This window comes from Sturnus vulgaris, chromosome 1, assembly GCF_052056855.1.
Source record: "Sturnus vulgaris isolate bStuVul1 chromosome 1, bStuVul1.hap1, whole genome shotgun sequence".
Taxonomy (NCBI): Eukaryota; Metazoa; Chordata; class Aves; order Passeriformes; family Sturnidae; genus Sturnus; species Sturnus vulgaris.
Genome location: NC_142243.1, coordinates 4,353,238 through 4,636,184, shown reverse-complemented (window position 1 = coordinate 4,636,184; position 282,947 = coordinate 4,353,238). Strand labels below are relative to the sequence as shown.

Below are 282,947 nucleotides of genomic sequence, written 5' to 3'. Positions count from 1 at the left end.
TTGAAACATTGACAAAACCTGCAGTTTGAGGTTCTGAGGTCTTGCTAATTTTAACAACAGTCTTCCTATATCAGACACTCTTTAACTGAGTATTTTCAGTATTTTTAGTGAAAGTGCTTACTCCACAAATGCTGGAGGCTGCTGCTCACTGACTTAACCCGGAACACCCACAGAGTTGCTTTATTTCCCCTCAGAGTTGTGAAGAAGTGCTGGAGAGAGTTCTTTGTTCCCAGTCTCAGGCTCCAAGCAAGGATCCAGGTTCTGAAGTGGTGGAAGACCCCGTGTCAAGGACACCCCTGGTCCGAAGGCACAGCCAGGACAGGTTACAAGAGCACCCAGCTCTCAGGACATTGCATCAGGGCAGCATGAGGGATTTTGCCAGTCTCCTCCAGAACCATTTTTTGGTGCAAGGATTGGTGTAGTCACAAATCGTAATGAACCGTAAGATACTTGGAAACTCATTTTTCATGGATTTGTACTTGACTGGAATCAGCCGCTTGTGACGAGCACCTGAAAGAGAGGTCCCAGAGGCAGAGAGTTACACAGAGCCACGGGCAGAGCCCACAGCATTCCCTCCCCACCACAGCAAGCACATCCAGCCTTGCTCCTGACTGGGCAGCATCTGATTATATTGCAACCAGCTCTCACTCTGGAGAGCAAATCTCTGAGTCCTGATTTACTCAGGCTGCAGAATGAATCCCCCTGCTAACATGGACTGCTGGTTTTGAGACACCACGAGATGAGAGAACCCTCCCTGTATCTGCTGCTGCTTGAAGGAGCAGCTCTTCTACAGAGGAGTTTCTGCCCTTGTAGCTCTCCACAGGGACACCTACCACCACCTGCACTGTGCCCAGAACAAGTGATGACACCAAGATGAGGCAAATAACCAAGATTTCATAACTGCAGTAGATGCTGGAGTAACCCATGGAGCTCCCAGAGCCTGCCACTAAACCCTCCTGTGCATTACTAACACCTCCACAAACAGGTAACGCTGTGACTTCCACCCTTGATCTCACTGGCAGAGCTCAGGTCATTCCATGCAGATGGAACTTCTTTTCCTGTTCCAATGGAAGGTGTGATGCCCATAAAAAAAACTGGTGAGGAACTAAAAGGACTTTTCTACAAATCTTGATGACTGGTGGCTGATACAAAGTCCTGGGAGTGTTCAATGGATTAACTGATATAATGAAATTAGTGTGTCAAGGAAGATGGAGTGAATTCCTGTTTCTGCCACCAGCTTCCAGTTTAACCTCTGGCATGTCCTTTATAATATGACAGATGCCTCATCTAGAAAAGAGGCTTTACATTCAGATACTCTTCCCAATTCTACATATCCTCCATACTGTTAGGCTGGGCTGTGCTTACTCCCCAGCAACACAGACAACTGTAGAAAACTAGTGGCTAGAGAAGAGCAATCACACCAGAGCTGGCAGAAGTAAATTGGTGGCTTTTCAATTCAGAACAAAATATGTAAAAATTTTCCCAACCCAAGTTGAACGTTCATTCCATATTTTGTTTACCTATACACAATACTCAAGGATCCCTGCAAGAATCACAAAATGGAATAGGCTGGGTTGAAAGAGGCCTTGAAGATCATGCAGTTCTAACCACCCTGCTATGGGCAGGGACACCTTCTACACTAGGTTGCTCAGAGCCCCACCCAGCCCGGCCTTGAAATCTGCATGTTCATTACCTGTCACCTAGTTCCCAGCTTTACTCACATCCTGGATTTATTATACGACTTGTCTCTTTAGCAGCAAATTTTCCTGTCTGGATCTGGAAGCCCTTCACAAGCCTGAGATGCAGCTCTGACATTTCTGGAGCAGGCAGCATTATCCCACTGACAGCTGGAGCAGTGCAGCACAGGCAGCTTCTTGCTCACGGCCACGTGAGGAAGGTCAAGAGCAGAGCAAGGGACTGAGCCCAAACCCCTGCCTGCACAACCAAATTATGAAGCCCCTGTTAGTTCCAGTGCCCACTGACCTCAGCTGAAGACGTAGCTGTCACTGTAATAAAAATGATCATGTGCAATTGTAAATGGGATATTTGTGTGATCTTACCTGGGGAAAGACTAAGAGCAAATTTGGTCTGGAAATCACATTCGTCGCTTTCCAAGTAATCATCTGAAACGACAACCACCATCCTCCGACACCTGGAGATTAAGCAGGGGAGAAAAGAAGTAAAATATCAAAGGAGATGGTTTTTATTGCCACAAACAGAAGCATGTACTGCTCTGAATTGCTCCAGAGAAGGAGAAGGACCTGGCTGTGTTCCAGCAGGAATTAACTGCAGAGCAGGAATGACTGACATACACATAGAGATGTTACACAGAAAAACCTGATTACAGATACACACTCACATACCAAAAAATGAGGAAACAGTGAAGTCCAGACTATCTATGCAGCCTTTATGTGATCCTGTGTCTATATATGACACACAAGGCAAAGAAAAGTGATTGAACATAAGTAGCATCACCACAGTGGCACCTCCCTCATGAACACAATGAAGCGACACATTGGGGAATGCCCAAGTCATCCTTCTTGAGCCAAGAACATAAAACAAACCCCATTAAGACATTCTTGTGAATTTTTGCTGTTTAGCTGGCACCACGCTGCAGACATCACTGTAAAATGAATGTAATGTTCCACTGCACTCACAGCTGGCCCCAAGAGCCATGGTTCACTTACCTCCTCTCTATAAGTTCTCCACTGATGGACCACACACAGGTTCCTGGCAAGACATCCCGATCAAATACACAGAGCTTCAGTTTGAACTCTGTTTGCTCCAGCTCCTTGATCATCTCCTGGACAAACTGGAGGTCTTTCTGACAGTAGCAGATGAAGGCATCAAATATCTCTGTTCCACTCCCTGTAACCATTAAAAATGTAGCTGTCATCTACTATAAATGAAATTCACTCCTGTAGTGAACTTTCAAGAGCTCCCACAGACTTTAACTCAGAATCAGGAGTCTGACTCTGAGAAAAGCTTTGGCCAAACTTGTAAAGGTAATTTAGCATTTTATTAGATGAGCTGCCCTTCAGCCCAGACTCCTTAACAGGGCTGGCAGGAGGTAACACACATCAGTGCCCTGGCTGCTTTCACTGGCCAGGCTGTTCACACACACACATTGCCTGGCAGGGGTCAGGGAAAGGAGCTGAGGTACAGACAGGCAAAATCTGTGGAGGCAATAACATCCAGCCACAGGGAGTCTAGATGGAGCTGGAGAGAGCAGAGTACCCCAGGGGAAGCAACTCAGAGCCTTGACATTCTGGGATTTCACTGAGAGTTTCACATCGATAATATCCTTGTGGCTTTGGGTCCTTTTTCCCTAGTTGAGGTCAGAGAGATTCAAACTTCCCAACCAAAACAGCATTCAGCAATGTCCTGCCTTCTGCTGTTGATGGAGCTATGGGGTGAGCCTTGACATTTGGAACCTGTCATTTTTATGGCTAAGATGTCAAACCTGGGTACCTGAAGTCATATCCTAATGGGCCTGTTTTCCAATTACATTAATGGCTGGCAGCTCTTATTTATTTAGCAGTTATCCAAATACTAAAGTGCTGCATTTTAAGGGCAATGTTGCTCATAATTAAGTGCCTTAATACTGCTGGGTAGTTTCCAACCGTGTTATTTTTTTTCCCCTATCAATGTCACTACAGATATATTCCATTTTTTATGCCAATTAAAGCCTACCACAGTGAAAAAATAGGTCAGGCTCTAAAAGCTGCTGACTAAAGTATCAACCCAGCAGGCAGATTCAGCCCAAGAAGCATCCAGTGAAGCAGAAGGGGAATGTCTGCCAGGTCAGTCAAACTGAGGGTACTGCTGCAGGGGCATGGTGCTAACTTGGGGGTCACATCAGGCAAAGCTGCTGTGTACAAACACCAGGATACTGCTCTGTGGACATCTGGAGATGGTTAGTGATGTCCACACATGCAGCAAAGGTGGCCACCTGAGGTGAGTCTGGCCAGCACACACATGTGCACACACCTGGCTGCACATGCAGGGCTGCACACACAGCAATGCACACATACAGAGCCCATTTCCTCTCTCCACCCACTGCACACCCAGTCCTACTTCAAACCACTTCCTTTTCATTCAAGGTGGTTCCACTTGCCAAAGACAGGGCAGGGAAATCACCTCTGACACCCTTGCCCCTGGGTTCCAACCCCTTGAGCTTTCAGCAGCTGCTGCTCTGGGCCAGGCTGGGCTAAGGGACACATTTCCATGAAGTCTCCTCCCATGTGTGTCCAATGGCTCTGTGCCAGCTTATTCCTGGGTGAAGTGTTCCCCAGGGTTGCTTCCCCTCTCTGCTCTAAGAAACAGGAAAAATGAAGAAACCATTCTGGCCTGGGGTATGAAAAGCTATGGGAATTATGAAAGCAAGCAGGTTTCTGCTCTCCCCATGGGGAAGGAGATTCCAACACGAGGTATCAGGCAGCAATGGAAGCACGGGCTCTTACCATATGGATCATCCCTGATGGTGATGCCCATCAGCTCTGATGTCTTTGGTACACTGCTGTCCACTGCTGGCACTTGGAGAGGCTGGTTGGCCTCCTCCTGCTTCCTCTGCCAGTACTTCTTACAGTCCTCCTCTGCAAAAACACACAACCAGGGCAAGAGGCCCCTGTGACGTGGGTTTACACTGCTGGAGTTCACTAAAACAGTAATAACTATTTCATGGACCAGGGATGCTAGAGGGAAACTCCCTGTCTGTTTTTTTCAGAATGTAGCATTTCTCTCACTGCTTTCTGAACGTTTTGATGCTGCCTCCACCACCTCCTATAGCAACTAATTCCTGAAAATCTCTCTTGATATTTTAAGAAGTACTTTCTTTTATTTGTTTTATTCTTCCTCCTCCCCTTAGCTCTACTATACCCCAGTATTTAATATCAGGAGTAAGGTACAGAGCTATCTGCTCTCATTGTTCTGCATTTTGGAGTATTTGAAATCACAAAACAGTTGGGGAGGTTTTCATGGTGTCAGTCTTTCTGCCCATGTCAAAAGCCATAAGACAAGACGAAAAGGCCTCAAGTTGCACCAGGGGAGGTTTAGATTGGATATTAGGGAACGATTCTTCACTGAAAGGTGGTCAGGCATTGGAACAGGCTGCCCAGGGCAATGGTGGAGTCAGCATCCCTGGAGGGATTTAAAAGATGTGTAGATGTGGCACTTGGAGACCGGGTTTGGAGGTGGCTTTGGCAGTGCTGGGTTAATGATCCTGTATGTCTTTTCCAACCTTAACAATTCTCTGCAGACACACAAGAGCTGATTCACACCCTCAGCCTTTGCCAGCCAGGACAACTGCAGGTGACAATGACTCTCCACACTCACCAAATACAGCAGGACCATGTAAAATTTTAAAGAGCTCCTGAAGGAGCTTTTATGTTGTGCAACAGCAGTAGGGATCCTCTTATCCCAAGCACAGTAGACATGAACCCCACTCTGAGATAACAGAAGGGCAAAGACCTGTTACAGTCACTGCTGTGAACTTCCCAGTCAGGTCAGCGATGGGCACAGATCTATTATAAACAGACTTCGTTTAAAAATAAATCATAAATCTAAATGTGAACTCTTTGGGGAAGCAACAAGAAGCTCTCCACCCTCTGCTACTCTGCAATTACAGAAGAACTGAAAGTAAAAGGAGATTTGAAGACAGGAATTAAGAAAAAGATGAAACTCCCTAGAGACTTTGCCTTTACTTAAGATTAAAAAAAAAACCCAACACGTGTTAATCAGTACTGGTCAGCTGGCACAGCTGAGTGATGCAACAGTAGGGTAAAGGATCCCTTGGAGGTGCAGGATGCTGGTGGGAGCCCAGTGAGTCCTCCTGTAACACAACCTGGCACAAGCAGGTCTGCAGGAGCCCCAGCTTGAGCCCCCACCCCTTGCTTCTATCTCAGCTTTGCATCTCGTTACTGGATTATCTCCAATCTAATAAGGCTCAGATCTGATCAAAGCTTTTCCTGAGGCTGAGGCATTCCCAATCTGCTTTTCTCCTCCTCTCAGCCTCCCCAGTCCTGCAGAGGGAAGAATCAGCCACATTCCTTACCAGTCAGAAGCTTCAGATTTCACATCTTTCCTCACTAAAGCCCTAACTCAGATCCCACCTCTCTGCCAGCTGCCTGTTGCATGAGGTGTGTCAGCTCAGTCAGTATCTTTGAAATCATGATTAAAGTCACTTTGAAGTTGCCAACGGGTTTAGCAGTCTCAGAGGAAGGACTGGCACACAGCCACCACCTTAAATATGCCTTGATTCCCCTGGGGCCAGGTTCACAATCCAAAATACTGCTGAATAGGCAAGAAGAGGCAATTATTTAACAGCATTGCATAGTGCTTCATACAATATGAAATGTGTATTGAAATGTTCGTTTTCAGTGTATTTGCTCCAACTCTTTTCTCCTTGCCTCTGATTTGGGATGGATCAGTCCCCAGCTGGAAACAGCACCTGACTGCACAGGTTAATGAGAGTGAACAAGGATCAGGGATGACTTTGGGACCATAAAGATAAAGGATGCTAAACAACACAACTAAACAGCAAGAAACTCTTCCAAGCTGTCTTCCTCCACCAAGCACCTAACTAGGCTTTACATTCCTCTGACAGTCAAACAAATTGCAGAGGAATTGGAAAAAAAAGAATAGAAACATGAAATCTAAAGCACAAAATCAGTAGCATGATGAGAACACAGAGAAAACAGACCCAGTAACTGTCTGGAAACTGAATGTAACTGACCCAGTAACTGGCAGGAAAGTAACACTTTTGTAACAGGTCAGGGAAAAAACAAAAATCATTGAGTTTCAGCAGGAAAGAGCACAAAAGTATCAAAGCAAAAAGCTTCACATTCCTGAAGATGATTCTACAGCAAAATAAACTGCTGGAAGATCACAGCTAGGGCAGAGCTCCTGGGACATCAATACTGATGTTTTCTGATTCTGAGCTGGATCCCACTGAAGAAGTTCCAGTGGTACCCAAAGATGCCCCTGGCATCAGGAAATACAAGAGTATATGAAACCATTCCTTTCCTTTCCTTTCCTTTCCTTTCCTTTCCTTTCCTTTCCTTTCCTTTCCTTTCCTTTCCTTTCCTTTCCTTTCCTTTCCTTTCCTTTCCTTTCCTTTCCTTTCCTTTCCAAGTGTAAATATCTCTGACTTCTGCAACAGCTCTCAGCAGCAGCACCTGGTCAAAGGCCCTCAGTGTAATCCAAAAATCATAAAAGAGGAACAGTCACACTGGTCAGGCTGAAGGTTCACTGGCCACAAGCCTCATCCTGTCTCAAGCACTGCACAAAACCAGGTGTCTGGGGGGAACATAAGAATAAAATAAGCTTACAGAGATATTTCCCTCATATATATATATATCTTTTGGACTATTCACAGTTCTGAGCTACAGACAGTATTTTTGTTGAACAGCCCTTAGTGGGCCCCTCTTCCAAGAATTTACCTATCTCCTTTTATCAGCATGACCCAACTCTGGGTAAAACTTGTGATTTTCCTGCAGACCATGCTCTTCCCACTCCTTCTGCTGGAGTCTCTTCCAGCTCTGACAACACTCCCTTCCAGTGGGAAGAGGTCCTGAGCCCAGGGCCAGAACCACCCTGCGTGATCCCAACGTTTTTGTGAAGCCCCAGATCTTTTGCACAGCTGGAAGCTCTCCCAGATTTGTTAGGAACCTCTGCTAAGCAGATGACAAAGCACACTGATGCTTTTGTCTTTCCCAAAACCTGGCCTTCAGACTGTGATCTTAAGTAGGAAGAACCACAGGACCAAAGGGAAGTTCTCCTTCGCTTCTTGGTCAGGCTCTCAACAGAGGTGGATTTCTACATCTTCCTTTATCTCCATGAGTAACAGGAAGTGAGATTTATTACTTCCTCGTTGCTAACTCAGTAACTCTGTTATACAACACAGGCCTTCAGGGAATTCTCTGACTTTGGAAATCCTTTGGCAAAAAATTTCCCCGCCTGATGACAGCTGGGTTCCCTTGGAATTTCTCTGACCACAAAGAATACAAAGAGCCCTAAAAGAAAAAGCTATCAGAACAGCACAAGGACCTTCATTCTTCCCATTGACCTGTCACAATTTTTTCAGTTTGCATGGAGTTTTTTTCCTCTGACATTACCCTGTTCCACACACCCCTCATCTCCCTCAACATCTTCCTATCATACTACATCCACACATCATAATTTTCACACTGTCTGGTGTCAGTGCAATCTGTCTCCTGGCTAACCTGGCTAAGAGCATCTTTTGACACACAGAAACTTTTTAACTGAAGGTTTGGGATAACACAGGGCTCCAGGTTACTTTACAGGGCTTATGGTTAGCAGAAACAGCATATGTCTCTCCTGGAAGCCAGGTGAGCCTTCTGTGTACCACAGATTGGTTTAGGCTGCAAGGGACCTTACAGGTCATCTCATTCCAACCCCTGCCATGGGCAGGGACACCTTCCACTGTCCCAGGATGCTCCAAGCCACATCCAGCCTGGCCTTGGGCACTTCCAGGGATCCGGGAGCAACCACAGCTTCTCTGGGCAACCTGTGCCAGGGCCTCACCACCCTCACAGGGAAGAATTTCTTCCCTATAGCTAATCTAATATCTAATCTTCTAATATCTAATCTAAATCTCTCTTCTTTTAATTTAAAACCATTCCCCCTTATCCTATCACTATCCGTCCATGCAACAAGTCCCTCTCTCTCTTTTTATAAACCCTCTTTATATTGGAAGGAGCTCTAAAGTCTCCCTGGAGCCTTTTCTTCTCCAGGCTGAACACCCCCAGCTCTCTCAGCCTGTCTCCATAGCACAGGTGCTCCAGCCTTCGGAGCATCTTTGTGGCCCTCCTGACAACACCAGGATGTCACTCCATCACCTGGAAAGGGCTTTTCTTCTCGAGCGGGACTTTATCATAACCTCACCTCCACGGACAGAGCAGCAAAGAGCAGCACGAACAGAAGGACCAACAGGAAGAGCATCCCCTCCCTCCCCAGGCATCAAGGAAGCAGCACCGAGGGCAAGCTCCGGGATGCCCGGGGCTATCCAGGATTCCCAGGCTATCCAGGATTCTTTGGGCTATCCAGCATTCCCAGGCTATCCGGGATTCCCGGGGCTATCCCAGCTCTCCCCATCCCCAGCACCTCACCCACGCTGCCGGCCAGGTCCGTCAGGACATCGTCGCGACCCAAGCTACGCAGCACATCCAGGAGCTTCCCCACCGTGGCCCCGCCGGGACAGCGTCCCGACCACTCGTCCAGCAGCGTGGCCGTGGGGTCGGGCAGCCCTTCCAGCCGCCGGATCTCCAGGAAGCTGCATCCCAGCGCCTCCGCCAGCGCCGTCCAGTCCGCGGCCGCGGCCGCCCGCGGGTTGAGGTAGAGCCCGAGGCGGCGGCGAACGCCGTAATTCAGGGCTACCATGGGCACGGCGTGCAGGTCCAGCGCTGGGGCCGGGCTGGGGCTGGCAGAGGGGTCCGATGAGGCCGTGGCCATGGCCCTGCCGCGCTCCCAACTTCCCCTCGCCGGTACTTTCGCTTCCCGGCTCGCCCCGCCTCTCGCCCGCCCCCGCACGGCTCTGCCCGCCCGGCCTCGGTGCATGGGGCTGGGCTGGCATCGGGAGAATGCCCGGCAGGGAAGCGATGGGATCGGGACAGTGCCCAGAAGGGATGGGATGGCATCGGGACAGTGACTGGCAGGAAAGAGGTGGCATCAGGAGAACGGCCAGCAGCAGCACCAGAGAGGGGATTGCATGGGGAGACTGCCCAGCAAGGAAGGGATGGCATCGGGACAGTGCCGGGAAGGGAAGGGAAGGGAAGGGAAGGGAAGGGAAGGGAAGGGAAGGGAAGGGAAGGGAAGGGAAGGGAAGGGAAGGGAAGGGAAGGGAAGGGAAGGGAAGGGAAGGGAAGGGAAGGGAAGGGAAGGGAAGGGAAGGGAAGGGATGCTCCCCCTGTGCTCTGTACCTCCAGTGCTGTGTCCGGTGCTGGGCTCAAGTCAGGAAGGGCACTGAGGGGCTGGAGTGGGACCAGAGAAGCTGGGGAATGGTCTGAAGCACACGTCCTAGGAGGAGTGGCCGAAGGAGCTGGGGGTGTTTAATGTGGAGAAAAGGAGGCCCAGGGGATTCATTATCACTCTCTGAAACTCCCTCCTGACAAGAGGTTGTAGAGAGGTGTGGGTTGGCCTCTTCTCCCAGGCAATAACTGATAGGGCAAGATGACAGAGTCTTAAACTGTGCTGGGTAAATTTAGGTTGGACATCAGGAAGAATTTTTTCACAGAAAGGATGGTTACATTGGAATGGGCTTCCCCAGAGAGGTGGTGGAATCACCATCCCTGGAGCTGTTCAAGGAAAGACTGGATGTGGCACTCACTGACATGGTGATGTCTCAGAGGACTTTTCCAACTTAATTGATTCAGTCATTCTCCTGCTGGGCTTTGTCCAAATGTAGTGCCCTGCCCTCTGGAGCAGCCTGGACAGGGATCTGTGCTGTGTGTCAGGAGACACCTAAGCCAGAGAGAACAGTGCTGTCACTAAAAGCTGTTTCACTCTATTCCCCTCCAAATCACCTCCTGATGGCCACATTCCTGCCCAGGCCCCTAATACAACAAATGGTAGAATTGTTAAAGTGGCCATGATAGGGCTTATGTTAAAAATCACTTGGTTTTTCTGCTTATGGCATAACAACTTGCTCTTGTGTTCAATGTCTGTTTATTTCTCACCCAGAGCTGAACCTATCAACCCAGAATGTTCAGAGATTTTACAGTACTTCAATTATTCTTTACAGAACAAGCCCAGTGGATCTCTAGTAGCAATAAATCCAGAACGACATCCCATCTTTTGTGGTCAAACTGTTCAGATCTGGGCTCCCCTCAGATGACAATGCTCCATGACAGCACAAATATGGCCATCTCCAAATTCCCAACCTCTTCGAACTAGAAGAGAACTACTCTTCTAGTTTCCAAACTCTAGCAACTAGAGCATTCTGCATAAAAATAAAATCCTAAAAATGGTTAGGGATCCATTTCAAACTGTTTTTTGATGCCAAGTACAAAACACAACTCTTGGCTATGAACTGAACATTTTTCAGCTTCCAGGATGGTACCAAAAGTACAAGGAAATTTTCAGGAAGAATACACTTCTTCTCCAAAGTCTTGCAGGAGACACAGTAAAAGAACATCCTCTGCAGTCTCTCTCTATGGAGTTCTGTGGAAATGAGGATGATAAAATATTCCAGTAATAAAACTTTTAATTGCACAAGGATTGGTGGGTTTAAAACTTTCAAACATGAAAAATTAGCATAAGAAGTTTCAGTTCTGACTGAACACCTGCCACATAAAACACTGGCTCCAGATTGTAAAGAGAGGTGCTGATCCACAACCTCCAAACACCCACATCCAGCAAGTGTCCCTGAGAATACCACACAGGCAAATCTCATATTTTACCATGCCAAACCTGTATCTTTGGCTTGTTCAAGGTGATTAACCATTATACAGGCACCCTCAGCAGCAAAACTTCCTGCTGAGCACTCCTTCAGCCTTCAGCAAGCATCTTTCTTGCGAGAGAAGTAAAAATCAATCCCTCTGTCCTTGTGCTGTGTTGGTCCCCTCCTGCCCCTGGGGTGGGGGCTTCCTCCCTGTGGCAAATGACAAGGAACAGTGAGATATTTACTGATGCTGCAGAGTGGATTTGGTCACAAAGCAGTGCTGACATGCAGGAAATTGTGCACGTGGAACTTCTGCCTCCCAAGTTCACCCAAAAGGGCAGGAAGGCCTGACAGGCACTGCTGTAGGCTGGGATTTAAGAAACCAGGGTTTCTGGTAGGGTGAGCTGGGGAAGTTGATAAAAATAGAACTTTTGTCTTTGGAGAAGCTTTTCGGCTTCAAGTTTCATCCCTGCCTCAATCTGGTGTCTCACTAAGGTGTTCCTGCAGAGTCCTTTCTCTCATCCCAGGAGGTTCCTAATCCAGGCCCTCCAACAGCATGGATGAAGCAGGAGGCTTTGCTTCCACAAAACTTTCCACTCATGGCAAAGGAATCTGGCCTAAAAATTTGCTACTGCACCTTGGGACTAAAAGATGAAATGGAGACATGCTGCATTCTTCACTGACTTGGTAGAACACCTAAATTTGAGCCTCCACAAAGTATCCTCACTCAGGAGGAGGCAGGGAAGATGCATGGGGGAAAGGCAAAATGCTGAACACTCTTACAATACAAAACTTTGGTTACATCCATTTCCTTCCATACCCATCTCCTCCAAGAACAGCATCCCAGGCATCAAAAGCCTTGACATGTTGCAGGATCAACATCTCATTCTGCCCCCATTGTAAAGGGGAGATATACCCGAAAAGCAAAATGCAAGGAGCAGTTTCCATATTTACAGGTCTTGCTGACCCCAGTTTGGATACACTCAAGCAGGAAGATGGTTGTTTTTACTTGCACCTCCTGAACAGAAAGGACACTAGGTTATTTCTCTTTTTTCCATCTGTATTGGGGGGTGGTCACACCAGTGGAGGCTTTGGGGAGACCCCATCCCTCTGGCAGGGCTACCAGGGCATGGAAAAATGCTAGAAGGACATGCTGTGGCTAAGCCCTGCTGACTATACAAGGGACAGAGAAGCAGCAAAAATTTACATCCTTCACCACAGCAGGTAGGACAGACAGCTAAATAATCCTGGCTGCACAGTCCCTGCTGTGATTGTAATATGAGCTTGCATTAAAACAACTTTTTTCCCTTTACACCTGAGAAAGAAAAGCAGAACCCACAGAGATTGGAGCCCTGCCACCCCATCCCAGCCTTGCCAGTACTCACAGGCCTCTGGTGGATGTGTCGGCTCCACTCCGGGGCTGTCACCACTGGCTGTGGGTAGGTGTCACCTAGAGTCACTCCTGCCTGGGAGAGAGCAGCACTGCTCAGTGCCCAGGGGGTGTGGATGTCTGCTCCCTTGATGCCCTGCAGTTCTGGCACCCACAGCCGGACATAATCCCCCTGCAAACAGAACCAGTGGCACAGCATCCATTCAGTGACAATCTGTAAGAGCTTCCCAGCAAGGCTCTGTCCCAATGGGAAAGAGAGGAGACAGATTTCCAGGTAGAGAAACTGGTGTTGTACAGCATCAGTTACCTCTGACAAGCCTTGGCCCCTCCTGCTAAATCCTCCACCCAGAATTAGTGCCTAAAGACAGACCTGGATGCTGGAGTTCTTCCCCCATGCTCACACTGCAGGCAGAGGAGGGAGGCACAGGTGCATTTTCAGCACTGTTCACCTGTCCTGTTTAGGACATCCTGAAATGAAGTCACCCCCTAGAAGTTTCCTGTGACTGAAGGAAAATAGGATAACTAGCTCAGCTGCACACTCTTGTGTTCCTGAATCTCTCCTATTAACTCTACTGCTGTGTCCTCTACTAGGACTAATTTCTGATTTCTTGTTAAATCCTGCCAGCTACAGTGCCAAAAAGCAACAGCACAGCCTGATGTGAAGCTAAGGAATAGTGTGGAAACAGGCAATCCAGTATGTGAATACTGGCAAAGCACACGGAAAGGGCAATTTATCTTCCCCCACCATTTAAGAGAGGACAGTCAGAGGAGTCACAGGTTTAATCTACTCTTCAGCACCTCTCAAGGAATGGTTCTGTCTCTCAGGTAACTCCTGAGTTCTCCAAGAAGCTGCTCTGTGCTCAGGGAAGCATCTGTGTGAGGTACTGAAGGGATGTGGCTGTGACTCAGAAGAAATGGTGATGAAACACTGAGCAGGGAGGGCGTGGGGAGTTCCAGCCTCCCTGGGGACAGCAGCAGGTTGTTAAAGTTACACTGCCCTGCACACAAGGAGGAACCTGCCTGGCTGTTGGCCAGCAGACACAAGAACTGCTTTCATATCCACACAGCACACTGATCTCCTCTGCTCCCTGAAAACACCACATGTCCTTTACTGCACTCATCCTTGTCAAACAGCCAAGCAAAACTCACATTCCCATCGTAATCCAGGCCTTGTTTGATCATGTTAAACTTCCTGCTGTCCCGTGGGTCGTTGCCAATGCCAGCGCTGTATAACCAGTTGCCATAATTGCTGCAAACATCATAATCCACCTTGAGAACAGAGGGAGAAAACTGTCAGGAGAGCTGGGCTGGCCCTTGGTCAATCTTATCTTCCATCCTTTAGCTCAGGGAGAAAACTCCTTGAATGGGATTCACTCCAGCCAGGGATGATCAGAGCTCCCACATATTGGTACAGGCACCTGGCTCATTAAAGGACCTGCATGGCTGCTTTTTACAGCTGGGATCAGCTCCCAGACTACTTCAATTCACAATACTTAGGTCAGTGAGATAGACAAAAATCCAACCAAAGTCTCTTTCTCAGTTTCCTTCCTTTTAAAGCAAAATCCTTCTCTTTCTGCAATCATTTGGTAGACTTCATAAGGAGCCCTAGCATTTGAATGCTCATATTCCAAAAGAAAGAATTCAAGTATGAGAGAAAATTCTTTCTGACCAGTTGCCCAGACACCACACACTGGCAAAATCATCTCTGCAGATCCTACTAGGCAGTTTGGAGAGAAATCGAACTCCAACTGTGCAGACAAACCACACAGTGTATGTGAGGATGCAAACAATACAAACACTGCAGTTTTTTCCCATTGTCAAGTTACTCCTTCTCTAAACAAATAAAAAGCTCTCAAGGATGCTTATAGAAAATGGAGCAGGGCTTTTGGAACAAGCACAGTTGAGAGCAGAATGTGATCCCACCTGAGTGCTCTTCACCTGGGCAGGGTGGCTTAAATCCAACACCAGAAATTTTCCAGTTGTAGGACAATTCAAAACCTGCTCAGGAGGGAAGTGGAAGTGGTAGCAAGGAGGGTTTGGGATCTCTGAGCATTCCTAGAGATGTCTGTGCTGCAAAAGCAGCAGCTGTGGCAGAAAGAGATGGTTCAGTGCTGTTCTCCTCTCACTTTACTGCAGCCACAGCAGCAACCAGTCCACAAAGAGATGTTTCCAAGATTTCAGCCACTCCTTGGAGTGAGGAGCTCAATGCTCCAGGACGGCAGAGGGCTCAGGGAACAGACTCAAGCTGCCCTTTCTCTGCAGGGCCAGTGAGTGCTGGGGTCAGGGTGAGCAGCAGCCAGCTCTGCTCCCTGTGCACCAGGCTTCCCCTTCCCAGCTTGCTTCCTCCAGCTGGTGAGATAAGGAGAGAAGAAAGATGCCATTGGGGCCCTGATTGTGTGATTAACATGCAGGAAAGCATGTGTGGGAGGTAAGGGCAAATCCAAGGGGGCCTGGAGGAGGCAGGCTCATTTCCCCCTCAGCCTTGCCCCTTCCTGGCATTCTCTTCTGTTTGTTTCTCTGCCTTTCCTTGGGGCCTGACCCTGTGAATGAAATCAATGAAGTCAGAGCTGAGATATTCTCAGTTCAGGACACCAGTGGCCTCTGGCCTTTCCTCTGGCTCCAGCAGAGCAGAGAGCTCGTGCCTCAGTTTCCCTGCCTGTCTGCTGTGGATGGCACACACAGACACTTGGTGGGCCTTTGCTGGCAGTATTGGGGATGAAATAGGCATTGCTTCCCTTTTTTTTTGGAGGAAAGTGAGACCAGTTTCAGTTCTGCACTGGTCTCTACCCTTCTACAGCCATGTCTTCTCCACAAGCTGATGTCCCTTGGGTGCTGCTGGGGATGCCACCAGGTTACAGCAACAGAGCTCTGTGACACAAGATGGGACTGAAGGGCACAAGGATCAGCCTGTGCCACACCAACCTACAGTGGCCATCTGAGGCTTCCCAAGGTGAAAGAGCCAGTGCAGAGTGCAAAATTCTGCTTCCAGCAAGGCTGGTATTCACGTCCTTAGGAATACATGTAGGTAACTCAGGCAGCATCTTTCTAGTGTGACACCTTCCAGGTCTTCCTCACTTGTGGAATAGGACACACTTGTGGAAGGTTCTTGCTCTTATCTGGGAAAGCATCACTGCATGGAGTTGCCAAAACCCCTTCCTGCAGGATCCTGAAGTCCTGCACCATGCTGTTGTCCAAGCCCACTGCTGCTCACAGCATTGGCAAGGGAGAGCACACAGATTTTCCTCCTGCAGCCAAAGCCATGTCAGAGCCCAGCTCCAAGGAAGTTAAAAAAATTTATATTCACCAAAAAAGTCTCTTTTAATTGCAGATATTGGCAAGGCAACTGGGCTGGCTTTGCCCATCCAGCACTCTGAGTGAGTGGAAAGTTTTCTGATTGCCAGTAGCCTCCTGTATCCCACAGATAAGACCTTTAATGTGAGGCTGATGTGAGTATTTGGCCTTTTTCAGTCAGTACCATGAGAATCCATGGGGACTGAGGTCAGAGAAGTGACCCAGCTATTTAACTGAGCCACACAGCTGCTGATTGATATATGAGGGAGGAATTGATGCTCCAGTTGGCAGGGAGGCCTGTAACACCCCAGAATGAAGAAGGATGCCTCCAGCCAGGGTGGAGCTCTGTGGAAGCTGATCCAGCTATTGTCCCTACTTGCCTGTGCTTGACTAGATGGCTTCCCAATCCACAGCCATCAATGCACAGACACTGTGCCAGCACACACTTCTTTTTATGTTCTATTTCTGGGCTGCCCTCCTCCCCAGCCTCTGGGGTGAGCAAATCAGAGCACTGTTAGCATAATTCACGTTTGAAAGTTTGCTCAAGTGCAATGGATCTCTGGCTAAAACTCTACACAGAGGATTAACACTTACTGCAAACTTCCTAGCTACATCTTTGTTCATGGCAGCTCCACTGTGGCAAGATTCCTTTTACTTATGTGAGCTTTGGGAAGTTCACACCCTGCAAAAATTATCTACGTGGTCTTGTACCAGCCTGAAAATTACTGATCACCACCTGCACCCTTTCTTATAAATCAGGACTGTCTTCCTGCCTGTAATTAAACTCCAGGTACACAAAGGGCCCAGCCTTACCAGCAGGTATTCAAACCATTCTGCCCCCATCCTCCAGTCCAGCCCCAGGTCCTTGGTGAGGAAGCTGGCGACGTTCTGCCGCCCTCTGTTCGACATGAAGCCCGTGGCACTCAGCTCCCTCATGTTGGCATCCACGAAAGGAACCCCAGTTTTGCCCTCTGCAGAGACAAAACACAGCCCTGGGATGTCAGGATGGCTTTGGGCACTCAGAAACCAGCTTGTGGTCATGTATTCACAGCCATTTCCAGGACAGTGCCAGTGCACAGTAGCAGGGAGAGATTTCAGCGTGGTTTAGCTGGAGTGCAGCCACTGCGAGCCACTAGAAATTAAATGGGGTATCATACTGAAAATTAAGCTGGGGAGAAATTGGGTTTTTTTCCAAGAAGGAAAAAAAAAAAAAGTACAGCAAAATCTCAGACTGTAAAAACAATCAGATGGCTTGCAGGGAATTTCACAGAGTAAAATAAATATGCAGACAACAGTGAGATGGGCCAAGAACAGAAAGATTCTTGACAGGTGACTAACAGAGGGATATACTGGACAAATCTCCCAAGATTAGAGGCTGAAAAGTAGAGTTTGTCTGTTGTTAAGGAAAAGATTTACTGTGCCTGGATGATTTATTTTGTCCTGTGTGCAAATGGGTACACGTGGCATTAACACGAAAAAGGATAGAGAGGTGTGTATTGCACTGATTCTAACACTTTAATCTGTTAGTCCCTCCAAGTTTTGGGATATTATGCTTGCTATTCATGTTACAACAACGAAATTGTAACAGCTAAAGAAAAGGCTGTGGGATTACAAAAGATGTGGTTTAGTTTAAATCTGTTGTAACCTTGTAACCAAAAGCAAACAGAACCAAACATAGCAGGCATGGCAATCTAATATTGATAAGAAGGGCTGGTCAGCCTCTGTGTGACTAAACAGGAGGGACCAGCAGGTCACAAACACTCCCTCCTGGGCAGGAAAACCTACCTGCAGTGCACCTCACAAAGCAGGGTAGCCCCATGGGCTGCTCCTGTGCAGGGCTCAGTCTGGGAAGGGTGCCAGTGTCAGTGCCAGCCCTGACCCTGCTGGCAGCTGCCCTACAGAGCCCTGAGTCAGTGTTGGGGCACCTGTGAGCCTCAAAGGACAGTGGAGAACAGAACACACCCAGCCAAACCTGCTCTTTCTACTGACCTTTCCAACACTCAAAGAGCTGAAGGTCCTTTTTCCAGGGGATGTCTTTACTTTGAAGCCCTGTGGAGGAAAATAATGACTTGCTGATGAAGAAATACTGACACAGCCAGTTACTCCTACCACAACACAGCCAGGGGTTCTTGGTTGGCACAAGGCATGAGGGTGAAGCTCAGCCTCTCAGTGCCATTACAAACAAACCTTCTGCACAGGTTTAGAGATGATCCATTCCTCCCCTCAAATGTGGCAAAGGGGTGTCTTTTGCACACAGAGGGTGCTCAAGCCCTAATGGATTTTGTCTGTTTGTTTTGCTGATGTTTGCCTTTTTTTTCCCCTATTTTAATTAAAAATTACTCGGACCTCACAAGTGGACAGAGATGTGCTCTGGCCTATGCTGGTATTTTCTTTTTCAGCTTTACTCCAGGACAATGCTTATGAGAAATCTGTTTCTGTAGGAGGTACTACACCCCGAATTACCTGGCAGAAGCCCCAGGTAACACTTTGCCCCTGCAAATGGGATAGGAACAGATGAGGATGATTTAATGTTTGCAGGATCCAGTGGCAATTACAGCCTTCTGTGCAGTGGAGCAGAGGCAGCAGGGACAAATCAGCTCTAGCTACAAACACTGAAGGTCAGGCCCACCAGTGGCATCCAGTGCCATCAGAACAGCCACACAGGCCTGGCAGATGTGGCACAGATCCTGAGGGAGACGTGTCCCTCTGCAGCCACAGCTGGATGCCAGGCAGGCTGCCCTGGAGCATTTGAGCCAGTGCTCCATCACCTGCAGAGCAGCTCACCCAGCACAGGCATTGCCTGCAGGGTCCCCCGACTCATGGGCTGGGTATTTGTTGTTGCACTGAGTGTTCAGAGCCCCATTTCACTCTCCTGTCACTGGGGCTGGAGCTGAATCCCATTCTGATTCCTGTGTAGTGCAATATCTGGCTTCTTGGGATTCACCCTGCTGGGTCAATTCCTGCTCTGTCCCATGTCCTCTGGACAGCTTGGGAAGCCAGAAGCCTGGATTCTGCTGAAAGGTGGAAACAGCATCTTTGCTCTCCTTGTGCTGCTGTTTTCCCACAGACATGTGTCAGTAATACTTCCTGTATATAACCAGATTTGGGGATCAGTGTCCAGCACCGTGGTGCTGAGGCACTTCTGTGCTAACAGAGTTCCCAGCAGCATCCCAGGGTGGTGACACAAGCACCAAGAGAAGAACATTGGTATAACTTAATGCCAACAGCCTCTTCTCTTACTTTCCCTGTTGTAAGAAAGTACCTTCCCCTCTAAATGTGGTGATCCATACACACCTCTTAACGAGAAGATCCTTCTGCCATACTTCAGGGCCACAAACCGAAAGTAATCCCTCCACAACAGTTCAAACAGGACCCTGGAACACAAAACCATCTCAGTATTCCACTGTGGGTCAGCTAGGATTACTGAACCAGGATTTTGCTTCCATACAACCCATCATTAACACCGTGAGGCTCATTCACAATGAGAGATTTCAGGGACCTTCCCTAAGCCTCCTTACCCGGCTCACAGGGAAAGCAAACTCTGCATGAATCACTTGGGAAACTTTCCTTAGACTTTCAGGAAATTTGTTCCTCCTCCATCCCTACTGGGATGTCATTCTCCCAGAGCAGGGTGAGGGCCTGATTCAGCTTCACACTTCCGCAGGAACGAGCACATCAGCACATTCCTGAGAGCTTTGTGCTCATTTAAGCAATAACCTTTGCAAGGGACTCCAAGACACCTTTCAACACTGGTTTATGTTGGAACCCAGAAACCTGGGAGTTTTGAGCTTTCTGTGCTTTCTTACACTGACCCCCAGGAGAGCACTGCTTTGACCTGAGGCCTTGGAGAAGGCTTCCAAAATTTGAGTGATGGAGTTAAAATCATGAGTGTGTAGTTGGAATAGAAGTGTGTGCTTTCACATGGTGAAGGGTTTTGAATTTTGGGATTTTAGAATATAGTAATAGGTATGGGACAAGATGGATGATTTTGTGTGTTGTCTCTTCCTGTCTTCTTCATGGTTTCAGGCAGTAGTTTCTGGTTGGACAGTCAGTGCTGCACTGAGGGTCACAGGAGTTTGGTTATTGAACCAAAAGTATAAATAATATAGGTGTTAATTCTCTATTGGACTGTTTAGGTTTAAAAGACTTTATAACTAGCTGGATTCAGCTCCATTTTTCTCACTTTTAGCTGGTAGCTAGAAGTGTTGCAGAACTCTCTATACTTTAGATAAGATTTAATAAACAAGTCCGAACGTGAGAAATTCGTCTCCTTCGTGTTTTTAATCCTGACTCTTAGTGAAGACAGAGAAAATGAAGACAAGGCACTGATTAGGTGGTGCAGCAAACCCATTTACAGGTTTACAGTGCTCCAGCCCACTACATCAGGTGCTAGGCCCATGGGAAAAAGGACAGTTTTACATAAAAACTTCTATATAAAAAGAGTTTCTTTTAAAATAATGGCACATCAGCCTCAGAGACCTGCTTCAACTCTATGCCATATGGGAAACACTCTGCTCAGATGATTTTTAGGCTGACAAGATCTTTCTGGATAATCTGGTTAAGGAACAGAATCACAGATTTAGGGAATCAGGTTGGAAAAGACCTCTGAGGTCATCCAGGGCCATCTATGACCAAACACCACTGTGTCAACCAGACCATGGCACTGAGTCCAGCCTTTCCTTAAATACCTTCAGGACAGTGACTCCACCACCTCCCTGGGAAATCCACTCCCATGTCTAATCACCCTTTTGAAGAAATTCTTCCTAATGTCCAACCTGAACAGGACACTGTCCAAATCCTAAAAAGCAGTGTCATAACACTGAGGTTGAATGAGTCCCTCAAGTGCAGCCACCACGGCCTGCACTTCATTGTACAGGTGACTTCTGGGAGCTTGACAGCTTCATTTTTATAATTACTGAACACTTTAAAATGCTAAAATCATCATGGTATGCCAGCTGCCAGCAGGCTGGCTGACTGTTAGATGGAAAACAGGAGTATGTTCATTTCTTGAAATCTTTCCTCTCTTAATTATCTTTGAAGTTAAAAATCCCCAAACAGACACTACATAGGTGTTGATATTTTATCTGTCATTTGAATTTTAATGAAGCTGAGCAGCCAGAATGGTTGGCAGTGTTCTGCCTGTTCTTCACCAACCACTGTGCTGTTTGACATGTTGCAAATGTAACAAACCAAAATGAATATTTAGTTCTAGAATTTGCACAGACCTTATGGTTTGGGATTTTTCCCATCCAGGTCTAGTGTTAGGCCAGGCTCTAACATGAACCAGTTTCTTTATCAAGAGCTCCAGGTTCTGATTCACAGTGTCTGGGCAGATCTGAACAAGTTCAAGGCCAGCCCAGGGATGGATAAATTGAAAAGTGAGGAAGAACATGGGTGACAAGAGCATGGGAAGAGAATTGAGCTGCATTAAACTAAATTCCCAGTGCCCTCTTCCCATCTGCTCTGATGTGGTGGTCATGGCCAGGCCACTTGCTGGACTTGTGGCCATGGGACCTTCAAACACCATGAGATTTGCACAAGTCACACAGTCACTGAGACTTCGGGGCTCATATCCTTGGTCTGAGAAACCTTTATTTGTAAATTATTCTTCCTTCTCATTTAGTCCATAAGAACACAGAGATGGATGGTGCTGATTTGCTGAGATTGTTTTCATGAACCACGGTTTCCCAGCAATAATAATGACAACTGGCATTCATAATCTTTACTTACAAAGTGCCTAAAGCCCCTGGGTGTTGAGGAAAGACTAATAAATCCGTACTGAAAGAGAACTACAGTGCAACCCAGAGGAACCAGCCAGCAGGCACAGGAAAAACAAACATTAATTACAAAGAGAGTTAACAAATCACTCTCCTGTGCATGAAATGCCAGGTTCCTTTTCAGAGAAAATAAGCCATGGTGATGGTGCAAAGACATACCAGTATGTGCTCTGATTTGCTGTTCTCTCTCTCTCGTACTTCTGGATCTGCTCATAGATGTATCGAGGTGAGATGCAGCCCAGTGCCAGCCTGAAAGCAGAGGAATGATGTCCTGAATGCAAGACTGACAGCAGAACTCACAGCTTGGTATCAGCTCAGAGGGAGCAGAGGGGCAGTTTTGTGTTGAGTTATTGTCTAAAAATGTTGTTTGGCTTGCATTTCTGACCCTGACTTCCTAAATGGCTTTAGTCAAATTGTAACTTCACCACAACTCTTCAAGAGAGAATTCTCTTCCAAGAATCAAAATCCTTCCCTTCCTGGGGCATGACTGTTACAGGAGTCTCCAAGCTATGGAGCTAAATCATTTTACTCAGGCTTGGCAAGTTTTGCCTAAATGATTTAACAAACCCAATGAAAAACCCAGAAAAAAATCTTAAATGTCAACCTCTGCATCACATGTCCTACCTGTCCTTTTACCACAAACCTCCTTATCCCATGTCCATGGCTCCTTTTCCTGAAGAACCTCAGTGGCTCATTTGAGCAACCACAGAAAGCAAGTGACTGCTGGAAATCTGAGCCCTGGCAGGAAAACTAGAGACTCAAACCCTGCTCTGGCATTTCAACCCACTGGGCTCCTTCCATTTGTTCCAAATCAGCGCTGCTGCAAGTCAGGAAAGAACTTGCAGCCTCCAACCCCATCATACAGGGTGATAAAGAACAACTTCTACCTTGCTTTTCCTCGAAATGCATTTTACTGCCGTTTCCACTACAGCTTGTGGAAACACTGGATGTTCTTAAGAATTGTAGAAAACAGGAAGAAAGGTTTTGAAGAGTTTTTCCTTAATTGCTGACCAGCTCTAATGGCCAGTATGAGACAGGAATGACTGACTGCAACCTGAACTGCTCTGATTTTGATTACGTGACAGAGGAACATTTTGGGGCAAGCAGATCAGGACTGTGTGCTCTGAGCAAATGGCCAGCTTGGAAAAACTCACGTGGAGGCCACAAATAACAAACTTCCACAGAGCCAGCAGTCCTGGGATCCCGAAGTGCCACAAGATGGAGCCATCCACTGCAACCATCAAAGCACAAAGCTCGCTGGAAACAAGAAATCCTGAGCTGTAACAGCCTCAAAAAATCGGTTCTCGTTGCAATTCTCTTGGGAGAATTCAGGTGCTCTCAGCTTAGGCTGAACTGTGTTCTGCTCCTGCAATTCCAGTCTGAAATTAACTCTGCCTCTTCCAGCACCAGGGACTAAAGCCCCTAATTAAAAATCAAAATATTCACCTGAACAAAAGATCCTTTCCAACGGGAATAATCAGAAGTGTCTCTTCACCCCACAGAAAAAGAGAATGGCAGTGAGGTGGGGTGATTTGCCCCAGAGCATTCAGGAAACCAGGACTGGGCTGAGTTCTGCTGCAGCCCTACCAACACACTGAAGCTGTGCTGCCCCCCTGCCTTTCCCTTCCCACACCAAGCAGCACGAAGGTGAATGGTGAATCCCTCCTGCTCCCTGTCCTGCTCCCAGCACACCCAGCTCTCAGCACAGCTCTGCCTCACTGCAGCAGCTCCAGGCAAGTGCAGCCTCAGAGCTGCTCTACCACAACAAAAAGGGCCAAAGGAATCACACCTAGACCCCTACCCATGCCCAGAAGCACTCAGCAGACAGGTAACATCAGTTTGGCATGGAAGCAGAAAAGGATTTTCCATCTCAACAATAATCTTTACCATGGTGCGAATTTGGTTGAGTAATCCATTCCCACCAGCCCATTCCGAGTCTCCTTGTAAGAAGCAACCAGGTTCTGTGACAGCAAAAGAACAAAAGGTTTTAATACTTTACAAGCAACCTGCTGAATGTTCTTTCCTTGTGGAGCCAGAGCAATCTGGCAGGGCTGGGCTCCCTCTCATGGCTGCCTGCAAGGATTGCACAGCTGCCCAATTCCTGCCTCCACACACAGGCATGGATCAGGCCAGCAGTTTTCATTACAGCTCTGGGGTGTGTGTGTGTCACAAGCTGTGCTCCCCTCTCCAGCCTAGAGCATGTTTCTTTCTACAAGCACTGTGCACCTGGCTCTGCTGCCCATTCCCATCTGATTCTGGATCAAAACCCCACTGAAAAGCACCAGTGGAACTGGCAGCCTTGTGGCTGCTTGTTTGGGGGTTATAGAACCAGTGTGACAGCACCCAACACTCAGCTGCAGGAACCCGGACCCCTTTCTGTGTCCCACACATTTACAGCAGGATGCAATCTTCCATGCTCTGAGCATTCCATGGACAATGCAGAGGACATAGGGAAGACCAATCTCTCCTTAATCACCTTCACTGCACAGGTTACAATTGCTAAAGGGCTGTTGAAGCTCACTGGGGAAGACAATATTTGCATTACAAAAAGAAGGAACAGATTTTCCAGCTCTGATTATATTAATGCTTGACCAAGAGCAGAAGCTACACACACTTGTACTCACTTTGGTTGGAATGGAGTTCATTTTCTTCACTGCAGCTAATCTGGGGCTGTTTTGCATTTGTGCTGAAAACAGTGCAGAGAGCACACCAATGTTTTCCTTACTTCTGAGCAGAGCTCACACAGCCTCAAGGCCTTTTCTGCTTCTCTCACCACCCCACCCTGAGTAGGCTGCGGGTGCACAAGGATTTGGGAGAGGACACAGCTGGGACAGCTGACCCCAGCTGACCCACAGAGTATTCTACACCATAATGATGTCATGCTCAGCATATAAAGCTGGAAGCCAGGATGTTTGGAGTGATGCCATTTGTCTTTCCAAGTAACTGTGATGGACCCCTGCTTTCCTGGGGATGGCTGAAAAGCTGCCCACTGGTGGGAAGTATGAAATTAATCCTTACCTTGCTTTGCCCGTGCACGCAGCTTTTGCTTTCCCTGCTAAATGGTCTTTAACTCAACATGTGATTGTTCTCATTTTAATCCTTCTGAATCTGTCCTCCATCTCACTGGCAGGAACTGAGGGAGCAGCTGCTGTAGGGCTGAGCTGCCTCATGGGGTTAAACCAGGACAATGCTCCCCAAAAGCAAAGGAATGCAGGAACTTGGGAAACACAACTGAAAGGATGCCCTGGGGGCTGTCCCAGTGAGGCACTGGGAACACCACAGTTTTAATCCATCTCAGCTGGAGAGGTGTTCCCTCCTTTATCCAGAAAGCTGCTTGGGGCCTGATGCTGTTGGAAATCAGCACACATACCTTTGAATTAAGACATGGCAAATTTAAGACAGCTCCTCAAACCAGACCAGAAAGAAGTTCAAAAACTGTCTGACAAAATGCAATCAGCAGGAGCTTCACTCCACCAAAAGCAAGGAAACAAACAGCTGTCATCATTGGCTGCAAGATTTTAAACCAGACTACAGAAACCTCCTACTATTTATAACTGTGGGCAGAACTTGGGTCAGCTGTTCCTCACCTCAGTTGCAATTCCAGCCCTTCAGGCCACTTTTCACTCCTCCAAAACAGAGGAACTACATTGCTGATGACGTGGGACTTGAGCATAGAAGAAGCAAATCAAGGTAAAGCAGCTAAAAAATTTTGTCCCAAGTCCCAGATGTTAATGGAAAAAAATACCTCAGAAGATGGCCAGTAAACTAGGTTCCCAAATATTTGGCTTACATTCCCCAGTCCCAGATGACTTCTTTTTGGTCTAATTTTGTCTCTCTGAAAAATTGAAATAATGTAAATTCCCTCCTCTGTGAAGTTTTATACGGGAGTTAAGGAAACATTATTAGGAAGTGAAATTGCAGCCTCGCCCACTTGCACGGCCATGTGTACAAGGGGGAGGATGTAGGCAAGGAAATACAAGAGTTACCGTGTCCCAAAAATAATATTGCAGCCTCATTAAAGCCTGGGTCTCTCCTCCACTGCAGGGAAAGGCTGTTCTGGGATCAGTCACGGGATCTACCACAGAAAAAAAAAACACCAACACCTTGTTACCCCCTGGGAATGCATCTTAAAGGCAGGAACGTTAAAATCGAGGGATGCTCAGCAGTGGGGATGTCTGCTTTGGGGACATAAAAGATTGTGTGGTCTTCCTTTAAAATAAGGGTCATACCAAACATATTAAAAATCAGTAAGAGATGTTTCCAACCCAGCTGCTCCTCCACACAGGGAATTTAATTTTATTTTCATTGTGAGTGAACTGAGGCTTAGTTACAGTTTGAAGGGCAACCACTGCCTCCTTTTTTTGGTTCTTGGTAAGAGATGTATCAGAGACTCACACAATGGTTTGGATTGGAATGAACATTAAAGATCATCCAGTTCCAACACCCTGCCATGGGCAGGGACACCTTCCACTATTCCAGGTTGCTCCATGCCCTGTCCAAGCTGGCTTTGAACACTTCCAGGGATGGCACACCCACAGCTTCTCTGGGCAGCCTGTGCCAGGGCTTCACCACCCTCACAGAACAATTTCTTCCTCACATCTAATCTAAATCTACTCTCTTTTAATTTCAAGACAAATATCTAACCCTAACCCTGCAACTAAAGACAGATGCTTCTACAGCACCTCCCAGACTGAAAGGGCCATGATAATCCAATCATCCTACATTTCATGTGTCTCTCAAGCACTAGCTGCCTCTGCATTTTTACAAAAGGACATTTTTTTCTGTGACAGAATATAATATGCACTGCAAGATGTTTGGTTTGTATAAATCATCAGAGCTCAAGTGCAGGCATTGCAGGTACCTACTTCACTCTGGCTGAACATCTGGGAATCTGCAGCAGCAGGAAATTATTTACTTTGCAATCCACATTTTTTCAAAACAGATGTAAGTAGGGTATTCTTAAGAACAGTATCTAAGCAGGATTTTATTAGAGCAACTTCCAAATGAAGTTTTCTCACCCTTCTGTCCGAAATCCTCCATTGTAGGGATGTTCCCTTCTTCCAGCCCTGGAGCCAGGGGCTTTAGCTGCTCTGCCATCCTCAGGGTTGGCCGGACCTTGGCCCCGGATTCCAGCGCTTTTCGGAAGTGGGTGTAGACATCAGGTAAGCTGCACAGGTGGGAGCAGCCAGGTCACCGCCCTGGCCCCTGCACACACCACACACCCCTTCCCCAGGAGCACGATCAGCATTCCAGGCTGTCCTCTCACGTTTGTGATGCCTGCTCGAACACTGCCAGGCACAATAGGGGCAGATGGCCCCGGGGATAACAGCCACCAGAAGCTCAGCCCTTCTCCAATTTCTTTCTGCTTCTGATGAAAATTGTGCCTTTTCAATCTAAGGTGTGCCCTGGTGGGCAAATCCTGAGAGCCAGATTTATCTCACCTAACTTCTGATTAACACAGCTGATCTCAGTGTAAAAATCTACATCCTCCTGTACCTTTTCAGGCAAAGGAGAAAAACAGGCATTTTCATGGCCTGACTTGTCTGCTTTTATTATATACGTTTTCTACAGAATACCATCAATCAGTCAACTCCATCAACTATGCTTCAAGTGGCTACTGAGGAAGCAGTGAAGAGTACAAACACCAAGGGGGGTTGGAAGTAAATTATTTCTTAGCTCCCTTCCAACCCAAACCATTTAATGGTTCTATGAAGTTCCTTCAGGTGAAGCTTAGATTGGATATTGGGAAAAGTTTCTTCACAGAAAGGGTGGTCAGGCTGGAACAAGCTGTCCAGCTGTCCAGGGAAGTGGTGGAGGATTTAAAAGATGTGGGGATGTGGCATTGAAGGACATAGCTTACTGGTGGGCTTGGCTTAGTTAATGGCTTGATTTGATGATCTTAGAGGTCTTTTCCAGCCCTTTAATGAATGGTCAAACACACACCTTGGCTTTATACATACAGAAGCATAAATCCTACTAGTGCAGAGGGCTGAATGTGCTGCTTCCCCTTTGTGTGCCTGAGCGTGACAGCACTGTTCCATAAAAGCACAAATAGATGGACTAACAGGTCCTTTCTCTGTGGGACCAGAGGACTGTGAGCCTTGCTGAGTGGGAAACAGATGGGACAGTGGAGGGGTGACAGCACAGAGCAGCCCACCTGTCAATAGGCTTGAAGGGAAGATCATCCCGATGATACAGCGTGGACCCCCAAAATGTCAGAATCTTCACCCCGTGCTGCCTACACACCTGGCACAGCTCCTTCTCCACATCCAGCTCCTCCTGCGTGGCCTAGGGAGAGCAAAAGAGTGAGGTCAGGGCTGCACAAATGTAGATCCTCCATGCACAAAGACCCTGGTCCTGCCTTCCTCACTCCTCTCCACATTACCTTCATCCCTTTGCCCCACTCAGGGAGTCCCCACCCCAGGAACTACCCAGCTTCCCCAAGGTTAACCCCACCACAGGCAAGAAAGGCTCTGAACACACAGGATCTGCATCACCACTTGGTCGTGGAAGAAATCTTCACAGCATAATTTTATCTTTTAACTGTGTCACTCGAGTATTTCCTTTACCTCTTCATGGAAAACCACAGCGGTGACAGAGCCCAGCTGAGTAATCAGATCACGGACCACATCTTCCGGTTTCCCCTTCCTCACAACCAGGGTACTAAAATACAAAATATTGGCCTGAAATAGTCTTGATGTTGTTGTTATTTATGTGTACAAGAGGCCATCATCCCAGCCCAGGCAGGCACTCGTGTCCTGGTTTTCTATGGAGCACAGACAGTGTGTGGAGGCAGACAGACAGGATTTGACCAGCCTGCATTTTTTAGGAGCCCATAAACAGAGTTTGTAAGCCTGTGGGGCTTAGTTTGTGTCAAACACATTTCTGCCACTCTGGATGCCTTAGAAAGGATGACTGGGCACAAAGCCAGGCTGTTACCTAAAAGTGAATTTGTTTATCCTCAGACACTAAGGAGATTTAAGGGCTGGCTGATCTACCTTTCCAAGTTTCTCAGAGAGGTTGTCCCATCCAGGGCTCTGAGCCTGATATGGTTGAAGATATCCCCTACTCTTTGCAGGGGGTTGGACTAGATGGCCTTTAAAGTTCCCTTCCAACCCAAACTATTGTATGACTCCATGATCTTTGCTCTGCAAAGCCAGATATTATCTGGTAATGGATTCTTCAGGCCCTGATCTAGCCCAATAATGGTTCTAAAGGCATCATAAACAAGGATATCTGACTCTAGAGACTGGGTTTAATGGGACAGGACATAAGGAAATGTAACTCTCCAGTCTCAGAGTCCAGGATCCACACTGGTCTGTCTCAAGCCAGCTCCCAGGGAAAGCTCCAGGCCACAGTGGCTACTGAAATTGCCCACATCTTAAAATTCTGCCGTTCATGTTTCCCACTGTCAGCACTCTGGGCAAAGCACTCAAGGCTGACACTCATCTGGAGTATTTGAGAAAGCAAAACTCAGGTGGCACAGAGCCTGGATGGCTCTTTGTCCCCTGTGCAGGTGACCACAGCAAGTCACCTCAACAGGGGCTGCACGTGGGACGCTGCTATATCTCACAGAAGGGCTGTGGCTCTCTGAAATATGCCACCATCAGAGCCCAGAGCACCCGACATGATCCGAGTCACAGCACAGGTATGTGTTGAAAAAGAGTAGGAAAATAGAAATGCGTATGTCATTTGCGCAGTTAGTGCTTTCTCAACTACCTTCCTTTTCTCTTGAGCGTTTCCCTCAGATCCTTCACACTTTCCAGCAAAAACCTGAGCCTGTGGGGCCCCGTCTTTGGCAAGCCGTAGCAGTGGGTGCCCAGGTAGTGCCGCGGGTCGAAGCAGTAGAGGGGAATCACGAAATCCGCGTTGTGCTGAGCCCAGTGGAGCACCTGCGAACACAGAGCTGCCGGGGCAGGGTGCAGGGAGAATCCCTCCCCATCCTGCCCCACAGCGGGGCTGTTCCTACACCAGCCCCGGCGCTCCCTACCTGGTTGTCGTGTGCGCGCAGGTCGCAGCGCAGCAGGCAGATGGCCGTGCCCGCTGTCCCCGACATGTTCCCTCGCCCTGGCCTCTGCCAGCTCGCCCGGACCGGCTCTGTCCCCCTCTGCCCTGCCCCTCATCCCGCCCCGCCGGGGAGGAGCCGTCCTGCTGCGGATCCCCGTGTCCGCCCCCGGCGCATCCCGTGGGATGGACGGGCAGGTCCCGTCCCGCATCCCTGGAGCGCAGCGAGCTCCCTTCCCTCTCACCAGAGCTCTGCCCCCGCCTCTCGCTCTTATTGCTGGGTGGTTTTTTTTAAAACCTCTTCATCTTTTAAATTCTCTTTATCTTTCGCACAACAGCGCGGTCCCGCCGTGCTGCGGCTCAGGCGCGGTGACAGCAGAGGTCGGTGACACCGAGCCTCGCCCTGCCCCGACCGTGTTGGTCGGTGCTTATCCTTTAAATGCCAACGCTGCCATGTGGTGGCCGCTAGCACAGGAACCAGCTTTGCAGAGAGCTTGTCGCCTGCTGACCGACAAAAGGCGAGCTGTGGATTAGCAATAATTAATGGACTTGGCTCTCAGCGCTGAAAGAAGTGGCTGAAGTGAAAAGGCTTTGCCTCATCCTATGGCTTCCGTCAGCTGACATTGGGCACCAGTGGTCACACATCCTTTACTCACTGAATTGTCCCTCAGCATCCTTTTTTTTTTTTTTCATTCAGCTAGTCTCATAAGAGGAAACCAAGCGCAGGAACTGCCTGCCCCAGGAAGCAGTGGAGTCACCATCCTTAGGGACACAGCTTACGGGTGGATGTGGCACTGCTGGGTTAATGGTTGGACTCAAGGTCTTTTCCAACTTAAACAATTCTATGATTCTGTGAAATGCTTGGTTGATGTGTTCTCCAGCCACCTGCTTCCCTTGTGTAACTCCACTGATTGTCCTGGGACGGGAGAGGAATGGAGAAGGCTTTAACACATTGCAACAAGGAGCTGGTGATGATTCAGGATCTGGGTTTAAAGCAGTAAGTTGCTGCAGATCATTTCAGTACCTGAATTGCTGAAGTGGAGTTTTTGGTGAAGCCACATGGACTCTGACCAGAGAATAAATGTGATACCCAAACCCCGGTGGGTCCTGGGGAGTCCTGGCTCCATGTCCATCCCCTCCAGGCCTGGTGGTGCTCTGCATGCAGCCTGCATTGGCTGGCAGTGGGAAATGATGTGGTTCCCTGTGTAACCCACATGACACATCGTCTTCTGATCCCTTCTCTGTGCACCAAGGGCTCCTTTTCCTGGCTCAGCAGCTGCAGCCCATTGAGAACCAGTGACTCATCCCAGAGGGCTCATGTTTGGTAAAAGAAAAGAGGAGCCAAAACTTTGGCTTATGCCCAAGGAAAACACTGCTGTCCTCTTGCAATGCTTAGAAGACAACATGTCTCTTTATCATATCAGAAATAATGAAAAAAAAACCCAGTTTATAAATCTTCCCTATTTGCCTTTGCCTGCATTTGGATGAGGACAAACAGTGCAGTTGGCTTTGCTTTTGTTTGCAGTCAGGCTTCCCCCACAGTGCCTTGGTTGACATTAAGCTGGGCCAAGTCTGGCAGTGCTGACATCCTCTTGCAGATTACTCAGAGACAGCCACCCACGTGCACTGCAATGCCAAGAGCCTCATCAGAAGGGTGTGCAAAAAAGGGGTGCCCTGCTGCTGCAAAGAGGGTATTTCCCATTGGCAAGGAAGGCTGGTTTCCACTAAACACACACCTCTGCACCATAACACTCAGAGAAGATTTGAAACTCTTGACGTGACAGTGAGGAAAGAAAAGTGGGTTTAACAGCGAGTCTCTGCCAGCTTTTGATTTGTATTGATATCAAAGGTGTGAGATGTCCAACACTGGCAGCAAAAGCAGCACAACAGACTCTGCACCCACACAGCTGTTGGATGTGGTGATCCAGGCAGCAGGAGTGGGCAGGAAAAACAGATGTCCATAGGGATAGGCAGTTGTCTCAGGTCCAGAGCCCAGGTTTATAACCAACACCATACCCTTTCTGTCACATGGCTGGAGGTTGGTTTTATTTCTTTTACACTCTTGTAGGAGAGTACAAATCCTGTTGCACACTTGAGCCAGTGCTTCCTAAAAGAGTGCTGATCACATCCACTCTGGATTCTACCCTGAGAGAAAGGATAGGGTTTTTTTACTCACACTGTTTCTTCTCTTCAGATTCTGCAAGTACATCTGCCTGGTCCTGCTTCTGTGAGACCATATGAAATCATCCTCTGAAAATAAATGTAACAGGGGTGTTTAGGAAAGGCAGTGTGGGCAGGAGTACTTTGTTCTAAAATTAGAAACCAGGAGACCTGGCATTGTGAACTGCAGACCTGCCAGTCTCCTTGCCTGGATTTTCCATTCAGATGAACACAGTCAACGAGAACAAAAGCTTTCTTTTTTTCCTCACTGACACCTGTCTCTTTACTCCAGGATGGTGTTCCAGCTTTCCACTCTCCCTTTGGGAAGCAGGGAAGCATTGCCTGCTTGCAGTACCAGCAATCTCTATGCCAATATGGAGGGAACAAGCTGTCCACTGTCATTTTTGTTCTTCTAAGTATCCTCCAAGAACCAGCTCCTTTCCTGGAGTCCTGAAGGTAGGCAATTCATGAGACTTGGGAGGAAGTCTATGAGCTTTGACAAAGTTACACAGTGGACCTGTAATAAAAGAATTGGATATCAATATGAACAGCAGCACATGAGCTCTTCATTTCTCAGAGAAGACCTGGGATACCAGATCATGGGCAGAAAACTTCCAAGTCAATAATCATTCAGAAATCCTTTTCTCCTGGCTGCTTTAGGTGTCCTTTTTCACTCATTAAAGCCATTTATGGTGTCTTGTTTATTCCTGTTGAGTGTGACAGTCAGAACTGCTTGTTGTACCCATTCTGGATAAGAGAGTCAGAGGATTGTACCTCATCATCCCTGCAGTAAGGCCATCTTTTATGGTTTTTGAGGAACAAATACAGAAATACTTCAGTAATATAGTCAGTTTTGTGAGATTTCTCTTTTCCTTTCCTCTCTTTTCTTCTTTCCTTCCCTCCCCTCCCATGTTCACAAGCACCTGTGCCCAATTTCATTCAGGATGTGTACTCACCATCTTAATTCAGACAGTGTTTCACCTGTCAAAAACACAAATTGGCCTGAAAAATTTCCTTTTTCACGTTGGAAGCAAATCCCAACTGTTGCTCCTTTCAAGTCTCTGTGAGAACGACGCTTTTGCATTTAGCTTGTCATGCATGAAAAGTTTGACATCGTTATTTGATGTTTTACTGATTCCCCCTCTGAGCCCTTCACAGAATCTTGAATCATGTCATCATTAGCTGTTTTCATAAAAGCATAAAAACTCTAGGATCAACAAAGAGAGCAGCTCTGCTCAGGGACAGACCAGAGATTCTGTTACCAGTCCTGTTGCATCCAAGTGTGTGCTCTAATGGCTCTTTGACAATGACAAGCACAGTTTGAGTAGCATGATAAATCCTATCCACCAAACACCTCTCTCTTTTCATGCATATCTGATACTGCACCTAGACCTATCTTTCAGCTTTTTGAACCATTATTAACAGTGGCAACTTGCTTTTAATGCAAATTGCCTTCCAGAGACAATGTTTTGATGTTTTGAGCTGCAAAAGGCTTGCCACTCTTCCCTGGTGGAAGCAGAAGGACATAGCCCTGCTCCAAGGGTTCAGTTCTCTGCCTGCAGAAATGCAGCCACTCTTTCTACGGGTCAGAGGCTTTTCCCTGATGTCATTTGTCACTCTGGATTGGAGGGGTCTTGCCATCAGAGACAGTGCAGGGACTGTCTGGCCTTGGTTCTGCTGGGATCGTCCTTGTAGGAAAACATAGACACCGATTGCTCTTTGTAGTTCAGCTTGTGACCACTATTCATTAAATCTGTCATTTCCTCTTCTGCCTTTCAGCGGTGTTTCCTCCATCAGGAACCTAATGACCCTCTGCAAGCTCTCATCCACCTACAATTACTGGATCTGTGTCAGCTTTGCCAAGTGGCTTAAATACTGTTTAGTCTCCGGTGTCAGCTGCTGCTTATGGCTGGCCCACAGGTCTGCAACACACTCTCACCTGGCTTTTATTATACCCTCAAAATACTAGAAAAAAAATCTACCCAGCGAAAGGATCAGGCATGCACCACTGCAACTGGAGAAGCTTCATATCAGTCGAGTGTACTCACATCCTTGGCTGATGGAATTCAACAGAGCTAACCACGGATTTACTTCAAACCTCAGCTGACAAAAAAAATCTCTGTTCAAGAGGCTTTTAAAGTGGAAAAAAAAAAAAAAGCAAGCAGCGGTGGTTTTGTGGTCACAACTAGACCAGGAACATGATGTCTGTGTTGTGTTCTGCTCCATGCTTCTCCCTCTGTTCTTGGAAGGGATCACTTCAACCCTCTGCCTACAGAAGAATTTATTCTGCTGTAAAATGGATGTAACATCACTTCCCTCTTGCTCAGGGCAGTTTGAGTGGTTTCTGCCTTCATATCAGCCACATACCCCTAATGGTGCTATTAAAAGCACAGAAAATTCTAGAAAATAATATATAGAGAGGGTTCCAGTCAAATCATCTTAGATATTTAAAAACATCCAAATGTTCCTGTCCACTGGGTTAAAAATCAATACTCACCAGGCAATTTCAGACACATAGGCTGTGACACAAGGACAAGGACAGCTCTGTGTCTGCCCAGCTCAGTGGGATGTCTACAGCAGATATGGGCACTGTCAGGGACAGAGGAAGATGTTACAGCCCTGCCATGAGTGCTGAGGAACAGCTGTCCTACACCCCCTTTTCTTCTTCACACCCCCACTGGACAGAGAGTTCATGTTGAATCATTTTTTTAAAGAGGGCAGTAGATCAGGAGACAATATTTCTGGGAATCACATAAACACTTTTGCAGAGTAATCATTACTAGAAGGAAATGCCATTTTAAGGTGTCACATCTACTGGAATTTTCTCTTGGAGACAGAGCCCAAGGGGATCACGGTCCTGCAGCCATCTTCTCCTTGCCCTGCAGAAAGTGATGCTCTTTGCTGGAGATGGGAAGAACCAACATTGACCAGGGATGTGAAACCCTGGCCTGCAGGCTCAGTATGGAGAGCTTAGTGCTGCTCCTACAGGTGACACTGGCATCATGGTTTGGCCAAGGAGAATGGCAAAGGAATGGAAACGGAAAAAAATAAAAAGACTTGAACAAAAACTCTTCACTTTCTCCACTCCTCCCCAGTTCATATTTACTGTAGTCCCCACCAAACTGCACCTAAAATAGCTTTTGTCTGTTGCTATTTAGCCATTTAGGTCGGATCTACCAGCTGCATGAACTTGCCTCTATTGTACTATTGCAGTTGGACTGTTGCCATCCTCCCCCCATGGGTTTTCTACAGATCTATATTTCAAAGTTATGGCTCTCGCAAAGCTCTGCTCTGTGAGTTCAGACAAGCTAAAAAAAAAATTAGTCATGTTTCCTCTAGTCCTGCTGCTTTACTAGGCTTCCTATTTGCAATCAAATTATTTTTAATTTTGACCACGTTCCTATTGTTTGCCAGGAAGATAATCATCTTATCTCGCCGCCGGGATATTTCTCTCCTTTCTCATGTAGTTTCAGATGGATTAAATAAATACCCCTTACACAAAGCGCACCAAGCTGGGCAAAAGGGCATTTCACCACTGCTGGCTGAGCTGAAATTTAGGAAATGTCTCTTTTTTGAGGGGGGAGGGAAAAGTTTGGAACGACCCAGACATGCCATAACAGCAGCTGTGCTAATTGTACACTCTCACATAATTTTTATCCATCTCAGAGAGGCTTTATGGAAATCTGTAAGTAAAAAATGTAATTTAGAAGTTCAAAGTTAGTGAGTGACACTGGCTTGGTTTACAAGTGCCAACAAGGGTCACAGGTACAGTCGTCTTCAGTTTTTGATAAGGGAGAAGCCAAAAAATGTCTGAGTGGTCGTCTGGGACTTTTCTGTTCCTTCTTCCCAAATTAAACTGTATTTGGTCCATGCAAGGAACACAGAATTCCCCACTGTGCCATCTGTCCATCCAAGGAGAAGGATTTTTCCAGGACCATCAGTGGGTGCTTTTCTCCCTCTTTACCCGTCTGGAGATCCCATCAAAGGGACTGGAATGGGACAGGGTCAGTTCACTGCCTTTTGAGCTCTGACCTGGAGTCCTTTACAAAGGAAGGATTTCTGCCCAGCAAAGGCCAGCAACCAGGCTGCCAGCTCAGAGCAAACCGAGTGGAGAAGATCAGGTACCCTCAGAGCCTCCCAGTGCTCCCAGTATCCCCTCTGTGGAGGAACTGGTTTGTAAACACGCGAGCGGCAGGCACGCAATGGAAAGTTGTGTGCACGAGTGGCACGGCTGGAACCCAAACTGTTCTGGTTTTGTTTTGGTGGTTTTTTGTTTTTTTTTTTTGCAACCTTCACCCACATCCACTTTCCTCCTGCTGGATGCTGAGTGCTTTACCTCCAGCTTCCTAATTATCGGAGCGCCACCGCTTGTGTTTCACCGCAGATGAGGAAATGAGGACATATGGCTTTTGTGATAAGAGATTTATGTGAGCTGTCTGTGCAGCAGCCCTGCAACTTTCTATACAAGTCCATTTATAAAACAAAACATGTGTAAACAGCCAGGTTTTGATTGTTTCAGTGATTTCTTCCCCCTCGTGACAGATGTAAAGGAAAAACTGGAGGTTTCCACTTGGTGCGTGCAGATAACTCTGTGGCAAATGGGAGAGATCCCACTTGCAGTAAATCACTCTACACTTCCTTTGATTTCTGTCACCTAAAATTCAGCTCCATGTGGGTAAATGGGAAGAAATACAAAGAAACAGGGGCTCGATGGCTGCTCATACATGATCTCCTTTCAGCTGTAGGAGTACAAATATTCCTGAAAAGCTCCTGGCAAGAGTACAGTAAGTGGTGCAAAATACGAATTGAAAAGGCAGCCAAAATCCAGTGATTATAATGGGTGGCTTTGACTACACCCCTGTAAATTGATTATCCTTCAAGTCAAGAGACAGATTAGAGAAATAGGGTCATATTCTCAAGGAGCAAAATCTTATCATCAGTGGGGACAAAGAGCGAGGCACTCTGGACACACATACCTATATCCATGTCTGGGCCATGCTCTTTCAGTCCTTCTCTTGTCCCTTACACTCTACTCAAGAAAAGCCAGCTGCAGGGTGGAGAATTTTGGTTCTTTTCAGGGAAAGTCTCAAGGTTTTCTCTGAAGTTCCTGGGGAGGTGAGATGGAAGCACAGGATGTCCATTGCAATTTTTGGCTTTCTTGCAGTCTCAGCTGCAAATGCCACAGAGATAATATTTCTTGTGTGATTTCCCACAATATTCAGGTGCCAGATGAACCCATAAACATTCTGGAATAGTTCTGACCTTACTTGAGAAAGTTTAAACTGAGCCTGTTTGCAGATAAGCAGGGTAATTCTCCAGGGCTTCCAGCTTCACAGTTTTCACCAGTGTGACAGAGTCACCTTGCAAATACACTTTGGTTTGGTTGACAAAAGTTCCAAACACCATGCACATGTGAAAAAGCTTCACAGAAAAATGCCCTCCGATGATGTTTCCTTAACAACCCACCCAGAAATCAGACCCTCTTCACTTTCACTCTGTCCTTTTTGGAGATGTTTTTTTCCCTCTGTTTGGACAAAGAAGGTGAGTCATGGAGCAGAGGCAGTGTGGAAATTTACATTCAGCTATGAAAGTGCATGTTATGACTACCATGAAAAAAAATCATCCACACAACTCAATCTCAGTGTAAGTCACACCCAGCTTTGAAGAAATACGAGTTTAAACCTGTTCTTTTTCGGTTGATTGACACTGCTGGCTGCTGCAAGCTGCTTCTTCTGCGTGCCACATGTAGCCTTTGCTTTGTAAGATCTGAAATCTCTCTCCAGGCAGCTGTGTCCAACCAGGTAGATGGACACAAATGCTGCTCAGAGAGGGCTGGGGGACATCTCTGCTCTGCTCCCCCTGATGGAGCAACTTCCCAACCCCTCAAGATGGGGTGTTGCAATATTCTCAAGTGTTTGGTGGGTGGCAGTGCAGGGAGAGTGGCTCCCTGCTCTTGGGTTTTCATGCCCTGAACCCTCTCCTCCAGGATGGGCACTGAGCATTTTGTCTTCAAGTGCAGGACTCGCCCTTTCTTTTTAAATTACGGTGCCTGCTGCTGCCACCTACCTTTTGTGCTGGAGTGCATCCTAGAAATATTCCATACATTGAGTCTGGGAAGGAGCCTGGGATTTCCTCCTCATCCCAAAAGCTAAACCCAAGGTACAAACCACGAGGTTAATTTGTTGTGTCGACAGGAGGCTTTCTATGAAAAACATTTCCTGCCATGGAAGAAGAAAGGTTTCAAAACCCATCAAGAGATCACTTCTTGCCAGCTTGTGAGGGCTTTCATACAGCAGATTTTGGCACCTGCCCTGCAAAGCAGGTGAGCATATCTTCCAGGGAGCATTTCATGCCACAGGAGATGCAGAGAAAGGTGGCTGGGAACTGTGTAGCCCCACAGCAACTGAGATCTGAACCCGACTGTCACCCTTCTCAACCACTCCACCACATTGTGATAGTAAAACAGAAGCAGAGGTAGAAATGAAATGCCGTCCCCAAATGTTTGTCCCCAGAAGACCTCTGCATACCTGCTGGCAAGGCTGAGGAGGAGCACAAAACCCTTAGGAAAGCTGACATGTGTGATTTGTGCCAGGTTTGTCTATCAGGCAGTCCCCAGTTCGCTCAGAACACGTGGGAAATATTAAAGTGAAATAAATGTGGCTTTTCTATGGGTCCTAACAGTAAGAGGGACATAGGAGAGCTCTAAGTCTCCTTTTCCACCTGTTTTTCTGCAGCAAACAGCAGACCTGCAATTAATTTCTGGTGAGGAGGAGCTGAGCCTACACAGATCTGCCAAGCCCAGGCACTGCTGTGCAGAGGTTTCACCATCACAGGCTTGGATTTCTGTGCTGCCATCTCTTCCAGACTCATCCCCAGCTCCAGCCTCAGCTGAGGAGCAGCTCACAATCTCTGAGTAAGTAATTTGTTCCTTTTCTTTACCCCGAGACGGCATCACTCCTGTACAGTTTGGATACTAAGTATAGGAATGATTTCACCCACCATTCTCAGCCATCTTGATGGGAGAGAAGGCCTGGCAGACAGCAGCTTTATGCTGCAGTTCAGGGCAGGAAGTAAGAAAGGATATTATATCAAACAGAAGGCATGGGAGAATTTCAGGTTAGATGGAGCATACTTAGTCACAGACGAACTGGGTCAGTGCTCTGGGACCTGTGTTCACTTCCTGCAGGAACCCTAACACAGCCCAAAATAGTAGCAGTTAGGTAAAAGCCAAATATCTTCCCATTTTTCTCCCCACAGCAAATACTAATGCTTACGTCATTAAAGGAGAAGCATAAATAGAACAAGCCTGGGGCTGTGATTTGCAAAGTTCTTGATCTGTGGATGAACCATCAGCTTTTCTTATAGCTCACAATTACCCACTTGTGCCATCAAACTTTTCACTGAAGATGCTATCAGGATGAAATAAGCCTTCATATCCACCCAACGTTTACACCAGTCAGCTAAGAATCAGAGCACCCATCTTTAGGTTTTATGTGTGATGTGGTTTTTGCCTCACTGACTGGGACAGCATGGGACAGCACGCAGCAAAGAAAGTGTCCTGGTGGCAGTTTGGATAGTGTTTTGGGAAAGAAGGGAGAGTTTGGCTCTGTGGGTACAAGGTGTGCCACCCCTGTTGTCTCAGACACAGAGCCTGTTTAATTTCACTGTACAGAGCCACAACAGCCACTGCCTGCAACACTCGGGTTCACCACTGCTCCCTCACCATGCCCTCTCCAGAGGTGCTCACTCCTCTCCAGAAACTGGCAGCCAGCACCTGCAGAACACCTGAAACTCTGCACAGAGCCACACACCTCTGCCCATCCCTCTGCCAGGCTTTGGAAATGTTTCCAAGAGTGACTCGAGCTGGCAGAATCCAGGTGCGAGTCCACAGCACACCCATCAGCAGAGAGCTGCTGAAATCAGTGGAAACAGCCTGGGCACACATGAGGACCCTTATATTGCTCAGGGACACCCTAGAATTGAAACCCCCCCAGCAGGATTCACGGGCCACCAAACACATTCAGGAAAGAAGAGATGCTTGGAAGAATTACGGCTTTCAGCAGTAATTGGTATGTGCAGAATCAATTCCCATTAAAACCAGGTGGTTTTATAGGAGCTGCTTGTCGCTTTAGTGCCTTACAATACTTGAACCTCAAGTCCTGGGGTCCTGTGCCTGGTTCCCAAGGTAAACACATGTGATTTATTTCAGAAAGGCATCTACAGCACAGGAATTCATGACATACACCCCTGATGGGCAGCAGCCAACTTTTCAAATGTGCCAAGTTGCCAGAATTTTATTAAAAGCTGTAAAGAGTTAGAGGGAAGGTGCAGAGAAAAGCACCCTCCTTCCCAAAGCCAGGTGGCTTAGGCTCGACTCACGCCGCTTCCCGAATGGATGAGGCAAGCTGGAGTCAGAGGTTCCTTCCAGCAACAGCTCAGTCCCCCTGGATGTGTCTCTGTAAGCTGCACAAATATTCTGGGGAGGGGGAGGGAGAGAGAAAAGAGTGAAACCTATTCAATTACATCAAATCACAACTGGCCCTAGTAAAATCATTTATGGAGTGAGGGAACCCAGAGCGGTTTGGGCTGGAGCCATCTGCAGTTATTTGGTATATACAGAATCGGTTTCTATGGATTTTATTAACAGGTCACGCGATTGTATACGAGGATGTGAGATCTGAATCTCTCAGGAGGGGTCCCTGGTTGGGGTTTCTATTGCCTTTATAGGCAATGGCTCAAACTTTCTTGCAGCAGTAACTCCTTAAAAACTGGAGGGGAATGGGGCTGGTTTTAGGATCCAGACCATTTTTTTTCCTCCCCCACCAAAATCTTGAATTGACTTTGTTCCTCTTCCTCTCCACAACACATTTACTAAATGGGGAAACTAGAAAATAATCAAAGAAATATTCTTACTTACTTTTTCCATTGTCTGCGTGAATTTTCTCTCTTTCCCACCAGTCTGAGGGATATCTGGTACATAACTCAGCTCCCACTTCCATCTGTTTCTCAGCCTCTCGTTGGCCCTTTTTAGGGATAATTTTGCTTCTATGCCATTGTTGGCTCCTTCCATACAGAGAGTCCAAAGGAACTTGGACACACAACAGAGGTTTGGGACAGATTTGGGTGTAGATCAGAACAGCCCAGAGGCTTCTCTACCTTTCCAGGGAGCTGCCCAGGGAGCCCTGAGCTGTTCTGGACAGCAAGCTGTGACTCAGGAACAGTCTAAAGCACTTTAATCTTAACTATAGCTCAATTTTACTTTAATTGCCCAAAAGGGGCAAACCCAAACCAAGTTATCAGAGCAATTCCTTCGTATCCCAACCATGTGGAGAAAGCTGGGCCCTGCAGAAGGCTACCCTCCTGCAGCAAGAAAAGACCATCTTCACCAGCACTCTGGCTGATGAAGCCTCATCCCAGAATCAAGGGGTTTCACCCCTGTCTTCATCATCTCCTGATTTTGTGTCAGCCCTAGGTAGGACAGCGTGCATCCAGTCCCGTTTTTCCAGAAGGTAGGAGAACCTCAGCTGAAGTGCAGAGGTCACATTCCATCCTTCTGGAAAGCACAGCCGGGGATCCCACGGTGTCTCACCAGGGCAGGTGTGACCTGCACGGGAAATACACCTGGACCGAGCGGGGCTGCGGGATGGGGCACGATCCGGGGGTCAGAGCTGTCCTGGGATCGGAACCGCCCCAGGGGCTGGAGCTGCCCCGGGGCTGCCCCGTGGGTCAGAGCTCACCTCGAGTCTCCCCGGGGCTAATCCCACCCGCAGGGCCAGGGAAGCACCGGCACCGAGCGGGGCTGCGGGACGGGGCATCCTCCGGCATGCGAACTGCACTACGGATCGGAACCAGCCCGGGGCTCGGAACCACGCCGGGTGTCGGAGCCGCCGCGGGACTCGGAGCTGCCCCAGGGTTCCGGAGCTGCCCCTGGGCTCGGGTTTCAGAACTGCCCCGGGAGTCGGCGTTGTTCCAGAGTTTCGGAGCTGCCCCAGGGCTCGGAACCACGCCAGGTTTCGGAGCTGCCCCGGGGGTCGGTGTCGCCCCAGGGTTCCGGAGCTGCCCCGGGGCTCGGAACCACGCTGGGTTTCGGAGCCGCCGCGGGGGTCGGAGTTGTCCCAGGGTTCCGGAGCTGCCCCTGGGCTCGGGTTTCAGAACTGCCCCGGGAGTCGGCGTTGTTCCAGAGTTTCGGAGCTGCCCCTGGGTGTCGGAACCACGCCGGGTTTCGGAGCTGCCCCGGGGATCGGTGCCTCCCCACGGTTCGGGAGCTGCCCCGGGGATCGGTGCCTCCCCACGGTTCCGGAGCTGCCCCGGGGCTCGGTGTCGCCCCCCGGAGGCGGGGCCCGGCCCGGCCCCGCGGTGGCCCCGCTCAGTCGCTGGCTGGTCCGCCCCCGGCCCCATCCCTGTGCCATTGGTCCGCGGCCGCTCCGCGCGTCACTGCTTCCTCCCGCTTTTGTGCGCCGCCCCAGCCCAGCTCCGGCCGAGCTGAGCCGAGCCGAGTCGGGCTGAGCTGAGCTGAGCCGAGTTGAGCCGTTCGGAGCCGCCCCAGCCGCTGGGACCCGAGGTGGTGACACCAGCCCCGGGTGGCCGCGCATGTCCCTCCGCGGGTGACTCCGGTGAGTCCGTCCTCAACCCCTCTTTCCGCGGGCGCTGGGTCCTTGCCTCCGTGAATAGTTTCGTTCTTTTAATTATTCTGCTGTCTGCAGCGGTGACCGAGAGTTTTGCAGCAGGCTCTGGCTTCCTTGGCTTTTTCTTCCTTCCTTTCTAGTTTTGCAAGTGGGAGCTTGTCCCTGCGGCTGTGTTTGGGGAGCCGTGGGGGGGAAGCGGGGGGTCCCCAAATGTGCTCCCCAGGAGGAGGGCGCGGGTTGCCGTGTCCGTGGGTGCGGAGCGATTGAAGGACTGCCCTTCCCCGGGGCTCCCCGCACACCCCTGCCTTGTGCTGGTGCTCTCGGGTCGCTGTTTTCCCCGGGTTGTTGCCTGTGGCTTGTCCCAGCTGCAGCTGCTGACAGCGAGCACCGGGATTAGACTCCAGCACCCGTTTTGGGATGCACTGGCGTCTGGAGCCAGCGGTTTTCGGATGTGGTCTCTTGGGTCCCGGGTCCCTGGAAAGCATCCAGGGAGGTGCCGGGGTACTTGGCCGTCCATCGGTCTCCTGCAGGGCTCTCCCTGGATGGGATGAGCGCGGGGAGGAAGGCTCCGCCGGGCACGGACCCGAAGCCCGTCCCCGCGTGGGGCGAGTGGGAGAGCTGGATTTCCACCTGGACGGAGCGAGCGGCTGCCGTGGGGCTGTGCCGCGAGTCGGGATGATGCTCAGCAAGGATTTGTGCTGCCGGCACCAAACCTCTGCCCTCCGCGGCTGTGCGGGAAGGAGCGGAGCAGAGGTGGGAGCCGTGGACCAGCTGGGCAGGTCGGGCACGGTAGCCAAGTACGGCTCTCGCTGGCCCTGACGCAGCTCGGAGAGAGGCTTCTCCCTCGGCTGCTGCTTTTATCCTCCTTTTCAATTCCTGTCTTGTAATCCGGTACCTTTTGGGAGTGGACCTGCTCCTGGTTTGGGAAAGGGTCTTGCATATGTTGCTGGTGCATGAACCAAAAACACGGGGCTCGCTTGGGATTTGTGCAGGGCTTAAGTGATCCCAGGGATTTCTAGGGTCAAGCTATTTCACTTCTCTGGTGAGAGTGAATGGCTGGGGGGGAATTTCTTTCTGTGACACCTTCTGGATTTATTTCTAGTCTGGTATGTGCAGTTTGACGTAGCTCTGTGCAGGATTTGTGCATGGAGTGCAGCTCTTGGAAACAGTTCCTCAGGTGTGTGTGTGAGATCAGTTGCATTTGGGGCTTTGCTCTACCTGTGTCTCGGTACCTGTGTCGGATGGACCAGTTTCCAGAACCCCTAATTTGACTTTAATTATAAACAGGGATTCAAGGTTTCCCAGGGCTTCTGCAGATCAGAGCAGACCTCCACAGCTGGGCACAGCCTTTGCCCTGGGAAGGTTTTGCAGCTTGTAAAAGCTCCTCTGTTGAGGCAGGACGTGAGGCTGGATGGGCTGCCAGCCTGGTGGGAAGTGGATGTAAAGGACCTTTTATACCTTCCTCGTGTGAACGGGTTTTGGTGCCGCAATTTTTTCCATGGGTCCTTAATCTCCACCAGAAACCCACAGCTCTGCCGTGTCAACATGTGCTGATGGGCAATGCATTTATTTTTTTGGAGCCTGTCAGAGCCTGTGAGGGAAGTGTGCTCAGGCAGAGAGATGTGGTCTGGATTTTCATCCAGACGAAGCGACTCCGACGTGAAAAGCCAGCGACTGTGGCGGCCAGAGGAGCGGCTCCATCCCGTCCGGAACGTTCCTGTTGCTTGGTGATGCTCCCTGATTTTTAGCCTGCAGCTTGGATTTGACGCTGTGTGAATTTTCCCGTCGGGAAGACGCCGGCGAGGCTCCCACGGTGTGTCTGGCTCCCTGGCAGAGCCGTGGGATGGAGTGTGCTGCTGCAGCATGGAAAGTGATGTGCTTCCAGCCCTGCTCTCCCCAGATGGACGTGGGAACGAGAGCGAGGGCTGGCAGGATCTGTTCTGGTGGATCTGGCCCTGCTGTTGGAGACCTGCTGGTCGAGGCTAGAGGGAAGTGAGTCAGGGTTTGCTGTTAGAAGGGATATCTTTTATTAGACTGCTCGGGGAAGAAAGGCTGGCTTTGGAGTGCACGAGCCTGTCTACACAGAGAAGAAAGGAGGGAATGATTGCTCAAAGTCTGCCTTGGCTCTCCAGACTGAGGGAATCATCTGAAAGAAAACGGGGGGAAAAATAAGTCAGATTCAACTACAGTTCAAGCTGTGCAGTTCATCTGGCCTAAGGAAGCACATGTCATCCCTCTGCAAGTCTCTGGACTCCTTAGATCCCGAGATGCAGCGTAGGACAGGGACATGCTTCCCATGTTCCAGCCCTTCACAGGAGGTGGCTGAGCCCTTTCCAGCCTGGCTCCTGCAGTGAGGAGCTGTGGGAGACAGGGATGGTGCTCACTGATGCCTTACGGCAGCAGGAGGCTGCTGGGCCAAGCACAGTGTGCACAGAAATGTGCAGAATGTCAGCTGTGTGCTGGGGAGATGGAAAATGCAGTGTGGAGCCGTAAGGAGTGGAATATGGATTTAAACTTTTTTATTATTTCCCCAGACAGAGGGGAAAAGCTGTAGATGGGCCACTGATACTGAATCTGCCAGGTTCACCCTCAATCCCCAGGCTTTATTTATTCAGCTATTTAAGCCCCAAAAGGAGAGACCAGGTGTTTTTGATGAGTTCCTCCAAGGAGCAGAGGTCCCCTTTCCCACAAGCCGAAGCAGTTCAGCATTTCTTTCTGGCACCTTTTCTGCCTTTGCTGAGTGTAGTGTGAGATGCAGAGGTGGTGAACATCATCTCAGTTATGCCTGAATCACACTTTCTGTAGGATGGCAGTTCCCACATGGTATGAGCCTTTATCTGATGTGGTCAGTGCTGTGGTGAGCATCAGACAGGCAAGATGAGGGGTTTTGTGTCTGTGAAGGTGCGGGTGAGCATGCAGGAGTGTGGATATGTGGGCATTTTTGTTTGGTTTTTTTTGTGTCCCTGCAGTTCTGATCTGGTCTAGCCAAGTAATCTTCCCATTAGTCACTAAAATGCTGCTGGTGCCCAAATCAAAAGGGTGGTCAGGCATTGGAACAGGCTGCCCAGGGAAGTGGTGGAATCACCATCCCTGGAGGTGTTCAAAAACAGTTTAGATGTGGCACCTGGGGATGTGATTTAGTGGTGGACTTGGCAGTGCTGAGTTAATGATTGGACTCAATGATGTCAGAGATATTTTCCAACCTTTAAGCGATACTATGATCCAAGCAGTCTGTCTCAGTTCATCTTTAATTACACAAGAAATTAAAAGCTAAGCCCTTTAAAATCCATGCCTTGCTCCCCAAAGGCCCTGGGGAGCTGTTCCCTGCAGCAGACCTGTTGCATGGGCATGAGGGGCTGCAGGCAGGGGGTACCTGGCTCTCTGCTTTGTTTTGGCACTGGATGTTGCTCCAGGAGCTTCCCCTGGAGCCACAGGGCTTGGGGCCAGGCTGAGACCAGGATGGTGGAAGAAGCAGCATCAGCCTGGCCCTTGGTGGGGATCCCTGCAGCTCTGCATACCTGTCTCTGTGGCCAGGGATGGGGACACACCATTGCATGTCATCGCTCTGTCTGGCTTCAGGTGCCAGCTTCTGGTCCCAGGGCACTTGGAATGTCTGTGAAGGGAACCCAGAGGGTTTTACTTGGGCTTTCTGAGGATTTTAGAGGTCCAAGGTGAAAGATATATCTGTACTCTCTAAAACAGGGGGTTCAACTCCCAAATGCATTCCCCAAGCACCTTTTCTTCTATGCTGGAAAATCCTGATATAAATGTTAGTGGAGATGAAGTGGCTCAGAATTTAAGAGAATCTGTGGTTGGTTTTGTTCTCCTGAGTTAAACTCCAGCCTGGCCACCATTTTATGCAGGACTAATTGTCACTTCTGTTAGAGCTGCTCTGATTTGATTCTCTCCACTCTGGGAAGTGATTCGGTGCAGCCCAGGGAGAAGGAGCTGTAACAGCAGTGAAGCAGGGTGGAGCTGAGCCAGGGTTTGGCTCAGAAGCTGCCTGGGACAAAGTCCGGCTGGCACAGCGTGCCGTGCCCAGCAGCTCGGGCCAGATCCTGGAAGGAGCTGGCCAAGCTCCTGCCTGGGCTGCTGTGTAAACACCATGTGTTCAGGCCAGGTCCTGGGGGGGCAGGAGGATGGGTCCAGTGTTCAGGTAGCGATTAAACACCAATTTGCTTGAAAAAAACAGCCCTGGGTGGGTGGATTAGAGGCGCTGTGCAATACTAATGTGGCCAGGGACTTGCGTGCTAAGGTGACAGAAAGTCATCTGATTGATAACAGGGTGATTCAGATGGAGAAAAAGACTTCGTACAGTTGCTTTGGGAAACTAATTTGTGAGATAAGAAGACTTTGTGGTGGAGGTAGGAACGCCTTGAATCCATCAGTGCTGGAGGGTGTGTGTGGCCCCTGTGATGTTTTGAGTGCTCCTGTCTTGGCATGGTTATGTTTGTCTTCTCCACATGCACGTGTGTCGTGCACAGTGGCTTTCAGGTGGCTCCCAAATCCCCAAGGGAATATTGAAAACTTTGCACATGACTGTCCTTAGCACAGATACCGTGTGTAAGAGTGAACCCTGTGTTGAACCAATGCAGAGGGTCAGAGGAAGATGCTGCTGCTTTGGCACATCTGATGGGGTCTGTCCTTGTTAAGGTTGTCCTTGTCCTGCAGTCCTGGAGCAGTCAGGCAGCTGGACTGGATGTTCATTGTAGATCCCTTTCAGTTGAACTCTTCCATTCTGTGGATGTGCATGGAAGTCCATTGTGATGAGGATGGTGAATTACTTGGATTGCTTAGTACTTTTGTGCTTCAACCTCTTGTTTTTGGGGCTTTTGTACTGAGCAGAGGTCCTATCATCACAGTCTAGTTGTGAACTGGAAATAGTGCAGTGCCATCCATGGTAAATAAGAGCCCAGAAGGATTTAGCAGATCCTTAATCTCTTCACAGTGGGCTGTCTGCACCTTTTACTCTGCAAGGTGGCAACAGGGATGCTCTATCCCAAGCCATGATGATCCTGCACAGGGGTGGTGGACACAGGGTGATGGTCACATCTAGCTCTTATCAGCTCTTAATAATAGCAATATCTTGCCCAGATAGAAATTTAAGGGTTGGGGCATCCCCTGTGTGGGGCAGTGGTTTGATAAGGAAGGGTTGTTTGGGTTGATGTGGGAGAATGGATTGTAAGAGAATAGAGATGGTGCTGTGAGCATCTTTGCCCCTCATGAGTTACTGCTGTACTAATTACCACAGAGTGGAAGCAGCCTTGCCCTTAATGGGTTGCAGTTGTGTCCAATTAGGATGTGTGTTAAAAAGGAGTGGATTGGCCACTTGTGAAAGAGAAGAAGAGAGAGGGTGTTGTGCTGCTGTCTGTTGGAATTTACAGAGAAAAGGGTTGATGTTTGTCACCATCTTTGGTGTCAGTCATTTGAGCCCACCATCACTCAGGAGAAAGGTATGAAAGTTTTACTGTTGGATAATAAATGGCTGATGCTATCTTTTGTGTCAGCTTCGTGTTCACTGTCAGGCTGAATGGCTTGGGGAGAAGGTGTGAGGGTAAGGCCTGTTATCACAGGTGGTGAAGGTGAACAGCAGAACAGGTGAGAGTGCATGCAGGAAAATTGTTAAACACCCTTTTCCTCTCTGTCGCTACTTGGGGAGTGCCCTGGGGGGAACTGTCCCTCTTTTGCAGGGTTAGTGTAGTGTTATTGCAGAGGGAGCTGATAACACTGTTACCTACAGCTGGGGGCTGATGACAGAGGGATGATCACCCTGAAGTCACTGGGCTGTGGGAGTATGTGGCTGGAGGGAGGTGTGTGGACTGGGTAAGTGATGAATAACTAGCACCTTGAAATCAGAGATTTGGGCTTCCTTTAGTTGAGACTGATCTGTGCACTGGTGTAGTGTGGAGCAGGGCTTGTTTGATGAAGCATCCTTTAATTAAGATACCAGACTGGGCCAAGCTCCTGGAGAGCTTTACTTGCTGGTGGAAAGCGTTCATACTGCAGCCTCAATGCCTTCTGTTTGCCTTTCAGCACAAAATTACAGCACTGGTCCCTCTACTGGAATCCTTTTGCTCTTGGAATGTGGCTTTTGGGAAACCTCAGCACCTAGTGGTTAATAAACCACTGGTTTGCTGCTCCTTGGTCTTAGTCCCTCAGTGCTGGTGCTAACAGAACAGCAAGAGTCATTAGAGAACTATGCAAGATATTCCAGTTATTTCTCTTTGGATGGTGCTGGTAGCAAGTAAAAGATAAACAGATTGTGTTGAGCTGTGCTTAGCTTATTGCATCATTGGCTTTACTGAAAGGGTCAAGGTCCAGCTCTGGATGTTGTTGCAGGATGCATTTGAGCTGCTCCTGAGCTCTGCTATGCTGTGCCAGAGGGAAGATGTTTGGGAAAGGCATCATTTTAGTGTTCTCTCCATGTGTTCCTTCTGAATGGCGGCTGTGGCTGAAGTGAATTGGTAGAGTTCATGATGGGACAAGTCCTGTCAGGTTAGTTTCTTGCCTTTGTACTGGAAAGCTTTGCACTTGGCTCCTGTTAAGCCCCAGGAGCTGCTCCTGCTGTGGCAGTGGCAGCCAAGGGAAGCCCTGCTGACATCCTGCAGCCTGCTGGGTGTTGGGGCTGGGAGGGGACTGTCAGGGCTGCCTGGATGTGGAACCACACAGCAGAGTGGTGCTCTGTCCCTCTCCTGTCCTCAGGTTTCTGCTGGCCTAGGCTGAGGTCTGCTCACTGCTCTTGTGACATGGCTGAAATGAAGGATTTGAGGAACCATGCCTGTTCTTGCCTATTTTTGTTTGGATTGGGGGTGTTTACTGAGACTGAGAGGCTGAAATGTTGAAGATATGCACAATGTACCTGGCTGATGACACAAGAAAAAGAGAGAAAATGTTTGTTTAATCATTCCAATATTTCAGCAACTTCACCTCTAGTATTACAGGTGTGAGTAAAATCTGGTGGGAGCCTGGTTGGCTGTCAGGGCTGAGGATGTGTTTTCACAATTGGCTTTTAGACTCAGCACAAAAGATGCTGAAGACTGTGTCTTCATCTCTGGATGGGAATGAGCTTGTTCTAGTCTTAGTCTATGCCCAGCAAGTCTTGTGCTGGAGAACTTCCCTTTCAGGAACCCAGTGGGGCTGTCCCAGGGATGTGGTGTGGCACACTGAGCTTGGATGAGATGGAGCAAGGCTTTCTCTACCTGGTTCATCATCACTTGGAAAGTTGATTTGCCTCTCATGCCAGGTGTTGCCAGAGAGGTGCAGTTTGGTGTCTCAGCCCTGTGGGAGCTGCCCAGGCAGCAGTGGCTGTGTGGTTGCTGTGAGAGTCGCCAGGAGGTGATGAAAGTGGCAAGTGTTTCTGGAAGAGCATGGGATGTGTTGAACAGGATCTCTCCTTGGTGCATGGGGATCCTACACCTCCCTGACCTGTCTTGGGGTGGATTTCCAAAGCCTTCAGAGGTGGAGTTGGAAGTCCCTAGGCTGCATCACAGGACATCAGCATGTTCAGGAGTGTCAGCAGGGGCTTGCAGTGGTGCCCCTGCAGGAGCGTCTCCAACCCAAGGAGGATTCTTGCTAATCCCTCTCCACTTGCTGCCTGCAATCTCTGCCTGCTCTGATGGGGAGCCCTGATAACACCCCTGGACCAGCACCAAGGGGATGCTGGCTGCTGGAGGCTGTGCTAAATGCTTTAATGGGACACAATTTGTGGCATCTGCCATGAAACCTCCTGCAAGGTACCTTGCTGCACAGCTCTATTTTGGGGCTGCCTCTGACGTAATCTGTCAAGACATGAGCTGCTCTTTGACTGACTGCTGAAAGTCTGGCTGGGGATGGATGACCACTTGCTTACCTAGCATTACCAAAGCAACGAGTTGTTGCTTTCCATGACTCATGAAAATGCACTGTAGGCTCGCTTAAGAATGGCTGAGATCATTTTTTGGCTGGCTTTGGGTATCTGGTTTCCTTAGCAAATAGCTGTGGGGGTGGAGGGAGGGGGATTTCCAAATTCGTTTCTTTGTATGTGTGATCTGGTTTCTAGAGCTTGGCTCAGAAAATACTTGCTTCATTTTAAAAAGGGGATGAGAAAAAAAAGGACCTGTAACTTCCATGTCTTTAGTTTTTGTAGCATGTTTCATTTAGTCGTGGTTTGGTGTAAAAAGGGGAAAGGTGCTAAAAATATTACAGGGCTGTATGCTGTGTCTCTCCTCTTAAATAAGCAAGGATAGAAACATTGAGTGCTATTTTCCTTTTAGAGCTAATCTTTCTGGAGAAGGAGAAGGTGGTATAGAAGAAATTCTGCAAACAAAACTGTATTTTTTTGACCGTGTTTGCTCAAATAGGGGACTTTGATGCAGCAGAGCGTTAGCAAGAGTTGTTTTAGTGTTGGGTTTATCTGATTATTATTTTAAAAATATTTATTTGTAGACCCTGGAGTCACTTTGTTTTTTTTCCTGTGTGGTCCAAAGGCAGCAGCACAGGCATCTTTGAGAACCAAGTGCAGTGAGATAAGCATTAACCAAGAGAGAATCAGAGCCCTGTGACGGCTGGGGAGGGCAGGAGGTCCCCAGGTGTTCTGACACCTGTGCAGCAGCCTCTGTGGCATCCTTCCCAAATCCAGCCACTGTTTGCAGCCACCTGAGAGCAGACAGAGAAGGAAGGGGAAATCCTGGGTAGGCAGAAGATAATTGTTTGGATAGGGAGATTTGGGTTTGGTGTGCCTGTGGGGAATAAATGCCCATTTATTACATGCCCATCCTTTGCAGGGCTGGGAGGAGTGAGGTTTGGTGTGTGCCACTCTGTGCAGCCACAGTGGGCTGAGCTCAGGGATTTGAGAGCTGTGAACCAGCCCCTGATGCTGGGCATGGGCTGGGATGGGGCTGGGGCTGCCCCAGGGCTGTGCTGGGAACAGCAGGAACAGAGCAGCTCAATGGCCCGGCCCTGGGCCAGGGCTGAGCAGGAACAATGTGCCCGAACAGGTTTGTGCTCCCTTCCCTGCCATCCTGGAGATGAGATAATGCAGGAACCCAGAGGCTTTGCCAGCGAGGTTTCCTTGCTCTGCCCCTGGTGAGCAGGAGGAGCTGTCTCGGTGAAAAGCTGGTGAAAAGCAAACCCTTGGAGCTCGAGGAATGGCATGGTTGAGCTCCAGTGAGGGTGATGGGTGCCATCCCCAGGGCTTGGCTGCTGCCTGCACAAGCACCCTGTGCCAGGAGCTGCTGTGAGCACCACAACTGCTCAGGCCCTTCATGTTCTCCTCCACCTCTGAATTTCTCTGCATCTTTGCTAGTTAGTTTGGACAGAATGGGTTAAGACCACTGATTTAACCAGAAGTGTGCTTTTTCCCCTCCTTTTCCATGGATATAATGTATTCGATGCGTAGCTTAGTGTGCCACAAATCCAAGTCTTCTAGGTCTTAATTGTTTTGTTCGTGCAAAAATAGGAAATAAACCCGAGGTCTTCTGCTCTTTGTGGTGCTTGTGAGTATTTGAACATGTGGCCAAAGTTTATTTTTCTGGTGGGCAGGTGCAGCCCAGGTGCCTGTAGTGCCATGGTGACACTGCCCCAGGCTCACACGGGATGAGCTCTGTGAGATCCAGCACAGGCTTTTTTTCAGAAGGCCAAGTCCTTCTTTATAGACTTATTTTTACCATCAGATAAATTTCTTCTGGGCAAGATCCACCAGTAGCTGTGGATCTGGTGGTTTTGGTGAGCAGGGAATGCCAGCAGAAGAGCTGGCATGGATTAATTCCATGGCTTTATCCTGCTCAAAGCTGGATAAAAAGTGGAAATAAAATTTGGAAAGGTGTTCTGCTGTATTACTTTATTTTTATTTTTTTTTTAACTGCTGTGCCTTGATACCGTTCCCCAGTGCATAATGTTCTTCTGACAAGGAAAGCCAGTATCAGGGTACCTCAAAGGGGCTGCTTAGTTTCTGGGTGGGTGTTGCTATGAAAACTGTATTTTCTATCTCTAACTTAAAGATGGAGATGTTGAAGGAACTCTCCTCTCCCCAAAATTGTCATTCTCTGTCCAGTCTAAGGTTTCCAGTGTATAACATTGATGAAAAGGAATTCTGCATCACATTCTTTCCTCCAAAATATGCAGATTTATTTCTTTTAAGGTAGATGTTTGTATTACTTCTTGTTTGAGCATTCCAGACAAGACTTAGACTTCTTCAACTTTTGACATCAGCAAATAGTTATTTTTAACAAAAAAAAAAAAAAGGGAAGTGTGGATTCTGATGTAATCATGTGACTTCAGGAAACAAGGTTCTTATGAAAAACACAAAATGCTGTGAGAATTTGCAGTGCTCAGGGTTATCCCATTGTTCAGCAGAAAATGAAGTAAAGCCTTCTATTCCCAACCCCCTTTCCAGAGATGCTGCCCTATCCCTTGGTGTCCATCTTATTGCAAGAGATATTTAGGCTGTGTGGCTTCTGGTGGTTTTGTTTTTCTGGTATGGGCTCTTTATTATGATTTATATGGTGAAATATTTTTCTCCTTGCATGGTGAAATTTGTGGCCTTGAGGCTCTCAGGTGCTCCCTGAGTTGTGTGAAGATGGTCTCTTGTGGAAGCCTTGTATTCTTTAGGCATTTTAAAACCAAGAGAGCCTTGCTGCTGTTGTGGCATGAATCAATGCCAATGGAAATTGCCATGTAAACCTAAACAGCTAAGCTGCATGGGAGCTTCTTTTCCCCCAACCCTTTGGTTCTTTGCATTTCTTTTTCTGGGCTGGTTGGGGGTTTTTTTAGCTTTTTTTTTCTGACAGTCTATCACAGGAGGCCTGGTGGCTTGCTGTCTGTGCTCTTGCCAACCTGCCTTCTGCAAAAGTAAAAAAGTGCCTTTCCATCTTGGAGCAGGAGGAGAGCTTGGAGAAGCACAAATACTCTGATAGTACAAAAATGAGGTTCCTGTGCTGCTTGTGGCTGTGGGACAGGAATTAGGGGACTTGCTTGGGTGCCTCAGAGCTCACTGAAGCTGAAAACCAGGCTCATGCAAGTCCTCTGTTGCTTAACCTTCCTTGGGTAAGCCCTGCCAGCTGACTCTGGAGTTATTTAAAACCTGCCTGGACGTGCAGCCTGCTCCAGGTGAGCCTCCTTCTGCAGTGGGGTTGGACTGAGAGATCTCCAGAGCTCCCTTCCCAGCACAGCTGCTCTGTGATTCTGTGCACATCTGGAAAACAAAAATGTCTCAGAGGACAACTCTCCCACTGCAAGCAAAGCCAGAGTATTTCTCTACAACGTGGGAGATATTTATCCTGTGACTAAGCAGAAAAGCTAAGAGATGGAAAAGGTCCTATTAGATCATCTCGTCCACCTCCCTGCTGGAGAGCAGCTTTTCTCCCTGGTGTGTATTTATTAATAGGCTGCTGGGCAGACAGGAGTGGTTTGCTCAGGTCACTGTGGAGCAGCAGCAGGGTCCTGTGCAGGTGAGGGACTCTGCACGCACCTGACTCAACCTGCACGTGCACAAGTTGCTTGCAGCAATAGAATTTTGGAGCAGAAGGGCCAAAAGCTCTCAACTTGACGTTCTTGGTGTGTTTTGAGCCTCCCCCTTAACTTGCTGTCAGTTTGTGCAGGCATGAACTTGTCTTTTTATAGCATTCTAGGAATAAGCTAATTTTACTTTGTTTATGATGGAGTAGGTGGCTTGAAAACTAATAATAATAGGGGGGAGGAAAAAATAGCCTTTTGGAAAGGAGAGGTCAGCCAGCTGGACCTCTGCACAGCTGGCCATGATCTAGGACAGTGGTGTGCCAAGGCTCCCAGAGGAGATGTCAGAGAGGTGCAGGTGGAAATGCAATTGCCATGACAAACAGAGCAGGGCTGCAGAGTCAGGCCAGAGCTTGGGGACCATCAGCACTGCTTGGTTTATTACTGCTTAGTAACCATGGCACGGTGCACATGGATTGGGTTTGGTTTCACATTCCCCAATTGCAGCTCAGAGCGCTTGGGTTGAGTGTTGAGAATAAAGGGACAAATTCTGTGCTTAAATACATCAGGCAAGAGCTAGAGCATGTGCTCTGGTAGGGAATGGGAGCAGGAATTTCCTATCCAGGCATGTGCTGAACTGCCTTCTGCTGAGGCTGTGCTGGGTTTTGCACTTAGGATCACTCCGGAGGTGTCTCCTGGTCAACACCAGTGTGAGATCAATAGTTAAGGTTAAGGATTAGAACTGTTCTGTGGTGCAGGTGACATCTTTTTGTAGGTGGTGGTACTTGGTTGGGCCCCAGGGGCTGTTCTGCAGGATCTGAAGATCCATTTCCTGACACCACAGTACATTCTGTGTGGTTTTTGGAAGTGTTATGGGACATCTCTTGGCTGAGCAATTGCTCTGTGGCATGGGGAGAAGCTCTCCCAGATCCATGGAGGATGTTTCATGGTACAGGCAGTGTCCCTGGCACCACTGGTCTTTCTCTTGGCTTGTCCTCTGGAAGTGACAGTATCACAGATGACATTTTCTGGGAAGACTTCCAACACTTGTAAAGAGCTCCGACATGGGCTTTGCCTCCCTTCCCTCCACCAGACATCTCAAGGGAGGAGGGAGCTGGAGCAGGGCACAGTGCACACAGGGAGCAAATCTGGCTTACTATTTAATTTAGAGAGAACTTGGCCTAAAGATGTAAAAAGGAATTGCAAGTGCTGTCTGGACACCACCTCTCCTCATCAATTAGCAGCATTAAACTCTCAGCAGGGAGGATTAATTAGAAAACTGAGATCTTTCTATCATGACAGCCTTCTGGTTTCCATTGAAATGCAGCCGGAGGACTGGAAAGGCTTCTGTATTTTGTTTTGATATGCAGGCATATGTTTCTTTCCATCCTGGAAATTAATTCTATCTGTCTGTAATGGAGCTGTGGGAATCAATATTGAGCTGAACTGTTTCTCCAGAGCTTTCTCCTAAAAGTAGTTGCCTGCTTCCCCACTGTGCCTAATAAGTGACCTGATTTCAGCACTGCTGAGCAGCTGGTCTGCCAGTTCAGAGGTGTTGTGCAGCTGCCCTGATGGTGCAAGGCTGGTTCATGGTCTCTCAAGGGTGATGGGCTTCTCTTTTCTCAAAGTCTCCAAGTCAGACTTCCTCTGAGCTGGACAAAATGCCCACAGTGACTTTCCATTGCTCCATACCAGGCTGGACATCGTAGGAGAGGAAATTACTCATCCCACTGCCTCCTCTGCAGACTGCTCTTGCCCTTGGTGAGCTGTCATGCTCTCAGTCTCAAGTTCTGCAATGCCCTGAGCTGGGTTTAGAGGCAAGATGTGCCTTTTCCTCAGTGTCATCATCTTTTGTCCCCTGCACCAGGCTTGGGGAATAGAGTGAGTGCAGCATCAGGAAGCTGCTGCCTGGCACTGGGGGAGCAGGGCATCACTCTTGGGTGATGGCACAGCTTGGGCAACTCTTCTGGAGGAGAAGCTGCCTTGTGTGCACTGCAGCAAGCAGCAGCTGTGCTCAGGCTCTGCAGAGCCACAGCTTTGTGAAAATTGGGTGGGGAAGGGCTGGCAGGAGAGGCAGGGCAGAGCTGGGAGGCCCCGAGTGCTCTGAGCTTTGGGCACTGCTTGTGCTCTGCAGGCTGTGGGGCTCTGTGTGCTCAGTCTGGTTCCTGCACTGTTGATGGCTCAGTTTTTACTGGGAAGGCAAGTGCACTTGAGTTCGTGTGATACTGCAGGTCCAGAGGATGAGGACAAAGCCTCTGTGCCATCTGCCCCACGTTTGTTTCATAACCCCAGCACCACCCCACTGATGGCAGGCATGAGCCAGCAGGGTCCTGGGGCTGTGCAGAAACCTAGTTCTTCTGCCCAAAACCACAGCTGGCTTTTCATCTTTGCTTGCCACTAGGCACTCACTGAGCTCTGCTTTCTCCTATTGGGTTTTATCTTTTTCCCTTCTGTCAGAATTGGGATTAAGTGCATGGGAGATGGAATTTTGTGTTTGGACTCAGATGTTTATTCTTATCTATGTTACAGCAAGTGCTACAGCACTTGTAGCTAACAAGCTAAAAATGGTGATCTACCTTTCTTGTTGAAAGGTCTTTTAAGACCTAATTGCCCAATTAAGAGCTAACACCTAAATTATTTTCACTTTTGACCCAATGACCAAACACCTGTGACCTGCAGTGTGGCATTTTCCATCCAATTACGAAAGTACCACCTATACCCGTGAAGAAGAAAGAAAACCTCTGCTCTAAAACCTCCATCTTGCCTTATTATATTCTAAAACCCCAAATTCCAAGCCCTTTACTATGTGATATTACACACATCTATTCAACCTACACACCAGTGATTCTAGTTCTATCATTCAGTTTTGGAAGCCTTCTCCAAAGCCTAAGGTCAACAGCAGTGTTCTTTTGAGGGGGTCAGTGCCTGACAGCACAGAAAGTTCAAAACTCCCACTTTTAAAGGTTCCAACATCTCCCACTGGAGAAATCTCAATCCAGGGTTGCATGGCAGAAGTGGCAGGAGCAAGGAAAGGAGCTGCCAAAATTGGTAGTGGCTATTGCAGTCCTGGTCTCCCCCTGAGCTGTGGAGGTTGTGCTCCTTACCCACAGAGAAGGAGCAAATCAAGCAGGCAGCTGCTGAGAGAGCAGAGTGTGGTCAATTAATCCTGAGCCCTCAGCTTCACAGTCAATCAGAAAGTCTTGTTGGGATCAATAAAATCCAGCCAGGCTGTGAGGATGAGGCTGTGCCTTGTTAAAGAGGAAGCTGTGCAGGGGGATGGCTGTGAGGGACTATTGATCATGGCAGGCTGAGGGGAAATGCTGGATTTCAAAGGCTGGTGGGATGGCTCCTGGGATGTACAGGTGTGTTATCCTCTGGGTTACTAGGGGGTGTTGCAAAGGAGAGAAAGGGGGTCAGAGATGAGGTGGGGTGAGTGTGGGAGTTGGCCTCATCCTGCCACGATGTCATGCCAAAGCCATGGGCTGGATCTCCCTCCTTCCCAGTCCAGAGCTTGGTCACTGATTGTTAAAATCCCTGTTGGATCAGCCATGAGGTTGGTTGTGCATTTGATGCTCTTAGATGCTGAAGCTTCAGAGGCAGGGTTGGTTTCTGCCTGCCATTATCCTCATGGAGGACTGGGCATCCCAGTCTGGTGCAGATTCCAGCTCTCAGGTCAGGTCCTCCATGGCACAGCCCTGGATTTGGTGTAAGGTTTCATGCATGGACACTCTTTGTTTCTGATACCAGATGATTTTCTCCCAATTGCTTTTCCCAGGAAAGATTTTCTTCTGAGACAAAGACTTTTCTGATGGCTTATTTCACCTGAATACACTATCTAGCTTATTTACTCTTTTACTATCTATTCCTCCTTTTTGGTTTCTGTTCCTTCTCATTTTATTTATTTTCCCAGAAAAATGGAAGAAAGAGGCCTGAAGCTTCACTTTTCCAAATACATGGTTTTGCTTTAATTTCCCTCCCACAAAATCTTCGGTCATTTGAGAAGAAAGACAAAAACAAGGCAATGAAAACCTGCAGGAGGAAGAAATGACAACGTTCTTCTGCATTGTTTTTTATATTATATGTAGGAAATACCTTCCCTTTGCTGTGTTCACTTAGAGGGCAATGTTCATTGGAATCAGAGAGTTTCTGTAGGTGCAACTGGTACAGGGTTCCCCTCTGATTCATAAGTGCACAGAGAACTATCTCAGGGCAGAATTTTGCCCTGTGAAAGGGAAAATGATGCAGGACAGTGCTCTCCCCTAGCTGCAGCTCTTTATCCTCACAGGCGGGGCTGTGTGTGTGTCAATCTTGGCTCAGCTTCATCTGGGGAGGTGAATGTTCAGGCTTGCAGGAGATGAGGCTCCTTTAGACTTGGTCACTTCAGTGCCTGGTTTGGAAACTTGGATTTAGGCACAGTGGGACTGAGGTGGGCTTTGTGGTGTAATCAGGGTGTCTGCAAATTGGTTCGTCTCCACCAATTGCTGGGGGAGAGGTGGTTCCTGTGTAGAAAATGTGAATTCAGAAGAGACACAATTCTGTGCTGTGCAGACCCTGGTAGAAATAAAAACCCAAACAGGTGGGGAACATATGTGTTCTCTGGATGCTTGCTTTGTTTGACCTGTTACATGTAAAATAAATTAATTCTGACCTGATGGGGCTGTGTTGTCTGACCTTTGCTGATCGTCCTTTCTAATCATTTTGATTTACTTCTTTGTTTTATTGTTCCAGAAGTTTGAGATCTGTATGGAAAATCAAAGCTATTTAATATGCCAGTATATATTACTGATTACTGCACTGACTTCAGTAAAGGGAATATCACTGCAAAGCAAGAAAAGGGACTGAGAAAAATGCCAATACCTAAAGGGGTTACAAGAGAGCTGAAGAGGGACTTCCTAGATGAACATGGAGTAATAGGACAAGGGGGAATGGCCTTAACCTGAAGGAGGAGAGATTTAGATTGGGTATTAGGAAGAAAATCCTTCCTGTGAGGCCCTGACACAGGGTGCCCAGTGAAGCTGTGGCTGCCCCTGGATCCCTGAAAGTGTCCAAGACCAGGCTGGATGAGGCTTGGAGCACCCTGGGATAGTGGAAAGTGTCCCTGCTGATGGCTGGGGTTTGGAACTAGAAGATCTTTAAAATCCTTTCCTACCCACACCACTCTGATAACTTACTGGAGTGTGCTGTCTGGAACATTTCATTTATAAAGTCTTTTCTGAGAAGAGGATTTGTTTTAAGCTCTCAATGGCTTCTTTAAAGGGCTGTCATGGATGTTAACAGCAGGACTCAGGCTGGTTCTAAACCTCTTATTCTCAGTACACATCATGCTAGAACAAGCAGGATGGCTCAGGAGGTTTTTTCCAGAAGCAGCTGTCAAGTGCAGCTGCCCTGGCTGGGTCACTGACTGAAGGAATCCTCCACTGAACATGATGGCTTATAAACACACCTCTCTTCTCCCAGCAACAGGTGTTGTGAGAAAGATCCTTTACAATTTTGGGGTGTCATGGCCAAAACTGGGGAGAAGAAGCCTCAATGATGGGTACAGATACAGAATTGCTTGTTGGGTTTCGTGGGCTGGCTGCTTCCATGAACTTTGCTGATCTGTGCATGTCACTTCCACTTAGCAGCCTGAGGAGGGGAGGTTTTATTTTCCTCATCCTGGCTTGTGAACTTTGTCCCTTGAGCTGTGTGGGGAGATACACCTGCAGACCTGGCCTGGTTACACACTTGTCTGCAGAAAGTTCATCCCAGCTGCATGCTCATAAACATGGAATCAGGGAACCATTTAAAACTCTTAACTTCAGAGTCCAACTAGAACTGCCAAGTCCTTGACCAAACTGTGTCCCCTAAGTGCTACATCTACAGAGATGCACAGTCTTAAATTGCTATTTTTTAACTTCCCTTGCATGGTCTATCCTTTGGGTAACCTGGGTGGAAGATGCCACGAGGGCAGGGTCTTATGTGTGTGAAGTGGCACCAAAATTTGGCTGTTCTTTTGTGTATACCAGAATATGGATCCAAGTTCCAGGGCAGTTATAAGTACAGCAGGTTGAATGTTCTGTAGTGTCTAGAGAAAACGATAAGGATGAGGTTGGGATGATCAGAGAAAACCTGTAATATTCCAACCACTCTCCCTTTGCCTTTGAATCCCTCTTTGCCAAGCCTGCAGGCTGCCTGAGCTATCAGCACACATACATTTGTGTTCTCACCATTAAAACAATCTCATTTGCTTTGCTGTTGTTTTTAACACTACCCCAGAGCTGGCCTCTGAAGCTTTTTGAAAATAACATTTACAATAATATTTTTAACAGTTCCGTAGTATACAGAACTCCAGTGCTCTGGCAGGACTCCCGGAAACTTGCTGAAAGTTAATGTGGTCAGCTCTTAAAAAGGAGAGATTTTTTCCGCTTGACTCTTGCTTGTTAAACTCTCTGAGCCCAACATGTTCCCTGCTGCTTGAAAAAACAAGGAAAGTCCCAATTTTAGCAATGCTAGTTTGAGTAGCTTTCCAGCCGAGCCCTATTTCAGGGGCAACTGTGGCTTATTATTTTTTTTTCTGCAGTGGTGTGTCCCTACACCTTCAAACCGAAGTGCTAAGTGGTGCTCAGGCAGGAATAAGTAGGTGCTGCTTTCCCTGGAAGCCTGGGGATGATAAACTGCAGAGGGAGATGCTCCTTGTGCTGCAGTAGTGGCAAGACATGCTGACTTGAAGTCTGTGTTCTATGGTGGATGCTGAGCCTCTGCAGGGTAAGAACAATCCTTTTTGGGGTAGGTGAGACTGTAAATTCCATATATCAAGAGTAGACTGCTGGTAACTCCAGCTCTCAGTGCTGGACTGCACTCTTTCTGCTTTCCTAACCTTCATCCTACATAATTCCTCAGACTAAATCTCCTGGTCAATTTGTTTTGTCTTCCCTTACACCCAGGAGAAAATCACACTTCTCCATCCTCTCCTCCCCTACTTTGCTTTCTGTAACTTAGATCCACAGAGGCAAGAGTCAAGGATGCACAGATATGTCATAGTTGAACTGTTGTCTCCCTTGAGCTCAGTCTAGCTTAAATCCCTTCCCAGGAGAAAAAAAAAGGAAAAACTGGGATTAATTTTCAAAGTGGATTAATAACCTTGCATATATCTCTCGTGTAGGTACTCATACCCTGCACTCATGGAGCTGTAATGAAATTGAGCTGCTCTCTCTGCAGAGTTCAGCTCAGGCAAACCAAAACTGCTTTTCCCCATAGATGAGAGCATCTGTACTGGGCTTTCCTGCAGGTGAAGTGGCTTCCAGCAGTTCCCTGAGCAGACACAGCACTTGCCTGCACAACACAAACCTGGAATACATTGCCCCAGCATCCGTGGGATGAGCTTGCTGAGCTCTCACTGCTTGGCAGGTGCTTACTAAATTCAAGCAGATTTACAGAGTTCTGTGGGCTATGGGAGTGGTGCAGTGGCCATTGGGAGCCCAGTTTCAGATGTTCACTGGTTTTGTGTCCCAAACTGCCAGCACTGATCAGGGAGCTTAGTGGGAGGAGAAGCTACTTGGAACAGCATGGATAGGAAAAGAATTTTTTCCTTTCTTTTTTTTTTTTCCCCTCTTATTTTTCCCCCCTCTCTGTTTTTTAAGAGACATAATAATAGGACAGAATTTGTACTAGAAACAGGAATTTGTCCTTCTGTAACAGGAAGCTGCTGGTATGTATTTTTGGGAAGCCACGGAAATGGCCAGTGTTTGCAGTTCAGTTTGAAGGCTGGCTGTACTCAGCATTGAAGGATTTTCTGCTAAAACAGAAAACCCTTTTCTCTTGTGTATCAGTGGAGATTTCCTGCCCTGTGTGCAGGGGCTGCTTTGCTCCTGAGGGCTGGGCAGTGGGGTCTCAGGGTTTTGCTGTGGCAGAGGTGATGGAGAACAGCACAGGGGAGAGCTCTGCTGATGGAAAAGGTCACCTGTTTTTTCCAGGGCTCGTTTGCACAGTTCCTGTAGGTGCTTGTTTTTGTGACTAGATATGGTTTGGAAAGGTCTGGAAAGTCTCCAGAGAGACATTAGAAAAATCTATTACTCTGATAGAGTTAACCTGGGCTGTCCCAGGAATTTACAGTGAATCCAGTCTGCCTGTGGCCCTCAGTGCAAACTATGCACTCAGCTTAATTCCTGGAAGTGTCACAGCAGTTTTAAAAGCAAAAGTGAAGGTTTGGGCTGTTTCCTGCTCTTGTTATAATCAGATGGAATTTTTACCCTGTGTTCTTGCTGGTTTTCTGCTCCCTCTTGATTCAGCATTGCACAGACTGACCAGTTCCTTCTCAAGGTAGGATTTTTAACCATTCAAGCTGTTTGCTTGCTTCCTTGCCTCCCCCTTGGTCTTGAAAATGGGCAGAGCAGAGTTGCTGGTGGTCCTGGGCTCTCAGGCTGAGTGGTGCTGTCCTGGGAGGAAGCTGCAGCAGCAGAAGGAATGACATTTTTGGGGACACAGGGACGTCTCTACCTCTGCTGCTCTTATCACCTTCCCTTCCTGCTCGTCTATCCCAGAATAGGCTGGATAAATATCCCTCACCAGAGCTGCAGAAAATCATTTTAATCCACGCTTGGGACCATTGCTGGTTCTCTTCAGATTTGTAGCTGTGTTTTGGTTTGACCAAGCCAGGAAGTTTTCCAAGTGCCTTTTCCTACCGTTTCTGACCAGTGCCTCATATTTAACACTCCAAGATCTGTGTCAGTGTCCTGGAGCACATGGCTCTCATTGACTGCAGGACTGCAATGTCTTACTCCCTGTGCATGACTGATCAAGTTCTTGAGTGTTTCTCCCTTTTCTTGTGCTATCAAACAGGTTTATGACCAAGAACTGAGGGCTTACAAGGAGCCAAAATGGAATTTCATGTTGTCTTCTATCATAGTGACCTTTAAAAGGTGCCCATCTTTAGGTGGATTTTGCCTTTGTTCAGTCTAAAATGAGGCTTTTCATTAGTGAGCAGGACAGGCTCCACTGGGCTCAGCCCTGCTTTAGTTTCCTGGTGGCCAAAAAACCCCCAAAAATCTTACTGGGTACAGGAGTTTGGCTGAATGCAGGGTGGGAAGTCACTGAGCCCATTTCTGTTCTGGTGTTAAGGGCAGAAGCTCTGGGAGGGCTCCTAGGGACTCACCTGCCATGAGGGATGGATGGGGCAGTCACTGCTGCTGAGAGCTGCCTGCACTCAGCTTTTTTCCCCTACAATCAGAGGGAAGCTGGTCCAGCCTTGGGGAACCTTGACTGCTGTTTGGAAGGCCTAAACTTAGGTTTCTGCTTTGGTTCAGGACTGCTTTTCCATGTCCTGCTGTCAGTCTGTTTCCCAAGTGAGTGTTATCCCACAGGGATGCTGTGGAATCTGAAGTGCTAAAGATGCTATTGCTTTAGGGCTACATTGATCATGTGAAAACACATTAAAAATATCACATACTTCAAATGTTCTGCTCTTAGGGAGGTGCAAGTTTACTCCAAGATTTTAAAGCCATGAAGTTCCCAGGTTTGTGGTGTGTTACCTTTGGTGTGGTCTCCATTCCTAACTAAAGGTTCTTCTCTTTCCTCCTTCCCAGGGAATGGTGGGGAGAGACTTTGTGCAAAGTGGTCCATGACCCTGTTGTCATGTCAGAATTAATCTGTAACCTCTGTGTATGTTTGTTACAGGGTGGATGCTTGAGAGAGGAGGATAAGGCACAAGAGTCTGGGACCAGTGGAATGGAGGCCTGATGTAGATGGAAAGATGGGTAAGAACTGGATTTCCCCTGGAGCAATTCATTTTCTGCAGCCTGTTCATTTTGGTTGGGACCACAAAGCGTGGCAACAGACTGGAGGACACTGCTAAGATGCTCTGACTATGATACTGTTTTCTAATTTATATTTAGCATTTCAGTGGTGCCAAAATTGGACAAATGTTCTTATTCTGAGTTTGATCTGGTGGGTCATGTTCTGGGTGAAGTCTCTTCCCAAGTGTGCCTTGTATTTCTCTGCAGAATGTCTTCATTCTCTGTAGATCTTCTCCTAAGGAATTTTCTGTTTCAAACAAAGCTTGAATATACTGCTTTTCTATTTGGTGGCCTGGATTATTTCCACCTTCTCCCTCTTCTGCTGAAATAGTTGTGTATCAAATGCTCTGTGGTGCTGAGGGCAACTTTTTTAAGGTGGGAATTATTTATAGTTCTGGAGGTACATAATGATTTTGATCTTATCACTGTAGATGAGGACTTTCTCCTGAAGAAAATTATGTCAGCAATTGAGACCACTTGGAATTGCTTAAATGGCTTCCTGAGCTGGTGACCCAGGAAAGGAGGAAAGGTTTTGGGAGAGTCCTGGTTGAAGCTGAGTGCTTTATTTATACAAATTCACCCAAAACTTTCTCAACCCCCTGCCATAGACCGGGACACCTTCCACTATCCCAGGCTGCTCCAAGCCCCATCCAGCCTGGCCCTGGACACTTCCAGGGATCCCGGGGTAGCCACAGCTTCTCTGGGCACCCTGTGCCAGGGTCTGACCACCCTCACAGGGAAGAATTTCTTCCCAATATCTCATGTAAATCTTCTCTCTGCCAGTTTGAAGCCATCCCCTGTTGTTCCTGTCACTAACTACCCTCATAAAAAGCGTTGTACAAATGTGATTCAGAATTTGGTAGTGTTTGAATTGAGAAAATGAAAAGTGTGAAGCCACTGTCACGCCTTAAATGTTTATTCTCTCCTATGGAGAAAGGAGAAGAGCAGTATTTGCCCTATCCTGGATTTATGTGCTGTCTTTGCTCTTTCTCTAGAAGAGATTTTGTGGGAAGGGGACTAATTTAAAGCTAGGTTAAAAAAAAAAGGGAAGTCCAGATTGGTTTCTTCAATATAAAGAATGACAAATTTCAGTTTAAAATCCCTGGTGACTAACCCCAAAAATTTTTTAGAAACATTTTCACGTTGAAAGCAAAAGTCACTGCTTTGTCAAGACAATGTGGGTTATTTTAACAAGGAAAGCTCAGATTTGCCCTGAGCACTAGCAGGGTAGGAGCTGCTGGCTCTAGCCCAGTCCTCAGGAGATTATCAACTATCTCTGTACAAGAAATCACCAAATTGACAGAACCTGCTCAAGGTGCCTTCAGCCTGCAAATGTAACATTGCTGCACCTGGGCAGCATTAACTGTGGGAGTTCTGTAGTGAAGAGAGGCACTGTGGCTATTTTTTGGGAATGGGAGCTGAATTAATAGAATCTTTTGCAGATTTGGAGTTCTAACACTTTTGTGTGGATGGAGGGTGCTGTGCATGCCCCCTCACCGAGATGTCATTGCTGTGGCATACATAATGATTTTCATCTTATCACTATAGATAAGAACTTTCTCCTGAAGAAAATTGTCAGCAATTGGGACCACTTGGAAATGCTTAAATGGCTTCCTGAGCTGGTGACCCAAGAAAGGAGAAAAGATCTTGGAGGAATCCTGGTTGAAGCTGAGTGCTTTATTTGCACAAATTCGCCCAAGACTCTTCAGGGATGGCTGAAATGATGCCTTAAAGAAGGAAAAAAAAAAAAAAAATATATGTGTGGGAATACCAGTAAATTTAGGGTTTATTTGCCACAGGTGGGGTTAGATCTGCCAGGATGTATCCAGATGGGATCATGTTGTGATCCCAGTCTGGTCTGTGGCTCAGCTGCCAGGATGAGATGGGTGAAGTGTTGTGTGTCCCTGAGTGGTGTTTCAGTTAAAGAATCACTGCAACAGCTTTGCTGATGCACAGGAGTTTGGGCTGTTTTAAGGGTTTATTAGTTTCACTTGTCTCCCTCTTCCTTTTATATGTTTTACTCCATGCATTGGGATGAGGGAGCATTTTCAAGGGAAGTGCAGGGGATTTGCAGCCACAGCATTAATTTTCTTCTGGAAAAGACTACAGAGATGTGTCGGATGAGGTGATCTCTGACAGTCTGTACCTTTTTTTCTTTTTTTTTCTTTTTTTATCTGGTGTCCTATTTATAGTCTGTTCAGTGTCCCAGCGTTCAGCACAGGACTGTTCACTCCTAGACATGTTCTAGGGAAGTTGCATGACCTTGCCTGGCGACCACAAGACGGGAAGTGGGGACTTCTGGCGTCTCTGTGATGCAGTGCTTGGACCAGCCCTGTGCAGCTGGAGTATCCCAGGGCTGGTGCAGTGTCTCTGCATGGGCCAGCTTGGGACCAGCCTAAATCCTTGGCACTGAGTCTTTTTATTCATCTTCAAGTCCGTTTCCATCTGCAGTCTCTCCTCAAGAGTCTAAGACTTTGTAATTTGATCAAACTGATGCCTGGAAAGGCTGACCTGGAACAGAGACTAGGCAGAGCAAAAGGAATAAAATAGGTATTTATTGAAAGGATACACCTTGGACAGTGCAAGTGCCTGGCAGGAGCTACACCCAAGTCCAATCCAAGAGTGCTTATGACACCTTTAAAGGTGTCCATATCTCCAGTGCAAGACAGTGGAAAAACCATGGCCAGTAAGTATTAAAAATTGCTGTGTTTAAACATGACATTGCAGTAAAAGTAATACTAAAAAGACCTGCAGAACTTGGTACAAAAAGCACCAGCTTGTTTGTTGCTTAACTCTTTCTTTTAGTTTTAAAAATGGCTTAATTATTCTCAATTGTAGTTATGAAATGCTGTCTGCATGCATGTGTTTCTTTCTGATGGTAAAAACTCCAGGAAGGCTGGTCTGTTCTGCTCAGTGTGCATCCATACAACTCAAAGGTTCAGGTCTGTAGTGCTTTGCTGGAGTGAGTGTGACTTTTGCTGCAGCAGAAAGGTCATCTGAGGTGTGGGAGATGGGACAATGATATTGTTTATAGTATTGACTCGATAAAGAATGTGTGATTGCAGGCTGGGCTGGCAGAAGGCACAGCTTGCTGAAGGCTTCTTGAACAGCCATAGTGTGGCCAATTCAGCCCAGTTTCTTGGGTTTTTGCGGGGCTGCTGAAAGAGAGAGAACTGCTGGAGCTGGTGGGGGCAGAACAGACCCTATCCCATGGATGTCTCAGCTCTCCCTTGCCTTGCTTTCCTCATTCCTCAGCTTTTGCTCTTCACTTCCTTATTGCTCTGTTTTTTCTCTTTGTATGCTGAGAGCTATTAAGGAAAAATTAATTCATGTTGACTTGCAGCACTTTATATTATAATAACATTTATCAGGCTTTCTAGCTCAGGTTTTGTTATCTTTGAGAGGTGTCTGAGTTAAAAAGGTGCCCATGGTCTCCTTCTCCCTTTCCTGGAACTGCACCCATTGTACCCAAGGCTCAAATTTAGGGTGTCCTGGGCACGTGGGGAATGTGGGATTGGACCTGCATCACATCTGGGATGTTGCAGCTGTTGCTGCAGCAGGTTAGAAGTTCATGGGCTCTGGGCTGAGGCTCTGAGTGCTGGAAGTTGCTGGGCTGGGAGGGAGAATGAGTTCTTTATGATCCCTCAAATAACCTTCAAAGGTATTGGAGCCAGTCAAGGGAAATAACTTGCCAGTTACATTTCTTTGCTGGGTAAACATTTTTTTCCTTTCAAGTGTGCTCAAGAGAGAGGTACAGGTTGTGGGGAGAGGTAATATCTTTTATTAGACCAAATGATAGAGGTGGAAAAAACCAGGCTGCCTTTCAGGCACATAAGCCCTTCTTCAGAAGGAGTAAGTTTTAAGCTTAGCAGGGAAACTGCTGGAATAATCGGCCCAAGTTTAATTCAATTAAGTTAATCCATTAGAGGAAAATTAGTGTTTGTGGAGCAAAGGGCAGAGCTAGCAAAAAAGTTGTGAAAGTTTCTTGTGGGATGAGAAACCTGGTACCTTTGAAGTGGTGAGGAGTAGCAGAGCTACAGGCATGCAAAAATTTTCTTAAATGTGGTTGGTTATGCTTTATAAGGGTCTAGCCCCTGCTTGCAGCTCTCTTAGACTAACTTTAATTTGCAGTAGCAAACGAGAAATGAGGGGTTTGTCACGAGCAGTGGTAGGTTTATGGAAGGAAGAAGAATGACTGTCAGGATGTCTCATGGGCTGTACCTGGGGGAAAACTGGCTTCTTAGCTGGGCTTTGTCACCCTCCAAGCGTGTGGGGATGTACAGGGAACCGGTGGTGACAGTTGTGCCCAGGGATGTGGCTGTGGAGGAGAGCAGTGTGTGCAGAGCCTGGGAAAGCTCTGCCAATGGCTCTGATCCTGTGGAATTTTACTTGTGCTGTCAGGGATGGCTATTTTGGGAGTGGAGGCTTGTGGTGAACCACAGATGTAACCTTGCTTTCCCTGCCCTGAGCTAAACCCAACACCTTTTGGATCCCAAGCCCTTTTCCATTGCAGAATTCCCTGGTCAGCCGCTGGGGGAGGGAACATCAGCATTGTGCCACGGCGCTTTGCAGCTCATCAGGAGAAATTTCTTGTTTGATTTGTGGCCTAACCACTGAAACTTCTACGTGTGCTAAAACTTGCCATCCCAAATGCTTTGGTTTTGGTGTTTGCAGGGTACTGATCACTTGGAGTTTTAAGGGCATCACTCTCACCTCTGTTAAACTGAGGTGCAGTCCCAGTAGCTTTGCCTTTGCTTTTGGTTTTTCCTGGGGAAATTCAGAGGGCAGTTCAAGTCCTTCGTGATCTCACCCTGGCTCTCAAACAGGTTCTGCCATGTGAATTTATGTGCTGTTTTCTCATTCTTAATTTCTCATTGCTTAATTGGAGTCCTAGCATGTCTAGATTACATTGGGGGTGTTTAGTTGTTTGTGTGCCATGAGTATTTTGGGGACTGGTTTGGTCTTGTCATTGCTGATTTGATTTAGTTAGATATGTGATACACTTTTATAATTTTTAAAAAGAGCTGGTTTAGCTTTTTTTTAAAGATATTTTTGCTTTCCCCTCCAAGCACATTTCTGAGCTCTGCTTTCTCTACTCTTTTGCAGGGGGATGTAAAAGGAAGGGTTGTTTTTGATCTCAACACAGTCTCCAATTTGGCTATGCAATCTTCCCAATAGCTGTGCAGGTCACCTGAGGGGTAAAGGGGGAATAGGAGGCAGGAGCTTGTCTCTGCCCCCAAGAAAAGGGGTGTGTGGGATAGTGTTAACTGTGCCCTGAACCCACAGATGTTGTGTTGGGCACTTGATGTGGTGGACATCTGCAGCTGTCAAAAGCCTCTGAGGGGTTTGGTTTTGTTTCTTTTCACAAAGCAGTTACTGACTGTGCTATAGAAGTGGAATTAAAAATCTGAACCAATGTCATTTATGGAGAGTGAGAGTTGAGCAGTGATTTGTCAGGTTGAAGATTAATCATATCCTCTACCTGGTGTACCCTTTAGCATCATAATTCTCTGAGAAGAGGAAAAGTGCTTACAAGAACCCCCAGCACATCACAGCACTGGTTTTCTATGTGAGTTTGTGTGTCCTGAGCTCAAGACATCAGTGAGCAAACTCCTGCCAAGAGCTTCAGCATTTTAGGATGTCTTTCCTCATTTCCTCCTGTATAATTGCTCTGCTTGACCTGCTGGGCTGTGCCCTGCCCTTGAGTCCTGCACAGGAGTGACCTTGGCATCCCTTGGGTGGGGTTGCAGGAGGGAGAAGGGCAGCAGGATCCAGCTGCTGGTGAGCCTTTGCTGACTTGCAAAGGGAACGTGCTCCACTGGTGTCTGCTGCACTGCACTCTGCTCTGGAGGAGGCTAATTGGATAATTTTTCTCTTTATCAGACTCTGGACACGGCTCCAGACAGTGGCAAAATGCTTTGTGCATGTGGGTTGGATTTATGGGGAGGTTTGTCTGGATCTCACCAGGTGGGTGCAGGCAGCACTCTGCTTGCCACAGATCGTTCACAGACAGCTCTTCCTGAGGGGATGAATTGCACAACAGTGTTTGTAGCTGCCTGTCAGGGTGTCTGGGTCCCCTCTTGGCTCGTGTGGGGGATTTTATCATGGTCCAGTTCAGGCTCCTGAGCCTCTGGCTCACTGGGCTCCTTCCTAGTATTGATTGGGACAGTCAGTGATGGCATTGACTTACTAATTGATCCCTTCTGTTAAGAATCAGAATAATTTAGTTTAGAAAAGACCCTTGAGATCATCAAGTCTGTGCTGGCTTGCTACCTTGGTCCCTTGGTGTTTGTGCACAGCCTGAATGCTGGTGGCTGTACCTGCCTGTTCATGGTGTTTGCAGGTACTGAAGAAACACAAGGTCGGGTTTTTTTGTCTCTAACCTTTTCCCCTCCTCTGGCTTTTGGAGAAAAGGCAGCATTTATCTTCACAAGCAGGTTCTTGGACACGTGCTCTCACATGGGTGAGTGTTGTCCTGTTCCCTGGACCAGGAGTGGCCTGGCCTGGTCTGACCCTGACCTTCTGGGAGGGCAGTGGGCAACCCAGGTGGCTGCTGGTCTGATAGATGTGGACTTCCACTGGAACACATGGGCCAAGTTTGCTGTTACCCCCTGCTCCCACAGCAAACAGACATGAAAAGGTGCTTTGGCTGCTGAGCATTATGTGCTTCTTTGATCTTTCTTCTTGATTAAAAAATAAAAAGAAACCCACTGGAAAGAGCTGCAGAAATGAAGTATCACTCTAGTAGCACAAGCTGTGTGTTTCCATTTACTTAATTGAAGAAAGGTTAAAAGGAGATAAAGTCAGTCTTGAGTACCTAGAGAAGATGGGGAGTGTCTGTTAACAGAGGGGTCTCCAAGATACAGGGGTATCAAGATCTAATGAATAGAATACAAAGCAAGCTGTCTTCTCAAACTGGAATTGAGATTTTTGTTGCAAAGAGGCATTACTGGAGTAAGTGCATGAACTCTTCCAGCTAAGGCTCTCTGAAGAGGCTGTTTTGTGTGATTCCAAGTCAAAGCTGGGATGTGGAAGCTGCTAAATGAATTGCTGTGCACTTGTGTACAGCCAGGAGGGCCAGATCAAGTTAAGTCCTCTCTGAATTTAAGCTCCTTTAACGTGCTTAGCTCTGGCTGCAGACTCGTGTGGTCTTGAGCAAGGCTTTTGTCCGTCTCAGATTTCTGTCCATCAAATGAGATGTAAAACCCAACCCATCTCCCTTTCCTTCTGACAGTGTAGCTGAAATTCCATCAGGACAGGGGCTGCCCTTTGCAGGAGCTGAGTGATGCCAGGAGAGTGAGTCTTGTCTTTCAGTTCACGTTCCCTTTGCTGCGTGCTAAATGTTGTATGCCAGTTGATCCAAAAATAGTGTATTTTCAAAAAATGGAAATGAAAAGCTGATGTCTCTTCAGACCAAATTCAGCTTTGTCAGTCATCATGTGGCTCCATATTTATTTTGTGTTTTATTACATTTCAGTATTTTCACTATATATTCAAGGTCTTGCCCATTGAAAGGGCTTTTAGTGAAGGTGACAGTGTTTCTGTGCAGCTCCCCATCCTCTCTTTATCCCCCTCTCAACTTTAACAGAGCTCTTCCCTCTGCCTGGGGACATCCCCAGTGGCTGCATCACCTTGTGGAGAGGTGGATGCTGGCAGCGCAGGGTGCTGCTGGAGTTTACACAGGCAAATGCTCCATCGTGGCTGTGAAAAGCACAGTGGGATCCTCAGTGACCACGAGTGGTCACATCAGTGGTTTTCCTGTGCATCCAAGTGCCTGCAGGGCCCTGGAGCTGCAAGTTCCAGCCTTGCTCAGGAATGACTCACAGGGCAATATTCTTCCCTCCTGCAACGCCCAGGACTTTTCCCCCACTCTTCCCAGCCCTGGTTCTGCCTGGTGTGTGTGAGAGAATCACAAATCAGAACTCACCATGTTGTACAGGACTCTCCAGGCTTTCCTGTGGGCTTCATCCAGCTGCTGCTTTTTTTTTTTTTTTTTTTTTTTCAGTGTTGATGGAAGCAGCTGCATGGAACTACCCTAAGCTGCCTCTTAGCAATGACCTATTAGTGAAGCCAAGAATAACAGAAATGTCTAGACCATCACACAGCTAAATTATCCTTTTGTCCCATCTTCATTTGCTTTCTTCCCTGACTCTTGAATTGTTTTGGGTGGTCCGTGTTGACCTTCAGACTTTCTATTTCTCCCATTTAAAATTTTTTTCCTTCTCTTTGAGCAGTGAACTTGCTGTACTAAGACTGAAAGTCCAGGTTCCTCTCTCCCTCACCCAGGCTGGAGCCAAGGCCACGTAGCAGCACTGGAAATGTGTCTCTGAAGGGCAGGGAGATGTGTCATCTGCTGCTTTTTTGGTTTGACTCCCTGGTTGGTTTTGCTAAGTAGCCAAATACCCCAGATTCATACTGGTGTTGCCTGGGACTGGAGAGTCTTAACATCTTGCAGAACTGAAAACCTGATGAGAGAAGGAGGCATTCTGGTTTTCATATAGGATCCTGCCAAAGTGGATGAGTGTATTTTAGTAAAAATATCAGCCCTGTCTACTGGAGCTCGGCTGGTCATTGCTTCCTGGGAGTGCTCTTGGCTTTCTGCTCCTGTGTGTTCTTCTCTTCTATGTGGCTATGGATATTTCCCCCCACCCCCAAACCTCTGGGAAATTAGTATCTTTTGAAACATCTATTATTTTTGGTTGGAAGGGCTGGCAGTGTGATCAAACAAGCTTTGTCACAGGAAGTTGATTTAAAAAGCACAAAATTAAGTGTGTTGGTGGAAAGTCGAGAAGAAAGAAATTAGTTTCCTACTAAGGGAAATAGCTGAAAGCTGAGGATGGAAGAAGAGGCATTGGGGACAGAGGAACAGTACTAAACACAATTTATTTTTAAGCTTCATTTTTGCTGTCTCTATAATCAGCTTTTCTCTGTCCTGATCTTCTATGGTAGAAATAATCCTGTTTACATGTTGTGTTGGAGATCAAGTGGGATTTGTTGTACAATTCATCCTGTCAGCCCACAGCACCTTAAGTGAATTTGTGCAAAAGGATGCCAGAGTGGAGCTGGGCCAGGAGGTTATTGGGGAGCAGGAACCTGTTCACGTTGCACAAAGATTTCCAGGAGTCTCCCAAGTCCATCCCAGCCCCAAGGATACTTCACTGGGGTTGTGCAATTCACAGCTGTTCTGTTCTGGAGCCATGGCAGAGCCTGGGGGTGGGTGTTTGCTGTGCAGCCTCAATGCTGCCTTCTCAAAAGGCTGAAGAACGTTTGGGTCCTGCCAGGGCTGGATCAGGAGAACAGGATTTTTCCTGTCCCTTGGGCATGGGAGTCCTGACAATTGGCATTTTGTCTTTGGGAGAGCCATCCATCCTTCACCCTCTCCTGACTCAAACCAAGCCAAACAGAGAAGGAGCAGCCTGTGACGCCCCTTTTGCTGGAAAGGCTTAGGAGTGGCATTTGGATTTAATTATCCAGTTAGCTCCAGTGCTTGTTTGAGTTTTGACTGCACTGGCTGAGCTGGCTGCGTATTTCCATGGAACAAAGTCCTCCACCCTTCTTGGGAGTCAGCTCAGAGACCCCAGGAGCTGTAATTAGGATGGGTAAGAGGTTCAGTCTGGGAAGCATCAGTGCCTGTGCAAAGCTGTCCTGGAGAGGACTGGGAAGTGCTGGTTTTGCAATCGATGATGCAAATTGTGCTGCTGCTCAGAAGTTGCTTCAGAGCCTGGTGTGGGGGGTTTTGTTTTGAGCAGTTGAGGTTTTGGTCATTGCCTTCCAGAAATCTCAGTTCTCTTGGAGTAAAAACACACTGTTAAAAGCAGCTGAGAAATACTTAACCACATAGAAATACGTTAGTTTAAGGAAATACTGTATTTCTGCTTGTGCTTGTATATGAAGGAGTTTCTTGCTTCTTTTATGCTTGTATAGGAAGAAGTTGTCTTATTTTGTAGCAGTGATGTCATGGATATGGATTTTAGTTTTTTTGACAATCAACACATATATTTTGTAGTTAAAAACCCTCAGATGCTTTTCAGAATGCTCTTCTGCATTGGTTTTTTTAGTAGACAAAGGGAGGAAAATGCTGCTTTGACAGTCAAATAGAAGAGATAGCTTCTCTTTCCTTTTTTTCTCCTTCAGTACCTGATTCAGGACAGCTGGAGCCCAGTTTTACACCAGTTATTCTAGGCCTATTAAGCTGATGGTTGGGTATTTCTAGAAACCAGCTGAATTTAAGCAGTTAGTGACAAATGAGTGGATTCTCCTTGTTTTGCTCTGTTTGAAGGGATGCAAAAAGTCACTTCTGGCACAGATTTTTAGCCTGTCTTCCTAAGAAATGTGACCTATCATGAACTGGGTTTGCAGCACCAGGAATTTTTAAAGCTGTGTTTGGTGGACTCTAAAGTCTGTTACAAAAGATTTTTGCAAGATTTTGATGTGTAGGCAGAGGAGGAACACAATATTATGTAAACCAGGGCACTGGTGGGTTAACCAGAGATTCCTCTCCTGGAAGATTTGCCAGGGAGGTTTGGAGGTTGGAGAGGGGTGTGAGGAATGGGGTGATTTTGGTACCAAACCAGGCTCTGTCTCTGCCTGTTAGCCCATGACATCACAAATTGTGTTTTGTGTCAGGCAGCTCAGGAAGCTTGTGTTGTCACTGGAAAAAAAAAAGAAAAAAAAGAGGTGAGGGGCACTGTAGAGATTAAAGCTTTGGTGGAAAATTCCTGGAGGGCAGCGTAAGGGGGTTTTGTTGTTGTAGGTTGGTTTTAGCTCGTCCCTCCCCCTCTTCCCTTCCCCTTCCACAAAAAAAAGGCTTTTTTTCCCTCTTTTTTTTTTTTTTTTTTTTTTTTTGGTTGGGTATTTTCCTACTACAAAATCTATGTGGAAAACTATGCTTGTCCCAGAGGTCCTTCAAAAAAAAAAAACTAAAACAAACCAACAACAACAAAAGAAAAACACCCTGAACTCAGACTCTGAGGATGTTCTTGATGTGTTTGTTTTTTGTTGTTCTTAATTTTTAGTTCAAGTTCAGAAGAAAAAAAAAAATCTTGAGTTCTTTCCTGCAGCATTTCAGTCTGTGCTCCCTGACACCCTTCTGGAAAAACATAACTATGCTTTTAGTAAATAGGAAAATATGGAAGGCAAAAGGGATTACATTTTAATGTACTTAGGTATGAATTGCATTCTTTTATTAATTATATTTTTAATATTGATGTACAGCTAGCTATATGTTTAGATATTAAATATGTATCATACGTTGCCTACAGGAAAATATAGGCTTTTTCCTAAAAGCTTGATATAGGCATTGGAACTCATTTCTGAGCTCTGAAATGCAAGACTGGATTTTAAACATTTTCCTGCAATTTTTCCCCTTATTTCTTTCATACACTCTGGGAGCAAAGCATGCATGAGAAGTTTTTTTCCTATATATCTAGATTTTTTTCATAGCTTCAATGCTCATGGAACCCAGCAGGAGGAGCAGAACAAGAGATGGTGTTATATCTGAACACAAGGATCCAGAACATGCACCTCCCTGGGGAAGCATCCTCAGTATTTGGGTTTAGTCCTGCCTGATTTCATATGGTTTTTGTCATTTTTCACATGTTTGTGGACTTTGAGTTAAATCTGCAGGCTGTCCTGGCGTAGGGGTGGTTCTGTCCCTAGAGACACTAATTTTTAGACGAGATTTATAGATGTATTTGTATTTTTTTGCAGTAATAGCTGCATGTCCCTAACGTTTGCCTGGAATGTGCAGTGGGCTCTCACACACCCCTAACCTGTGCCCTGCCCTAGGCCTTGACAGGGTTCTTAGTTCTTGTGGCTGATATTTTGTAATTTAGCAATTCATATCTGCTTTAAGAGGCCACAAGCCCAGATCCCAAAGTGTGAAGAAGGAGGAGATGGGTTTCAGATCTGATGGGTCCCTCAAAATTCTGTTACTGCAGAAAAATCCCATGAGGGCTCTGTGTCTTCTGTCCAGCATTGCTGAATTTCTCTCTTTCCTCGTGGATTCCTTGCCCTCTCCCCTGGTTTTTCACAGCCTCTGGTTTTCAAAGTCAGTTCTTGAGCACCTTTAAGGAACGGGGAGGAAAGACAGGAACACCTTTCACTAGCCCAGGTTACTCCAAGCCCCATCCAACCTGCCTTTGTACATGTCCAGGGATGGGACAGTCACAACTCTGGGCAGCTGTGCCAAGGCCTCCCCACCCTCACAGAGGAAAATTTCTTCCTAATATCTAATCTAAACTTGCCCTCTTTCAATTTAAGGACTTTTTTTGTGTCCTATCACTGCATGCCCTTATGGAGAGCCATTCTCCAGCTTTCTTGCAGGCTCTTTCAGGTGGGGGCAATGATATCTCATTATGTGATGAAGGAACCTGTATTTTCAAGACAGACTGGGCTGGGAGAGACTGTGGTGTGGTCTTGGAATGCCTCTCTTAATAGGAAGGCTTGACATTGTGTCTTTTGATCCATTTGTGTTGGGTGTTCATATTTGTTTTACTCTGCACATCCCAGGGCAGGGTTGTCTTCTACACCTCAGTTGTCTCTTCTTTTCTTGCAGATGAAGAAGAAGCTCTGAACTCTATTATGAAGGATTTGGCAGCGTTGGGCAAGTGTGGGGGTCTGCTGGACAACAACAGGAATAAAACCAGTGTCCACTCCAACAAACAGGTATGGCAAACTGCAGCAGACCACAGGGGTGGGCGTGGTGCCTGCCATGCTGGCAGAGTTTAAATGTTAGGACTGAAGCTAACAAGTGCTCAGCACATCAGAGATATCATCATTTTACCAAGTTACGAGGTTTCTGACCTCTTTGAAGAGCTGAAAGGAAGTTACAGGTGTTCCTATATCACAGAGGAGCAGAGAAGAGTAATACCCCAAATTATTCACAGATATAACAACTGAGCCTGGAACTGGGACTCGAGCCCCACCTCAAGGCACTTCTAACTGTTGTTTAGCTCTGAAAGTAGCAGAACTTGTTTCAGGCTGTGCAGCTCTAGGACTTGGATAAGTCCATTGTTTTCTATTGACAGCATTAATGAAATACAATATTTGTTATCTTTACGCATTTTACTTCAGATATTTGACAGACAGACTGCCAATTCTGAGCTGTAGACACCCAGGCTCTTTGGGGAGGAATAATGTCACTCTTATATAAAGTGTTTAATTATGAATTACTGCTGTTTATCTTTATGCTCCTAAACACAAATGTTTTGGCCCTGTTGCACATTGAGTTGTTTTGGTGAGCAAAAAACATTGTCCCTTGAGCCATGTCAGAAATTATTGGCTGACATGGATACAATAGCTGAAGTGGATTTAATCACATGTTTGTGTATGGAGCAAATATTATGTGAACATGAAAGCTGTGAAGAAATAATTCAGTTGTCAAAATAACAAGAGAAAAAAGGAGAAAAAGATAAGGATAACTGGGAAGCTGCTGGAATCATGGCAGCAAATCCACTTGGAATTCCACCTCTATGGCTTAGAATGAGCTTGCAGTCAACTCTGCAAATGCTGGATGCTTAGCAAGGAAGAAAACAAATTGTCACTTACTGTCGTCATGCATTTTTTTAATGGCACTTGTGCTACAAACAAAGAAGTCTGGGTGCAGAGAGGAAAAATCCCTTCCCGAATCCCTCTGGAGTTCCCAGCCTCATGCAGACGAAAACACGTGTGCACGTCTGGATTCAAAGCCTGCCCTGGTGGTAGCAGCTGTCCAAGCTGAATCACTGCGTTTGTGTGCAGCTCAGGCTGAAATAAAGTCCAAGATGTTTACAGAACTGACCAGAGCAACTCGAGGCTGGTTCCTTGCAGCTGCAGGCAAAGCAGAAAACCCAGCAGAGCTTTGGATGGCTGCACGGGCAGCATCGTGTGCACGGTGATGGGTGGGGGCTTGGTGGAGCCAGCCTGAGTTGCTTTCAGGGTAGCAAAGCTTTTCAGGCTCCTCTTAAAACATTTGTTTTGTGCAGTGGGGGCAGATCCCTGCTGTTGTGTTTGAGACCTGGGCTGTTAATGCAGCACATGCACAGTTAACCAGATAATTAGTTGAAAATAAGGAAGATTATAGTTTTTATTGGTTGAATTCTTACCTGCATAAAATTTGGCATCTTGCATTCAAATTCACACTCACAGCCCATCCACTCTGCATCTTCATTTATAAATCAGCAATGGAGGCACACCATGCTCTGATATCAGCTTTAGAATAGTTGGCTATTAGTTGTGTTTAATTTTATTACAGCAAGAATCCAACTTTCATTTTTGTTAGAGCACTGCTGCTTGGAGAAACACTTCCTCTTGACGATTTTTCTTTTTCTCCATAAGTGGAGCAGCCGTGGCTGCGTGCTCAGGGTTGCTCAGAGCTCTGTGATGGAGGAGATGTGGATGGTCAGGATCCTGCTCTGCTCACACACCCGGAGCTGAGGGCTCAGAGCAGCAGGCCCCAGGAGATGAAGGGCGTTGGAGGATGTTGAGTTGTTGCCTCACTGGATTGGACTGGCTGGAACACGTCTGGCCAGCAGCACGGCGGGAGGCGAGTTTGGGAGGTGGGGAGTGGCCAGAGGAGGTGGAATTAGTGGGGACTTGGTTCATGTTTGTAGCTCAGTTTAATCAGTTTTAATCAGTTTAAAAGTTTGGGTCACTTTTAGGGTTGTTTTTCCCCTGGTTTTGTAGGACTGAAGTTGATGTGGGAGAGAGATTGCTTTGGAAATGCTGTTGATTTGTTGGTTTTTTGGTACCTGCTTTTCCCTTTTTATTGTTTATTTTTTCCTGTGACTAGGTTGACTGGTTGGGCTGAAGGATGCCCTGCACACTTTCCCTTCTTGGAGGGGGAATGAGGCACAGGGATATTTTGGTGATAAAATGTCCTCTTGGTCATCCTATTGTTGCTGCCTCTTAGGAGGCCCTGCAGCAGCAGGCTCACATTGAACTACTTGGGTTTGGGAGTTCAGTTAGTAGATTAATGCAATAATATTTCTTTTTTGTGGAAAAATGTTTTTTTTTTCTGAGGCATGGGAATCCTTTAGTCAGTGTTCCAAATTTCCACTGAAAGACAGAGTTCACATCAAGAATGTGCTGGCTAACTAGCCAGTTCTCTGTGGCTTGCAGCAGTTTTTTGGTACACAGAGAAACACAACCAAAGTGCTATCTCATTCCTGTCTCCTGGAGGGCTTCCTTAGTGCTCTCTTGACACCAGTTAAAATTTGAATCCTGCCAGATTGTATTCCTGGTAGGCCTGGGCCACACAAGAAAACAGCCTGTGGTGCTGTGTGCTCCAAAATATTTCTTTCCCAAAATATCAGTAGTTTTGCTTCAGTTCGTCTTAAGAAATGAACATCCTTTGGCAAATTTCATAAAAAAATCTTTATTTTATTAGTTTTCTTCCCTCACAAACGAGCTTAGGGTGAAGGCTATGTTTCTGGATGTGCAATGCCTCGTTGCAGAACATGCTGGAAGTTAGAACAGCGTGGGTGATTTTTCTCCCTTGAGTTGCCCAGGCAGCTGGCAGCAGATGTGATGGCTGAGCTGGAATCTCCTGAATCCTGGTCAGGTGTGGCAGCCACTAGAGTGTCCTGCCTCTCTGCCTTGTGGGAATTATAGGGACAGGCATGGACACCCTTCTCCTTCCTCATGAGAGTTAAAGCAGAGCTGTTCTTTGGGATCATTGTGACATTATTCCTAGTGCAGCTTCTGCACTGTTATTCCTCCATTATTCCTTGTGCATCCTCTGGCATGGCTGGAAGGAGTCCTTTCAGGCTGTCTCCTGGACTGGACAAAGGAGTTTGTTCATAGAAATGTTTCTGAAGAGGGGGAGAAGGAAGCAGGAGAATGAAGATCTGCGTCATGTTCATTACGGAAAAAGAGGAGCAGAGTAAGAAGGGAAACCCTGAATAATTGGGAAATCCTGAACAAAAGGATGGAGAGAGAAGAGCAATTAAATTAGCATTTATTTTGTATCTATTTATGTGCACATCCATTCATTTCTATAAATAGCACTTGGCAACTGGCAGTATGAATCTGCTTGTCAGTGGGCCTCTGTCACAGCCAGTGACAGCCAGCAGTTCCTCTGCCACCTTAATCACCATGGCAAGTTCTCCCACGGCAATTAAATGCTTGTAGGAAATGTTTCTGTGTGCATCAAATATCAGACTGTCCCAAAAGTTGTCCTTTTAGTGAATAACCTCTGGATTCTTCTCTGGCAAGCTGGATGCAAGACAAGGCTTGCTCATAATTCCAGTAAAATACAGCTCATTTTGTAGGGTTCTCTGTGGGTCTTTGAGCAGCCTAAAAAAGCAGTTTGGCTTTATCACCTGTGTTTGACATTTGGGGGATATGATGTGGGTGGGGGAAGATTAGGAGTCTCTATGAGAGCATCTGCAGGGCTTTCCCCACCTGGGGAGGAGGAACAAGGGGCCAAGGGGGTGCATCACTGGCTGGGAAAGCCTTGGCTGGAGATGGCCAAGGCAGTGGAATCCCAAGGATTTAAGAGGCTTTCCCATGTCTGCATGTGGAGCTGACTTGGGTGCAAAGAGGGTGATACCAGTGAGAAATCCAGCTGGAGAAAAGCTATTCCCTGCCAGGTGGGTGGTTTTAGATATTTTGAAGCCTGTGATTTCTGTTGCACTCTGGAACAGAAATGTCTGTAACAGGCAGCAGTGAACCTTCTAAACATCTTCACTGTCCTCTGAGCTGCTCAGGTGCTGGGCTCAGGTTCAGGGGGGAGTGGGTCACATTGTTCCTTCTGCCCCTGAAATGAGAAGGGGCAATGCCAGACCCGCTCCTTTCTGTCTGATTGCTGAATGGCCCGGCGTGCGTGGGGGTTGTGTGCAGATAATTCCCAATGACGTGGATTAGTCATCTCCTCCTGCGGTCTGGGGCTGTGCTCCAGCTGTCTGGCGTGTGAGGAACGCACAGGGCTGATGCAAACAACCTGCACCTTGGGGAAGTGTAGGAGTCCCCTCAGCCTGGCCCTGTGGTGCTGATTGCTCTCAGCCAGAGCCAGGAGTCGAGGAGGAATCCCACTGCTCAGTGGCTTTGTACAAAGGGAGTAACTCCAGCGCTCATGCCTGTGTGGCTCTGCGGGGTTTTCCCGTTGTTTCCTAATCCAGCGAGTAGAAAAGAAGTGAAAACAATCCCTCTGATTACCCTGTGGCATGCAAAAATGGGTGTATTTTGTTGCCCATGTATTACCCAGGGGGGAAACCGAGGCAAAATGAGTCCCTGGGGTCTTGTGGGTGGGTATGAGCAGCACCAAAGGGAATAGGAAGCCCCTTGTGATGATTTTTTCCTGCCTTTCTTAACCACAGAAGGGTTAATGCTGAAGTCATAGGCTTTGTCCCAGTTGGGTTGTGAGGCAGCTGTGGATTTGGGTGGAAGAAGTGCTCTAAAGGCCCCATCCTTGTGATGTCTCAGTATGGGCAAAGCTGTCCCCTGGTTAGATTTGACAGGAGTGGATCTAAAGCTAGCCACAGAAGTGGGGTCTGGACAGAACGCTGTTTCTGATGGCAAGCTGAGTTTAGGAGGAGGACAGGATGTGATGGGGGGAAATCTCTGAATTTGTGCTAGTCTGGGATTTTCTAGAGTGGTAGTTTTAGTTGTTTCAGTGACACAGACAGGCATGGAGGTGCAGGGCTGGCTCCTCTGCTGGCTCCCTGCCTGCCTCTGCCATTAGACAGCCTTCTCCACAGGCTCAGCTTGGACCTGAACCCCAATCTGAGCACCCCCCTGGCTGTTCAGCTGAGAGGGTGCTCAGCATCTTCTGCTCCTCCAGAGCCACTTCCATTTTAGGACTAGCTGCTTGTTTTCCTGCTCTCCGTGTGTGCTTTTATTACAAACAGCAGTCAGCTCTTCAGGGATCTCTGTACAAGATCATGATTCACCTCATTTGGAAACACTTTTTCCGTTTTTTTTCCAACGTTTTCCTTAATCTAAACCAGCACACAGGGCTGTTGCTCCAGCTCTGAGGGCCGAGCTTGGCCAAGCCTGCTGGGGTACATGATCCCCAGCCAAGAGGCAAAGGCAGTTGCCCCTTTGTCCCCAAATTCCCATCTGAATTCCCTCTCTGAAACTTGACAGTTGTGGTCTTTTCTCTGTGAAATCAGAAGTTTTGAGGAAAGACCCAAAAATACCTCAAGGAAAGCCTGGAAAGATGGTGATGGGTTTGTGGCCACAGCAGCGTCTTTGCTTTTTCCTTTCAGAGAAATATGGCAAGAACGAGTAAAATACCATTTGTTTGCAGGGCCGGAGGAAATGCCGGTACGAGTATTTTGGAGAAGAAATTATTGTAGAAACGAAGGGAATGGCTGTGGTATTTCCTGTCAGGCTGGTGTTGTTTGTGTCGCAGCAGGGTCTGCAGGCGCCAGCAGGAGCCCCGGGCTCCTCCGTGCCCCGCGCCGCACGGAAACGCACACGGAGAGGGAAAACTGCTCAGGATGTGCAGCCCAGGAGACAAACACCTACCTTCTGTGCTTCTCTGTGCCCCTCTTCTGCTTCAGAGAATGAATCACACAACGGTCTGGGCTGGGTTTTAAAGGCCAGGCTGTCTGCTGTGGGTAGGGACATCTGTCACTAGACCAGGTTGCTCAATCCAACCCGGCCTTGAGCACTTCCAGGGGTGGGGCATCCACAGCTTTTCTGGGCAACCTGTTCCAGTGGCTCATCAACCCAATGGTGGAACATTTCTTCCTTATGTCCAACCTCAATCTCGCCTCTTGCTGTTGAAAATTGCTGTCTTCATCCAGTCACTACAGGACCTAGTAAAAAGTCTCTCTCCATCTTATAAAGCCCCTTTTATGTATTGGAATAATATATAAGGTCTCCATGGAGCCTTCTCCTCCTCAGGTTGGGATTTCTCTTCATACCCTTAGTCAAAATCCCTCCTACCTTTGTGCCTTGGTTTTTTCCCTTGCTTGTTCCATTACCTGAGCTCTCACAGTGCTGATGAAAATATTGTTTAAATGCTCTGCCAGAGCTCAGGGTTTAAGGTTGGTAGCTGTGACTGTCCTTACCCCTCTCCTGCACCGTGTTTAACACAAGCCTGTGGATGGCTCAGCTTGTTCTCCTGCATGCACTAAGGACCTCTTGATTGAAGGAGAGCAGGGCTGCCCTTGACCTCATGTGACACCTGGTAGCAGGGACAGTGAAGAGTGGATTGTGCAAAGGGGAGTCACATTCCTCACAAAACTGCACAGGTGAGTAGGACCCAGCAGCCTCCGCCACCCACCCCTCTTCCACCTCACCATTTGCACACTGTGTTGAGCTCCTGGTGGAGAAGGTGCTGATCCTGCATTCCCCCTGATTGCTCATTTGAGATGCTGGGTGCAGACTCACACGAGGTTCTGCTCTAGCACTTGGCAGTGCCCCAGGCTCCCTGTGTAATCTTAAACCAGTTGCTGCAAACCAGACTTCCATGGGTGTAAAAAATCACAGCCTGCTCCAGCATTTAGGAAGTGCTTTGCATCCCCTGAGATTTCCTAGTACTTTGGGCACTGCCCACTCTTTTTTTTTTTTTTTTTTTTTTTTCTTTATAAGAGGAAAAAAGTATTTGTTGCTGATAGCAGTGATGAATTCAGCTTGAGCTGTGGGTCAAAAACATGAGCAAGCCAAGGGAAGCCTGAAAAATTAAACTGTAATCAACTTCTCAGACTGATAAATATGGATTTATCCCTCTTCCAAATGCTTGCAAGCTAAAGGTCTTGGTTTCTTTGAGGGAGGCAAGAGGTTAGTGTGTTTTATATTGAAGAAAAATGTTATCTAATTAAGAAATGAAGTGGGTTTTCATTTTCCTGTTGCAGCCAATGTGTTTGTAGCTCAGCTCAGAAGCAGAGCAGTGTGGGGCAGCTGGCGTCCTTCTGCTGGCATCGGGCCATGGCACATCAGCCTTGTTGTTGATGTAGAAGAAAAGGATGCAGCAGGGTCGTGGCTCTTTTTTTTTTTTTTTCATTTTCTTCTCTCTCTGGAGCTTTAGACGAGTGTTCTGACATTTTCCAGTCATAAGCTGTTTTTCAAAACTTGTTTGTCTGTGAAATCTGTGCTGCTCAGCACAACCAGGCAGCGTGTTCCTCCATCCCAGCTCAGTGCAATGTTCGGGGCTGTGCTGAAAGTGAAACCTGTGTTTTGAAAGGTTTCCTGCAGTGAGGCCAGAGCTGTGTGAGCTCTTCCCCTTCCACGTCCTGCTCTTTTGTTAGGAGAAACCTCGAAAGTTCCTTGCCCTGATTTGATTTTTTTTTTTTTTTCCCTTCTTTCTTTAGAGAAGCATTTTGTGGTGTTAAAATCAGTGAACCCACACTGGCCAATTTATTGCCATCATCCAAGAGGGATGAACCAGCCAGACCTGCTCAGAGAGGCACGTTCAAATAAAAATTGGCATGAAGGAGCCAATGTCTTTTCTCTTCCAGCACAGATAAATCAAGGTGGCAATCCCACCTGTATTTGTCTGTCTCTTCAGAATGATTTGAACCTTCAGCACTAGGTTGGTTATGGTCATCTCTTCTCTTTTTGAATTTTGGACTGGTTTAGAATTAATCTGGTATTTTTACAAGCTAGGTCTGGTTCTGGACATGAACCTGGAAACTGTCCAAACTTTGTGGGTCTGGAGAACTGGTTTTAGCCCCTGGAGTGATGTAAGTGCCTGTTTAGCCCAGGCCTGTATCAGTGCTGGAGTGCCCCATTGGTGACTGTCCCAGCACTGGTTCTTCCCAGCCCTTCTGGAAACACAAAAAATGCCATGAGCAGAGATAACAAGGATGAGTTTTGGGTGATCCACTTGTTTACCCTGAATCTCCTTAAGCTTTTCAACAGAATTGCCTCCAGCCTTAACTTCCTGAATTTCAGTGGGTGTTTGCAGAACTCGAGGAGCTGTCAGTTTAAAAACAAACCGGAGGGCGCCGGTCCAGCTCGTTTTCCTTGTTAGAAACAAAGCTGTTCCACTGCAGCTCTGCTTTCCTCTGAGAGGATGGAAAGTGTGCCTTCACATGCTGGCAGCCCAGGCCCAGAGATAAGTCCTGTGCTCAGGAAGGGCTGTCACCCACCCAGCTGGGAGTTATCCCTGTGAGATGCCGGCGGCACAGGACCGAGCCCTCCCTGGGGTTTCACCTCGGAGGGAGGTGGCCAGCACTTCTGTCTGCATGGCAAGAGAGCTCTTTGAGGAGGCTGGTGGGCACTGTGGGGGGGAAATGCTGGTTAAGTGCAGTGACTAGACCTGGTCTGGGAAGTAAAGAGGGTTTTGATCAGTGTTGGAGACCATTGGGAAGTCCTGGAATGATCTAAGGGATGCTTGGCTCAGACTTGGTCTGAGAAGCTGAAGGGATGAAAAAGCTCCCTGTGGTCTTGATTGCTGCTAAATATGCACAAATAGAGGATGGGAGAAGTGGTTTTTACTGGTCCCTGCACAGCTGTGTGCCTGTGATTCCACTGACTCTTCTTTGGGCAAATTTTGTGGTTTCTCTTGAGGTGAGCAATGGGTCAGTTCAGGGTGGGCATTTGCTGTGCATTGGGCCTGATACACTTTGCATTTTGTAGGTCTCCACAAAACAGCAGCCAGCCCTTCAACCGTCCTAGTGCTGTTGGCTTAAAAATTTTAGACTGTCCCCACTTCCATTAGAGAATGCTTGCTTTAACTTCTTAATTCTTCACCCCAAATACTCTAGTAAACATCCTCTGAGCTTTGTTTTTTGGGTTTCCAACAGAAAAGTACAGGGATGAAACCTTGGGAAGCACTGAAGGTGGACAGGCATCACATATTGACCTCTTTGATAATAGTGCCTTGCTCCAAAGGGAGTCCAGGACTGTTACCACCTTATGAATGCATTTTATTGCAACTAACAGTTATACAGGCAAATGTCTTCTTGTTTACAGAAGAACTTATTTTTTTGACAGGCACATTCCTCAGCAATGTGGAGTGTCCCCAAAGGCTGTGATTCCACCAGGCAGCTTGGCCTAAATAAACCAGATGCTTTACAGAGTTAGGAGAGAACTCCTGTCAGCTTTGGATCTTTGAGTCAAACCAGGATGTAGTTTGGGACCTCACCATTCTCTGCTTTTTCTTTCAGCAGCGAAGTATCAGGATCAAGTTTGAATATGAAGGAGAGAAGAGGTAGGTAACTAGTCCAGTCCCCCATGAATATGGGGACAAATTACCTTTTCCACCCGACACTGTCTGACTAAGTTCAGCCAGCTGCAGCTGAGCTCACAGCAGGATTCATTCCCCTAAAATCAGCTACACTTTTACACACAAGAGCCCTGCCTCATCATCCCATTTGCCACAAGAAGCTCCTGGGATTTGCATGCAGCCAAAATGGTTCCAAGCTGGAAGTCATTAAATGCCTCTGTTACCAGGGATATTGGGTGCATGCTGGGATCCTTTTCTCTTATTAATTCTTGAGCCCTGCTGAACCACAGTGAAGCTGGAACTCTACAGAAATGTGTCCTTTGATTAGCAGTCCATGACACTTACTTAAGATAACCAGATTTTGGGCATGGCTCCCATAAAAATAGGGCTGGGAGTTAAAGCTTGTCCGCCCTTCCCTGCTTGACATTTTCATGGAATCACCTCTGCTTGGTGACTGTGACAGGGCAGGACACAGGCTGATGGTCCAAGGTGTATGTTGAAGCCAAAGAAAACTTAAGTAGTGTTGTTTTAAGGTTATACTGTACCTGCTGTAGATACCTACAGAGGTGCTGCATGTGATTGTACAGGAGAGTCACAGGATGCCCAAGTGCATCTTCTCCACTTCCAGCCCTCCTCCCCATTCAGAGCCTCTTGCTGAAAATAGAGATGATAAATCACTGACCATTGCCTGATCTGGGTTTTTTCTAGTGAAAGGCTGCTGGACTTTTTTTCTACCTGACCTCTATTAGAGAGAGGAGCTGCACAAGGACTTTTTGGTAGATAATATTGCAGGGTGGTCAGGTCCCCTCTTGGGCACAGCAGGGAAGCAGCATTTCTGTGAGTGTAAAAGCCAGGAGGAGTCATTATGCTCTGTGATGGTATACAAGTCCTTTCTCCTGAACTGTCAGTCAAATCCCAAATTCCCAGTATGCTTCCACTAAACTGAGACTGTTGTTGTGTTTATGTACACAGGATTATCCAGTTTCCAAGACCAGTCAAATTCAAGGAGGTGGTGCAGAAGGTCACGGATGCTTTTGGACAGACGATGGACTTGGTCTCTGTGAACAATGAGGTACTCTTCTCCTTACTGCTGAGGGGCAGCTTTGGGTGCCTGGTGCCAGCTTCAGAATTGAGCAGTGGTTTGTTCTGAAGGCCCCGATTTTCTGTTTTACTTGGAAGTGAAGAAAAATAACCTTATTTTGTGGTTCCCAGCTAGTGAGCTCACAAGAGTTGTCTGGACACAGCTCAGATGGATTCTCAGACTCCAAGCTGGGATTTTCCTTTGTCAAAATGATTTCAAGTAAGGAACACGGGAGCATTGTCTTTTCCACAGAACAAAAGATCCCCCTTACTCAGTCAGGGACGAGAAGTCTTCCTAGCTCGGGGGCAGATGCAGGAGCATGGAGTGCAGAGCAGGAGGGACTGTGCTGCTCACACAGTGTTCTTTTATCTAGCACTGACTTTGTCTCACCCAAGCCCCCAGCACGATGTGCACATTCTTGTGGCTGGGTCTGCAGTGAAATGTGCACGGCTGAACGTTCCTCCAGCAGCTCCTGTGGCCACATGAAAGCAGCCAAGAAACCTTCCCCCTGCAATCCTTGCATTTTAAGGCTGGAAGATCTTTCTCCTTCATCATTCATCACATAGGCTTCTGTGTTTTTCCCACTTTCTCTTTGAGTCCAGCACTGTGTGTGAAAGGAAGGTCCTGCTAGAGCTGTTAGCAGAAGGGGGAAATCCTTGGCAGCTGTTTTGGTGTGCTCAGTGTTTTCTTGTGAGGCATCTGGAGGCACTGGGCTCTAGCAGTGGGTTTGGCTTTGGGAAGGAGGAGAGGGCCAAATGGAAAAGAGGTGGGCTTTTAAACACAGATCCTTTTGGATCTGCCCTGACAGCTGTCTTGTTTAAGTATTAATTGCAGATGATATGAAGCCTTTGATTAAAGTATGAATGGAGAAGAGAGGTCCTGAAGAGACCTTTCTTTTTTTATACCCCTGTTTATTATTTTCTCCCTTCTGTTTCAATAAAGATTTGCTCCACAAAGAAAGTTCCCATTCTTTTATAATAGGTACCTCATGATACCGAAGTGTCCACTGGGTTTTGACTTTGAATGTGCAGTCAGGTTTCTAATCTTGGGCATTCTTTGACAGCCCTCCCGGGAAAAGGCTGCCATTGAATTTTCCAGGAATGACTCATTTCATTCCAGGTTTCTTCCCACTGGAAGGGGATTTCTTTCCAACAACAGCAAACAGAAGCTTAAATAATGCGTTTTATCCCATGTCTGAGACTGTCTTTCTGTGCATGTGCACATAGCAGGGCCATGAGCAGGCCTTTGCTGATTTCTTAGGGTTGGGGATGACTTTCAGTGCTTTGTTTTCCTATACATAAAAATTCCACCTCGTGATAACCCACAGCTCTAGGAAGATGCCTGAGAAGTGGTAACTCAGGGTTATGGTTGTTGTGGAAACGCTGTAAACAGACAAGAGGCAACTTTGGGGACGTAGTCCACGTGTCCATGTGGTGACACCCCAGCATCTGGCTCCTGGGTCGGGGTTTTGGGTGTCATGACTGCAAGTTTCAGAGGGAACATGACCACAGACTCATTGTAGCTAAATATTTCAGCCTATCTTTATGCTCCAGGGGAGATATGCAGTAATTCTTTGCTGCCATCAGACATCTCTCTTGTGTTTGAAGACCAAATTTACACTGAGGTCAGCCACTCCTGTAAAATCTCAGTGTGGCAGTCCCTGTCGTGGTGGAGGAGGTGTCCTGAAGCCAGGATCAGTGAGATGAGCATGCCAGCTGGGTGGAGCATGGGCATGCATGAATCACATCCTGGTGGGACCATGAAATCAGCTGGTGGAGATAAGAGCAGGGCCTGGCCATGGGTGTCCCCCTTGGGGCATGTCTGTGATCGTTCTAGGCTGGGCTCACCTTTCTGAGGAGTGGGACAGTAAAGCCTGGCCTGGCCTGGCCAGGGGCAGCACAGACACCAACTTGCAATGTGACCTTGGGCAGATGTTCACTGACCCTCCATGTGCCACCACTTCTCTTCTGACCTCCTGTTGTCTCCTCCAAGGCTGCCCCTCAGCATCATTTTGGGAGCTTAGGGAGAGTGAAAACCTGGGGAAATGATGGAGGCACCATTAATGGGGAGAGGGGGGAGATAAAAGCGTATTTAACAAACATTTTGTCGAGAATTGTTGATGCCAGTTGGTCCCGCAGTGGGCAGGAAGATGAACTAATTGACCTCTCAGATTTTTCCCCAACCCTGTTTCCTACAATTCTTTGGCTGTCTGTAGTGTCTTACAGAGTGAGGTCTGACAATGCTGCTGTAGTTGATGAAGCCTCAGCCTTTGCCCTCGCTTTCTCAACCTGCAATGGAGAGACCAGCAAGTCCCCCACTAAAACATCAGGCTCCAGAGGAGGATACTATTTAAAAGCAAGAAAAAAAAAAATAAGCTCTATTTATGCGATTTCTATGTAGGTAAACTCTGCTGTTAATCACAGCTGCTCAGACTTTAGATCAAATAAACCCAGAAATCCACCCTGGCAATTACTCCTGTGGTTCTGTATGAGTCTGTTTTGAGTTTCATGCCTCGCAGATACCTGTTCCTGATATCCATATGTGCCACAGTCTGGAAGCCAAATGGAGCAGAATTTTCTTGCCAGATGTGGGTAACAGGTAAAGCCAAGCTAAATACTGGCTCCAGCCCCTTTTACAAGAGGGCAATTTCTCACTGATGTTTTTGGCTTCTCTGAAGGAGGCATGCAAACATGGTCATGTTGTGATGTTGGAGAGAGATGGGGTGAGCTACAGAACGTTCTGTTCAGAGCAGCAGCTGGGGCATTGCTCTGAGCACTTGTGAGGAGCTTGGTCAAGGGATGGCTCAGAGTTCAGAGTCAAATTCTGCCTGGTGGTGAGATAAGGGAGAGCAGCTCTGGGTGAATGTAGAGGAGGAGCCTTGGTGAACTTCAAGAGGGTTCAGTAGTGCCCCAAGGGAACCTCTCCACCTCTACTGCTTAGGGGAGCAGGCTGAGCACTGCATTTAGGAGACATTCTCAGTACCATCTTTGTCTGGTCTCTGTGGAGAATACAGATTGTTCATTCCAATGTGAATGAAGGAAGAGAGGAAATGACAGCATCACAGAATGGGTCAGGTTGGAAGGCACCACTGTGGGTCATCTGCTCCAACCTCCCTTCTGAAGTAGGGTCAAGACAGAAGCACATGGCACAGGGTTGTGTCCAGATGGTTCTGGAATATCCCCAGGCAGGGAGACTCCACACTTCTGGACAATCTGTTCAGTGCTTGGTCACTGCACAGGGAAGTTCTTCCCCATGTCCAGGGGGAACTTCTGGGATCAGTTCCTGCTTGTTCCTCTGCTGCCATAGCTGGGCCCCACAGAGCAGAGCCTGGTCCGTGCTCTGAGCCCTCCCTGCAGACAGACACAGACAGGGATAAGGTCTCTTCTCAGCATCTCCTCTTGACCCTGAACAGCTCCAGCTCCTTCAGCCTTTCCTCATGAGCGAGATGCTCCCTTAATCTTCCTTATAGCCTCATGTGGCCCTGCTCCAGGAGCTCCCTGTCTCTCTCGAGCCCAGAGCTGGGCACAGCACTCCAGAGGTGCCTCACAGGGCTGGGCAGAGGGGCAGGATCCCTTCCCTGACCTGCTGGAAATGCTCTTCCTCATGCCCCCCAGCATATTGCTGGCCTTCTTAGCCATAAGCACACAGCCTGAGGTGTATTTGCCCACAGGCCAACAGCAAAACCCTTGGCACCACCCTGGGATCAAAAAGGGTGTCCCAGTTGGCCCTGTGAGTGTCACCTTGTGTGGCAGCTGCTCTGAGGTGGCTTTGCTGTGGCTGGTGGCAGCAGCCCTGAGCACCCAGAGGGCTGAGCCACTTTCCAGGAGTTCTGGGAAGCTGTGGCTGCTCGGTGCCTTTGGTCAGTGGATTTACAGTGTACTTTGGCACAGCCATGGGAATAGCATGTGCTGTGCTGGTCAGATTCAGTGCCCCAGGCAACCTGCAGAGGCTGAGGCCTGTTTGGTATGAGATTAGGCAGAATATCCTGGAATGAGGAGTAAGAAGTTGTGCTTTTAATCCTAGCCCAGGGCAGCAGAAGGCCACAGAGCTCCTCTGAAGTGCAGCTGTGTTGGGTGTTGGAGGCTTTGCAGGGTGTCTGCAGGACATGGTACACCACACAGCAAGGTTGGGAGGGTCAAATTCCCCGTGGAGGTATGAGGGCAATAGTCTGCCATTTCCCAGGAAAACATCAGGACTCTTTGCTGCCTGACAGACACGGCACTGTGTAGTTCCCTGTTCTTATAAAGAGCAGAAGCTGAATTTGTTCTGCTGGGAGTGAAAAAAAGTGGTTCTTGGAAGGAGAGCATACCTTTCACATCAAAAGGGAAAATGCTTTTATCTGTGGGATGTTCTCTGGTTTTACCTGATGGCCAGACACTCTGGAGCTGTGTCAGTGTGCAGGAACACAGGTTGCAGCAGTAGGGAAGGGCACAAAGCATCTGCCAGAGTAAATCCTTAGGTACAGCTCACTGGTGTCTTGGAGCAGCACTGCATGACCATCAACCCAGGAAGAACTTGTGGGGTTGTTGTGGGGCTGGGTAGCAGCAGGTCCTGCCTGCAGAATCAGAGCAGCCCCAGAGTAGCAGGCAGCAAGCCCAAGGTTTCATCCCAGCCCTCTCCTTTTCTCACTACTTGGATCTCTGGTGTGACCTTTAAGCTTTCTCCTTGCAGATGTTGTTTGTTGTGATTTTTTTGCATCTGTTCCTCAGTAAATGAGATCTTGGAAGAAAACGTTAGAGCTTGACAAGCTGGAGGGCACGGGGACTCTGTTTTCCATCACCTCCTTGGGTTCCTCCCTGTCCCCTGATTCCCAAGCTGCTTCCTGTAAGAATCTGGCTCCTTCTGTTTACCCTAAAGTGTGACATTGCCATCCTCTGGTGTTTGTTTAATCCCTTCCAGCTCCTGATCCCACTGAAATCCCAGGAAGATTTGGACAAAGCCATGGAACAATTGGAGCTGAGCCCTTCCCTGAAGAGCCTGCGGATCCTTGTGAGCGCTCCAAAGAAAGCGAATGTGAGCCCTTCACCTTTTCTGCTCCTTTGTGTCCGGAGCGAGGTGCCTTGTTATTGTGTTAGGGAGTGGAAAAGAATCTCCTGACAGTGCAGAGCAGAGGGCAAGCTGGTGATGAGGGGGGTCAGCCCTGCCCTGGCTCAGCTGCTCGGAAATCTTCCTGTGATAGTAGCCCAGAGGCTGAGCTCAGCTCCCTCTGGCTCCTCCTGCATCCTGTGAAGGGTTAAATACCAGACTGACCCTCAAACGAGGTTAAACCCTGAGAGAACTCCCTGTGCTTTCTTTCCAGAGGTGCTGCCACCATTCTTTTTCCCCTCTCCTCTGTGTTGAGGGTGATGCCCTGACCCTTGCCATGATGGGTGGCAGAGTGAGGACTGTTCCCTCCACTGCTGCAGTGGTGGTAAAGGCTGGGGAGAGCAAACTGGAGAATCCTTCAGTCTCATGCAGAACTGCCTGGGTTTTTTCCATCTTTATTTATTTATTAGTTTTTCCTGAGCTCAGTGGTTTTGCAGTTAAGCCTGTTAGCTTGACCTCGCTTGCACAGAGTGTCTTGCCAAAGCACATGTCGTGCTGCCCCAAGCACGGGCTGTAAAGCAAGGGATTTGTAGATGTTGCAACTCTGTTTCTTCTTTTTATTTCCTAGAAGTACTGGAGAGAGTGGGAGTCTTGAAACTCACAGTGTTCATCCTCATTCTAGTGCTGGTGCTCACAGCACTTTGGAGTTTCTCCACTCCTTTTGAGAGGCTTGGGGAGTGCAGGGAGCAGAGTCCCAGGGGAAACTGAGCTATCAGCTGGGGTTTCCTAAACCCTGGGTGGGAATGGGGCAATCTGTGGGAACACAGCAGTGCTGCGAGTCAGATTCCTGCCTGCCCTTGAGAGCAGATCCATCTCTTCCTGAAGCATGTGGCCGTGCTCCTGTGTGTGTGAGGACACACGGTTCTGAGGTCATACATGAAATTATCATAAATCACAATTCACTGTAGCGTGGGGTCTTAGTATCTTAGTAAAACCTGGCCACTACCAAGTTACCAGCTGGATATGCATTTCTTTGCTCTTCCCTGACCTTCCACTCTGTTCCTCTGCCCTGCTACAGAGGAATCTCTGCAGTGCCTACTCTGCCACTGGAATCTAGGGAGCACAGAGGAGAGGTGCTGATTTTGGGATTGCAAGTGTTTTCAGTCCAGTGATCAGTCTCTGTACCTATTTGGAGATGATGGAGTGCAGGAAACAGTCTTTAATGTCAAATATCTGTATTTGCCATTATCTGTGGGAGCTTAATCTTATTAGACTGTTTTATTAGCAGATGTGAATTGTTTGTGAGTGGTTTTTGAATCACTCTAGATTACGTGCATGTCTTCTTTCTTGTTTTCTTCGTTGTTTTTTTTTTTTTTTTTAATAGTTCTTGGGTAATATGGTCACGGGGAGCCAAATACAGGGTTTCACATGGTGTGTCCACAGTGCTCTGGCCAACTCTGATCATTCCCTTTGTCTGATTAGCAGCTCCTGCAGCCGAACAACAGCAAGCAGCATGAGATGAGGATCTCCAGATCCATGGGAGATATCATGGGATCCCTGTACAAAGACTCCGAGAGGACACGCAAGTACTCGACAGGTCAGTGAGGCACAACGCTCTGTGGGGTGTTCTGTGCTGCTTCAACCTGCCCACCACCCTCTTCCTCTCTTTTTGTCACAACCCTGTGGGTGTTACAGGCTGGATGGCCACCCTGATGTCCCCCACAGTAACTCAGTGCAGTTGCTGCTCGTCCTCAGCCTGAGGAAGAGAGACTCTGCAGGTCTGGTGAGGTCGTGCTGGGCAGAGACACTTTGGGTACAGAAGTGAAGAGAAAAGGGTACTTGGGGTGTAATTTGGGGGTGGGAAATGCAGTGATAAAAATTTCCAGTTAATTTGGTTCCACTGAGTTTTATCCAAGTGAAGAGTGATAATCTGGAGAAAGCCAAGGCTGTTTGGGACCTTTGGCTATTCCTTTAAATGTGTGCTGTTGTTCTCTGAGTATTTATCCACCTTTCTCAGGCAGCAGGATCATGAAGCTGAGTGGGCTCGGGCTCCTTAGCTCCTGGGCTGAGACCACCATAATAAATACCAAATATGTATCTGTGTGCCATCAGTCTCTTCTTGTGGGTAAAATGACATCTGTGCTAGCTGTTTCTGGGGTTTCTCAGGGGCATATGTGCAGTGTTTTGCAGTGGTGACATTCCAGAGGAAGGGGAGAATCCCTTTCCTTCTGAGGTGCTGGAAGTAGGTACCTGCAACCCCTGAAACCAGGCTGGCAAACACCTGATCTCTTGCAGCCCTGCAGGGACTGGAGTTTGTTTGTAGCCTGGTGTGATTTTCTTTAGTTTTCTGGGCTTGAGTTTATGCTTTCCTTGCTTTCTAAAATACTCTGAACTTTTTGAAATCCTTTTGATCAGCTATCTGTAGGAGTTTTTGTGTGAAGAACCTTGCAGGATTTTGTAGAGAGCAGGGTGCCTTGTGCAGAACTGGTAAAGCAGTATGTAGGACTGTGTAGCAGGAGCATAATTATTCATATTCCAGCCTGCAGACAGGATGAATGTTTTTTTTTTTTTTCACACAGTGAATGTTCTCTGCTGTGTCTGTGGGTGCAGGTTATAGGGTAATTTCTACAGATTTTTATCATTTTCATGCAAGTACTTGCCAGCTGTAGAGCTGACAGCCTTGAATAAAGTGGGGCCCTTCTTCAGAAATACACGTGGAGAAATACTTCATCCTCTAAAGATCCTCTGTACTTATATGGCAGTAAATATTTCCAAATTCTTCTAGTGCAACAAGAGTGTTTTTCTCCAAGGACTCACCCCTTCTCTGTTTCATAGCCTGTGTTGATAACATCCTGTGATTTGCTTCATCTCAGACAAGATGTGTGGAAAATGTTATTCTAGGGTAGGTCCCTTGTGCAGCCATGCTTTTATTGATGCCAGGGGTGAGTGGCACATGTGGGCACAAGGACTCTCTTTGAGTCTGGTGTTTGGATGTACCAGGCTTGTCTTTTTCTATTGTGGTTTTTTTTTCCTAGCTCACATGTTTCTTGTGAGTTTGGCAGAGTCATTAGATGACCCTGAATGAAACGCTCACATAAAGCACAGGGTATCAGCAGAAACTGTGCTTGAGCAAAACTTCTCTGCTGCCCTTTTTTTTAGGATGTGTCAGGCTGTTAATGAGCAAAGAGCTGTGGCACTGGGAGCTGTCACTGAGTGTGCTGGGCAGGATTGATTCCATGTGTAGCTGTGCTAGTGGGAAGATGGGTTCTTGCAAAGTTAAAGCATTCCTACCAACTTTTATGCCGTGCTTTGGCCTGCCCTTCCTCTTTTGGAGCTGCTGATTCCTGACCAGCTCTGCACCACTGTCTGTGAGATGTCTCTGCCTTAACAATGCCCTGAGCCAAGGCAGACAAAGGGTGAGATATCAGCTCTGCAAGGGTGAGAGCCTGAGGTACAAATGGATTTTGAGGGAATGTTTGAAGAGCAGAGGGGAGGAATGGACATAATGTGCTCCTTTAATCAAGGTAACGGGGGAGGAGCACTGGGCAGCACCAGCTGTGGGACGCAGAGTGTGCTAATGTTGGGATTTTCAGGAGCTAACACAAGGCCAGGTGGCAAAAGTAACCAGCCCAAGCATCAGTCATAGCTGTTTGTTTTTCCATGTAAGCCATCAGTCTTGCAAGGAGGTTTCAACAAGCCCTCTGCATGACAACAGAAGGTCACTCCTCTCTTTGGGTTATCTGGGGTGTGTAGAAGCTACTGTAGCTCAGCTTGGGAGGTGCTGACAATCCAGCAGAAGCATTTTTGACCTCCTGAGTCACAACTGGGCGATCCAGCAGCCGGGCAGAAAGTCCAGGGAGCTGAAAGGGAGAGCAGCATTTCAAATGGAGCATAAAAGCCAGTGTCAGGAAATAGACAGACAGACATGATGCTGTGTTTTGTTTTCTCGAAGTGGGGATTTCACTGGACTTGGTGCATAGTCAAAAGGCATCCTAAGAGGCTGGGAATTCTGTAGGAGAAACTCTTCTTCCCTTGCAGTCACAAGGCATTTCAGTGTTTTCCTTCTGCTGTCATCAAAGTGGTTGCTATCAAAAGAGGATCTTAACTCAGTTCAGCTTTTCTCTTGAAAACACATTTAAAAGGAGATTTAAAGTGTCTTTATAATGAAAGGTAGTTCAGGGTCATGTTCTCCATGTTTCTGAGTTGTCTCATGTTTTTCTGCTGACTTTGCCATGTAAACAGCAGTGGAAAATAATAAAACTGTATGTAATTGGCACAAGCACATTGGAAGGGAGGTGGATGTTCTGGGGAAGATTTAGCTATTTTTGCTTCTGCTGGGCAGAAAATGTCTTCAGGCCATGTCCCTGAAAAACCTTATGCAAAGTCAATATTTTCTTTTTTTTTTTCTTCCCCATAAACTTTTTCATTGGAAATCCCCTTCCAGTTTTTTGATGGCCAGCAAAAGCTCAAGGGAACTTGGACTGAAAAAGGAAAACTTTTTGGGTTCTGGATTTTCAGATAACTGAGGATTGTTTTTATTTACTTTAATGATATACATGTTGCAGAATATTGTCCAGAAATTATTTAACAGCCCCATTCCAGCATCACCATTTCAGTGGAAACATTTACCAGAAGCTTTATTTTACTGGTTTTTTCATGGAAAATCAGGCTGCTGAGCCATGGCTTCATGTGCCTGCCAGCTTTCTCCAGACCAGGAGTATTGCAGGAGTTAGGATAGATGATACCTGCTCTGTTTTGAGAAGAGGAGGAAAATTTATCTATATGCATCATGCCAGCTGCTTTAGAGCTAGAAAATAGGTTCTGTCTTGTTTATTAGTTTAAAAGTACCCTAAATTTGCCTTAAAATACAATAGTCCATGCTCAGAAGGATCAGCAAGGAGAGGAGGGAGGCTTGTACGTGTCCCACTGGAAAAGAAGAAATTGAGGGAGATGTGGTCCATCTGCTCACAGCTCCCCTTGACAGGACCAGAGAGGGAAATTTCCAGCAGGTTTCTCTCTCTCTCCTGTCCTGAGCCTGGTGTTTCTGCCAGGGCTCAGAGGAGCAGCACATCTTGACGTGGGGACGTCATCCCAGGGCTGGGCTGGCCGTGGCTGCAGCTGTGAGCAGTGGCAGCTGCCAGCAAACCCTCCCCAGCTCTGCCTCTGCAAGGGCTTCTCTTCCCTGCGTGGTGCTGCTCGGGAATGGGTGAAGTTTTGGGAAGAGCAGGGGAAGATGAAGCCAGGGAATGCGGGGGAGGAGGGAAGCCAAGCCTGGCACAGGGGAGCTGGCTGTACGTGCAGCACCACGAGCTCTGCACAGACTGCATGAAAGGCACTTGTTAAATGAAAATATCAGAAGGGAACATGAAAGGCCCCAGTGGGTGCCAGCAGTGACTGAGTCTCCGTGCTGTCCCGGTTCTCTGTCCTCGGGACACGCTGTGCTCTCTTCTCAAATTATGGCTCTACATTTGTGTGTAACATGGAGCACGAATCCCTCCCCAGAGCACCTTGCTGCAGAGGGTAACCGAGGTCAAATGCTCAGCCAGTGCCGACTCTGAGTTCAGGAATCCCAAACAGAGCTGCTCCCTGTACAGGAGTGCCCCACAGCCTGCCCCATCCCCACTGGAGCTGGAATCCCATAGACCCCAGGACAGTCCCCTGGGGGCCTCCTCTCCCTCCCTGGTGCTGCTGCTGTTTCTTGAGCATTAGGTCAAGTGTGAAGAGCATCTGTGATGTGTAAAACAGGCACATCTGGGCTTTTCTGTTTGTTCCTCTGCCTCAGGTTGGATTAATCAGCATTATCCAATATATCCAATGTGCCTTGTGTTTTCCCCTCTATTAATTAAGCCTGCCATGAAGTACTACTGTTGCTCTTTTTCTCTGACCCCTGTTGTCCATTCCTCCCCTCCAGCAGCACGGGGATTGCCTGAGGTTTTGTTAGCAGAATAGGGCTGGAGTGGAGAATCAGCCCTGAGCTCCAGAGCTCTGCTCCCAGCACCTCCCCATGTTTCTCCCAGGTGGAAGAGCATCCATGGATGCAAAGCAGCAGCAACCAGTGCTCCTGGAGGTGTGAAGCTGCAAAAATTACTTTGGGCAGCACTTCTACCTGAACAGCCTGGCTGAAAAGGGATCTGCTTCACTCCAGCAGTTTCCAAGCGTGCAAAAGCCTAAGCACTTTAATTTCCTTACCTGCTGGGAAATAGCTGGTGTCTTATCCCCTTTTAAAGTTTTTGGCAGGAAATGTGACTTTGGAAGGTCAACACAGCTGATCTATGGCTGGGAGTAGTTGTTACAGGCAAAGGCTTAATGTGAGATCATGGGAAGTCTTTGTGCTGGTGATAAATCTGGTTTAACTCCCTGGGTTCAGGGTCAAACAGGGCATGTACAGCTCTTTGTAAAATCGCAGTCAGAGGGTTTCTGGTTAGCATGTGGGTTGTTGGAGCAAGAGATCCCGATAGTGCATGAGCATACCCACACTTCATTGCAGCAGTAACAGGAATGCTCAGCAGAGCTAAGATACAGCAGTTACACCTCACTAAATCCTCCAGCAACCTCCTGGGGTAAGAGCCACCCAAATGTCCCTGTGCTACACTCCAGATTGGCATCTGCTAAGCAAAAGAGGGGCTGCTGATGCAGTGATTTATTCAGGGTGCCTGAACTGCTCAATAGTTAAAAGTTTATTTATTTATCTTCAAAGAGAGGATGCTGTACTTCCCAACTGGTTTTGTTTTAGGGCTGGTGGAAAGCCAGTTCGTTATGAGTGCTGCAGCACTTGAGATTCTCTCCTCTTGATCTTGGCATTACTTCAGTTGGAGTTTTTTCACTGTGTTCTTATCCTGCAGGAAATCTGTAAAGGAGAAAAGAGGAAGAAGGAAAAAAAAGCAACTCAAAGCCATATGACTTTTATTTTTACAATCTGAGCAAGGAGTCAGAAGGAAGATGTAGCATGGGACAGACAAATCTGTGTGTTTGGTGTAAATCCAGCAAAAAGGCCTGATTTAATGATCTTTAATGCTGTGTGACACTGTTAACATTCACAGCTCCTGATGTGTATCTGCTTAAGTGAAAGGTGGGAATTTGGGTTTGTAGTGTTGACCGTGCAGATGGATTTATTCCAGAGATCCATCTGGCACAGAAACCGTGATGCAGAAGAGGCAGAAGTGTTGTGTTGATAGATCAGTGTTAGCTTTCCATGATGGGGTAGCCCCCTCCCAGCACCTTTGTCCTGTGCTTAGCCCTGGGCATGTTGTTAGCAAATGGTAGTAATGAACCCAAGACTGGAGAGAGTGCCAGAAAATGGAGACAAAATGTGAGGAAACACATCTCCATGTGCTTTCTATCTCCTCAAGGATGTATGCTTTTCAGAAGTCTGCATGAAAACAAGTTGTTGTGTTGTGTGAAAGCTCACGTTGCACAGTGCCAACCAGCTGAAGCTCCAGCACGGATCCACACGGATCTCTGTCTGCAGTTCCTTGCCATGGAGTGATGACAGCAGGGAGTCAAGCACAGCCAAGGCTGTGCAGCTGGGCCAAGCAAGGGCAGCAATCCCTAAAGCTTGAAGAAGCACAAGGCTAGAGTGGGAGAATAAACAGGAGGAATGGAACATCTTCATAAAGAGGCTGTGGAGTTCTCTCCCAGGTGCAAAATGGAAATCACCTTTTGCTAAATGAGCTCTGTGAGGGAGCCAGTGGAAGCTTCACTGTCTGTGCAGAGGATGTACAGGATAGAGGCTCTGGGGTTATAGACAGGGGAGACAAATTTCCTTGGCCAAAAATGGGACAAACTGATCCCATAGGTCATTCCTGCCCTGGGGATTTTGGGTTTGAGGGCTGATTTTCCTTCCCCTTTACTGTAATGTAGGGAAAGGGGTGAGAAGAGAGGGTATTTGAGTGCAAGTCATTTTCCATATAACAAGTGTTTCAGTGATATTGCACTGAGCACAGCCAGGCTGTTTCCCAGGTGCCTGGACAAGGCAGTGACCTGCCCCAGAGAGGGAATGTCCAGAGGTTAAAGGGAAGGTGGGATTGGGGTTTGTGGTTTGCTTTGAGATTGAGTGTATCCCAGCAGAACTCCCAGAGCTCTTTCCTTTCTGGCATGGCACCTGGACACAGTGACAGCTCATAGGATCCAGGGTGTGTTGAAGGTCAAATCTGCTACAAGTCGTGTGTTCCCACAGTAACAAACTCTCCCTGTTGCTACACCTTAGGAAGATGCCCTTGAACAGCATCACCCCTCTAGCTCCTTCCCATCCTCCTGAGTTCAAACCCAGCAGCATCTCCAGGGGCCCTGTGAGCTCTGGAGCAGCGATTCCGGCAGGGTTTGGATGGGAAGGTGCCCTCCTTGACCTGCCTGTCCCTGTTGCAGGCTCTCTGCACACCGGGCGCAGCTCTCCCCCGCCGGGCAGCGTTCCCGAGGAGCAGCAGCAGATCGCCCGCCAGGGATCCTACACCAGCATCAACAGCGAGGGAGAGTTCATCCCTGAGACCATGGACCAGAACGTGAGTGGGGCTGGGGCAGCGCTGGCTGTGCTGTGAGAGCTGTTCCCTCCATTCCATTCCAGCAGTGCCTGTGCTTGGGGCCAGCTTTTTCCAGGAATGGGTGCCCCTGGGCTTGACATGCCTGGGAAAGTCTGATTTCCAGGAACTCTGAGAGCCAGCTGCTGTGGGGATGTGCCCAAGCACCTCAGGTAGCTCTGGAGCAGCACAGATCTGGGGCACACGTGTGCACCAGCTGCCAGGCCCTCGTGGCCACAGCATTCCCAAATCCCAGCACCATGAGGGAATGTGCCAAGCAACGGATTGCCTGTGATTGCAACAGCCTGGGGATATCAGCAGCTTTGGCTGCTTCCCATGTGGTGTTTCTGCCTGAGCTCCAGTTACAGTTCTTGGCTCTGCCCGCAGCCTCTGTGGTTTTGTGTCTCTGTCCCTCCTCCATTTATGTTTTTTAAACTCTCTTAATAAGGAGATTGTATATTCCTCAGTAATGAAAGAGCAGCAGGTTCCTCAGTGCAGAGCAGTACCTCATCCTCCAGTCAGTTTGGTATTCACGATGAGGGAAACTGCAGTGTCAAGGGACCACAGTGGGAGCAGCTTATACCTCCCTCCCTGTTTGCATTTCTGCTCAATCTATAGCTCTGAAGAGCTTAGTATAGATCCTGTGAAGTCAGCTGGGCTGTCTGGGCACATGTCATTTCTACAAAGCTCTTGGAAACACAGGACCAAGATCCAGAGTTTGCAGGAGGGACATGGAGGGACATCTGGAAGGCACTAAACTCAATCCATCAGGCTGCTCTGCTCGCCCCCAAGGATGTCCCTGGGGACATGTGTATTTCCTACACTCAGAAGCACCCACTAGCTCCACATTTGCATGCAGGCTGTGCCAGTGTTTCCATGGCAAAGTTGTGTTTTCAACAGTTTATTATACAGCCATTAATAAAATGAGAAGTCACTCCGGGTGAGTCTTGGCAGCGTCAGAGTGCAGATGTATCATGTGCTCCTTGCAGCCAAAAGTTGGCTCTCTATTGTTTTCACATGCCTCCAAAACATGTTGGGGAGGACTAAGACAAAGTGTGTGTGTGTGTGTGTGTGCAGGGGGAGGGTCCCAGTGACCCCCTTGGGTGTAAATCAGCCCAGCTCCACCAGCTGTTTTTGGAGCTCCATTAATTCAGAGCCCTGAGCCTGCTCCAGATGAAGGTTCCCAGATGCTCTCCTTGCTTTTCCCCAGCATCACATTGTGGGTGGCCTGCAGCCCTTTGCTGGTGAATTAAAAGCAGGGAAAAGGGGTTTAGGGAATAGTTTGGGATTTTTTGTCTTTCCTCATTGAGCAGCCATGCTTTTCCCTACATGGACTTTGCCTTCAGAATGTCCTTGTACTGCTGCTTCCATATGTGCCTCATGGAAAGCCACTCATAAACTGGAGCTTGCTGCCTTTTGGGGAATGTCCCTGTGCAAGCCTGTGATGTAACTGTGGTCTTGAGACCAGCCTGACAGATGAGCAGAGGCTGAGTATGGAGCATGCCCCAATTCCCAATTTTATGCTTTTGAGAAATTAGTCTATTTCAGCTTTAACTGCTGGAAGAGACCTGGCAGACGTGGGGAGTGGTTTCTATCAGAGTGCTTGCTCCTCTTTGGCCTAGTGCATTTTGAAAGAGATTTTGGGGTAAAAACTAGGAAGCAGAGATAAAAAATTGCACTTTGCAAAGTTGTTTTTGCCTGGCCAAAACAGCACGAGCTGTTATGACAACCAGCTGAGGAGGGCTGTGGAAAGGGAGGCTGTTGGGGAAGGAGGAGGGATGTGGGAAGCAGCAAACTGTGGTTCCACATGGTGTTTAACCCTGATTGCTCAGCTTTCCCAGGAATGAGCTGTGGAGCAGGGGTTAGTGGATGTCCACAGCCAGGAGGCACTGCTGGCAGCACAGTGTGGCCCGGAGCAGGCTCTGCTCCATGTGGAAGTGCACACAGCTCTAGGGTTTAGCACTCCATACAAACCCTCTATTGTTGCTGACTAGCTATAAATAACCCTGGCAGTACAATGTCTCATCCAGGAAGCAACACAAATGCAGCTTTTGACTCACTGAGCTGGTGAGAGCCAAGTGGGTTCTTCCAGCCAAAAGCCCTGATGATGCTGCTCTTATCAGTGGAGAGGAAGGCTGGGCTCGTGTGCCAGGGCAGCTCGGGAAGTCAGGAGTCCTGGGCTGCGGCCCTGGCCCTGGTACACAATATCCACTTGGCCTTGGGCACATCATTTGTGTCCTGATACATATTTTCCTTTAGTAGTTATATTATTCTCACAAAAACTTTGAGCACTTTGAATCTCATTGACTTCTCCGCACGCTTTGAACATCAGGGTGCTAATTATCTTTGCTGCAGTTTTCCTACCAGCAAATAGCAGTTGGAAAGAACAGTAATGCAGAGAAGGCATCATAAATGGATGACCCTGCAGAGGTCTGATAGTTCTGGAGCTTGGAGTGCTACAGTGCATGGTTTTATTGTTTCCCCTTTTCTTTCTCTGTCAGATGCTTGAAGCTTTCATCAGCCCTGATGACTCGCTGTCTGGGAGCTGCCAGTCACTGGACAGGTCTGTGGACAGGTGAGTTGTGTGTGTCACCATGTTCACAAGCTGAACTGAAGCCTCTGCTCCACAGCAGGAGAGCAGCAGGATCAGTGTCAACCCCTGAGGTTTCTGTTGGCATGAGGATGCACCTGAGCAAAACAAATTTATCGCTGAAAACCAGATCCTAGCACAGATGTCTGTGCAGTTGTATGATTTGAATTGCAGTAATCTGAGCTGGACAAAGACAGCCTAGCTTTGTGTGACCAGGTTTTCTTTTTTGTCTTTTGAGATGAAAATTCTCACAGAATCGCACAATGGTTTTGGTTGGAAGGGACCTTAAAGTTCCAATCCCCTGCCATGAGCAGTGACACCTTCCACTAGACCAGGTTGCTCAGTGCTCTATACAGCCTGGCCTTGAACTCTTCCAGGGATGGGCATCCACAGTTTCCCTGGGCATCCTGTCCCAGTGCTTCACCACCCTCACAGCACAGAGCCTTCTCTGGCTCTCTGCAGTCACCAGGTCAATATTCCATCAGCCTCTCCGTGCCTCTTCCTCCCCGGGCACGCTGTCTGCTCTCCACTGACCACTGGCACACTCAGCAGCCCCTGTGCAGTGCCAGCAGCCACAGACGTGTCACTCAAGGTGCTGAGGACACCAGATGAGCAGTAACTAAGTTTAGCTACTCAGCAGGAAGCAACTGGGACACGTTGTACTAACCCAGGCTGCGATTCAGTGGCTGGTGCCATTGAGCTGGATCCCGGCTCACACGTGCACACAATCCCTGTGTTTTCTGCTGTGCAGGGTGAGCTGTGGATAAGACACAGTGTCCTTTTGGAAAGCAGTCTATTTTTTTTTCCGTCTGCATCAAAGATTTTCTATTTTTTTCCGCTGTTGCTGTTACCATACAGCACTGAGGCTGTGTTCCAGCGGGCCTGCGTTGGGTTGATTGTGTAGCGTGCTTTGGGTTTGCAGATCCCTGCGCTTTGGATCTGTCTCAGCATCAAGGTCCATTTCCTTTTTGTGGCTTTTAATAATTTCCTGTGATGTATTTGCTCATTGTTACGGCTGTATCGAAGCTGGATTCCTTGTGTTCCCAACCTCTCTGCCCCAGCTTTGCTTTTGCACCGATTTTGCCAAGAAGAGCAGCAGGAGGAGCACGGGCTGTTTGTAACACTGCTGTGAATTGAGAGAAGAGCTTTAGGCTGTTAGCTCTCTGTTTGTGAGAGGGTGGCATGGCCAGATTTCATGTGCAGAGCAGGCAGATGTGTTCAGCCATGGGTCTAGGAGCTGGAAAAGGCACAGGAGGGTTGTGTTATTCCAAGGAAGAGGAGTCAGTGGGACTACTGCAAAGAGGTGGCAGATGCCTTGCAGCCAGTTGTTTGGGATGGCATCAGCCCAAGAGGACAGAGCAAGTGACCAGGCTGAGGGTTAGGAACAGCACCACAAACTCCTCTTTGCCACAGCAACAATCAGCTTTGACATGAGTGGGTTTCAGAGCACTTCACAAAGCTGATTTCTTCTCTGTGCCCATATTGTTAAAAGAGAGAGTGGAAAACCCTCATGCCCAGATCACTCTAAGAGCCTGGGGTGAAATTGGGATTGCTGAAATCCCCTTGCAGTGCTTTTTTCATCCTCTCACTGTAGTTTAAAGACCTTGTGGCACCAATGCCCCACTGTCCCTGCTGGTCTCGTGGGAGGCTGGGTGTTCCCAGGGGTGGTGCAGAGTCTGTGTGAGGAAGGTGGGAGGTGATGCTGGACAGAAGGGAAACCTGCACGAACTGAGCATGACTGAAGGACTCTGGTGTGTACACCTGCAGCAACTGAGCAATGCTGATGGAAAGCAGAGGTGTGTGGTTGAACACTTGATGTCGAGGGAACAGAAGCCTGTGGTCCTCCTTCTGTGCTGCCTCATGCACAGGGATGATGGTCTTTGGCCATTTCACTTCAGCCTGGTGATTGTGGGTTTTGCAGCATCCCTTTTGTATGCCACAGGAACAAGCTGTGATCCACCCAAAAAAACCATCTTCATTCTTATGCAGGATGAAGATGGAACTCAGTGATCAATGTAGCTTATGGTTTATCCTGTCCTTTCCCTAGTTCATTAATTCCATAGCCTTTCTGATATAAAAAATTAATCCTTTTTTTTTTTTTTTAATCCTTTTGCAGCCCTCCCTTTCCCCAAACTCCTGTTCCTGGAAGGAAGAGCCATCCCAAAGATGGTCTTGATTGCATGGGTAAGCACTCTTTGGTGGTTTCTATTTGCTGAAAAGTATAAAAAGCATATAGTAAAGAGGCTGGATGAACACTATTAGAGAGATGGTACTGCATGAAATGTAATTAACAGCAATCAAGCAAATCAGCTCCATGGCTTAGGTAACCCTTCAGAATTGACCCTGCAATGATCAAACATGAATGTTCTCAAAAATCAAAAGCAGCAGAGCATCAAACACAGGCAGGGCTGCTCTTGTCTTCATTAACCCTTCTTGACTCTGCAGCAATACCTTTGGAACTGGTTTGGGAATCAGTTAACAGCAACAATAATCCAGACTGGGCAGCTGGGGCCCTGGGGTGGATGGATGCAAGCAGGCAAAGCTGTTGAGAGATCTCTGTTGGAAGATGTTGCTGAGGGGGCCATGATCTTTTATTTGCAGGCAACCTGCAAGGTGCTGACAAACTGGGAACAGCCTTGTAGGATCAGCTTTTGTCTGTTTTTTGTCATCTGGGAGTTGCCCCTTCAGGATCTCGACTTCCTACGCAGCAAACCCCAGCTCTCTAGGGAGTTACAGCTCTTCCACTTGCATGAATAATAATCTGCAACAGTGCAAATGCTGTGAGAGAAACTGTGTTGGTGCTTGCACAGATCATAGGTTACTGCTTAATCACTTATAAACATCCAGCTGGTTAAATAATGGAAACTCTGTAATATTGTAATGACTTGCACTATTAAAAATGAGCAAATGGCAGGCAGCCTGTGGCAGGGTAGCTCATGGCTGGCCCGAGGCAAGATTTCTAGATTGAGCTGCAGAGATGAAGCTGCAATCAGCCCTTGTTGCTGAAGGCTTTAATGCTTCCCTTGTGGCACTTTGCTTTGAGACACCTCTGGGCACACGTGGCTCACGAAGAGCCTCTTGCCCTGTCCTTGTTGCTCCTCTTGCTGACCATATTTCAGCCATTATGTGCTCTTTTTGGCAATCACACCGAAGTACAGCAGAGGCCAGGAATGGCCTCTGAGGAGCGGCTGCTGGCCCCAGGCTAAGACAAACAAACAATCAGAAGGGGCTGTGTCATTAGAATTGGATGGAGGAAAAACAGCAGGTGAAAGAAGGGGGTGGAATGACAGATATTTTAATCTCAAGTTATTTGGTGCTACCAGCAATGGCTTCCTGTGCTGTGGTTTTTATTAAAAAAACACGTCCTTATCTTGCATGTCCATCAATCTCTCTCATCATCCGGTGTCTAAACTCTGATGATCTTTAATCCCTTCTGTATATTCTGTCTTTCTAGCATTTAATCAAATAAATATAGAAGTTTGGAGCTCTGGAGGTTTAAATTGGCTTTCAGAGGGGTGGAGTCACATCTGAGAAGAAAAGGGGGAGATATTATCTGGTGTTAGTCAAATGCTGGATTTTTTTGCATCTCCCTGGAAATAGATGATATCAGAGCAAAGGTTTTGGAATGGATGTGTCTAGGCCTGACCCTCCCTGGCAGTTCTGGTTTTTTTGCATTTTCCAAGTGCAAATAAGATGTTTTTTCCTTGCACTTGAACAATGTGGGCCAGGGTGCATAATTCCAGCAGTTAAACCTCTGCTTTAGGGGCACTAAGGGCAGTGTGTCAAACCCTGATTTTTCCACTGAAGAGTTTGTGACTGTGGGCAGATTTCACAGGGAGCCTTGGGGTATGTAAGGTTGTGTAAATGAACACGTTGTCACCTCCTTCTTGCCTCTCAGTGTTTCCCGTAAGAAACACTCTGGGCATTTGATGCTGAGCTGATCTCGGAAATATCTGTGTCTTCTTCCCTCCTGCCAGATTTTGACATCCCGTTCTGTGAGAGGTTTGGGAAAGGTGGGACCTTCCCGAGGCAGTACCACCTCTCCCAAAGTCGCAAGGACTACAGTGATGGTAAGGAAGTGATGGGGAGGGAGGTGATCAGCCCTTGATGGCCTGAGACAGTGCCTGGGACTGGAAAGACTCGGGAAGGAGAGGTTTCTAATAAAGGGAGAAGCACCAAGTGCTTTGGGGTTCAGTTGTGCATTCAGAAGTGTTCTCTGTGAGACTTTGCAGCTCTGCTCTTGGGAAGTGCTGAGCATCTAGAGCCTGTGCTCTGCTTACACCTCCTATTTTAAATTAGCCATAGGGATGATTGGCATTTCTCAGCCCTGGCAGTATCAACCTTCCTATTCCCAAATTGCTTGCTTTTGAGGATGCTTTTTGTGACCTTTACAGCAGGTTTCTCACTGAGCTGTAGGAAGTCCCCAAGCAATTTCAGGGTAGCAGTATCTGTTTGCTTCTCTGTTTTAAGCTGGTGAGCTCTGAGCCTTTTTCCTGCTCATTCTTTCACTGTATGAGACTGCAAGAAATGGGAGGCAAAAATTCCCTTGGGAAAAATGTACTGAGGACATGCAGAGAGCACATTGAGCTTAACAGAATGAATTTCATCTCTCACTGACACCCCTGTGTAAGCAGATCTGGTGCTGCTGTGTGGTCATTTGCACGTGGACTTAGGGGATAATTTGGCAGAATAATATGGCAGGGATAATTTTTAATGTAAATCTCTGCCTGTTCCGAGTTTAATTATGATTAACAACCAACAAACCCCCTGATGTAATTAAACTGTTGCAAACCCCTCTGGAAACATCTGCGTTAGATGTAATTCCTGCTGTTATCAACTCTCAAATTGAATTTAAAATCTTCACAGGACTTTGCTTCAGTTTCATTACACTTGCTTTGTTTAATTTGAAGAGGTGAGGGTTTGGGCAGTGATGTGAGAAGGTGGTGACAGGTGGATCCAGGCTGGTGTGTGTGTTCTGGCTGTAACTTTGCCCCTTTTCCCCCACAGGCCGGAGGACTTTCCCCAGGAGCTACTTCCCACAGGAAAACCTGTTTCAGCTCGTCCCTTCCAGCAGAACCAAGAGCTTTACAGGGGACAGCAAGCTCAGCACTTTGCAGTATGATGAGTACAGGCCCAAGTGTTGGAACAATTGTGAAAAGGGTCTGCAAGCCTTCAGCACCTCCCCTACAAAAGCCAGGAACTGTGAGTGAACCAAAGCCCCGAGTGCCTGAGGTCTCAGCAGAGCTGGGTTTGGGCACAAAATTGAGTTCCTGTGACTTGCTAAGTTACTGGGCATCAGCTAAGCCAGCCATGGGTGAACTTTGAGTGCATCCCCATCATGAGGCACATTGCACCAGCTTCTGTCTCATGAGAAAGGTTTAGTACAACACCCTGTGTCTTAGCTTGGCCTTTGGCTGAGAGCTGTGTGGGGCCAGTGGTGTTCAGCACTTGCTGGATTGCAGATGATGGCTTGTGTGTTGGATTGTCACTGTGGTCACACAGCAGAAGCTTTCCAGCAGACTTGGGATGTGGGAGCAGATGCATCCAGAGTTTCTGTTCCTTGCCTTACACTGCTGTCACCCCAGCACTCAAAGATGGTCTTGCAGGCTCCTCTGCTATTGCAAGACTGCCCATGATATAGAAGCTGGTGCATTTTGGGCCTGTTTAGTGATGGATAGCATCCCAGAAATGACCAGTGAGCTAAAACTCCTTACTGGTCCCTGCCTGGGTTGCTGCTCAGCCGTCCTGAATTCTGCTAAACACTCCCACAGCACAAGGGAAATTCCAACGTTGGCTAAGAAAACAGCTTTTAGAGGGAAGACTCTTAATGAAATAGGACTTTTCTGGGATTTGTTTCTGGTTTATGTAGACTGGGAGACATTCCCTCTACACCAATAGCACTAGTGTGGTTAAAACTGGTTTGTCCTGGTGTCCCTGGGAGAGAGTGGCTCACTGACTGCCCTGTACTCTGTAGGGTCAGGTGGACCCTGATGCTGAAGTCTTCCCTTCTCTCAACCCTCTCCTCTCTCCTGTAGCCCTGCAGGCACCTGTGAACTGGAGGCTGGGGAAGCTGCTGGGAAGAGGAGCTTTTGGGGAAGTTTATCTGTGCTATGATGCTGACACTGGGCGGGAGCTGTCAGTGAAGCAGGTGCCTTTTGACCCTGACAGCCAGGAGACAAGTAAAGTGAGTACAAGGGCAGGGCTGTTCTGCAGCATCTTGGGGAGTTGTGGGCTGAGGGTAGAGGTGTCCATGCCCCTGGGAGGCAGGGTGTGGACACAGGGTGTTGTTTTCCCTCTTTGGAAATCAATGGCTGAATGGTTCATGGCACCAGTCAGTGCTCTGGTGACTTCTCTGCCTCCCAGTTCGTTGGTTACATTGGCCTGCTCTATGTCAGATATCATCTCTTACAGGTCTGTCTGATCTTCCTTAGTTTTGTCCTTCCTGCTCCCTTCACCTTCTCTCCATTCTGCTCAGTAACTTTGTTGAAATCTTTCCAGAAGAACTCCTTAAACACAAGTAATAATAATAAGTAAACCTGTCTCCAAGCTCAGCCCAGTCTTTCTCCTTGCCTTTCTCTTAGGGCAGTGGTCCTTATTTCTGAGCCTCCTGTGGACAGTGTCTTCATGGGCACCTTCACAGCTGCTGCAAAAACTCTGCTCAGCATGGAGCACTATTTATATCATGTTCCCAAATACCTCATTCCCTTTGATCAGGAAGCCTGTCTGGTTTGTTACAGGAGGTGAATGCTTTAGAATGTGAGATTCAGCTGTTGAAGACTCTCCGTCACGAAAGGATTGTGCAGTACTATGGGTGCCTGCGGGATCCTGAGGAGAAAAAACTGTCCATCTTTGTGGAATACATGCCAGGGGTGAGTGTGGTTCCTGCTAGAGATTGTCCTGAGTGGCAGAAAACAGATTTAGAGTTTCCTGGACTTTGGTGAAATTTGTATCTGTCCAGCAGAGCTGCTTTATCCCCGATGAACCAAACCAAAGCAGTGGATGCATTCCTAAGGCTTGGGAGAGCTTAGGATGTGAGTCAGATGCCATGGTGAAGCCCCTCAACAAGCACTGGGTGAAATGAAAAGCCTTGCAGGCAGGTTTTAGGCTTGAATCCTGAAGCAGGGTGTGTTCACAGTCTGCAATCTGAGCTTGGTGAATGTGGGACATGATCCAGATCTTGCTCCAAACACTGTGGCCTGAGCCCATCCTTAAGTATTTACTGCAAATCCCTGCAGGACAAGCTAATAGTACAACTGTCCACCCACAGCTGTCACCAATTATTTGTGGCTTTCAGCACGTGTCTGTTAAAAACACTGATACTCACTTAGAGTCTTCTGCTGAGGACAGAGCTTTTTGTGGGCAGCATTATCCTCTTGTGCAGGAGTGGCTTCAGTTTGTGGCTTTGCTGATACAGGATGAAACAGCCATGGGGAAAAATATCAGAATGCTTTAAGGGAGTTTAAGCAGGGGCTGGAGAATGTACATGGGTGAGTTGAGCATCTTTTTGTGTTTGGGAGCTTGTGAATTACATCAGGCATCAGACTGATGGTGTAAAACAGCATAATGCTGTTTGCTGGAGGATAGGTCTCCTAAGTCCCTTCTGTCCCGCTGGATTTGTTCCCTAGAGTGCGGGAGAATAAACCCTTGTATATACAGAGATTTGTAAGGTCAGAAGGGACAATTAAGTCATTTGGCTGCAAATGATTTTGGTCATTAAGTAAATGTGCCAGAGGCTCTCCAAATGCATTTTGCATGTGAGTGATCAGGTGGATTTTCATGTCTCTGAGTCCATTCCAAGCCCTGTCCTCCCTCTATACCTGTGGGCAAATTGCCTTCAGGCCCTACCATAGGGCGTGGACCCAGAGGAGTAAATCCCAGGAATTCCAGCAGTCCCCTTGCTGCTTATTCCACAGCGTGCTGATGTTTGTTAGCAGCCAGGAAACCAGCATTTGATGCTGGGGCAGTGTCCAGCAGGGCTGGAAATTCAGTGTTTGTTTTTTTAAATGATAAAGCTGAGCTCTGACCAAATACAGATTGACTTTGCTGCTGCAACAACAGCTTGTTTGACAAAAGCAGCTCAGAGCTCTGGTTTCCAAGGCCAGTGGAAGTGAGGGAGTTCCCAAACCTTGCAGGACAGCAGCTCTGCAAAGCTGGGTCTGGCCAAGCTTCCAGTTTAAGACAAACAGCTTGGCAGAATCTTCACAGGGCCAAGTTTGGGTGCACCCTCAGGCTGCCATTCTTATGACATCCCTCAGTTAATAGCTGACTCTGTAGTTTCTGTCCTGCCCATAAACTGTTTTTTAAATTATTCTTGGAAAACACAATGGTCCATTTGACCACAGGCCTCAAAGAACCAGTTCCCTCTTCTTGTTTGATGTCCCCTCATCAGCATGAGGAAGGGCAGAATAAGAAATCTGTTTTAGTTGTGATGAGGGAAAGTACCCTGCATACAGGTTATATTGAGGAGCTCATTTAGAGCATCTTGGATTGCTTCAGAGAAAAGGAAGAAAAGAAAGAAAAGGAAAGGAAAAGGAGAGGCCTATCCACAGGATCACCACCAGCCTCAAAAGAAGCCAAAACAGTAGCTGGGCAGAGCAACAGCAGAGATGGGTGGATGTGGAAAAGCTAATACAGTTTGACGGGCTGGCTTGGAGCAGAGCAGCCACTGTTCCCTGAACAGGACTGGCAATCTTGGATCAACCCCAGAGCTGCAGGACAGGCAGAAACAGGATGGGTTTCCCCTCCCACTTCCCAGATAGCCTGAATACTGGAGGTAGAGCTGAGTGTGAACCCCAAATCTGCTTCTGGTTCACCCCTGCTAAAACCCAGCTCAGGCACAGTGAACCACATCCATTTCCAAGTGGACCAGAAATACAGCTAAAACCAAGGGGATCAACCTGCTGCAGATGATAAATGTCTGTACCCCTGCTTCCTTTCCTCTTTGATCAATACCATCAAACCAGTTTGAGCCTGCATGCCTGGGTCAGAAATTCAAATTGCAAATGATCTACCCTGGGTGGTCGTGGTGGAGCAGTCCCTTGTGGGACTTGTTGTTCCTCATGGCTGTAGGTGTTCCGTGCTGTGCAAAGTTTTGGGAGGAGGCTTTTGAAGACTGACTCATTATCTTGACCCTAAAGAACTGGCTCTCTGCAACTCCCTGAAAGGAGATTTTAGACAGGTGGGAGTTGATCTTTTCTCACCGGTAACAAGTGATAGGAAAAGAGGACAAGGTCTCAAGCTGCACCAGCAGAGATTTAGATGGGGTATTAGGAACAATTTCTTCACTGAAAGGGTTGTCAAGCATCAAAATAGGCTGCCCAGGAAAGTGGTGGAATCACCATCGTTGGAATTGCTCAAAAAAGCACATGGTTTAGTGGTGGACCTGGCAGTGCTGGGTTAATGATTGGAATGGTCTCAGAGGTTTTTCCAACCTTAAAGATTCTGTGAATCTAATGAATCAAGTTGATCTTGTCATTTGAGTTGGAATTCCTCCTCAGTTTGGTCCTCCTCAGTGATCTATTGGTGACACCCCTCCAGCCACTAGAGGGGGAAAAAGGTCTGTGGTGTTGGCAGGAGGAAGCTCTGACAGGCACCAAACCTGTGCCTTCACCTTCCCGGGGATCTGGGATACGAGGACAAGTCTTTGATCTGTTCAGCGCTTAGTGGATTTCTGCTGTTTCTGCAAATAAGGTTTGGGGGTTTTTTGAGCTAGAGGATAGAGTGGTCAGGAAGGTTTAAGAAGTTGCTGTGGCATGATGGTTTCGCTGGTTCTTATGGCTGTTTCTTTGCAACAGGGCTCAATAAAGGACCAGCTAAAAGCTTACGGTGCTCTGACTGAGAATGTCACACGGAAGTACACCAGGCAGATCCTGCAGGGAGTCTTCTACCTACACAGCAATATGATTGTCCACAGGGATATTAAAGGTGAGTGGATAATTGAGAGGCTTCTTGCTTGCTTGGTTTGTTCAGCCCAGCCTCCTCCTGCTCCAGTACAAATCCTTGTGCACAGCATAGTGCTGGCATCTGCTATTTGAAGTATTTTTGCCCCTGCCCTTCACCAGACAGAACCATGAAAATCTTGAGTAAGCAGCTGAAACCAAAATCTTGTGCTGTTTTCTTTCTCAAGGTATTATTATTAACTGCCCTTACACGTCTGAAAATCTGGTGTAACATAGCCAAGAACTGAGAGGCTCTGGCATTTGGAGAGGTCTGAGGCTCCTTTCTGCTGTCTGTGGGTGGACAGGAGAATCTGTTGCCCCCCAAGCACTGCTCATTTTTGGGAAACCTGCTGAATGAGGGGATGCTGGTGGGAGTCAACCCTCTTGGACAGCAGCTGCCTTAGGAGAGGATTTGAAATAATGCTGAGTCCAGCCCCACCACAGCCCTTTGGGCTCCTTCCTGCCTGGCTTTTTACCTGTGCCCTTCCTGTTCTCCTCACTGTAGCCACTTTGGGTTGCTGCTTCATTTTTTGATGGTCTTGTCTTTGTTTCTCACCCCAGGTGCCAATATTCTGAGAGATTCTGCTGGGAATGTGAAACTTGGAGATTTTGGGGCCAGCAAACGCATCCAGACCATCTGCATGTCTGGGACTGGGATTAAATCTGTCACGGGAACACCGTACTGGATGAGCCCAGAGGTTATCAGTGGAGAGGGCTATGGAAGAAAAGCTGATGTGTGGTAAGGAACACAGTAAAAACCCCACCACTGCTACTTAAATCAAACAGTCCTTTTGGGAAACTGTAATGGGAGCAATAGGTATAGCTAGTATTTGGAAGCAGTGCAAAGGATGGAAAACGGGAGATAAATGTTAGGATCAACTGTGCAGATATCCAGAGGAAACATGTTGTAGCTAAGTTCCCAAAACAGGAGCACTCAGAATCACAGCTTGCTTTTGGAAGCTCTTGTCTTGTGTGAATCTCACATCCAGCTCATCCCCATAACTGTTTTTAATTCTGGAAAGCTCACAAAGCTCACTAAAAGACCTGTTGAGTTTTGGTTGCCCTGATTTTGGATTCACTAAATCCAACTCAGGCCATCTTCAGTGGCCTTCCCAAATCTGGTGCTGGATGTTTGCATGTGGCTCAGGCACAAAGACAACCAAAATCATTGGCTGCTTGTGAATGTTTTGATCTGTGGAGGATGGAACCTGGAGGAACTGGGATAACACTACTAGTCTTCCCAGTATATGAGGAAGAAGCAATGTCTTCCCAGTGTGCTTTCTGTTGTGTGCCCAAGCAGAGAGGGTCAACAAAAAATAATCCTTCCAAGAGAACCCTAGTTGGGTAGGAAAACCTAGGAAGTCCTTAGCAGGTGTCCATCCACCCTGTGCCACCTGCACTGGCTGATGGGAGGCAAATGTTTAATTTTTAAAATTTTTAGGATCATAGGATAGGTTTAATTTTTTAGGATCGTTTATGAATAGAGGTGGCAGAGTATCTCTGCTGAGACCAGGATTCTTGAGCAAGCAGAGGGAAACCTCTCGGGCTCTTTGCTGCTCATCCCTGTTCCTTCTCAGGTACACCTCAGACATGAAGTTGGATGTAGGCAAACGTGTTTCATTCAGGCTCAGCTTCTCCAGGGACTATATGCTGTTGCTGAACCTGTGCATGGGTATCCCTTCAGGGGATGCTCCAGGGAGAGCATTTTTTGAGACTTAGTATCTCCCTGAGCTTTTATGAAACTTAATACCTAGCTGCCAGTTAAAGTGGGCAGAAAAGCCACCAGTTTTAAGGCAAGGCTCCTGCATTCATTCCTGCTGTGGGAGTGAAAGTCAAGTGCCAAGGACCTGTGTGACCAGGGAGCTTCAGGGGACCAGGCATTGCAGGGATATGTGCCCATCTGCTGGGGGTTTGCTCCCTGCACAGTCCCTTTAGGCAATCCCAGAGCTGGTTAGACTTGAACTGCAGGGCCGCTGTCCCCGTCCCTCACGCTGTGCCTGGCGTTGTTGCAGGAGCGTGGCCTGCACCGTGGTGGAGATGTTAACGGAGAAGCCGCCCTGGGCAGAGTTCGAGGCCATGGCAGCGATTTTTAAAATCGCCACGCAGCCGACCAACCCCCAGCTCCCCGACGGCGTCTCCAGCTCCTGCCGCAACTTCCTCAAGCAGATCTTCGTGGAGGAGAAGCGGAGGCCGACGGCCGAGGACCTGCTGAGACACCCTTTTGTCAACTGCGGGCTCTGAGCCCTGGCACGGGGATGGGAAGCGCCGGCGGGAGGGTCGGACCTCGCCCGGGGCTGTCCTGACAGTCCCTCCTCGCTCGCTGCTGCCCCGGCCCCGCCGCGCTGTGGGATTTTCAAGCTGCGCTCGGGACTGTTGGAATCCAGAGCGAGGGATTTCCCAGCCCGTGTGGGTGCTGGACCACGGAACCTCCCTGCTGCCAGCAGTACCGGGGTCGTTCCCCCTCGCCAAGGAACTGCTCCCTTGGGGAGAGTGTGGCAAGTGGGAAATGTCCCCCAGCACGGCAGCGGTGCTGGCGGCATCCCCGGGACCGGTGGGGGAATCGGCTGCTCGGTGGCCATCACCGCCTTTCGCAGAGGAACAGACAGGGCCTTCAGCCAAGCCGGAGGAGATGATCCTCAGACCGCAGAGTCGGGGGGACCTGGGCGTCCCCGTTCACAAGGGGACCAAGCCCGCTGGAGCAGTGGCGGCTCCGGCGGGGCGGCGTTTCACACTGTCCTGTGCCTTACGCGGTTGCAATCAAGGAGTGATGCTCGGCTCGGATCTGGTGTGAGGATGCAGCAGCCGTGTTGACTTTGCCTTGGCGCGTGTGTGTGTGCGTGTGTGAGTCTGGGAACAAGGGGGTCTTCTCGGGGTGCAGGAGGTCTCTGCTGGGTGCACCCGCGGACGGATGCCCGGGACCCCTGCCACGGGCTGAGGGATGGTTAAGTGATGATGGTGGTGGTGAGCCGGGCTGAGCAGCAGCCAGGTTGTGCTGGGAGCCATCAGGATTCAGGTGGGAGCTGAAGGGAATCTCAACAAGGATGGCTTCTCTCATAGCCACAGTTCTGCAGAGCTGGGGCTGGAGGGATGCCATCGTGTTCTGGAAATGGAGCTGCAGGGAGAGCCCAGTGGATCTCTGTAATACCCAAGAGAGTGCCTGTGAATCTGGGTACCTCCTCCTCTCTGCCTTGTGAACCATCTCCACGTACAGGGAAGGGGAGCATCACTTCCATGGTGCTGTCCAAGGGAGCAGCTGCAGGACAGTGGAGCCTCAGACTGGGAAAGTGGAGCTGCAGCAGTTGATGGCAGCTGGAAGCAGATTCCTTCCTGCAGTAGGTTTGAAGTTATATGAGAAAATGGGCCAGTCAAAAGCAGAGCTGGGCTACAGCCTCTGACAAGTGCTACCCCGCTGGAAAAACTGGGCAGGAGGCACGCATGGAGTGCCCAGACGCTCGTTAATTAATTAATCAATCAGATCTTGGGGTGTTTGGGATAAATTATTTGCACCATCCCACCTCCCCCTTCTCTACCTGTTTCCACTAACTCAGCAAAGAGTTCAAAAAGCAGTTACCAGGAGGTTCCATCCTTCGGCCAGTGTGTCAGACACAGGTTTATTTTAATGCTGGTTTTCAGTGAAAATGACAAATGTTGCTTAGACTTAAGAGGAAAGTGACCAATTGGTTGTTTGTGTGAACATATCCTTGAATTCTTCCACGTGAAAGAGATCAAGCCTCTGCACTGCTGGCTGTGCTGGTGAGAGCATGTCCATATCCTCAGCTCTGAACAGAGAAGCAAGATTTAGGAGGTTGCCCAGTGTTGTTGTGGATGTCTCAGTTCTGGAAACGTTCAGGGTCAGGGTTGGATATGGCTTGGAGCAACCTGGTCTGGTAAAAAAGTATCCCTGCCCCATGGCAAGAGGCTGGAATGAGATGAGCTCTACGGTCTCTTCCAATCCAAACCATTCAAAGATTTTAAGATTTTAAGAATTATTTCGATTTTTAAAAAATAAACACTGTGAGTATTAGGGCAAATTAAAAGAAGCATCTAAAGGAATTGCCTGTAAATTTGTCTGAAAGCTTCCAAGGCCATTTATTGCCAGGCCAGGTTTCAGAGACGCTGGGGGCCAATGCTGGAGTAGCACCAGAAGTTGTGTCAGTCAGCCATGGGCAGCTCCCCACAGGGAGGGGGAAAAGTCTCCTTTGCTGAGGGGAATGAAGAATTATATTCTGTGAATAGGACCAAATCCATCAGTCTGGTCAGTAATATGGGATGGATGGAAACAAACATGAGAAAAAAAAATCAGTGTTGTCTGGGAACGGGTTTGGCAGAAGAGGGTAACAAAGTGTGTGTTCACCAAAGCTAAAAAAAGATTTCAAAACCATTTTTAAGCTGTTTTCTCTTTTTTCATTAAATCTTTTTGGTTTGGGTTTTCTCAGCCCTTCACTGATGGGTGGGTGTTTTCCTTCTTTCCAAAGATTTGAGAGCCAGAGGGGGCTTCTGGCTGCCCCAAAATGCTCCCAGGGCCCTCAAACCACCTAAATCCTCCCGTGGATGGATGTGGCTCGTGTGAGTGTGAATGTGTGTGTGAATGTGAGACACTCCTCAGGTGCCTTTGCCTTTCTGGTTTGTAAAACCCTTGCAGTGTTCTGATGTACAGAATGGAACTAGGAAAAGCGAATTGAATTATTCTGCCATGTAAAGTATTTTTCTGTTTGTTTGGTTTGTTTTTATTTTATTTTGCCTGTAGTGGGCCCTGCGGCTTTCCCTGCGTGCTGCTGTGAAATTAATGGAGAAATTAATTCCTTTCGGGGGTGGGCTGGAGCAGGACACTGGAACAGGCTGTCCAGGAGAGTGGTGGAATCACCATCCCTGGAAGTGTTCAAAAGGCGTGGGGATGTGGCATTTGGGGATGTGGTTTGGTGGTGAACGTGGTTGGATTCGATCATCTCAGAGGTCTTTTCTAACCTTAATGATTCCATGAACCTGCATTTCTATTGCCTGTGCCCTGCTCACCAGTACAGCCCCTTCCCAACAGGGCAGTTCCCAGCATGGATGGGGGGCACAGGGGGGCACTTAGGGTGACCATTCCAGGGCCAGGGGGTGACAAAGATCTGTTGGTTCCTGGGATTTTCTGGAACAGATGGATTTGTGCAGCTCTCTGAGCCGATGGTCCTGCATGCCCCTTTGTCCTGACGCTCCACCTTGGACTCCCAATGCACAGGCTTTTGTGCTTCTAAACTTAATTGTCGTTTCTTTTAATTTATTTATTTTTATTTTAAAATTTTGAGTGTTTTTCTTTATTTCTATTTCATCTTCATTTTTTCACTCCTCCCCCATTTCCCCATTTTCTCTACCTTATTCCTGTCCCCTCCTTGTCCCCACTTTGTCCCTTTTCTTCTTCCCTTATTTTTTTCCTCCCTGTCCCCCCTTTTCCCTTTCTTTTTTTCCCTTTTTTTTCCCTCTCCTTGTCTGCCCTCTTTCCCTTCTTTTTTTCCCTTATTTTGTTTCTCCTTGTACCCCCTTTTTTCCCTTTTTCCCTTTTTTCCCTCTCCTTTTTCCCTTACTTTCCTTTTGTCCTTTTCTCCCCTCCTGTTTTTCTTGTTTTCCTTTCTTCCCTTTTCCCCTCCTGTTTTTCCGTTTTCCCCCCTTTATTTTGTATTTATCTTGGTTTTGTTGGCGTCGGACCGCGGTTTAGCCCCGGGGGCGTGACCATGCAAATGAAAGGGGCGTGTACATGCAAATGAGACCCTCTCCATTGCCAAGTATGCAAATGAGGGGGCGGGGACAGGCAAAGTACGGGCCCGTGCAGTGACAAGATGGCGGCGGCGCGGCGGGCGCAGCTGGTGCTGGGGCACTTGGCCGGGGCCGCTCCGGGGCCGGGGGCCACCCCCAGGGCCGTGCCCTGTGCCGGGGGCCCGCCGCGGGCCAACAGCCCCGACGACGTGGTGGTGGTGCACGGCCGCAGGACCGCCATCGGCCGCGCCCGCCGCGGCGGCTTCAAGGTACGGGCCCGGGGAGGCTGCCCGCCTGTCCCCACAGGTGCTCGGCATCCCCTTGGGAAAGGGGTACCCCCTTCTTCGCCTGGGTGTTGGATCCCTGCATTGTGCCGAGCGGTCTCCAGCTCCCCTGGCAGCCCGGGCAGCAGTCACAGCCCGCTGTCACCTGCCCTGTCACACGGAGCAGCCGCGGCGTGTCCCTCACCTGCACAGCTCGTACGGACCTGGTTCTCCCTGGGTGGCATCCATATAGTCCTGGGAAAGAACGCGGTGCCAGGACGACCCCAAAGGGTGCTCGTTCCTTGTCATCCTTCCAAATAGGTCTCCTCATGCTGGCGGTGCTTCCCACCAGCTGAGTGGTCACTCCTGTTTCACAAAATAAATGGAGTGGCTCCAGTTGCTGGGTCTTGTCACGTATCTGTGACTGTATCTCTGTAGCTGTGTGATTTTGAAGGCCCTGCAGAGCATATTCCTATAAATCCAAGGAAGGTGAGAAAGCAGCGTGTGTGTTACAGTGCCTGAAGGAAAGCTGGGGTAAAAACATCCAGGTAATTCTGCTGTGGTAGGAGAACAACAACCCCTGTGAGCTGAGAAGTGGAGTAAAGCTGCTTTAGCAGCACTGGCCAGCCTCTGATGCTGAACTGGTGACAGGGCACTTACTGGTGTTCACTGGTGGTGCTGATGCCTTGTGCTTTTAGGACACGACACCCGATGAGCTGCTGGCTGCTGTGATGACAGCTGTGCTTCAGGATGTCAACCTCCGTCCTGAGGTCCTGGGAGACATCTGTGTGGGTGAGTGAGTGAGTGAGTGAGTGAGTGAGTGAGTGAGTGAGTGAGTGACACCTCTGCCTGGTGAAACTCCTGGTCTGGACAGCTGTGGGGGACAGACTCCTCCTGTCCTGTGGGATACTCACAAGTCTTATGGGGCTGGAAGGGGTTAGTGTGTAACATTAGGTTTTCATGCCTGTCCTGTTGGTGGTGGGGCTCTGATCTGGTGGTGGGAACATCCCTTCAATGCCTATGAGAGGAATGCAGCCAATTAACTGGAATTGTGTCTTTGCACTCAGGGAATGTGCTGCAGCCTGGAGCTGGTGCCTTGATTGCAAGAGTTGCACAGTTTCTAAGGTAAGCTCTCAGCCAGACTGAGGTTCTTCTTCTCCTCCTTGGACCATGGAGTAGCACAGGGTCAGGGATTGCAGTGAGACTCATGCACTCCCAGGAGTTACAGCAAATCACCCTTTGCCTAGAAACTGGACTTTGATCAGTCACTCGGAGAATGCTGATGGCAAAGAGACAGGGAGGCAGGTGAAGCAGTTTAATCTGTTTGTGCTGCCTGTGTTGGGCCTCTGAAAGGGACATGATGTTTTGTGGGCTCTCAGCTGTACTCTCTGTGAGGCTGTACATCTCTCTGCTGTGTCTAGTCCAAAAACCATGGATGGGCTCAGATCTTTCTGTTATTGCCCAGTGCTGTCAATTGCTCCTACTGAGCTGGATCCCAGATTCCAAACATTTCAGTCAGTTTCTGTTGCCATTGTTTGCTTCTGTCAGTCACTGCACAACTACCACTTTAGAGAGGTTTAGGCACAGCCCGCCAAAATTATGAATATTACAGAGCTTTTCTGGGTTTCTGGCCTGGGTCAGAGCTCAGGATCTCCAGGAGAGGGCCTTGCTTACAGAGCACCTTCTGAAGACAGACCTATGGGGAGACAGCACTTGGAACCACTTGCAAATGAAGTGAGGAGATTATCTTTGAACTTGGCTTTTGCTTGGTGCAGGACCAAATAGATCAAGAAATGGACAAAGTGATCTGCCTGGAACTTGGGGGTTAAAGTTTAATCAAGTGGATTAATGCACTCTTTAGAGCTTTGGGTTGTTTTTGGTTTCTATCACTGAGTCTTTGCCAACACTGTCTTGTTTTCCAGTGGTATTCCAGAGACAGTGCCATGCTCCAGTGTGAACCGGCAGTGCTCCTCCGGGCTACAGGCCATTATCAACATAGCTGGTACGTGTTGTGGGCACTGGCATCCGAGTCAATGCTTGTCCCACCCCAAGGGCTCGTTGCTCCTGTCCTCCAGTCTCTCTGAACAGTAAAACAGTGATCATGTCTTGTGCTGTAGGGAATTTTCAGTGTGGTGTTAGCTAAATGCTTCTATATCCTTGAGTGGCCGAGTTTATCCCTAGAGAAGTAACTTGGTTTTCTGGGGATAAGTTCCACTATCACCTCCATATCAGGCAGCTTCCAGTAGGGTCCCTCCAGTTCTCTCTGGCCCCATGTTAGTCCTCAGCCCCATCAGCTCCTTGGCCTGGCTCTCACTCTGGCAGGCAGAAGGTGAGGAAATGCCCATTTGGCTGAACTGGGTGCTCAGGTGTTTGGAAACTGCAGCTGGGCTGGAAATGCTTTTGCTCCTGATGACAGTAAGAATATTTATGCACTGCTGTTACAGGTGGCATCCGAAATGGATCGTATGACATTGGCTTGGCCTGTGGGTAAGGAAGTATTTTCATAGTGCTTGCTTAGGCTTCCTGAAGGTAACACTGTCCCTGTGCAATAGCCTGCCATAATTAGCTTTTTAGCTAATCTCCAATTAACTAGCCTCTTGAAAGACCAGCAGCTCTCTTGGATGAAGAAATTAATATCCTATGTGTGCTAATGAGTGTTCTGCAGACTTACAGGATCTGTTCTGTACTTCAGTCCTAATATCACAAGCAGTGTTTATTTTTTGGAGGATTATGTAAACATTAGGTTGGTTTTGGGGAAATGCTAGTGACCACATACACATTGACTTCAGAAGAAGGAGTGAAAAAAACTATTCAGTAATCCTGAGGCTGAAATACCGGGTTTCTCTTTTTTTATAGCTTGATGACTCTAATATTTCATTAATTATTCCTGCACACAGTAATGTCCACCAAGATGTTGTGCTTAAAGGGACTGATGGCCTTTGCACCCCCGGGTGTGCCAGACACTGGGTTTTGTTGTGGGAAGCTGTCTGGCCTCTGCCCTGCAGGGTCCTCCATGAAGACATGCAATCCATAAGTTACAACTAGCTTTGGGGAGCTGAGTTTATCCCAAGTTTCACTCTTACAAAGAGTGGAGAAACCCTGGATGAAAACACAAAAGACAATAACTGAGATTTCTCTTACTTAAAACACAGTCCTATGCCTTCCTTGAGGAGTAGATGGAGCTGAAGTCAGTGATGGAGTGTCCCACCTTAGAGCTAGTTTAAATTGCTTATAGCACTTACTATTAGCTGCCTTAATTTCTGCTTGCCTTTCATTTTCCAGGAGTAGTTTCTTTGTTATTAATTCTTCATGAAGGTGTTTGTGTGGTGCAGAATAGAATTCAAACCTTCTTCCCATTTGTAGTCTTCATAAACTAGATTGACCTTATAAAGCCTTCCAAGTCTTAAGTGATGGCTTTGTATTTCTGCAGTAAATTTGAGTATCTTCAATGTGTTAATGAATTTGTGGGTCAAAGATTGCACCCTGTGGAATCCATGTCTGAAATCCTTTGTATTGCAAAACACAAATGGTGCAACTCACTGAAATCTTTGCCATGATTTGCTCAATACTTCTTTTTCTACTGCCAACCTGTTCTTAAGATCTGAGTGATATTTTTTATGTCTGTTAACAATCTCACTGAAGACTCCAGCCCTTGGACCTCATTATGTTTGAGAACAAATGTGCCAGAATCATAGCAATTCCTTCCTAGCTGTAGAAACACAAGAAATTAACTGGTGACATTGGTATCCTGTTCTAGTAAAGCCAGAACCAATTGAATCTCACAATCTGTTTTCATTTCATGATAATTCTTAAATTGATGATTAAAGAGCTTCTGCCTCAGCCAGTTCCTAATTAGCAGCTGTGTTTCTGATAATAGAAAAGCATGTTGTCAGGATACTGAGTTTTGATCAGTCTTAATGGAGCAATTCAAATTTTTCTTATGTTTAGTGTGGAAACAATGTCCCTCAGAAGTGCAAATAACCCTGGTGATATCAGTTCCAACATGATGGATAACCCCAAAGCTCGAGATTGCCTTATTCCTATGGGGTAAGTGTTTCCCCTTCCCACAGTTTAAGGGTTTTATAGCTGCTCTGTCTCGTCATTGACCATAGTTGCAAATCAGTCTGAATGTGGTGAGCTTGGAGCCGTGTGTGTTGGCATCCTTGGTTGTGGTGGAAGATTAATGATGTAAAATGAGGGGAAATCACCAACTCTAATCAAAGGTTTTCTTGTCTTAAGATCAGTGGCTTGTTGAGCAAGGACATCAGATTTGAACCTTGTTCTGGTGCTAGATTTGATTCAAAATTAGCTTTTGCCAGCAGTTCTAAGTTGAGAATGCAGCAGTTGGCTTTCAAACTAAAGCCATTGCTTGTACCTCGTGTTATCTTTGTAGAAGCCAAGTGCAGCTCCATTAGATGTGTAATTTGATTAACTCTGTGATGTTTTTTCCCCAGAATAACGTCAGAAAACGTGGCAGAGAAGTTTGGAGTTTCCCGGAAGAAGCAAGATGCCTTTGCTTTGGCTTCCCAACAAAAGTAAATGCTTTTTTTGCTAGTCTGCTTGGGTTTTTTAACCTTTTAGTTAAGAAATAAGTACAGCTAGAAAACACAGTGCTACTTCCTGGTGAAGTACAGCCTTTGTGTTGCCTTCTGGTCCTTAATAGGGAGCAAAGAAGCTTGAGGGTGTCTGACCAAAATTCAGTGCCTGTGCAGGGTTGTGTGTGATGAGGGAACTGGAGTCCAGAGCTGTACTGGCATTGTGTGACTGACCTCACACAAGTATCACACAGATGCTGAACAGTGAGTGCTCTGCTTGTTTCAGCATCCAAAGGTCCCTGCCTATGGCAGTGGGAGTGGAACTGGACAATCTTTAAGGTCCCTTTCAACGCAAACCATTCTGTGTTTCTATGACAGACCCTCAGGGACGTTTCTGTAACAAGTGTGTGGTGAGGTATTTTCATAGTGGCTTTGGCTCAGCAGCACTGGAACCTGAACATGGGAGCCTTTCCCATGAAGGAATAGTTGAGTGTGGCTGTTCACAGAGAACTGCTGAGCTTGTGAGAAGAGTGGCTTGTCCTCACTGCAGCTGCTTGGCTCTGAGTGAGTCCAGTCCTACCTCTGATCACCTTCCTCTTGGCTTAAATCACTGCCAAAGTCAACTGACCCCAGAATCCATGGGGCTGTACTGGCAGAGCAGTGGCAGGTGATAAAGTTTCTGCCTTCAAAGAGTTAAACTTGCTTTCAGAGCTCTGTTTAAGCATCAGCTTGGTCCAGTTATTTATCTAACACAGGAAGCCACTGCACAGGGTAGTTAACCTTTAAATTCCGGCCCTGCTGCTCAGGGAACTTGGCATGCCAGCCTTTCTCACTGCCATAGAACAGATAACCAAAAGGGTATGTGAATGTGATCCTCACACTCACATGAGGAAAGGGGTGACTTTCTGGCCTTGGTCTCAGGATGTCTGTGGAGTTACCGACCTGTCCTTTACCACTTTGCTCCAATTCCCACTTACCTGGGAGCATTGAATATTTTAATTTTATTGGTAAAAGTGCAAAGTGATGAAACAAGCTTTTAGTGTCCAATTTGTATTCTTTGTGAAGGATTCACCTCTGGAAGGTAAATATAAATAAGCTCTGCTTTGAAGGCTTTTAAAATATCTTGTTGATAGGTTAAATCTACATGACTTGAGTTAATTCTGGTTTAGTTAATTGTATTCTGCCTGGGCATGACAGTTGTTGAGTGCTGCTAGTTCAGGGTTCATGTATTCTCTTACAATTGTGATGTGGCTGTACTCCTGGACAAATAAAACTTCATGCTGGGGGCTGGGAGTGGTCAGTTAGGCACAGAGGTGTTGATGGGAACAGAATGGGGATCTTGCTCTGAAATGAGTGGTCCTGTTACCCAGATTTGGGGACAATGCCCATAATGTTGATGCAGAGATGAAAAGGTTGTCTTCCCATGAATAGAAATAAGAATTTGCCTGTTATCTTGACCACCACTCAGTGATGAAGTACCAAATCCTACCTTAGTTCATTCTCTGCTTTTCTTCACTTTAGTTCTCCTGCAGTTCACCTTCAAAATATTTTAACCCTTCATATTCTTTTTTATACCAGAGCAGCAAAAGCCCAGCAGATGGGACTGTTTAAAACTGAGATTGTTCCAGTGAAGACCACTGTTGCAGATGCTGAGGGCAACAAAAAAACAATCATTGTGCAGCAAGATGAAGGGATCAGGCCCTCCACGACACTGGAAGGTTTGGCAAAGCTGAAACCTGCCTTCAAAGAGGATGGAAGCACTACAGCAGGTCAGCTGTTACGTTTGTGCTGTTCCTCTGGTTTACCTCCCTGTCCTAGAACAAAAAGCATGCTAATAGATCTCTTCCAACAGGGAATGCCAGCCAGGTCAGCGATGGAGCAGCTGCTGTTCTCCTGGCAAAACGCTCCAAGGCAGCGCAGCTGGGACTGCCGGTGCTGGGGGTGCTGAGATCCTTTGCTGTGGTGGGGGTCCCACCTGATGTGATGGGCATAGGGCCAGCCTATGCCATCCCTGTTGCTGTGGAAAAGGCAGGTGAGAACCACCTGTCATTCAGGCAGTGCTGGGCACAAGCAAGTCAGACTCCTTGGGCTGCGATTTAAGGTTATATTATTCAAGCATGTGCAGCTGTTGGCCCCAGGAACAGTGAAATTAAATCTGAAACCTTAAAAGAGGTCCTGTTTCAGATTGGTGCAACATTTTCCCCTTGTACTGGTGTGTAAATTGTTGTTCACTCACCTTTGAGAAACTCAGGAGTAAATCCCTGCACAGGCTCAACAAGAGTTGACATGTGACAAGTGTTCACTTAGTGCTGTTTTCCCTTCTTTATTATGACCAATGTGTAGGGGGTAGTTTTGTTTGGTTTTTGATGTTTTTTTCTTTACAATTTTGCCATCTTACTTAGGTTTTTTACCACATTCATTGGGTTAAACAGCTTTTGTAGCTGATGAGCTGATTTAGCCTGGCCTGGCTGTGGTCACATGCCTGCCTGTAGCTTTTATCTTTTACTCTCCAAATACCCTTCAATCCTTAATCCCTCTGCAGAGAAATCACACTTAATCTGAGGAAACTTGGCAGACTCAGTGACACAATACCATGAACTGTGATGTTTTGCAATCTTTAGGCACTGCTGTACATAAACTTGTTCAAGTGTAAATACCCCACGTGGAGCTGAGGTTCCTCTTTTTTAGATGGAGGAGAACTGGAATTCACAGAGGGAGGCTGTCAGGCAATTACTCTTTGATACAGTTATGAGGCAAAATTACCTCCTTTTAACTGCTGACTTTTCTGGCCCATAGGTCTAACTTTGAATGACATTGATATATATGAAATTAATGAAGCCTTTGCAAGTCAGGTGAGTGAGGATCATGTTTGTGTTGCTGCATTGCTTGGCAACTGAGTGTATTTCAGCTTGGTCTTCAGGTTAAGATTTTTAACTTGTTCCACATATTACATCTTCAGCCAAATGTTAATAACATGTGCAGACTGTTTTCTGTTTTCCTTTTCCTTCAAATAAAAATGAGCAGGGCATTGCTTATACAGCTTAATATTAGAAAAAGTCCACTAAGAAACAATTAGCTATTGTCCTCTCATACCAACTTGCAACATCTGTTTCACCAGGGATTTATTGTCAGGTTGTCTGTCTGAATGTGTGTGGGCTCAGTTTGAGATGAAGTGGACGGTTTTAGCTCACTTCTGTGCCTTGTTGCACTCCATTCTCCTGAGAATGATGGTCTAGCTGGAGTCAGGCTTCTGACCTGGAAGAGGAGAGCTGAGAACTAAGGAAGATAAGAGCATCTCCATGAAATCATTCCCTGTGTCTTTCCAGGCTGTGTACTGTGTTGAAAAGCTGGGCATTCCCATGGAGAAGGTGAACCCCCTGGGTGGAGCCATAGCACTGGGACACCCCCTGGGCTGTACTGGTGCTCGGCAGGTCGTCACTTTGCTCAATGAACTGAAGCGCAGAGGGAAGAGGTGAGTGCTGAGCCATCAGCATTGGCCTCGCACCTGCTGGGTGTGCACTCCCCCAGGCTCGGGGATGAGCAGTTTGGGTTAAGCTTTCTCCATCCTTTGGATGAGGTAACTGTCCCTTTGGGTTAAATTTGTCCATTGCATGGATGGCTTTGAACTTGAACCCAAGTGAAACAGGAGAGCAGTAGAAAGCTCAAATTTATTGTATTCTTGTTTTTTTTCCCCTGGATGATGTAAACCTAAGTTGTCTTTTTCCTTAATTCCACGTGTTCTTTATTTCAGAGCATACGGAGTGGTGTCCATGTGCATTGGAACTGGCATGGGTGCTGCAGCCGTGTTTGAGTACCCCGGGAACTGAGCTCCACACAACACCACCACAGCTCCCTCTGCCTTCCCTAGGCAAAGCAAGTGATTGCCACTGAAATCAAGTGGGTTCTGGGATTTGTTACTAGATCTACAAATTTTAGGCAGAAATTGTGAAGTAGAATTAAAGGTGCAGCTCTGTGAAGGTGAGGAAATGTAAAACTGGCATATGGCTTCCTGACAGAAGAAATTAGCTCAGCTGAAATTCAACTACAGGCCCTAGTGTGATGATTAAGAATGAATATTTTTAATTTAATCTCTTTATTCTGTGAATGTTACCAGAGCGAAACAGTTCATGGGACAGTATTTTTGTATGACAAATTGGCAAAAAGAGTCACTCAAAATGAAGACATCATGTCCACATGTAAAGACTTCTCCAGTATTTCCTTAAAAGATTTCATCATTTTGTAACAAGTTTAAAAGAGCTTGTTTTGAAGCAAAGACTTTGACATCCTTGCCTTTTCTTAGAACTGTGTCTGTCCTAACCCAGCTAGAAGTTGTCTGTGTCTTAAATTGTCCCTACACTGTAGCTTGCTGCTGGTGGAGCTGCTCTGAAGCCTCCAGTGGGGGAAAATGGAAGGACTGGAACATAATTTCCACAGGAAATGCCTGAATGGAAAGGTTCTGTTCAGTTGCTAGAAGCCAGGATTTGGATGTGGCCATTCCTTCTTTAACAATGTGAGTTATCAGTTTGTGTGACTCCAAGGACAATCTTGTGTTTAATCATATTTACTTACCTAATATAAAGCAAATTGCAGCATTACATTTACTGCAAGCACTACATGAAGACCAGTCATAGGTCAGTCCTGCAGTGCTAATACAAACATGTTCCTTCTTGTGTCTTTCATAATCCCTTATTTCTTCTCTTGTCTGAACAGGAAGATCACTGAAACTCAGATTGAAAAAGAAATGTACTCATTGCTGCTTTAAATTTGTAACAAACTGAAGTTCTTTGTCCTGACTTTTGTTTTTGCACTTAACAATACAATTGGGTTCTTGCAATACATTTGTTTCCTTTTTATGATGATTTTTAGTTGAAGGTCATGATGAGTTAGAGCTCTTTGATATTTTCACAATCCCATGCCGTAGCCTGTCTCACCCAGCAATCACACAGGCGTGTGTTAGAGCCAAAAATTGAATTATTTAGAGGGGATAATGAGCCATTAGCAAAAGCCTTTTATTTAATGGGAGTGGAAAAATTTAACAGACTCAGAAGAGGGAATTCCAGTGACCTTTAGCTAAAATAATACTAAAATAATTTAAAGAGAAGTGAGAGTAAATGGGAACCATGTGGGGGGAAAGAATGAAAAGGAAGAAGGGTTCCTCCCTCTGTTGCTAATGGGGATGTTCTCAAGGCCCAAGCATGATGAAACACACAGGTTGGTAATTTTCCAAGGAGACCAGGGAAAATTGGCTCTTCCCCTTTTCATGTAAGGCGCTGAGAAAACAGCCTGGGGACTGCTGGACTATTCACCAATTCTTGCTTTTATTAAGTGTCAATGTCCATTTTAATGTCAAACAAATAAATGAGGCAAAACAAAAGCTGCTTTAAGGTATGAATAGTCTTCATCTGTAATGCAAGGCATGCTGGGCTCTGCAGAGGGCTTTGGCCTGACTTACACAGCTGCTTTGCTATTTAAAACTTTGTTCTGTGCCTAAAGCTAAGCTTATCACAGCAATAAAAGTATCAGTACAGAATGGGACTACAACTGGTGAAGGTACCATGAGAATTTCTTTCCTCATAACCTAAATTTTCATTCTGCTAAAATTCCAGTCCTCACTAAAACAAGAGTAGATGAAAATACAGGCTCAGCTGCTGGCACATCTGCATCCAACCTGTTACCTTGACATTTGTCCTGCATTGTCCTGCTTAATGCACCTTCCTGCAATGAACTCCTTGCCCTCTGAGGTACAGCCTGCAAGGCTTCTCTTCCAGCATTCCAGAAATGATCACAATAGCTTCATAGTCAGTTTTGCTCCTAAAATGCACAGCAAAAGGTTCAGTTAGAGCTACATGCAGTCCTGTGTTTAGGGATGAGATGAAAAGGGGAGAATGGTGTCCTAAGAATGGCTCCAAGTCACAAGCACAGGTCACTAATGTTAGTGCCAAGTCCCTAGGGTTGTGTTCCATGGGTAGAAATTACTTGGTGTTTGAAAAGAATGTTCAGGTCTGTGCTTGAAGACATTGGATTCATGTTTGAAAGAATGAGAATATCATCCTACTTGTGAAATTCTGTTTTAGATGAATAAATGAAATGAAGCTCTGCTGTGAGCAAACACCTGCACTGCCTTGATGTGAAAACTGCTCCCTGCAACAAAGTTTGAAAGGAAAAGTTTCTGTCACTCCTCTGAGACAAGGGGCAGGTAGTGGAGTCCAAATTGTAAATTAACATCAAAAAGGTTTACAACAACTCTAGTTTTGCACCAAGTTGAAGAGCATAACTTGCCCAAGGCTAATGCCACTCAGTGCTCCTGAGACTGTTCCTGTGAAGGACTTCTCTGTGTCCAAGTGCCAGCTGTTGTAAGAGCCTGAGGCAAATGCCTGTTCTGCCAGACAGTGTTTGTTTTTTCCTTCTCATAAAACAATTCCCCTGCAGAAAGACCACTAATTATTAAAATAACAGCACAGTTTGCATATAATTATCTCCTAATGCCGCATTGATCCCACACTCTGCTGTGTTGGGAATTCTTCCTATGGAGCCCCACAGATGAGCTGGCTGCAATACAGCAACATCTTTGCTTTCTGGTATTTCCAGGCATTTTCAGATTAGCGTATTTGTCAGACAGAAAGAAGTGCTTCAGGCACATTCAGCAGAATTCCAGAAAAATTATGACAGTCAGGAGGCTGGGGAGGCTTCTGGTCCACCATGCTCCTCTAAATAGGGACAGTTAAGTGCAGCTGCTCAAGGCTCCATCCCACTGCAATATCAGTAACTTCAGTGATGGAAATCACTGGATTGTGTTCCAAGGAGATGGAAGTTGTAACAATAATTCACCTACAGTTTGTTTGAAATTTCCCTGTCATCAGTTTTCAGAGCTCACTGAAATCACTGAGACAGACTTATTTTAACTTCCTGCCACCATGTGATAACCTCCAAAAATAGTTCATAACGGAAAATGATTTTTTTTTTTTTACAGGAGTTGTATGTCTTTAATCAGAACAAAGAAATTAAAGTCTTTGGGTTATCATAGAATCATGGAATGTTTTGGGCTGGAAGAGACAGCAAAGCTTCTTGTTCCAAGCTCCTGCCCTGTGCAGGGAAGCCTTCCATTAGAAGGTTCTTCAAAGCTTCATCCAGCCTGGCATTAAAACAATTCCAGAGATGGGGCAGCCACAGCTTCTCTGGACAACCCGTGCCAAGGCCTCACAATGTAGAAGTTCTTTCTAATCTAACCCCACCCTCTGGCAGTGTGAAGCCATTGCCTCTTGTCCTATCACTCCAGGCCTTTGTTCCAAGTCCCTCTCCAGCTATCCTGGAGCCACTTTAAGCACTGGAAGGGACTCTGAGGCTCCCCACAGAGCCTTCTTTTCTCCAGGCTGAACAACCCCAGCTTTCTGTGAACAGCACAAGTTCAGTCCTGTTAACTGTACCTTGCAGTAAAGCTGATCTGCAGAATCTCTCTAGTAGGTGCCTCCCCTTCTCGTGCCTTCAAAACGCCTTTAGTTGGGAAGATGGAAAATACTTCCATGTCCTTAGGCCTTTTCTGTTCATCTGCAGTGGAAGGGGAAAATATCAAACAAAGCCATACAAGACCCTTTGTGTAAGTGTGTGCAGCAAGTAGTACTCATGGCAATGCACCTCTTTGCTGAGCAACTAATAAATAATGTCTCACACTGTCAGAGGGTTTCTGTGCATGTGCCCAGACTCTATTTTCATCCTCCAATCAAGGACAGTGATCAGTGGTCTCCACCTTGAAATAATAAGGCCCTGATCCTCTGGAGCCCATCTGTTATTAACAGCATTAGGCTCATGCTCAAACTGAACCCATGAGGAGCCACTGGTTCTTGTTGCCTTTCAGGACTGATTTATAAATGAGCAGAGCATGTCCCAAGAATTGTGAGGGCTGATACTCCATATTTTGGTTAGATCTGGAGTAACTGCTGAAATCAGTACTGTATCAATATCAGTACAATAATGTCAAAAAAGGGAGAGGAAAAGCCCACATTAGCCCACAAAAGCAGACCACAGATGTTTACACCCAAGATCATCACATATTGGCCCTATATTGACTGCATGCAGTCTTAATAAAAACACTGAATAGTGAAACTCTGTAACAAGGAAATCGATTGCAAAACCAGAATACCCAGCAAAGCAGTCCAGTAGCTTCTGCAGCCACTCCAGTTATACAGGAAGACGTGTTCTGTCTTGGTCTGAGCAACAAAGCAGGTCTGGAAATCAACCATGTCACAGGAGAGCTCCAGGACTGGAACAGTCAGGTAGGCAGTCACTGGGACCAGCTGCAAAACAGGGGAAAGGGAAAAGAGAATAAAACTCATCTCATTTTAGTAATTCCTGCTCCAGCAGGATCGTTCTTAACCCCAACCACTGAATCAAGGATCACTGTTTTGTGTTCTTTCACAAAAGAGTAAATTCCTATTCTACAGCCTTGAGTGAATAAAGTTGTTGCTTGTGTGTTATTTTTTGGGACAGGTTTTCAGACCAGACACTGTGGTCTTAATGAAGTAACACGGAGTGAACGTTCTCATTTGTTTTTAGGGTTTTCTCTGAAGTTGCAGACATTACAGCATCTCCTGGTCCCTCAGGACTGTATATGGCCCACTGTGAGTCATTCAGTTTGTGCAGATTGCCCAAGATTATGATTCAGTTGACTGTAACTTAGATATGGTGCTCAGTGTCACACAGGTCATGCCTCAGAAATACCTGGTATGAAAGAAAATAGAAGTGCCTGCAGTGTACTGGGATGCTGAAGGCTGGGAAGGGGGTTACAGATTTCTGACTGGAAGGGATCAGTCTTTAAATGCACATGGGCTTTGACCACACTGCAGGAGCTCAATGGACTCAGGAGCCTTTTCAGAAGCCCTTGGGTGCTGCAGGATGCAGTGCCTGGTGACCCAGGCATGGCTTGCTCCCTGGGACAGCCCTGACCCCTGTCTCAGAGTCATCCTGTGACCGGGTGTGTGGCCCTTTGAGTGTCACCTGGCCTGCCATGCAGAGAGCTGGGGTACCAGCACCAGGGTGTGACCCCAACCTGCACAGCCCACCTGGGAGTCACCTTTAATCTCTGCAGAGAGCAACCTCAAAGCCATTTTCTTTACGTGGATGACCTCATTTACTCTAGAGGTGCCTGTAATTCAAGGCTGAGTAAATCCTAACCAGAGTCAGAGATGCTGCTGAAACAGCCCTTTCCCAGGGCTCAGAGATCCTGTCCTGACCTTACCTGGGTAGTGGAGTTACTGTGCTCAATGACCAGATTTTGATTAAACTTCAGTTTTCTCTCTCCACTCTCCAGCTGGAGCACTTGGCATCCAGGAAGCAGCTGGGTCTCTGGCAAGTGTTGATACCTAAGTAACTTCTGAGTTGTATGGAATGACACTTTCACCTGTGGGAAGAGGAATTCCCATGAACTATCACATAAGACAACACTGTGTGCAGGAAATCCAAAGTACACATTGCACAAAGGCCCAGACACACATTTTCCCACTGGAGCCCAAAGGTGTCATGCCAGCAGCCAAATTCCCACTAGAACAAAGCAATACAATTAAAGAAAGAAACACAGCTATTTCCTATGAATCTAGTAGAGGGAGATGGATTGTAAAGGTGAAAGCTGATCTCTGAACCATGGGGAGAAACAGTCTCTAGCAAGCTAAAAGTTTTCAGTTCCTGAGGGCACAAATCCATGTTCCCACAGCTGTCTTAGACATGTAAATCCTCTCTCTTCCCACACATGCAGAATTGAGATGTGTGTGTCTCCATGTCAAAATGAACACAGCAAAATGAGAAGCACGCTTCAAAAATGCAATAGTTACTCATTCTTTGCAGCTTACCTAATTCTCCACTCTGGGACTTTGTTTCCTTTAATGCAATTTGTACACCCAAAACTAATCAAATTTTCCTCTCCTTGCACTGGCTACATCTAATTTAAGGAAATGAGGGAAGACTGCAGTCATTGGAAATCTTTTAATTTGTCCAACATATATATGGCTATTGATTTAAATGAGCTCCAAACCCCACAGGGTTTTCTGCAGGAGTTTGCAACAGGTCAGAGTTGATGGGAAAAGCACATCAGGAACAGAAAAAGATTATTTGCAGAAAAATTATCTGCATCTGCAATATAGCAGGCAAAATGGCAGTAATTAGCATTTGCTAATACACCGCCATTTCCCATGAAACTGGGAGATTTCTATGCTGGCTGTGTTTTTCTGTGGTTCATCTGGGCCACACTAGCACACCAATTACTAAACTCTCTATTCTGGCACAGGATTATTATTTTGAGCCTACCAGCATGTTTTGCTCTGGATAAAGTACATGTTGCAGTTGCTGTTCCCTTTCCTCCTTCTTGCTGTGGGATGTTTTGGTGCTCTTCTTGGGATCTGCACTGGAGAGACTGAAGGGCATAGAGGGCGTAGACAGAAAGAGCCTGAAGTACAGAGGAACCTTGGTACAATTCATGAGTTTCAAACTCTGAGTAATTACTGCATCTCTTAAAACCTGGGGGAGAAATGATTCAGAACTGGTCAGTTTTAACTCCCTGGAGAAGTTTGTGTTGTGCTGTCTGGTCATGGAGCACCAGCAGGAATCGGAAGGATTTTACCTCAAAGCAACCCAGTATTTTCTACCTGTGTTATTCAACATTTCTTGAGTGAAAAATTAAAACAAAAGTAACGCAATAAAGTTTAAGTTTTTGAATGTCAAGGGTCACAGCAACTGAAGTGACTCATTTTACTTTTGGACCTTTACGTCCTGAAAATCAGAACTTATTTTTCTACTTACAAACTCCCCTACAATGAAAGAAAAAATGGAATAAAACAGGCATTGTCTGAGCTCAGCTTTTCTTACTCCTGGGTAATAAGTACTTGTAGTGCTTTTTTTGTTCCCTATCTTGTTATGTGCAATATAGAAAATGAGGCTACTGATGATTAGGATGTATTTTCAAAGCCATGTGCACACAGCTCTGAATTCTCCCAGCAGCACAGCAATACAAAGCAGCCAAATACATCAGTGTGGGAAATACTTACTCCATAAAAAGGCCTAGCAGGCAGGAGATCACTCGCCACTGCATAAAACACCATTCCTCTGTCGTGATCCATCTCCAGTTCTAACCTGAGTGTAAAGAACCAGGGCTGGTCACAGCCCTGTCCCAGGCTGACCCATTCCATGAGGGTGCCAGCTGTGAGCAGATGGGACTTACAGGGGATGCCTCAGGACAGCCTCCATGTGCATTTGGAACGGTGCAGCTTCATAGCCCTGACTGCGCCGCACCTTGCTGGGCACCATCCTTGCAAGCTGGCAACGACATGGAAACAGAAACCATGTGGGAAATGGTAGCACTCAACCTGAAATGCTGCTTTGAGCCCGAGAGGCTGTCAGCCAAAATAGGATTCTGCTTGGCAATGCAGTGCCTGTTTGTAAGACAGGATGGAACTGCAGAGGCTGAGCAGTAGCTGAACTCTGAATGGCTGTGGGTGATACAGGTGCAGGGCAGGTTTAGATTAGACATTAATAAGAAATTCTTCACTCTGAGGGTGGTGAGGCCCTGGCACAGGTTTGCCAGAGAAGCTGTGGATATGTCCCATCTCTGGAAGCATTCAAGGCCAGGTTGGATGGAGTGTGGATCAGCTTTTTCTGGTTAAAGATGTCACTGTCCATGGCAGAGGGGTGGAGCTGGATGGTCCTTTCCAGCTCTTACCATTCCAAGATTCTATTATTCTACATTTCTTTCTTCAAGAATAAGGATTATTAGGGTTGTTTTTTTGAATATTCTATTATCATTCATTCAGGTTACCTTGCACCTTTGCAACAATTCATGTCAGAGAATCGCTGAGCCATTCATAAAACTATTCAAGCCTCACATCAATAGTTGTTGAAGAGGAAGTTTCCCAGAGGAGAGATATGCTGTCCAAATTCACACAGGAAGGTGGATGCAGAGCCAGGAACAGGACTCAGCAGTCCTGACTCTCACTTCCATTGTTAACTATTGTTATCAATAAAACCTGATGTTGTGATAGCATTTCAAACCCTGGACTTTTGTCTGGGGTCTGCTGCCTTAGACAATGCAAGAAGATGGTGACATTCCCACCCCAGAATGCTTCCAAGCTTAAAGTGAAACGCAACAGATGACCAACGCTGGTTAAGGAAGGATGTAGAGGATAGCAGGAACAGGACTGTTTACACAGACTGGCCAGGTAACAGCAGCCTGGACATAAATTACAGGAAGGGAAACGCTATTCCCCAGTTACCTTTGGCCTTGCTATGACAGTCGGTTTACCTTGTCGTCCAGGCTCATGAAGCCCAGCACCACCCCTTCACAACGCCGCTCAGCCTCGGTGTCCGGGAGGACGAGCGGAGTGAAGGAGATGTAAACGTCGCTGCTGCCACCTCCTGGAACCACCTGCGGCCGGGAGAGAGCGTTTAGTGCAGGGACCTGCCAGGAACTGATTGCACAAGAACCCTCGGGACTCAGCTGCCAAAACTGAGTTGCACAAGCAGCATGAAATCCCCCGGGCACGGGCTCAGGCTTGCACGAAAATGCCAAGATGTGACAGCAAAACTGACAATTACTTCAACTGCAAATATCACTGTGGCCACTTTTTAGCATCAACAGATTTTAAACACAGTCACAGACTAACCCTCTAAGTACACAAACATACATTCACATTTGTTTGTTTTTAAAAATACCCAATTCTGCCCACTCTTACTCCCTGGCTACCTCAGGTGATTATTCCACAACTTACATATATAGGAAACATTTTTTGAAGAGTTACAAGTATGAACTAAGAGTATTTTACAGTTCAGTTTAGCCTTTGCTATTTTTTAATTTTACATGACAGCAGGGAATGTAATCACATGCACTAGCCAGCTGTGGTGGATTTTCTGGGATTTACAGGTTGAATAGATTCTGCTTTCTTTAGGTGAATTATGCAGGTTATGGTTAAATCCTGATATTGCTGCTGGCTACACCCCCATAAAAGCTGCCTCCACAGTGAGGCACTTGTTTGTCTGACCTTTCTCAGCCTCAGTCACCTCAGGGCTGACTGCAGTTTCATTTCTGTCATAATTTTTTTAAAATGTAATCTTTAGCTCATTTTAACTTGTAACTGAAACCCTTGGCAAAAAAATACTTTAAAATAAAATTGGCACACTGATGTTTTGGGCAACCCTGTCACTCATAACTACATCTTCCCAATTCTGTCTTTACTTTATATTCCTAAGGAATTGTGACACTGTGCCCTGTGTGAAGCACTGTGGGTTACAATGGTTTATCCAAGAGTTGTGTACAGAGTACCCCTTTCCCAGAAGCCTCACTTCCAGCTCTGCATGTTTCCAAAGCTTCAGGCTGGATGACTTCCACATTTAACCACGCCAACCCAAGTGAGAAGACCAGAGATGTCACTCTGGAGTACAACTAACACTTAAGTCCAGTCATTAGTTCACTGCTCAGATGTACACAGGACATTTTCTGTTGACCTTGCAAACTCTTCTCATAATCATCTCCAAAGCCTTCCAGCCTGATGTTTCACTGTTTGGTAGAGTCTACCTCAAACCAAACTCTAAGCTACCTCCTTCTCCTTCTCTGTCTCCTCTGCCCTGCAGAAAATGTGCTAAATCTAAGCCCAAAGAAAATGTAAAAGCTTACTATCTGCTTTGGAGCAATGGAGTAGGGGCTGTCTGCAGGCACCCCCACGTGAGGTCGGATAAGTACAGAGACAATTTTCTTCCCTGTAGACTCCTGACTGCTGATTTCTTTCTTTTTGCTGTCAGAACCTGGAGGCTGCAGAGACACAGGGGTGGGGAATGGTTAAAACTGTTACACTGCAAGGGAGGAATGTGAGTGATGTGCACAGGGAACTGCTGCACTGGTCAGGAAGCACGAGCAGCTCCAGTTTCTTTCTGGCACAAGGGCTGGACACGTGGATGTGTCCTGTACATTAATTTTCTCATCCACAGAGTAGCTCTCCTGAATTCCTTGGAAAATGTGCATGCTTGGGTCCTGTTCTACCTAGAGAAGCACCCAACTATGACACCTCTAGTCCATTATCCAAACCAGCTCTCTGGGTCAGTACTGTTCCCTCTGTGCACAAGAAAGGTTAGAGCTGTGTTCAAAACAACTGTGCATGCTGAGCTGAAGCAGAGAAAATGTGATTTTAGTATCTTTTCTGTAAAGCTTTTGCCAGAGAAATATACAATATCCTGGGGGATACCTTCTCCCTATCACTCTCAGCCCCTCAAGACAGTAAATTGCCACAATATAATCAAACTTCATGTGTAATAGATATTATAATATTCTAACAGAAATAATCTAATTTTAGCACTGGGATAAATACCTCCATATCATTAGCTGCAATTTGAAATTTGCAGGGTAGATTCTGCTCCCTGATTACAGCACATGTTGACACCAGAAAGCACCCATGAGAAAAGCAGAGCCAAATTAAGGAGTTTTAGTTATTTTAATTCTTTCATGTAATAATGACAATAGTTTGTCAGGGACAGTATTTAAAATAGTATTTCTTTAGCTTTTTTAACACTTTTAAGGAGAGCTAATTGCTTATAGCTCACTCTGGAAACAGACTGCTGATCCCCACAGCCACCTACCCACATATTGCGTGTTTGACTGGGAGAGGAGCTGACATTTCTTTTAACAATCCAGCTCTTAGTTACAAGTTCTATCTCCTGTTATTGTTTTCAACCTTTCATGCCAAAAAACCCATCATGTATCTCAGCAGCAGTATAAGAAACAGCCTAAGAGCTGACCTCATCCATGGTTTCCAAAGCTGGATGAATGCTTCCACAGGGAATGGCAGTTGGATCCAGCTTCAACACGACCTCTGACTCTGAGGTGCTACCACTTGATGCAGTCTCGTTTCCAGTCATATCTGCAGGAGGAAAAGGGTATCCAAAGAGCACCAACAGGTCCACCAGCTTCTCATCATCTGGCTCTTGGTGGTAAACTTCCAAGTCCAGGCGGATGTCTGAATGGGAAAGGAAAAAAGAACAATTATTTCTAGTCAGTGAGAGGACTCGTGGCTTACTTGGTACCAGAATAACAAATTTGTGTCTGGCAACTGGATTGGTATTAAAGCGTATCTCTTAATCTTCCCATGTTTGCTGTAAACTAAAATGATTTAAGAGCTTGCTATAGTTTGGCCACTTTCTATGTGCTAAACTATAATAAAAATAAATTATGAGTATTTTGTTTAAACAAATGGATTTAGTATAATTAAAAAAAAGGTGATTAACTTTGCTCTGAAAAGCTTACAGTTTCACTTGAACTAAAAAAACTAAACAGAAGAGCCAGATGATGCCAGTAAAAGGCAGGTAGCACATCTGATTGACCAAGCTTAGTGGTGTGAGAAATTCATAAAAACAGGATTGAAAATCCTGAATTTCCACCATTTCTATGAAGGAAAACTCAGCTACACCAAGGTGGGACGTGCAATTGCATAATAGCAACACACTGAGTCACTCTTTTGTATTATTTTTACTAAAGACATCTTCATTAGGAAACAAGTATGCCTGTTAATTAACATATTAATGGGTCCTTCTACTTTTATATCTATAAGGAACCCAACGAAAGCATCAATGTTTGCTGTGCAAAGCCATCCTTACCAAAGGGAGTGGGATTGTTGAGCTGGACCCTCCGAAGCACAGGGGACCCTCCTGAGACTCGAGTGCCAAACCTGGACAGGGAACCTTGCTGTCAGTGCATGCAGAGAACAGAAGTGCCTGAAATCCCTGAAGAGCTGTTTAAAATTGGAAACCAATCTGGCTGCCCTGGAGTGGCTCTCAGGTAAGGCATGGCCTACACTGTGAAGTACAATATTGGTTTATTTTATCTGTCTCTTTTCTTTCTTCCCCAGTTTTTTCAGTTGTCTCAGACATTTCAGAGTAACCATGTGCAGTGCTGAGGTTCCCCAAACACTAACCCTTACCCCTCATCCTGAGGTGCAGATGCCATTTGCTGTATGAGAAGGTTTAAACCTTCTATTGACCACTACTTACCACTGTTGACCTCAGGGCTGCATTTCTCCTTGTCCAGGTAAAGGGCCAGGAAGAAATGAGCTGTGCATGATGAGAATTGCCAACATGTGCCAGTTGCAATCTCCACAGAGTCAGATGAGGCTGCACTGGTGAAATTCTACAACTGCAAGCCCAGAACAGAGACTGCTGGCAAACTTCAGCAGTCTTGTATGCAGATTATTTCCTAATTGTGTTGGCAGAGAAAAATGTGTTGATGTTTTAGAAGCAGATCCTGTACTTTGACCGTCACTTTGCTGACCTTCTCATTATATCACAAGATGGAACAGGTATGTATGTTGGCTGCAGTCCATTGGTATTTAATTCTCTGATTTGTTTGACAGTATTTTGCACACTACCTGATAATGGGTGGCTCTGGTTGGGGTCCTGTCACCTGCAGGAAGATTGGACAGCCTTTCACAGACATTTGCATAGGAATTAATTTAGGTTGTAAGTCTCCCACCTGTTAAAACGAATTTTTGCTATTAGAATCAAGATAACACCTTAGTTCTCTGTGTTATAATATGTTTAAAAAAAGACTGGATGTGGCACTCAGTGTCATGGTTTAGTTGAGGTGTTAGGGCATGGGTTGGACTCAATGATTTTGAAGGTCTCTTCCAATCTAATGGTTCTGTGTGAAACTGATTGGATTTTCAAATATTTTTGACTAGTTTTCTTTTGACAGCCTTTAATTCATATGCTAACAACAACTCTTCTCAGCAGGAGAATGCAATACCTCATGCATTTATCAGCTTCCCTGCTGCTTTTATACACAACACAATCTAGGTATTGGTAGAGCAGAGCAGTGCACTGGCCACCTCCCAAACAGATGTTATAAATCAAAACTACTCCAGTCATTTTCAAGGCACATGAAAACCTTCCAAGGAATAAACATGTCCCCCTAAAACCAAACAATTGTTCCTTACATGTTGTTGGAGGTAGTAGTATAGCAAGATCCTCCCTGAATTTTTACAGAAGTCCTAAAAAACTGAAAAAGTATTTCTAACAGAAAGGCATCTGGGAAATATAATTGGTGTAAAATCTGCCATGGTAAAACTGAAACCCCACCTACCTTACAGACAAGATTATCCTGGTACTCTCCCCACATGTTGTTGTAAGCTGATATTTCTATGGTGACCTGCTGGAAAGCTTCCAGAGTTCCTGTTGAAGGTTGGATGTAGAAAGCTGCTCCCTTCCCATGAGACAGCAATGCTGCTGTAAACTCTGAAGGAGCACAGCAAAGAAGCACTTCATGAATTTTGAGGAAATGGAATAAAGTTAGTCTTTCAAAGAATACATGGTTTTAGTTGCTTTTGATCAGCTTAACCTCACCAATTTAGAAGCCCTGAGATCATTTACACAGCTCACATTTATACCACTTTACCCAAGTTTCCTTCTGCAGTGAGTCTTACTCTGTTTTTTAGAGTTAGTGCTTGCCCACAATATTTTACAGCAGGACAATCCTTCCAATAATCTGATCCAGGACTCTTTGGGATATGCAAGGCACTAACAGATTACATTAAAAACACTTTCAATTTGAGAAAAACAGGATGGGATTTGTGTTGACTGTTTCTTGTTCCATTAGCAGCTGCCTGTTTACCTCTGTGTGCTCTTCCATGCAAAGAATTAATTACAAAGAGCAAAGCCTTTCCACATTCTGAGTCACCTAGGCCTGCATGGAATCTGTCAGAACAGCACTCTTCTAATCTTAAGCACGAATTCAACAGCTGAAAAGCTCTGTCTGTGGAACAGATACCAAATTCTATGGCAAGGTACCAATACGTGCAAGTTTTATTTTGGATACAGAAGACATATCCACACTTCACAGCTTTTTGCTCCTATTTCCTCCCTCCCTCAGTCTCATGTGGCTCTAAATATTATAATTTTTCAGTACAACACATCAGAAATGACAGATGGGCCGTGCTGTAGCTTTCCACAGTGGGGAGGGTATAGTAAAGGATTTGAGGGAGAAAAGCTTGCTGCACTGGTACTGGGAAACTGTGGGAGAGAAAGAGCCAAACGTTCTGCATGTCATCCATCCCATGTGCTGGGAGTGTTCTGGGAGTGAACTGTCACCAGAATCACCAACTTTGTTTTATACTGTTTGCAGAAAAAAAGATGAAGAAGAGAAAGAAAGAAAAGAAAGAAAGGAAAGAAAGGAAAGAAAGGAAAGAAAGGAAAGAAAGGAAAGAAAGGAAAGAAAGGAAAGAAAGGAAAGAAAGGAAAGAAAGGAAAGAAAGGAAAGAAAGGAAAGAAAGGAAAGAAAGGAAAGAAAGGAAAGAAAGGAAAGAAAGGAAAGAAAGGAAAGAAAGGAAAGAAAGGAAAGAAAGGAAAGAAAGGAAAGAAAGGAAAGAAAGGAAAGAAAGGAAAGAAAGGAAAGAAAGGAAAGAAAGGAAAGAAAGGAAAGAAAGGAAAGAAAGGAAAGAAAGGAAAGAAAGAAAGAAAGAAAGAAAGAGAGGAGAAAAGAGAAAAAAGCAGAAGGGCAAGAGAGAGATTGACCTAATACTTATATAAGGTGGGCTTTCAAACTCAGGATTGAACTGAGGAAGTAATTTAACAGTTTAGACTTCACCAGATACTCCAGCTGTGAAAAGATGTGCCTGACTGGCACATTTAGTGCTGAATATGGCAGTCAGCTGGATTTCACCTTCTCTCCACTGAAGAGATATTTTCATACCTGATTTTACTTTTCTGGCTGCATGCTCTGTGATAGGCCCCCTTCTTTTCACCAGGTAGCTTGGAGAGCACAAAAAAAAAACAAACCAAAAAACAAAATCTGATTTTAGGTTTCAACCAGATCTAAATTAGTATTTAAGTCATTATGCAGACTCACGGGCAGGCTCCTTGATCTGGAGGCAGCAAACAGGCACTAAAATACTCAGCTTCCAGTGTGAATGGAGCACTGATTAAGGTAGAATTTGTAAGAATCAGCTGACGCTTTACAACATCTTTGAATGCAACTTCAGACCCAAAGTCCAAAAGAAGCTCACATGGGCTTTGTGGCATTTGTCCTTCATCACTGCCAGAAAAAAATGACAGTAGTATTTAGACATGGGTCTTATTTTCCTATGCCACAGATGATTTCAGGAGATTTAAAAATGTGCAACATGCAATGTGGTTGTAACGTACAGTGTAAAAGGACCATGCAGTCTATGATTTTTGTCATCAGCATTTTCTGCTTTTCATTTTTTCACTTCTACCCATATAAGGATTTATTTGGGCTCAAATTTTTATCCTGCATAACATGCCAGTCTACCAAATTAAAGACATATTTACTTACATGAAAATATATAAATATGAGCATGTTCCAAAATACAGTCCTCGTTCTACATATCAGAAAAATAAAATAAAAATAAGCCAGATATTACCCGTCAATTCCACTGCCAGAAGGTACTGAGTAGGTGACATGTAGTCCCTTCACTTCTCCAGAAATGCTCAGAAAGAGAGGTTCAGCCATGTCTTCTATGCTACAGGAAAGCGTGAGGTCTTTCAGCTCACCCTGAAAAGCAAAGAATCAAGTTTCCTTGTGAATGAAGCCTGTATCACAGAGGAAAGGCAGATTCTTTAGGTTATTTATTTTTAAAAAGTGTGTAAACTTCTCTGGATTAAACACAGAACAATAGAATTGTGACAAGTTTTACTGAATTGTTTTCAGTGCATTTTCTGCAGCATCAGAGCTGCTTAGAAGGAAGCACTGAGGTAAAAATTTGTGGCTGTTTCTCAGCTTTGTACCTGCAGCTGTCTGTGAGCCTAAAACTGCTCCATTACTGATTTCTGACATAATTCCTAAGCTTGAAGTATTGAATCATAGAATCATTTAGGTTGGAAGAGAGTTCTGAGATGATTGAGTCCAAACATTAATCCAGCACTGCCAAGGCCACCACTAAACCATGTTCCCAAGTGCCAAAGACACATAATTTTAAACACTAACTCTGACAGTACTGAACGCCTATTTTTAAGCAAATAAATGAAACCTAAGTCTCCAGTGAATATAATGGGAATTAAGACACCATATCTATAGGAAGATCTTATATTTAAATGCATTAGCTCAACTGTCTGAATGCCCTTGTAAAGTCTTTTTCTGAATTCCTGGAGTCTGTAAGATCTGCTCCTGTATTTTGCAGACTCTCAGTCCCATCAGCCCCTTTTAAATTTTCAAATATCAAAATGCTATGAGCCTAGCTGCATTCAGAAGAACAAAAATACATTATATATACCCCTTTGCTCTGTATCGTTCTAGATTATCCAAAGTAAGGATCTGTATGCTCCAAGAAGAGTGACAATCATTAAGAGTGATTGCACAAGACTTCAGGAAAGGAAGAAAATAGAAACAGCAGAGATATAAAGAGGTAGGGTAGAAATTACATGCCATGTGCACTTCTTTAATTCTTGCCTTCAACTGTGGTACCTCTAAAGCAAAACCATTTCAGAGATATTGTATGGGAAAAAGAGCACATGATGTTGGACATAGAATTCCTTCCTTTTGCCAGATGGAGGTGAGATGAAAAAGCCAGTGTTGCTGTTTTGTAAAAGTGCAGCAGTTTGTAAACTTACCACAGTGTTAACTGACAGCTCTATGCAGAATTCCTTCTCTTCATTTGGGCCTAAGGTGCCACTGGCAGGGGACACCACAATAGAGCAGAAAGCTGCCTGGCTTCCAATGAGCTGCCAAACAGAAAGGACATTCAGCTCATGCTCATTCTCTCACATTGTCTCTTCTGAAAAGACCAAGCTATTCTCAGGCTTAGGACACTTTCAGGCAAGGCTTTACAATCCATAATGGGTGGTAAGATCCTCATGCCTACATTCACTCCAAGTAACTTCAGGTGCCCAACTGAGGCTGCTGGTCTGGGAGCAGAGTCACTGCCATCCCTCTCACAGCCTCAAGCCTTTCCAGGGTGAAGCCAATCCATCTGATATCAGAGCAGGATCCCAGATGTGCCCCCACCTCTCTCAACTACAGAAGTGGGGGAGAGACAATCCTGGTGTTGGCACCTTCCCTAAGTGACCAGCACGGAATATACCAAGGGCTTCCACTCATTTATTCACACATCAACATCACATATCAGGAAGAATGCTCTACATATTCCTCCTAGGCTCCAGATGCCCCAAAGGGTTTTCCTGTAGGTCTTATACCATCCACATGCTCTGTTAGGATCCCTTGGGCACCTGAGGACATCTTGGATGGCATTGAGTGCTTTTATGTAGATAACTGAGCTGAACCCTGGGCGTTAGAGTAGACCTGAATGACCAAGGCACTGACACATTTCCGTTGACTGAAAAGAGAGTTCAGACCACAGCTTAAATACTGATAATAAATTTAGGGCTCCTACTCTGTAACCTGAATCTCAGTCAGAATGGGAAATTTAAGCAGAATTCAGACACAATTCAAAAGCACCATAATTTCTTTGCTTTACTAAATTAAGTGCAAACCCTAAACTGCCAGGGCACTTTGTTTAATACTCTGGTAGGTTTACATCCTACAACCCTCATATCTTCTTACCCATTTTCTCAGAGATCCACAGACAGTAAGAACATATTAACATCAAATGATAGTTAATCTTTTCATAAAGGTTGGTCTAAAGCTGAAGTTCTGCTCCCAAGCCAGTAAACGACTGCTCAAAAGATACATCACAAAAACCTTTAAGAATAGTCATTATGTGAATTCCTAGAGAAATTGCAATTTCCATCTCTGCTGTATGCTTCACCCATTAGAAGAGCATTTACCTTTCCCCATAAGTATTTTGCTGGCAGCAGTGTCTGGTTAAAAAGTTTAGTGGTTGCTTTAACAGGAACTCCAGAATAAATTTCAGTGAATATTAGATGACTAGATATCAGGCACGCTTGGGGGGTCTGAACTTCAACAAAAACAGGAAGATGACTGGAAATAAACACACAGATGGTCTATTGTTATTGTTAATGAAACATGCTAGACATAAAACAGCATGCTGGGAAGAATGATGTTTATGTTTATTTAGCAATATTAGAAATTTGATAGTTCATTGATAGGTTACACAACCCCACTCTGAGCTCATATTTTTGTTGTAGGAGAGAAAACTACCTGAAGTGAAAACCAGATGTGAATCTCAGGAAAAACAAAACAAATGCTCCTTTTCCTCCTTACCTTCCTTCTCCATTTTCTACCTCCAGCTCCAGCACTGTCTGGAGACGCTGGCACTGCAGTGATGTGAAATGAACTGAAACTCTGCATAGACCCAAAGGAGGTATTTCTCCAGCTGATGGCTGGATGGTGAAGCTAGATACCTAGGAGAATAGAAGGGAACAGAAATTTTTTGACAATGGCAAAATGTTGACGCCACACAATCTAATTAGGGCTTCCAAGTTCTCATTTTTGCTCAGATGTGTCTTTTCTCTCTGCCCCTTGAGTCCCACCTGGGATGATGTCAGGGAGCACAGTGCCAGCTTTGTGAAAGCCTGGCTACACAAGGAGGCAGGGCTTTGCTTCTGAGAGAAGGGCAGTCAGAGGCAAGGGCACAGCAGGGTCAGCTGTGTATGGACCGACAGGGAATGTGAAAGAGAAGCAATGAGCCTCAGCAGCAGCACCTGCTCCCAGGCAGCAGCAAGGTGCCACGAGTGGGAAAGGTTCCTGGACAGAAGAGGGAGGAAGGAGAGCTGGGAGAGTGGAGACAGGAAGAGCATCAGTGAGGAGTGGGGGCTCAGATTGTCATCCAAGATACTGATGTGGGTGTGTGAGAGGAGTGTTCAGCAGCCTCAGCTCTACTAAAGCCTTAAACTCTTACTTATATCAGCAGCAGCTGAAATCACTGTCATTCAGGAAATACTTCAGGTCTATTCAGATCAGGCTGGCAGGGGATTTGTAATAAAGGAAGATAGAGAAAAAAATTTAAAAAGCGATCTCAAAAGCACTCATGCACTTATGAAACTGTGCAGGACTAGTTTTGTAAGAAATCATAAAAATTAGAACTTCTTATACCTGGAATAATACAACTCCTAAGCAAAAGAAATAAAATAGCTAAGAAGGGAATACAGCCAGCTGTAGCAGTGACTTACCTCTTCATTCCTTTCAGCTAGAAAAGCCTGGCTTTCTTGCATCCTCCACTGTGCTGGCACCTGACAGAGATTTTTAATCTCAAAGGTTCTTGACACAGTCTCGCCCTGCTTCGTCAAACCAAACCGAAGTGATGGAACATCAATACAAAGAAATGGACCCTAGGACAGCAGGAAACAGACATCAGAATGGACACCTTTGGCAAAATTGCCTCATTAAGAAACATTTATTATCTAGGATTAACATTTGATTTCACAGAGAATATCAGAAAGCAAATGCACTGTGTAATGCAGAAAAATTATGTGTGTCACGGGAATATCAACATTGACTCAATAGTCACTACAGCAAAAATAACTCCAGTTTGTAGCTACTTAAGATTTCTCAAGTCATGGAGAGGCAAAAAAGCTTTACTTGGACAATGGCCAGGCCACACAGTTCATTCTCCTGCAAGACTGAGCCGTTCCTTACCTTAAAAGCAGCCTCAACGTGCAGCACAACTGGCTCTGGACACAGCTCAATGTGACACTGCAAGTTATGGCTGATGATCCCAGGTTTGCTTCCAGAAATTGCCAGGACAAATTCACAGCACTCATTCACATCTAGAAGAGAAAATGTCCTATCTCACATTTTTGTAGGAAGCCAACTGCTTCAAGCATGTTACTGAAGCTTCTGGAATCAAATTAAAGTCTCCTGCTGGCTCCAGTGGGCTGGGGATCAGGTAATTTTTCAGTTTGCATTACAGTACTCTGTGACTGTCATAAATTGATATAACTAATTATTGTCATGTCTTTAATTACTGCTTGCAAGTTACAGAAACTTTACCTATGACACCAGTACAAGGTTCAACTTCCACGATCTCAGAGGCCGTGATTTTCTCCCATGTGTACTTGATCAATGTTTTACTGTTGTTCCACAGCTGAAACAATTAAAATCAATGAGACAATTAATGCACTTAAAGCTTTCACAGTTACAAGTCAATTTGCTAAGAGCACTGATACACTGCAAACTAGGTTCTGTGAGTCATCATTAATTTGTCTCCTTCACATGGGTGAAGGTGTTCCCTCAAACCTGAAAAAAATTCATTAACAATTCATTCCAAGAACATTATTGTATTTGTGACTCTTAAACTTTCCCCTCATTTTTCAAAAATGTAACAGAATTTCTAAACAGAAACTGAAAATCTTTTGAGTGTGGCTTTTTTTTTTTTTTTTGCCAAAGGCTCTGTTTGTGAGGAAGATGCAAGCTCTTGAAATGTTTGGTCTGCACTTCAGATCTAGTCAAAACATTTCTTAATTACAGCAAATAACTTTGTTCTCTGAAGCACAATTATCTCTAAGAACAGTACAAATTCTTATCTTTTTAAGACTAAAAAAACAATTGGAAACTGCAAAGGATACTGTTATATCATCAATAAATGACTTAATTACCTCTATCACATGTGTAGCTATACTGGATTACTGGGAAGTATGAAATGGCTGTCTTAAATTGAAAAATTAAGTTATAGAAAGAGAAATCATAAAATCAAATGTTGATTAGCAGAATCTCTAAGAAAAAATGGGAAAACCATTAACTGGGAAATGTCTTCCTGCCTGGCTCTTGCTAACAGGCCTGTTTTTCCCAAGTGAGTCTAAGATCAAAAGGATCCTGATTTGTAGTGAAGGGGATGCTGTGTGAGGGGACAATTGCAGCAGCATTCTGTCCCAGAATGGGCAAAGAGAAATTATCAGAACCTGCAGGAAAGAATAATATCTAGTAAGCTGCAGCATGTGGGATTTTTCTAGCTTTTCTGTGCTTCCTGTAGTTCTTTGCATGAAGAGTGCCTCGGTTATGAACTAATTGAATCATCCATTGACTATTCCTCCCAGCTGGAAAACTTTTACACTAAAGGAGTGACAAAGTGATAAGCAATAGGTTAATGACACAGAAAAACATTGAGAGGGGTCAAACTCTCTGGTATCAAACTGGAGAGATGAAAAAGGAACAAAGGCTGATGCCTGGAGTGTAGGGCTGAGCAGGCTGGGTAGGGCATTTCAGTGCAGACCCCCCGGGAGTCATGGCCTCCTTTAAAAACATTTCAGGAAAACTAAAATAACACTGACTGTCTGGTATCTTCTAATAACACCTATGACATCTAGTGACACAAACCACATGACAAGACTGAAGTCAAAAGCACGCAAACCTTAAATGTTTTCTTGACATTTACACCAATGTAATTTTCTCCAGGGACAATAATGGCATATGGTTCCAGAAGAAGATGAAGTGGTTCTGTTGAGCCTTTAACTTCTATTTCCAGTGCTATTACATCTTCTACTCTGCATTCTGGGATGTTTTGAAGCCTCCCCTCTTCTACTAAACTTTGGGAGGAAATATGGTAGAATCATTAAACATGTTAAACAAACTGGATCCTGTCTTTTAATTGCCAGATCAAACCTGATAACCATCACAAATTTCTCAAGTACAGATTGCCCATGGGCAATTAGCCCAGCCAGTTCAAAACTTCATTATACTTTAAGATATTCTAGTTGTCCCAGTCTGTCCATGAACAAGTATATAAGTCACATACTGCTGTGACAAAGAGTAATAACAGGAAGCTCTGGAAAATAAGCAGACAAAATGACAGTATTATCTTTTTCCAAGAGAGGAAAAGCTAGGGCCAGGCATGTGCCCAGGCATGGGGGAGGATATCAGAGATGCTCTTTGTACCACAACTACTTATGTAGATAATATTCTTTATACTTGTCAATCCATCATCACCAGAAAGAAGAAAAACCCCAGTAACTTAATGGAATAGCACAGATAAATTGTGGCAACATATCTTACTGGGAAATGTTTCTCAACTTACCAAGGTGATTCTGGGATGTCCCTCAGTACCATCCGAATCACACTGTGATAACTCTTCAGCTGCACAGATGAAGGAGAAAAGGATTTTAATGTAAAGTAATCATTTATATTGAAGATCAAAAAAAGATGGAAAAGTGGTTTACATGTAAAGGATAAATGATCATCATCAGAGTACTAAGCTCTGATAAACAATATTCAAACTCTGAAGTTACTAAAAGAAAACATGTTTGACTGCAAAACATTAAGCCAGATTCTGACCTCATGGCGTATGGTTCCAAGAAAAATACTCATTTTTTACATGCCTGTTATTATTTCCCCTGTACATTGCATACTACACACAAGCATCTGCAAAGGCTCCCCAAATTAAGCTCAGTACTGCTGTACTAATTGAGAAGTTTCTTCTAGCTGCTCCAGAGTATTCAGCTTAATTGACCATCAATCTGATCTTGAGTAAGAAACATGTCTTTTGCATCATGGAAAGAGAATGCCTTCTGTATTCTAATGGGGGGCAGGAGAGGGGAGAAGAAACACAGAAGCAGGTCTTAAATTTGAAGGGCTATGCAAAAGCTTCATTTGTTTGTAGACAGAAACTAATTTCGACATATATTTTAATTCAATATATATTCTATGAACTAATTATTTTTTAAAAGCCAGGTAGTTTCTCTTCCATACATATTTGAGGTATTTCTTATGTCTGTCAATCAACGTAGCATGGGACATTCCCACTCTTGGGCTTTCTTTGGATCAGGTTTCTTTAAATACAGTGAGCTCATGCTCCTTATTTACAGAGACAGGGGAGCAGAAACTGAGAGGACAGTCCCTGAGACAACTGCATTCCAACATCCTTGCACCTCTCTTTACCCACAGCTGCACACAGCATTTTTCTGCCAAAGGATCCTACTATCCCCTTAATTCACCACTCAGCTGTTCATAGGACCCATTTCAGGCCAAAAAAACTACAGCTGGAAACAGTTTGAATAATCAGTGTTTGTTAACCAACTTATTTAGGCTGGAGTAGGTACAAGGCACAACCCCCAAGGAGAGGGGAAAGGGTCAGGAGTTGGTGGAAGAGCTGATAGAGGGGTGAGGGTGGTAACTTCACCAGCCAGCACAGCTGCAGTATGAGGATGTGTCCACAATTTCAGTGTAAAATTAACTGTGTCCAGTCAAAAATTACATGAGATCAGAAACTGTCTCACATTTTGCAGTCAAAACATGTTTTCTTTCAGTAACTTTCTACATTTTGAACACTGTTTATCAGAGCATAGTAGCAGCTAATTAAATTTAATTTAGAAAAGTTGCACAGCAAGGATTTTATGACTTGAATAAAAATACACAGCTGGAGTTTGTAGATAGGAAGGAATCACAAGCCATACCTCCTGTGGAGTGTAAGTGAGAATAAATTCATGATCTGTACAGGGAAGCAAAACTCCCTGCTCAGGACTTAGGGAGAAGGCTGACTCTGGATCTTGATTGTATTTGACCTCTGTGAAGTCTGCAGTTTCTTTGGGTATAAATGGTTTCAGATTAGGCTTTGTTATCTGCCAGAAGAAGGGAAGTTCTACATGGCTGCAAAGAAGTCAATGAACAACAGAAAAGCTATGATTAAAAAATCAGATATTTTTGAGTAAAATGTATTAAAATGTTCAGATCCTTTTCCCAGAGGTTCCTCTCTTTACAGATTACAGTGGTTTACCAGTTTTTGTGAGCCACGAAGTTGTTGAGGCAGCAAGAACATGCTAATATATGAAAGTAAATTCTATAAATGTGTAAGATATCTTAACACTTTCTTGTCTTATTTGAACTTGTCATGTAATCCATCTTTTAGAAACTCTACAATTCTTCTTTCAAAGATCTGGGATGAACAGAACAATTCCTGCTGACACCAGTACGTTTGCCTTGGATCACTGCTGATGACCTACATCACATTCTGAATTTAATCCAAATGCAAGATGTGGTCTTTAACATGTCAACAAACACAATAGCTCCAGCTAAAATTATAGCCATGGCTCTGCCCCACTCTCTGCAATCCAGAAAAGGTTGCTTAACTAGGTTGTTTCAGCAGAAGTGTATTCCATGGAATGTCTTCATGGGTTCATGTCTTCATCTTGCTCATGCTGACCTCAAAAATTCTGCCTTAGTAAAGGGGAGGAAGGACACTGGAATTTGAAAGTATCACTGATAAAACTGGACATTTACAATTTCTTGTATCACTTTCTGTAGAAGTAAGGTTTCTTCTTCCTGCTTCTATGGAGTTTACTCTTAGCCTGGCCAGCTTTGTTTTACACAAATGCAGACACCAGATGTGCAGGGAGTGCTGTGGTGATTACAGAGAAAATGTGGAAATTGGCACAGTCACATCCTTTGTCAGTTTATAATATTCAATCACACTTTCTTTACCCAAACACCAGTCTGTTCTGGCATTATGCATGTGTGATTTCCAGGCCACAAAATAAACTGCCAGATATTCACTGCTTGCAAACAGCAATTTACATTAATGGTACTAAACCCAGCAGTGACCTTCTCAGTGCTTTGATGGTCTTACAGCCTGTATCTGCTGCAATCATGCACAAGTGTATTTCTGTTAAAGTCTGACTGATTCTGAGAAAAATCAGAATGCCACTATGTTCAGTATGCTGCAACTGTCCATAAGGACACATTCATTGACTTCAAATTGAATTTATATTTAAATCTGTAAGTACTCAGTAGTAGGAACCGTGTGAGAGTTTTAATGTGAGTTAATTACACTGGGCTCCCATTTTGATCCAATGGAGTCCAGGATGAATTATGACTTTTCTATGGGAGATGTCTACAGTCAGAATTGTATCCTTGGAAGCATCTATTCCTTGCACTATGAAATGAAAAGAGTACTTCTCTCAGTTGCAAAAGTATATACAGCAGACATTTAAAGTTAGATAAATCTCACCTTGGAGCACCCTGTATTTCCTGCAATCATGTATATTTATGAATTTTTTGTAGATTTACCTGGATTGAAGCAAATATATTGACCTTGGCTAATGGTTGCCATAATGCTTGAACAATGTACAACATTCCTTGAACCTTAATTACCAAACAATAAGGAGCAAAAAGAAGCAAAGATTCTGCAAAAAGTTTATCAAGGGTATGAAGGTTTCTCCAGCTTGAGAGAGCAGAGTATGACAAATTAGATCCCTAGCAGCATGCCCACACTGCAGAGTATTACTCTAACAGCAGCTACCTACGTGGAGTTCTTTATAACCAGTATCTTCTCCTTAGTGGTGTGTGGGTTTTGGGGCTGGAATCGTATGAGATGCTGTGCTGTAGCATCAGTGACTTCACCCAGCTGAGCTTTGCTTTTTCCACCTGTGACAAACAAAAGCTCCAGAGCAATCAACTCTCCAACCCCTGGAAGAAATAATTAGATATTGCTGTTTATCATCTGACTATTAACATAGTTCACATCATCAATAGCACATGTCATTAATGGCCATTATTGATTATATCTGGTGTTTCCTCAAGTTACAGAACTCCAATGTATTAAATGTACAACATTTTCCTGATGCTATGTTTATCAACATGTATTGACAGAGACCTTCTGTTCATGAATTTCATAGACAGGGTTTCAGGGCCACAGCCTCAGCTCACTTACATCAGCATGGTTTCACTGAAACCATGAGCAGGGTGTTTACAGTGACTGACAATGTGGCTCCCAGATATTTTGAGCAGTATATTAAAATTAAAATAAGCAGCAAATTAAATATTAAAAAAAAAAATCCAAAGTAAATACATGTGATAAAGTGATTCAACAGACAACAAACCAAGCCTCATGTTATAGCACTCACAATTATATTATGGTACAAGCACCAACATTTACAACAATTTGAACTGGTTTCATTAGCTAATCCAAAGACTGCCTACCTCTCCTGAACACATTCGTCTAAGATGTGCCCCAAATGTGGTTCATTTCTGCCCTGGTACACCTCATGTTTCATAGTTTGTCAAGTTATTTTATTGACAGAAAAGTAAAAGAGATGAGTTGCACCTGGCAACTGCATTTCTTTTCTGCAACTTGGTAACATTTTACATTTGGCTACCAAAGGTTAAGAGCTCAGTGTTTTCTAAATCCAGTGTATTCCATGCACTGGGAAGGAGCAGTAATAATAATACAAAAATAATGCCAGCAGGAGACACAGTATGTGCTTAATCCAATGACACAAAATGTTACCATCACTTCACACCAACAATTACCACTCATATTATCTAAATATCGACGGAATTAGAAAGGTGCTAAAAACAAACCTGTGACTGTAACATATCTGATTGGATAATTATCACACAAAACGGTGAATGTTTGCTGTGAAGCTTTTGGCAAAGAAGGGAAAAACACTACCTGAAAGAGAGAAGGTAAATAGCAAGGTCTGTAACCGATTTCTCTCCCCTAAGTAATACATTTCAATTTGCAAATATCCCCCGAAGGACAGTTTTAGTGATTAGTAATTAAAAGTAACACTTGCAAGAAACAGAGCCAGTTTTTGCTCACATAAACCCAAAATTGCAAGGTCCAGCCAGGTCTTCTAAAATGACCTTGCTTGTTAATTTCTTTGATGAAATAAAAAAAACCTTTCTATAGCAGTTGGCACTAACCTCTACTGTTGCATTCTGCCCTGGAGCTACTTCCAAAACAGCAGGCTGGATCGCAAAAGGATCCTGTATCACAAAATCAGCAGTGACAGCCTCCTAAGATATTAAAACAAAAAAAGAAGAAGAAAGATTAATAAATTAAATTGATCAGGTTGCTGTGTTTAAAACACAAATTTACCTGAAACAGGCAATATACTACAACGTCACTGTTCTATCTCCTACCATACATTTTTTTCACACATCTCAAAAAAGCGTGGATCATAAATATGGCTTAATTTTAAAAAAAATGCTCCCTGCTTTATAATGACCTTGGTGAAAGCAGGAGGGAAAGTGCAGTCTCTGAAGACAAGTGATTGTCAGAAGTCCTAATATTCATGTTCACAGCAGACCAGCTCCACCAGAGAGGGGCTCTGTCTGTTTCTCCATGCTTAAAACTCACTTTGAATGGGAACTGTGAAGTCTCTGGAGGGACAACCTGGCCCATTTTATCTCCTTTGTCTATCCCACTCAGGGCCTGGTTTGTGATGGGGAACTACAGACAGAGCAGGACTGGATTGGATTGCTGTGTCTACAGGTGCAGCAAGGTCAGTGAGTGATGTTTTTGTTGAAGAGGGAGAGGAAATTACCTCAAGCAATGCTAGAACTGATGGCATTTCTATTTGCTTCAAGTGCAAGGTTAAAGCTCAAGCCAGTTTTCCTCTCCCTCATCTATGCCTCATTTTACCTTCCCCCTGAGCAAGACAAGGAAAACCAGGAGTACAAGAAGGTACAACCAGCCAGGGAGATTGGTCTTCAGGATAAAGGTGAATTCCTGAAGGAATGGCACAATGCAGATGTCTCCAGCAAGGCCTTGTGACTTCTGTGCTAATACATCATGACTGGCTCAAAGGGCCTTCACACCAGGGCACCTGCACCATGCTGGGTCAAGTATTTCTCTTCTAATCACTCACCTCAGGATCAGGAGCTGGCCAGGCATTCTCTGGCACTATAGAGAAATTCCCAGTCCTAGCTCCCTCATTTCTGCACAAAACTGCTGTTGTTTTTATTCCTCCAACAAGGCAGGAACCACAGTCTATATTGTCAGGCACTGCAAGGAGTAACACAGAAAATCAGACTCCAGAGAGAGCAAAGGCTGCTGATTAAATAACTCTTTACAGACATTACTGCATGAGACCATGCCAGGTTTTGCAATCCTAAACCCCCTCAAATTCTTTCCACGTCGAAGTTGGACAGTGTGAGATGTGTATTTCTACATTCATCTTACATTTTAATGATGTAAGATGATCTTTCCTCCTTAAAGATTATTGTATGATAAAAAGATGATTTTTTTTAAAGAAAAGCTCAGTAAAACAGGAAAAGTGAATTTTCAAAAAATCAAAGCAAATTTTTGCAAAAATAATCCTGTTTATTACAGTTGAGCTTAGATATTTGAGAGGTGCAGGTATACCATATCCATATATAATTAGTTTCACATTCCATGAAAATTAATGAATAGCATCAAATAGTTAAAATTAAATCATAATTCCATAATATTTAGAATTAGTAATTAAAATTGGTAGTTCAGGAATCAACAAAACACAAACCTAGAAATGTGGCCCCTACTCACTTCTCTAATACAGTGGGAAAAAAAAGAACCTAAGATGGCAAGAACAAATAATTGAGGAAAAATCCAACAGGATTATATTTTAATAACTAATAAATCTATGATAAATGAAAATGAGATAGATATCAAAATGTAGAAACTGCACTGCCAATTTTTTCCACATTTGTTTCATGACACATAATTGAAGGCAGTTAAATAAAAAACCCCATTTTTATTTTTTTATTTTATAAAAAATAAAAAGTCTGCTTAACTTTAGAGAAATTTGGTATTTGGACACTACTGACATGTTAATACTGGAAGTGATACTTTAGCTTTGATTGGGATGACAAAAGGTTCTGATGCTTGACTCTCCACTAATATACGATCTGCATACTCTCCCAGATATTCAGGAATAAACTGGACTGTATACTGGCATGCCATCCCAGGAGCAATCATTCCTCCCTTTCCTGGATATTTTCCTTGGGGGAAAAAACAAAAACAAAAAGGCAGAAAATTAGGAAAAAAAAATAAAACCTCCCTAAATTGGCAGTAGTATTTATAATCACGTCTTCCTCTGGAAAGGTGCCTGTAAACTCCCCCCATTTATTGCCTAAGTCAAGTTGATAAAAAGGGATGAGCACAAGAGGCCTGGCAGTGCAATCTGGGAATATGCACATGTTCCAGGGAGTTCAAAGATTGCTTTGTCTGAAATATACTCCTTATAAACACAGAAATCAGTGAGGAGAAACTTAGAGACATTACCCAGTTTTGCTTTACCACAAGACAAAAGGACTTCCATGGAGGAATCTAACTTCTTCTAAATATTCCTCCAATTCCTGGAGTATCACAATCTCCTTAGGCAATCTATCCCAGTGCCTGCCTATCCTACTGTAGGAAATAATTTTCTTAACTTTTCTCTAACATATCCTTCTTTATTGCAGTGTGTTATTTCTTGCCCTCTCCTCCTGATTTTTTCAGTGGAAACTACATCTGTTCCTAGATGAATTTTGGATAAGACTCGATCTAGGTATTCCATGGACACATTTTGATCTAATAGCAAACACTTTTATTTTTAGTCTTCTTGAATTCCTCATTAGACCATTTCAGTCTGCTTATGAGTGGCATTGTGATGGCCCTAAGTCAGCTTTCAGCTTCTAAAGAACTATTATCCATAGTGGAGAACAGATAACAGAACAACAGAACCAAAGAGAACATCTCTGGAAAAATCTTTCTCAGAGCAGGTAAATTAGATTTTTTATGTGTTAACATTTTAAAGGCAGAAGAAGAACCCTTACCTGGCCAAATGAAAAATACTGAAGTAGAGGGAGGGATAAGTCTTACATGTTGACCTGTTGAAGTGATGTTCCGTAGCTCTATAGTCATCTTCATTTAAAAAGAAAATAAAATGCTCCATTGTATTTATCATCACTTATTAAAATATTTGCAATTCCCTGGTACTACTGCTAGGAGTAACTACTTCATCATCACCACCAACCCCAAAATCCCAGTTTATTCAACAGAGGCTGAATCAGACAGTACCAAAACAAAGCAGAGACTGAGAAGAGCCCATTTAGTCTTCTGGTTTGTGTGTCAGTGGCAGGTGTGGTGGAATATCTTCAAGGAAGTTAAAGGGTCATAAATTCAATATACAGAAGAAACTCAGACTTTTATTAAAATTCAGAAAGGCTAAGCATTGAGTGAAATATGTAGATCGTGATAGGATATAATTCTTCAGGGAGGCAGAATTAACTCTCTACAAAGAACCTTCTCACCTCATAAACCTGCCCAGCTTTATCATATGAAAACAGGACAGAAGGTGGACTGGCAAGAAACACAGGAACAAATGAGGTATCACTGGAAGATTGAAAAAAAGGAGACATTATCTTACTGCCTAGTTCTCTAGATATTGATAAAATGAGAAACTGCAAAATGTCTCCTTTGGCAAAACCAAAATATCATACAGACATACTTTTTTACTAAGAGACTATATAAGAAATTTAGCTGAAAATATCTCTGGGTAAATCCACAGCAATTCTATAGCAGAGCTCTGTGTGCTCTAGCCCAGGATCCAGAAACTGTACACACTGCATACCCTTTGGCATCTTCTGCTTTTCTTCTGGCTGTGATTTCCTCCACTTTTTCTTGAGAAATTACAAGAGATTTGCCTCCATGCAGAGTATTTGGTGGGAAAAAGCGTGGGTTCTTCAAGTAATTCTCTCCTTTTTCAAGTCTGGAGAGATACTCACTTAATTCCTCTGCTTTCCAGGACTTACTCTCTTTCCCAGCTCGTTTCTGTTGGGCTTTAGTTTTCTTCAAAAAACAAGAGTGCACAGTGCAACATTAAACACAGTGATTTTGAGGATGAGGAAAAAGAAAGCTGCACATGTGTAATTAAAGCTACACAGCAATGAAAACTGATACAGAAAATACAGTATTTCTCCTTTTCAGCAGAGTAAATATAATAAGTACTGGAGACAAATCAGCAAAGGGTCGATATTCATCTTTTGTTGCAGGAAGAACAACAGGCCTTACAGATCAAAATTAACTTGTAAAATGTACCTTACTCATGGTTTTAGCCTTGAGGTTGGAGTCTGGAGTCGAGAACAGAGTTGTAGACATGCTTGTCACACTGTCAGGCTGGTAGATACTCTCATCCAGTGAAAAAGCACGTTGTTTACGTGCTCCTTTCAGGTATCCAGGTTCTGATTCTCCTGCAATTCAAAGAAAAAAAAATTCTGTAAGAGGAAAATATTAATGACAAGTTAGTCTAAGCATAGGTATACGAGTTTAAGGTTTGTTGCTGGCAAAAATCCTCTAGAATTTAATGTACTTTTAGAACTTATTTTGTACAAACAAAGGTTAGTACTTTAATAAGAAAGCTTTTAGAAGCACTAATTAAACGGGCTGTATACAGTTATATTACTCCCAGAAAGATATGTTAACCTGATAAGGGATGTGGGATTTTTCACTTTGTTTGCAAATACAATGGAAAAACAACAAAACACAAATCTTGAAATTTGTGACTAAGTTTATTACTCTGAAATGTTAGTTTTGGCTTGACTGAAAAAATTCATTTCAATGATCCTAAAACATTTCATCTTGGCTCTCACAGAAGTAAAATAAGTAAAGAAGTCTTGGCATTGTACACAATATTTTCCTTACTTGTCTTCATGTGCAAATAAAACCAATATATTTCCAGAACTGGAAAACTTTAAACCCTAAAAAAAGAATATAATTTTACTTCAATGAAAATAGTTTTTACTTTAATGTAACTGCTTCTCTTCTCCATATACAAGATGTAGTTGCAGCTTTCATGCTAATGAAATTGGAGGCAGAACATTAATGCAGTTTTTGTGTGAGATGCAAAGAACTGTAAACAACTGTGCAATAACAATGAAATATCATATTTAAGAACATCTAAACTTAGGAGTTTTGAATTTATCAATGATATTTTGGAAATGTGCCCTTAGTAGAATCTTATGCTTAAAATACTAGAGTCCCTTCTGCTTTGGCAGAAAACTATAAAAATATACTCAGATCTGCTACATCCTCCAGTACTTCAATTATAGACTGTTCTAAAAAGTCTAAATTACTTTCTGCTTCAAAAGTTACCTTTTGGTGCTTTAGCAAGAGGTAATTTCTCAGTGATGTAATCCTCAGGACAGATTAAATTATGTTTTCTGAGAAGTTCATTATCCACAATCCACTGAAAAGAGGATGCCACTGCAACAATAAAGCAAATAAACAAAAAAAAAAGCACAAAATAATAGCCCCTTAAAACACACTATCTTGATCAATCCAAAGTAATGTTGTTTTAACACCTCATCCCTGTCAGGTAACATTATTTTATAGAAAATAATATTCTCTTATTTAGAATATTATATATATTTTATAGAAAATACTATTATAGAAAATAATCTGGTATTTTAATCCCAAAATTTAGACATGCATCTCTACAATTCTAAATTCAGTTCAAATCCAGCTAAGCACCCATTGGAGAAATATTTAACCTGTTCATGCTATATATCAAGATATGTATGCTTGTAATATTTAGGTAGTAACCCCTCAATCCAAATTTAATATCTTGAATGTGACCTGGTTGTTTAGTTTCTCAGTGTTAAACAGATGTTACTCTACTTGCACGTCTGCACAAAATCTTTCAAAGTTGCTCTGTTGATGTAAAGCCAACCCAAAGTTGATGTCCAGGTACCATAAACACGTACTGGGGAGCAACATTCCAGAATCCTCACCTGGTGGCAGCCCCAGTTTGTGGAAATCTTCCCCTGCAACAGCCTTCATCTGGTTTAGAACCTTTTCCTCTTCAGCTTTTGCTTGGGCCTGGGCCCGAATGATCTCCTCTTCTGCTTTGTCAGCTTCTGTCAGTCGGCTCTTATACTCAGCCAGAAGCTGCCACAGGCATGGGTGAATAAAGAGAAATTTGAGCTGTTACAGGTTCATGTTTTCTATTTATCTTTGAGAGGTAAACATAGACATATTAGTAAAACATCACTACTTTACAAGCATCAACTGGCCTCATAAAACACTGTCATTTCACAATGACACAAAACAGAAAAAAACCACCTGTGTCTCAAATCATCCAGCATCAGCCTCTACTTTTATACACTGACAACAGCTATTGGAGTGATGACAAGATAAGACACCTGGGCCACTGATCAGCAGGTACAGGGGAAAGTTTCCAGCCAGTACAATAGGCATTTAAAGGGCTACTGCTTTTACTGGTTGTATTCTGTGTCTGAAAAGCCAATTAGAGATTAAAATATCATGAAGGATCATGTCAATATTAACTTACTTGAAAGGTTCTGTAGGAAACTCTGCTCAAGTAAATTTCCACTAAAATGTCAATTGCAGGATCAACACCTGCCTTTAAATTTTATTTTACATAAAATCTAAGTAGCAACTAAAGAGCTCCAAACTCTGACTTGGTTTGGATTTGTACCTTCTCTAGCTCATCTATATAACTGTCTTGATAAACACTGTCTTCTCTTTGGGACTTAATCCAGTCAGTTGCCATGTCCACATCAAAAATATCTCCAGTGTACAGGTCCTTAAAGGCACTAGCCAGCACATGGGAGATGTCCTGGGGAAAGAAAATGAGGATCTTTAGAGCTAAAAGCAAGAGATAGGATGGGAAGAGATCACTGGGTGCATGCAAACAGCTGTAATTAGCAAATGGGAAAAGGTACCTGGAAAGGGAATGTGTGTGCACATGAACACTGAGGTGTGGATGCTTGTGTGTGTGTGCTGTGGGACAGTGTGTCTGTGCTGGCTGGCTGGACACGGAGGTGATGGACACAGCTCTCTGTGCAAGTGTGTGCGATGGTTTGTGCAGGGATGGGGCTGTGGGAGTGGGGAGAGAGTGTGGGAGATAGGAGCACTGTCCAGGAAGTACGTGTGTGTGTCAGTCCTTGTGCAGGGCGTGTGTGTGCCCCAGGGTGTGTGCAGGGGTGTGTGAGGCTGTTTGTGTGGGGGTTTGTGTGTGTGAGGCTGTTTGCAGCGGGGTCTGTGTGAGGCCGTGGGTGTGTTTGTGAGGCCGTTCATGGCGGGGTCTGTGTGTGAAGTTGATTGCAGGGGGGTCTGTGGATGTGTGTGTCTGTTTGTACGGGGGGTTTGTGTGTGCAGGGCTCTGTGTGTGAGGTTGTGTGTATGGGGGTCTGTGTCTGTGTGTCAGTGTGTCCCAAGGGTAAGTGCAGCTCTCTGTGTGCGGATATTTTTAGGGCTGTGGTGCTTCTGGGGGCTACGCAATTTGTGTCCGTGCTGCCCAGCCCCGCTGCCTTACCTGGGGGTCGCGGCTGGGGCTCCCCTCAGCCATGTCCAGCCCGGCGCTGGGCTCCTCTAGACTGAGGCTTTCCTCAACCATGTCCAGCCCGGTGCTGGGTTCCTCTAGACTGAGGCTTTCCTTAGCCATGCCCAGGTCGGCGCTGAGGCTCCCTTCAGCCATGCCCAGCTCGTCGCTGTAACCCAGGGTGCCGATACTCAGGCTTCCCTCAGCCATGCCCAGCTCGTCGCTGTGACCTGGTGTGTGGACACTCGGGCTCCCCTCAGCCATGGCCGGCCCGGCCCCTCCTCAGGCTCCCGCCGTTGCCGAGTGACCGTGCGGGCAGGGCAGGGCAGGGCAGAGCCTGGCGGGGTAATGGCGGGGCCCCCCTTCCCTTCCCTTCCCCCGCAGCCGTCGCCCCTTAGAGCCCCCCGGCGCTGAATGCGGCACCCCGCGTCTCTGAGGGGCTCGTACTCCGTCCCTTCCCTGCCATGGACTTGTCATCTTTTAAGGACGAGAAGCCTTATGACTTAATAAGAAATACAACGTTGATAAGAAACTTGCGAAGGGGATTTGGCCTTTGAGGGGATTGCTCGCCCCTCCGCGCTGTGCTCGCAGGTTGGAGCCGAAGGAAGAAGCGAAATCCTCTCCTGATTGCCCACACGTGGGACGAGCAAGCCGGGCTCGGCTGGGAGCTGGGAATATTCAGCAGCAGCCCCAACCCATCCATCTCCCCCCTCTGCCTGCGGCGCCCTGCCTGTGTACACTGGTTGCTAACAACAGGCTCTGCTGAATCCGGTGATATTTTCCAGAGAAACCATCCCGGTGTAGATTTTCTCCTTGTCCTGCTGCCTTTTTTTTTTTTTTTCTTTTTGCTCCCCCTCCTCCAGTCTTTTTGCTCACAGTGAAGGAACCTGACTGTGGTCCCCTGGACATCTCCATCACAATCAGGGTCATTTGGCTCTACAGGGTTTTGGATGAGTTGGGCAATGTTACACCCTGAACAGAAAATAACTATGGCAAAAATAATTGGCATTTACCAACAGGTGTTGTTCCACCAGCAGATAAGCTAAAGGCTGTGGGTGTAAACCCCACAGCAACCATGGGGGTGGTTGAAATTCAACTTGGTTTTTTTTTAGGTATATGGCACATGGACTTGAGACTACAGGGTGTCACAAGCTTTAGATCCTCAGCTCACCAAAGTCTGCAACTGGAATAAAGCACAAATTGAAGCCAGAGGGACTGCTGTGGTTTTAATTTCCCTGTGAAAAAGAGAAGCTTGCCCTAGAGAAAGCTTGGCAAATCTGCAATAGCCTATTCCAGAAATTAAGGCAGGGAAATCACAGATGTCTGACAAGGATAGGACCAGGTACCTGTGCTTTCCAATAGAAAAGGTTCACAGCTTTCACAGAATCACTAAGGTTGAAAAAGATCTCTAAGATCATCAAGTCCTATCATTACTCCACCACTGCTGAGATCACCACTAAAGCCTGTCACCAAGTGCCACATCCATACACTTTTCGAAGGCTTCCAAGGGGTGGTCACTCCACCACTGCCTTGAGCAGCCTATTCCAATGCTTGATAAACCCTTTGGCAAAGATATTTTCCCTAATATTCAACCTAAACCTTCGCTGGTGCAACTCAAGACCATTTCCTCTAGTCCTGCCCTTGTTCCCTGGGAGCAGAGCCTGGCCCTCACCTGGCTGTCCCCTCCTGCCAGGGAGTTGTGCAGAACCACAGGGTCCCCACTGAGCCTCCTTCTCTCCAGGCTGAGCCCCTTTCCCAGCTCCCTCAGCTGCTCCTTGTTCCAAGTTGTGCTCTCAAACAATTTTGTTTCTGTGCAGGCTTGAAGGTTCTCGCCTTTAAGATTCACTGCATGCACATTTAACACGTTTCCATATTAGAAGTCCAACTTTTCTCACCATGTGCTATTACAATTGATTTTAACATCTGTTTGCTAACTGGAACGTTAGCAAAATCCAGCATTTTAAAAAAGAATTCTTTCCCAGACTTTAAAATGGTGACAGTAAAGCAGATGTTTTTGTTTAAAACAGTATATAGAAGCACATGAAAACTGACTGTGGAAAAAACTTTCTGTACTTTCATCTTTACTGTCTTTCAGTAACTTGCCAAGCACATCATCTCAGCTTAGAAGCTGGATTTTGTTTTTCAAACTACAGTCCATAAAATCTGGAAGTGAAGGTGAGATCCATCTGCCCAGAAGCCAACTGCAGGATCAGAAGGAGGGGTGTAAACCACTGTTCCAGAGCAATGCACAATTGTTTCCTATATGACAATGAGATTTTTTTTTCCTTAGATTTCCATTTTTATGCCACCATAATGTACTCAGATAAACTTAAAAAATAAATGCCACAAATCCTATTGTAAAGCTGTTTAATTCACATATCTATATGTTACACACACATATTTTCATAAAAATATGATGAACATTAAGAAGAATTTGCATCTGTATCATCCTCTTTATCATCATTACAAGATAGTTAAGTTCCATAGGCTGAAGAGAGACTCATGCTTGTGGGGAATGGAAAAAAAACCAAACAAACAAACCCACACAGCAATTATATCCTACATTTTTAGGTATAAACACACAGGTATTAATATTTATATGTGTAAATGTACACACTTTCTCTAACTGCTGTGTATGACTTCTACCAGGTGTTTTAACTTGGATTTCCCCTCTGTACCACGTAAGGTTGAATTTTATGGTGAGTTTTAGGTTTGGATTGGGTGTGTGGATCTGAACAGACTCCCAAGGGCCCCACCTTGATGCTTGTGTGCAGTGTGGAGCACAGGGGGATTTTTCTTGGAGGAAACTAATCTGAAATTGAACTCTCCAGGATCACCTGATCTGCTCCATCAGCTAATGGGCTCTCAGTTTAAATGACCAGGAACAAGCTAGTCTGAAATAAAATATGCCCAAATGCCTGTCACAGACCGTAGAGGAATCATGAGTTCTGCTAAAATACAGATTATTCCACTTTTTGAAGCAGTCTCCATGTCTTGTCAGGATCATATTGCTTTTCTGTATTTATTTTGGTCACACTCCCCAGGTGGTCCTCACACATTCCTTGTTATTCCATGGGGACTCTTCAAAGTTCAGGTGCTGTCCAGACCCCTTCTTTCTTCTGGTAGCCACATGATCAGAAAACGTCCTTCCCATTTTAATCTAACAAAATCAGAATCCTGGAGGTGGTTTGTTCAGGCATCCAGATGCCAAATGAAACTATGATAGGGCAAGCCCAGCTCCTTCTTTCTCCTTTCTGAGACTGACAATAACAGAACATTTTTGCATATAAAATAGCTAATAGCTGGATGCGATTTAAATGCAAACAAGGAGCTCAGTTAGTGAGCAAGAGGTTATGTGTACATAACAGAATTGCAGAGTGGAACTGTATCATACATTTTTTACAAAAATACCGAGCTCCATACCAGTTTTGTTTACCTTACTCCTCTTTTACCAAAAATATAGATAGATGTTATGTCCTGGCTCTGTAAGTTAGCCAGTACATTTCTTATTACTTCTGTATTTATAACCAAGGGACTACTGTGTCTTACTATAATCTTAAATTATTGTGAACATGTTTTCCTTAAATGTGCAAACCCTGGAATAGCATTCTTTCAATGCTCGTGGAAAAGTTCATACATTTATCTTCCTAGTGATCCCAAAATCTTCACTAATGTCAGTGGACTTCTTCAGAGAGGGAGAACTCATTATAGTGATTCCACCCACTTGGTGTTTAAAAGGTTTCAGAGATATTATGAAATTTAGGACAGTCTTAAAAATCAAAAGTTTGCCCCCCTTATGTTAATAAAACAATATGGATTAATTTAGAAAGATGTACCTGTACATAGCTCAAGTGTAAATATAATTCAAATTTATATAAATATATACAAAATAGTCTTGGCATTTATATTGATTAAAAACAAACGAACAAACAAAAGAAACCCCCAAAACACAAATCCTTGGGGTTCAGAATAATTCAAGACTCCACGTATTTTTTAAAATATTTTTAGCATTTTCTGGCAACAAGACAAGCTTGTTGCAGGCTTCGGGTGGCATTCTTTAGATGTGGAAAAGCAAGGGAACTTACACTACAGTGCTACCTTTTCCTCTGGATGAATTGCACTGTTTTGTACACTTGCATCTGGGCAGCAAAAAATTATTTCTAATTTTTTTTTTTTTTTATTTTGCTAAGTTTTTTGAGGGGTTTCACGAAGTAATTCACAAAAGTGCAGTGATGGATGATTCGCTTTGACATTGCTGCCCTCCAGTGGTCCTGTTAAGGCTTCCATGTTTTCCGGAAAGCCTTTAGAAACAAATATTGCATTAAATCTTTGTTTTGATCAGGCAACTGAGCGGGCGTTAATATTTCCATCTATGCAATCTGGTATATTCTCTTACCAGTGTATTGAGTAAAATGCTTTTCACTGGCAAAACTATGTAGTAACCTGTAATTATTGCAGATGCAGCCAAACAGGTATCACTGGAATGCAGGTCTCCTTTGCATGTTACCATGGAAGTCATTCCTTCTTCTTGAAGAAGAGCTAAAACCAACATCCACAGAATGACTTTAAAACCCAAGTAAAATTTGCAGATAAGGAAAATGGAGAAATAACCTTTCACTTTCAGATGAAAAGTGCCAAAGAGCTCAATTTCTAAAAGCTGGCTTCTCCCAATGCACTGCTTTCCTGTCCTGCCCAAGTGTTGTTTTTTTTTTTTCTTCAAATGTCCTAGTTTGGAGACAATCTGTATCTTACAGAGCTGACCTTTCTGGATGTGTTGTGGTCATTTCCAGTTCTCCTGGAGGCATTCTGAAATAACCTGCAAGTGGCAGTTCCGCCTGGATATTTTTCATTATTTTATGTGGAGTTATTTTGTGATTCTTTCCTAACATAAGTAACCATGCCACTTGCTTCGAGTTTACATTTCCTGATTTTAAGCCTTTCTGTGTTTCCTGCACTTCTTTCCTGTACTTAGAAGTCTGTGCCTCTCTAAAACATGTCAGTGGGTATTGCTGTGCTTCTGCTGAAATACTTAAGCTGTAATTTCACTCAGGCCACATGGGATTTACAAACCAGACACACCCAACAAGTAGGAGAAGCATGTGGAAAATGCATACACAAAGGGCCCAGTCATCCCTTTCTGGCAGTGTCTGGGCAGATACATCACTCTAATTAAACTGGAAATGGGCTACGCCTCCACACAGAGATCCTGGGATCCTGCATGAAACCACTCCACACAGAGATCCTGGGATCCTGCATGAAACCACTCCACACAGAGATCCTGGGATCCTGCATGAAACCACTCCACACAGAGATCCTGGGATCCTCCATGAAACCACTCCACACAGAGATCCTGGGGTCCTTCACACTCCACACAGAGATCCTGGAATCCTGCATGAAACCACTCCACGCAGAGATCCTGGGATCCTTCACACTCCACACAGAGATCCAGCTGGAGGACACAGTGAAGGTGTGACACTGTTTGTTACTCTTAGGTGGAGCAGAACAAGGGGCTCCTATTCCACTGATGTTCCCAGATCCCTGGGTCAGAGAGGGTTATTGGATTACAGAGTCTAACTTCCTTTTCTCAAAAGTTATTACCTCTAACCCAAAACAATTTAACCCAGTGACATCTTTTGTTGAAATTAGGAATTTTCATTTTGTGCTACCATGAGTATATGGGGTTCCACCAATTATTTGTAAGGAGTCTATGAAAACTAACAAGGAAATAGATCTACAAGCCAGTATTTGGCTTCTTCTTACAGATATACCTTTTGTCCCCAAATTAAAGAATAAGGTTAGCATTTTCACACTCCAGAATATTTTCCCTTGTGATCATAAAGGCTCTACTCAGTACTAGTTGGTAGAAATCCATTTCTTGGCACCCGGTGGTACATCACAGCCTTCATCTCTCCAGATCTTAAAGATTTTGCTGTAGAAAAAATATTTAACTGATGCTTAGTAGTGTTCATCCACTCTTCATGGATATCACTGGGGAGATGTCTGTACCCTAGACCTGTACTGCAGATTCCAGGTTGGCATATATATACATATATATATGTATGTATATATACACACATACATGCACACGTGGATTAGATTTGTGTGAACCTTTTCTGTCCTGGAAGCAATCTGGCATGCCATGGCAGAACTCCACAACAGCTAATTTATGCTGCTGGGAATAACCCAATGATTGACACTTTTTAGCAGGAAATATGGGTCTTTTTTCCCTTCTGGGTTTCAGTTCTTTTGGAAGTTCTTTCTACACAGCAGCCAGGATTTCTATAAATGCAAAAATAAATCTTAGAAGAGGAGAAACTTTCAATCTGTTCTTTCTGCTTTTCTTGCCACCCTTGGGAGCTCCTGTCTGAGATCATACTACTATTTATTTTTCATTCCCTTGTGATTTACCTGTCTGGGCTCATTCATCCAAGCCATGGCTGTCACAAAACCATAGCTTGGGCCTGTCTTGTGCTGTCCCAGTGCCTCAGTACTTTACCAGGCTACCCTTCTTGTCTTGTAATCTTGTGCACAAGGATTTAACTCCTTTTTTTTTTTTTACCTTTATCTGACAAGTGTTTTCTCAGCAAACTGTCAGACACAATTGGTTTGCAGATATTCCTCTGTTCTCCTGGTTTGGGTGAGTGAATCAGGTGAATTAGTTAGAGGGGAAAAACGTAAATCATTCTTCCATGCCTGTCTGTGCTCCAGGTGTCGGTAATGTGAGGATGTGCTGAGCAAGGCCCTCGGCTCTAAAGGATGGGGTGAGGTCTGAATATTTGGAGTAGCAGATGGAGAAGACTCAAAATCTGCCTCCTGTAAAGTTCAGGGGAATGAGGAACTGCCACCTAGCTCAGACAGAAAAGGAATCTCAACACCTCCAAGAAGAACATCGAGAGAAAATCTTTTTACATTTTACCTTTACTTTTTTTCGGGTCCCAGAAAACTGCTAATTTAGGCTAAGCTCTAAACAATATCTTTCCTGACAATATTGTTTCAGATTGATTAATAGGATAGGTTTGAATGGATTTTTATCCCTTTATCCCCAGGAACTTGGGCACAGATGAATGGCCCAGAAGGCCAGCTGAGTTAGGACTGCACAACTGACCAAGAACATCTTGCTCCACTCTCACAGAAACATCTCAAGGAGGCTATTTATTCACTTTGAGACAACATGAGTATGGGTTGCTCGATAAATTTCCAAAAGCCCTTGCAAGGGTAGTTTGAGACGTAATTAAATTTATCCCAGGAAACACAATGTCATCTGCTGCAAAGGGATGGAGTGCAAGGAGAGGACAAGCAGAGGGCATGAAGCTGTAGTAATCCGGAATGAAATGGAAGAGATTTGGATTTACCAAAGAAGCCTGGTCTCATTTTTAATTTCTCCAAACTGTGCCCTAGCTCCTGTGGATTGGGAGGAATCTCACTGGAAACAGTGTTTGTAGGAGTCGAGATAACATGGTATGAGAGAAAGAAAATCCATCTCACTGGGATGGGAGAGTGTGAGAGGTGGTGATGTCCTGAGGGCACACAGAGTCTGTCATCAGCAAAATGCACAGCTGTGTTATCACCTCACTTTCCCAGAGTATTATTTCATTTTTGCTGGCAGGGGAAGATAAGGCTGGCTCAGCCAAACCATCAGGCTTGTATGTGCTTTTCCATGTGAGCCCTGCAGCAGATCAAAGGCAATGAGTTCACCAACCAGAGGAACTGGGACCTGCCTAGAAAATCAGCATCTTCTTTCCTGCCCAGGATAGCAGAACACAATCAGTGGTTCCCTTTTACTGTGCCCAAGAAATCATGAAACAAGGTATATATTGTTTCCATTTACCTTCATTTAGTGCCATCTAACTGGTCTTCAGTGCAGGCACTGAGACAAGGAACAGCCCCGGTGTGGATGTCCCAAAATGACTGGTTTTCCCCCCATTATGCCCTGCAGTAAACCACACTTAACAACCCATCTATTAAGCTGATTGTGTTTGTAGCATAACATATCTCTGGGCAGGCTACTCTAGGAGCTACTTATATTAAATTTTAACATGTTAGGGCTTATTTCTAACACAGGAGTTTCCTGAGTAAAGAAAGGTCTCTCAAGGGAAGGTTTTGCTCTTAGTGCTGCCTACAGTTGCCCCCATGTCATATAAGATGCCCAGGGATACATAATACATATACTAGGGTCTGGCAGGATCCATACATTAATCCAGGTCTGTAGGGCCTGGCAGCCTTGAGGAATAAAAACAGGTGACCAACTGGGACAACCTGCAGCACTTGAAATGACACAGAGACCTCTGTGTTTATGCAGCCAAGTACTGTTTTTACAGTTATTAAGTTTGAGGAGCAGCACTTTCCCCCCCTCCAGGAGCACCCAGAAAGTGTCAGCAACTGATTAAAAATCAAAGTATGACCTAAAGTGTTACACTTCAACATGAAATTCATTACAGTGTTGATTTTGACCTGGAGAGAGCCAGTTACCTAATACAAGAAGAAATGCTTGCATTTAGAGGCTTCTCCATTTTTTCCTATATTAAGTAGAATGGGCAAATCCTTTTTTTTTTTTTTTTGTTGAACTTGGCCTTAAAAATAAACGCCTGCACCACCCCATCAGCACAGAATTATCCCTGATGCATTAGAAAGTGTGAAAAACCCTTCAAAAGCTCCTTTTAATCCAAACTGCAGCTGGCACCTTGGAATGAAATGTATCAGGTCTTCAGCCTGATTGAAGAATACAAGCCATAAACCAGTGAGAGCATGTCACATCACATCCTCCTGGTGTGTTTGTGTGCTGAAACTCCACAGGCTTGCGACACTTTTAAGTGAAACTGTTCATTAAGCAGCCAAAACTGGTTTGTTGGGTTGTCTAATGTTTTGGCAGAGCAGCCCTTTTTACCTTTCAACCAAAGGAGATCCAACACCGATAAAAAGCAGGAGTCTGCCCGCTATTTCTGTAGAAAAATAGGTGTCTGATGGGGATTCTCCCCTTCTCCTCCACCAAGCAAGTGGCCAGATATAGCAAGGAGGGTGAAGTTTTCACAATTCAAGAATCACATGGTGGGTGACACCCATCACAAGGATAGGTGAGGAAGTGAATGAGGGAAGCCCTGAGGAGCTTAGGGAGGTGCCTGAGGTACCACAAACTCAGGGGCAGTTCCAGAGTTGTATTCTCTGGTTCTTGTACAGCCCACAGGCTCGGAGCTGGGATCCCAGCAGCAATGCTCCCAGCAGCGGGGCAGGTCTGTGTGTGACTTTCCGGGAATTGTTCCCAAGGCACATCCATGTGAGGTTGCACAAACCAGGGCTCCTCGGACCGGGGGGGGACGTGTCTGTAGGAAGGCTTCAATGGTTGAGGTGGCTGACAACAGGAGCAGGAAGGAAATGAGTCATTCAACCTTTCTGTTTTGGCTGCACCGGGCTTGCAAAACTGATGAGGAGGCACCAAAACCCAATAAAATACTTCCTCAGTGGGCAGCTTGTGTGGTTCTTTCTACATCCTGATATCACCTTGGTGTTTTCTTTTCCAAAACCCAAATAACACCACTGGCCAGAGGAATGAGGCTGCATTTGACTCTATCAGGTGTATAAATGTGTGATTTTGGAAGTGGCAGTTGTACTTTTATATATAAACTTGAGTTCTACTTTGCATTTAAAGCAAAGGTTCATTATTCCCTTTGTAAGAAAGAGAGAGATTGTGATCTCAGACTTAAAACACCACCTCTCTGAAGGGTATTTATTCTGAGACACCTCAGTATCTTCATTTGGTCCACTTCATCCTTTTCAAAGGCTCCTCTCTCTTCAGCAACAGTTTATTGAACTGTGCTCCTAACTTTCAACTTACGAAATGAAACTAGATGTGGTAAGAAGCTAAATCAGAGGTAATGAGGACTCTTTTTGAATACTCTTGCTGAGATTTTACAAGTTCATCCTTTTATTCACTTAGGAAATATCTTATTCTAAAAATTAATGTAGTAATAAATTGCCATCTTGTCTGGCTTGGTTTTTTTTTTTTTTTGGCCCTAAATTTCAGTTTTTGTTGTTCTCTTCAGCTCATGTTTGGCTGTTCAAAGAGCATGACTATAAATTAACACCAAAAATGTTGCCGGTCCATTAGGACCACGGAGATACAGGAATTCCTTGCATACTTAAGCATCTGCTCTGGAGATGTTAGGAGCTCAAGAACGTTTTCTGATGCTGTATGACTTGTTCAGACGGAGGTGGAGGGAAGTCTGATGTCACTCTGTTGATGTAAAGCATGGCTTTAACTCTTTGGGATCAGAAATAAAAGTGCGTTACTTGTAACATCCCTGATTACCTGTGTTGCACACTCTGGAATCACAAGATCCTCATGTGCAGTTTAAACTTGTGGGGAATTCTTATATCTAGTAGGATTTTCTGTAACATTGGTGTAATTCAGACTTTCCATCTTTTCTGCACATTTAAAAGTCACACGAACCGTCTAGAGTGAAAAAAGCTGCAATTAGGTAATGAGCTGAACAATTGCATCTAATTATTGTGATTATCCCAGTTGCAGGGAATTAAGCTGACAGATGAAGTATATTAAAAGGAGCCATTATGACATTAATCATCAACCCTCCCCCATACTTAACCTATATACCCCAGTGCTATGGGCTGGAAAGAGATAATAGTGCAAGAAAGAAAAGACACATGTCAAGCATTCCTGACAGCAGATGATTTGACCTAAGGACTGTGGTCTTCTAAGGTTAGAAATGAGTTTGCTAGCCTGGACATCAGTGGTTGTGAAGCTTGGGGTCTGTGCTCAGCTGTAATTTGGGATCAAAGAATCACTAAGGGTGGAAAAGCCACCAAGATCATTGAGCCTGTGTCCACCACTAAACCTTGTCCCTGCCCCCTGCAGCCACATCCACATGGCTTTTGAACACTTCCAGGAATGCTGATTCCACAGCTTCCCTCTAGAGTCTGTTCCTTGGAGTCCTTCCAATGCCTTGGAGTGCCTTTAAGTGAAGGATTTTTTCCCAATATCTAATCTGAACCTTCCCTGGTGGAACTTGAGGCCATTTCCTCTCATCCTGTCAAATATCAGAAGGAGCCATTAATGGATAAAAGCAGCAGGACCCTGGGACCAATCTCCTGCTGTTCTTCTTTCCAAACAGAGATAATCATTCTGTGTAATGTTTTCATTGCAGCAAGTCTAGTACATCATTAGTTTCCCCAATTAGGTTATTGTTTCTCATTCATGCAACAATAACTTCATGTTAATGGTCACATTCACAAAATCATTCACACAGTCATAAATGATAGCATTGTGTGGCTGATCCGTGGTGTTTACTGATGCACTGAACTGAGTGGCTGATGAAATTAATGCACCGTGTTTTCTTCGACCTTCTCATTCACTGTTAATAGATGAGCTTTTCAGAGCTTAAAAAACAGTCTCTAGGGTCCCCTCCCCCAAGAAAGTCTTCCTATAATTGTTTTAGACTAAATGTACTTTTCTGTACAACTCTCTGGTAAAGACATTTTCGTTCTCCCAGAATCAAAATATTTAAAGTCAGGGAATTTAACATAAGAGAGCCTACTTAAACCTACATTTGTTAAAGCATGGAAATGCATAAAAATTACTCTCAGAGACTCATAAAATCTGTCCTATACTAGGAGAATTGAGGTAAACAAATGTGAAATAAAACTTTCAGCACGAAATTAGTCTGAAGACAAAATTGGTAAGATGTCCAAATACAAAGTACTGTCAGACTGATGTAAAGTTATTTAACTGTCTCCTTTATACTGAAATTCCTAGAGTTTTAATGAACTCCTTGGAATAAGCAGAGGAACCTAGGACTTTAATTTCTAAATATTATGCATAATCTTGCTTTTAATTCTATTTTCCTATAGATTTTCAGCCTGAAATCAATGTGAGATTTGTTGAACTGGCAACTCTCTAAGTCTTTAATTGCGACCATACAGTAATAAATTACTCCTTTGATTGTTTTATTGCTTTATTTGGTGGTTAAAACTGCTCTTGATTACTTATTCTGAGTGGAGGGAAAACCCTTCGAGATACTTAAGATAGAGTAAGTCAGGTAGGCATATTTCTGGCTTAGCAAGTCAAATTTATCTTCTGCTCAAGCAGAAATACCTCATTAATTTTAATGGGACTCGTACAGGATTGTGCCAGCAGCAGGTTTGGCTTTACACATCCCAGCATCTGTTGCTTCCTTTTCCTGTGGCCATGTACAGCTCTCCTAAATGGGAGTAACTGCTGCAATAAATGGTTTAAATGCAGATGTATACATCAATATCATTTACTCTGAAGGTACTTTGGCACAGCTGTCCATGGTGATAAACAAGGCATCTGGCTGTCCTTCCCATTTCCTGAGCTGCATGATATTGGTGTTAATTCCATTCCAGCCTAGTTTATAAACTACAGTGAATTAATCTGTCCAGTGACTCGTCCATAAACCCAATAATCTCACTGTTCTTACAGTCATAAATCCCATTCATGAGCTTTTTTCAGTTTATCTCCTGAGGGAATCTGATTTCCAAAGGTGCAGATCTCCACCAGCTCATGCAGATCCATGAGGCTGCTCTTCCCCACTGTTCAACGTGTTCCTTGCAAGTGAGGGGCCAGCAGCTGCTGGGAAGCCTGGGAGTGCTGGGAAAATTTGCCAATTGGTAAATATGGGATAGAGCAGACTCAGTGGCAGGATCAGTCCTAAGAATCTCAGGCCTTGAATGGGCAGGGAAGTGTTAGCAACAAGAGCTGTGTCCACCTAATGAAAGACAGCACTGATAACCAAAGAGTATTTATTGCCTTTACAGCAGGTGAGTCACCAGGGCACTGGAGCTGGCCTCCCACAGGGGTATTCAGGCTCCTTGGGGAGAGTTCTGTCAGTTCCCAAAATGTAAAAGGCAACTGACAATTTGACATTTTCCTGTCCATCAACTATAGATTTATTTATTTAGCCTACTGGAAGGTGTCCCTGCCCATGACAGGGGGTTGGAACAAGATGAGCTTTAAGGTCTCTTCCAACCCAAACTATTCCATGTTTCTATGAATCTATTTATATGAGAGTAGGATTTAGAGAGACCTGATGATCTGAGGATAGTAGCACACCCCATCTAAACCAGTAAACAGACTGGGAAAAGACATAATCACAAACATTTCAGTGAACAGCCAGACCATAAGTAAAGTGTTTGAGAATTCCTGTCCCGCTTCTGCATTGACATGAATTCTATTTAATATGACATTTTCTTTTGTGTCGGTTTTTGTAATTCTCCTGCTAACAAAAACAGCCCCACGTGGCTGCCAAATCTCCCTGCTGGCTGTATAACCCCCAGATGCTTCTTACACTCTGTAACCGTGGCAGAAATCCTGAGTCCTTCTCGCAAAGCAAACAAAGACCTTTGCTGTTATCCTTTGGAGAGGTGGTTGGGAACATTTCAGTGGGGTGAGAAGGGTGTGTGTGAGATTCTGAAGGGCAGAGGGAGCCAGGAGCCATCTTCTGCATTGGAAACACTTGGTGTTCGGGTGGTGTAGCATTCCTCTGAGATGAAAAGCTGCTCCTTCCACTGTGTGCAATTAAGTCAACACTTGAGTCACGCTTTCGGAATGGAGACAGGTAAACTGCTTTGCTCTAGGTTTGCTGTGATTTATGGTTCACTGTGGAATCAAACCCTGCAAACATTTTTGGCTCAGAGCTCTGCGACCGCTCTTTGCTGTCTGGGCTGGGCTGTGTGTGCAAAACAAAGGAGGAGAATGCAAAGGGGTGTAGGAGTGAGAGAAATGGGAAATCTCCTTGACTTTACAGGGCTCCAGTTCAGCTGATGATCTTGGCACCTTTGCATACAGACATCTGTGTTAGAGGGTGTGTTACAGAGGCTCCTCACCCAGCCTGCCTGACATTTAACTCCTTCCAGCCTCCTCTGTGGCTGGAGAGCAAAGGGGATAGTCAAGATGTGTCCTTTAGGCCTTGTTCCTCAGTAAAATATCACCGCTCTGACCTTGTACTTTTCAGGTGGCAGCTTTGCTTTGGGAAGGCAGTGCCAACCTCCAGCCTGTCTCCAGGAAATGCCTTGACTTTGCTTCTCTATGAGCACAGTAGTGATAGTGTGGCCAAGAAAAAAATGCATATTCACATGACATCCTTAAATTGCTATATTTGTCTTAGAATATTTTTTATTAGTAGGATTTCTGCAGCTCACAGAAGCCCAGAAGCTCCTCACATCCCTTTGGTTTCATTGTTATTCTGGATGAATATTGTTTTCAGCAATGCAAAGGAAAGGGAATTCAAGCACATGCAGAAATACAACTCAAAGGACTATAGCCTTCTAAAACAAAGCTGTGATGACACCTATGCTGTGGGATCTCTGGGTGTTTGCTGCAGCCTATCAGTGCTCTGATGGTGACTGCTGTACTTTCTGATGAATGCAAGAAGTGCAAGACTGTTACTGCCTGGCTTGCTCTGAGCACACACACTTGTCAAGCCCACCAAGGATTTAGAAATGGAGATGACTTAGCTTAGGGTGGCAGACAGGTCCCCAAGTGCCCCAAGCAGCCTAAGTGGTGATGCTTCTGGATGTGCACAGATGCAGGTAGAGTAAATGGAATTGCAAAAAGTGAAGAGTTGGGCAAGGTTTTGTGAGACCTCCTGACAGGCACCATTTGGATGTGGCATTTGGGGATATAGTTTAGTGGTGAACATGATGGTACTGGGTTAATGTTGATGAGCTTGGGAGATTTTTTCCACCCTTAGTGATTCTATGGTTCCAGCTTCTGCTTCAGCTATGACCATGGAAAAGGCAGCATGGCAAGAAAGTAGCACAAGGAGATACAGTGGGCTCTCATGAAGGGGTAAATCAGAGGATGATCTTCAAGTCTCAAGGGATGATGGCAGAGAAGCTCAGTTGTGTTTTCTCGGTGAAGCCCTGTCCAGCCTGAGGTAATGATGGTTGTGTTCACAGCAGTGTTCTGTTGTGTTCACATTGTACCCCATGCTGCTGTGAAGAGGTTCTGACCACAAGATGGTCCATGTCATTTCTGGGAATAATGAGGCTCTCTGACACTGCCCCCTTTGCCACAGGGGGCACAGGGACACTGACCAGTCCATCTCTAAGTGAGGATTTGTGCCAGGCAGTGTGAGAACACAACGGGGATGAGGGAAGGAGTTATTACAATGCCATTTTGAAAATACCACTTTCAAACTGCTATTCTCTCCTTTTCCTCTCTTGTGAAAACCACCATGTCCTCACCACCTCAGCTTTACTGGAGTTTCCAGTCTGGCTGGCTCCTCCAGCAGCCTTCCTGTAACTCCCTCCAGTACTCTTCCCCATCAGCTGAAAGGGCAGCAGGTTGTGAAGTGTCCTCCCAAAATCCCCTTACCTTGATGCAGGAATCTTCTGGGCGCTTCCAGCTGCTGTCCTGGCTGCCAGCAGCTGCCAGACTGCCTCATTTGAATAAATGTCTGTGGGTTTAAAAAAGGAATGTTCCTTCTTGGGTCCTTTGGAAAGTGCCTAGCAGGAGGTGAGCCCTCTCCATGCCAAGCTGGTGACTGTGAGGTAGAATGGACTTGGGAGGAGTCATAGGGTGAAATCTCTGCTCTTTTTCTGCTCCACTTGTTTGGCTTTGTTAGTTTTGTCCTAGCATGAGGAGTTTTGCTATATTAGGGCTGTTTTCCTTGGGTGGTGGCAGCAGCCTTGTATTTGTGGACCATAAAACTCTCTGTGAGCAAGGTCTGGGCTCTCAGAGGAGCAGCCCAGTTCCTGGCAGGGACAGACAAACTGTCCCAAAGTATTTTTCACTGCATGTTTTCTAGATCTGTCACCATCAGAAAGAGACGACTTCTGTCAGTGGAACTGCTGAGGAGAGAGGGCTTTGAATCTTCCAGTAACTCCATCAAGTGTTTCCATCAGGATAACCTAAATAACCAGAAACATACACAAACAATAACAAACCAATTACTAAAACACATTCAAGTAGAGGGAGACTTTTTTTCCCCACACACTAGCTTCCTTTCCTTTTCCTCTCCCTTTCCTTGCCATCATCATCTTTCTACCCTTCAAAGACACTTAATTCAGGAAGAGGGAGAAGAGGAAGAGGAAGAGTGGAAGAAATCAGTTCTACTCACTAAAAGCCTCAGGACAGTGCAGTTTTTTCTTTCTCGCTGTCTCAAATGCAAAGCTCATAACTTTTTTTCTGCCTTAAGCTCATGCCTTTGCGAGCGTTTGTGGTTACAGTTTCTATTTCTACACTGGCAAGTTCTGACTGTTTTTTGTTTTTTTTTTTTTTTTTTTTAACCTGTGAAGAGAATTACGCCTTCACCAGCATCTAAAAGCTGACTAGCCCTAAACTCTGACCTGTGGCATGCGCTTAAGACCCATCCCTTGCCTTGCGGACCACCAAGGATGGATCCAGAGCACGAAAAAGTGTCAGCCACAGGAAAAGCAGCATGGCTGGGAAGCTCCAGCAACATCAGCAAGGGCAGGAGGAGGCCGGGCCAGCGGCGGAGACGCCGAGTTCCTGGAGCAGGGAGGAGCCAGGAGCAGAGCAGCGCTTGGCCGCGGTCGGAGCGCTGGGCAGGCAGCGGCGTGCGGATGCGGGAGAGATAAATGAGGAGTCACAGCCAGGACGCAATTCCAGCCCAGGGCAAGGAGCAGCCCCTGCGGAGGGAGCTGCGGTCGGGGATCGCTGGAGCCAGGAACAGGGGGAGCCGGGCGGTTCCGGCCCCGCAGCAGCGCTGAGCGCTGGGCACAGCCGCTGGCCGGAGCGCCCCTGCCGCTGCTGCTGCTGCTGCTGCTGCTGCTGCCGGCTCCTGCTGCAGCCATGGAACCCAATGGCACATTCCTCGCCTGCAACAGTAAGTCTGGCCAAGTGTTTCAGCTCTCTTATATTGTCCAACAGCTTTATTTTCCCTCCTCTCTTCTCCTCCTTTCTCCGCTTCTCTGATTTGGATGTAATGGGACGTTTCATCGCTGTTACAGATTTTTTCTCTGTTCATCTGTGTTGGTGGGAAGGGTGACTTGGCTGGGGAAGCATCTGCAAGTTCAGAGAAGTGGATCCAGATCTCCTCCCCTTAATGGGAAACTGAAAGCTGCTCTGCTGAATAAACTCAGTGGGCTCTGCTGTCTCCACCACAGCCTGGATAAACACCTGGGCTCAGGAGCTGTCCCTATGACACTGCAAATATTTAAATACAAAATAAGTAATGTTTCTAAAAAAGGAAATTCTCTCTGCCCTTGCAGCAAGTGAGATTTATTCGTGCCAAGTCTGGGAGGCTTGTCTAATAGACAGGGTAATGAAATATCCCCCTTTATTCCCTCACCTGACTTTATATATTGCTTTGTTACCCCTTCATTGTATTTTACTTACTCTGACGAGCAGAAACAACTCAGTGACAGCTACAGGTTGAAATGGAATATTTTGACCCCCAAGAAATGGGAAAAGCCTCCAGTACTTCTTTTATTTCATGAGATGGGTGCTTTCTTACTTCAGACATGCTATAAAGAAAAATAAACTGATAGAACAATAAGTGATTACCCATGAACATAATAATTTTAGTGTTACCAGCAGAAATGTGAAAAGATTCCCCCAGGCTGATGAAATCTTCACTCTGATTTTCCCAGATGGTAGAAATCCGACAAGAGGGTGAACTAGAGGTTAATGTTAGAGTTTTTGTAGGTATCTCATTCATTATACAGCCACTGGGGAAAGAACACTAAGGAACACATCTGGAACTGTTAAAACATTTCCCATTTTGGCCTGTGGGTTATTTTTCAGTGAATATTATTTAGTCCTCTGGGTTTGGGAACCAAGAAGAATTCAGTGGCTGGTAATCTATTTTTTTGTCTGAAGCAGAAAAATACACAAATGTTGAATGAGCCAAGAATTTTAAAAAGTATTTACTGAAATTCCTTGACACATAACACACACACACACAAGTGCCAAAGCCACTCCAAATGCCAGGCTACTTAGACAAGAGGAGTTGCTCACATGTGGACTTCTTAGCAGGATCAGACTTGTGCTCTGCAGTTTGTCAGAAATTTCTGATACTGTGAGTTGTGGATATGCTTTGTCCCTAGCTCTATGTTGAAACTCAGTTTTTTCTTTCAATTTCTCTCTTTTTTTTCCCCCTGAGTAGATACAACAACAGCTGTATTTACCATGTCAGAATTAATGTGGGCTATTAATACTCTTTCTCTTGCCTCATGAAGTTGGTTTGTTTCTGCACTGGGAGCCCTTGTGCTCAAAGATTGTAGAATAGCTAATTTGTGCTATGCCTTATTCTTATACACTGACTTTTTACCCAAGACACTGTGCATATTGTGAGGGGAATGCCCTCTGCCACAGTCCAGAGGGAGGATCAGCTTGTAAAATCCTACAAGACAGGCCATTCCCTTGTTTCCTCTGCCAGCAAGTCCTCAGGATTAACATCTATATTGAAATTTCCAAATGAATCATCTCCACCTGCCCTTGTGAGCTGGGAGCACTGAGGAGGCTCCTTCTGGACTTCAGGCTCCATGGGTGGGGGTAATGCAGCTTGGCATCAGCTGGGGTCTGCTCTGGAGCAACTGGTGACTTTGATCTCCTTTCCTGGCAACAAAATGCTCCCAGCACACACCTTTGATGCAGGTTGTGCTTGGTGCACTATGTGGGAGTTTTGTGAACCATAGTTCCCCATGGTCCAGGGGAATTTGGGATACTGACACATCCCATTATATTAAATAGTCAACATGTCCCTTTTCCAGACAGGACAAGTAAAATTCACTTTGGGTCATTTTTATTTTGACACAAAAGCTGCTAAACTTTCTGTCTGAGCAATGTCTTTTAGTAAAACTAAAGCCCACATTTGGTTCTGAGATTGTTGCCAGTGTGTAAAGCCCCATCAGGCCCAAAAGTAGCTAAGACAGGGCCAGAGGATGCTTGGGGAAAAACAGATTTTAATGAGGAAACGAGAAAGAAAGAAAGAATGAAGAGGGAAATGCATTCACTTGGAAAAGTGCTGCAGGTAGCAGAGATGAAAGGATTCAGCCAACTACAAGGAAAAGCAACAGGGAGAGGTGTGTGGGAAAGAGATGGTTTGTGTAGGAATGGAAACTCAGCTGCCTAAATAGGTAGTGCTGGGAGCCAAAGGTGTCAATGATTTGGGATCAAAGTAGAGTTTCCTGTACAGGGACATCAATTAAAAAAAGTATTTTGGAAGGAAAGCTGCAGATAAACACTTGGTGATTTGATCACACAGGGTGGAATTCAGCTGGGTCAGCGCCGGTATCTCTGAGAAATTTTAGGCTTACAGGGATCTAGACAGGAGGATTGTATCCTGTTTTCTCCTGGCCCCTTGTTGGCACTGTGGATAATTAAATACTGCAGATTGACCCCCAGCCATGTGTCTCTGAGGTCCTTCCTGTGGGTGGAGGGTCTCAGTCCTCACTCAGCCAAGCCACCAGCCCAGAAGGAGGCAGACCTTGGTCAGACATAGAGGTTCTTTGTTTCATTAAGCAGGAAGAGAAGATTTTGATACAGTTTCTTCTAAACTGAAATACTTCCACATCTTAAATGAGCCAGCCTAAACATTGTGTGTGGGGAAATTCTCACACCTCAGTCTTCCCCTCACATGGTACCTTTTAAAGTCCTGTACTGAGGTACCACACAACAAGTCTCAATGTCTGGTTTTGGCCAGAGTTACAGAAATTCCAGATAAATCCCTTAGGGAAAAAAAAAAAAAAGGTATTTTTTCCTAGTTTTGCATAATTCAGTTGTGCAATTTAATTATTGCACAAATTTTGCCCTGCTACAGAATGTTGAGAATGACCTGCTTTTTGTCTATGGAAGAAATTTCAGCTCCTGAAGAAAAGCTGTTAGGTGGCCCTTGAAAAACGAGGTTGGAACCCACCTAGAACTGACTTTGGGTTTATGAAGAGAACGTCTTCATCAGCATGTTCCCAGAAACATGACTTGGGAGTTGGGCAACTGAGCTGCTCAAGTGCTCCTGGCTGCTGATCCTGGTCCCATCCATCAAGCTGATATTCCTCTTTTCGATTACTTTCTTTCCACACCAGCTACTGGGAAAGCTGTAATTTATTGCAAGCAGTATATTTTTTACACTCTTTGCAGCCAAATCTCTATGTGCACTGTGATGAAGGGACCAGTGGAAGCAGCAAACCAAACCTTTAGTCCAGTTCTGGGCTCCCAAGCACGATGAAATTGAGCTGGGTGTTTTGTTTTACCTGGATTTCATCAAGAGTGGAGGGCAGTAGCTTTTGATGGGTCACAGCCTGTTCCCAGCACTGATCCAAGCTCCCTTTGAGGGACCTGGGCTGGCAGGAAGATGTATGAAGGTTCTCACAAATAAAGGTCATGATTTTTCTGTCTGTGAAATGTCTGAGCAGGCAGCCTGGCTTCGTTTGCACAAAGCAGGGCCAGGGCTCTGCACTGTTGAATTACCAGCACATTCCCCAATGGTTTTGATCCACAGCAAGCTGGCAGATGGCATGGTCTGCATGATGGGCCTGCAGCCCTTCCCAGTGGGCACTCTGGATATAACCAGCCTGTTTTGGGGAAAGATGGGCTGCCTGGACTTGGCAGAGCTGGAGGAGGGACCATTCTCCCCCCAGAGACTGTTCAGACGAGGTGAGACAGCCAAAGGATACAGAGAGAAAGTGGGGTGAGAAGTGCTGGGCAGGGTGACAGTGCTGATCCCATCACACAGCTTCTGGCCAGTGTGCAGGCAGAGGGAAGCTTTAGGCAGTGATTTGAAGGACAAAAAACCACGAGATTTGGGAGAACTCCTCCTGTATGCATTTTAAAGATTTAATGTATATGGTTTCTGCCCCAGCTCAGCAGGACCTCTCAAGCACTCTGGAAAGGGAGAGGGCAAGAAAAGCCAATGTAAGGAAGAGAAGGAGGAGGTTTGGTGCTGGAGAAGCCCGTTCTCAGTGTGACCACAAGGTGGAACTTGGTGCATACCACATGCTCTGAAGAGGCACCCACTGGGAATAAGCAGCAGCATCCTTGGCCAGGAATGCACCCATGCATCTGGAATAGGCACCCACTCCCCGATCCCCACTTCCCCTCAGGGAGCAAGAAAGAAGGTGCTGGTGGAGAGGATCCACAGGCATCTTTTGCTGGAGGTGGGAAGCTGTGCCAACAGCAAGGCCTGGTCCTCAGAGGATGTGAGGGAGAACAAGCTGAGAGCACTGAGTGGTGTCCTGGAGGGAGCAGAGAAGGAGGAAAGAGGATTTCTGCAGGTGGAATATGGCAGGGCATGGATGAAGTGAGGAATGGGCTCCAGAGGGAAGGACAGGGCAGGTGGGGACCTGCAGATGTGGAAGGCACCTTTCTGTTACATTCTTTAGTAAAGAAGAATGTCATCATATAAAATAGACCTATTTTCTTCTCCTTGGTAACAAATATAGGGCAAGGCACAACCTTTGGCCTCTTTAGGGTGAAAATCTCCCCTGAACATGACATTTATTATTTGATATGTAGTTCTCATAGACATTACTAGTTCTAATTTGCATCATGTGCAAGATATGATGGAGAAATGGTGAGTTCATCGCCAGCACAGGTATTTTTATTCCACTCCTAAATTACCACAAGTCTAGGCAAATCAGCAGCTGAGTTTTGTCACGTCATTTTTGTCAGTGTGCTCTAAAGAGACTGTGATCAGAATTAGGGTTGCACTACTTTTGATGTTACCTAAATGGTAGTGGTGGGAGAACAAGTGCAGCCCTAATAAAAAACTCAAAAGCCAACCTGCTTGTCCCAGTGTGAAGTGGTAATAGTACTTCCTTAGCTCCCTTATGAAAGGATGTGATGGAGATTAATTAATTTTGGAAAATTATCTGAAGAGCAGCCTGTGGATTGTAGTGTTCTCACATAGCCCATTTCCTACCAGACACTGCAGCCACTCCATCTGCAAGTGCCTGTTTCCTGGATAATCAAGCACTTTGCTAACTTTGGGACCATGTTCTGACATCCTCATTCCCATTGATTTCCTTGTGCTCTGTGAGTAATCCAGCTGGAATCAACAGGGTGATGAGCACAACCCCAATCCTGGGCATGGAGACGTGGATAACTTCACTCATTTATTTAATTGGGATTGGTCATATGGGTAAAATTGCATGACCCACTGAGGTGCAGTTACCTGCAGTGAATAAGGCTTGAAGAATTTCTCCATGAGCCATTTGCAGGAATCACTTCCTCCCGTGCCAGAGTGTGACAGCAGCACCGTGTAACATCAGAACCCACTGACCCATCAGGCTTCTTCTGTGACTTGTGACATTGTCTTTAAACGACCTCAAGACCACAAAAAATCCAGCTCAGTCGTTTCCCAAAACAGGGAATTTCTGTCCCAATTATCTCATCTTCATTTTAAAAACAAACTGATTTGAACAGCTTTATATCTATGAAGCCTGCACAACAGAAAATCTTGCACATTGCTGTTCTGAAGAGGTATCTAAACTCATTGAATGCTGACCTTGTGTTTTGTGTGTGAGCAAACTTCAGGGCTAAGTACAGTAAAATGTTCTCCAAGGGCATGGAAAGCTTTGAGCAGAGCTGTCACTGGCACTGCTATTAGGAATTAATGAGAAAGTGAAGCACAGGGGCTCTGTGTGTTCCCAAATCAATCCCTATGGGATGCTGGTTGCTGCTGGACAGGAGAGCTGATGTGTAGAAGCAAATTAGTTTGCTAAGGCAATTATGGGAGACTTCTCCACTCCTTTGATTAGATTAGTCCTCTCCAGCTCAATGTGAAATATGGGAAGTGCTCAGAGACTGATAGCTAATAAATATCATCCACCCATTACATCATGGTGCTCACCTCCTTGCCAGGGCAAAACCAAAGCTCCCAGCTCCCACGGGAGTGCTATGGAGATCACAGCTCTGACAGCCAGCCCTTGTCTGTGCAGGGAACCCAGGAAGGCTGGAGATGTTTCTCAAACACCCACTGACAGCCTGGCTAACATGTTCAGCAATGTCCCATCCAGAAATTGCCTTTATTCTCCTTTGCTGTCTGTGATCTGCAATGGCTGTGTGTAAATAAAGAGTTATTAGCTGTACTGCTGTTCAAGGCCATGCAATGGCTCTGTCTTGTCCCCAGAGAGTTTCTCACCTGCGGTGTATGGTGGTGATTAATGACTCTGACCCTGTCCTTGTGCTGGGCAAACAACACAGCCAGTCCTCTGTGCTTCCCTGTGAGGGCTGGTAGGGCTTCCTCCAATCTACAGAGAAAGAAGGGGAAGATGTCTGGATTGACAGGCACCAGAAACAGAGATAATGTTTATAAAACCTGGATTGAATATGATGAGGGGCTGGTGATGGATAGCATTCATTTAGATCAAAAACATTGGCTAAAATATTGACATGTGCTTTGATATCAAGTTTCTTTGGTATATGCTGATTCTGCAGTAAGGGACATTCACCCCAGTTTGACCTGCATCCCTGCAGTACCTTCACCCTTACAGTAGCAGCTTGCAAAGGCAATGACAAAAAAAACCCAAACCAAAACAACAGTCTGTGACAAGGTGTGTGTAAAGCTGCTGTTTTTCCCTTCAGAAAAGGTCATGGCTAGGAAAGAGGTGGATTTTAGTCCCAGCCATTGCCAGAACAATGAGGAATGGCTGTGAGTTTCAGCAAAGGAAATTTATACTGGTCATAACAAACAAATTCTTCTGAGAACATCTGAGCTTTTGTACGGGTATTTAAATTGGCTTCAGAGTCTCTGTCCCTAGAGATATCCAAACTCACCTGAACAAGGCTGCAAGCAACCAGATCTACCTTTGAAGGTGACTCTTCACTTTGAATGAGTGGTTGAACAAGAGAGAGCCAGAGGTTTATTCCAACCTGAATTATTTAGTGGTTCTGTGCAATCATTGACTTGCTAAATCCCTGAGGGGGCTTATTCTTGTACCAGAGTGCAGGGTAAATCTGAATTACAAGAATGAACCCAAAGCTATGTAGAAATGTGGGGTCAGTGACTCACTCAAGTCACACGGGAAATCGGTGGCAGAGAAGACACTCGGCACTCTTAGGAAAATACTCTTCCGTTGGTGGAAAAGGAAGAGCATTAAAACTCAGTTTCCGAGCATCTTGTGGGTCACATCTGCCCTGGCTAAGAGGTGAACACGGTGACAGGCACGGTGCTCAGTGCCTGTCAGTGGGAACAGACGGAGCAGCTCTGCACAGAACAGAAAGGGTGGAGACAGGCTCATTCGGATCCAGGCTTTCGTGGGCAGGACGAGCTGACAAGCCAAGGCAGTGATTAGGAGCCACAAACAATATCTGCGACTCCTCCAGCCTCTGGAAACGATGCGTAAAATCCCACTGGAGCGCTACTGGTGGAAAACTCGTTCCTGCTACCTGGGCAGCTGCCGGCAGACTCCTCGTCTTGACCTTGCATCCAGCGTGTGAAGCAGGAGGAGAGACTCGGCAGAGTCCCACCCCCAGCCGGACTCTGCCCTCCCCTGCCTTGCCGTGCCGCCGCTGTCCCGCTGCCCGCTCTCGCTCCGCGGAGCCCCGTGTGTCACCGCGCCCGCCGGAGCTCCTGGATGAGCAGGGATCCCCGCAGGGGTGGCACGGCCCCCCAGCCCTCCCCGAGCCCCCCACTGCACCATGCAGTGCATCCGGAGGCAGCCCAAGCGCACCGCGTCCCAGGAGAACATCCTGCTGGAGCAGAGCCGTAGAGTGGCCGCGTTGAATGGCATCAGGCTGGGTAAGGGACAGCTTGGGCAGACCCTCGGCACCGCCAGCCGCTTCCTTGCTCTTTTCCCTGCTCACAGGCAGTGCTCCACCCTATACTCCGGGGTTATTTTTAAGTTCCCAAGGTTTCCTTTTCTTTCGTTTGCCTGTAGCCACACGCCAGATGTGCGAAGCGCTTCGCTGGAGGCATCAAAGAATGTGGGCAAAGACTCGGTTCCCAAATCTCTTGCTGGGCTTTCTGAGCTGCCTCTGATTGAGGGTGTTTGGGGAGGGCAGTGCCCTTCTCCTGCCCAGTTTTAATCCTGCTCGGTGGCGTGCTGCCTGTTGCTGTAAGAGCCCAGGGAACCACGCAGAGTCTGCCGATGAAAGAGGAAACCCGGGGAGTTTCATAACTTTGTGTGCCTGGCTATGAACTCATTGCTGGTTCCTGCTCTCTGGAGGCACAGCCCCAAGTGAATGCGAGTTCCTTGATTGCTGTGGACACAGAGGGTGGATGGAAGTGGCAAATAGCCGTTTACCCACCCGAGTTCCTTAGATTTTACCTGAAAGGCTTTCTGCCCTTTCAAACCAGCAAATCTGAGTTAAGCCTGGTCTGTAAGCAGGTGGAAGGGGGAGAGCGGGCGGGAGGAGACTTGTTTTATAGCGACTGTAATTAAGTTCTATCAAATCAGCAGATTTGTGAGAACAGTGCAGCAATACAGGTTATCGCTGCCATCCTAATTGTCTCCTCAGTGAACTCAAAGCCCAGCTCCTACCGTGACACCTATTGTTTTATTTGGCTTCCTGCTTGCTGTAAACCTGAGCTAGATAAGCCGAAGGTTAACATTTTTGATGTCTCAGTGTCTGAAACTTCCTAGTGCAGTGTATTAACATGATGGTTATTGCAGTGCTGTGTGTGCTCCTACCTTGGCCAAACATGATTTTTGCTCTGAACATCACTGCATGCTGAATATATTCTGTTCAGAAAGTGTGTGATTGATGTTTTGCAAGTAGGGGGGTCCCGACCCTTGAAAGCCAGTCTGGAATTTTGCATGCTAAGTGTGTGAGGATGCTAAACAAGACACAGTCTTGCCACATGCTTCAGGCAGGATTTGCACATCTATTTCAGTGCAGCGATTGTGCTTCTCATGCTAAATGTTGTTATATAGTTGGGAGTCAATATTCTTGTCCTGCTGCATAGTGTTTTTTAATTTTTAAATGATGTATGTGCACAACGACTTCTTAGATATGCGTTTTCTTTCTGTGAGATGGAGCTCTGGACCACAATCCTCCTCAGCTTCAGGCTTTGAGCAATCTGGTCTAGTGGAAATGTCCCTGCCCATGGCAGGGGGCTGGAATGGGATAACCTATAAGGTTCCTTCCAACCCAAACCATTCCACAATTCTCCATGGGGTTGTTAGGAAGAAATCTTCAGGTTTCTGCTGGGAAAAGGTGTGTTTTTTTCTGGAAAGCAGTTCAAATAACCAGCTGAGAGTAATGTCCCACTGACACACCAGGGTGTGTTTGTGATTCCTGTATCAGCAGATCAGAGTGTCTTATGCTGCATCTCTGGCCTAACAAAATGCAGGTAGGAATACAGAAGTTAAGTGAGTCACCCATGAAAAGTCTGTGCCAGTGCTGGTTGGGCATAGGAGGCAGAGCCTGAAGCTCTGGGGAAGAAGAAAGGAAGTTTTCACCACGCTATTGCACTGACAGGGCTGTGCTGGTGAACAGGATGAAGGGCTCTGAGCTCCAGGTGTATCAGAACTGTGTGGTTCAAGCCTGGAGGAGAGGAACCTGCCCTTGGCCACCCTCTGTGCCCATCCAGATTCATCTCCATTACATTGGTACAGCTCTTTGGGATGTCCTGGTAGCAGGACACGTTAGAGATGCTGCACACAGGGTCTGTGGAACAAAACATGCCCTGGTTAAATTGATTTCTCATTCCACACTTACAGACATGGGCATCCAAAGGATTTGATGGGTTTCCTGCTTTCCTCATCGTGTCACCCTAGGATGACACGTCCTCCTCCTAGGCCTGTAATGATTCCTCCAGTGGATGGGATCTGAAGAAAAAGAAGGAATCGAGCTGGGAGCCAGAATACAAATATAGGTGAATAGAGAGAAGGGAGAAGTTGGTTTCCTCTCCAGGAACCTTGAGGGGAGCCACAGGATGTTAGTGAGGCTGCAGTTTGTGCATTTGGAGGAGCTTTGCCTTAGAGCAGAAGCCAGCTCAGGAGACCAAGAACCTGTGAAGCTGTTGTGGTGTGTATCCTTCCTCCAGATGATCTGGCCTCTCATCAACCCCTAGGAATACTGTCCCAGGTCCCATAGCTGGCCTCAACTCATCACCCTTCTGTGCTGTGCAGGAGACAGCTTATTTTCTTCTGTCCATGATTTTTTTCCTGAGTTTTTCTGTGGGGGAAGCATTCAAATTCGCTCTTAGGAACCTCCAGACCACTCATGAGCTGAGAAGCCAAGCAGTGCTGTAGCAGGGAAGACAAGTAATGAGATACCTAATTTAACTTTGAGAGAGGCCAAAGCCACCTTTGCAGGGTCTCCAGCTTCTACTCTGATGCTTTCAGCTCTGGATGTTTCAGCCTGGCTCAGCTCTGGACATGCTCCTTGAGCTCTGAAAAAACAGTAAATGATGTGAGCTGCTCACAGAGTAGACACTGGACACCCCTAGTATTTATCTCTGATGTAAATCTCAGGCTTTGGCAGCCTAAAATGCTGTCTTTAGGCCAGTGTATCCCAGTTACAAAGTCACAGTGCTGGTTTTTGCTGTTGCCACCATGACCCACATTTGCAGCACCTGGCACTTCAGTTTCCTGTATGGAATGTCAGGAGACCGAGAATTTGGACACTTGGATCTCACAGTTTTGTTTTTCAAGCAGGCCTGAAGTGATGCCTGGTAGCTTATTGTCTTGTCTTGTTTAAAAGCCAAGGATTCAAAGCAGCTGTGTCTCCCAAAGAAGAAACCAACCCAATCACGGGGGACACTGCAGTGAAAAAATGTTATTTGTGAGACTCCACATTATGTTTGTATAATACTGAGGAATTTCCCTGGAGGTGAGTGTCAGGTGGTTGCAGGTGGCCAAGTGGCTACCTGCATTGTCAAGGCAAGGTTAGGAAAGTTTGCTCTGAGTTGGGACGTGCGTGGTCAGCACTGCAGAGTTAAATGCTGCTTCCCCAGCTCTGAACCAGCCTTTCATGCAGTGTCCCAGGGCTGCAAGGTGCCTATTACAGAAAGCCCAAGGTATGTTTCTTGTGTTTCATGCTCTCACCCTCCTCAGTCTGCATGCTTCAGATCTGTAATTAATGATGGGTTTGAGGGACAGATTCTCCAAGGTATTTAGGTATGTGGAAGTCATGCACTGCTGACACATTCAAAACCATGTAGAATGCCAAATCTGTGTTTTCAGAGTCACGGTAGGTGCCTGTTTCCTCTCTAGATGTCTTAAGTGCCTTCCTCAATCTAGGTTAAGTTGTAAAATCTGAAGTTCCCACAACAAGAAGGTTTGGTTGTTATTACTTGACATTGCATTGGCCTCGTAGTGTAAGAAAGACAAAGACCCTTCGGATGGTTGAGCAATGAGGGGATCGTGGCTGCCCCTTACTGCTGCCTGTTACTGCCTGTCACCAAACTTCTGTCTCCTAAGCTTCATCTGATCTGCCAAATTCCCACGTGGGTAGGAAGGCACTGCTTGCCAGAGGAGGATGAGAGATATCTTTGTATATTCCTGTTTCCGCAAAGGAAATTTTGTTGCAGAATAGATTTGAAATCACTTGAAAATTCCTGACAGCATTCCAGTTACAAGTTATGCAATTTTCCTTTCGCTGTCTTTACTGTTCTGTTGTTGGTTTTGCTGTAGTTTTTGCATCCTAGTAGTATTTGCTGAGAAGGAGATATTTTTTCTTTGTAAAACACCTGAGAATTATAACAAAGTCTTCAGACTCAATCTGAGAAGCATACAAGGCTTCAGCCTCTTCTGTGAGCACAGACTGGTGTGGAGGATTTCTGTGTCTCTCTGCTCTGATGTCCTCCCCACACCTGGCTGCCCCTGTGGAAGGGAGAACTCTTTGAGCATCATTTCTTGAGCTGTCTCTTAAAACATTACCACTTCTGCTTCTCCACAGGCCTCAAAGATGACAAGGACCTGAAGTTCCTCCTGAAAGGCAGCCATTTGCTGAAAGTGAAGTCAAGCTCCTGGAGAAAGGAGCGGTTCTATAAACTCCAGGAGGACTGCAAGACCATATGGCAGGAGTCAAAGAAGGTGCTGAGATCCCCAGAGTCACAGATCTGTGAGTAAAGTTTGCTTTGTCAGAGATGCCTGGGGTGAACCAGGACCATTATGTGGTGTGGAAGGAGGGTTTGGAGCAATGAGAGCAGGTCCTTCATTCCTCTGTGACACACAAAGTGAGGGATGCTCTCAGCTCGGGGACAGCCACGAGGAATCTGCCGTGTCAGGAATGGTGACATTGCCCAAGCTGCTGCCTCAGATGGTTGTGGGGTGGGCTGTGCTGGTCTCAGCAGCCCTGCCTGGCTCGTTTCCTCCCCAAATTGTTCAGGTCACTCAGGTGCCTGAGCCCTAATGCTCGGTGTGAGACATGGTATGAGCATTTGTGGTGTCGTGTGTGGCTGCTGCTCCTTTCCTGCCTGCAGCCCCAGGGAAAACTGACATTTAAGCCTCACAAGGGAACTGCAGAGATGTGGAATTCCAAGGGCTGACAGGAGATGTCTCTGGGAAAGAAAGCCTATTCCCATCCTTATCTTGGAAACCCAGGATCTGCCCTGTTGTAAAAAGTTCAGATAACTACAATCACCATTATATGGCACAGGAAAAACCATTCTGTTCCAGCAGCACTCAGCTTGGCACCATAACTGGGACCACAATTGAGCCCAATTGTGCAGTCAAAATGGAATCAGGCAGGGTGTGTGTCTGTTTATATCTTTTTTTTTTCTCATTCCATATTTTTCTGACACATTTCTCCATATTTTCTGACTTTTTTTCTCTCTTATTTCACTAATCATTGTGTTCTTGTAAATCCAAGAGATAAATTAGTAACATGGAATATATTTTATGGCATGTTGAAATGTGTTAATTACACAATTTTTTGGTAATGATCACAATTAACTAAATGAAGGGTGGGTCTTTCAAATTACCTCCCTTCCTCCCACAGTGATAAGATTTCCAGTAGGAGGAGTAAATTAGCGGGGTAAAATATGATTTGTTTGTAACCATGATGGCCAGAGTCTTCTCTTGGGCACCTCATTTAATCTCTTTGTGCATCCTTCTCCACACACTTTCTTTCTCTTCCCTCGAACTGACTGTAAAAGGCTTTGAATCACAGAATCACAAAGGTTTGGGCTGAAAGGGACATTAAAGATCATCCAGCTCCAGCTCCCTGCCATGGGCAAGAACACCTGGACCAGGTGGCTCCAAGCCCCATCCAGCCTGGCCTTGGACACTTCCAGGAATGGGGCATCCACAGCTTCCTTGAGTAACCTGAATTTACTCACACTCTGAGTAAAGAATTTCATTCTAACATCTAATCTCTCCTTTTTTTTTTGTTTAAAACTGTTCCCCCTTGTCCATCACTATCTGCCCTTGTGAAAAGTCCCTTTCCCTCCTTTTTTATCAAAGGGGAAGTCTGCAGTGAGACCTCCCCTGTGGTTTTGGGTTGGAGGCTGTCCCCTCCTGGGTGTTTGGATGCCCAGCCTGGCAGGCTCCTGAGCTCAGCTGGGCTCTTCAGGTGTCCCAGTGCAATAACCCATTGTAACAACAACAAACAGAAAGTCCTCAGTGAATGTTTGCTCCCTGGGAATGCCTGCTCTGCTGAGCTCTGTCCCATATAAAAGCAAAGTCCTTTCCTAGATAATATGTATCTTTCTCTGTATAATATATCTTGCTAATATAACTTGTTCTAAATCAAATAAGGGTGTGAGTTGAGAAGAATGACTTTCAGAACTCCCCTTCCTGTGTTTTGAGCTAGCAGTTTCCAAATTATGGGGTCTGAGAGCACCTACAGCAACAGTCCTGACCCCACCTAGTCCTTGGAAGTAAATGGGAAGGATCCTTGTGGTGTGGCTCCAGGTACCCTGATGTTTGCCTGGACAAGCCCTGGTGGGTCCATGGCTGTGGCAGTGGCATGCAGAAGGGGTGCAACTGTGACTATTTTATAAAGAAGAGTGAGATCAAATCCTTTGAGCTGGGCTCTGAGCAGGGGCTGGGGGTGTGTCTGCGTGGGTGTGGATTTACAGCACTCCAGATACACTTTGGTAACTGGGCACAGCCAGCATTGCCACACTGCTGGGGACAGGCAGTGCCACTGTGGGCAGGAGAGCCTGCTGTGCCCTGGGAGTGTCCTCAGTGACACGTGGAGATGGAGCAATGGTACCTGATGGCTCCTGTGCCTGCTCCTTCACACTCCATGCAGGCACACCTTTCCCAGAGAAGGATTTATTTCTTTTTTTGTCATCAGGATAACAGCAACAGGAACGAGTCAGTAGAGGCAGAGCTTGTCCTTGCAGCTCTGTTGAAGGCAAGCTCTGGCCAGGCTCTGGCCAGACTGGCTGTGGGAGCTGGCCAGGCTGGGTCTCTCATGCTCCTGGGAGGATGTGAGCCTGTGCCTGCACTAGTGGTGCCAAACTCTTGGGAGGGTTGGGGGGACACCCTGGGCTGCTTCCAGCAGGTGCTCTGGACACACCTGAGCCTGGAAGTCAATGAGAGAGATGAATACTGACCCCTGCTGTGTCCTAAACCAGAACATCAAAGAGGTCCATCTTCCTAAAATCATAGAATGGTTTGGGTTGGAAGGGACTTGAACATTTCCAGTGATGGGACAGCCACAGCTTCTGTGGGCAGGATGTGCCAGGGCCTCACTGCCCTCACTGTAAAAAATCACTGCCTTATAGCTAATCCAAACCTGCCTTCTGGCAGTGTGAAGTCATTCCCCTTTGTCCTATCACTCCAGGCCCTTGTCAAAAGTCCCTCCCCCGGTCTCTTGGAGCCCCTTTAGGTACTGGGAGGGGCTCTGAAGCTTCTTTTCAGGTTGAACACTCCCAGCTCTCCCAGACCAGAGGGCTCCAGCCCTTGAAGCATCTTTGTGGCTTCCTCTGGGCTTGCTCCAACAGATTCACATCCTTGGAGCCCCATAGCTGCAATACTGGAGGTGTTGTGTTATGAGAGCAGAGGAGAGGGACAAAATCACTTCTCTCAACCTCCTGTTGAAGGTTTCTCCTCGCCTTTCTCTTTCATTGATCCTCTGAGACCTTCTACTCATGAGTTTTCAGAATGCTCACTGTGTTTGAGTTTCATTCTGGAGCTTTTAACTTCACCAGCTGCTTTGGGTCCAGGTACAGAGTGGATTCCCCCAGCTCATGTTGTGGCCTCGGCAGGCTCTATCACCACCCCTGCCTTCTCATTCGGTCCACTGGGAAGGCTCTCACATCAGAGGAAGAGTGCAGGGTCGTGATTTGAGACCCAAAATCAGGGACTTCAGGATGAGTCTCTGCAGAGGGTCACCATTCCTTGTTAGCAGACACTGACTTTGCTGTCCAGGATAAAGCCTTTGTAAAGCTACAGATAAGCTCCCTTTTCAGGATGGAAAAAGGATGAGCAGAATGGAAATTGGGAGGTTTGGCAGCAGGTCTCATCTTATCTGCAGCATTGCTGACAGTGATGGATGCACCTCACAGGAGGGAAGTCTGGGTAGACTAAAGGTTATGTTTTTGTTTGGATACTTTCTTGTTTTTCCTGTTGGTATTCGTACGACCATGTGGAAAAGCTATTTGTAAACCATTGTGTGATGGAGTCCAGTAGATAAAACTGGGGACTGCCAAGGTTAGACAGGAGAATCTCAGATGTTTGAAGTTCAAAAAACCCCACTTATCAGGGTTGTGACAGGAGCAGATGTTGCCTACATCAGATACATAGGGTATAAGCAGTACCTTCCTCTGTTGTCTTTATTTTAAACAACTGGGAATTTAAATTAGATGCTGTCTTCATAGCTGCATTATCCAAACAAGGCTTCGGGGATAAGCTGTCCTTCCAAAATGGTTTCTGATCTCATAGAATAATCCATTTTTTCCTTATTGTCAATAATTCCTTATTTGTCAGTATGTTCCATTTAGGCCCCAGGGTACTTTTTTTTTTTTTTTTCCCAAAGCCCTTGAAGCATCTTAAGTCAATTTTCCAACAAGCATGTTCTGCCCTGTGTGTACTCTCTGGTTGCCTCCAGCAGAAACACAGGGATGCTGGGCACCAAGGGCTTCTCAAAAGCAGCTTTAAAAATCCATTTTTCACCACACAGGTTGCTCCTTCTTGTGGCTGAGCTACAAGCAGATCCACAAACACACTGCTGCTTTCATTATCCTAACTGATGTGTAGGGTTGTGGGAGGGTGGATGCTTCTTTGGCCCATGAGGCTTTTACAGTGCTTTCTCCCTGGCATACAGAAACAGAGTTAAAGTGGCTGGATTAACAGTTTTGGGGCAAATAAAGGATTTGTGTGAAGGAGCTGGAAAACAGTTCACTCTGAGGCAGTTCACTGCTGAGCATCACTGTGCTGTGAGGGAGGAGAGCCAAAGGGGGCAGAGCAGCAGCACTGCCTTGTTTAGCTGTGGTCAAATATCAGATCTCGTGTAGGTGAAAAAAAAAAAAAAAAGCCAAAAGGCATTTGCTGCTTTCAATGAAATTGATTTTTGAAAGTATTTTCTTAAACCAGCTGTAATCCCTAGTGTGAGCTCACTTAAGCCAGACTGAATCCCTTTAAAAACTCTCTCAACTTGGGGATTTGTGGGAATGGTTGAAAACTTTCCAGCGAATCATCCCTTTGAGCAGTTGGTGGAGAAACAGAGAATTCAAGGACAGAAGGAAAAGGCTGAACGAGTCAATTAAGTTTAGGGGTGCTACAGTGGGGCCCCAGAGATGGTGCTTTGATACCTCCTGTGCTGTGTCTCTCCTGGGGGCTCAGGGAGGGGACGTTTTCCATGGCAGCCTGAAAAGCTTCACACACTGCACCAGGAATGACTCACTGGGGCTGCGTCCTTGAGTCACAAGCAGTGAAGTCAAGAGAGAACGTCAGGAGTTGTAGCTGAAGTATTTCCCTTTCTGGCCAAAAGCTTTACGTAAAAACTACTGTTGTTGGGTTTTTTCTTTTTCTGGTGTTTTTTTTTTAAATTAAAATAATCAGTTTTGGGAGGTGAGCTAAACTCAATTGCACTACTGAGTGTTGCAAGTGGTGACTGTATTATTACTTAAAGTCATAAAATTGATCTTTGGATCTGATGATTAGTTATTCTCAGTGTTAAAAATGCACAGAATTTTTTGGGCACAAGATATTTTTTCCTTTGTTTAAACATAGTACAGAAGGTTTATGTTTATAGCCTAGTACCAGTCTTCAGCAGAAAACTTTTTCCCTTTGCTTTTGGCTTGCTGTGAAATTTATGAATATCCTTAAAATACCATGCAGTGAACATACCCTACCACTTTCGTGGAAGAATAAATTATTGTCTCCATTGAATTAATATCCTGAACTTGCTTGCAGAAGAATAGGAAGGATGTAATATTGCTTTGTGTTTGCTGGAGTCACTAAGCGAAATCTTGAAATTGTTCCTGATAAGTGTCTAAAGTCAACAGAAACTCTCAGCAACCTGTGTGCACACAGCAGGTAGCTGGCTGCACCAACAGCTTCCTTCTGCAGTTTCTTGAGGAATCGTTGCTTTCGTGGTCAGACATGTATTTATCCCTGGGAAAATATTTGCTGATGCGAATGCGTTATGCAAGGCGGCCGTCAGCTGTGAAAACAAAACCATCTGTCTGTGGGTCTCATTAGTTTTTATCAAAATGGCTCAAGCCATCAAACACGTCATTTCAGATGCAGAGCTGCCTGTTTCTTCGATTGAGTTTTGAACCAGGCCACCGCGGGTGGCGCTGGGACAGTTTTCATCACAGACAGCGCTCTGACAAATATTGACCTTATTCTCCATAGCATATGTTAAATGCAAAGGCAGAAGCGTTGAGAGCCTCAGATCCAAATTTAGCTGTGCTGTGATGGCAGGGGAAGTAGGAACTGGTCGCCAAAATAGTTTGCAGGGCCCTGGTTGTGTGGAAGGAATGCAAATAGAGATCACTCTCTTTCCTTCAATGCCCCGAGCCATGATGGGTAGACTGAAAGACTTTATACCCATATAAAGACCTTTCATATAAGGTAAACACCTTGTATGAAAGGGTATTTCCAAACAACCTGTAAAATTGCGTGTGCATTGTATCACTGGTTGCCAGCTGGTAAACACATGCCAGCAATGAGGGCAGACTGCTGTGCAGCAGATCTGGAGTCAGAACAACCTGCTGAGCGTGTCAGTGGAGGGGGATGGAGAAGAGAATGGATGAGGAGTCAGCAGCTGGGACCTGCTGTAATTCACACACAGGGAGGTGAAAGAGCAATGCCAGCAGGGCTGGGCTCATGCTGAACCCACCCGTGAGTCATTATGTTGAAGTATCCCTCAGGGATGAGGGTGATGGATAGCCTTTGGTATTCCCAGCCCAGGGGGGCTGACAGTGCTCAGCTCCCACTGATTACAAAGGTCCTGATCCCAACTGCATTTGGCCATTAGCATCAGCACCCCTGGTGAAACCAAAATGAGCTGAATGGCTCTTCCCGGGGTGAAACCAAAGGGAGAAGCAGCACATGGGGCACACTACACTCAGCGTGTTGTGACACCCGTGGAGTGTCTCTGCAGGATGGTCCTGGGGTCAGGCAGCAGCTTTCATCTGTTCCTGACAAGATGCTGAGCCAAGGTGCAGCTGGTGAGGGTCTGGCCTCTCTGCAGACGTGCAGGGTGGTGTGCAGGCTCTGTATGGCTGAGCACGTTTCTCATCTGCATTTTTTGACAGTAAACAGAAGTGACTTACTGAGCCAATTAGAGTGGGATGGAGTAATTCAGTGTGACTGAATGCCACGCTGCACAGATCGCCTGTTACTGACGGGGTGGGATAAGGAAAGGATCTGAGTTCTTCCCCCAGAGTGAAAAGCTGCCCCTTCCCTAAGCAGTAGCTCCAGGAAGGCTGTTTTGGCAGTGCCCATACAGCGATCCTCCTCTCTCCCTTCACCAGCAAAGGCACAAGAAAGGAAAAAGGACCTGCCAGTCCTTGTCCCTCACATGCTCAGTAGTTTGCAGGAGGTGCGGGTTCAGTTTCTTACTTTCTCGCTTGACAAATACTCCTGACAAAATGTCTCATCTCAAAGGGCTGCCTGTCAAGCAGGAGGAAAACAAAGGGATTGTTCTCTGCCTTTGTTCCTATTTTCCCTCTATACCTTAGGATTACCAAAGAGTTTACTGCTCGTACTCCCAACACCGTGTGGACATTTCAATTGTGTAGCAGTGGTAAGAGATGGAGAGGCCAGGGCTCCTCTCTCAGACAAGTGCTTTCATCATTAGGAACATTGTCAGGATCATCCTTGTGGCTCTTCTACACCCAGATCATAGAGTGGCTTGGGTTGGAAGGGACCTTAAAGATCATTCAGCTAATTTCCTTTAAGATGTGTTCCTTCTGCGTGAGGAGATGAGTTTGCAAGTGTAACACCAAGATCCTTGAAAGACATGAAGAGAGAAATCCAGATCAAGAGAGATACCCAAAAAATACATGTTTGGTTGCTTGAAAATACCCCGGGCTTTCAAAAGAATCCTGAGAGCCTGAGTCATCCCTGCCTGCTGCAGGGGTGAAAGAGGAGAAGGGTGCTGGGCTGAAAATCAGCAAGGGAAAAGCACAAGAGCAGTGATGAAAACTGAAAGGACGGCTAGAAAGAAAGTTCTCAACATCTCCCTGAGAGTAGTTCAGACAAGAGGAGTTTCACTGGCTCCAGGGAAGGCTGCTGTATGTCCATGTCAGTGGGGAGCCTTTGGCTGTCCAGCAGCATCCTCAGCAGCCAGGAAGGCTGACCAGGATGTAACCTGTGTGAGTCGGTGTCTGGTGGCCAGGAAGAACACAGCCTTCCTTGTGCTGTGCGTCATGTTTTGGGCTCTCTACAAACCACCTCTTCAGCAGACACAAACACTCAGGAGGAGATGCAAACTTTCCAGATTCTCTTCTGCTTGTGGTTATCTCCCCGCTGTGGCGTGATGGGGAAGGAACAGGGAGGCTGCAGGGAGTTGTGATTGATGGCTGTTTGCTGCCAGTGTTCCTCTGCTGTGAAACATCTCTGTCCCCCAGTTATTTTTGATTTCTCCTTGCAGATAGCTCAGCTGAACACACAGTTAGGGACTGCTAATAGAGTACAGTCGCTGCCTGGGAGCAGCTGATAAAGTACTCATGCTGGGTTAAGATTTTCCAGAAAAGAGATAACTTTAGCAGATGGCCTGGGCTGAGTCCTTTGGCTTCAGCTTTTTTATTGATAGATGAAAACAGTACACACAACCAAGCTATGGAAAGCTATAAAAAGTGTCCTTCCTTACCCTGCATTTTAATAGTTCCTGTGGTGATAGTTTCTCTCCTTCTCTCTTGTGTGACTACAACAGGCACCAGTCCTGCTCTTCAGCCTTCCTTGTACCCTTTCTGTATTGAGGAGCTCTTTTATCAAAATCATCCTCTTCTCAGCAACCCCTGAAAAGATCAAGGCAGCCCTTCCAGACACAGGTTTTCAATCTTTTTTTCCTCCCACACAGCTCTCTTTTCCAGTGGATTCGTGCAGCCACGTAATGGTTTCCAAAGAATCCATTCTGAATTTCCAATATTTAACATCAGATTTTCTGGTCTTGGAAACATGAGACCATTGCCAACCCGAAGTTTAGGGACTGATTGCACAAGCAGACTAAGGAGCCATTCTGCAGGACAATAACTCTTGTGAGCCAAGCAGTGGTGAGCAGCTGGCAGGTGAAGAGGAATAACAGGATGATCCTTCCACTTCACTGCCATAAGCAGAAGAGATCTGGAGAGGAGGAGAATCCCATGCTTATGGACAGTCTGCATATGAGATGCCCAGCTTGCACTTCCTTTCTGGTCAAGGGTCCACTGTAGCCATGGATTAAGGGTATAACTTAGCTTACCCTGACTTTTTGTCTGAATAGGACAGGACAGCTGTGTTCCAAAAGATGCTTTATTTCCCACTGGCTATAAAAGAAGCCTAAATAAACTATAGACTTTTTGACTGGACTGAATCTGGCCAAACACAATAAGATGCTTTACATTAAAGGTGGAGTTCCACCTTAGGCACAACTACTATAATTTGATTAATGTCCTGGTTAGAGGGCAAGATCACCAGGAAGGCCCAGCTATGGGAGAATTGCAGCTTTTTTTACTTTTAAAGCTGGTTTTAGTACTCAAATCCATAAACTTACTTGAAGGTAAATTTGCCACATAACATAATTCCATAGCAGCCCATCCCAACCCAACCTTTTCCTCCCCTCCTCTCAGCTGATCAACTGTTGGCTTTTATGAAGTGATAATTAAAGACCACACAGAGACAACAGCTCATAATTGTCAGGGAAGAGCTTTTCCAGCCCCAGGAAGCTCCTCATGGTGTGTTCTTGTTCAGGAACCAAACCAGCAAAGTGTTGTGGAAGGTGTTTGACCACCCCAGCATTTGGTGAGAACTTGAAGCAAATGTTAATGTGGCTTTTGGAAAGTCACTGATTTTTGAAGACTGAAATTTTGGATGGTTTTTTGCATGTTTTTTTTTCCCCAGCAGCTGAGCATTATCATTACCTCTGGGAAAAAAAAGGAGAGGTTTCAAACCTCTAATGAGTATCTGATGAATTTTGGATAATCCTAAGGCAGCCATGCCAAAAATGTGCAGGTGGATGCTGAGTTGGGTTTTTCTACAGTGTTGACTTTGAATGAACCATTTTAATGGTGAAATGGATGTTTAAAGGCAAGTTTCTGCTATTCAGCTAAACTTTGGGGATATTTTATACTCATGCACTGCTTTTTAACAAAGCTCCTTGAACACTTCCAGGGATGGGGCATCCACAAGTTCTCAGGGCAACCTGTGCCAGTGCTTTGTGGATGTCTGAAGTGACCCATGAAAGACAAAAGAGGCTGTGGGTGCTGCTGGGGACTCTCCTGATTTCAGCCCAGTTTGAGGGCATTGCTCTCAAGGGCATTTTAGGGTTGTTTCTGTTACTTATATTTGCTTAATAAAAGTCTCTTCATACACGGCTCCTTCTGGATTGCCTTGTGTGTGCATTTTGCAAACTTGGAGCAACTTCAGGGTTCATTTCCACCGGCTGAAGAGCTGAGATGGAAGCGGGGGAGGAGGATCTTTAAAACAGTGTTTTGATTTCTTGCAGCAAGGAGGATAAAACCCCTTGACAAGGGTTAGGATGGAGTATGGGTGACACCAGACTGCTCTAAGCTTTGCTCTTTGCCTCCTTAATTTGCAATAAGATGGGATCTTAAATTTTACCTTCTCACTATTTTTGCAACCTAAAGAAAGACAATTTTGTTCCTTACCCTCCTCTTATTGAAATAATCTCTTTTTTTTGCCCAGAGACACTGTGGACTTCTCATCCTTGGAACTGTTTAAGGCCAGCTGGATGGGGCTTGGAGCAACCTGATCTAGTAGAAGGCATCCCTTCCCATTTCAGGGGTTTGGAACTGTATGATCTTTAAGATCCCTTCCAACCCAAACCATTCCGTGGTTTTAGGATTTTTTAGGGGTCACGTTCACAGGGAGACACAGCTCCACTCTCCCCATTCTCAAGGGGAATGAGTTAAGGAATGCTCAAGTCAGGGATGCTCCAAGGACTTGGAACCAAACTCTTGGCCATGATTTGTGTCTCATGAACAGGACATCACAGTATGGCACCTACAGCATATTCTGCTTCTTTGTTAAATAAAGAACATGGAGAAATAGGTTTTCTTTTTAAAATTTCTTGCTCTTTCTGTTCCTTTTGAGTTGAATTTTCTTTAGTACCAAAACTTGGGGAAGGGGGCAAGGGGAAGGGAACCCTCCAGAGGCTTCAGGAAAAGGAGAAAGAGTAATTTTTTTAATATCCCTCACCAAGTAGAGATAAGGCTGACTGAACCCCTGCTGACAGCAGGCTCTGCTTTCTTTCCACAGTCTCCATTGAAGATATCCGGGATGTGAGGTCAGGCCATAAAACAGAAGGTATGGAAAAATACGCCAAGGATGTCCCAGAGTATCGCTGCTTTTCCATCATCTTCAAAGACCAGCGGAAAAACCTGGACCTCATTGCGAGTTCAGAGGATGATGCCAACCACTGGATCGCTGGCCTTGGGAAAATCATAGCCCACAGCAACTCCATGAACCAGAAACAGAAACTCCAACAGTATCCTTTGCCCTATAAAGTGATTAATCACGGACAAAGATGCACTTGTCTTTCCATGTGGGTGGGGATAGTAGACTAACCTCCTTTTTTCCCTATTGGCCCTTGGGCACTGAGTTTTCTCTTGCACTGATTTTTGCACCCAGGCAAGCTCCCTGGTTTCCAATGCTTTTTCCCTCTGTTTTACAGTGATACCAGCAAGAGTGGAGTCAGGCTTAATGTGGCTCCTTAAGCAAAGAATTCCCTCTTTCATGGAGCTCCAGATAAAACAATCATTATTTTTTTGTGTTCTTCAGGGGTCTGTTTCACTTGCATTGCAGTAAACTCCAGGACAGGCACTTCTTGGCAAGGCATGAAAAGCCTGCACTGTTTACTGTGTTTCTCGGTAATACAAGGAGAGGGAACTGATTCTCCTCTTCTCACTGCCAAATTTACTCCAGGGTGGCTCCACTGACTTGAGTGAAATTACTCCTTATTAGCCTCAGCATGAGAGGAAGTTTTTCCCTGAAAAAATCTGCAGTTGCTCTAGTGACAATGCAGAGATCAGAAAGGAAAAGGCACAGAGCAAGAGAGGAGAGTGAATTGATTATGAAATGGAGAGGGGCTGGTTATTGGGTGAAATCCTGGCTCTGCTGAATTCACAGTGAATTTGCTCTGAGGCTGCCTTTCACTCAATAAGTTGCTTTGCAAACAGAGGTCTCATGTATAAAAAGAGAGAGTATCTCTCTTTTGGGTGGGTGCAGTTTTGGATGGATTTTCTTCAGTCCTTGTGTGTCTGAGGCTCTGACCATGATATCTGAAGCTGTTGGCTGATTTCATCCTGATTTGACAAAACCACAGTAATTGGAAGATATTAGGTTCCTTTAAGCTTCCCAAAGGTAGATATTCAGCTATCAGAGAGGAAAACAAATATCACTCTTGGGAAGAGAAGGCTGGGTGGGCTTCATGGCTTGTTTGACACCAAACATCAGAGAGGAGGGGAGATGCAAAATCCTCAGCTGGGAAAAATCACAAAGCTGAAGTCTGAACAGGCACCAGGAAGTCATGCCCTCAGTTAAGTCTTCATTCCATGTGAGTTCTCTGCTGGGTAATAATGTACTGATGGAGAAGGAGATGGTGCATAAATACTGAGCTTTCATCAGGCTTTATTCTTCTTTGGATTCTCTGAGGTGTGAGAAGCATTTTCATAGCCACAGTGCTGTTCACTTAAAGGAATCAGACTCCAGTAGTTCTGATGTGCCTGGGATGTCCTGCTTATCTCCTGCATTATGAGTGTCTTTTTTGGATGGTTTTTCAAGCTCTGGGCTGTAAGGTCACTCCTCAGCCACCCCACAGTGTGTAGGGGAAAAATCTAGGCTACAGAAAGTTGTCCCTGGAGCATATCAAGTTAAATATATTGCTGAAAAACTTGCCCGTAAGAAGAGACAAGTTTGTTAAGGGGGGAAAAATAACAATGACATTTGCAAAGGAAGAAGGCTGTAAATTTCCAGCATGGAAAAGTGCCTTTCTGTCTTTGGAAAGCAGAGTCGAAGCTAAATAGGGTGGGTAGGCAAACCATATTTCTGGAAGAGTAATTACTGTGCAGTGCTGGCTTCCAATCTGGGCTTGTCTCAGGCCATTTAACGTAACCTGGAATTACAGAACAGCATGATTTCTCATTTGAAATTTGATGATGTTTAATTAAAGCCTGAGATTTTAAATTTAGTCTGCCTTCACTGGGTTTGCTTGGCAGCGTGGGCTTGCTCAGATCTTCCTTAAACCTCAGGAGTGTTCTCTGCATCTGTGAGCACAGAAGGGGAAGAGTCAGGAGATGAGAAGTGTTGTGTCCCCTGCCTGTCCCCCATGACTGGAGAATTGCCTTGCAGGGTATCTTTTCCAGCCTCCCAAAGCCTTGCAAAACTAGTAAGGAATGTGCAAGTTTTTGAAAGCAAGGACTGAAAGCAAAAACTCTGCTAGTTTCAGATGGGGCTCGTTCAGTTTGGAATTCAATGGAGTTGCCTGTGGTAGAAAAGGACTGGATTCAATGTCTGATGTATTTTTCCAGTCCTATATTCCCACTCAGATAAAACTCCCACGTGCTTGATGAGCATTTCTGATGTTCTTATACACAGATTTCTGTCTTAATAAGCCTCAGATTCAACCTTGCAGCAAGCTGGCATAGCTTATTTAGCAAATATTGCAGGTATGTGTGCAGGGAAGACTTTAGACAAGAAAATACAGAGGACTTTTCATTTGAGCAGGGTGGCACGGCTGCTTCAGTTCTGGGATTTATGTGTGAGCTTTTCTTCTGGTTTGAAAGCACTTACCAGAAGTTCTGCAGCATTTCTGTTCTGAGCACATTCATGGGATATCTGCCAGATAGAAACCAAAGAGGGATGACTGGAACTAAGAGAAAACTGGTAGCCCTGGAGCTGGCATAGCCTTTAAAAGCAAGAGGCAGGCTCTCCCTGGATGTTACAGAAACGGGAGCAGCTTCTTCCTAGTCCAGTGTGACCCACAGAGGGGCAGAAGCTGAAAGGAAGACCCTCAGCCAGGACTGAAAAATGATGTTTGTACCAGATGAGAGCAGTTTCAGTTGAAGTGCTTTGTTCATCCAGCTCCTCTAAGCTCACCCACAGCTGAGGGGATCCAGATGGATGGGGAGTTTGGGTATTTTGGGGCCAGCATGCTGCTATTTACTGAGATCTCGGTTGTCTGGACTCTCTCTCTTTTGCTGCTTGCCCTTGCAGCAAGAGGACCCAGTGTGTGTGTGCCTGGGCTCTTCCTGGGCTCTGTGATTTCCCTCCTGCATTTCTCAGCTTCCTGGGAAGGGATCTAAGAGAAAAGCATCCTCCATTCACAGGTGGGACCTGGGCATACTCTTTTGCAGATGCATTTACTGCCCACATTTTGCCTTCCAGAGAGGACTTTGGGTATGTGCATGACATCTGGGTGCTCATTATCAGAGGAAATGATGCAGACTCTTAAAAAAATGTGGTTTTTCGCAGTGGTTAGCACAAAAACATTAGTTTCTATGCACAAAAGAGTAGTTTCTATCTACACCTACTGCTCACCTCTGGCTGTGGCAGACTGGATTTCCTCTTGGCTCAGCAGAGTTGGGCGTTGCTCCTGCCTGTTGTTTTTAGGAAAGACTGGGAAGGGGACCCGAGGTGCAGGGTCAGGTGTGAGTGGGTGGCACCAGGGTGACAACCTGAGCAGACCCTCCCTGGAGCAGAGCTGGTGGAGGGGGTGTTCTGCACCCCAGGGTGGGTGTGGTGTTCTCCCATCCTCTGCTCATGGGAGCTTCATGACTCAAACTGGATTTTCTGGAAGAATCAATCCAAGCCAGACCCTGGTTCAGGGCTCTGGAGCATCCTTGGGAAATGCAGCCTCTCTTTATTTTGGTTTCCATGTCTAAAGAAGGGGAATATTAATATGACCAGGCTAAGACGGATGTGGGGTGAGGTCATTGCTTAGCACCTGCCAAGATTTTTCAAGTCAGAAAGTTCAACTTTCCATGAGACAAACAATACTCACTAACAGTTTACACATATCTCCATCACTAGGAAATACTTCAATGCAGGGGTAGCTCTGGTAAACACTGTTTCAGGGTTATGTTTACAGCCCCTAAGGCTGTTAATACCCTTTTTCAGGGTCATTTTGAAAGGCCCAGTTTAAATGTTACACTATATGCTTCAGCTGGTATTTGCTGATCCTGAGCTTTTCTCTGATTAGCATTCGAATTGGGCAGTTTTTTGGAAGTTTTTCTGGAAGGAGTTTGAAGCATTGTTTCCTATGTGAGACACGGAAGGTTATTCTTGGAGATCAAATTCTTACTTTGATCATTTTTTTCCCTATTGAAAAGTAGATATTTTTCTGCATGACCTTTCTTATTTGACAGTAAAGCAAATTAGACAATCAGTTCCATGATGCAAAAAGCATGGAGCTTTTCAGTGTTTAAAATTGTAATGTGTCTCAACTGTCTAACATGATTTTAGAGACTGAAATAAAAAGGGAGACCTGGATCTGACATCACATTAAGAAGATCATTCTTACAGCAGTTACTCCAGATCCACAGATATACTAAAGTGATTAAAACCCCAGCTCTAATGAAATATTATGACAGTACAGGACAGTAACAGACCCTGTGCAGGAAGAAGGCAGGACCCACGAAGTTTGGTTTGATTCCACTCACAACAAAGTTCTTAGGAGATATAAGTAGGAATCCCTAAAAATATACTGAAGCTGAGTTCAAAAACTGTTATTGATACTTCTGGAGTTCAGTGTTCACTGTGACACACTGAATATTGAACAAATCCATGACAATGAGTTTACCAAGCTTCTCTTGGGAGCTCTTTTCATTCTTTCCTTTATCCCCTTTTAACCATCTGGAGCAGAATGTACTTTCTGTCATAAAAGAGAAATCAAACTGTTTCTGGCTGTGGCCAGAAACTCCTACAGGGTAAAGAGAGCTGCTCCAGCCTTGTCCAGATGGTGAAAAGCTTCTCCCGGGTCACGATCAGTTGTATCACAGCACATTTCCCTTCTGCCAAGGCCCCATTGTGCTCTGTGGGAGCAGAAGGTGAGGTGGTGTCAGCGGCTCAGGGGGCCCACTCTGATTTACAGCAGCTGGAGAGGTGGCTCAGATCCTTTAGCAGAGCATTTCCCCCCTGCCATGTGCAGCAGAAGGTGTTGAGGTGTTGGGGCTAGGCACTGACCTGGAAAGATTTCCTTACATCCCCCTGCAGCTGGATTCACACCTGCCTGCGGAAAGCTGACAAAAACAAAGACAACAAGATGAGCCTGAAAGAGCTCAAAGACTTCCTGAAAGAAGTGAACATTGAAGTCGATGACTACCATGCCAAGAAGATTTTCCAGGTAATGGGAGCAAGCAGAAAGAGGGTTTGCTGTTGGCTGAGGTCAAGGTGTCCCACAGCTTTCAGCCTAGGTTGGACCTCACCAAGTGAACTCCTGGCTTCTTCCCTTGTACCAAAGAAGGGCTGTCAGGTTTTGGTGCTCAGTAATTTATTGCTCAGAATAATTGATTCACACTAAGTTAGGCCAGCACAATGCTTTTGATGTGGGTGTGTTAAGATCTTTCTTCAAAATTGATGCCTAATTTTGCTAGGAAGCAGAAAATGAGATGCAAACATGGATAATGCAAGAAAAAGGGAAACAAAGTTGAAGTCCCAGGGGTTTCAGGAGTTTTATGTGCCACAACTGCATGTCAGTGCCTAAGCCTAGCTGAATTTTGTTTGGTTACAATTGTGAACCCAGATTCTCACCTTCTCAGAGGAGGAGGGTGCAAAGTGACAGGTATAAACAACAACCAAAAAAATGCAAACTAAGAAAAAACCTTTCCATATTTATGGTAGATACACAACATTGCACCCAAGCCTGGACTAGTCTGATTGATTTAATACTCTCAAGGCATATTTAATCTGGTCAGGGATGTACACTTCTAAATTCACAAGATTCAGCTTGCTGGCTGAGCCTATCAGAAGATAAGAAAGGGATGAAAATTTCTCAGCTGTTAAGCTTTTGGTCTCTCTAGAGAATCCATCCTGCTGAGGTGAGATAAAACATCTGGATAATTTCCAAACTTCTATCCTGTCTGAAGCAGGATTTGAATTAATGGGTGTGCAGTTTCAGAAATGTTTTTTCTGATCAGTGATAAACACGTGGGTGGTTTTGGGCACTGGGCAGGAGTTCTCCTGCTCCTCCATGTGAGCAGGCAGCCTTTCCCCAAAGCAGGTCCAAGTTTCCTTATCTTTGCTTTATAGACATTTCTCTGGTAAGTCCTTAAGAATTAGGGGGAAGGTCATCAGCAGATCTTAAAGAATTTCAGCTCAGAAAATGTTCCAGTTGTACTGCCCACTCTGCCTGGTGCATCCCATCCTTTATTCCCTTCCCAGGAAGATCCTGGAAGAGTGGAAATGAGGCTGGGAATCCAGATTGAGTTGCATGTCTCCACTGGAAGCAGTTGCCAACACTTCCTTTGCAGTCTGTGCAGGTGAAGCCAGTAGGGATCAGGGTGTGAATCTCCTCATCCTAAAGGATACATCTCACATACAGGAGAGAGATGAATCACTCCCACGTCTTCACACATCAACAACCTGAAAAAAATCCCTCTTTTTTTTTTCTTTTCAACATTATTTTTTTAATATTTAGAGGCACAGTATCCTCTTATTTAATGGACCTCTTCTGCTGTCAAGATAATTGCAAGGGAGCTCTAGGAGAGGAAACTTTATGAAATTAATCCTTTTTGCTCAAAGACTCCGAGTAATTGCTAAACCTTGATTCAACCCATTGAAATGCAGGTAGTTGGTTGAAGTACCATCATTAGGCAAGTAATTGTTAAGTTTCCTGTATAGCCACTGGAAAGAGAGGCTCTTTGGAGGTTAATTCAGATCTCCTGAGGACTGATTTGCCTCCAGGAAGGGTCTGTCTTGCTCCTAAAGCAATTACATTTTCAGTTTGCATCCTGCCTCAGCTTAGATGGACTAGGGCATTACAGCCTATTAAAGGGTGATCTTTTCTGTCTCAGAGAGTTTTTCTTCTTTTAGTCACAGGAAGGAAGGGTGATCAGGGGCTCAGGTGGGAGCTGCAGGGCCTGTTCTCACATTATTCTTGCCTTTCATCTCATGACTCTGTGTCCACATCTAGGTTTGAGACACCTGAGTAAAACGTATTGCAATGCAACCAGAAATTGTGCAAAGCTGCTCTCATTGCTCACTTCATTTCAACCTGAATATTCATTCTGATGCATCAGAAAGGTGTTTTTGCTGGCAGGCCAGGGGTCATTCAGGACTCATGGCTTGTGATGGATACATAGGAGGTAAAACACGGTATTTTGGGTTGAGATTCTCTTTCTAATTTGGACCTCCTGTCACCAAAACAGAAGGAGCCCACTTTTATACTGTGCATCTGATCTGTCCTGGAGTTTGGTGCAGTGCTATTGTCCTGTTCTCATCACAGCCTTTAATGGCAACTGATGAATAAATTTCCTTAGGCACACCACTTAAAATGCCAGTTTTCTAGAAGAAATATCTTGTCATTTTCCCTGTCATGTCTTAAAGAAAAAAAAAATTGTAATTCACGACATCCCTGCCATCTCCACCAGCTGCTTTCCCTCTTTATATTCCTTGTGCAGTTGCTAAGCATCATGCTCAGCTTAGCTTGAGGGATCTGCCAGAGCCACAGCACAGGATCATAGACATGGAAGGCAGCGAGGAAAAGGCAGTTCTTGAACTCTCAAACCTATTTTGGAGGTGTCTGTAGTACTGAGCATGTCACAGGTTGTCCCATCCCTGAGATGAGCCCACAGCTTCTACCCAGCAGATTCTGAAATCAGGAAAAGTTGAACTCTTTTTTTTCTGTCACTTCAGTTTGTGAAATTCTAGGCATCATGATGATGTTCTTTGGTTTTATATGTGCTCCATAAACAGATAGTGAAGGATTTGCAGGGGATGAAAGTCCCTCATTATCATATTGGTACACTGCCAAAGCCACCATGGCCATCACTGAGATCACTGGCAGAGCTAAGTTGAGATTAGTGTGATGACTGGTTAAATTAAAACAGGCGTTTTCATCATAAAAGCCAGGAAAATAGCTCTATCTGTCACAGGGGATCAAAGATGGAAAGCAATTTAATTCCTCTGGTTTGACAAGTTGAAGAATTCTGCTAGTAACAAACAACAAAATTAATATCAAGGTTTGCCACAGGAAAAAAAAAAAGAAGTTGTTTCTGATGAAAAATTGAACCTGGGAGTATTTTAAATAAACTGGAAAAACTTGTTATTGGAAAAGTTGTGTCTTTCATGGAGACATTAACATGTCTATCTCAAGCTCCCCATCTTTCATGGTCAATTTCTTGGCTGTGGTGCTCTGTCAGAGATGGTATCTACTGGAAAAGTTCAAATCCCAGAGGAAGATGGAGAATCTGAATTTCTGAATTACAGTTCCTTGTGAGAAGATAATATCTGATTTGAAATCTGTGGGGATTTTTTTACGTGACAGGTTTTGGATGAGAATGGAAAATTTCCATGGAGAGGTGGATTTTTTCATACCTAAACATGCACACGTTTAGCAGTTGTGGGGGTTTTAGGTTGTTTTTGATGCCATCTTTGCAAACAGCCCTGCTGTGAGTCTTGACAGCCTCTTGAGGTCTGAGCCACTAAAGTCAAAGGGAGAGTTCTTTTCACTTAACTCACTGGATTTTTTGCTACATTCTCTATCACTATTTACAAGAGTTAATTGTTTCCCTTAATTCCTCCTGAAATTAAGAATTACATTGCTTTTGAACCTTGATTTGTGCTTGGATTATTTTGAGCTGTCCTGACTGAGGCACGCCAAGTGATGGAACTCAAGGCTGGTGCTTTTGAGCTGACTGATAATGTATAAATGCTAATAATTCGACTGTTTTATGACTATTGGCCTTGTCAATGAGAACCATTGTCATTGACCACGTGCTCCTCACCCACTGGCCAGTAACTCTTTGCAATTATTTTGTGTTCTGCGTTGTGTAGCCCTGGTGCAGATTACGGCTGGCCTATGCCAGAAGGAAAGAAGGTTTTCACTCCTTCTCCCCTCTACGTTTACAGCACTGTGACAAGTCCAAAACTGAGGCTCTGGAGGATGATGAGATAGAGGAATTTTACAAGATACTGACAGAGAGGAAGGAAATAGACAGCATCTTCCAAATGTACTCGGACCCAGAAGGGTTCATGTCCTGCCAGAACCTGGTGAGGTTTCTCTATGAGATTCAGCAGGAAGAAGATGCTGTTGTTGCTGCCCCTGCCTTAATTCAGAGATATGAGCCCAACGAAAGAGGTAGGTTGCAAAACCGTGGCTGGTTTGCTTCAAAATCTTGGGTTTTTTTGTTGAACTGTGAATTGCATTGCTGCTGCCTTTTTTTTTTTTTTTTCAGTTGTGTGTATTATTTTCTCCCCAGCTAAAACACCACTCTCTTAAGGGAACATTAACAGCTCTAGGAGAAGAGGGCAGAGGAGAGGCTGGGAAATCTCCCTCTTCAGTTTTATTTTGGGTGCACTGCACAGCAGGAGAGGGATTGATACAGGTTTGACTAGAGGGTGATGAAAATCCTGAGGGAAAGACTCAGATGGGTTATTCAGATGCCAAGACCTCATGTGGCTTTTCAAGGCTGAGAATGTAGCAATATTTGTGTTCTCCAGAAGCTGGAGTGGAGGCAGATGTCCCTGATGGTGGGCACCTGTAAAGCCATCTGCAGATGGGATCTGTGAGCAGAGGCCAAGCAGGTGGCAGCTGTTCAGGAGGCAGCCACTGAACTGTCTGTCTGCTCAGAATGTGGGTGAATCACCAGTCTGGAGCACCTTGGAGGATGTGTTCAAAGAGCCAGCTCAGAACCATGGGCTGGTTTTCCACTATCCTGCTGTTCTTTCAGGACGGGGACAAGGTTCTGCAGCTGTCAGGCTTTAGGGTTAGACTGAGATCTAGTTCAGTCCCTCAAAATGGGGAGTAATTTTGTATTTCCTCTTTGCAAGTCGTGTATTTCACTGGATAATCTAGACAGGATTTGTCTGGCTGTATTTAGACATCTGACACCTCCTCTGGGTTGAAATGCTCAAATGAAGATTTTCATGCTGTAAATCTCTAGAGACAGATGAGGTAAGGTCTGTCTTTGACACTTTTAAGATGTTATCAAGGACAGTAAGTGTCATAAAAAGCCACGCTTGTGAAGAGGCTTTAAAAGCATTTTCAGGCAGCTGAAGGTGTCATCCTTGTTTAGAAAAGATTGATGTCTTTGCTTTTCCTGCCTGGGGGGTACATTTTTCCTCTGGGATCTGCTGGAGAGCAGAGGCACCGTGGGGAAGGTGGTGGCACGACCTGGTGGTGTCACATTTTCAGTGTGGGGCTTTCTGTCTGTTTACCTGGCAGCCAAGAGGGGCAACGCCATGACCAAGGATGGTTTCCTGATGTACCTGCTGTCAGATGAGGGGAACATATTCAACCCCTCCCACAGGAAAGTTTACCAGGACATGACCCAACCTCTCAGCCACTACTTGGTGTCATCCTCACACAACACCTATCTCATGGAAGACCAGATCACAGGGCCAAGCAGCACAGAGGCCTATATCAGGTAAAGAGTGTGTTTGTGGTTTTGTGTGCTTGGGAGGTTAATCTCTGTCTTTCAGAAAACATAAGTGTCTTCTTATGAAGCAATCTCCCACCAGACCAGGTCATATGGGCTGGCTCATGATTCCAGGGTGAGCTGTGCCCTCCTGTTCACAGCTCTTAGACCTGAGTCTCATCTGGTGTCCACCTGCAGTTCCAAAACTACATTTGGAAGCAGTATAAAATATCTGTAGTCACATGGAGGCTGGATTACAGCCCTCTGGCCTGGTGTTTTCAAAGCATGATGCTGAGGAAGTGTTGCATTCCCCAAAATATGGCATGAGAGAGTGCGAGGAGCTTACAAGATACAGAGACTCCTGGGATAGAGCTGCAGGTCTGGAAGGAGCCAAAATGATGGATAGTGTCATGGTGCTTATGCTCTGTATTGCCTTTTGGGAGAGACTCATGGCAAGGACTGTCCCCACAACCATGCAGGGATTTATTTTGGAGCAATCAAAAAAAGAAGAGGTGGGATGTGAGCTGGTGGAGTTGGGTGAGTGACCAGGAGAACTTACACCTGGTCCTTTTTTAGCCTCTAAGATATTCCCACAGCAGCCCTGCACTGAGCATTAGGTGTTGCCTGTGTCTGCCTTTAACAGCTACTGATGTCTCATGGCCAGATGGGTGCAGTGACCTTGAGTAATTTGCACACCCACCCTTCCTTACTCCTTGTTTTATCAGGTGAGACGGTGTTTCCTTATGAGCCAGACAACAGCTGCAATTCTGCCTTTGTTTATGACTGACTGGAGTCAAAAGGTCCAAAGTGTTTAAAGTGAAACCTGGCACAAGTTGCTTCTCAGTAGCTCTTTGAATTTGTCTTACAGAGTCTTAAAATTATAGATGTATGTTTGGGTTGTAAAAAAAAAATAAATCCCATGATTCTTGAACAGGTTTCCCAGAGATGCTGTGGATGCTCCATCCCTGGAAGTGTTCAAGGCCAGGTTGGAGAGGGCTCTGAATGACCTGGTCTAGTGGAAAGTGTCTCTGCCCATGGCAGGGGATTGGAACTGGATGGTCTTTAAGGTCCCTTCCAACCCCAACCATTCTGTGATTCTATTGCAATGAGCTAAGGGAGTTGTGTAATCTGAAATGTTTAGGGAATTACTGTAGAAGAGACAAGATTACCTCCTAGATAAATGGGAGGGGGGGAGATCTACATTTGAAAATAAATTGAAATGCAAGTATGGATATGCAAAGGTGGGAATTTCATGTGGAAATTCAGTCTGTAGACTTGGTTTAGGAAACTGACCCTCAGCACACTCCTCAGCTGTGTTGGAGTTCCCATTGCTCCCTCCCAGCTCTGAGGATTCATCCCTCAAGTCATACCAGATCTAGATGAAGAAATCACATCATCTGAACTTTGAGACCTGGCTTCTAAGGCTGACTGTCATTCTTCCACTGCAGCCACTCTTGATTTTCTATTCTCTTCACCATCTTTGGGGAAAGACTTGGAGCACAGTCATCAGTGTCCTTTCTCATCTGGCACTTACTATGTCTTATTCTTTGGATAATTCTGACTTGGGCTTTCACTACCTTATTTCTCAGATCCTTCTGTGCTTTCCTTGCTCAACCTCGAGCTCTCTTTGCTGACACTGATTTCACCTGATCCCATCCTTTATCTACTCTCCTCTTTTTCCAAGCTCCTTTCTTCTCCCTTGCTCCCTGAAATTCCTTCAGTCTTCCCAGGCAGCGCCTGTGCCTGGTGTGCCCTCACCTGGAGATGGAGCAGAAGGTGTAGAAGCCAACCAGGTCCCTTCTTTGTTTCCAGAGCCCTCACCAAAGGCTGTCGCTGTGTGGAGCTGGATTGCTGGGATGGCCCCAACTCAGAGCCTGTCATTTATCACGGCTACACTCTCACCTCCAAGATCCTCTTCAGTGATGTCATTAAGGCCATCAAGAACTATGCATTCAAAGTAAGGACGAGGGACTTCTTCTCGTGTTGCACAGCCCAGGACTGACAGTAGAGCTCTTCCCTCCCAGCACAGAGCAGAAGCAATTAAGCAATTAATTAACTAATAAGCTTCACCTTAGCATTTCTCATGGGGACAAGATGTGTCCTTCTGTCCAGGCTCCTATGCTCTGCTTCCTGCAGAGATCCATTCCTGGGGGTTGCTGCACAGGGAGAGCACCATCTGAGGATGAGTCTGAGCCTGTGCCAGCACAGCTGCATCCTGGGCCCCACTGCAAGAACAATGATGTTCAGGGTCCTGAGCATACCTGGTGGGGAACACCAGCAAGCCCATGATTTATGTGGCTTTGATGTCTCAGGGTCTGTTTCTTGTTTAGAGGAACCCATGTGCATGTTTTGGATGTGAAAGATTGCTTTTATTCTGCTTTGAAAAGGATGAGCAGGGCTGGAGTCTTGTATGGCAGCAGGCTTCAGTGCACCTTAGGTCTGTCCAGACTCACTGAACTCTTTGCTGTTTTCCTTCAGTGCACTTGGGAGCTGGTGTCAAGTTTTGTTTGGGGCCATAAAGGAGTGACAATGACAATAATGACAATGCCTTCAGCACACAAAATGACCTGGGAGCACAGGGAACCAGATCAGCCCTATGAAGGAAGGATTGATACCACTTAGGGGTCTGAGCAAACCCTGTGATTTTAAAGCCTCCTTCCCAGTCCTTCCTCTGAAGGTGGGTAGGAAGGTGCTCTGACCCACAGTGCAAGTGGAGAATGGAGGCACAGGGAGTGCCCCAGAAAGTCTGTGAGAGGCAATCCTGACCCATCCTGGTGCCTTCTCCATTGGATCATCATCTCTGGAAGGCATCAGCACAGATCTGAGTAACTACTGCACAGTTAAATCTGTCCATTTTTAACAAATCCTTGTTTTAGGAGAATATCAGACCCTGCTGTTGACACACTCATTCCCAGAGAAAACAGCCCTGGGGTTCATCCCAATTGCTGCAGACTGGTGGAACTGCAGAGCTCACTGATGGTGTGTGTGTTGCTGTCTTGTTCCAGACCTCACCATACCCTGTCATCCTCTCCCTGGAGAACCACTGCAGCGTGGAGCAGCAGAAGGTCATGGCCCAGCACATGACCACCATCCTGCAGGACATGCTCTTGGTTGCCCCAGTAGATGGAAACAAATCCCAGTTCCCCTCCCCAGAGGTAAGCAAAGCCACTCCAGCACTTTCTGCCTTCTGAGGGTTGGTTTTTCTTCTTGCTGAGTGCAAAGCTCAAAACTCAAGGGGAAGATCACTGCCAGTAGCCTGAAGGTGTATTAAACACAAAGTGTCCTGCCATTGAGTGTGTCCTGGGGTAGCCACTGGGAGCCACCACGAGGTTGGTGGGGATGGAGATGTCCATGGAGGATAAAGGGGAGCAGGAGACTGCCTAGAGATGCCCCTTTTATTCCCAGGAATCAGGGCAGCTGTCAGGCTGGGAGCTGAGCCCTGGTTTTGCAAGAGGAAAGAGATACACAGCCCTCAACAGTGGCCACCACTATAAAATCATTAGCTGACAGAAAAAAACTAGAAATGGAATCTTGATATGAAAAATATGTCTCCAAAACAGGAGTCAAAAGGAAACATTAATCTGTTTCCACCCATGTGGTTTGTGCTTTCTGTCTTTCTTTCTGTCTTGCTTAGCATTTTGCAGAAACAGATTCTGTACAGTTAGCTGCAGCTCCCTTTAAATTGCATTTTTTTGCTCATTCGCCAAAAATTGGATGAACATGCCTAGTCAGAGCTGGAAGGAGTTTGTGGGTGAGATAAAGCTGGCAGTCAGCAGGGGAGAAAGGAGAGGAAAACAATCCACCCAGAATATCTTCTGTATTTGTTCTCCCTCTTCCTTTATCTCCTTTTCCTTTCTGACTTTCCTCTTTTGTTTGGGAGTGTCATGCCTCGTTTGATACAATGCCTGGCACAGAGGGAAGCTGCTCTGGGCTGGTCCCTGAGCACCAGGGCAATAAATTAGGATGAATTGTAACTTTTACTGCTGCTGCTTCAGCAGGACCTTGTCTCTGGCACAGACAAGGTGCCTCCACTGGGAGAAGTGACTCTCCCAGGGTGAGGACACTCCCAGAACAGAGATCAGTCTTTGCAGGCTCTTACTGAGTTGGAAAAATATGTCTTCAGTGTACCCTCCTGACTTGCTATTTATCCTGGTGCAGGATCAGGAAAACTGCTGATGGCTTTTCAGCTGATGGCAGTGATATGATGAAAGAAAGGAGAAACACCAAGCAGAGCAATGTGTGATTTATGAGTGCAAGGGGATGACCCCAACTTCCCAAAGATGTTTTTTCCATGCTTGTGCTCATCTAACCTCCTGATTTTGATTGCCTGAACAGACACATGGCCCCAGCTGAACACAATGCCCAGATCTATCCTAGGAATGGATTTGGGCTGATCTGCTCCATTGCCAGGATTGATCCATTTAGTTTAAACAGAGAAAAATTGCCAATGTTGCAACACCTATCTTTTTCCTTCTGGTACTTTTCCTCTGCCTTCCTGCTGTGTGAAGTAGGGCAGTGCAAAGGGCTGAAATGCTGATTTTTTGGGGGGTGTAAAATACATTGAAACTGAAACACGAGGGAAAAACAAACAAACAAACCAGAAAGATCTTGGCTTTTCCACTCCCTTGTGACGTTGACATGAGGAGAGCGGGGACAACAAAGTATTTTTTATATCAGGGAAAGGGTGGGATCTGCCACTGGGCAAAGGGCTGGAGGCTGTAAACACAAACAGTGGAAGATTGCTGCCGATTGTGTCAACAGGGGAAAAAAAGTCAGTAATTAAAGGAAGATTGACACGGTTTGGATTTGTGCTAACGATTCATGCCACAGCCTGGGGCAGGAATCTGATTTATTAGGCTCCATTCAGGAACAGTGTTGGGCTACCATAAATATCTCCCCCAAGCTGCTGTCTTTAGTTTAATAGTGAATTAAAGGCTGTTGGATGAAAGGCCAAAAGCCACATAAAAGCTCCAGGCAGCACCAGGGTTGTATGGAGGAGCTGATCCAGTCTCTGCTGCTGGGGGGTTGTTCCCCTTCTGTCCCACCCCTGATCTGCCAGGGCCCCTTGTCCCTGTCCCTACATCCCAGCTAGAAATGCTGCAAAGCCACGGTCCTAGAATGAGACTAAAACTGCTCCCAGTGTTGGAACTATTCAGTGTATTGAGTGTCTGAAACCCTTTCAGTTCTTTGTTCCTGGAATTCCTTGTTTATGAGGACAGTGGCTTTGGGCATTACGCACACATTTTGTGTCAATGTGGCTTCAGATCCATCTTCACATCTCTGTTTCTGCAGCCTTAGCCCAGCTTGTGTCAGTCTTGTCTGCAGTGAATCTTCTTGCCTGAAGTTCTTGAGCTGAATTTCTTCAATCCTCCAAAACCTCCTTCAGTAATGTGTGTCTTCCCCTTTCCTGGAGACTCTCTTCATCCTCTGGTGCTGCTCATTGCTGGTGCAGCACTTGAGTTTGTAGCTGAAGGACATGCACAGATGTGATGTCAGTCAGTGTGTCTGATCTGCACATCTCCTCGTGAATGTGAATGTGTTATTCCTCACAGCTTCTCAGAAGTCTGGAGAGGTAGATATCCTCACCCTGAGGGTGGGATGTCAGGTGGTGGTGCTCAGACCCTGTGTATCCATGTACCTGAGCTCTTCACTTAGGGCTCCTTTGGAGAAACAGTCAGAGGATGTAAGAGCCTAATGGAGAGACAGAGGCTTCAGCCAGTTCTCAAAATGCTCTTTATTGCATAGATGAGGTTACAGCAGTTGAGGGTCGTGGGTGAGCCCAGAGCTGCTGGCTATAGGCAAACTATGTGTCCTCTAGTTCTGGTTACAATGCATTATATACTTTTCATCACAGAACATCTTAATACATGACTACCAATCAACATCATCACAGTACTTTTTACATTTACATACAACCTATTAAAACTGCTAAAATTACCACATTATGTTAGTGACTGGCCAGTCATCAGAGTTAGTAGTTACATGTTAAACTTTGGGACTTGTTCTGCAGCGGAAATTTCTGAGATTTTTTTTCTACTTGCAACATTGGCTTTCTTGTTGGCCTGTGAAAATCCTTTTGTTTGGTAGAAACATCTTTTGTCTGAGGTGGATTTATCCTTTGCTCTAAGCCATAAAAGCCCCTTCCGACTCACTTGCCCTTTGCCTTCTAGTTACCCACTAAGACTGGCTCAGCAATTCTTTTTTTCTATATCAAAACTTGCTTTCATTCTTATAGAACCTCTTATCTGCAAAGCTCCTCCATTAAATTCTCGTCCTTCCCAACAAGAGGAGTTGGAAGTGTAGTCAACCTCCTCCTCAGTGTTTGTCCAAACAGAGGAGGAATCACACCCTGGGAGTGTTTGGTTTTCTCTGTTGACTCTAAAGGAGGTGCTGAAGCCACTGAAAGTTTGTTGAGATGGATCACTTTACAAATCTTCCATTCCCACTGAGGTGAAAACTGGAATTCAGACCTTGCTGTGGCTCTCAGGCTGCTCTTAGGGGCAGGAAGCTTTCAGGTAGGATAAACCTGTATATGCAGATCTTTTAAAATCCTCTGCTCATTACAGCTCTGCTGCTTCTGATAAAATCAGTGCTTTCCTTTAAGATGGTTTCCATATCCCAATGTTGTCAGAACCATTTCACCTGCAGAGCTGAGCTTGTTCAGTGTGCAGTGGAAAAGGTGGGAGAGCAGATGAGCTCCTCTTCAGGGGGACTGGGGAATGCCATTTATAGGGCATGTGAAGAAGGACAAGAGTTCCAGCAGCCACTCCACTCTGTGTTCTCAGTGGAGTCCAATGTCCTTGTAGCCTTTCCTGAGGTTGTACTCCACCTTGGGCTTCCCACAGACAGCTGGAATGGCTTTATGGTCTACTTGGAGAACATTTACTGAGTGTTTCAGCTATTGCTTCCTCCTAAGACGAGGGATCTGCTCAACAGAGCTGAACTGATGAGCTGAGTGTCTTTTGCCTCAGGCTAAAAATACTTAATATCACATGAAGGGGAACTAAGAGAGATGGAGCAAGGGCACGTGTGTGTTTGTGACTGCCTATATCAGCCTATTTAAAACGTTGGTAAAGAAAATAAACTCTCAGATTTAGGACTTTGCTTCCTCTGCAGGGGGGATTCACTGCAATGCTACTATAGGATAGCACCTTTTGCAGGAAACAGGGATGAAAATGCCTCTCTCTGGGGTGAGTGGACAAATAAGCCAATGGGTCTCCTCTGAGTTAGGTGGCACACGGCCTGCTCTCCCTTGCAGGCATAGGAGCAGTGTCCTGTGCCCATGGGGAGCATCTGCACCATATCCAAGGTTGCCCAGAGGAACCACAGCCTAGACAGGATAACAGCAGCACTGAGGAGCTGCTGCTGGCAGCCCTGCAATGGGTTGTGGTGAGGAGACACAGTGGAGGCTGTGTTGCTGTGCCTTCCCTCGTGATGTTCTTCAGCCATGTAGGGTTGGTCTGTGAAAGGAATTGCACCTCCCACTTGCTGTGAAGGATGAATGGGAGAAGCTTAAAAAGCTTAATTAACTGCTGGCAATTAAGAAATAAGCAGGCTGCCCCAAATACCTTATTCTTAGTTCTCCACTGCTGAGCTGTGAGGGGAGGCAGTAACATTTCTTGTGGGGCATTAGAAAGTAGAGGCAGAGAATATATTAAATACAGGATGGTATCTGCAGCCTGCAGGGGACAAGAGGGGCTGCTCTCAGCTTCTCCTTATTGTCCCCAGTGCAATCCTTACAGGCCTGTCCATCCCAAATGCTGACCAGAGCCTAAAAGCTCACATAGAGCTGGGTTTTGTGGTGGAAGAGCAGTGTAGAGGCAGGAGGGTGGGAAGGGACTTGAGAGCAGCAGGATGAAGTCAGGCTCTGAAGATGAGCCGACTCACCTCCCAGCCCTGGAGGTGAAGAAGGAGAGCACAGCTCTGCCTGGAAGGCTGGGAGGATGGTCTGGGAATGGAGAGGAGAATATTGCTGTGCTCTGACTGCTCCTTTGAGTGACAGGGAAAATGCCCCAGTGTAAACAGCTCACTTGTGGTAGCTGAATAAAAATGCTCTTGGCTGCTGCCTCAGGTGCCAGTGTTGGATTTCTGCTCAAACCCAGCTTCATCCACAGCTTTGCCAGGTGGTGAGGAGCAGGGCTGGTCTCTGTGATGCAATTTGCTTGAACCCACAAAGGGGGAATGCTGTCCTTTGAAAACGCCTGTGTTGTTTTATAAAAGATTCTTGTTTTTTCACAGTCCTGCCATTTGAATGTGGTGGGGTTTTGTTGCTTTTCTGTTTACCTTTTCTGTTGCAGAAAAGGTAAATATAGGGTGTTGATGAGGAAGGGGGAATGTGCTACACAGACTGAGGGGTTTAATTCCAAGATGGCATTTTTCTGGACTAACTTGTAGCCTCCAAAGCCAGGAGTACCAGACACATCCAGGTGGCAGCAAATCTCCTGTTCTTGGAAGCTGCCAGGTCTAGTGTGCTCTTGATTTTAAGGCATAACCCACACACCTGGAGATCATCCCCATTCACCTTTCTCTATACTTCTCCCTGTCCCAAGCCTTGCTGCTGCCTTGTTTGGGCTCTAATTCATCCCTCTCCAGGCTCCAGCCTCCCTCCCACAGCCGGGGCTTGCACAAAGGATACATCAGTGGTGAGGTTTCACATGAAGGAGGCTGGAGAGGATTGATTCTCAAGGAAGGTGGTCCCAGGACTCCTCTGCACCCAGCTGTGATGCACTGGTGCATGCTGCTGGCTGTGGTCAGTGTTGTACCAGCCCAGCAGTGCCAGGAGAAGCTGTTCCCTGAAGAGGATGTAGCATTGGAAAGGGTCTGGGAACTCCTTCTGAGGCTCTCAGCATCCAAAGGTGTCACCTGAAAATGCCAAATCTATTAAAATTCCATGTCTGCAGTGCATGAGGCACCTGTCCAGAATCTACTGGACCTCTCTCCCCATTAAAATGTCTGTGGGTCAGTCCCTGCTTGGATCTCAAACAGTTTCCAGAGTTGTGCACAGGTTTGTAACCACACATTGCAGAGCAAGGGGTGGATTAAATAACAGGGGACACAGAGGAGCAAAAATGCCACAAATTTCTGCCAGCAGCCCAGACCTCCAGGCTCAACCTTGTTTGCTGAGCAACATTTCAGTCTTGGAAGAAAAGAAGTATATTTTAATTGTCTTTAACAGCACAACTGTTTAAGTTGTCTGGTTGAGGGGATGGTCAGAGGGGAATCACTGGGCTCTCTGGGGTTTTCAGACTCATGGCTTGTGGTCTCAGAGGCTGGGCAAGGTCTCAGTGTGAAAACAGACTTATTTTTACCTGTGTCTCTGAGTAATAACCGGTCACTGATGCAACTGTAAAAGCACTGGTTACAGCTGAGGGGCTTCTTCAGGGTGGGTCAGAACCTTCTCTAACCACCAGGTGTTCTGTCCACTTTTCCTTGTGCAGCAATTGAAAGGGAAGATCCTGGTGAAAGGCAAGAAGCTGAGCAGGCAAGAGGACCCTATCAATGGCAACAACAACTTGGAGGCTGAGGATGTCTCTGATGAAGATGAAGCAGCTGAAATTGAAGATGAATCTGTGAAGACCAAGGTAGAGCAGAAGGGAAAGGTAAGTGAAAGAAGAAATCACTGAGAAATCGCTTTTTAGGTGGGTTTTGTACCACACCTAAAGAAATAAAAAAAGAAAAGCAGTTGAAATACAATTTTTCATGTGTTCCCAGCCAAGACAGATGTCAGTGTGGTTTCAGCTACTCAGCTGGGGATATGTAAGGGTGAATTGTTGAAATTGCTGGGCCTGAGGATCCTGGTGCTTGCCCAGCTTAATGATCTCTGTCCCAAGCACAAACAGAGATCTTGCAGAGCCAACCAAGCAAAAAAGTTGGCTTCTTTCTCTAAAATGAGGCTGCAGTGGGGACAGACCATGTAGCATTTGTGGAAGCAGAGGAGGAGCACGTGTGCAATCTGTCTGTTGTATTTCCAGAAATCTGTTTGTCATGGGACAGCCATGACTTTGGCTTTTCCAGTCACGTTTTGGGATGTGCCTGCACCCTCACTGGCTGTTTGTTTCTCACCTGGAGGAGGGAGGGAGGGAAGATCTATAGGCAAGGGGTGGCCAGTTACTAAAGCAATTTGTATGATGATTTCTGGAAGGAAAAGGCTGGCCTTTACAAAGTGTTCTGCCCCATTATGTGAGGAAAGGGATTTTTCCAGGGTGCAGGTCCTTGTGAAGCCCATGTCCCTCACAGGGTGGCTTCACAGGGGGCACAGACACATTCAGCCCCACTGATGGCAAAGCTGATTGGTGTTACCTCTGCATCTGATCTGTGTTTCCCTTTGAGTTGTTCATTCTTTGTGGGTCTTATTTATTTCTCTGCTCTCCAGTCAATAATGTGTACATTATTTTGATATCTGTCACTTTCTTTTCTTGCCCCTGATGGGAGCTGGGGATTCTCACTTGCACCAATGAATGTGGAGTTGGAGCCATCAAAGTATTATGACAACTTCCTAGTTCAAGGAGAAAAAAGCCCAAGCTCTGTGGAGGTCAAAACACCTTTCTCTTCCCTTTATTTCCAGGTTTGCATGCCTGGGACCAAGACAGTATGAAAAAGTAATTGCTAAGGCTCTGCTATAAAGTTTAGCACCTGGAGAAAGGCATGGGTGCTGAAATAGAAATGATCCTGTAGAGAGCAGCAAGGAAGGGCATCCCAGCAGCAAAAGGGAATTTCTTTTCCAGCCTTTTCTGCACAGGGTGACACAGAGGGCACTCCACCAGCCACTGAGTGTTGAGAGTATGCATCTTTTTTTGTGGAAGTGGTGGAGAAGAGGAGCCCCAGGGGTCCTATAGGGAAAACACAATTTGCACTTTTGAGCATGACAGCAAAAAACTCCCCCCAAAACCTCTTTCTCTCCTATTTTTAGAGTGATACCTTGAAGCTGGCCAAGGAGCTGTCAGACATAGTTGTCTACTGCAAGAGTGTTCACTTTGAAGGCTTTGATGACCCCAACCATCCTCGGGCTTTCTATGAGATGTCATCGTTCTCAGAGAGCAAAGCTCTGAAACTGGCCCAGGAGTCTGGTACGTGTGTTCTTCCCTCTTCTTTGTCTGTTCCCCAAAAAAAGGACAAGTGCTGCTGGAAAAGGCATCCCAAAGATGTGGGTTGTATCTCTGGTCACTGAGAAAAGTGACATGAAAAGTGGGAAGAACTTAATATCCTTGAGGCTGTTACCAAGAAAGGCATTTTTGCAGGTGGTTCCCATTCAGCCAGCCTTGCCAGGCAGAGGGGAACACACAGCAGCAGCAAGAAGAGATAAAAGTAACCCCATCACTGAAAGGGCCATTTTTTTTCTGTTTTTTCCCTCCTCTGTAGGAACCAGTTTTATTCATCACAACATCAGGCACCTGAGCCGTATCTACCCTGCGGGCTGGAGGACAGATTCTTCCAACTACAGCCCCGTGGACCTGTGGAATGTTGGCTGCCAGATTGGTGGGTGTCCCTGGGAGCCTGGAGGGGGTCCCCTGTCTGTGTCACCATGACCTGGCTGTGGAGGGCTTCAGCTGAGGCAGAATCTCAAGCCCTTTGCAGCCAGAGGCTCAGCAGTCACTGGGAGAAACCAGCATTCCAAACAATGCCCAGTGACTTTCCCTAGACTGTCTTCTGTTTCTGCACAAATCCATTAGGAGAGGCTTTTCTGCACATTAATGTGCAAATCCCTGCAATTTCCCTGTCAGCTGAGTTATTGCCATGTAACAAAGGAGGAGGGAGCATGAGCTCTGTGGGTCCTGCAGCCCTCATGGGGTACAGGTAGCACCCCTTGCCCTGTTTGGTCTCAGGACAGTACTTGGGAGGCACCAGCAGTTCCTCTGGGGAAGGCCAGACCTGAACTCGGTATTTGGGCACCTAAAATGAGATTTTTCAGAAGCCCTGAGTACTTTTAGCTCCCAGTAAAACCAGTGTACTGCAGTTATCAAAGTCCTGCTGCAGGTGGAAAAATAGGGGAGCACCTTAAAAAACTCTCAGCCTTCAAATATGACCAGGTATGGAGGACATGTGACCAGGATAAATTTCTGTGTCTTAAGAGATGCCTTAGATGTTGCTAAAGAGTTTAAAATCATCCTTGAGGAAATGAAGGCAGCACTGAGGAGCTGCTGGGGTCCATGTGCACTCCCTGTGTGGTATCAGTGAGGCTGTTCCAGGTTTTACATCAACGCCTTTAAAAAAAGGTATCGACAAATTGGGAAGAATGCAAGGAATGTGCCTGGTGTTAGGACACCAGTGAGGCTTGGTCTGTTTTGGGCTGCAGACAATAAAGAGGTGATTTGATCACAGCTTCTGTGCTGCCACCTGAGGAGTTCAGACAATGAGGAGCTCTCTAGACCAAACAACAGAGGCATCGATGCCCCTCGGGATGGCAAATGAAAACAGGCAGATCTGAGATCTGGCTGGAAAGGAGGTTTTATAATGAGGCTAAATAGCCAGAGAAATTATCTGAGGGGGATTTGCTGGCTTCACTACAGGAGACAACTCCTTCAGCATAGAAACGAAGAGGTTTATCTAAAAGATGCAGTTGCTCTACATAGCATAAATTCCTTGCAGGACAATTTTTGATCCTGGGGAAGGCAGGATGGCTGTAATGGCTCCTCCTGTCTCTGTCATCTCTGAATGCAAGAAATCCTCAGGGCTAGCAGGCTGAGGGTCAGAGTTTCCCACTGCTCTTTGAAGCATGGAAAAGCCAATGTTTATATCCATGAAGTGAAGTTTCATGTGAACAGGATTAGCATGAAAAGATTCCTATTGATTTATCTGAGTGACTGAAGTTATTTATTTGTGTTGCAGTTGCCCTAAATTTCCAGACAGCAGGCACAGAAATGGACGTGTACCAGGGTCGGTTCCAGGACAATGGGTTTTCTGGGTATGTCTTAAAGCCAGAATTCCTCCGGGATGAACAAACGAAATTCAATCCAAAATCCATCACAGAAGGAACATGGGGGACAAAGAAGAAACTCCTGCTTAAAGTAAGAATAGAAGTTGGAAAACATCTCAGTAACATCCACTTTTTTGGGGGGGGTGTAGGTTGTACTTTCTCCTTCTTCTGGTCCTACCTTCAATGTTGTCCTAACCCCACTGATTTCCCACATCTGGGGTCTCTCATGGATTTGGATCCTGCAGGGATCTACTCACATGTTCAATGTTGGGCAATAGGTTAATGACAGCACTTGCTGTCCTTCAGAACCCTGCAGGCAGACAGAACACCTCTGGTGTTCCCAAGGGCCAGCTGAGCACTGTGGGCACAGACAGAAAGGTTGTCTGTCCCAAAGCTAGCTGGCTGGGCTGGAGCAAGGTTCCTTATGTGCTTCAGCTCATGGCAGCTTCCTCTGAAGGATGTCACAGCTCTGAAAGGGCAGCACCAGCCTCTCACAGCACATCCTGCACTCCTGGGGAAGGAGAGGGAATCTTCCAGGGAGCCCCCTCTCCTGGTGATGTCCTGACCTCTTCCCCTGTCTCCTCCACAGATAATCTCTGGTCAGCAGCTGCCAAAGGTGAACAAAAGCAAAAACTCCATTGTGGATCCCAAGGTGACAATAGAGATCCACGGTGTCCAGCAGGACAACAACAAGAAGCAGACCAAAGTCATCGAAAACAATGGTGAGGGGGTTTCCTCCAAGCTCTGCTCCCACGAGCAGGAGCCTTTCCTGTTCCTTGGAAAGACTGCTGCCCTGTGGGCAGGACTGCCCAGGGCACCCAATCCTGTCCACACTAAGCAGACACATGAGGTGGTGTTCTTCTGTTGTTTGGAGACAGAAATTCCTGTAAAACATCAGCCACCTGAGCTGTTTGGGGCTGGCTGCCAGATTTGCTGAGCTAGAGCTTTGGAAGTGCTCTTTACCTCCACGGTAATGTTGCATTTGACCTGATTGTACTCCAAAAGTGTCACAAACTCACAAAAGATTGATGATGCAAGGAACTTCAGAGGTGTCTGTTCCAGCCTCTGCCTAAAGCAGGGCCATACAAAATTTACTCAAGCTGCTCAGGGTATTGCCCAGATGAATTTTGAATATCTCAGAAGTTGGGGGACCATTCAGACATGGCTGTGGCTTCCCTCTGTTCACTGAGGGTTTGAATATTATGGCCTTATGCAGAAACACACACACTCTGCTTTTCTGTGTGGAGTAAGAGCCAAGCATTGGAAAGCTGGTGCATATTTTCCTGCCTGCTAACAATGTTTCCCTTTTCCTCTTTCCTGTTTGAGTAAATCTGGCCCTGCTTCTAAAGCTCGTGGCCATTTCCGTCACCTACAATAATTTTTACAGCCTGTCAAGTGAAAGTTGTGTAGAGAACATTTCAGACCTGCCAGGCCTGTTCCTCAGGGCTGCTGAGCACTCCCAGCCCCATTCCTTCTCTAGCTGGAACAATACTGGAATGATGCTGGAATGACAAGTGCTGCCTTGTGGAAAGCAAATCAAACAATAAAGACACCACCAGGAGCATCTCAGCACCTTCAGGGCCAGGTGAAAGATCCCTGTCTCCTGCTGAATCACTCACAAACCTGCATGACCAGCAGGCTCCAGGTGACATTTTGCTGTCCTTGGTCTCTGCTCTGCACAGGCAGACGGGTTTCCAACAGGATGTCCTCTCCTGTTTGCTTCTGGGGAGTGGTTTATGGACACTGCACCTGCCATGGCCTGGAGAGGGCACTGAGCTTGCTCTGCATTTCATGTGTGTCAGTCTCAGCTTTGTTTGCTTTGTGATTCTGGACCACATGACCCTTACCCAGACTTGATGATGCCTTTTGTAATCAGACACTCCTCATTAACTTTTCTTGCAGACAGGGAAATTGGGACACAGAGTTGTGCTTAAATGGATGTATCTCAAGTAGTTGGAGAGGCTTAAGGCTGTCTCAACACAAAAACACAGCTTTCCTCTCTTCCCTCCCCTGGTTTAGGGCTATAAAAGTTTGCATCTGGTCCAATGGCAACCAAAGACAGCCATGTACCATCCAGCTGGAGCACAGCTGAGTTCCTCCCCCATCCTGCACCTCACTCCTTTCTAGGACCAAGGTCTTCAGTGAACAGCCCAAGCTGAAGGATTTATTAATTCCAGGTAGCAAATGACAGTATTAAAGCTGGGAACAAGGCTCTTGGCACCTCTTAAGAGCCTTTGTCTAGGTCAGATTAGGTTGACAGTCAGGACAGTCCATTTGCAAACACTTCAGACCACCATTCTTACTGCCAGCATCTCAGACCTCCATCCTTGTCTGTGTTGCCCAGGCTTCAACCCAAACTGGAATGAAGAGTTTACATTTGACATAGAGGTCCCTGCACTTGCCCTGGTCCGGTTTGTGGTGGAAGACTTTGACATGTCGACCAAGAATGACTTCATTGGGCAGTACACCCTTCCCTTCACGAGTCTGAAGCAAGGTAAGGCCCTGCTGCCTGCTCCTCACAGCCACTGAGCCCTTTGGGAAGCTCCAGTGTCTGGGTGAGTGGTCCAGATCCATCCCAGCTGGGGTCAGAGTGGATTTTTTGGCAGCTGTTAGCACTGTCTCTAGGGGAGGGTCCCCCTTGTCACCAGAGATCTTGGGCACGTTGTGTTACCCATGCTCAGAGCTGTGCCTCTGGAACCTGCCTGCTCAGGATCCTGTGGGAAACTGGGAACAAAATGCTCTGAGACAGGGAGATGTTTGTGCAGGGTCTTGGCAAACATCAGCAAATACCTTCCCAAGTGGACTAAAGGCCATTTCCCATCTGTGTCTCTGCTCCCAGGTTATCGCCACATCCATCTCCTGACCAAGAATGGAGATCCGTACTCCTCCTCCACCCTCTTTGTCTACATCAGTATCCAGGACAGTGATTAGCAAGTGGTTAGCCTCCAGGCCACAGTGAGCCTCCTTACAGACCTGGAAGGAATTCAGTGTGTGACCCCTGCCAGTGCCAGGGTCAGTCCCCAGCACCTTCCCTGGAGCAGCACTCGGTGCTCTGTAGGACCCCGATGTGAAACAGCCATCAACCTTCTCCCTGCTGCGTGCTGGAAACATCCTAATGCTGCTGTCGAGATTTTGTACCTGTTCAACCAATCCAGCTGTGGTTTTAGTTCACTTTATTTCGAGTTTTTATTAATGTTGCTTTTAGCGAGAGGATAGGGACTCCTTTTTTAGTGAAGTACGGCTCTTGGGTTGGGCTCGGTCAGGCATCTGGGCAAAGCACCCAACATCTGTGCAAGGCAAAGTCTCCCTGAGCACTGCAATCAGTGGCCAGGTGCCAGGTGACTCCTTGCAAGTGCAGGTGTCAGCCATCTCTCACCATATGAAGTCCAAAACGGGGACACGATTCCCCTCCTTTCTGTTACAGATTAAAAAAGAAAGCTGCACTACAAAGCCCTGTCTTATGTAACCCGAGTTTCCTTTTGTGTTGTAATAAAAAATACATGAGCACTACTCTGCCTGTGTGCCTGGCTCTCAGCCAGGCCACTTTGCATTCAAAGCCAGGCTCTCATCCTGTGAAGGAGAAAGAAGCTGCCGAACAGCAGATTTCCCTCTGACCCAAAGTGAAACCCACTCAAAGGGACCTCAGAGAAGGTCTTTTGCCAAAGACAGTGGAAACATGCTCAACAACTGCCAGCAGGGCTTTTTTTCTTTTTTTTTCTTTTTTTTTCTTTTTTTTTTTTTTTAATACAGTAAAACTTTGTTTGTGTTTTTACAGAAAAATGTCATTTTTTTTTAACAGAGAGGAAGTAGATGTTTTAAGTCCTAGCAGGTCCCAGTTGCACTGTAGAGGTAACCCAGCACGAGAGTGTTTTGAAAACAGCACAGTATTTATGGCAACGAGTGATTTGTCTTCAAGTAGAACTACAGAGTTAAGGGAATATTGTTGAAATAAAATAATATATATTTTGAAGTGCCAACTCTGTTACTAACGTATGTTAGACTATTAAAAGTTTAAAAAAAATTCTGGAAGCTTTCAATTACTTGCACTATTTGCCTCTTCGTCCTACTTGAAAGCAACACACATGAATTTGGAAATAGACCTGCTTGCTTTCTTAAATTATCAGGCTTTCCTGGGGGTTCTGATCCCTGGTGGTGAAGATGAGGGGCTGATACCAAAGATGTTAATGTCCTTTTAAAGATATACTGGTCATCTTATTGTTTTTAATCCAAAATAGCCTGGATTTAGTGATTCTTAGGCCCACTGCAAAGCTGGGTTTCATTTAGTCCTCCCTGGAGTTTGTTATGCTGCAGTAAACATTGCTGGACACATTGATTTTTCCTCTTGACTACAGTACTCTATGATGTTGTAAACCATTGCCAGATTAAATGTGAATTAAACCCACACCTCAAAGGCTGATATTGCATTTAGAACCAGCCAGGTGGAAGAGCAGGGGCCCTGCAGTGACACAGGCTCTGCCAGGTCACCTCTGGGATGGGGCACATTGCTGGGGACACATTTGAAGGCCAAGGATGGAAAATCCTTGACTCCCACCCAGGGACAGCCTGAGTTTGGTCCCTGCTCCCAGTGTGCTCTCAGCACTTTGTTTTAGAGAGCTGTGGGATGGAAAGGTGAAGGTGGTAAGAAGTGCTCTGCCCCCTCACTTGTAGCAGCACCAGCTCTTGTGGGGCAAATTAGGAAGTTCTTCCCTGTGAGAGCAGTGAGGCACTGGCAGAGGTTTCCCAGAGAAGTTGTGGATGTCCCATCACTGGGAATGTCCAAAGCCACTTTGGCTGGGGCTCTGAGCAACCTGGGACAGTGGAAGGTGTCCCTATCCATGGCAGGGGCTTGAACTGGATGATCTTTAGAGTCCCTGCCAATGCAAACCAGTCTGTGATTGTTCCTGTGTGAAGTCAGATCAGCCCTCTGGGTTGGCTGTGAACATACTACTCGCATTTTTTGGGTGGCAGGATTAGATTTCAGTTGGATTATTGAGCTAAAGCCCTCAGCTGCCTGCTGTGGCTGGCACTAGAGAAGTGGGGGACCAGGTGGCCAGGGCCAGGGAGGGCTTGGATGGATTGCACAGAAAGGCCAGGTTTTCCCCTGCCTGTTTTGCACTTAAAGGAGGCAAGATCCATGGGAAGAAAAAACATCTGTTATCAGGTAGGAACAGTTGGGGAAAGATACTACAACCAGGTGTGAAAGGAACTGAAATGGAGATGGGATGGGCAGAGCATGATGGCAATGCTGCAAGGTCTCCTCTCTCCCCAAAGGAAGGGACATGGTCCATGTTATCATCAAGTGAGCTCATCTCTGAACAGATTAGAAGTGCTGGAGCCCCACTGGAGGGAAGAGCTCTGGGGAAAAGAGCAGCAGAAACAGGACATGGCCACCAACATCACAGCAAAAGGCACCAAAGGGAGGAGGTGGGAGAGGCTCTTTCCTTTAGAAATCAGAGGCGGGGAGTAAAAGCAACTCTCCATGAGGAGTGCAGCAGCAGTTTCCATCAGGCCCAGGTATCAGAAGGCTCCATGATTTATGAAATCCCAGGCTGGTTCCTGAGTGCTGGCAGGAGTGCTCCACTCGTGTTGCTGAGTGTGGTGGCCACAGGAATTAAAGCAATTTGGATCCAACTGGATTTTGGCTGGTCTTCATTTGATCGTGTGAAGCACATTAGAGCCACAGGTAGGTGGCATTCCTGCATCTTAGTGAGGAGCACGTGCAATTCATTAATTTGGGAGCTGGCAGCAGCACTCCTCAGCCAGGCAAGGCAAATATTGCTGATTCCAGCAGTGCCAACAGAAGTTGAAACATGGGTAATGTGCACTGATTGCATCTCTCATGGACACAACAGGAGCAATCACACAGGTAATTCAGCTGATTTGTGTCTCTGCTTGATGCTTAACTTAGTCTGCACAGGGGGTTCCAGTCGGTTTGGGGCTGAACCCTCAAGCAGAAATGGGATGAAGTGGTGGTAGGAACAGGGACACAACAATGGGGTTGGGGTTTATTTAACTACCAATTCTTAAACACAAAGTTCTGTCCAGAAGACCCCATCACCTGGAGGTCCCTGCTCCAGCCCAGCCAGATGGTGACACTTCAGCACAGTGATGTGGTCCTAGGTGATGAGTGAGAGCTCTTTGCCCCTCAGTCAACAGCCTGGAGCTCCCCAGCTCCATGCCCATGTCCCTGCTGCAGGGCTGGGCAGTCAGGCCAAATGCTGCACTGCCAGGCACTGCTGCTCACTGGCAATGGGGGCACAAATGGCCCAAGCTACGTGGAGTGTGAGAAGAGAAGGGGCCCCACCTCCTCAGTTTGTTCTTCTCAAAAAAATCCAAAATTCCATTGATGACAAGGTGTTTGATGGATCTGTGGCCCTGCAGAGCTTTTGTCTGCTGCCATCCTACCCCCATGCTGATCAAGGACACTTACAGTGCTGCTGCTACTGCTGGATGTTTATTTGGAATCACTGATCAGGTTGGAAATGGAGTGAAGCTGCAAACCCACACTGTCTGGGTTTTTAAGGCAGTGTTTCTTCATTTAGTTAACAGTTTTATCCCATAATCACTGATTGCTCACATTTCCCACTGCCCTCCCCAGTCAGACTGATCCCATAGTGTGGAACCAGCACTCTCAGCCCCACGGACATCACAGGGATGGAGCCTGATAAAAGCTTCAGTAGGACACCCTCTGCCTCAGGTCATACCCAAAACCCTCCTGGCTTCCTCAAGCCTCTGGTCTGTGGGCAGGTGGATTCTGACATTCACCTGGTCAGGGAGGCCAGGTGAGATTGCAGAAGCTGTCTGAATGAGAAAAATAAGTAGAGTCTTGTCTGGCAGTCAAAAATTGACATTTGTGTCTAGCCTTTAGTGTCATCATCCTCTTGAAACACATCAGCTAATAAATATGCTCATAATAAGTGCTTTTTTTCCCCCCTAAAACCAGGCTCTCATGTGTTTTAGCTGCCCTGGGCTGTGCATGTTAATCTGGAACTGATTCTTGCTGTTGTTTGGTGAGTAGTTTTTCTACAAGGTGGGAAGGGGCAGAACTGCCTGGTGTCACTCCACAGACCATCCCATCAGGCATCTGGCTACTCCATCACCTTTTTCCTGACCTCAAGGCTCCCCCTCCATCCTCTTAGGGCTTCCCCCTCCTCTCCTCACCCAGAATTTACACAGCAGCTGCAAATGGCCTTTGTCTTGACTAACTTTAAACTTCTACAAATGAAAGAGGATCATGGCCTCGTGCATGTGGCAATTTGAAAAAGAGAAAGGAAAGATGAGGCTACAATGCACTTGTGTGGCACACACTTGTCTTCATGGCTATCAGCAATAAAGTGTCAGGAAGAGGCAAAAACATCCTGCCAAGCTGTTCTTGAAAAAGGTTTTGCCTCTTGGGGAGCTGGGTTTGCAGGCAGAAAGGAGCTATCCCCTGAAGAGAGGCTGCTGGAATAACTGTGCTGGATTGGGGTGCTGGGTTGGGATCATTGAGCAAATGCCTGCACTTCTCTCCTGCAGCTCCTAAGGGAGCAGGGGCTGGTCCCAGAGTCATCAGTTCCTCCTCCTGCAGTCTCAGAAGAGTCCAAATTGTTTCTTCTCGTTCTGCTGCTTCCATTTGGGCATCTGGTAGAACTCGTCCTTGGACTTCCCAAAGATATCGTGGAAATCAGCATCGGAGAGATAGCACTGCAGTGAAGAGAGAGAAAGGACAGGTCAGCTGTGGCTTTTACAGAGCCTGGACACCCCCAAAACTGCATCCCCTCCCCACCATGCCAGTGCTGACCTCTGACTCCAGACCAACAGCTCCTGTTCAGCTCCCTGTCCTCATCCTCCTTCCCAAAGCACCAGGGGAATAAAAGCCCACCAGCCCAAAGAGTTGTTGCACTTTTGAGGAGTTAGCATGCTCTGGCTGGAATTTAGCCCCTGCTGATCATACTGGAGCCAGGACAATTTATGGTCCACCAGGGAAGCTCTGCTGGCCAGAGTTTTGGGTGGTTCCTTAGGCAGTGATTCACAGTGAAAGCATCTCCCCCTTGCTCAGTCCCTTCCCCTAAAATATTCACTGGAAATGCTCGCTCCCACTTCTGGAAAGGCAAGGTTTGCAGAAAGCAGGCTCATCAGGGATACTGAGAGAGGCCCTGTGGGAATGGGAGCTTGAGTTTTTCCAGGCATTTTGGGTAGAAGAACCCATGTAGAGCCCAGCTGTGGATCGTGACTCTGGCTGTGGGTGTTGGCCTTTGCCAGATCTGTTGGGCGAAACATTGGTCAAACAAGGATTACAGGGAGTAGAAGGAATCAATCCTTTGTCCTTCCCATCATCTTGCTTGCATTCAGCTGCAGACACTGCCAAAATCTGATTGGAAATCTGGGATATGTAATTTCTTCGTAAATTGAAAACTGCTGAAATGCAAGCTTTCTGACAATTAAAAAAAAACCACCAAATCATCCCCTCTGAGAGTAGTTTCAAATGAAAACATTCACCTACAGCTCAAGTAAACTGGCTTTGTTCTCAGCTGTGTCACCTTGTCCCTCTGAAGATAGAAGTTAGGTGGCAGAGAAAAACAATTCTACCAGAAGAAAACATTTTTTAAAAATTACTACTTAAAATTATTTTTTCCCGCCATAGAAACCCCATAATTACTTCAACTCGGCTAAAACCACCACAAGGTGTCCCTGTCCACAGCAGGGGTTGGAACTAGAGGGTATTTAAGGTCCCTTCCAACCCAGCCCATTCTATGGTTCTGTGAACTCCCTCACACGAATCTCCTGCTTTTGGTGACACCTGTGTGTCCTGCCTGTGTCCCCATGAGTCTGAGCAGGACTTGGGAGTCTAGAGTACGCTTATGCAGTTCCAGCTTAAGTTAGAAAGGTATCCAACCAGCAATGCTGTCACCTCTTTTTTAGTGGGATCCACGCCTTCAGGAAGCTCATCCACCGTCCTGTGCATCAGCACCTCCCTGGAGTAAATCCCTTCCCCGTTGGGCACCATGGCAGGGCTGCTGTGGCTGTTGCTGTTGTAGTTGTTGCTGTTGCTGTGGCTGTTGCTGTCGCTGTGGCTGAAGTGAGATTTGTACTCCGAGGAGGCATTTTCTGTACCTGAACCAGCCAGGCTGGTCGTGCTGAGGGTTCTCTTGCTCAGGCTGAGGTTGTTCAGGTCCTGCCAAATGGAGGAAAACACGTCACGATGAGATGCTGTGGCAGAGCGAGCTGGGGATGATGCCAGGATCTTTCTGCCGGGGTTGTGGGGGATTATTTCTGGCACAGACTACCTGTAGCTCCAAAGCAGCAAGGGGAAAACCCCAACTAAAGCGTTAGTGCAGTGCCTCCCTAAATGCTACACCTTGGTGTTAGGACTGCTAAAAGCACACACTAGTGAGAGCTCTGACAAAGAACTGAGGATACTTACAGCAGTCTCATTCTTCTCAAGATAACACCAGGGGAAGGCACATGTGGGATGACAGAAGGTGAAGTTAGATGTCTACCATGTCTAAAACATCTGAATTATCTGCACACCCCTCCCTGATGAGCCTGCCACTTCCTTCCAGCCTTCACCCTGACCCTGCCCAGGGCAGAACTGACCCGTGTGACAATGGCATTCAGGACTGTGTGGGACCTCATTTACTTTGGAGGATCCCCCACTGGGCTATGCCCTTCTCGACCAGGGACCCTTGTTTGGGGTCTCAGGGGTTCCACCACTGTAAACTATCCAAAAAACACTTAACTGCACTCTCTTAGAGCTGCACACACCTGAATTTGTTCTGCATTAGAGCAGCTGGGCAATGTCCTGCTCACAGGTGCCTCTGGGCAGGACTGGAAAAGGCCCAGGAGGTCCGGGTGTATTTCTGGGTGATTTATCACATCTCCCTCTGCTTCCCAGAGAGGAGCACAGCCCTGATGCTGGCAGCCTGGGGTCCCCATCCTGGTGTCCCCTCCTTGGTGCAAACAGGCTGGGGGATGTGGTGCTGTGTGAACCCAGGTGTTTCCTACTCGTAAGGCCAAGACAAACTCACCACTTTGATCTCGGATATGGCTGACACATCTCCCAAGCTGTTCTTCATTTCCTCGTAGGACTTGCCATCCTAAAAGGAAAGAGAGAGTTGTGAGAGCCATGGGCTGCCTTTAGCCCACACTCCTGGGGTCTAACCCACACTCCTGGGTCTAACCCACACTCCTGGGCCAGGAGATCATGGATTTTAAAGCCCAGTGATGGCCACTGATGTGGCAGCTCCTGCAAACCTCAGCCCCTGCAATCAGAAGGCTGCCAGAATCTGAGCTTTCACTTGAAAATTAAAAAAAAAAAAAAAAAGGCTTCAGCCTTTATAGTTGTACAATAACAGGTGAAACTTTAAAAAGTTTACATTTTTGATGAATCTTGCAATGCCTGAAATAATATTCCTTTTTTCCAACTTTCCTGATTCATTTAGCTAAAACAACAGACTTTTTCAAAGCCTCAAGTTCTGACTTCTTGTAATTAGGTGCCATGTATGAGGAGACACCTCTTATTTTCTATTTAAAAAGTAGAATTGTTAGATAAATTGGCAAAGCTCATGACTGTGTTTTCCTAAGCAGCCAGGAGATGTCAGTTCTTAACAGAATCATCCAACAAAGTTTCCCAACAAGAATAAGCAACATAAACACATGGACTGCAGAGAAAACAGATTTAGACCCAAAACTGAGCAAAGAACATACACCAGATGTTTCTGGGATGTCAACAGTTTGGATGGCTTGTCTGTAGTTGCTGAAGCTGCCTACAGGGGATATTTTTAGAGGCACATATTTTATGAGCTGTATCCTTGTTTTTCAGCAGTTCCTCGGGAAAAAAAAAATAAAACAAACCCACAAGTTTTGACCTTTGTTCTAAGCATCAACATATTTTTAAGGTCATTGTGAGTTGCTGTCTTATCTCTCCAGATCCAGCTGTCAAGACTGGATCCACCACCGCATGGATTGGGAAGAAAGACAATGCAAACCCAGATACAGGAAATAAAATATCTCTGTAAGAGTTTTCCTGCAGTGTGAAGTCCTGGGGAAAGAGGGGAGAAAGGAATTTTTCTTTCCCAGTCATCTCCTAGGGCAGGTTTCCATTTCTATATGGGAAGAGCTGTATTTGTAACTCTGCTTTTGAAGGCTGGTGTGCAGGGACCAAGGGTGACCTTGCTCAGGAGCTCCTGGGCTCTGATGGGCTTTCCACAAACCTGAACACGAGACCTGTGTGCTCACATCTTTCATTCCACCACAGTTTGCCCTTAAAGCTGGGTCATAAATTTATAAATTTGCCTCTGTGGCTGCCTTTTCAACAATGAACTTCTGGTGGTTTGGTTTATTTTTTTCTTGTTTTTTTTTCTCTTTATGGTGTGTTTGGGCCTGTTTTCCTTCTGAATTTGATTTTACTACTCATAGTCCCCATCTCTTTTTGGCTGAAATCAAAAACTTGATTTGGAACCTAATATTTATGAAAATAAGCACATTTGCAAAAGCCTCTGTTTTACCACCTAGGTTCTTTTTTATTGGTGAAGGAGCAGAAGCTGCTCAGACAGCACCAGGAACTCACGTCCCTGCACATGGCAGGGTGTTGGAACTGGGGTGATCTTTAAGGCCCCTTCCAACCCAAGCCATTCCATGATTTTGTGAAGCTCAGGCCATGTCCTAGTGATGTTTCACTCCATTCATCTTGTTTTCACTGACACCACCACCCTCCAGGCACTGCTGAGAACACCACAGGGCTTTTCCAGCAACTTACACTCCATTTGTAGGGGTCCCAAGCGTTGAACCACCCTGTGAAGTTGAGGGGTTCATAGCCCTGCTTCACCAGGATGATGGGAGTTGCCAAGTCCCTCCCAGCTGGATGGGTCTTCAGATACTCCTTAGCTGAGGCAATTGCCTCGTTCCTCTCCTGTGCATTGGAGGCTTTGCCAACCCAGAGGAAAATCTGCAAGGGGAGAAGGTGTTGGAGGTCAGTGAGGCATCAGGACCTGTGCAGACACAGCTGTTTGCTCTCCCCTGCCAGTGGCAGCAGAGAGAAGATTGGAAATGTGTTTTCCCAATAGTCCCCTGTGATTCTGAGCCCCAATTTACCCCCAGCCAAGGAAGATTTTGCTTTTGAGACAGGCATGGAGTACAAATATTTTAGGTAACAGCTCTTGCACGTTTCAAGGTAGCTGAACCCAGTCATGGGCCAACTGACTGAGATCCAGCTCAAATAACACCAACTAAAGCCATAACCTGCTTGAAAACACGTCTGAGGAGAGGGGGAGGAGGCTTTTTCTGACCTCTTCCCATGTGTCCAGCAGCATGACATCATCCTCATCCAGGTCCTCCTGGCAGAACCCGACCACCTCTGTCATGATGAACCGACCTGTCTGGTTGGAGCACTCGAAGAGGCGAGGCTGGTAGTGTGTGACCTGCTCCTGGAACCTGCCTCGGGCACGGCAGGGGAGGAAAAAAGCAAGAAAGGTGGAAATCTTTCCCTCCTGCCTTACTGCAGGCCCCTGAAGCTGCTTGTCGTGGCCTTGAAGGAAGGGGTGGAAGATGACAACACTCATCTAAAGGCTGGAAGTCAGCAGTGTCAGGTATCAGGGGATTCTCAGACCATTTTAATGATTTTTCAAAGGTAATTTTTTTCTCCACCCGAAGAGGCAGAAGCAGAACCCTTCCCTCATTGTGGCAATGAGCCTGATGCCAGGTGAAAGCCACACCAGATCACTTTTTTCAAAGGAACCATCACTAGCCCAGAGGGCTGGAGAAATCTGTGTTGTCCACATGTAGATCTAGTCTCATGATTCTTCTGGGGCTGCTGCTGATAATGGCTGGAAATGGAGGATGTGGCTCCTGCAGCCCTCAGGATGGGACATGGGATAGGTTTACTGGAGAGAAAGGAGGATGTAGCACATCTCTGTCTGCAGGCTTTGGACCTGTAGCTCCCACTTCAGGAGAACTCCTGGCCCAAAAGCCAGGAAAGAAACACCTTGGTGTGGTTCTGACCAAGGTCCTGGTGATATTCTGGCCTCGTGCTCCCTTTATTGAGAACTCAGTATCAAAGTATTCAGTCTCCTGAAGAATTTTGATCCCTTGCTTAATATCCCCTGGCCAGGCCCATAGGAACAAGCAGGTCACTATTACCTCTTTTCACTGGCATAAGGTGCTCTGCCTCCCAGAGCTTCCCAGAACTCTGCTGGCTCCTGTCCTTCCAGAATGGTGTGCTTGTCCCGTCTGGAAACGATGTCAGCCACCATTTTTGCCATCTCCCGCTCATCTCCGCTGCATCCCTGTGTTCAGGATAAAAGATTGAGGTGTGGTTAGGGGCAGACTGGCAAAACTTATCCATGGGGAAAAGCTGGCTTGGTCCTCTGGAGAGCTGCTTGAATGCTCTTGAGCTGATCACTCAGCATCCATTTCTATTCCTTGAAGGGACATTTAGTGCAGCCAATGGCACCTAGAGTAAAACTCACAGAATGACAGAATGATTTAGGTTAGGAGTGACTTTAAAGATTATCAGGAACACCTTCCACTCCAACAGGATGCTCCAAGCCTGGCTTTGAGCACTTCCAGGGATGGGGCATCCACAAATTCTCTGTTTTCATTTGATCTACATCTCATCCTGACACACGACTGAAACAAGATAAATGAATTTGCTCTCATCCTGGCTGATCCTTACGGCTGGAAAATCTGGCATGATTTATTCATCTGACAGCTGTATGAACATCTAGAATGAGGTGAGGTGAACCCTGACATGGGTTAGTTTTGTAGAGAGGGCTGTTACTGCTGACCCTTCACAGACCCTTTCCTGGATGCGTTTTCCTCACAGAATCTTTGAATCATTCAGGTTGAAAAAGACCTTTAAGATCATGAAGTTCAACCATCAGCCCAGCACCACTAAATCATGTCATCAAGTGCCACATCCACATATTTTTTGAGCACTTTTGACTACACCATTTCCCTGGGCAGCCTGTTTCAGTGCTTGACATCCCTTTCTGTGAAGAAATTTTTCCTAATATCTAATATTAACCTCCCCTGGCACAACTTGAGGCTGTTTCTCCACTGAATTAAAGTGCCACCTACCCAAGGATTCATCTCCATGACCCAGTAGAGGCAGAAGGCTCAAACCCCAGCTCAGCAATTTCAGATTCCTTTGGCTGCCTGCCTGTGTCTCTGCACTCACCTTCCCACACCAGAGGTAGCAGACTTGGCTGGTGCTGAGCAGGAAGACATCGTTGGAGTTGAGGGAGGAGGCTCTGGCGGGCACCTCTGTGGCTTTTGTGTTCACCTCATCCGTGCCCCTCACCTGGAAGAGGCGGATGGCTGGCTCGGGTGTGCTCTTCTGAGCCCGGCTCGTGCCGCCCTGCAATGACACACAGAGGGGAGGGTGGCACTGGGAGGTGAGCAGCACACACACATCCAGGGTGGGACTGATTTGAAGAAGGCTTTGGGCTGCAGCCCTGCCTGCTGTTGCAGTGATGGACCGTGGTTCTGCACTGAGCAAATCCGAGTATCTTCTGATTCCAGGTCAGCATGAAACCTACACGGCACAACTCCCATATTTCTCCCTGATTAATGAGTCTTGGCCAGCTCCCATCAACATCCTCAGGATTCATGTGACCAGATCTCAGTGTCTACAGAGGATGTGCCATGCAAACTGGGCAAGGCAGCTGTACCTTGATTTCCAGCTGTGCTCATCTTAACTGAACATCTGCCATGGAAACCATAGAGTGGGACCAACACTGAGAGCTGAGGACAATCCTCCTCTCCCTTAGCCATTTGGAATTTCTCCACCACAGACTTCAGCAGCCAAGGCAGCAAGTGAAGTGGGCTGGTACTTATGTGATGTAATTCAGGCAAGGACAACTCAAATCATGTTTGGAGGATATTTTGAAGCACCCTCTCTGGATAGCAGCATTGGTAATTCACAGGATGACTGTCCTATTCTAACTGCAAAATATTTCGGGACAGAGTTGTAATGAACCTCACACATCAGTGCTGGAGCTCAGGGGTGCACAGTTGAGTTGGGTCAGTCCAGGACTGTGTTTACTCAGTGTCCAGACTGCTTGAGGAGCACCAGAAATGTCCCCTCTGCCAGCTGGTGCAGGGCTGGCAGGCTCCTTTCCTGAGTATCAGCCCATTTTTATTGGACAATTTCCACTTCAGCTGCCAAGTGGAAATTGTTGGTGCTCCCACCTCCCAAAGCCACGTTACCTCGTAGATGACCAGCCTGCCCTTGAAGATGGCCAGGAAGTGCCTGGGCTCCTTGCCCATTGTCACCCGCACCTGCACGGCCTCGTCCCCGTATTTCTTGTCCAGCTCGATGGCATTGAGGGCACAGGCAGTGATTTCATCCACAGAGGCGTGGCGGCCCTGGGTGGGGACAGAGAGGTGACACACACTGTGATGAGAGCCATTCAACACTTGCCAATCCCAAAGTGTGTAATATCATGAGGTCAGAGTTAAAGCTTCCAGATATTTAAATTTCACTGGCATTCTGGTTTTGTAGACTTTGGAGACCCATTTTTGAAGCTTCTCTCTGCATGGAAATACACTTTAAAAAGGAAAGCAGAGATGTTCATATATCCACAAAGCTCTAGGGACTGAGGCTTTAAGGGACAATCTGACTCCAAAGTTTGACCTCAGCACTGTGAGCCCCATCACCCTTCAGACTTTCTGTCTGATTTTGCTGGTGCTCAGTCTGATGCCAGTTTAGGATCAGTGTCCATGCTGCCTACAAAGGACAGTTTGGGATATTTGAAACTGATGAGCAAAGAGTATCTGAGTTCTTCTGGGTGCCTGGGTTGGGATTTTTGTGTGCAATTGCTTCCTTCAGCTTTAGGCTCTGCTTTGACCTACCTGCCACATGTAGAGGACGTAGTGGGGTCTGCCTGACCTCAGGTAGGTGTACAGGACCAGGTAGCAATCCCCTCCATAGAACTGCCCGTATGTCTTGGGATTCACCGGCTGCATTTGCAAGTCCTCGATCCTCCACACCTAGGGAGCAAAACATCTTGGTGAGCAGCAGTGGAGTCAAGGTGAGGACAGAGCACAACCCTTTGGCTACCCCAAGCTGCTCTGCCTACCACTGAAGCTGCAGATGTTCCCTCAGGTCCCACCACTGGTGACCACAGGGAAGAGATCAGCCTGCCCCTCGTGAGGAAGATGTACACTGCCGTGAGGTCCATCCTCTGTCTCCCCCAAGCTGAACAAACCAAGTAATGCTGGAAACAGGCTGAATATTGCACCCTCTGCCAGCCAAAGGAGCTCTCTCACCTCGATCTGCCCAGAGGCATCGTCGACCATCCTCTGCTCAGCTGCGAGCTCAGGTCTGGCGTGGAGCTGGGTGGTGTCAAACTTCACCTGCTCCACCTTGGCTGAGAGCAGCAGCAGGACAAAAACAAGAACCCAGTGAATGCACCACCAACACACAAACCCTCCCCCTCATCCTCACACACAAGCATTGCACAGCAAGTAAACCCAGTCCAGGCAAGAACCTGCCCCCAGTAAACCAACATTAATTTTGGAATATGCGAGAGCTCACACACTTCAGTGTTGACCTGTTACTGGAATTGGCCATACAGCATGTTCCAGTGATGGCTGGCTGGTAAAAAATATTAGTAGTCTCCTGATGGAAAATTCTTAATTTTTCTCCAAATCTATAAATATTTCTCTCGTTTTAAAATGCTGATTTCAAAAATAAAATGCCTACATTTCTCCAGCTCATGACAAAGAAAGAGAGTATTTATGGACAGCACAGAGAGAAACAGAGATGGAGAGAAAAGAGAGAACTTGCAAGGGGAAGAGATTTGTGGCTCTCAAGCTGTTATTGATAGTGACATTCAGCATCTCTGTCACCTTCCCATCATTCATCAACAAGTTCTCTCTCTTTGAAATTGTTCAGTCTTTGGGGTTAATGCATTGTAATATTCCCTTCAGCTGTGTGATAAATACACCATTTACACCCAGTGTAAATACAGTATCATTGCATTGACCTCAGGAGGGGACTGGATGGATGCCAGTGTAAATGAAAGCAGAACTCCTTATCAGGCTCAGCATTAGTCCTTTATAAAAGAAATGCAAAAGTCCTGCAAGTGGGAAATTTCACATACAATTGTTCAGAGGAGAGTGACTCTCTGCCAACATTTACATTTAGAGTAAGTGGCAATTTGGTTCATTTAAGAAAATTCAGCAGAGCTGAATGTCATTCAGTTCATGAATCCTTTCCATCTACTGAAGAAGATGGAAAATAGAAGGCACTAGGAGAGTGTACATTAGATTTTTGAGATCCTGAAGGCAGGAGACAGCAGATGTGAATGATGTTCCCTCAGCTTTTGCTTAGCACAGGTAGGCAAGACAAACCCAGGACCAATGTGCTCACCAATTTTGCCTGTAGTGTAGACCTTGCCCAGCCCTTGTGTTTCGTTCTTCTCTGTCCACCTCTGGAAGAGCTGTTTGAACATGGCTGACTCTGCTCCATCATTGATCACCTCAACGTTGGTGGATGAAGGATAGCCTTTGGCTTGGATAAAACCCTGGGGGATTCAGAAAGGTCATTAGTCAGCTTTTTACTTTTCAAAGACACGAGAAGAAGGGTGTGGACCTGAACCAGCTTGAAGAGTGAGTGTCCCTCACTGAACACAGGCTGGGATTCAGTCCAAGATTTGCATTCAGGCTAATCAGAATTCACTGAAGATTCTTGCTTAGTATCCATGTTCACTTCCGTCTTTAGGGGACTACTCCTACCCCTTTTCTCCAAATTTTTTGTCCCTCTCTAAGCCAGGAAGACTGTCCTGCCTGTAGCTTGGTAGCCTGATAGCATGGGAGTGAAGGGGTGGAGGCAGCTCAGCACCCCCAGAGCATGAAGCCTGTTCTGAAGGGACTAAACTCTCATAAATCTTTTTTTTTATTTTTTTCTCTAAACTCATATAATTTCTTTGCAATAGTGCTGCCATTGAGTTGAAAGACTACTTCAACAGAGGTGCTTGATACAATATGAGTGGGAAGAAAATGTTCTGTGTTCTGTGTTTTGGCCACCATGCCAAAATCCTTGCACAGTTTTGGGAACCGCTCCTGTGTTTATGTCAGAAGGCTCCAGGATGACCCGAGGTGCAGTGCTGGCAGCCCTGGTTCAGGGAAGGAGCCTGATTGTGGCTTTTTGAGCATCCAACTTCTGCTGTAAAAACTACAGCAACACAGTGCCCTCAGGGGAAAGCAGAGCAGATGGTCCTCCTGTCCCTCCCACCTGCCACACTGAAAGAAAGACATATCTTTTGTTCTACATGTGTAGCTCAGGGCCAGAATTTGCAGAGATGATTGCCTACTGAAATGAACCTGAGTCAAGCTCTTGAAAGGAGCACAGAGGACAGTGAGGTAAATTTTAAGGCAAAGTGTTTTAAGCTTTTCTTCTTTGAGACAACAGGTGCAATCCTATTGAAGCTGGGTGTCTGTAGGACCTTACTGAAGGTGAAACCACTGAAGCTCTCTTAGTTAAATCTCATGGAAGATGAAGCCATTTATGGTCGTCCCGTAAGTAAATGTCTAATTAAAAACCATGATCCCTCATAGCCTTCACTTCAACATGCCAATTTGTAAAAAAATACCAAATACCTTACTTGCTCAGGCTCCCTTGAGGCTAATTTCTTCCGAGAGGAAGAGTTGAGGAATGCTCTGACAGAAAATAACACATGGATGTCAGAGCCCCTTTATTATCTCTTTATGCACCTTCTGACCAGGAATTTGTCTAATCCTATTTTGACCCTGCTGATCTCCTCTGACTCCACCATCCCCTGAACCAACAGTTTCCAGAAGTTCACTATTTACCATGTAGAAATGTATTTTCTTTTATACTTTATTTTCTTTAACCATTTTTTTCTTAGTTTTAGTGGCAGGTCTTAGTCCTAGCACAATTTGATGACTAACAATTCTGTGTTTATGCCATCATGCCTCCCCTAGACGTTTAACTTCTCTCTCTATTATTACACAGGCCAGCTCCCCAAGACCTACACTTAATTGTAATTAGTGGTCAGATCTAGATCAGCACATATCAACCACCCACGACATTGTTTGCACTCTATTACAACTCACCACAGCTCGAGTGAATGCTGCTTTTTTTTCTTCTGGGCTGGAGGCTTTTCCTCTCCAGACATAAATTTTGAAGCCACCTTGGTCTAAAATGTAGCAGTCCTGAGGTTAAACCGAAAAAACAGGAAACAGAAAAAAACAGACGTGAAAAGCTCTGTGCAGGAAAAGCTCATCATTTGTAGCCTAATCGGGCTGGATCTTTCCTGAAGATTCAGGTTAGATGTGTATCCAGCTCATTTCTCTGCCTTGCAGAGCTCTAACCCTGGTGCAGCCATTATCAGAGGTGACAGAAAATGAATTTCTTATGGTTTATAAATGAAGTACAACTACCACCAACCCCACAGGGCAGGGGTTCACAGGTGTGGGCACACCTGGCCCAGGCTGCTGATTTATAACTGTAACTAGTTAAAGTATGTATTTTTCTTGGGCATTGCTCAAAACTGGCTATTACCACCTCACAGGAGGTGTTCTCAAACCAGAAACACCACCAGCTCCAAAAGCTCTAAAGGAGGGAGCAGTGTATGCTGACATATCAACCCCAGCCTGCTGCTGCCTGCATTTAAGCCCAAATCTGCTACTAAAGGAGCAGGAAAGGTCCAAGTTAGACATCTCCTGCATGAATATTTTGTCCTCACTGAGATCCCTGATCTGGAGTTCCAAGTGTTGCATTGCTGTGAACGCAGCAGGACCCCAAAGGGGTTGAGGTGTGTGCTGAGCCCATCCCCACTGCAGAGAGCTGGTGCTCCAAACACACTGTGGGACCAAAGGCTGCTCCTTTTTCAAACTGAACTATGAAAGAAGAAAAAAGGCTTCACATGTCTGCAAAGGGAGGCTGAGATTTTAACAAGGCTGACATCAGATGAAAAGGGGAGCGGGAGCCTTGCAGCACAGCGCTGCGTTGGAATAGGCTGGTCTGCACTGCAGAGAATTAAGGATGAGCAATTCTCTGCCAAATTTCAGTCACAGGAAAAGCCTCTGTTTTCTGAAAAACTCTGCAGACAGAGGGTCTGTCAGGAAATCTCCTTCCAGGGTGGGTCACTGAGACCAGCCGTGCTACGGCACAAAAACAAATCTCCGTGGCTTCGTGAGCAGAGTGTTTATTTGCTCTGGAGTCAGCAGAGGGAAGGCTATCCCTGAACATCAGGTATTAAGAAGCCTTCATTCCATCTGGAATTTATTCCTGGTATGCAGCTCTCCCTCACTGTGATTGCCAAGCTAATATAATCCTTGGCTGAGAGCATCAATTTGCCATCTCTTCTTGGAACAGCTTCAACACACCACCTACCTCCGGCTGCTGAGACTGTAGCAGGGCTAAGCTGTCCTAACCTAACAGCAGGGCTAAGCTCTCCTAGTGATGGAAGGCTGATAATTTCCAGGAAACAGGTGCTCAGCTGAAAACAAAGTGAGCCCCAGCCTCCTCTTCTCACTCTGGCTTTGTCTCACCTCGTGCTGGAGCAGATCCTGCGTCAGGGGCCGGGTGGCGATCTCCTGCACCACCAGGTCACTGTCCTTCTCGTAGACACTGCAAGACAGAGCCACCGAGCTGAGTTAGACCCTGCAGAGCCCCCTGTGAGAAGGGACGGGGCTGGAGCACATCCCAGGACTCACTGGTAGAGCCGGACGTTCGCCTTCTGCAGCTCGTCCGCTTTGGAGTCGGGGATGGCATCGCGGAGCTCCCCGCGCCGCTCGCCCAGCACCATCCTCATGATCTGCAGCAGCTCTGCTGAGTCCCGCTCGTTGTCAATGATGCCAATCTGGGCACGGCCGCCCCTCTCGCTGTCCCTGATGCTCCGAGCCAGAGCAAGACCCTGCACAAGGAGGCGCAGGGGTAAGTCGTGACACACACCACCAATCCAGACCCCAAGCAATGACTGAGAACCAACAGCCCAAGCCAGATTACCACAGCTTTCTGAAGCTCCTAGCATCCTCCAAATTCAGCTATAAATGCTATAAAATATATAAATATATAAATAAACAGATATGGCTGTAACGCCTGATTATTAACTAACTCATGGGTAAATATTGCTAATGGTAGTGGCTGCTGATGCTGCTCCTGCAGGGCACAGGGGTGTGGGAGCCACAATGGGCACTGCCCGTGTGTGACTGTGCACCAGCAGGTCCAGTGGGCTGCTGGGATGGTCTGGGGGAGAGATGAACACACACTGAGGCCAACGAGGCAGGCTGCTGCAGAGCTGCAGGACCCCGGCCACCCCGCGGTGACGTTTTACATTTAAATGTTTTTCAAGTGTTCAAAAAACGTGGCTGTCTTCTGTGAAAAAAGCAGCGTGAAATGTCAAGCAGCTAATTAGGCTGAAATCTCCATCTTCAATTGAATTTTTTTTTTGTTCCCATGACTCTTGCTGCAATAGCTTTGAAAGACTGCTCTCTTTATTAGACACAGGGAGTGACCTGCTTGAGGTCTGAGATGAACCCAGCAGACGTGAACCTGCTCCCCCTCCCGTGCTGAGGATTGCTTTGCATCTTCTTCAGTATCCACAGGATCTCCACTGTGCCCCAAGAATGGCATTCCCTGTGGAGATTCCCCCTCTCCCAGTGGAGATTCCCCCTCTCCCAGTTCATCAGGGGACACCATGAACAGAGCAGACCCACCTGCCTTTTAATACTATAATGACCACAAGCTTGGCCGCCAGCTTTGCTGATTAGCCACTGCTGTATCTTGCTTTATTATATCTCTGTATCTTGGTTCCTGTGTCAGTAAAATAAGGATAATGATCCCTTTGCAAAGTGCCTTAAGAGCTATCAGCACCTGGGTTACATATTCCTGCTTGTCTCATACTGACCAAGCCAGAATTCCCTGTTGATGCTGTAAACAAAAAATTTAAATTAATCTACCCTGGGGTGGTTACTGTAGATAAACCTACTGGAGATGCTGATTTTCTAATGCTATGCTATGCAAACAACTGGGCACAGAAGGAGGGAGATGAGCTCCAGAGGGAGCTGGATCAACTGGGGCTGGAACTAGTGATGTGCCCTTGGCTGCCTGTGAAACACAACCTGAGGCCAGGTCTGAACTGGAGCAAAGCAATTTCATGGGCATCTAAAACCAGTAGATGGGGAAGTAGCAAATGTGTCACTATTTACATAATCTCTGTGTCGTTGCTCTTAAGATTTTAGCTGTGAAAACACTGTTGAGATTTTTTCTTTTCCTTTTTATTCCCCTAGGCATCAAAAAATGCCACCTTAAACCAAGTGGCTTTCGCTTGTACTTACTCTGGATTTCTCAGCAATGCTGCAGCTGGGTCCATTCCACTGGATCAGCACTTTACCAAGGTCCAGCAAGAAAACATCTCCCTTATTGAAACTGTCCCAGGAGAGTGCTACCTGTCACAGGGAAATGAGAGAGTTTGGCAAAGTGGGGAGAATGAGGAGAGCTGCAGGTGACAAGTCACAGCCATGGCAAACCTGCCCCTGGGGATGTAAGAACAGGTTTGCAGTGACTGCTCATTCTGCTGCCACTCAGCTCCTCACTGAGCACAGTGGCCTCTCTCATGGTTAATACCAAGCCCTCAAGTGAGGACTTGAAAACTGTCCTGAAATTGAAGTTCTTGAGCAGAAATGAGATACCCACCAGGCAAATCTGCTCAAAAATGAGTGTATGAGGAGAGGGAAGGAGAAATGATACATAAGAAGAGCAGGGTCTTCTTCTTACCTCTGTGGCTGACACATGCTTCTTGCCCTTGACATGAAGAAGACGCTTGATGTTGTACACGTTGGTCTCCACGTGCTTAAATCCTGAAGCCACTCCTCCCTTCTTGTAGCTGGTGTGTAGCAGAGAATAAAGAGTTAGAGCTGGTTAGAAAATACCTTTCCCTCTATCCTCTGAGAACATCCCAATCTTTTGGTGGCAACTAAAAAATCTAGAGGCAAAATAACCTAGTCCTAAAAAGTCCTAAAACTGCAGTGGCAAATGCTGTGCTGCCTCACTGCTGTTCATGGTCCTTATCATGGTGTGTGTCTGCCTCTTATGGGTGTTGTGTTGCTCCTGTGCACACAATTACAGAATAATCAAACAATTTAGGTTGGACAAGACTTTCAAGATCATCGATTTCAAGCATTAAACATCCTGGGAGAAGATGAACAGGAAGGTCAGGGATGGCAATGGAATTGTAACACAACCAAACTGAAAATCCCATTGACCCTGGCAGTGGCATCCCAAAATTGAAATATTCCATAAGCATTCAATTAAAATATGAAACAGACTTGGCAGTAAACAAACCTTTTGCTGAAATTTTGTTTTCTTCAAAACAGTTATTCTATTAAAAGCAGCTTAGACAGGGAACTGTCACTAGAAGCTGAACAAAACTATAAACAGGTACAGGACATTGTCTTTCCCTCAGATTTTACCTCCCAATCTTTTTCTTCCATCCTGGAACACAAACTTGGCAGCAGCCACTCTCAGCACTTTTATCACCTCATGCCACAATGCCATCCCCTCTCTTGTGGCAATTCTCTTTGCACAACCCCCCCACTGGAAGTCCCACAGCCCTTTTAATGCTTTTTGGGTAAGTCTAATCCACTCTTACATATCCTAGACCATTTTAGAAAACAGATCCATTGTTATGCAATTGCCCTTTAGGGGAAAAAAGGACAACTGTTGACTGTAGTTTTTGACATGTGGGTAGTAGATGTATTTTATTGTAGCTGGAAAAGTACTGGCTAATGTGGTCAGAAATGTGACTCACAGCACTTTAGACTTGTTTGGCCCAGCTTAAGATATCCACAGAAGGATGTTGTGGTGATTAGTCCACCTGACAAGATGTGGAAAGAGCTTGCTTTAATTTCTCATTCTGCCTCAGACTTCCTCACTGACCATGGGGATGTGGTTCAGACCCAGATGAATTCTAATTCATGTTGATTTCAGAGGCATATAGGTTTCCAAACAGACTGGTTTTGAGGGTCTGATTTTCAGTCCTTCATTGTCCCTCACTCATCTTTAAGATGAGGCTAAAAGCACTTTTCTGTCTCAGAAAAGTTCTGAGGAGATTCATGAGAGGCTGTTGAGATGCACAAGACAGAGATATCCAGCCAGACTGGGATGGAGGGTATTGACCCAGGATGGGTTTTCCTCTGAGTTTCCTTCAGCTGTTTGAAACCAAAGCATTCAGGCTGTCTATAGCCAATGAAGATCTCCCTTGGAGGACAGTGACTGGAGTCCTTCCAAAAACCTCAGAGTGAGCAAAGACCCTGGGACTGAATTCAACATATCATATATTGAACAGTATCTTTTAGATGACAGAAGTTCAGTCACTTTTTCCTTGCACTACAGGAATATTACACCCAGTATGAGCCAAATCAGCACTTCACTTTAAGATGGATATTAGTCTGAAGTGCTCTGAATGGGCACTGGAAAGTGTGGAGGAGAGGAAAGAAGACCCTGAGGTGAACAAAAGGGAGTTTAAGATGCAATTACTGCAAATATCTGGGAAAATGACCAGTGGAACAGAATGCCACGGCTCCAGACTGAATGTTACAAATAATTCCTTCAAAATGCGAATTCTTTGCTCTGAATTTTAACCAGCATCAGCGCTGACCCGTATTTTTCCCATTTTTGAGATTCAGATGTCTCTGAGACACCTGCAGAGAAGCAGAGGGGACCCCAGGGGCCAGGAGCCACCCGGGTGCATGTCGCTGTCTGCTGTAGGAGAGGTGAAGAAAGGTACAGTGGCGTGGCTTCCTCTCAGAGGTAGAAGAAGCAGCTTCATTGTAGAAATACACACATTTCATAGAACACTTTGCTGAACCAAGACTAGGATCAGCTTATTGGTCCAAGGAAGGCAGCACCTCTTAGAATGCATGTGTGTGAGAAGTGATGTTTTGGTAGAAGTATGTACAAACCTGCTTCTACCAAAACATCACGTCTCACACACACATGCATTCCGTCAACAACAGCAGGCGCAGCTTTTGCTATTAATTCTTTCCTTTCTGTTTTCCTTCAAATGCCCGGGAAAACAGAGTTTCCACAGGTGCAGGTGACTTGGAGGCACTCACATGATGCCGTGGCGGAAATAGCTCTGGAAGGTCTCGGACTCGTGTCCCTGCACCTCGCGGTGCTGCACGGGGCTGCCCCCGAGCGCGGTGTCCAGCTGGGTCACGTACATGGCCGCGGCTCCCTGCTCATCCTGGGAGGAATCCTTGCCAAGCCAGAAGTGCAGATCCACGGCAGAGCCACGGGAGGTCCTTTTGGTCTGCAAGAGGTGGGAAGGACAAGTCCAGGTGAAGGCACAGCCTATTTTTGTGTTGGAGAACCAAGTGACCACGGAGCCCTTCCCCACTTGTGCCTTTCTCCTACGCAAGGGGAGAGAGGACAGAGCCTCAGGAACTCCCTGGGAGCTCAGCCTGGAGCTCTCCTTATTCAGCAGAACAATTTATGGATTTTATAAACTGAACTACCAGATATTCTTTCGTAACTCCTATTACCAAGGAAAACGGAGCACCAGTGCAATTAATGTGTTCAGCTTGTCCTACTATTGTGTATTTTGATATTAAGACTTAAAGCAGATTCTTCCCATAGATCACCTTTTGAAATGCAATGCACACTGCTCTCTATTTGCCTGGAGATGCTACCCTTTCTTTCCTGTTGTCGTTCTCACAGCACATGACAGAGCAGCACAAACTGCCTCGGAATTCCTGCTGACTTGCAAAATAGACATAACTCCAAATGAAGCTAAGCCAGTGTGTGCATGCTGGGATTCATCTTATTACAGAAAACCCCAGCAGCCTAGAAAAAGGAGGCAAGCAGGCAGAGAAGAAGGTGTGATCAGTGTTGTTTGAGTTGTGCCAAGTTATTTTTCAGCACCCACTGTGTTAAATCCCATTGTGGACACCTGGGAAAGGTAATAAAAGCTCGTTTTATAAGCTGGATTTGACACTAAGTTCTGTTTATTTGCTTTGTGCAGTGATACCACAGAGAAACACAGCAGAAGGAGTTGAATAAAATACAGCTCTGTTCCTCAGGCACAGATAATTAATTTGTGGAAAAATCACTCAATTTAATACATTGCTATTGGAGATGATCAAAGCCCCATTGTCCCACGGACAATCTTTATTTGGAGAGGCTCCAGCAAAGAAGCAGAATGCAAAGATGAGTGTTTTTATCCTCCTGTCTTCCAGGGAAAAGGAGAACAGTGGGCTGATGAAGGGGCTTTTCTGCCTGGGGAAATTGTTGCAACAGAAGCTGAGGCTGTGAGCACCAAAATCCATATTTACACTGTCAGCTCCCTGCAAGGACTCCAGTATTCTGCTTTAAGCATGTGTTTGTGGGCCTGTACCTCAGGCTTTCAGCACTCAGAAGGTACCCTAAAGGCACGTGGTGGGGGCATTTGAGCAGGAAACACATCCTGGGCTGCTATCCCAGCCTGCTTTCCCATCCTGGCATATGGGGGACGTGCAGCTGGTTACTGCAGGGCACTGGAGACATTGCTGCCTCTCCACCCACAGAGATGTTTGCAGGAGGCACACTCAGCCCCAGGAAGTGGGAAATGCTTCTGGTTTCCGCCATCTGGATGGGTTTGGGTACGATGGGACCTGGGTTGCTCTATGCAGATGAAGAGATTTGGAAGGGACTTTAGGAGGTGAGTGTAACACATCACCCTCCTGCCAAAATCTGAGAACACGAGTCAGTTTGCACAGAGTAGAGCTGGTTCTCAGCAGTCCTTCACTGCCAACCCAGGTTCATCTGGTTGCAGGTAGGTCTGGACCAAATTTGGATGGGGCTGAAGTGTCCTCTGCTGCTTACGTGACACATGACATGGAATTCTTCATGTCCCACATCACCTGCTGGAAATGAGACCCTCCAGCTGGTCACATCCCACATCCCCCAAAGACTCCCATAAATCATTTAAATGTGGGCCTTGGTTGAGTTTTCCAGGAATGTACTGGTCATTTTGACATGCCTGGGCATGACTCAGTTGATTGGAAGATAAACACTTTTAATGAATTACTAAGTTAATGGCTTCTCTGAAGTTCTGATTTACTAAACAGACAGTGTTGTCACAACAGCCATGTGAAATTCAGATCCATGATTAGATGGTTAGCACACATGCACAACCACTTCAACAGTGCTTTTTCCACAGGGCAGGGTACCTAGGAACTAAGGCAGATCTAAATAAAAAAGGTTGAAGCAGTTGCCCAACAAAGACCAGTGTTTGCTGTCTTACTTACATGCAAAATGATGTAACAGTCTCCTTCAAAAAAAGTCCCATAAGCTTTCTCAGGTACAGGAACCATCTTCATGTTCTGTAAGGAAATCAGAGTTGGGGCTATTGCTGAAAGTGAAGAGCCAGAAGTTGGGTGTGTATGAAACAGGACAGGCTGGGGTGCACAAAACACTGAGGTGACAATCAGAGTTTGGAGAAGGAAGAATCAAGGGTGAGTCTGTGAGCTGGGAAGAGCCAGTTTTGGAGGAAATCTCCAAAATACTGAAGAGTGAGAAGGGAAAATGATGATTTTGCTTGGACAGACTGACAAGTATGTTTTAGTCTCCTTGCCCTTGTGCAATCCTGTAGATTAGACCTAGGGCTGAAGTGCTCCAGAACTTGCATTTGTAGGGACAATGAGCACATCTCATCCTAGGTTTAGTTTTGGGCACAGTTTTTACTCAGTGCCCGTGAGTTCAAGGATAATTTTCATCACTTTGTTAGGATAACCACTCTGCTAGGGGTTCAGGGCAACCAGCAGTGCTGGAAAAGACAGAGTTGAAGACACTGATGGTCCTTCACCCCTCCAGACCCTAATTGCAGACTTCCTCTGGCACCAAGTGCATAATTAACCAGCCATACCTGGCTGTGCCACCCACCAGTCCACACACAGCTCCTGGGCTGGAGCTGGCTCTGAGGTTCCTTGAAATTAGAGACATGCATTCTTCTTCTGGCCTGACTTGTCTCCCAGCATACCAGCTTGACCCCTGTGAACCCTCACAGCTCTAATTACAGATCCTCTGGAAAGCTGCTCAGCGCAGTGCTTTGGAGAGCAATGGAAAGGTGAAGACCCTGTGATATTTGGAACATGGTTGTGATCTGCTGAATATCACTTGGAGACATTGGGGCCTCTTCCCACTGCTGCCCTGAGTGGATTCTGCACCTCAGTCTAAACCCATTCTCGTTGCAGGGGAATATTCTTGGTGAATTGGGCCAGAAAAATGCAGAATTGAGCACAGCTTGGTTCCAATCCAAGATCAGATACCACCACCAGCAAAAAGGCAACCTCACAGGCTGCAGGATCTCTCCTTGCAGTGACACAGAGTAGGAAAGGCAAGGAAGAAGTACAAATAGACTCCATGGAATGCCTCTGCTGCAAAAATAGGTGTCTGCCCCATGGTAGCTGCTGGTGTGGACTAAGGCTCCCTCTGGATAACCCATCTTGGTGAAACATGGAATTTCTGGTGTGTTAAAACAGCCTTGTATTGATTCCAAAAGGGGTGAGAAAAGCCTGCAGTGCTGGAGGAATGATTTCAGCCCCACCACATTCCTGTTTCCTTAATAAATATTATCATCTCTGTTTGACAGAGAAGGAAACCAAAACAATAACATCTTGAACATTTCATGGGGAAATACTGAGTCTGTTTCCCACTGTATCTTATCTGTAGGACCCTCTTTTCCCACACAGATTACTGCAAGAATTCATCTTCCTTGAAACATAAACACACAGATGTGCAGAGGACATGACATGACTGTGACAGAGGACATGTGCCATCACTCTTGTCCTACCTCTATGCCCCATATCTGCAGTCCCAGCTTTCTCTCGATGGTTGGGAGATTTGTGTCACCGTCTGTCATCCTGCAGTCTGAGCTAGAAGGCAAAGGAGGAAGAAAACAAAAAATAATTATATCATTAGATGCAACAGTGAGTGTGCTGGTCAGCTGGGTTCCTCTTACCATGAGAGCAGGTTTAATACAGAAAATCCACACTTGGAGGTGTCTCTGCCCCTTTGCTATTAAAAGTTAGGTGGGACAAATCCCCATTCCCAGGCAATCCATGCTCATGAAGGGCCAAGCAAAGTGTGGGATCACAGCCCAGCAAACACCAGGTAGGACACTGTTGTTCGGTTGGGGGATTATTTCCCCTGGATTTGAACAGGTGGAAAGGATCCATTGGGCTGTTGGACCTGACATCAGCACTGGTTTGATCCCACCATGGCACCAGGGGTGGAGGAATCACCTCCAGGATTCCTGTGCCCTCCTGGGCCAGTCCCTGGAGGTCAGGTCAGGCACTGGGAGCCCAAGAAATGGAGCCCTTCTGCTCCAGGCCAATATCCATGTCTAAATTGAGACAGGTATCTCAGGGCAGGGCACCAGGCTCCGTGCAGGCACAGCAGCACACACAGAGTGATCCCAGCAATACCCAGAATATCTATTTTACACAAATCCCAGCATCTTCCTAAGCTCTGCTGCCTGCATGGGGAAGAAGTAGGTTTCAGGCTGCCCACACAAAGGTGTCTGAGAATATCTGAGATGGTTTTTGTGTCTTCAGCTGCCCCTCTGATGGGTGGAGATCTCCCATCCATCCTCTATCATATCTACCAGTTGTGGGGGAAAAAAAGAGGGCTATCCTTAGCTATGCTTCCTGTTCCTGCTGCTGAGGTTTTTGCTCGAGAAATAACTTCTGAACCCAGCCTGTTTACAGGGCAACTTCCTGAAGCAAGTGAAATCCCAAAGCAATGTACATAAAAACGTGGAGTTACATCCCATCAGAGCTGGCTCTGCTGCAGCAGCCACAGGACAGGCAGTGCTTGTGCAGGGGCACAACCCACATCAGCCTCTTGCCTGTGAGCCAGTCCTGCTCACAAATCACAGAGAAAACACAGCTCACTGTTCTTCTGAAGGAGGGGAAGAACAGAGACGTGATCCCTGCCAGAAGGTGTTTATTGCTCCTGTTAGCAGTGCTGCATGTGACACCATGAAATCCTGACAAGCGTTGGTCACCCTGAAGAGTTTGCACGCTAATTAAGAGCACAAAAAAATGCTGCCACAGGCAGGAGCACTGGTCCAGCCAGAGCTTCCAGCCCCTGGCTCCTTGCTCAGGCAGCAGGGAGATGCAGGTGTTTGCTGGGATGTTGTGAGCACAGCCCCAGCACCTCTCTGCTGCCTGAGCAGGCACAGTCTGGCAGTGCTCAGCAGCAGGAGCCAGAAGTGCTCATTCCTTCCTGAACACAGAAGGAATGCTGGGGACTGGGTCCCTGTGGCCTCAGGAACACATTGAGCCACTTTCAGCTCCCTCTCAGGTCCACAAAGCTTCCAGGCAGGAAGGGCAAACAGCAAGGACAAAAAAAAAGTCATTTTTCACTTCAATTCCCAGAAAAGTGATTGACACCCACGCAGATTAAAAGCTGGATCCAGGAAGGTATTTCAGTGTCCACAGAGAAGACAGACACTGCTCTGAATGGTGTCCTGACTCACCTACAGCCCAGCAGTACAGGGCTATCAGGAACTAAATACAAAAACATGGTCCTAGTTCAGATCTTTAGCCAAAAGACCTCTTCTTTCTTTTAAAATCACACCCAAAAAGTCCCTATCAAAGAAAAACCCAAGTGAAGCCTCCCTCTCTCAGCCATCTTTTTAATTTATTTAGGGTTTTTTTTTCCTTCCAGCATCAAAACAGGAAGAACCTGAAAACAAAGCCAGTAAAGATATTTATATTTGAGAGCAGTGAAGTATTTAGCACCACTGACACTTCTCCCTATGGAAGGCAGCAGGCATCCTGCTCTCCTGCTAACAGCTCAGGAAACCAGCAGCTGGCCAGCTGTGAGACACAGCTGCATCCCTGCTTCTCCCAGCATCCTGGAAAAATTAACCCAAGGGATGCTGAGATTCCTCTGACCACAGGCAGTCGTGTTGGGCAGAACCCTCTGAGAGCCAGCACTGCTCCACAGATTCCCAATCAAACCTATGGGACTAAAAACAAGGATCCTGGATCTCCTTCACTCATGGGGATCCTTTCTCCATCTGAAACCTCACAATTAGTGCTGACCCCCCCAATTTTCTGAGAAATGCTGTCCCTCCCTTCCTCCTAAGTGCTTTAGCTGGGGGAGTGTGAATCACAGACAAGGCTGTCTGTTTCTTTGGACTTTCCAGCTTCTTTTGGCCAATGGCCAAGTTAGAAATAATATGACTTATATAATCAGACAGCTCATTTCATTAATGATTTAATGCAGAGTTTTAATCAGATGATCCCATAATTCAACTCCTGTCCAGACAAGAAATCTGGTATTTATGGAGTGAAATCTTCCTGTCTGTGCTGGAATCATGAAGGGCAGAAATTTTTAGATTTTACAAAGAAGAAGAAGGAAAAAAGGGACGTTAAGAGTCTTGGGACATTCACTGTGGAGTTTCAGCAGCAGTGTCTGGGGCAGCCCTTATCTCAGTCAAACCAGTTTTGCTCAGCATTACGTGAAATGCAAATTGGCAAGAAGTGTGAGTCAACTGCCTGTGGGGCAGGAATTCACCAGGGAAAATCACTGGTTATGGGGAAGGATTTGCTTCCTTGGGCAGGCACCTGTGAAGGCTGAGAGGCAGCTGTAGCTCATCTCTCTGTCCCCACGTTAATAACATGAAACTACTCAGTTCCCACCTCCAGGGCCAGCCATTTCCAGGGAAATCTTCCTCTTTCCATGGCAAGAGGAGAGAGAGAAGCTCACCCCATGAGTGTGGGCTGAGAGGTGGCCACTGCATAGCAAAGGCAGCCTCTGGTGTGGAGCTGCTCTGCTGGGCCATCACCACTTGGTTAAGCTGCTATAAATTAAATTGCAAAGATCTAATGCTGCTTTTGACTGAGGACAGAGAACCTGGAAACAGAACATGGGTGGCTGGTCCTTGCCTGGATGTTACAGCCAGGGGCACCTGGAGCCTCCAGAGCTAAAATCGGCTTTTCCTGTCACATCCCAGGCAACAAAACTGGTGGGTGAAGGCAGATGGGTCTCCCTTACACTCCCTGCCCTTCCTGCACTGCCAAAATCACAGCAACGCTCCTGCCTGCTAAATCCAACCCTCTTCCCCTCTCCTACCAGCACAGTGGGGAAAAGCTCTGCCTTCAGGAAGCACTACATGACTAATTAAGTGTCAAGGTCACTCCCAAGGCTGGTTAATGATTAATAGCTGGTGTGGCAGTGCCAGCAATCACTGCTTCATTTGGGTCAGCTCAGGCTGTGCTGGGAGCCCAGACCTAGCAGGACATTTCTGCAGGCAGTCTTGGGCTGTTGGGGTGGGGAGGAAAAACCAGGACTCAGAAAGGGGATAGGGGAACATTTCAGACTCCTGAAGCACATCCTGAATTCGGGCTGGTTTGGCTTGCCTGGGTTTTGGCACGTGCTTCACTTTTGGGCTGTAGTCACGGTCATAAAAAAACCCCAGTGAAATGACTAATGCTCTGTACAGCTTTGGGAAAATAGGAAGCAGCTGTGGCTCTAGCTTTTCCAGGCTGAAAGGCCTAATTATTGGGAATATTTGAACTGGCATTAGATGAGGTAAACCAGGGGCTGTTGAATTACTTTCATTGTCTCTACTATAGCTGGGCATCTGGGCCCAAGTAGGTGCCATTTTTTGTTTGCAGAGAGGACAGTGGTTAACTCTTGTTTTGCCCAGAGGAGTGAAATTCAACACTGGAGTTCCCTTGTGTGGCTCATCAGCTACAGCTCAGGAACAGTGACTGTCTCTAGTGAGTGACTGTCAGAAGTTCATCACTCAGCCTGGCTAAGCTGTCTTTTATTTCTCTGTTGCAAGAGGAGAAAAAGCAGCTTTTATGCCACAGGAAAATCATGGGTGGGGAGGGCCAGCTATGGGGTTTGTGTTCTCTCTCATGTTGTCACACACTCAGAGCTGTAAGACCTTCCTCTGAGCCATGCTGGATGAACATGGTGATGAGGGCAGGGAACAGGATTTGTGTTGTGGGGATGGGAAAAGAGGAAAAAGCAGAGCTCAGCTCATCCTCCTGCTCCAAGTCCTGTGAGGTCCAGGTTCAGGAGCTCAGGGTGGCCCTCAAGCCAAGGACAGGGCTCTGCCCAGACATGCCTGGGTGACCACAGAGAGCACTTCAGCCTCCTTGGAAAGAGCTGTTGCCTGGCAGCTAAAATTACGTAAAGCAGGCCTTGAAATAAGATGCTATTTCTGATCACGGTGGGCAATTAAACATTGGAACAGCTTATTAGGGAAGCTGGCAGGCTTGGCTTTACTTAATGTCTTTGAAATGAGATGGCTGAATGGCTGGGCTGTGCTCTCTGGGCTCAGCTCCTCAGGCTCTGTGGCCACGAGAGCTGCTCAGGTGCTGCACCTCCAGCAAGCTGCTCCTTCCCATGGGTTTGGCAATCAGGCAAACACATGGACTGGCCCTCCTGCTTCAGCCACCTCCACTGGTCAGAAAAGAGCCCCTCTCCATGCTACAAAATCATCAGGATGGATCTTGAAATGGTTTGAAGGGCTTTTTTAGACTTAAGTAGTGCTGGATCAAAGCCTGAGATGGGGCATTGGATGGGATGAACTGGGATTGTGCTCCTCTCCTCAGGGGCAGTGGCTCTGGAGATTAGAGGGGCTTCACTGGTTTAAGCAGTACAGGTTTTCCCCTGTTTTTTCCATGGATGGCTGCCAGGGACCACCACACCACAGCCACCTGACACCACAGGTGACTGGTGTTCTGTTCTTTGCTCGTGGGCTGGGATGCTGGGGATGCTGAGCCTGTTCAGGGTTAAAGTGAGTGAGGATATAAGAGCCTGGGATGAAGAGATGGTTTAGTGTTAATGATGGCCTCTCAAACTGTTAGTGCTCTACAGCCCAGGAGAGATCTGAATTCCCTATTCAGTAAATTCAAAGGATGCAGAAACCTGGATTCCCTTGCCAAGGAATTTCTCAGGCTCTGAAAGAGCAATAATCACTTTGCTCTGCCTGAGAAAAAGCTGACCAATGTTTCCTGGACCCAGGTCTTCTGTCTCTTGAACCCTGGAAATTTACCCCATCTCCAACCACCATCCCAGGCCTTAGAAGAAACAGACCTCTGGCTTAGTGTGACTTCTTATAACCTGTGCCTTCACCTCCTGGCCATTTCTGGCATCTTGGATTTAGTAGCTGATACTTGGTCATTTCCACAAAACCACTGAGGCTGTGAGTTTTATCTTTCAGCTCCCTGTGAGGATGGACTTTGCACTAATCCTCCAGTCCTCCCATTGTTCCTAACATAAAAGCAAAGAGCACAAGGAAATATCAGGTTGCTGGGAAATAACCACCTCCCCAGCTGCATTATCCCTCAATCTGTATCTCATCCCCCTCTCTGAATTCCTCAGAGGACGTCTGATTTAGAAGGGAAGGCATCTCATGGTTTATCTCCTCTGACTTTGACCAGTCCCTGCAGCTGCATTTCCACCTGCCATAAATTCCAGCTCAACACCTCTCTCCATCCAGGAAACACTGCACACACTCTTCATGATCCCCCTTATCCCCCTCTGTTTATCTCACTGCTGGTGGTGTTCCAGCAGCCTGATCTTTAAGCAGATGGTCTTGGGAGACTGATTTGTAAGAGCAGATTGTTTTTTCCCCAAACTGCTGCTATTTCTGAGTCCTCCCTCTAAAACTTTACCAGCTGACTGCTTGTCCTGGGAACGCTGGAGCTGCATTGTCCCAGCAAACTTCTCACAATGCAGGAACAACGCACCGACAATTAAATCAGAACTTTGACTTCAGCCACAGCTCCCCAGTCATGCGGTCTGAGTTTCCACATTAATCACGCTGGATGTGGACCCAGAGCTCAGCAGTGGCTGGCTCTGGAAAAGGCAGAGCCACTTGGCTGAAGGTGGGGCTGGCAGGCAGAGCCTTGGTGTCCTACAGAGAAGGTCAGAGCACCCACGCAGCTCTGGCTGAATTCTTTCCCAGCAAGTCCTTCTCCCCCAGCATGTCTTTGAAAGCAGGAGGCTCTTGCAGGCAGGCAGGATCTCTGCAGGCTGAGGGCAGCCCTAAATGACTCAAAGCTTTCCTAAGCAGAGGCTGAGCTGCAGGAAGCTCTCCCTGAGATCAGCCCCTGTGACCGATAACAAACTCTTGCTGTGCAAACCCCCCCTCTCTGAAGATCCATGAGAAAACAGGCACAAGAAGCTGTTAAAAACCTTCTGCATACAAGCCCCCTGCACCAGCACTGTGCTGGTGTGGTGCCAGGTGCGTTTTTGTCACGTAATACATTTCAGCTTGGTGCACAGCTACTTCAGAGGTATCCATTGCACCTCCAGCCTCTCTCCGTGGGGATTTTGAGTCAGCAACAGCACGGAGCCATCCCAAGGGAAAGGTGAGCAGGTAGCTTGCCAATTCATCAGGAACAAATCTCTCCTTTCTTTTAGTTCTTTCTCCTCTGGTGAAAGGGAGAGATTCCTGGCTCGGGACCAGCACTGCATCCAAAGGCAGTTCTTCATGCAGGAGATGCACACAGAAGGAAAGCAAAGCCATTTTAATTCCTCTTCCTGGTTTCCAGGGAAGTGGTTCAGGTTCTAACTAACTTCTAATCACTCACCACCTCCACGAAAAAAGTTACCATCCTCTCCCACATCAGCATTTTAACGAAGCATTATTTAACTCCATGGCTGCAGGTTAAATAAAACCCGAGCTGAGACATCAGGGAGGAGAGAAAGGGTGTTTGTTCACCTGTGCAAGAGCATCCTGGGGAGCACCTGCTCTTCAAAAGGTTACAGGGAGGAGAAATACTGAAAAAAATAAAAAAGCATTTTCCCAGCTGAAACTGAGGAAAAGGCCAGAGCTTCCTATGCAGAGGCTGGAGGAAGGGGAGGAGAGGGGGTGAGAGGCTGGGATTTCTCCACCTTCTCTTGGGTGTCTCACTTTCAGCTGTACCAGTCTGAGGAGGCTTCCCCTGCCTGGTTCCCCTCATCCTGGTTTTTCTCTAGGGCAGATCCAGTGAATCTTGGACAGGAGAGATTTGCTGTTCCTTGGCCTAACAGGAAATCCCCTGGCTGGGGAGCCCAGCTTGCCACACTTCCCTCTTGCTCTCCCAGAGTGTTGGGGCTCAGTGCCATCCACTCTGCCCCAAGATTCTGCCAGCATGAACTGAGAGAAATACCAGCAATAAAACCTCCTTTAAACCCAAGTGCCAGAGCCCACCTGGCCCATCCTTCTCAAAAAACAAGTCTAAGAGTTAGGATTTTTGCTTCTGTACGTAAGTTTTATATTTAATGTAAGAATTCACACATGTGTATGTGTGCAAGGCAAAGAGCAGCTTTTGCCTGGTGCACAGTTTAATGAATGCAGCTCAATAATCATTTGCCCTCAGGACCTTTTTTTGGTGGTGATGGAGCAGGGGAGATGCTCTGTCTCCACTCAGACCAGATGGAGAACTGGTTCCAGAGCATTGGCTTCCCAGTGGACAGTGGCAAGATTAATATTAACTACCAAAAAGAAGGGACTGTTTCAGTTTTGTCCCAGTTCAGAGCTGCAAGCATGACATCAAGCTTGGGAAGAGAAACCTAGGACTTATATTTAAAAAAAAAAACAAACCCCCAAAACAAACAAAAAAACCCCATGAAAAAAACCAAACAGACAAACAAACAAAAAAACACACCAAAAAACCCCCAAAAAACCCAAAAACCAAACCAAAAAAATCCTAAAAACAAGCAACCAAAAAAATCCTAAAAACAAGCAAAAAACCACCCCCCCCCTTAAAAAAACGCAACCAAACAAAAAAAAAAAAATCCCCAAACCCAAACAGGTTTCCATTTTGGATTGCAAATGAAAAGCCCTGGAGCTGTGCAGGTGCTCTGTGGGTCACTCTGCACTTCCATCTCTGGCCCAGTGAGATGTAAAAGGTTTATTCAGGGGGAAGTTTTGCTTCTCAAGAAGCAAAGGGAAGCTCATCCCTTGTGAGTGTTGGCTGACACAACTCGAATGAAAAACCTGTGTCAAAACAAAAGGGGGGCAATTAACCCAGCCCAAGCTCCCACTGGGCTGAGTGCTGAGCCAGGCTGTGAGTTGTCTTTTCTGAGCCTTAAGGCCTTGCAAACAGAACCAGCCCTCCCCAGGATCTCCTGGCAGTGGAACACCAGCACCACACACCTTTCTGGCAGCAGTCACCCAGAGCAGTGTCACCCTCCAGGCTCGTGCTCACACCACACCCGTGGAGTTTTTGTCACTGTGTCACCCAGCCCTTCCAACCCCTGGGGGCTGTCAGGCTGCTCTTGGCTCTCCTGGCACTTTGGAGGGGCCCACTCAGCTTCTCTGGGCAGAAATGAAAGCAGAGAGAGCAGCACGTCACCTGTAGAAAGCCAGGTGAATAAAACATCCCTGAAAACACTGAAAAATCAGCTTTGGACAGTCACTCATCCTGGACAGGCTTTTTCAACTGCAGCTGCCAATGGGAGCTTTGTCTGAGCACCAGGAATGGAACCAGGCATCTGAAAGACTAGGATGGGTGGGATAGCAATAAAGGACAGTAATTCAGGTTCTAGCACACTCCCAAAGGAAAGATGGGTGCCCAGATAGTCTCTCTAACCCAAAAAAAGACCATGATTTCCAGCACTGCCTGTTTCCTACCCTGTGCAGCTGTTTCTGTAAGAGCAGTTTTAAATAAAGGGCCAGGCACAAACCTCTCCTTTCATCCCAGGACATGGCAACAGGACATTTTTAGGTAGAAGAGGTTGACTGCTCTGAATAGCTCCTTCCACAGGAACTGCCCAGGATGGAGCCCAACCATGCAATTTAACATCCCCCACGTGTCAAACCCTTGACGTGGATATAAGGTAATAACAAGTTCCACTGTTACTGTACCCAGCAGTGCCTCAGATAAGCCTGGGGAGGCTCAGATAAAGAGATAACAAATGAGAGGGTTTCTGTTACAAGCAGAGATCCTTGGAAATCAAGGTAACTGTACTGGATGCACATCAACTGATGCCTGGACTTTTCAGAATGAAAGATGCCAAAGACTTTAAGTGACAATATTCACCCCTTTCTGCATGCCTTTCACATCCAGAATAGGTGGAAATACAGTAGAAATGTACAATCATCCAGGATAAACTATAATTAGACCTATTTCCAGGGTTGTATTATGTAGACAGAGAGCTCATAAGAGGAGAGGTTTTAAATGAGTTGTGGGAGAGTGTTTCCCCTTGAGACTGAAGGATCTGTTCCTCTGAGGGGACAACAGAAGCTGAAGAATATATGTGAAAAAATATATGTGAAATAATACATGTGAATAAACAAAGAGATATTTTGGGTGTGGTGTGGCCACGCTGAGTCCTTCCTCCGATGGACATTTCACACATGGAAAGCCCAACCTGTGGCTTATGTCAGTCCAGTGAGAATCTCAGAAGGCTGACACAAAAATGTGATGAAGGAGGGACCTTGAGGAGGGTCAGTGGTGGCACAAGTGTTCCCAGGAGTGACAAAAATGCAGGTTTTTGTTGGGGAGGTTGCACCAAGGCTTTGGCTGTGCTCTGAGCTCCCTTCACTGCACTGAGCATTTCAGGACTCTGCTTCCAAGTGGATCACCACGTATTTAACTCTGTGGGAACTGAGGGAAGTCTTCTGGCCCAGCAGGATGTGCCCAGCACAGAGCAGAGCCCCAGCACAGACAGAGCAGAGCCCCAGCACATTTCCAAGCATGGCCAAGGTGTCCAAGCCAGCCTCCTCCTCAGCTGGGGATGGATCACCACAGGATGGGTGCTCCATAGCAGAAAAGATAAAACTTCCATGCTCAAAGCCCAGAAAAACCTGCACAGCTCCATGGCAAAGACCAGGAGATGCTGTGAACATCCTCAGCATCCCTGGCCGTGCAAGAGCAGGGATTTATTGACTCAACCCAAGCAGGAGCCCCAAGATACAGGAGAAAGCAGGAGATCAGGGTGACACTGCTGGTAGCCATGGCACAAAACCTTTGCTCCCAGCTGGGGGACCTTGGCAACTGCTGCCTCAAAGTCCTGCCTGGGAAAAAAACATCATGAGACCTTCTTGTCTGGCAGTGAGAAGAGAGCTGGAGGAGGATAAAGGCATCCTGTTTGTGCAGGGAGGAGGAGGAGGAGGGGAGGCTCACCTGGCTGTGCCAGGAAGAAGGTAGGGAAGGCGGTTATAGGGTTTTTTTCTGATCTGCCCGTCCTTGCATTGCCTTCCACCTGGCATCCCTGGGGAGCGGTAAAACCCCGGGAAGAGGAAAGCCGGTGCCCTGTGACTGTGTAATCTCTACTTTGCAGACTCTAATCAGCCCATTTAGCTGCGGTGTGTAAAAAGCACCTGGATGATTCACCATCTAAGTGCTGCTCTGGCGGGGCCAGTTTGCTTCAGCTGCTGTAACACTTGTTTACATCTGCGCTAGGGCAGCCTTGAATAAGCGTGAACCTCCCACAGATGCTAATTCATATCAGCTCTCCTTTGTGTTAAATATTTATGTTCCTAATAGGCACGCCTAAGAAAAATACTGGCAAGTGAGCCTGCAGCTCAACTCCATTACAACTCAATTTCACCTCAGTGCAAGTCGCATCTCAAAGGAGCAGGATGAGAAAACATTCTATTTACAGAGCACAGCAGCTCGGCCATTAGCAATCTGTCGATCAGATGACAATAAAACCCATCGGTGAGAACTTCCAAAGAACTTTCTGTGGCCGTCTGGACCCATAACTGCGCCCCAAAGGCAGGCGAGCTTTCTGCAAATCCCCACGGCAGCAGAACATAAAACAATCCAGGCCCAAATAAAACGCGGTGAATGGGTCGCTGCAGGAAATCAAAGCCAGTCTGTGCAGAGAGCTAAAGGAAAAGATGTGCCCTCGGAGCTGATAGGGAGCCCGGGCGGGGTCTCGGCGAGCTCAGAGCTGCTTGTTCCAGCCCCAAACGATGTAAATCGGGGTGGGCTCCTTTCAGTACGCACATCCTGGCTTCTAACACTTGTAACAGCAGAGGACTTTCTTTTCTTTTTAAAGTATGAAGCATATTGATTTTTTGTTTGTTTCTTACTATCCCACATAACAAAAATCACTAAACAGTTTGGCCTTATTAAGACTGGCAGGGATGCAGGGGTTGCTTACCTTGCTGCAAAGTGTGCTCGCAGGTGTCCCTTCTCCACCAAGCCCAGCGCCTTCTCCTCCTCTTCGCCGAGTTTCAAGGCACTTTTGTTCACTGTTCTGCTACCTTGTCAGCTCGGGAACAGCACAGTTCGGTAACTCAATCCTCTACTTAACCGCGGAGACACTCCTACCCGGAGATCACACCCATTCCCAGGCTCACGGAGGGACAAAGAGGGAGCCGGTCCGGGAGAGTTCCAACCAACTCTGTTTGCATCAAATATCCCCCACTCTGAATTCACTGAATAGTGATTAAGTGCTGCTTTCATTAAAAACCTGTTTTGTCCAGGTTTAGGAGGGCACCGGAGGGATTTTCTTTTTTTATATACAAAGCAAGGTGCTGTGCTATTCAGTGCTGCGTTAACTCTTGGGGCCAAAGAATTCCAGCTCCAGTCGCTGGCTCTGACTGTCTCGAATTTTGGCAAAGCTGTTCCAAGGGGAAAAGTGCTCGGGGAAGATCCCTGCTGGCCGAGCTGAGTGTCCCTGTGCTCACAAGGAGCCCAGGGCGATGGGGAGCAGGGGTGAGGATTAGTGACTCGGGAATGGGGATGTAACAGAGCATTGGAGTGTTTAACTGGGCTTCCCTCCCAGGAGAGGATAATGATGAACCAGACAGTCCCAGCAGTGTTTGCCGAGCCACCTGCAGCAGCAGAAAGCTGAGTGTGTGGACACTTGTAGCTTATTGCTGAGAAAAAATTACCACTGAAGGCTGCCTGATGTCACCGGCTGGGGTGACCTGAGGAAAAGCCATCTCCTGGCATTCCCAGCTGTTCCTGCCTGCCATGTGCATGGTGCTGCTCTCTGCTGATGGAGGGAACATCTCTGTCCAGAGAAGGCACCATGTGGTACCTTGTCATCAGCCACCAGTTCTGCTTTTGGGGGACCCAGGGCTGTGTCCAGCTGTGTTCTGCACATCTCTGAGGATGGAGATTTTGGGGAATACAGGGCTGTGTCCAGCTGTGTTCTGCACATCTCTGAGGATGGAGACTTTTGGGGGACCCAGGGCTGTGTCCAGCTGTGTTCTGCACATCTCTGAGGATGGAGACTTTTGGGGGACCCAGGGCTGTGTCCAGCTGTGTTCTGTACATCTCTGAGGATGGAGATTTTGGGGAATACAGGGCTGTGTCCAGCTGTGTTCTGCACATCTCTGAGGATGGAGACTACACACAGCCTCTCGGGACTGGAAACTATCCAAGGCCTTCCCTTCGGATACATTTTTCTCTTGTCACTTCCTTAATTTTCTAGATTAACCCCCACAATCTGAAAATGAGCATTAATCAGCTCACCAGATAAACCAGGTGGCTGGATAGGTTTAAACCACAGTTCCCACAGGTCTCATCCACTGACCATTCTTAGACCTCAGGGACCTGTAATGGGAAGAGTGCCCAAAATACCAGTGACGCTGCCTGCAGACCGGTGTGCCACTAACCACAGAGAGCTGCAAACCAGGGCGTGGGCTGGACCTGCTTGTTCAGCCTGGGTGTGCCCATTTCTGAGAGGATCACTGCAGAGAGCTCAGTTTCACGGTTTAAGATGCAGAACCAACTCCTAGCAAGTGATTTCTCCCTTATTGTCTGCAGGCTACAGCTCATAAACCCATAACAGCCTTCACCTTTCATTTTTTATTACTTTCATTTCATTCTTTCATTTCACTATGGTGAGAGTGTCCGTCTGTTGCAGGGTACAGAGGAACAATGTTTTGTGTTTCCTCCAGTCCACAGAGGATGGGGACCTGCCACAGGGTCTGTTTTTACCTTTGGAGTCCCCCCCAAGCAGTGAGGATCACACACCAGCAGATCTGGTGGGAGGCATTGGAAGGTGGGGTGAAAACACCTGGAATTTTGGAGGATCAGCACCAAATCATGTTGTGTTCCCGTTCCCCTTTTGCCACATGGACTCATTATCCCCAGAATCAAGGATTCAATTAATAGTTGTGTTTCCAGGTGATTTTTGGTGCTGATGTAAATCAAGCCACTTCCATGGCTGTGGCTACACAAATTTGAGCTTTGGAATGGAGCCTGTCATTCCTATACCCACTGCTTTGCTAATGCACTTCAGGCTCACACACAGGTGATGCCTGAGCTGCCTGCCCTCTCCTCCTCTCCATTAGTGCCACAGTGAAAAAGCAGTAAATTATCCTGTTGAGCTTTTAAGGAGCCCAACTCTGCAGAAATATGTGTAAAGCAGTTTAGAACAGTCAATGCCAAGGGAAAGGAAGATCTTCATCATAAAACATGGGCTCATTTAGTGCTGAGCTGTAGGCGGTTTTGCTTCCTGCTAATTCTGGTCATGCCATGGGGTTATAGAGCAGAAAACATTATTTCTGAGCAGTTTAACTCGGTGGTGGAAAACAGCATAGCCTGACTTTCAGAACTGAAACGTGATCTGAGATGTCCCTGTCCAGCTGTGCTTCCCATGTGCACAAATTGCTGCACTCGTGTCCTGGTCCTAAGCCTTGCCCTGGTATTCCCAGAGCTCAGAGACCATGTGGTTTGATATTTTTTTTCGTGCATGCAGGTGGCAGATGAGGCTGTTTTCAGTGTCCCAGTGCAAGCCCAAGACACTGAAAGCATTGTCACAGGTCCACACTGGGGTAAATCAGAAGCTGCTGGGAGGAAGAGTGCAGAACTGCAAACTCAGGGTTTGGCAGCAGAATGGCCCAACATCTGCCTCAGCCTGGAGCATCCCACGTGCCTGTGGACAAGGTTGACATTGTGCATGGGGAAACAGGCTCTGCCAAGGATGTGTTTGCAAAATGACACGTTCCAAAGGTATTTCCACCCTGCTTTTGGGTATGCAGCTCTGGGAGGAAGAGGGAAGGGCCAAGCCCTGCAGATGAGATAACACAGCAGGGGCCTCATGCCTTGGAAAAGCAAGGGAAGGAGTTAAAAAAACCTCACAAGCTGCTAAAAAAACCCAGTGCTTCACCCATCAGTCTGAGGTTAAAGATCCTGGCCTGTTATAGGGAAAGCACTGCATGAATTTCTGAGAAGCTTTCAGGAGAGCTTTCCTTGACCCACAACCCAAGCAAGTGACATTTCACTGCACATCCCTCACGTAGCCTGGCTCAGACACTTCTCTGCCCTACAGAATTGGGATGTCCAAATGAAAATCTGCAGAGTGCCTCTTACAGGTGTAACTACTGATCTGCTAGAGGAGGATTGGGTTATAACCCACTGCTCCCTCACCTCCTGTGCTCCTGGGTGTGGGGGAAGAGTTAAGAAGGCAATACAAATGCTTGTGTGCTAACTGCAAGATCATTTGTCAGATGAGACCTTATCACTCCCTACAACTCCCTAATAGGAGCTGGGGGTTGGTCTCTTCTTCCAGGTAACAAAATGAAAGAGGACATTGTTCCAAGTTGTGCCAAAGGAGTTTTAGCTTGGACATTAGGAAAAAAAATTCTTCACCACAAGGGTTACCAGGCATTGAAACAGACTGATCAGGGAAGTGGTGGAGTCATTATCCCCGAAGGGATTTAAAAGATAGAGATATGACACTTGGGGAGAGGGTTTAGTGTGGCCTTGGCAGTTCTGGGTTTAGAGTTGGTCTTGATCTTATGGCTCTTTTCCAACCCAAATGATTCTGTGATCCTGTTCTAGAGCTCTGTGTGCAGCAGCTGACAGGGCAGCCCAGAGCAGCCCATGACAGGCACCAGGTGCTGGTTTAATGGTTAACAGCAGCAGATGGGAATACCTTGGGACAGGAGAAAGTGCCTGGGCGTTCAGGTGAGGAGCATGGCTGTGCTGTCACACACCTCTCGAGCCACAGGGAGTGATTGCATCCTGCTCTGGTCACCTCCTGTCAGTCAGTGGCTCCTGCACACAGAGAACCCTCAATCCTCCTAAGGAGCCCTCCCAGCAGAGCTCTGGGCATTGCTGTGCATTGGGAACTGCAGACCCTGGGGAGGCAGGGACAGGACAGGACTGTTCTGAAGAACGGGCAAGGGCACGAGGGTAAATGCTGATTTGGGGCAGGACTAGCTTTTGGAAAGCTCTGGAGATGCAGTTCAGCCTTCCAGAGCCAGCAGCTCACAGCACATTCAGATAGGAACAGTCTCTGACATGGAGCAAACCCTTAGCTGTTGCTCCAATTTATTACTTGCCATGTTAATGCAAAATCCATTTTAAGCCATCCGTGTTGGGCTCTGGACTGGAGAGATGGGGCTCATGTGTCCTCAGGCTTACGGGCAAAAGTACCCCCTGAGAGAGAGACAAAGGTGGTGATTTCTTGCAGCACTGACAGCAAGGTCTGACAGAGCTTCTGGTCCGTCTGGAAGTCTCTTCTACATCCCAAAATGTCTATAACCCATCCTGGAAGGTGGGATGCACAACTCTAAGTCTCTGCTGTCCAGGAGAAATACCTCAGTGAATATAACTACCACAATCCTGATGGAATGGCTGTGTCATTTCCCTTGGTCTGTCCATGTGAGCTCTGCATGGAGGTTTTGCAGAGGGACGTACAGCAGCGTGTTCTCCAAAATTCCATTTGGGACAATTACATTCTCCCAGTCTTGGGGGAGGAGCTTTACTGCAGACTTCTGCCGGTGAACAACTCCTGTCTTGGGGCAAAAGAGCTGCCCTCCCCTTCCAGGAGGTTAACCTGCAGGAGGTGACAGGAGGGGCAGCCCCTGCCTGTGTGCACTGAGGGCGTGGGCTCCTCTGTGCCCCTCCTGTTTAATCTCACCCGCCGCTGCCAAGGATCAGCAGGTGCACTGAGGAAACAGGATGGCCCAGGTGGGACTGTGACGTGGCAGTCCTGGCTGCCTTCCAGCCAGGGGAGGAATGCAGCACAGGCATCCAGGCCAGATCTGGATGTGTTCAGACCGTTGTTTTATCTGGGGAAACTTCCAGAAGCACCCAAATCCCCCAGACCCATCAGCCCCTTGTTCCTGTTAAACCCTGCTCCTAATGCTGATGGGCACAAGGTGTTCTTTGGGTTATCTCACTGTCTGCAAAGATGGATGAGGTTTGGGCTAAGAAAAACTTAGGTTTGCTACTGCAGAAAATGAGCCTGCTTTTCCAGAATGCCAAGAAGCTTTAGGGAAGTGCTTGGTGGCAGTGAAGACAGCAGGAGCTGACCCTTTAGGGAAGGAGATGGGGTCTGACAGGACGAGTTTCATGGCAGTTTCACAGAGTAACCATGGGGGAACAATGTGCAGGAAAACAAAGCTGTGCTGTTCCTGTTCCTGAGCGTTTTTCTCAGTTGTGTACAAGCCACAACTGCCTGAGCCATTTGGACTATCAGCTGCTGATTCTTGATATTAAATTACAATCTTCTAGAGACCTTAAAGTCCTGATTCAGGACTTAATCCCAGGTAAGGCATTGTGAGAGCCTTGCACTGAGATGTTTTCCTGCCTCATGTCTGTTTTAAGAAGGTAGCAGGGATTACTGCTTGCCCTGATAGGGATGATGGCAGGGAGGGAGCACACAGAAGTTTTCCAACCAGGACCACTGGCAGGAGCTGGGTGATAAAGGCAAAAACAACCCCAGATCACCCAAACACGAGCCTGGCAACTTGATAATGGTGCCCAACCTCCTCCTGATCATCCTGTCACCACCCTGTCCCTCAGCCACAGAATCATTAAGGCTGGAAAAGACCTCTCAGATCACTGAGTCCGTCCATTCACCCAGCACTGCCAGGCCCTCCACTAAACCCTGCCTTTGGTTTTAGTCCTAGACCCTGTCCTTGCCACATCTACGTGGTTCTGAGCACTTCCAGGGATGGTGATCCCATCACTTCCCTGGGCAGCCTGTGCCAATGCCTGACTGCCCTTTCAGCCACAGTACAGATCAGATATTTCCCTTAGAGCAACGTGTACACCTTGAAGAGAGAGACAGTGAGAGAGAGGAAGAAAAAAAGCAGAGTGGATCAGCAAAAACAAACACCCCTGCAAAGAGAAGTTTTGCAAATATCTGTATGGATAGTTTAGGAGTTTCACAAAACCTCAGGGGCTCCCTCACAGCCCTAATGAAAACCTTATGAAACTCAGCAAATTCCAGCACACTTTGGTCAGGGTCATCAAGCAGAGCCTCTGCCATTTCCAGTGTCAGCTGAATCCAGCAGAAAGGAGACATTTCACAGGCAGGGGAGGCTCATCCCCAGTGCTGGTTAATGGGTGTGTGAGCCTGACAAAGGTCATCCCATGGCATCCTGTGGAGGAGGAAATCACTTGTGCTGTGGCAGTGACAACCCTTGAGGTTCAGGTTCCTTGGGTCTGTCCTGTCATGGGAATCACACCACGAGCAAGCAAGATGAGGATTAATACCTTGTTCTAACATGGGAGCTGGGGCAAACAAGGTTATTTATACCTTTTGGACAAGATTACATGGGATGTCCATGCAGGAACCAGAAAGTTGGCTCAGTTTCCCCACAGCTCACCCCCACCCTGTAGGAGAGGTAGCCTGGGTTTCTCCCCAGCAAGGTACAAGGCTGCTCCTTTAGCACTCAGTAATCCAACTGGGTTTTAATCCCAATGGTTTTACTGTGGGTCAGGATCACTGAGGTAGCTGTGGAACATATTGGCTTTACTGGTGAAGGCAGCTGGAGCTCTCACCCTCACTGTTTATTTCCTTTTTTCCTCATTTCCTTTTTTCCTCAGGCAGACCAGAGGTTTTCACAACTGTGGGAAATCTGGTTGCTCCTGTTGGTGACCATACCCGAGTGCCCACAAAATAACTCCACCCTCCCTTGCAAACTTAATTTTTAACCTGTCTCATTTCAGTGACCAGGCTGCACGTGTGAGTACAGAGAGTCACCACGGGGTTGTGTATGGGATGGGGATGAAATCCTGAATCCTTGCCTTTGCCAGGGTTCTCCAGCCTCTCCCATGAAGTTGTTAAGGTCACAGACACTGCCAGACTGTGGTGCCAATCTGGAGAGTATAGAGGATGTCCTTTTCCTGTGTCAGGTGGGGATTATGCCCTGGAAGAGAATCTGGATTTTCCTTAGGGACTTTTGAGTTTGTTCCCCAAAACAGAGCAGAGATTTCCGCAGGGTGGGTAGTCTGGCAGCTGAGTTGAGTTCATCCCTCCTGTTCACATCTGCTAAACAGAGCCCACGAATTCAGCTCTGAGGAGCTGCAGGAGTGTGAGGACAAGCCCTGCAAGCCCCTGAGCCCGGGGAGGTGAAGCAGAGCCGAGGCTGTGCCTGCACGGCCAGGGGACAGCGGGTGGCCAGGGCTGGGACTGCCCAGGCACAGCCTTTGTCTGCAGGAATGCAGCCCTGCCTGTGCCAACCAGGAAGGAGCAGCAAAAATCCACCACCCCTAAAGGCTGGGGAAATGCCACCCTCCTGCAGTCACCCCTCCCTGCTTTGTGCAGTCCCCAAAGGGTGTGGTCACCGTGCCTGATGTCCTTCCTTAGCCCATTACCCCCCATGTCAGGTGTGGGTCACTCAGGAGCTCTGCCACCTCTGCTGACAGCACCAGAGGGGTGATGATCCCCATCACAGCCCGGGTTCAGCTGCTGGATGAGCAGCAGGCACTCCACTGGTGCTGTGCACACTCCCCTGTGCACGTCTGCCCATCATCTCCACCTCCTTCTTGCACATCAGCTCAGGAATCACCAATTGGGTGAGCTGGAGCGAGCTGGATTCACTGGGACCCACAGAACTTCTCAAAAATGGGAGATGGAATAGTTAAGCCTGGAAAAGACTTCTAAGATCATTGAGTCCAACCATTAACCCAGCACTGCCATGTTTACCCCCAAAGCATACCCCCAAGATAAAGTGCAAGTCTGATTTGTATTATTACAGCTTTTCAATGAGTGGAGAATTCAAGCAGCCATTTTTTAGGGAATGTCACAGTCTGTAGACTTCAGCTGCCTTATCAGAAGTGATCTCCATGGAGTCCAAGGCAGAGCTGAACCCCAGCTCCTATATCCCCTGTCCCCTCTGGGCCACATCTCCTGCTGTGCTGGATGTGAAGGTAAAATCCCTGCCACAGTCTTGGGTGCCAACAAGGAATGGTGTCCCCCAGTCACCCCCAACCTGTGCATGACAGGCTGCTGAGGAGCAGAGCTGCTGCCTGAAACCATCTAATTTTCATTGACACACCCAGTGCTTCCCAGGAACCTTTTGGGGTTATTTCATGAGAACAACTGGAATATTCACGCTGACATGGCTCAGCACTGGCTCAGAGCTCAGCTGAGCCAAGAGCCTTTTCCCAGGAAGTTCTGGTTACTGCCTTTGAGCACCAAACAAGGAGCTCACGTTACTTCCCTGTGGGGTGGAATTCCTAATACAAGTGAGAGGTTGTTCTTGGGGCATCCCTGTGTCATGCCCCAACAGGAACTGTCTCTCCTGTCTCCTTCCTACTTTTCCAGGCTCTTCTGAGCAGCAGCACTCACTCAAAGAGCTCGTCCTGCAAAGGGCAGTGTTATCTCACTGATTTCTGGCACGAGGGGAAAGTTGCAGAACTTGCCTCCCTTTACACCCAGGGCTTGGCTGGTTTGGATTAAACCCAGCAGAGTGGATGGGCACCAGCTCAGTCTGTGGGCACCAACACAACACAACACTCCAGGCAATCTCCTTGCTCATCAAAACCCCCTGGGGACAGGCGGGGATGGCACCAGTGACAGCACCACACATCAATGTGGTGGCATCAAAGTGCCCTGGCACTGGGCACTCCCAAGTGCCTGCTTGGGTTTGCCTCGCCTGCAGACACGGGCATCACTCCCTTTGCAAACAGGGACGAGGAGGAGGAGGAGGAGGAGGAGGAGGAGGAGGAGGAGGCGGAGGAAGGTGACACCAGCCTGGGGAGGAGGGAAAGGCAGGGCGCTCCCACCTGAGCAGGAGTCCTGGCCCTCGAGGCAGATCTGCTGCACCCACTCTTGGGTTTAGGATGTTTTCTCTCCCCAGCAAGGATCTGGATGAGGCTGAGGATCAGAAAGAGAGTGGGACTCGACTCTTTGCTCAAAGATTTACTGGGAGGACTCTTCCAGAGCACATTCCTTCCACACAGAAATCCAACTCCAGAAGAGGATTTTGGGAGAGGCCCCCAAACGATGCCTCCAGGGTTGCATTCCTGTGCTGGTGGATGAATCATTTTCCAGTCCCACAAGGAAAGAGCCCATCTCTGATGCACTGAAGGCCAGGAACCAGTTGAGGGAGGGGATTGGAACAGGCTGGACTGGTTTCCAAGCTTCAGGCAGCTGAGTGAAGGGAAGGAGAGCAGTTAGCACTGAGCACGGTGTGTGTTTGCACAGCTCTGCTGCAGCCTTTGCTTCCTCTTGGGAACTGCAGGGATTGGGGGAACTCAGGGGACACAGGGACTGGGGAACTCAGGGATTGGGGAACTGCAGGGGACACAGGGATTGGGGAACTCAGGGATTGGGGAACTGCAGGGGACACAGGGATTGGGGAACTGCAGGGGACACAGGGATTGGGGAACTCAGGGATTGGGGAACTCAGGGAACACAGGGATTGGGGAACTGCAGGGGACACAGGGACTGGGGAACTCAGGGATTGGGGACCTCTGGGGACACAGGGACTGGGGAACTCAGGGGACACAGGGGTGCTGCTCAGATAACCTGCCCAGGGAGCAAAGGACCTGACATTTCTAAAGGACCACACTTTACAATACAGGAACTTTGTGGTCTGAACAACTGAAAAATCAGAATTTTCTCGGGAACATTTTTGCACTTTACACAGAAAATGGCGATTATTCAATAAAAGCCCACGCCCCAGCTCTCAGCCATTTCAGCCAAAATCCAAACCACTTCAAATCTCCAGTGACGCAGGCTTGAAGTTATTTCCTTACATCCCCTTCCTTCTCTCCTAAATCAGCCTTCCCAGCTGGATTACACTTCCCAAAGTCTCTCACCCTCTTCACTGGGGTGCTTTGCCCCTCACACTCCTTGAAAGCAGAGCAGCAGCAGGTAAATCCTTCCTGGCTGCTGGGAGTTTCCACAACATTTGCTTTTGAAGATGAGTCCAAATGCATTTGTGCCGGAAAATTCCAGCTGCAGATGTTCTCGTGGTCCCAGGGATGCAGGGGTGGCCAGAAGCCTCACCTGCAGCACAGTGACAGTGACAGTGACAGGGTGTGTGCTTGTCCACATCAGGGGTGTCCCCACTTAGACAAGGGAAATGGGAAGTGTGAAGGATTCTGAAGAGGACACACAGCTCCTGCCCTGCCATGTCTGGGCTCTGCAGAGCTGTGTGCTGGGTTTATTTTTCAATATCTTCACTAAAAGGAACTCAGAGATGCTACAGGTATCCTGCTTTGGCATTCTTATTGGAGAGAGAAGTGACAAGAGGTGGGGAGAGGTGGGGAAGAGGTGGAAGCAAAGTGAAAAGAAATGAGTGAGAAGAGAAGAGAAGAGAAGAGAAGAGAAGAGAAGAGAAGAGAAGAGAAGAGAAGAGAAGAGAAGAGAAGAGAAGAGAAGAGAAGAGAAGAGAAGAGAAGAGATTTCCAGTTGGAAAGGATCTACATGTCCCCTTGCAGCAAGGATGAAGCTGTATGGTTGTCCTTACACATTGCTGAAATCTCGTTTTTGTGTTGGGAATTAATGCTTTTTGATGTGACACAATCAAACATCCTACTGAAAGCCAGGCATTTATCCTGGTAATAACTTCCTCCCTCTTCTAGAATCCTAGGGTGGTTTGGGTTGGAAGGGACCTTAAAGATTATCTAGTTGCAACCCCTACCATGGGCAGGGACACCAGAGGAGAGCAGAACCTCTCTTTGTGATGTTTTTCTCCCACTGTGCTTCCCACACTCTGTTCTGTGTTACCTCTAGCCCACTTTATCTCTGATTTCTGCCCTGGGGCCCACTGGCACTGACCACAGCTCTGATCGAAGCCTCTCTGGCATCCAGCAGAGCACCAGCACTTATTTCCCAGTTTTTCTATAACTCCCCTTTTGAAAATCCCCATTCCTCGAATGAGATGGACATTTTTTTGGCAATGGTTTGTTGTTTTAAACTTGTGGTTGTTTTTCCTTCTGAAGCACAGCACAGGTGATCCAGCCAGACCTTGTCATTCATTGCACAGGATCATTCAATCTTTAAATTTGGAAAAGACCTCTGTGATCCATGAGTCCAGTCTTTAACCCAGCCCTGCCAAGCCCACCACTAAACCCTGTGCCCAGGTGCCACATCTACATTTTTTTGAACACTTCCAGGGATGGTGACTCCACCACTGCCCTGGGCAGCCTGTTCCAATGCCTGGCCACCCTTGTGGTGAAGACACAGCCTGGGGACATTCCCTCTTGCCCTATGGCTTGTTACAAGGGAGAAAAGGACTCCCATTTCATTAACACCTCCTTTTATCTCCCTGCTCTCTGTTCCTGTGTTTGATCCGCTTGGGTTTGTCACTCAAGGAGCTCTCCCTGCTCGCATCTCTGATTTCAATTACTCCCAGGGAAAACTCTTCTGCTCCTCATGGAGTTTCAGCTGCAGATTGTTTCTCCATGGCTTCAGAGACCCATCCCTGACAGGCCTCCCTGGTTTGGCTGGGGGAGCATCACTCAGGTGTGGCTGTATCCACAGATCCGCTGACAAACGATGTGATTTTGCACGGAGCTTCCCTAGAACAGCAGCAGTGTTTAACATAGTGCCTTGCTTTCATCTCCCTGCAGCTCCACAGCTCAGTTCACACAAGGCAGTAACCAAATCCTGGCAGGAAAGGGCTCTCCCTGGGGAAACAGCTTCGAGAAATGATGCTTGGAAAGCCCCTCCAAGCCCACTGAGCTTAAGAGGCTGAGCTTGAGACAGAAGGGTTTAGTTCTTTGCAGGGGGCTTTGAGCATGACTAAAGCATTTTTCCCCCAGATTTTCTGTAAGCAGCACTTCTGCTCAGGCTGGGGGAGCTGAAGGATGAGCAAAGCTGTGTTACAAACCTCTGGAGCAGCTAACAGCAAGGGAAACACTGACCTCAACCTGTTTAGGGGGAGATGTGTTGGAGCTGGATGAGCTTTAAGGTCCCTTCCAGCCCAAACCATTCCATGATTCTATCAATGACTTCGTGGCCATTCCCACCTTGGGCTGACCTGGGATGAGAGAGGCTTCTCCCACCACCCCTTTCCCCCAGCAAACCTGATGTTATTTTCCCCACTCCTGAACGTTTCCCAGCTCAGGCAGCCAAGGTTTGATGCAGTGCTTTGATGCTGCTGCCTCGGCTGCAGATCTGAGGGCAGCTCCAGTACCTGACAGCTTGTGCTCCCCATCCTCCCTCCTCCCTCAGCCTGGTACAGTCATTCTCCCCTCCCACCTTGCACTGTGCAATTTTAAATAGAGCATCAGGATAAGCTCTGAACATGCAGGAAAACAGGGCTGAAAACACAATTTACAGACCCGGACTGGGACCATTTAGAATTCAGCCTCTCTCTCCCCTTCCCTTCCTTGAACAGTGGTTTAGGCTACCTGCAAGCTAAAATTGAATGTTCAGAGGCCACATAGAGCTCACTGGTACAGTAGCAGCCTCAGTTTTTCCATCTCTGTGTTTCTTTCATTACAGCAGTGCAGCTTTTTTATAACAGCCTCAAGGCTGTTGGTTGATAAAAGCAGTAAAGCTGTAGTTGCTGCTCATTTAAAGAAAAAAAAAAAGGAAATAAAATAATAATCACAGAATTGTTATGAATTTTGAAAATGCTGTTGAGAAAATGACTTTTTTTTTTCATTGTTCCAGAGCTGCCATAGAGTAGGAGAGAGGAGCAGAAAATTTGTAGGAATTGACAATGTTGAGGTTTGTTTTGATAAGATATTAGCATTTAAAAAGGCAACTCAGAGCACTTTAACCCATCTCTAATTGCTGTCATTCTCAGCAGGGCCATGGCAGGTGGGATCTCTTAGAATTCCAGAATGGTTTGGTTTAGAAGGGATCTTGAAACTCATCCAGTTCCACCCCCTGCCATGGCAGGGACACCTCCCACTGTCCCAGGTTACTCCAAGCCCCATCCAACCTGGCCTTGGGCACTTCCAGGGATCCAGGGGCAGCCACAGCTTCTCTGGGCACCCTGTGCCAGGGCCTCACCACCCTCACAGGGAAGAATTTATTCCTAATATCTAATCCAAATCTTCTCTCTTTCAGTTTAAAGCCATTTTCCCTTGTCCTGTCCCTCCATCCCTTGTCCCCAGTCTCTCTCCAGCTCTCCTGGGGTCTCTTTAGGCTCTGGAAGAGGCTCTGAGCTCTCCCTAGAGCCTTCTCCTGTCCAGGTGAGCACCCCCAGCTCTCCCAGCCTGGCTCCAGTCCTTGGAACATCCCTGTGGCCCTGGAGTTGCTCCAGCAGCTCCATGTTTTTTTGTTGTGTTGGGAGCCCCAGAGCTGGTCCAGCACTGCAGGAGGGGTCTCACAAGGGCAGAGCAGAGGGGGAATCACCTCCCTCCACCTGCTGGTGCCAATTCTTGTGATGCAGCCCAGGATGTGCTAGTCTTGCTGGAGGATGAGCTGCTGCTCTCTTTATTTGCAGAGGTTCTTAATGATCCAATTTCTGCTTCACTGATAATCACACATCAGTTCTCAGGAGGTATCTGCTCTAAAGCTCAAAATGATATTAGGGAAAGAACCCACCATTATGACTAATAAGTGGCTCTGCTTCAACGTTTCTGGCTGTCTCCAGGATGGAGCTGATACCTATTTTGGTGGTGAGATCCCTAAAAATGGGTGACAGTATACAAACCCTGTGCCTGTGTGATCCAGCCTGTCAGCAAGCACATCAAATTCATTATTTTAAAAAACATCACAACAAAGTGTCACAGCTGACAACCTGGTTATGAAAAAGTTAAAAGAAGAACTTGATTTTTCTGCAAAGTTGAAATTTAGAAAATCTAAAGCAGCCAGAAAATCTGGCTCCCTTTTCTGCCTGGAGCTGACTCATCGCAGGCAGATAAAAAAACATTTATCCCCCATCACCCCAAGACTTTCATGAGAACATCAGGAGTGATGTGGAATTAAATGAGGTGAGGCCACAACCTTTACAGAATGGTTTTACCCCTTGGACAATGAGGTATAGACAATTTCCTTCCCTTTCATAGGAGTGAAGGTGAGAAGTGCCTGTGTCCCAACAGCATCCAAGGAACTGAAAGAATTCGAGGAGAAACTGGATCTTGGAGAGACCCAGATTTAACATCAAGTCATTAACTGGAGCCTGACCTTTTCCCAAGCACACTGTAAAGGTTAAGGGATGCCTGTCAAGGAACTTTTTTCCTTTTAATTTAAATTTTCCATATGGCTGGGTTACATTCATCAAGTTACACCTTCATCCTGCATCCCGTGGGGAGCGTGGATTTGCAGATAATCTGATTTTTGCAGACAAGAATGTCTTTGTTTTGCTAACAGAGAGCAGGAGTTACTTGCAGCAGCTCCAACACCCCCAGGGTCCCGTGTGGCTGGAGCTGCCTGTGATGGGCAAAGCTCTCTCCTGGAAAAGCCAGGACCTGGCCCAGGCAGGAATCCCAGATGGGATTGAACTTTGAAGGCAGTCTTGCCCTCGTGAATTAAAAGAGAGGCAAAAGAGGAGGGCCCAGCCAAGCCAGAAGGAAATAGCCGAGGTTGGATGGCTCCTCCTCAGCTGCTGGAGATGCAGAGCACTCCTGCTTCACCATGGTCACCCCATTCCTGGGGACAGGCAGCCAGGAGGGGGAGAATGACAAATGGGAATCACAGAACCAAGGAACAGCCCGGCCTGAAAGAGACCTTGATCATCTGCTCCTGCATCTCATGGAAAGGGAGCCCAAGTGAGGTTTTCCATCACTGTCCAGTTACACCTTTAAATCCTCTAGCCATGGCGACTCCACCACATCCCTGGGGAAGGTGTTTCCATGATTCTCACTGTAAAGAATTCTTGTGTCGAGATAAAACCTTTTCTAGAGCAGCTTGTAGCCATTCCTTGCTGTGTTCTCCATGCCCTCGTGTGAACACAGATCCCCCATCCTCTTTGCAGCTCCTTTCAGCACTGGGGTGCTGTGATGAGGGGTCCCCTGAGCCTTCTCATCTCCAGGCAGCAGGGACCAAACTCCTCCAGCCCTTCCTCACAGGGCAGGCATTCCAGGTGGGAAAAGCCAAGGAGATGGGCTGAAAGGGGTGGGTAATGGCTTGGAAACCCCCCCTTTCCTCCCAAAAAAACCCCAAGAGTGTGCTGGGAATGTGAAAGCAGGTGCTGCAGTCACTAACAAGGAGGGGCAGCCCTGCAGGTGTGGGGTGCATCATTCCCTGGAACCCTTTTTGTCCAGGCTGTCCCCCTCTCCCTGTGCTGCCCTGTCCCCTCGCCCCCGCACGCTGGACAAGGGCAGGGAGCGGAACTGGCACAGGGAATGTGCCTTGGCACACACCTGCCAGCTTGGCACCACTGCCATTCCTTCTTTTTTTTTTTTCACTCCCCCTCCTGGAGATTCAACATTTGTCCACAGTTCTCCTCGTGTACCTCAGCCAAAGCTCAATTTAAAATGATGTTGCTTGAAAAAAAAAAAAAAAGGGTGAGCAGCAAAGATTTTGGAGGAAAAAATGGTTTAGCACTAAGGGGGAGGTGTAGGACATAATTTAGAACTCAACTATTTGAGAAATGCTGATTTCCCTCTTTTATTTTCCTGTGCTGATCACATATTTCTGTATTTTCGTGGAGGAAAAAATAATCAGTGACTAGAATGACCATGAATACTTATCCTGTATTCAGTGTGGAACCACCTGTTCCTTTCTCAAAGGCAACTCAGGAGTAATTGGGCAAATGAAGAAATTGCTTGTGAAATACCAAAGGAGATTTTTTTTTTTTTAGCTGAAGGAAGGCGTTATCCATGGACCTGTGGAGCACAATCCTGGCAGGGTACTCAGACACCCAAAGCTGTGGGGATGCTCTTCCTTGAGATAAAATGTCTTTTAAATTTCCTCTAGGGCGCCTTTAAAAGGCAGCGCTGCACGGCTGCACCATCTCGTGGTGTGACCTGGCCCTGCATGGCCAGAGCCTTTAAAACCCTGATTTTTTTCCAAGACTTCCGTCACAGACACATCAAAGCCAAACGCTGCCCCTGCCAGACCATGCCATGGCTTGGACCACCGCAATCCAGAGCCACAAAAGCCCTCCAGACCGTCTCTTCTCATGCTCCTTTTTGGGATGCAACAACTCAATTGTTCTCCAAGCATCATCATCCCAAGTATTTACCCAATCATTCTGGTTGTTATTCCAAGATCTACCCAGCAGATCAGGGATCACACCAGGGGTGATTACTCATCTGAACCTGCTCTGAGTGACTAAGATGTGTTACAGAGGATTCCAGGGAGACCAAGGCACCAGTCACTGTTTAGACGAAAAATCAGAAGGAAAATTTAGAGTCACAGAGCCCCAGCCCTGTGATGCAGAACCAAGGGCAGGACCCGTCCGTGCTCAGCCTCAGCCCTACTCCTACACAGCACCTGGTCCCTCTCAGCTGAGACTCTTTTCCAAGCAAAATGATTTTGTAATTCTGTGATTAAAAGGGTTCTTCAGGTCTTGACAAAAAAAAAAAAAAAAAAAAAAAATCTTCCCCTCTTCTTCTACATGCATTTGCTTGTGAAGGAAAAAGATGGCCCATTTCAGGTGCACTAAAAACCCCACTGATAAATTTTACACAGATCTCTGGTTCTCAGTCTCTGAGAGTACAACAGGTATTAACCAGGGGATTGTGTAGAGATTAGAAAGAAAGCAACCTAACAGCATTTATAAAAGAATTTCCCTATTAAAAACACACATGAAAATGCCAGACTTCCACCTTTCTGTGGTTTTGTCTTCCAGCAAATGCTTAACTTGTAACCACCTTCTTCAGCCTGATGCTTCCATGACTAGGCAGAGCAGAAGGAATAAAATAGGAATTTATTGAAAGGATTCACCTTGGGCAGTGCAAGAGCCCTGCTGGGGCTACACCCAAATCAAATCCAAGATGGATCCTGGTCACGAGTTTGACACTTTTATAAGTTTTGGTTCATCTATATTGGGGTGAATTATCCACGCACAGCCCCAGGCTATGGAGTCTCAGCCCCCTGGCTTGCCCCCTTTCCCTCACTGTTGCTTTTTGGGTACCAGGTGTCCTTGATTCTCTAGCTAGAAAGAATTTTATTGCCTAACTATCCTGTGAAGAGACCTTACTAACACCTAATACGAAGTTTCAAAGTTACACACTAAGCAGTGGAGATTCTGAGGAGGGGACAGTGCAGCCTGGGCGAAAGGCAGTGATCCTGATCCACTCTCAGCCCCGTTTATCCCTAAAAACCCAGGACGGGCAGGTGAGGAACCCAACAGCTGCTGCAGGGATGCTGTGAATGTCACCCATCACGTTTCCTCCTGCCCCTTTTCTCAGCTCCATCTTACAGGCTTTGGAAGGCAGCCAGATGGATTTATCCAAACCTCAGCAGGTTAACCAAAAGGAACAGGAGCTGAACCTTTCTGCCACATCTGCTGCCAGAGGAAAGCCTTGGTGCTCAGCAGTCAAGGCTTTCATCTTTACTAAAGCCCAGCAGCTCCCAAGAGTTGTGAGAAGAATGGAATGAGAACTTTCTGGCCTGATTGTCTGAAGTCTTTGCTTCCCCCTCCCAATGTTTCCCCATGGAGAATGGCATGTGGACAGAGAAAGGAGGATTTCTGGGAACAGACCTAAACTATTTGCAGTACCAGACATGAAGAGAATGAAAAAAATAACACAGATAGTTTATTGTCAAACTGAATCAAAGCATGAAAAAAAATATACAAGGTTACACTGTAAAGAAATTTGGTTTTCATCACAAAAGCTCATTAAAATCAAAGAAAACAACCCATTGTCAAGCCAGCAACTCCCCAACAACCCCCCAAAGCTTTCAAGTGCAGCATTTACTGAAAGGCTGGGAATTCAGAGGTGGTGACATCACGTTTGTAGGGACAAAAGGATCACCCTTCATTATCTGGAGGGGGTGACACGTTTCTGGCTGAGCAGTGACTCCTCTGTTTGCCTTTGAGCAGCAGCAGCAGCCTTGTCCTTGCCGGAGTGCAGCCCGAGGAGAGGAGGCTGAGGGTGCTGTGCTTGTGTCCAGCTTTTCCTGCCCTCTCCATCCCCACCAGGTGTGCCACTAAATCCAAAGGTGGCTGCAAAACAGCGACGCCGATTGAAGGAGGGCAGTGGGAGGCACCATGGGGGGACACAGGCACAGCCACCACCTCCCAAAGTCATTCTGGTCTAATTCTAGCCACGGCCAAAGCTCAAACACTGATCCCTGCGTGTCCTGTGCCTTGGAATTGCCCTGAGCACGGCTGCCATCACAGCCCTGCTGCCAGCACAGCTCCTTCCCAACACAACTCCCGGCAGCTCCCAGGGCTGAGGCTGCCAGCCTGTCCAAACCCATGGGGGGTCACCCACCGATCATTCCTTCTCCAGCACAACCACAGCAGCCCAGAACTTCACCCGGGCTCCTGCCAGCGTGCCTGGGCTGCTGGGAAGTCTGGATGGTTTAGGT

General features: G+C 46.5%; 7 protein-coding genes across 18 annotated transcripts in view; 3 read left to right on the top strand and 4 right to left on the bottom strand.

Moving 5' to 3' along the window:
* MYD88 (MYD88 innate immune signal transduction adaptor) overlaps window positions 1-9,520 on the bottom strand; it is a 9,874-nt gene extending 354 nt beyond the window's left edge. The window contains exons 1-5 of the mRNA XM_014873652.2: window positions 9,129-9,520; window positions 4,464-4,595; window positions 2,688-2,868; window positions 2,061-2,152; window positions 1-510 (exon numbers count right to left, since the gene is read on the bottom strand). The exon at window positions 1-510 is cut by the window's left edge and continues 354 nt beyond it. Coding sequence (XP_014729138.1) covers window positions 356-510; window positions 2,061-2,152; window positions 2,688-2,868; window positions 4,464-4,595; window positions 9,129-9,471 — 903 coding nt within the window. The 5' untranslated portion in view covers window positions 9,472-9,520 and the 3' untranslated portion in view covers window positions 1-355. The remainder of the gene's footprint in view (window positions 511-2,060; window positions 2,153-2,687; window positions 2,869-4,463; window positions 4,596-9,128) is intronic.
* Window positions 9,521-11,203: 1,683 nt separating this feature from the next.
* Window positions 11,204-29,912, bottom strand: LOC106851573 (cryptochrome DASH-like). The gene is made up of 14 exons (XM_088154859.1): window positions 29,847-29,912; window positions 29,576-29,799; window positions 28,426-28,519; window positions 28,014-28,144; window positions 26,875-27,023; window positions 25,843-25,931; window positions 23,744-23,817; window positions 22,016-22,105; window positions 19,374-19,453; window positions 18,069-18,128; window positions 16,893-17,050; window positions 13,938-14,057; window positions 12,784-12,960; window positions 11,204-11,608 (listed from the first exon to the last, which is right to left on the bottom strand). Exons 1-14 carry the CDS (start codon window positions 29,910-29,912, stop codon window positions 11,513-11,515), a joined length of 1,608 nt encoding a protein of 535 aa, XP_088010985.1. The 3' UTR covers window positions 11,204-11,512.
* A 12,544-nt stretch (window positions 29,913-42,456) lies between these two features.
* On the top strand, window positions 42,457-117,794 carry LOC106851598 (mitogen-activated protein kinase kinase kinase 3-like). Of its 8 annotated transcripts, none has more exons than XM_014873702.2 (17): window positions 42,457-42,633; window positions 63,727-63,806; window positions 76,402-76,511; window positions 85,889-85,929; window positions 86,917-87,016; window positions 91,925-92,038; window positions 93,533-93,647; window positions 100,415-100,548; window positions 103,065-103,138; window positions 105,270-105,337; window positions 107,131-107,223; window positions 108,161-108,355; window positions 109,189-109,337; window positions 109,891-110,022; window positions 112,948-113,077; window positions 113,653-113,830; window positions 115,104-117,794. In XM_014873702.2, exons 2-17 carry the CDS (start codon window positions 63,803-63,805, stop codon window positions 115,330-115,332), a joined length of 1,866 nt encoding a protein of 621 aa, XP_014729188.1. In that variant the 5' UTR covers window positions 42,457-42,633; window positions 63,727-63,802; the 3' UTR covers window positions 115,333-117,794. The 8 variants fall into 8 exon arrangements, with proteins under 8 accessions (XP_014729188.1, XP_088012573.1, XP_014729187.1 ...); XM_088156447.1 differs by having other exon boundaries at window positions 42,479-42,633; window positions 93,536-93,647; XM_014873701.2 differs by having other exon boundaries at window positions 42,479-42,633; window positions 85,886-85,929; window positions 93,536-93,647.
* Window positions 117,795-118,876: 1,082 nt separating this feature from the next.
* On the top strand, window positions 118,877-128,458 carry ACAA1 (acetyl-CoA acyltransferase 1). The gene is made up of 12 exons (XM_014873741.2): window positions 118,877-119,093; window positions 119,786-119,879; window positions 120,155-120,212; window positions 121,010-121,089; window positions 121,532-121,574; window positions 123,036-123,134; window positions 123,542-123,622; window positions 125,201-125,391; window positions 125,475-125,654; window positions 126,419-126,474; window positions 126,949-127,094; window positions 127,374-128,458. Exons 1-12 carry the CDS (start codon window positions 118,908-118,910, stop codon window positions 127,447-127,449), a joined length of 1,290 nt encoding a protein of 429 aa, XP_014729227.1. The 5' UTR covers window positions 118,877-118,907; the 3' UTR covers window positions 127,450-128,458.
* Window positions 127,529-161,771, bottom strand: DLEC1 (DLEC1 cilia and flagella associated protein). 2 transcript variants are annotated; one of them, XM_014873650.2, is made up of 38 exons: window positions 161,519-161,759; window positions 160,679-160,819; window positions 159,972-160,128; window positions 159,334-159,444; window positions 158,281-158,432; window positions 157,814-158,031; window positions 157,494-157,575; window positions 157,017-157,104; window positions 156,027-156,200; window positions 155,090-155,226; window positions 154,143-154,235; window positions 153,798-153,888; window positions 152,741-152,903; window positions 150,896-151,088; window positions 149,521-149,579; window positions 148,858-149,032; window positions 147,501-147,594; window positions 147,147-147,277; window positions 146,681-146,839; window positions 145,773-145,912; window positions 145,376-145,529; window positions 144,203-144,313; window positions 143,017-143,147; window positions 142,482-142,667; window positions 142,326-142,384; window positions 140,721-140,872; window positions 140,008-140,111; window positions 139,241-139,311; window positions 138,386-138,603; window positions 137,271-137,405; window positions 135,903-136,025; window positions 134,826-134,920; window positions 134,653-134,737; window positions 133,916-134,125; window positions 132,855-133,016; window positions 131,760-131,913; window positions 131,047-131,167; window positions 127,529-129,433 (listed from the first exon to the last, which is right to left on the bottom strand). In XM_014873650.2, the coding sequence occupies exons 1-38, from the start codon at window positions 161,732-161,734 to the stop codon at window positions 129,325-129,327; spliced, it is 5,154 nt and encodes a 1,717-aa protein (XP_014729136.2). In that variant the 5' UTR covers window positions 161,735-161,759; the 3' UTR covers window positions 127,529-129,324. The 2 variants fall into 2 exon arrangements, 1 of the variants encoding a protein (XP_014729136.2); XR_015799258.1 differs by lacking the exons at window positions 127,529-129,433; window positions 131,047-131,167; window positions 131,760-131,913; window positions 132,855-133,016; window positions 133,916-134,125 and having other exon boundaries at window positions 134,718-134,737; window positions 135,874-136,025; window positions 161,519-161,771.
* Window positions 161,772-178,001: 16,230 nt separating this feature from the next.
* Window positions 178,002-228,495, top strand: PLCD1 (phospholipase C delta 1). Of its 2 annotated transcripts, none has more exons than XM_014873692.2 (15): window positions 178,002-178,344; window positions 190,305-190,469; window positions 201,230-201,458; window positions 206,183-206,312; window positions 210,038-210,266; window positions 211,353-211,554; window positions 213,358-213,502; window positions 214,551-214,700; window positions 220,983-221,144; window positions 222,455-222,611; window positions 222,904-223,020; window positions 224,371-224,549; window positions 225,048-225,180; window positions 226,803-226,952; window positions 227,298-228,495. In XM_014873692.2, the coding sequence occupies exons 1-15, from the start codon at window positions 178,311-178,313 to the stop codon at window positions 227,387-227,389; spliced, it is 2,274 nt and encodes a 757-aa protein (XP_014729178.1). In that variant the 5' UTR covers window positions 178,002-178,310; the 3' UTR covers window positions 227,390-228,495. The 2 variants fall into 2 exon arrangements, with proteins under 2 accessions (XP_014729178.1, XP_014729177.1); XM_014873691.2 differs by lacking the exon at window positions 178,002-178,344 and adding an exon at window positions 186,047-186,198.
* A 3,256-nt stretch (window positions 228,496-231,751) lies between these two features.
* Window positions 231,752-264,657, bottom strand: VILL (villin like). 3 transcript variants are annotated; one of them, XM_088155719.1, is made up of 21 exons: window positions 264,519-264,657; window positions 253,240-253,321; window positions 251,696-251,770; window positions 249,524-249,720; window positions 247,185-247,293; window positions 246,746-246,856; window positions 245,123-245,322; window positions 244,958-245,036; window positions 243,518-243,616; window positions 241,812-241,965; window positions 240,707-240,807; window positions 240,290-240,427; window positions 239,645-239,803; window positions 238,614-238,793; window positions 237,575-237,720; window positions 236,725-236,869; window positions 236,196-236,384; window positions 234,466-234,534; window positions 233,862-233,876; window positions 233,349-233,612; window positions 231,752-232,141 (listed from the first exon to the last, which is right to left on the bottom strand). In XM_088155719.1, exons 2-21 carry the CDS (start codon window positions 253,306-253,308, stop codon window positions 232,028-232,030), a joined length of 2,613 nt encoding a protein of 870 aa, XP_088011845.1. In that variant the 5' UTR covers window positions 253,309-253,321; window positions 264,519-264,657; the 3' UTR covers window positions 231,752-232,027. The 3 variants fall into 3 exon arrangements, with proteins under 3 accessions (XP_088011845.1, XP_014729175.2, XP_014729176.2); XM_014873689.2 differs by having other exon boundaries at window positions 233,862-233,873; XM_014873690.2 differs by lacking the exon at window positions 233,862-233,876.
* Window positions 264,658-282,947: the final 18,290 nt, after the last annotated feature.

Coding starts and splice junctions, on each gene's coding strand:
- LOC106851573 (XM_088154859.1), bottom strand. CDS start 29,912: ATGTCGGGGACAGCGGGCACGGCCATCTGCCTGCTGCGCTGCGACCTG. Junction 17,051..18,068: donor GCTCTTTGAGTGTTGGAAAG/GTCAGTAGAAAG, acceptor TTGTCTCTGCAG/AGGGCAAAACTGGGGTTCCT. Junction 14,058..16,892: donor AATGGTTTGAATACCTGCTG/GTAAGGCTGGGC, acceptor TCTGTTCTCAAG/GTGGATTATGATGTTTGCAG.
- LOC106851598 (XM_088156105.1), top strand. CDS start 66,474: ATGACACCTTTAAAGGTGTCCATATCTCCAGTGCAAGACAGTGGAAAA. Junction 93,648..100,414: donor GACACGCAAGTACTCGACAG/GTCAGTGAGGCA, acceptor TCCCTGTTGCAG/GCTCTCTGCACACCGGGCGC. Junction 107,224..108,160: donor TCGCAAGGACTACAGTGATG/GTAAGGAAGTGA, acceptor TTTCCCCCACAG/GCCGGAGGACTTTCCCCAGG.
- ACAA1 (XM_014873741.2), top strand. CDS start 118,908: ATGGCGGCGGCGCGGCGGGCGCAGCTGGTGCTGGGGCACTTGGCCGGG. Junction 119,880..120,154: donor CCTGGGAGACATCTGTGTGG/GTGAGTGAGTGA, acceptor CTTTGCACTCAG/GGAATGTGCTGCAGCCTGGA. Junction 125,655..126,418: donor TGTTGCTGTGGAAAAGGCAG/GTGAGAACCACC, acceptor TCTGGCCCATAG/GTCTAACTTTGAATGACATT.
- DLEC1 (XM_014873650.2), bottom strand. CDS start 161,734: ATGGCTGAGGGAAGCCTGAGTATCGGCACCCTGGGTTACAGCGACGAG. Junction 160,820..161,518: donor GCCCCAGCCGCGACCCCCAG/GTAAGGCAGCGG, acceptor TTCTTTCCCCAG/GACATCTCCCATGTGCTGGC. Junction 156,201..157,016: donor AGTATTTTTCATTTGGCCAG/GTAAGGGTTCTT, acceptor TTTTCCCCCAAG/GAAAATATCCAGGAAAGGGA.
- PLCD1 (XM_014873691.2), top strand. CDS start 186,099: ATGCAGTGCATCCGGAGGCAGCCCAAGCGCACCGCGTCCCAGGAGAAC. Junction 201,459..206,182: donor CAGAAACAGAAACTCCAACA/GTATCCTTTGCC, acceptor ATCCCCCTGCAG/CTGGATTCACACCTGCCTGC. Junction 226,953..227,297: donor CTTCACGAGTCTGAAGCAAG/GTAAGGCCCTGC, acceptor CTCTGCTCCCAG/GTTATCGCCACATCCATCTC.
- VILL (XM_088155719.1), bottom strand. CDS start 253,308: ATGACAGACGGTGACACAAATCTCCCAACCATCGAGAGAAAGCTGGGA. Junction 246,857..247,184: donor AGCATGTGTCAGCCACAGAG/GTAAGAAGAAGA, acceptor TCCCTGTGACAG/GTAGCACTCTCCTGGGACAG. Junction 239,804..240,289: donor ACGTCCTCTACATGTGGCAG/GTAGGTCAAAGC, acceptor GTCCCCACCCAG/GGCCGCCACGCCTCTGTGGA.